This window comes from Haemorhous mexicanus, chromosome 9 (assembly GCF_027477595.1).
Source record: "Haemorhous mexicanus isolate bHaeMex1 chromosome 9, bHaeMex1.pri, whole genome shotgun sequence".
Lineage (NCBI taxonomy): Eukaryota > Metazoa > Chordata > Aves > Passeriformes > Fringillidae > Haemorhous > Haemorhous mexicanus.
The window spans coordinates 30,438,802-30,668,022 of NC_082349.1; the positions used below are offsets into that span (position 1 = coordinate 30,438,802).

General features: G+C 52.0%; 12 protein-coding genes and 1 long non-coding RNA gene across 32 annotated transcripts; 6 read left to right on the plus strand and 7 right to left on the minus strand.

Moving 5' to 3' along the window:
* Positions 1-3,561: 3,561 nt before the first annotated feature.
* On the minus strand, positions 3,562-13,164 carry LOC132331382 (uncharacterized). The gene is made up of 2 exons (XR_009487564.1): positions 12,854-13,164; positions 3,562-4,086 (listed from the first exon to the last, which is right to left on the minus strand). It is a non-coding gene; the product is annotated as an uncharacterized LOC132331382 (long non-coding RNA).
* A 7,521-nt stretch (positions 13,165-20,685) lies between these two features.
* Positions 20,686-34,724, minus strand: TADA1 (transcriptional adaptor 1). The gene is made up of 8 exons (XM_059854782.1): positions 34,577-34,724; positions 34,235-34,326; positions 33,104-33,169; positions 26,532-26,629; positions 24,211-24,420; positions 23,060-23,211; positions 22,035-22,197; positions 20,686-21,129 (listed from the first exon to the last, which is right to left on the minus strand). Exons 1-8 carry the CDS (start codon positions 34,648-34,650, stop codon positions 20,977-20,979), a joined length of 1,008 nt encoding a protein of 335 aa, XP_059710765.1. The 5' UTR covers positions 34,651-34,724; the 3' UTR covers positions 20,686-20,976.
* Positions 34,718-44,171, plus strand: PRDX6 (peroxiredoxin 6). Its single transcript, XM_059854795.1, has 5 exons — positions 34,718-34,877; positions 37,161-37,317; positions 41,874-42,020; positions 42,498-42,644; positions 43,201-44,171. The coding sequence occupies exons 1-5, from the start codon at positions 34,786-34,788 to the stop codon at positions 43,330-43,332; spliced, it is 675 nt and encodes a 224-aa protein (XP_059710778.1). The 5' UTR covers positions 34,718-34,785; the 3' UTR covers positions 43,333-44,171.
* Positions 44,172-45,511: 1,340 nt separating this feature from the next.
* On the minus strand, positions 45,512-51,581 carry FAM78B (family with sequence similarity 78 member B). Its single transcript, XM_059854792.1, has 2 exons — positions 51,288-51,581; positions 45,512-49,687 (listed from the first exon to the last, which is right to left on the minus strand). Exons 1-2 carry the CDS (start codon positions 51,548-51,550, stop codon positions 49,165-49,167), a joined length of 786 nt encoding a protein of 261 aa, XP_059710775.1. The 5' UTR covers positions 51,551-51,581; the 3' UTR covers positions 45,512-49,164.
* Positions 51,582-51,799: 218 nt separating this feature from the next.
* PLPP6 (phospholipid phosphatase 6) lies at positions 51,800-54,953 on the plus strand. The gene is made up of 2 exons (XM_059854794.1): positions 51,800-52,406; positions 54,155-54,953. Exons 1-2 carry the CDS (start codon positions 52,010-52,012, stop codon positions 54,523-54,525), a joined length of 768 nt encoding a protein of 255 aa, XP_059710777.1. The 5' UTR covers positions 51,800-52,009; the 3' UTR covers positions 54,526-54,953.
* Positions 54,954-55,104: 151 nt separating this feature from the next.
* On the plus strand, positions 55,105-61,909 carry LOC132331373 (flavin-containing monooxygenase 5-like). 3 transcript variants are annotated; one of them, XM_059854779.1, is made up of 9 exons: positions 55,105-56,826; positions 58,175-58,362; positions 58,564-58,752; positions 58,829-58,991; positions 59,231-59,373; positions 59,707-59,906; positions 60,168-60,517; positions 60,839-60,911; positions 61,114-61,909. In XM_059854779.1, exons 2-9 carry the CDS (start codon positions 58,231-58,233, stop codon positions 61,457-61,459), a joined length of 1,596 nt encoding a protein of 531 aa, XP_059710762.1. In that variant the 5' UTR covers positions 55,105-56,826; positions 58,175-58,230; the 3' UTR covers positions 61,460-61,909. The 3 variants fall into 3 exon arrangements, with proteins under 3 accessions (XP_059710762.1, XP_059710761.1, XP_059710760.1); XM_059854778.1 differs by lacking the exon at positions 55,105-56,826 and adding an exon at positions 56,859-57,766 and having other exon boundaries at positions 58,142-58,362; XM_059854777.1 differs by lacking the exon at positions 55,105-56,826 and adding an exon at positions 56,859-57,766.
* A 133-nt stretch (positions 61,910-62,042) lies between these two features.
* LOC132331372 (flavin-containing monooxygenase 5-like) lies at positions 62,043-67,092 on the plus strand. The gene is given in 9 exon segments (XM_059854776.1): positions 62,043-62,462; positions 62,464-62,688; positions 63,804-63,992; positions 64,069-64,231; positions 64,878-65,020; positions 65,243-65,442; positions 65,533-65,882; positions 66,251-66,323; positions 66,399-67,092. Coding segments are annotated over 9 exon segments (1,776 nt in total). The 5' UTR covers positions 62,043-62,387; the 3' UTR covers positions 66,757-67,092.
* Positions 67,093-67,351: 259 nt separating this feature from the next.
* On the plus strand, positions 67,352-75,174 carry PRKAB2 (protein kinase AMP-activated non-catalytic subunit beta 2). Of its 8 annotated transcripts, XM_059854786.1 has the most exons (9): positions 67,583-68,723; positions 69,174-69,253; positions 70,164-70,341; positions 70,545-70,711; positions 71,527-71,620; positions 72,196-72,316; positions 73,464-73,597; positions 73,877-73,945; positions 74,266-75,174. In XM_059854786.1, exons 3-9 carry the CDS (start codon positions 70,180-70,182, stop codon positions 74,440-74,442), a joined length of 924 nt encoding a protein of 307 aa, XP_059710769.1. In that variant the 5' UTR covers positions 67,583-68,723; positions 69,174-69,253; positions 70,164-70,179; the 3' UTR covers positions 74,443-75,174. The 8 variants fall into 8 exon arrangements, with proteins under 8 accessions (XP_059710771.1, XP_059710772.1, XP_059710769.1 ...); XM_059854788.1 differs by lacking the exons at positions 67,583-68,723; positions 69,174-69,253 and adding an exon at positions 67,352-67,426; XM_059854785.1 differs by having other exon boundaries at positions 67,583-69,253.
* Positions 75,175-75,365: 191 nt separating this feature from the next.
* On the minus strand, positions 75,366-104,092 carry LOC132331371 (myomegalin-like). 11 transcript variants are annotated; one of them, XM_059854774.1, is made up of 41 exons: positions 103,690-104,092; positions 103,197-103,273; positions 102,429-102,555; positions 102,198-102,352; positions 101,799-101,916; positions 95,789-95,908; positions 94,208-94,327; positions 93,875-93,967; positions 93,545-93,760; positions 92,875-93,033; positions 92,386-92,499; positions 92,031-92,168; positions 91,563-91,742; positions 91,140-91,334; positions 90,669-90,812; positions 89,598-89,676; positions 88,980-89,068; positions 88,681-88,797; positions 88,090-88,227; positions 87,660-87,775; positions 86,830-86,957; positions 82,923-83,011; positions 82,658-82,806; positions 82,242-82,557; positions 81,982-82,150; positions 81,746-81,862; positions 81,192-81,666; positions 80,371-80,606; positions 80,094-80,145; positions 79,606-79,823; positions 79,256-79,450; positions 78,495-78,716; positions 78,208-78,339; positions 77,984-78,103; positions 77,717-77,894; positions 77,524-77,648; positions 77,212-77,313; positions 76,493-77,070; positions 76,283-76,421; positions 76,135-76,181; positions 75,366-75,931 (listed from the first exon to the last, which is right to left on the minus strand). In XM_059854774.1, the coding sequence occupies exons 1-41, from the start codon at positions 103,828-103,830 to the stop codon at positions 75,899-75,901; spliced, it is 6,456 nt and encodes a 2,151-aa protein (XP_059710757.1). In that variant the 5' UTR covers positions 103,831-104,092; the 3' UTR covers positions 75,366-75,898. The 11 variants fall into 11 exon arrangements, with proteins under 11 accessions (XP_059710757.1, XP_059710758.1, XP_059710754.1 ...); XM_059854775.1 differs by having other exon boundaries at positions 102,429-102,552; positions 103,690-104,091; XM_059854771.1 differs by lacking the exons at positions 101,799-101,916; positions 102,198-102,352; positions 102,429-102,555; positions 103,197-103,273; positions 103,690-104,092 and adding exons at positions 99,268-100,228; positions 100,327-100,661.
* Positions 104,093-115,754: 11,662 nt separating this feature from the next.
* PHGDH (phosphoglycerate dehydrogenase) lies at positions 115,755-119,362 on the plus strand. The gene is made up of 12 exons (XM_059854780.1): positions 115,755-115,994; positions 116,243-116,394; positions 116,571-116,636; positions 116,713-116,767; positions 116,844-116,942; positions 117,032-117,164; positions 117,244-117,392; positions 117,600-117,752; positions 117,877-118,009; positions 118,219-118,346; positions 118,542-118,770; positions 119,061-119,362. The coding sequence occupies exons 1-12, from the start codon at positions 115,857-115,859 to the stop codon at positions 119,216-119,218; spliced, it is 1,593 nt and encodes a 530-aa protein (XP_059710763.1). The 5' UTR covers positions 115,755-115,856; the 3' UTR covers positions 119,219-119,362.
* A 476-nt stretch (positions 119,363-119,838) lies between these two features.
* On the minus strand, positions 119,839-123,523 carry HMGCS2 (3-hydroxy-3-methylglutaryl-CoA synthase 2). The gene is made up of 9 exons (XM_059854781.1): positions 123,091-123,523; positions 122,406-122,845; positions 122,020-122,145; positions 121,584-121,748; positions 121,345-121,513; positions 121,091-121,261; positions 120,463-120,569; positions 120,248-120,373; positions 119,839-120,167 (listed from the first exon to the last, which is right to left on the minus strand). The coding sequence occupies exons 1-9, from the start codon at positions 123,201-123,203 to the stop codon at positions 120,061-120,063; spliced, it is 1,524 nt and encodes a 507-aa protein (XP_059710764.1). The 5' UTR covers positions 123,204-123,523; the 3' UTR covers positions 119,839-120,060.
* Positions 123,524-124,212: 689 nt separating this feature from the next.
* On the minus strand, positions 124,213-126,095 carry REG4 (regenerating family member 4). The gene is made up of 6 exons (XM_059853505.1): positions 125,958-126,095; positions 125,173-125,248; positions 124,957-125,054; positions 124,738-124,875; positions 124,554-124,659; positions 124,213-124,390 (listed from the first exon to the last, which is right to left on the minus strand). Exons 1-6 carry the CDS (start codon positions 126,000-126,002, stop codon positions 124,317-124,319), a joined length of 537 nt encoding a protein of 178 aa, XP_059709488.1. The 5' UTR covers positions 126,003-126,095; the 3' UTR covers positions 124,213-124,316.
* A 2,869-nt stretch (positions 126,096-128,964) lies between these two features.
* Positions 128,965-225,972, minus strand: NOTCH2 (notch receptor 2). The gene is made up of 33 exons (XM_059854796.1): positions 225,850-225,972; positions 214,845-214,926; positions 204,834-205,093; positions 203,836-204,171; positions 195,703-195,825; positions 175,281-175,514; positions 174,328-174,483; positions 172,742-172,930; positions 171,497-171,610; positions 170,298-170,411; positions 166,833-167,066; positions 166,246-166,356; positions 164,418-164,610; positions 162,442-162,587; positions 161,820-161,939; positions 161,558-161,710; positions 157,951-158,179; positions 154,753-154,954; positions 152,125-152,278; positions 150,983-151,167; positions 150,046-150,178; positions 147,047-147,292; positions 143,774-143,886; positions 142,726-143,255; positions 141,644-141,991; positions 141,270-141,412; positions 140,142-140,352; positions 139,446-139,542; positions 138,792-138,960; positions 134,324-134,625; positions 133,839-133,986; positions 133,492-133,589; positions 128,965-132,584 (listed from the first exon to the last, which is right to left on the minus strand). Exons 1-33 carry the CDS (start codon positions 225,929-225,931, stop codon positions 131,244-131,246), a joined length of 7,296 nt encoding a protein of 2,431 aa, XP_059710779.1. The 5' UTR covers positions 225,932-225,972; the 3' UTR covers positions 128,965-131,243.
* Positions 225,973-229,221: the final 3,249 nt, after the last annotated feature.

Genomic DNA, 229,221 nt, shown 5'->3' on the forward strand with positions numbered 1-229,221 from the left:
TCTAACAGCTGTCAGGTTAACCTTCTGGCTAAATTGTTTCCTTTGCTGTCTCTCAAATACATGTTAAAGAGTTTTTTCACTTTCCATTCACAGTCATTTAGCTATTGTTCTTTCCACCTGGTCAGTTTGGCTCATAATTTCCCCTAACTTATATTAGCTCTTTTTCAATATCTAGTAGCTGTATTACTGGCTGGGGCTGCCCTCCTTTTGCTCATACTGACTGCAGTCAGACCACGGTCACTAATCCTTAAGCCCTGACCACTTCTTCAGCAACTAAAAAACTTCAGCACTTAAAACCCACCAAATATTGCACTTGCATCCAGTAAAACAGGTCCACCATAACTGTTTCAGTACTAGGAAACATCCATCCAAAGCCTTTGCAAACTCTCCCAACGTTCTCCTTGGTCTCACACAAGTCCTGATGGAGATTTTCCCTTCTCTGCACTCTGCAGGGGGAGGGTTGCTGGGACCTGGTGCCAATCTCTGTTTTAACACAGCACACAGGATAAAAAGGGCTCATTTTCTCTTTTTAATCCTTTCATTTGCAAAACACTGAATTATCTAGGTGCAGCTTTAATGAATGATTGAAAAGTTCTCATCACAACAGGGTTTCTGCAGGCCTAAACTTCTACTTTTGGGCAAGATGAGGAAGGGCCCATATCTCCAAAAATCAGGCAGTCCTTGGCCCCTTAGCCAAGGATGCCCCTGGCAGAGCAGTCCTTGAGGCTTTCAATCTTCAACCTTCACTGTCTGCACGACATTACCCAGCAGCACAGTTCTGCTCTCAGTGCCAGAAGAACTCCTGCTGCTTTGCTGTTGCTGATTCCTCCCTGGAGAAGGGAGCCCATGGCTGACAGCCTCCAGCCTGGAGAAATGCAAACCAGAGGCTGCCAGGAGTCTCGCAAATTCAAATCATTCTGGTTTCTTCTGGGTGTTTCTGCCCCTTGTTACATTTAGTGGCAGTTTTGGAGATGGGCACACGACTGAACACGCTGAGATCATGCCACAGCAGCCAATGGTCATTAATGGATGCCCCCTTTTATAGGAGGTTTAAAATTCCCATGCTTGAACACTGAATTAGTGGAAGTCTCAACACTTTAGGGTTCGTGAGTGCCCAGCTCACTAACTAACTAGACGTCTGCATTCAAGATTAAATAGATTGGCTGGTGTCCCCTGTTTGAGTTTGAATCTAACTTAATCACTGTCTTACCCATGGCCCTGTAAACTTCTATTCTTCAACAAACTAAGCTGGCCGAGTTCCGAGGTGTGTTACAGCCAATTTCATCTGTGCAGCTACAGGGCATTTCCCAGCGGTGTGCGGCTGTCCCCGGCGGTGCAGGCGGCAGGCAGAGCCCGTGAGCCCGGTCTGCAGCCGGAGCAGCCCGTGGGCGCTGCGGGCCCTGCCCGTGGCTGCGCTCCAGGGATGAGTGCGCGCTCCCTGCCCGGGCCGCGGCCGGGCGGCACCGAGAGCCCCAGATGAGTAAGCCCGGCCCGAGGTTTCTCTGTTTTACACACTGCAGCAGCCGTGCTCGGCAGCCCCGAGGCTCTGGCTGCCTGCCCGTGTCACGCTGGCAGCTCCCGGGGCGCGGGGCTGCGGGCGGTGCGGAGTGCGGCCAGGCTGAGCATCTGCCCCTCCCGGGGGGTTGGCAGCCGGGGCTACCTCTGTTCTCTTCTCCATCTGCCACTTTCACTAGTCCTCGGGTGAAAAGCAGCCCAGCCAATTCTCCCCCGGGCACACTGACACATCTGGGCTCCAGGGGCACGGCCGGGGCTCCTTGCCTGCCTGCCCCGGGGGGTGAGAGGGGACACCTCTCTGCAGGAAGGAGCTCACACCGGTGTGCCACCGGCAGAAAATGCACAATCCTCGCCCAAGCCACACCAGCGGCCTCATCCTGTTCCTGGCATCCTCCTCAACCTCCCTGGCTTATCAGGATGAGAGCCCAGAAGATACACGTGGTATTCACATGCCCTCTGAACAGAGAGAAGCTGTGAGACAAGCAGAGAAGAAGGAAAACACAATTCTTATCTCGCTGGCTGTGCCTGTGTTGTGCTAAAGCAGAATGCAATGTGGAGATTGTTTACCCAGAGGGAGGATGTTTTGTTCCCTTGGCCTGTCAGGGCCAGGTGTGTGTGGGACTGTCACGGGACAGTCAGGAGAGAATCAGAGATGAGTGCAGTGCTGGGCAGTTGTGAGCAAGAGCGAGTGCCTGGCAGATTCTGTTTAGATACAGGGTACATATGACAGTATAATAAAGCAATTATCATCCTTCTGATGATGGAGTCACATGCATCACCATTCTCTCTCCCTCGCCAGTGTCGGGGATGCCTCTGCTTCGATAGATATATACACCAAATATAAACTCCTCCAGCTGCTAGTCTTAGATGTACAGTCTCGGCACTCTGTCCTCCTCACTCCTGAGCCTTTTATCCAGGTTTCCAGCTGGCCTGGCTCACTGACTGCTAGCCCACAGAGCCACCCACAGCCCCCTCTCTGAATGCTGCCATCCTGGCACATAGGGTGCTTTGCCCCATGGTGTCCCTCCCATCAGGCTGTGGAACCCTGGTTACTGAGAATTTTAAACTTTCTGTGCTGAAAGGCACAGACCCTCAAGAGAACACTGCATTTGACCATTGAGGCCGTGGAGGAAAAACATTGAGTGATAGAAGTGGGATTATGGGTGTGTAGTTTGATTAGAAGTGTGTAGTATCACATGGTGGAAAACTTAGAGTTTAAGGTTTTAGAATATAGCAATAGATATGGGGCAAGATGGAGGTTTTAGGGCAGGTCCTTCTTCACCTTCTTGTCCACAGGTTTGGGTGGTTTTATGTAATTGGATAAAAAAGTCCTCATTGTGGAATTCAAGTGATTGGTTATTGGGTTAAAAGTAAAAATAATTTAGGTGTCATTTCTTACTTGGATGGTTTAGCCTTAAAAGAGCTTGTAGAGAAAGATAGTTGGCCATTTTATAGCTTGTTAATGGAATACTGCAGAACTGAGTGACTGTAACATAGATAAGAAAAGGTAAACATTTGAGTCTGAACATGAAATATCCTCTCGAGTGCCTTCAATCCCGACCTGGACAGAGGCAGAAAAGAAGGCAAGAACCAGCACAGGGGTGCTCCAACCTCCACATGTGCCTGTGCACATCAAACAGAGACCCTCAGCAGGGAAACAGCTGAAGAGAGCTTGGAAAGCAATCGGATGTGCTGTAACCACCAGGCACAGGGCATGGCCAGGCAGGCCATGAGCAGCCCCTTTTGTCCCCTTTCCCCTCTGTTTCCCCCCAGTTGCTCCTCCCACCCTGGTTCCTCCCGTTCCCCACACATCCCACAAGCCCTGAAGGCTCTTCCCAGCACGAAGCACTGAGCTCCACATGCTGATCACCCTCCTTGCTTGGCAGCTGAAAGGCTTTCCCAGTTCCTGAGCACAGCAGATGCACTAACCCAGCAGTGTCCTCTCGCCACCAGAGCTCACATGTGGAACAGATTCTTGGAGCATTTGATGCTTCTCATTTTCCTTCCGAGAGCCCTTCAGACTGACTCCCACACTGACATCAAACAGCTCTTAAAAGTTTTCATTGCATGACTGCAAAATCAGTGAGTTACAACTCAGGAATTTGACAACATCTCCGTCTTGATAATTTATCTCTTCCTCATCTTGTGTTTAGGGATTCTTTGCTTTTTCAGTGTCTGCAGCTACATAGAACCTAGAAAAAGGAATTCCTTCAGCTGCATCTTCAGTACAGGCATGACAGAGAACTCAGATCTGAGCAGAAGAGTTTCTTCTCCCAAGACAACTTTGCCTTGCCAATGTTCTCAGCCCCCTACAAGGCTGGGCATGGGAGGAAGGGCCCCAGATTACCTCGTTTTTCACAACATCTCCTCTCCTTTGGTGGTGTCTGTGCCAGGCAGGGGGGGAGCAGTGGTGGCCAGAGCCAGCAGCTCCCGTGGGAGCAGCTCAGGTCACCTGCAGCCACCTGTGGCACCTCAGAGGTGAGGGAAGCCTCACTGCCCTGTCTCTGCTTCAGAGAAACCCCAGGCAGAAAGAGCCCAGCCCAGCCCTTTATAGCTGGAGTAGCCTTCAGCCTGCAAAAAAAAAAAAAAAAAAAAAAAAAAGTTTGCACATGTTAAAAAAAAAAAAAAAAACCAAAACACTTCGGGGAAAAAAAAAATGAAAGAAGAGATTCAAAAGTCTGTCTTGGCCTTTCTTTCGCAATTTTGAGCAGCCTTTAGTGCCAAGAGCAGCAGCAGGTCCATGCTTTTTCCCAGGAAATGCTGTCTGTGCACGGGGGGTGCTGGGGGGCTGCAGCCTCGGGAGGAGGCCAGAGGCGTCCTGCTGCCTGGGGAAGCTGTGCCATGTGGGAATGGGATGGCTTCCAAGGGGTGACAGTGACAAACACCAAGCCATGCCTCGGCAGCTGAGCAGGTGGATCTGTTTTCTGTGGCACTGGAGCAAGGGAAGCACTGCCAGCCCTGCAGGCACAGCGGAGCAGGCTCGGCGGGCTCGAGCCGGGCTCAGCGCCCAGCCAGCCCCGCAGCAGCTCACCCAGAGCTCCTTCCTCAGCCCCAGCCTCTGCCTGCTGTCAGGGTTTCTGCTGCTCACAGTGACCCCCAGATGGGTCACAAAGTCTCTCTTCCCAGCCTGGCACCGAAGAAGGAGTCAGAGCTCTTCAGTTCTCAGTCTCAAGGTTGTTTATTGTTCCTTATCTATAAAATTCTTTCTCCTGCCCAGCCGAGGTCGCTCAGCAGGACAGACAGAGGCACTCTGCCTGCCCCAGGGCAGTGTTATGTCTTTATACTAAAACCTACATGTACAACATTTACAATTACTTCCCAATCCCCATCACCTGTGTTAGACAGTGAGCTTCTACTCTAAACCAATCCAAAAGTGCCAACATCACCCAGAAGATCGAGGCCAAGAAGAAGAAGGAGAAAGGCTGGACATGCCCAGATTCCTCCATCTTGCCCCCTGGATCTCCATTCTAAAAACCCCAAAATCTACTTTTTCACCTTGTGATAAATTCACTGTCATTCGACTTAATTTGTCATGGCTTGCAGATCTTCATCTAAGGTTGGTAATTCGCTCCACGGGTCACAATCAACAATTCCTGCTCCAGCTGGAGACCAAGGACAAATGATCCAAATCTCAGCCCAAGAGCACAAACAACGTGGGCTGGAGAGAGAAAAACAAGCAGGATGGGACTCATGGGCTGGAGCTGGAATTGGACAATGAACTCCAACATGCAAATGGACCAGAACTGATAAAAGTGTCAGACCCCGTGACCTGTCGTGCATTTTGTGGCCATTTTGGATTGTGCTGCCCAAGGTGGAACCATTGAGGCCTTTTAATAAATCCCTACTTTATTCTTTAGCTCTGTCCAGTCTCTGTTCTAGCTCAGCCCTCACAAGGCATCAGAACCATCTCTCTCACACATCAGCTGCATCCTTCACTCTGGCCAGAGGAAGATAAATCACAAAAACCTCTTGCACTGCAGCATGGGGAGCAGGCTGGTATGCCATGGGTGCAAGTAGGATCTGCCCTGCCTCAGGGTGGGCCATCAGACAGGGCTAAGAGCATCACAACCTTGGGACAAGTGTGAGTGCCACAGAAAGCCACAGGGCTTCATTTTCCAGCACTAACCAACATCTCTGCTCAGATCTGCAAGGATTGTGTAGATGGCAAGTGTGCAACTACCAATGAGTCATAACCACAAATACTTCTATCCATTAGCAACATTAGCCTGCCAGGGTGAACGTAACCACAGAAAAATCAGTGAGGGAGTAGAAAACTGACTGGGAGAATGTTTGCCTGCAAGATGGGCATGAAACCTGGCAGAGCACAGCCCAAACCCTTGGAGATGTGGTGTGCCCTCTTATGGTGGTGTTCACAGGGGTCTCAGGATGAGGGAAGAGATGAGAATCTTGACTCCATGTGTCTGATTTATTATTTCCTGATATATATTATATTAAAAGAAAACTGTATACTAAAATTATACAAAAGAAAGAGAAAGGATTTCATCAGAAGACTAGCAAGGAAAAAAAAAGGAATGATAATAAAATCTTGTGACTGACCAGAGTCCTGACACAGGTGGACCTGTGACTGGTCATTAAGCAGAAACAACTCACATGAGACCAATCACAGACCCACCTGTTACATTCCACAGCAGCAGATGATCATTGTTTACATTTCGTTCCTGAGGTCTCTCTGCTTCTCAGGAGAAAAATCCTGGCAAAGGGATTTTTCATAAAACACGTCTGTGACCCCCTCTTGCCCTGCTCCCCGCCTCTGTGGGCTGTGGAGGAGCCCCTGGCTCTCCCCAGAGTGTCAGTGCAACCACAGTGCAGGATGTCTCTGGCTGCCATCCCCCGTGACTCAAGTAGGTCACCGAGGCGGCGGTGACAGGGACAGGCAGCCGTGCTGCCAGCGGGGCTTTCTCTGCCCTGAGAGCCGCAGGCTCTGCCCATCTGTGACCTTTCCAGGCCTGGGCTGAGGGCACAGGTGGTGGGGAATCTGTCCTCCCTCAGGCTCGCTCTGCACATCCCCTTGGCACTGAAAGCCCTGTGAGTCCTGCTGGGAGCGAGCCCACTGGGCTGGGACAGAGGGGAAGGCAGCCCACTGCTCCCATCCTGCTGAGATGGTGGATTGTGGCAGGAGACCCTGCTGCCACCACATCTCCAAGGGTTTGGGCTGTGCTCTGCCAGGTTTCATGCCCATCTTGCAGGCAAACATTCTCCCAGTCAGTTTTCTACTCCCTCACTGATTTTTCTGTGGTTATGTTCATCCTGGCAGGCTAATTTTGCTAATGGATAGAAGTATTTGTGGTTATGACTCATTGGTAGTTGCACACTTGCCATCTACACAATCCTTGCAGATCTGAGCAGAGATGTTGGTTAGTGCTGGAAAATGAAGCCCTGTGGCTTTCTGTGGCCCTCACACTTGTCCCAAGGTTGTGATGCTCTTAGCCCTGTCTGATGGCCCACCCTGCCTCCCACAGGGACACTGGAATGAAGGAGAGACTTTTAAAACCACTGTCTCCCTGGGATCTTAGCATGCCAGCAGGAGTGTCTGAAGAGCTTCCTTTTGGCCCCTTTGCTTCCTAGCATTAGCTTGATAACGGTTTAGGGTTAGGTTTAGGCTTAACTGCAAAAAATCAGTTTTGCTCTGGGGTTTTTCTTCCTGGAAAAATTCTTCTGGTATTGTGTGGCTCAACAAAGCAAAACAAGAAAAAAGAAAAAAAGATAAAAGAAAAAAATCATGTCAGAGGAGTTCAGCTGATAATGTGGAGGAGTCCCATCTGCCCAGTGCAAGGAGCAGTGCAGTCATGTCTCCCCACCCTGCCATATCATCAATATTGCTATGACTTGGGCAGGAGATAGGATGGAAAAACTGAAACTGCTCAAGTCAGCTGGAAATGTTTAGGTGGAGTGTGTGTCTGCTGCCTCCCAGGAGCCCACCACAATGGGCAGCCCCAGCTGCAGAACCATCCCTGCCCAAGAGCCACACCCAAGTGCAAGAACACCCCAGCAGCCAGAGAGACCCTGGGATGGAGAAAGCAGAGGTGGAGGAAAGATTCCAGCCTGTGAAATGCAGAGAGCAGGTTCTCCTTCAGCCAGAATGAGAGCCAGGGGCTTGTGGGGCTGCCAGAGAGGCAGATGCAGGCCAGGAGCTCTGCCAGGCTCTGGCCAGCTCTGGTTGCAGGTACAGAAATGTGCACTCCTGAGCAGAGCTCCCCCTGCCTTTGCCCTGGAAGTGTTGACAGAGCCTGGGAGCCCCTTCATGTGACAGCCCTGGGCAGCACTGCTCTCCTGAGGCTGAGGGAATTGGGATTGTTCAGCCTGGAAAGAGACCTGAAACGAGCCCACAAGGAAGATGGAGAGAGACTCTTTGCAAGGATTAGGGAGGAATGGCTTCTAACTGAAAGAAAGTTGATTTGGACTAGATATTAGGAAAAAATTGTTTACTGTGAGGACAGAGAGGCACTGGCAAAGGTTGCCCAGGGGAGATATGAATGCCCCATCCTGGGCTTGGAGAACCTGCTCTAGTGGAAGGGGTCCCTGCCTATAGCAGGAGGGTTGGAACTGAATGGGTTTTAAGGTCTCAAACCAAACCATTACAGGATTCTCAGGCAGACACCCCAGGGACAGTGGGTGCCAACTGGTCCCTGCTGCCTCAGCAGTGTCCCTCAAGCTGAGCAGGGGAGTTTTGGGTTGGTGTCCTTTCTTCTCCCCATGCAGAGTCCTTTGTGGGCTTTCAATAACACAGCATGCATGTAGTCAAACAGAAATGTAAAATGTGGGGTAAAAATGTAAAATGTGGGGTAAAAATGTGCTGCTTAAGGCTGTGATTTCCCCAAAGCCAAAGCAACCCAGGGCTGGCATCCTCAAGGCTTTTGAAGTCTTTAAAGATGAAAAAGCAAAACCCCAGCTGTCAGATGCTGGCAGTCCTGTGGGGCAGAGGGTTTCTCTGTGCTGGACAGCAGCTCCTGGAGAGGAGCACTGTTTGCAGAGCAGGGACACAGCCTTGTCCCAGCGCTGTCCTCACCCTGCCCTCACTGCAGGGGCTGCCCCAGGTCACCTCCAAAGCCCGTGAGGAACCCAGCAGTGCTCTGAAGCCTCAGAAAGGAGGCAAGCAGCTGAGGGAACTGTGTGTCTGTGCCCAGCCAGAGCTGCCTGGGAGGATCAGAGAGCCCAGAGCATCTGAGCTCTCTGGTGCCACAGGCACCTGCTGTCTCAAACCACAAATTGCTTGGGCAGGTCTTATTTTTGAGCAGTTCTTGCCTCTGCAGAAATACCAGTCCCTCTGCCTCTGTGCTTGCTGGGTTTCATGAGATGTGAAGGAAGAATAACTGGCTGGTTTCTACAACCAGCAGCTCTGCAATGCAGGGAGCAGGGAGAAGTTTCCCTGGAGCCATAACAGAGTGGCAGGGGATCCACTGGAGAGAGCCCTGTGAGCTGCTGCTGCTCCATCCCTGTCACCACAAACCAGCCCCACCTGTCTCCCCTCTCCTCCTCACCAGTCCAGATCTTTGTGGTTTTCTTTTAAACTTCTTCTCAAGCTGATGCCTCCTGGGCTCAAAAAGTCTCTTGGCAATCTGCTGTCTGCCAGCTAATCCAGCAAATAATCAGCTTAAACAAATGTAAGGACTGCTAAGTGCCACGTGGTGTTGGAGCCCTGGCTGCTGAGAATTTGAGACTTTCTGAGCTGACAGGCTCTGACCCCCAAGAGAACACTGCACTGACCTGAGGCTGTGGAGAATGCTTCCAAAATGGAATGGCAGAACTGGGATTGTGGGTGTGGAGTTTGAATAGAAGTGTGTGATATCACAGATCACAGGGTGGAAAACTCAGAGTTTAAGGGTATATACAGTAACATATATATATATATATATATATATATATATATATATATATATATATAGCAAGATGGAGGTTTTAGGGCAGTGGCTGGTCCTTCTTCACCTTCTTCTCCATGGGTTTGGGTGGTTTTGTGTAATTGGATAAAAAAGTCGGCATTGAAGGTCATGGGTGGTTTGTTATTGGGTTAAAAGTAAAAATAATTCAGGTGTCATTTCTTAATTGGACAGTTTATCCTTAAAAGGCCTTTAGAGAGAGAGCCAGGGCTCCTTTTTTAGATTGTTAGAGTGAAGTGCTGTAGAACTCACGGTCTCTGAGACTGTTACATAGATAAGAACTAATAAACACCTGAGTCCCAGCAAGAAATTCCATCTCACACATTTAATCCCAGCCCTGGCTAAAAGTTAAGACTCGACAGCACAGCATCACCCGTGGTTGCAAAACCCTGGCAGGGCTGGGTGGCTTTGCTGGGCTGGTGCCTGTGCCCTCCCCTGGCTCAAAATCAGCACAAGCTGAGAAATCTTGGGACCATTTTATCAGCTCCCCTCACCATCTGGTGACCACCTGGTGAACAGAGCATGATTTGCTCTGGGGGGTCGTGTGGAAGGAATGGAGGGAATGAAGTTACTAACATGGATTTCTGGCTACTGACAGCTGGAAAGCCAAGGTGTCAGGGTGTCCTGGATTGTCAAGCAAATTGTATTCTATTTACCATCTGTATGGCAGTTGTCTTCTGTTCAGTGGGCAGTTTTCCTTATCTCTTCCACAACCAGGGGGACATCTGCTGATAACAGGCCATTGAATGTCACTGCATGGCTGATGAGAACTACAGCATCCCACTGGGAGATGGGAGCCCAGAGGGAGGAGCCAAGCATTCCTACCCAGATATAATCTGGAGATTCTGGAACACCAGCACAGCTTCTCCACTGGATTTCCTTCCCAGAGGAACAGCAGCTGCCTCTTCCACTGGATCTTCAGAGGAAGACTGCACCCTTTCCTACAGGATCCCTGCTCCAGCAGAACCACACCTGACACTCCAGGAGGGCTGCAGCCACATTTCCAACTGGACTGCTACCAACACCTTGACCCACAGGGTGTCAGGTTGAGTTCTGACTCTGTCAGTGTTGTTCTAGTGTATTGCATTGGTTATTTTATCCTTTTATTTCTTTTTCCCTTCCCTAGTAAAGAACTGTTATTTCCTGCTCCCATATTTTTTGTCTGAGAGCCCCTTATTTTGAAATTCATAGCAATTCGGAGGGGTGGGGAGGGTTTGCATTCTCCATTTCAGGGGAGGCTCCTGCCTTCCTTAGCAGGCACCTGTCTTTCCAAACCAAGACACAGGGTTAGGGTTAGGGCTGCTTGTTTGGGGAGCCAGGTCACTGACAGCAGAGCTCTGCAGTCAGTAATGGCTTAACCCCCTGTGGGAGCAGCATTTCATCTGCTCTCTGGGGTTTATACACGCCAGCAGGCAACACCAGCTCACACAGCCCAGCTGGTGCTGACTCCAGGAGAAATAATTCTGCATTTCTCAGGTTTCCTGTCCGCTCCCACAAAATTAACTCATTGGAATTAATGGATGCAACACTTCTCTGAGGCAGTGCCAAGCTAACACCTGATCTTAAAGCTCTTTTCCAAGCTGAACGATTTACAGCACACAAGTTGCCCAAGAGGAGTTAAACTGCAGGAACTGAGCTCACAGAGAGGCAGAGGTGGGAGGGCAACTGCTCTGTCATGCATCCACCACGTGAAGCTTGCTCTGGACCCTATTCATGGGTGCAGAGCCCTCAGAGGAGCTGGTAGCTGACTGCAGTTCCTCTTTTTCAGTCCTTTTCCCCCCAGGCATCCCCACTGTCCCTTCCAGCTCTCCACACACACAGCAAAGTGCTGGTGGGCTGCCATGACCAGAGAGGGGCTGTGAGAGTGGGCCAGGGGCAATTCTCCAGGCAGGTATTTGCATTTCCTCAGGCTTTGGAGGAGCATGTCCCACCAGGTGTGACTGCCCAGGGGCTGTGAGAGCACCTGGCAGGGGTAGCCTCACAGGGCCCATTCAGGTGGTGACTCTGCTGTACTCTTGTGGCTCCCTGATCCACCGAGATGAATTGAGCTCAGGTGCTCAGTGGGACTGGGTGGGTTTGATGCTTTAAGTTTCAGCTTTCATATTTTTCAGATTCTGTGCTGCCTAGATGTGAAGCTCTGAGCTTCATATTAAGTGTTAGGAAGTTCTCTTCACAGGGTAGGTAGACAGAACAATTCCTTTTCCAGCTTGAGACCAAGGACAACAGTTATGAGCTTCAGGCTCAAAAAGCATAAACAGGAAACTGAAGAGAGCAAACAAGGAGGATGGGACGTCATAACCTGAAGCTGTAATTGCACAATTAACCCCAATATGCAAATGGAACAAAACTTCTAAAAGTATGAAACCTCATGACTGGCCGTGCATTTTGTGACCATTTTGGGTCCATCTGGGGTGTAGCCCTGGCTGGGCTCTTGTGCTGCCCAAGGTGGATCCATTGAGGCCTTTAATAAATCCCTGCTTTATTCTTTAACACTGTCTAATCTCTGATCCAGGTCAGCCTTCACAAGGCATCACTTCCATCCTGGAGTCATGATGGAGCTGGAGGAAGAGCTTGCTAAGCTGGTCTCCCTCATTTATGATCAATTCTGCATAACTGGGAAGGTCCCAGATGACTGGAGTTTGTCCACAAAGAAGGAGGTGGGGAGCAAGAGGCCCATGAGCCTGGCCTTGGAGGGTTCTGGAGCAGATCACCTGGTGTGCAGTCACACAGCACACACAGGACAGCCAAGGGGGCAGAGCCAGCCAGCACAGGCTTAGGAAAGGCAGCTCCTGGTCTCCTTTTACACCCAGCTGACCCACCTGGTGGAGGCAAGGAAGGCTGTGGATGTGTCTACTTGGATTTCAGCAAGGCCTTTGACACTGTCTCCCATAGCATTCCCTGGAACAGCTGCAGGTTGGACAGGAGCTCTCCTGGCTGGGTTAAGAGCTGGCTGGATGGCCAGGCCCAGAGAGTGGTGGTGACTGGTGCCACATCCAGTTGGCATCCAGACATCAGGGGTGTCCCCAGGGATCAGTGTTTTTTTAGCCTGGAGGAGGCTCAGGGTGGCCTTATCACTCTCTCCAACCCCCTGGAAGGAGATTGTAACCGGGTGGGGTTTGGCCTCTTCTCCCAGGTTATTTTTGAGAGGATGAGAAGACACAGCCCTAAGCTGCGCCAGGGGAGGTTCAGGTTGGACATGCGCAGGAATTTCTACACAGAAAGGGTGGCTGGACCCCGGAATGGGCTGCTCTGGGAGGCGGTGGAGTCACTGCTCCTGGAGGTGTTCAAGGACTGGACAGGGCCCTCAGTGCCATGGTCTGGGTGACAAGGTGGTGTTGGGTCATGGGCTGGGCTCGCTGATCTCACAGGTCTTCCCCAAGCCAACTGAAGCTGTCAGCAAGTGACAAACACCACAGGAGGAGGCACACACAGATGTTACTTACCCAGATAGCCCCCAATCCTCTCTGTTATCCCATGGACATGTAATTGACTGTGCCCAACCCAGCAAGGGGAAAAGCAGCATCCCCACGCCCTGTGAGATGCCAGAGCCCCTCCCCAGGCAAGCTCTTAACTTGGGACTGGGAGCAAGGACACACGTCAGCCTTTGTGCCTGAAGGGTGATGGGCTTCTGCCTGGTGATCCTGTGAAGGAATTAGACTTCAGATGTTGTGCCTTAAATAGAAAACTCACTCCTGAAGTGAGCAGAAAACCATAGATAAGGATGATGTAAAGATATTGTTAAACCGCCAAGGAATTTCCCCAGCAGAGCGAGATGTGGTGGCAGCCACAGCCCTCCCCGATCTCCCTCATGCCCCACCTCAGCCTCTGCCACACTCACACAGCCACCACGGTGCCAGGGGATTTCCAGAAGACCCAAGCACAGACTGGAGCCTCCAGCAGCAGCACACCATGGGCTGGTCCCACAGCGCTGTGGGCTTTCCTTTGCACACTGGTGACGGCCCCACAGTGCCCACTCAGCGAGCTGTGCTCCGTGGAGAGGAGACATTGGCCATAGCCTGGCACCCTCAGGGGCTGGGAGGAGATGTGATGTGCCATCAGCATCCAGACAGCTGCTTCTGGGCAGTCATGGCTGGGTTTGCAGCCCAGAGCCTCCAGAGCTGTTCGGTGGTGGTGGTGGGGTGGCTGCTCCCTCCCTCTGCCTCTGTGCCCGGCTGTCCTATGGCTCCTGGAATGCACTGGGGTCCCTGGAATGGCAGCTCTGGACTTGGCAGCGAGGCCAAGTGGAGCTGCCACACCTGCCCCTGGGTTTTTTGGGTCAATGCAGCTGTGAGGCACTGCCCAGCTGTGACAAGCCCTGGGACTGCTGCTGCGAGCCAGGACACCAGTGGTGGCTCAGGGAACACAGCTGCTGCAGAGGGACAGGCTGAGCCCCACCTCCCACCTGGGCACTGCAGCAAAAGGAGCCTTTTGGAACCCCCTTCTGTGCCACAGGAGAGAGGCTGCAGCCTCCCAGATCCCAGCTCCCTGTGAACCTCTCAAAAGGCACGGGCACTGCCACAGCCTTTTCCTGCGTGGCTGCCAGCAGCACTTCTTGCTGCTCCCTCAGCCTCTGGACTTCTCCAGGCTTTAAACGAGCTGGGGCAAACTTCACCTGCTCCACTAGAGCAGCACAAGGCAGCAGTGCTGTTACCCTGAGCAAATGTGCCTCAGGCAGGGCCCACACATGGCCCACACACGCCTTCATACTCTGCTCTTCGACAGAAATCCTTCGTGCTTCTCTTCCTCCCCAGTCTCAGTTTGGAAAGCAGCTCCAGCTCCTCCCTGTCACCCATGACACCTACAGGGAGAACAGACCCATGCCCAGGGCCCTCTCATGCTGGGAATCACGGCTGTGGGACCCACCTAGAGCACTGATATCAGCCCAGCAGGGAGGGGAGCATGAGACCAAGGACATATTTCTGCAGGAACTGGAAATCCTGTTTTCATAACAAACTGTAATAGTCAAAATCATCCCAGCCAGCCTCTGGCTAAGGACCACAATTTCCCCTGTGGTTACCATTTTCAAAAAATATTAACAAATAAGCAATTAAAGCCCCAGAAAAGCAGAAGCTGTGACTAATGGTCTTTAAGTTTCCTCCAAGTTTATAACAGAATGAAAAACAATTACAGGAATAGGAATGAGACCAGACACTGAGTGAAGGGTTGCTGGGAGCATCAATATGCTCCTCCACGGTCTGGACAATCTGGTGTTTAGGCTGTCAGGCCTGTGCTTTTATTTCTCACATATTCCCTTTTAGTTGTAGCAAAATCAAGAGCCACAAAGTGCTTGGGGAAGCAGATGTGTGTGCTCACCACGATGCTGACAAAGACACTCATGGGAGCTGTGCTCTGCCTGCTCCTCTCCCAGTCTCCATCAGCACCTCAGCACATGCAGGACGTGCTTCCACCATGCTGGCTCCACGCCTGGCCTGGCACCTCTGCCCCAGAGGACCTCGAGCTCCTCTGGGGTGGAGCAAGAAGCTTCAGAAGGGACCCAGCAGAGGTAATTGCACAGCCCAAGCAGAGGCCCAGCTGTGGTTAGGCACCAGCTCTGAGGTGCAGCTCATTTGCATTGTGTGCCTTTGATGTTGCTGCCAGGTTCTGCCTGGGGCTGCCCTTTCCTGCAGGACCACAGCTGTGCCCAGCCCTCTCTGGGGAGCTGATCCCTGCCATCCAGGCACAGCCCTGCTCCCCCTGTCCCCAGTGAGCCAGCAGCAGTGTGGCACAGCCCCACTTGTCCATCACCACCTTCCCAGGAGCCAGCGAGGGTCTGGGTGGAGGCCACACGCTGGGAGGGCACTGGGGAGCTGCTCCTTCCTCTGCTCACACTGTCCTGTCGTTTCTGCAAGATAGGCAGAATGGGTTGGATTGATGCTGCAGGGTCATTGGTGGTCAGAATTACCCTTCCCCAAGTTACTGCTCAGTCCTGCTGAGCTCACTCCTGGTGTCTCTCGTCCAGACAGCCCATTCATCTTGGGATTGTCTTTTCCTCAAAACAAAAGATTAGCCAAGCCTAAAACATTCACCATGCAATTGTTTAATCATAACTGTGTAGCTAGAGCCACTGATTAATGACTAAAAAAAAGAAATTGCAAAGTTGGTTCACGTCTTGAGGGACTCAGTATTTCAAAGAGTGATTTCCAAATAGCTAGGGCTGCTCTGTATTAACAATACACTTGAGACTTTGTTTGATTTATTCCTTTATTTTTTGGCTGTGGATGTGTAAGTTAGGTTTTAATGAGATCAGCAGCGTGTGGGGGCAGCTCCTCCCTCGAGCACTGCTGTGGAGGAGGCCAGTTTACAGAGATCCAGAGCATGGACTGCCCTCTACAATGCCAAAGCTGCAAATACATCCACTACTAGCACAGCAAGTCTTGGGAGCTGGAAACAGGAGGCTGGGATGAGCTGTAATATCCCTCCTGGAGCAGGGCACAGCCAGGCTGAGCCTTCAGACAGCACTTTCAGAGTGGCATGAGCACAGTGCTTGCTGTGTCACCCACTGCTGCTGAGCAGCCACGGCTGGGCTGTGCTCAGGTGGTTTCTCAACGTGTCTGTGTGTGCCACTGGGTTCCTGTCTTTGCCTCTCTTGTTTTTTCCACTCATCCTGAAGACTCAAATGACACAAACCCCAGCAGTGTCTGAGCAGGGTGAGGGGAGCTGGAGCCCACAAAGCCATGAGGTCAGAGGAGCAGCTGCCCTGACAAGCACTGACATATTCCTCTGGCAGAGACTGGCTCAAGGGGTTCCTCTGGGAGAGCACCCTAAATCAAGCCTTGCCTGCTGTGTTTTGCTGGGAAGCTCCAGGAAATTACAAGAGAACTGTTTTGGCAGTGGTGATGGGTTTCCCAGCCTTCCCCATGTCGTTGGGGGGCAGGTCCCAGGGTCAGCAAACCTCGCTGCTCCCTGCACCCAGCTGCCTGAGCAAAGGCTGCCCTCAACATTTCCTGGCTTTGGAGACCAGGTTCCAGCCTTCCTTCCAGTCTGCTTCCTGTGTTAGCTTTTCCAACATTTCTACTGAAAAAAAAGAAGCCCCACCACACTGGGATGTGCTGCTCAGGACCCTGCTGTCCCACGGGCAAGGACAAGTGGTTTGGCTCTCTTCTGACAGGATTCAGGACTTGCTGCACCAGTGTGTACAAGCTGGTGTGGGGCAGCAGAGGAAATACTTGATTTTTTTGCTCCAAGGGCTTTTTACTCCCATTTTTTAGCACTATCAACACAAAGAGTTGTGAGATGCAGCTGCTGCTGCTCCCCAGGATGGCTCCCCAGTGACAGTTCTATAAGGGACACCAAGACAAAGCTCTGCTCTGACACCTCTGTCTTGCACCCTCCACTGCTGGTGGCTGAACTGGCAGAATAAGGAACCCCACACTATCATTGCTGCCTGCAGTGAAGGTCTAGCCCAGCTCGCACACACCCCCTCTCCCAGCTTCCAGGGGAAGCCATGGAGTCCAGCTGAGACATTCTGCAGAGCAGGAGGAATTCAGAGATGAATCTCCAACATATGAGAAAGGAGAATGCACATGAGAAGGATTGATGTTGACCCTGCAGCATCAATCCTTTAGTGAGCCAACAGAAACAGCAAGGCTGCACCTGAACCAGGCACTCCTGACACAGGAGCAGAGCCAGGCTCTTGCTCCCTCCTTTCCTGTCTTTAGGAAATGCAGAGAGTAGATAAGAATTACTCTGAAGCCATTTATTATGGAGTTATTCAATACTCTATTTATTATAGAGCTAAAGCCCACATTTGACAACTTGGACCAAACTTCTGGTGAGTATTTTGGAGAGGCTAGAGACAGAGGTGAAAATAAAGCAGGCTGAGCTGCCTTTTGCTTTCTTCATGGTGAGAAAACAAGCATTTTAGTGAGAAATTAAAATTTCAGTGGGAAATAGAAGTCTGAAATATTTATGTTGCTCCAGGGAAAAACAGAGTGGCTGCTCCCATCAACAATACACCAACAAACTATAAATATCTGAAAATCAAGCCTCCATTCCACAGAAAGACTACACTGCACAGACAAGCACCTGCTGCTCCTCTGCCAAGTCCATCTGGAGCATCTCTGTGAGATAGAGATAGAAGTACAGGGCAGATTGCTCAGCCAGGACCAAATCACCTCCTGAGATGCAGAGCTAGCCAGCTGTGCACACGGAGAGAGGAGCAGGGAAGAACACACACAGCTGCCAGGACCTGGGCAGGAACCCTGCAGACACATTCCAAAACAGGGTTTAAAAGCCTCTAAAGGACTCAAAGAGGTTACAGGGTGCTCCATGGAAAGGCCAGCAGCCCTTCCTGTGAGATGAAAGCGGCCCCAGCTCCTGCTCGTTGCTCTGACCACAGTGGCATTTCAGAAGTGGCTGTCGCTGCACAGGAGGAGATATCTGATTGTGGGAGCCATAATTAACTATAACCCAGCTCACCACTGGGAAACTGGTTTCAGAAATTCAAATGGAAACAGTGTTTTTTTAATTATAACCAACACAGCCCCAGGAAGGCAAGGCAAAGTCTGGGGAGCAAGGGGTTGGTTGACTGTTTGGGGGTGCTGATGAGTGCTACATTCACATCCTTGGCATCCTGCTTGGCACACAGCTGGAGAGGTTTGGTCAGACTTAAGCCAGGTCTGGCAGCTGAAACTGCCTGAAAAGTAATGGATTTTCTTTCTGACTCCTACACTCCCAGGGATGCAGATCACATTGATCATTTCTGGGATGAGATGAACAACTTCACCCCAACCCAGGCCATGAAGAAAGCCCAGTGAAGACCTCAAGCACTTTTTCCTCCCCTGTTCATGAGGTGGCCAGTGATTTTTCACTACAGATCTAGAAGTGGGAGCAGAAGCAATAGAAACTCCAGAAGTGGCAACTTTCAGTATGCTGCATAGCTCCTACGGGGTTAAGAGCATAAGATGCAATTCTCACTCTTGAGGACATGGTAGGTGATGTTTTATCCCTTCCCTGCTGTCTTTCCATATTCTGGCATGACTAACAAATTCCAGGCCTGCAGCAAGAGGCAGGGGGCAGAGGAAAAAGCCCTCAATGGTGAAGGCCACTAAAAGCACACCAGGTTGCCCAAGGTAACTTTGAAGTTCCACTGAAGGTTTCTGAGCTAAAATCTGCTCAAGCTTAGCTTGCCACAGAGCTGGCAGGTTCTGGGTGGATCTTGGGGCAAAAGCCAGACCCTGCCAAACTATTTTCTGTGCTGCTTTGAAGTTCAGCAGTGTTATTTATTCATTTTAGAGGGCTGACTACTGTAGTGAAGAGACACATGTCATGTCACAGCCTAGCAGTGACAGCTGTCAGTACCAGCACCTTGCTCTCAGGGCAGGGGTCCAAGGAAAACCTTCACTGTCCACATGCTCACACAGCAGAACTGGAGATGGCACTGCTCCTCTGGTCTCATCTCTGGAAATAAACAACCTGCTCTAATTTTGAGCTTGGCCCTTCTTTAGCAGGGGGTGGAAAAGCAGCCTCCAGCCAGCCACAGGGATTAGCTCAGTTGGTTAGAGCACAGTGCTCATAATGGGTCTGATCCCCATATGGGCCATTCCCTCAAGTGTTGGATTCCTGGTCTTTGTGGCTCCCTTCCAACTCAGAACGTGCTGCCTTGCAGTTCCATCACCCAAGAAGCCTGTAAAGCATTGTTTCTCACCAAAACTCACACTTCATGGCAAAGTGCTTCGAGAACATGTGCCTTTCAGTTTTCAGATCTCTGCAAGGCAGCTGACATGAGTTCCTTGTTGGAGCCTTTGTTGTGCAGCAGCTGTACCAAACACCCCCCTTTGGCAGGGTGGAATAGATGACTTGGCTCTTCAGAACAAAGCTCAGGCTAACAGCAGGGAGATTCTAGTGCCACACTTTGCAATTTGTTTCAGAACCTGCCTGTGATGCTGTCGGAGGCTGGGTGCTTTCTTCAGATCTGAGATCCTCAGAGCTGCCCCAGAGTTTCTAGCAAACAAACTTACTGCTTTCATTTTACACCAGAAGCATCACAACTACCTGGGAAATCTCCCTCCCACACCCCACAGGCTGTATTTTGGGTGGCTTGATGATCTCACCACCACATAATTACTAAGGTTAAAGACTGCTTTTAAAAACTCTCATGTAAAAGCCACTGAGGTCAACTTTTAAGCTCAGACTCACTCTGACCAGCTTAAATACAGAAAAACAAAGCAGCAGAAAGAAAAGGACCAAAAGGAATTGCCCATCTTTTCTCCCCCACTCCCCTCTGAACCACACACTGTCAGACCTACTTACAACTGCTCCCATCCTGCCAGGCCCTGCTGCAGTTCTGTATCCTTGCCTTTCCCAGTTTCTTCATAATCCTAAAGTGATCTTCTCATGAAGAGAGTCACCAATACCTGTCCAGACACTGCCTCTTGCTATGCCTGACTCCACAGCACATCCCAAAGGGGATGCAGGAAAGCCAGGAACACAGGGACAGCTGCACAGCCCCTTGTTACAATGCTGGTGCAACACAAACAGTCACAGGGGTCAGGAAAGGAAGTCATAAAAACAGTAACTGGGAAGAAACATCAGGGATCTACACCCTCCTCAGTCCTGGGGTACAGCAGAGAAGAAAACTTCACAAGAAATATGACAAGTCTCCCATCCAAATACCTTCCAAATAGGAAAACCAGAATGAAGTGGAACCACAAGCTTCACCTCTCATATTACCCCAGAAGAAGCTGTTTCAATTCCATTAATCTGGAGGCACAGTAAGTGAGTCACACTTCAGCAGGTACCTTCATGTTTGAGGTCAAACCCAGGCCATGTAGTAATTAAGACACTTTAATGGAATTCTCTTGTTATGACAGGCAAGTTCCCAGAGCTGACTCAGGAATACAGCAGAGCACCTGAAACCCACAAGATGGAATTTCTCCTTTTACACAGTGATCTGCACATCTCCCATGTGGAGAGGTGTGGCTGCCTGATTTCATAATGGAGTAATACAAGGCTGCATATTTTTACAAGGAAGTGAGAGGAGAGATTTGTTCATGCTGCAAATCCAAGGAGTCTTTAACACCAAGACAATTCCCTTTTGTCATAGTTTTGTTTTGTCACAGTTTCTAATCAGAAGTTCCCCTGGAAGAAGAGGAACATCAACTAACAGAATTGCTCATCTGCACAAGAGCCCACCCCATAACCAGTTAATGAAAAGGATCCTACCAACAGAAGCTGGACACAGCCTCTGGAGTCTGAGCTCAGGAGGGAAACTACCTGAGAGGTGAGGGCAAGGAGACAGATTCTCCATGCTCACAAAAGAAGACAAGAGCACACCTTATTTAAAACCAACTCTTTCCATTCTCACATTTATTTTTCCTAAAAACAGTCCTTGCAAATGTCTCTTGTTTCTCTTTCCCAATTCAGTGGCATTGCTGCAAGTCCTCCACGACACATGACTCTGGGGAAGCAGAGAAGTGTCCCACAACTCAGTCCCATTTCCATAGGAAAAGCTGACTCATAAATCACATCATCCTGGAGATGCTGACACAGGTTTGTAAGGAGCACCTGAATGACAAGTCCCAGGAGCAGGCTGGAGCCACTTGAGGGCTGGCAGGGCTGCCCAGCTCTAGCAGAGCAGGAGGCCCTCCTTCATGGCCAGGCGCTGCCGGTGGATCTTGTCCTGCTGCAGCTCCTCGTGGTTGGGGTGCCAGAGTTTCATGACAATCCTCTCAATGTTTAGAGCATAGACTGTGTGTGCAGGGATCACTTCTTTGTGCACCTGGAAAGGCATGGTGGGAAACAAGCTGCACACTTCCATACACATTTGCCCGTGTTACCAGGGAATAGCCTCCCTCTACCACAGGGGCCAGCTCTGCAGGGTGGGAACAAAGGGAGTCTCACAGGGAGAGCTGCTCCCTGCCAGAGCAGCCAGCACAGCACCACCACCTCTTACACCACTTGCTAAGGGAGTGCCGTGGTAAGGAAATAGTAAATTTGCTCTTGGGGTGGCAATCAATAATTGATCATCAAAACCATAGAAATAACGATTCTGACTAAACATGAGATGAATGCTTGATTACAGCTCTGTGGTCTGTATCCACAGCTGTCAGACAAAATCCCAAGGCCTGCTCACGACAACACAGATCCTCAAGGGGGAATTTCTAACAACTAATTTTAGACACTCAATGTAGGCAATGCCCCCACAACTGCCAGAGAGGGAGGGAACCACAGCCATACACTGCCAATGAAAATTCACCCAGCTGACCTTAAACACCTCCCCAGGGCTGGGCTGATCACAGCTAACCCACTGAAGTGCCCTGCATGCCAGGACCAAGTATTCCTCTAAGTACCCAGGTGGAACATGAGGAGTAAGAAGGGACATGCCAGGTTAGGTATTTTGCTGCAGCACTGTCAAAATCTGTCCAGCTCAGTTCTGGTACAATCACTGCAGCCTTGCTGCAGAGGAAGAGTTCACCTATCTTGCACAGCTGTGAGACAGGGATTTCCTCATCAACTCTCAGAACAGGCATTAAACCAGCAGTTAACTGTGGGAACAAATCAAAGCCAAAGAAGGAAAGAGACTATGGGAAGAGAAAACAAATCCCCCTCCATGCACGTAAACCTGGCAGCTGGCACCCAGGGCAGCACTGCCTGTGACATGAAGGTGTGACATGACCAGCTTACCTGCAGGGCCTCAAAGAGGTCGTACATGTTGACAGGAGGCAGGGATGCTGGCAGGGTGTCCCCAGAGCAGGCCAGGAGCAGGGCTGCCTGCTGCTCAGCATCATCAGGAGCGGGCGGGGGGGCCAGGCTCTGACCTGCCGAGGGCGTGGCGCTGCTCGGGGGGCTGGGGGCAGAGCAGGCAGAAAACATCCCAGTCACAAACCAGCACCAGCTGTGGCTGTCAGACAACAGGAGCCTTGCTGTTCTGCACCACCTGATGTGCTACATAAAATTATTTCAGCTCTAATAAAAATTTATTTTAAATTCCAGTTTAACAAGGAGTGTGGACTGATCCTCAACATGCTCCAGCACTGCTTAAACGGTCTCGGTTGTGCAACTTTTTGTTACTTGCAGCCAATAGTTTCTATCCAGCAAAAAAATTAAGGCACACACAACATTAAGCTGGAACACTGGCCGTTAGGCAGAGTTGTTTGTAGCGCTACAATCAAATCTTCAAACACCCACGACCTCCTGTCAACTGCTAGAAGCTGCCACAGACAAACAAAACTTCCTTCTCGTACACAAACGCTACCAGATGCACCGCACAAACTCTTTGACACAGACTCCAAAGAGAAGAACCTCAAAGCCCTGCTAACTGGAAAGATGTGCCACAGAACCATAAACACATTTGCATGCAGGAAATGACAGGATGGCAGTGTCCTGCGGGTCCTCACTGACATTTTAATCCTATGGCACAACAGCCGTGCCTCCACAAAGGCAGAGCACTGCTGTTTCCAAAAAGCAGTAATGAACTGCTGGACAAGCAGAGGTAAGGGAGATAGAAGTAACACTGTCCCTACAGTCCAGTGCTGGGAAATCCCCATATTCTCACTCCTTGTTTCGCTGTACAATCCTCCATACCAATGCCTTCCTAGCTGGTGAAAGCAAGACACTATCAACACACATACAAGACACAACTGAGCCACGGAGTAATTCCAAGACTTGCAAAATCCACGTACATCATCAGTGTGCTGCCAGCTCCTTACCACTCAATTAAGTTGTTATAAGCAACAACACTGTTCTTCAGATATGGCTGAGGGTTGACGTTGCTTCCAAAGGCATACTTGAAATGGCCATCCCTCAGACGATAGGCTTTCCTCCTGGATATCACAGAGGTCAGAATGTCCTTAAGGTGGTTCTGCAAGGAAAACCAATCCTGTGACATGTGCTGATACATTCACTCACAGACAGAACGGCCTCAACAAATGGCAAGATAGAAGCAGTGCTGCTATGACCACAGGGACCTAAAGATGGAAGGAAACCAATATCTGGACAAGCTACAGAAGGTTTTCATTATCCAGCCCTTGGATAAAGAGAACATGGCACTTTGTGAGTGACGTAAGCATCAGCCTGTGAACTATACTTTTATATGTGATGTCCTGCTTCAAATGTCAAAGGGGTGTCTTCAATGCTAGGAAATTCCCAACCTCTGATTAAGGTTAAGATTTCATAACTGACACTGGATGTTACACTTGAACTGAAATACACGCCCTGAAGTGACCATGAAAAGCCCCTCACTCATCTTTTTCATTTGCCTGAATAGTGCTGGAGAAGGAATTGTCTGAAAAAAACAGACAACTTCTTAATTTGGCCTCACTCCAGAGGGGAACTCATGTTGGCCTCCACATGCTGAGTGCAGAAAACCATTCACACACACATCAGTGCTCCAAGCAGTGGCTGTGTCATTCCTGGGATGTGTACAGTGAAGCACAACCAATGGCCAGAGCCAAACTAAGACTTCACCTGGATCAGGTATCACCTGATCATGTCCCTTCATGGCCAGGCCAGACACTGTGCCTGTAACAGATTGCTTTTTATAGAACTAGTCAAACTGGCATTCCCATTTTGTCCCTGCTTTTAAGTGACAAGAATAGCATTTTCCACAACAGCTACTTCAGCATGCCTGGGGTACTGTGCAAGTACATGAAAACTAATGCTTGCAGGCAGAAGTGCAAGACTTTACATCTAGGGCATGAGTTTCTCCATTCTCACATTACTCTGGGGGCAAAAGGGCAATTGGAGAACAATCAGAGCAGCAGGTTTCCACCCCATGCAGGGGGACAATGCCCCAGAGTGCACACAGAGCCTTTTGCTGCTGGTGTCATGAGACCACTGCAGCCCCCCAGCCCAGCCTCACCTCCACAGCATAAACAACAGCTGTCACTGCCTCCTCGGTGACATTGTCCAGCCCATGCTCATAGGCAGTGACAATCATCCTTCCTTCCAGCTGGCCACGTGTTGGGAGCATCATGGTGTGAGAGCACAGCTTCAAATCATCATCCTCCTGAGGATCCTTTGCCACAAACTGCTGGGCTCCTGACAGTGGGTTCTGAGGCTGGAACCGGTGCTGTCAGGACCACAACATTAAAGCATAAGATAACACTCATTCAGACCCTTTGCTTCATCATGGGGACATCCCTTCTCCAGTCAGAAAGCATGCACCTAAAAAAAAAAAATCCCCAAAAAAATCCTCCCCAATGGCTTGTGACTGAAGAAATTGGCAAGTCAGTGTTGGTATCCTTTCACTGGACTTGTCCAGTAGCACCCCAAACCACCTCAACCTTGGGTATCCACAACACACTGCAGCAAGAAATTCTACACACCACATGAAGACTCACCTGCTCTGGTCTGCTCTGTACCTCCCCACCTGCTAGATTTGTTTGATTCTCCTGGGAATCTCAAATGCAGTCAGTGACTGCCCTTTTTCTCTCCTTTCACACCACCCAGGCCAGTGACTGGACTTGCACATCTCTCAGACACCTTCTGTGTTGAAGAGTTCTCATGTATTTAGTAATTCCTTGTACAGAAGGGTATATTTTTACTTACTATCTGTACAGCTACCCTCCAGATTAAAAGCCATGATCCTAAATTTGTGCGATTGATTCTTACATTTCTCTAATGCTGTAAACTTGGCCCAATTCCAGCACTAATTTCATACTCCAGTCTCCCTGTGTACTTTCACTGCTCTAAGCAGAGCTGTGTTACAGAATAGCCACTGAGATGGAACATGACTATTTTTCAGAACTGACTCAGTAATTCAGCAAAAATACTCATCACAGAAGAGGAATTCATACTAGGAGGTGGCATTTCCCAGGCCATATGTATTCCAGCACAAATCCTTGGCTGCATTGTGTCTCAAGCTCTGAGTGCCTGTGATGGCTCCTCAGTCCCCCGACAAAGGGTGGAACAAAGCAAATGGAAATTATTGATCCTTGAGCCCAGCCATGCACTTGGCTCAGCTCTAACCCACAAGGAAACAGACTCAACACATTCCCTCTACTTTCCAGTGGCTGTAGAATGGAGATTGCTGCAAGGCTCTTATGGGGCACCAGGACAAACACACTTTAAATATGAACAATGACCATGCAGCAAAGTGGATTTCTCATATCTTAGTTTCAGGGGAGAAAGGGGGGCTGCTTTAGTCAAAGGACAGTGTGGCATTTAACTCAGAGTGAAAAACCAATCCACCCACTGGTGATGTGAAAGCAGGTTTCCCTCCCCATAATTCTAAAGATTCATGCTTTCATTACAGGAAACTCACATGCCTGGAAAAAAAGACCTTCAAAACGTAAGCAACTCTCAAGAGGAATGTGGTTTGGGAGAGCAGAAGCCAACTGGAATGGACTTGTGGTCAATCACAACTGTTATTCTGACCAGTGAGGGAAACATTATGAAATACCAAGGCACTTCCAAGTTCACACTACTCAGGAATTCCACTAGTACCAGAAAAGCCCATTAATCGGAACGGGCACTTCAGACAGTGCTTACTGTCAAGCATTCTTGAACATGTGTACAAACACACACTAGAAATCTGGTGTATCCTAGGGGTAGGGAGTAAATCAAATTCTAAGACTTCCACTACATCACAACTTGCTTCTCCAACTCTCAGCTACTTGCAACTGAACTGTAGAGTTACAGTGAAGTTTTAATACAGGCAAGGTAACACAGTCTGAATTGAGAACACTGCAAAGTAATTTCACAATTCCTAAATACAAGGAGCCTTCAGCTGGACTTGCATTCCTTTGGAACACTAGTCTCTGAAGCACACACAGAGTGCCTTATCACGGTCCCTAGAAGGGCAGTGTGCACCTTACCAAACCCTGTCTGCTGAAGAGCGTGCCTCATCCCAAATCTCTGTCACATCAGGCCCCTCCACACGGGTCTGGCAGCACAGAAACAAGCGCAGAACAGGGGTGTGACAGTGCTGGGTGGATGCACAGAGCCTCTGCTGCAAAGTGAACCGGATCTTGCACGTTTCTGTGCCACCTACCAGAAAATAGCACCTTTAAAAGGCATTCTCAGCTCTGAAGCAACTTGACCTTCTGAAAACCTTACACGCAGGATCTCGCTTCTAACACTTTGAGAGTTAGTCAGAGAATTCTATCTGGCTGCCTGAATAAACAGTAAATCACTTGTTTTAAGAATTTGGCAGGTGTAAAGAGAACCACAGACACTTACATCGAACTTTTGGCGAACTGAAGAAATCTTTTTCTTCCCTTTGGGTTTTCCAGGTTTAGTTGCAGAGCCACCTGGCCATGGCAGAGATCCAGCACCTTCTACAAATTGAAAGGAAAAAGAAACCAAAACAAACTAACCAACAAACAGGCAACAAAAAATAAACCAAAAAACACAAAACACCCACTTGGTGTTGCTGATTTAGGGCCAGGATGAAACCCTTAACATTTGGCCACCTGTTAAGCCTCAACCCAAAACCAAGAGCCATAGCAAAAAGGAGAGAACACCTTTGGTAGCCCCTCCATTCCTTTGTCAGCCCCTTGCTACTTTGACTCACTCACAACACCTATGACTTACGTAGCAATTTCTGTCCACACACCACACAAAACCCATAGTGGAAGGAGAGAGATAAGCACAGCCTGTAAGAAAATCCAAGAGGAAGGAACAAGCTGTTTGTTCCATCAGGAAGGTAAGAGCTCACCAGGAGCTCCTACCTGGAGGTGGGTTCTCCTCTCAACCCACTCCTGGATCAGGTCAGATGCTAAACCATCTGAATTGAGCAGCCTGACTCCCCAGTTCTTCTGCTTCAGCAAGACTTGTCATGGATCCTTATTAAACATCACTACATCAAGCTGATTGTTCTGTTACACTGAAGAGAAGGAGAGGGGGGAAGAACTGCAAAGGCCACTGAGCCCAGGAGCAGATGTCACTAATGTGACCACTGAGCAAACAGCTGAAAAAGAGGTTCCTGTTTAATACCAATAAGTAAATACATTTGGTGTATAATCAGCTCAAAAGTCCACTGAAGGCTGTCTGCCAGCTACCCCTACAGCAGGCCAAACCACATCCTGATAATCACACAGCTCTTGGCAAGGACAGCCTAGCAAATTTCCTGCTGACAGGCTTACAGCATCTGTGAGCAATTAATTCCTTTAGGAACATTGGCTTAGGACAGTGCTGCACTGGATGTGTGTGTGCTTGCTGGCAGGGAAGAAGCACAACTCAGACACTGGACAGCCCTCTCGTGGCTACAGAGCAGCCTGTGCTGTGTGCCTCCAGCACCCTCCTCCCCCAGCCTGGCCCTGCAAGTGAGCATCCTCTTCCTTTGGAGCACAGCGTGCCCTCAGGGAGCTTGGACAGCTCGGCTCTGAAGGCCCTTCAGCTGCCCCCAAAGCAGAGGCTGGAGCTCTGCTACCAGGCAGCTCTGACAGCACAGCAATGTCTTGGACATTCCCTGGCCACACCTCAGCCAGAATTTGCCATTTCCTCTAGACAGAGACAAGAAGTGACAGCAGCCTTTCCACTTCTCACCACCCACAGCGTGGCTAGCCCCACTGAGCACTGACCAACACCCAGCTGTGGTTCTCTCCTGCTTTCACAGTTCTCACAGCTTCACACCAATCTGTGGGTTTATCTCTGCCTGTCCCAGAGATATGTCCACAGATTAACTATGCTTAATCTGTTGTAATTAAGAATTAACTGTGGTTTATTTGCTGTAGTCAGGAACTCAAACACAATTATACCACAGCCCTGTTTGTAAGGAATGAGGCTGCCTAGAAGTCCTTGGCTATGGGGAGCTTCCCACACTCACAGATGGAGCACAAGCACCATGTCCTCTGCTATAGGAAAAAAAAAAAAACAAAAGTCTAACAGGATCAGGCTCAGCTGAAGGATTCAGGTGAAGTTTTTGAATGGTCAGCTGGCTAAGAAGGGATTAGAAACAACCTACACACACAGAGATGGGACATTCTCCCTATATTAAAAAAAGTTGACCAAGAAGTTTAGTTACATCCTATTAGAGAGATGGAAACCCATAGCCTACAAACCCTGTTGTCAAAATCCACTGGTCAGTTTAAGAAATTAAAAGATAATTAATAAAACCTCCCCAAAAACTGTAAGGCTGGTGTCACTGCTCATCAATACATCCCAGGAGAGGCCCTAATAATGGAGCATAGGAAACCACTGGAGAACCACATCAGGTGTCATACAGCTCCTTCACAGCCTCATTTGTGACCAAAGGAAGTGAAATGGATGGAGATGGAAATTGCAAACACTCTTCTCTCTGACAATGTTCTACAGATATAATAGGTTACAGTTAAGTCTGAATTTTTAAAATACCTTTTTTAAGAAAAATAATACAGTAGGTTTTAAATTAAATGGCAACTAAATGTATAGGCTTTGACAATAGATCTGAAAGATGCAACTTAATTTAATTGCAACATGCACATTTAACAAGAACTTAGCCAAACTCAGCTTAAAACAAGGAAAAGGTGAGATACAATCTCTTATTCCCCACTATAATGAGCCCATAGCACAATTTTTGGTTCCTTTTCCAGGTTTTCATATCATCAAGCCTGACTTGCACTAGATGAAGAAAGCAGAATTTCCCTCTAGCATTCTAAGAAACCAGTACTTGCCTTCCTGGCCACAAATGACAAGGCTGGGGTGGCTCAGACATGAAACTTCAGAGATGAATGCAGCTTTTATTTAATCTTGCTAGCAAAGGAATCAGACCTTAACAAGCCACAGCTGCTGCTCTGCCTTCAAAAATCAGCAAGAGATAGAAACCTTCTTCTAGAAGCTGCCACATCTCTGCATGGCACCAGCCAATCAGACAGAGCCTGGCAGGTTTGCCTGACATGCTACATGAGGAAAGGACAAAGATGCAGAGAAAGTCACCACAGAAGGAGGCAGACAGAGAGAAAACACACATTTCCCACGCCTGTTTTCCTGATCTTCAGTTTGGAGGTGGTTGTTTGTTTTAATCTTCTTGTGGGAATAAGGGTTTTGGTCAGCTATTCTACTGATATCTGGCTGATACACTGCTGACTCTCCTCTGCCAAAAACTCACACTCCCATTTTCTTACTTCTCCTCCCCTCTCAGCACTCTGGAGAGAAGCAAACACAAGCAACCTGAGCCAATCTCACCACCGAGAGCCCTCTAAGCAAAGCCTGTGGGCAAACCTGAGGAAATAAAATGCTTCTGTTATTCCACACGAGTTCTAATTCACTGAACCATCTCTTAATTGGCTTCAGACTACAATTAAATAAATTAAATCCTTACATCACTAACTCAAGTGTTTGCAATTCTCTCAGTTTTATTGCTAACATTTAGCTAAGAAGGGAAGGAACAGTTCAAACAAGATACATATTAACTCAAGAAACCTTGCTACCCTGAGCACTTGCAACTGTCCAACAAACAAGGTCAGCTTAGTAAGCAAGTCCATGCAAGGTTAAGAAAGGATTTAAACCAGAGTCCCTCTTGATGGAGTTTTTTGGGGAAGTAAAAATCCCAGTGTGCTGGTTTGGGGATGAAGAAGATTAATTTCTTTCATGGTAGCTGGCACAGGACTATGCTTTGGATGTGTGCCAAGAACCATGTTGGTGACACAGAGATGTTTTCATTCCTGCACAGCACAGAGCCAAGGGATTTTTTGCTCCTCACCCCATCCTACCAGCTAGGAGTCTGGCAGTGCACAAGGACCTGGAAGAGGACACAGCCAGGAGAGCTGACCCCAAATGGCCACCCTTCACATCAGAACAGACAACACACCTCCCTGCCTCTGCACCACCCAGCCCTACATGTCCCATGCCAGAGAGGCTGTGCAACTGGGATTTCAAGTTGTTTGGGTGACCAACAGCCTGAGCAGATGAGAGGGGGAAATGCAAAGCATCCTCAAAAAGGGTGACATTCACTAAGTGCTCCCTAAATCCCTGGTGGAACCACTCGTGCTAGAGGCAGCAAAACTGGGACCAGATGGGTTTGTTTGCATGTTCAACATATACTATAATCACTCCTGAAAAATACCTTCCCCAAGGGTTCTTATTCCAACACAGTACAGTATCAAGTATAACTTGACCACATGGTTACTTTCCCCTCCTCTCTCACAAGAAGGTGGAAAGTACATCAGTAACCCTCATGACAGCATGGCAAGTGCCTCAAAAACACTTCTTTAAAGTTACTTATTTCCATGAATCATCAAGTAAACACCTTCTACCCAAAAGACAGCAGTAGAGACAAAAGCTTGTTAGCTTTCCATTCTTACATGGAGGGAAAAAAAAAAAAAGAGAGAAAACCAAACCACAACAAAAAAACTAGCAGGTGTCAGACTGGCATCTAGGGGAAGAAAGAGAAATTTAGATGTTAAAAGCTAGTATTCCACTGATACTGCATCTTCCTGGGCTTGCATGTACAACCCTACAGCACACACAGCTGACAGGGAGATCCTGCCTGCAAGAGATGTCCCAGTCAGTGGGCCAGAAAGAGAAACCTCAGCACAGAGCAGCTCCCAGATCACTGGGAGACTGCACTGATCTGTGGACAGCACAGCTGAGCTGCTAGAAGGGACTAGCAGAAAGCACTGCTAGCTCCAGAGCACCAAACCACATCTTTGAGACAACACACCCATGATTAAACTGACTTTTTTCAGGCTGGCTTAGGCAGTCTGTGGACACAGAGCCAGCCAAAGCTTGCCTGAAAGCCCTGGAGGTGACCAGCACTGGTGGCCAGCTGGCTCACCACCACATGCAGCCACTGACCTGCTGAACCACTACAACCAGGCTTCTTCCAGGGCTCTGGAGAGAGCAGCTGCCATGGGACAAGAGAAAACGACCTCCAGGGACTTGAAATTAAAGCAGGTCAGGGAGGAAATAAGGAGCATATGGAAAACACCCGTGGAGCAGCACCCTGCTCTGTGCTGGGGCTCCCACCTTTAACACAGTCCTAAACAGCCTTGGAAAGAGACAGCTGGGAGAATGAGACAGAGTAGAAATCCATTTTGATTTAAGTGAAATGTACATCTTTAAATTAAGTCTGTAGCTTGCAAACATAGCTGTTTAGTCTGACTGCCTGTTCTCACAAAAAAAAAAAAAAAAACAAACCCAAACCTATGCTTGAAGAAACTGCTTCAGCCGAAAGACAGAGATAAGGGAGAGCCCCTTAAACTCTGAAACAAACAAAAAACTGCTGCAAAAGACACAGCAAGATGACCCAAACGTTTTTTCTGTACTTTCTAATAAAAAACCTAGCTACAAGCATATCGCAAAATCAGTTAAATAAATATTTATGAACCTGTTATGAAATTGCATGCATATAAATTAGTAAGGAAAATAAAAAGAAATCTAAAGTTCCCAGAAGCATGCATGTCATTTTAAAAAGAACAATCCCCACATGCATCCAGCACTGTAATAAACACACCAGCTTTACAACTTTCACAGAAGTTGTAGAGTTGGCTTGCTTCTGCAGATCAAGAGTTTGCTGAGGAATCCTGAGCAGACAGCTGCACACCACGACTAAGTGGCATAAAGAGACTGGATACAGACACAAGTGACATTCAGAACAGCTGAGCCCAGAGCGTGCACACGGGAATAACAAACCCCAACCTCAGCCACGTGGCAAGAGGCTCTAGGCTGACCACTGCCTCTGAGAAGCAAGCCCTCTGAGCTGTGGACTGCACCCCAACACTCACAGCAGCTCACTGCTGAGCTCAGAGAACAGGCACTGCCTCCTTCCCCTCCTCATTTAGACTCAGCTGCTCCAGGTGATCATCAGGGGAATCACTGCTCCTGTGCAGTCTCTTTATAATCCAGCTGTAATTAAATACTCAAAGTTAAAAGCAAGGAGCAGCAGATTTAGACATGAACCTTCTGATTTACACAAGTCCAGCTCCCTAAAGGGAACAAGTTTAGGACACACAAAGTGTTTTTGCAGTTCAATCAAGAGCAAACAAAGCAAGTTTGGAGGTGGGGGCAATCAACATTTAATAAGCACAGCTGGTAGAGTTAAGAACCAGCTCCAACACAAAAACCCATGGGCATCCATGAATTTTGCAGGCATTATTTCGTCTAGCTACAACAGGCACCTCAGTAACAGGTATTCTCTCCAAAAACTCATCTCTCAGGTCTCAGCCCATGTGAGCTGTAACAATTTTCTCTCCCTTCCTACACAGCAGTTCCACACCTTGAACTGCAGCTCAGTTGCCCTTGCTACCACATCTCTGGGTGGGGAGCTCTTTTGGAGACCAGACAAAACACACCTGCAACCCTGAGGACAGCCATTCTAGACACTCACAAAGGTAAAATGTAACTCTAGATGCTCACAAAGGTAAAATGTTAACTATCTGCAGATGACTGGGTCAATAGGTCATAGCTCAACCAAGGCTCCCTGTAAGCACTTTTCTATCAGATATGTACTTGAAGTTGAGTCAGGAGAAGTCAGCTCTCCACAAGGACCAGGAACAAAGTTCAGAGGAAAGGGAAAGAGGTAAGCAAAGCACATCAAAGAGAAGGCTGCATCGGCCTTGACCCTTCAGCTCCCAGCAGACACCAGCCCAGGGATCAAACCAGATTATCACAGGCAGCAATCCAGCATCAGCCTCTAACCAAGCACACACAGCTAAATCATAGAAGCACCTCTGCTGAAACGTTATTGTGCTACATTTTTACCTGTGTGGCAAAGAAACCCATGAATATTAAGGCTGAGGCCACTGGGGTACTGTGCACACACCCCCCATCACACAAGTGGCAGGTACAGTGCTACACCAAGTGCTTAATATTAGAGGCTTCTCAGGACTCACCTGGGGCAGAAACCAAGATCTGGCATCGGGTGAGAATAGCCAGGAGGAAATCATTATGAGAATGGACTGTGCAGAGAGAGAGAGAGAGCTCATTAGCAGCACATCAGTGCCCAGAGGCACCCCCTCAAAGCCATCCTAAAGCTGCTCCCTAAGCTTTCCCACTGTTCTGTTCTCCCCACCTGCTCAGACAATTTTTAATTTAAGTTTTTTTGAGAGTTTTCTCCTGCTGGGCTGAGAATCTACTACTGTGACAGCCCAGAGGATACTACACACAGCACAGAAACAATGAGGTCACTTCTCAGTATTACACACAGAGTGTATTACAGCTGCTTAACAAGTCTGGTGTATTCAGCCAGCCAGAGGAGCGGCTGTCCCCTCTTGCCATGCAGGCACCCCACTGCAGTGCTTTTGGTTTTGCTACAAAATATACCAAAATGAGAACCACAAAGATGAAGTCAGCTCAAATAGGTTCTAACAAAACAGAACTTCATTGCAGAGGTTTTCCGGAACATAGGGTAAATAAATGTGCACAAGAGAAAGTGAAAACAACTTCGGAGAGTTCCAGGATCCTCTTTGGAGTCTGAGCACCAAAAAAACTCCCTGCCCTTCCCTACAAGGATCACCAACTTGGAAGCCAGGAGCCCCCACAAGGAGCTCAGCAGCACCCACCCATGTCTGCAGACACTCAGAGAAGCAAGGATCGAGGAATCTCACCCTTCAGCACCCCACCTGCCAGTCCCAAGGGCCAGGAAGGACCTGCCTGCTGCAAATGCACCCCGGTGAACTCAGGGCTCCCCCCCTGCTCCAGCTACAGCCAAAGGGAAAGTGCAGAACGGACTGCATCTCCACAGTGACATTAAAAAATGGCCTTTTGGTTGCTCGAACAGCACGTTTTACGTTTTTATCACATTTACACAACGCCAAATTGTCCGCCAGCGCCGGGTTACACAGGGACTTCCCCATGCAGGCCGGGGCACCTCCCACCCTTTTAACCCCATTGCTGCCGGAGCCCTGGCCGCTGCTACTTCCCTCACAAGCACTTCCCCCGCTCGGGAAGCACGGCGGAGCCTGGAGGAGCTTCCCAGGCCTGGCAGGGCAAGGCAGGGAAGCGAACCTCGGGTGCTCCTTTACCATTGTCTTGCGTGAGAAGCCTGCGCGCTTCCAGGTCAAACTCCTCCTTGCTGATCTTCTGCTTGAACCAGAGCTTCAGGTTGGCCCAGTACCTCGGGAAGAGCAGGGAACCACAGAATCAATGCGGTTGGAAAAGACCTCCAAGACGATCGGGTCCAACCTCTCAACACCCCCGTGTCAAGCAGACCTCGGCTCTTTCCCCGAGCGCCTCCGCTGAGGGAGCGGAGCGGAAGCGCTGCTCCCACACACAGCGGCAGCGCCGAGGCTCTGCACGGACGCGGCAGAACGCGAGGGGCCGGGAGGGTCGCGCAGCGCCCGGCCCCGCTCCCCGAGGGCACTCACTGCTTCACGTTCTCGCCCAGCGCCTCGCTCAGGCTCTTCTTGGCCGCCTCCAGCTCGCTCACATAGGTCGCCATCGCGGCCGCGCCGCCTCAGCCCGTCACGTGCCCGCGCTCACGTGCCCGCGCAGGGGGCGGCGGCGGCGCGCAGGCGCAGAGCGGGCGGCGGCGGCTCCGGGAGCAGCGCCGGGGATTGCGCCGGGAGCTGCAGCCATGCCGGGGCTGCTGCTGGGGGATGAGGCGCCCAACTTCGAGGCGGACACCACGCAGGGTCGCATCCGCTTCCACGACTTCCTGGGAGACTCGTAAGCGCTTGGGGATGTGGCGGGAGCGGGGGCAGGGGGTGGGATGTCCGCGCCGCCGGGGATCCCGGGGAGCCAGGAGCGAGCGGGACCGCTCACCGCCTTCCTTCCTTGCGCACGCCGAGTTCCGTGTCACACGGTTCCGGGGGCTCGCTCCAAAATGTGGGTTTTTCTCTTGGAACCGGGGGGCCGGACCCGGCGGGATTCTCGGTGGGCAGAATCCGTCCCCATCGTCCCCGGAGGGCGAGCCGAGCTCCCGAAGACGGAGAAGAGGCAGCGCCCGCGGCCCGGCAGAGCCCGGCTTGCCAGAGCGGCGCTTAGCCCTGGGGACAGCTCGGTGTCCCGGCAGTGCCAAGGTGACCAAGGGCTCGCTCCCGCCGGCCCCGCTCCCGCAGAGCCCGCTGCTCCCTTCCCGACACGGGCACGGCGCCTCCGGGCCCCGCTCCCGGCCGCGCTTGGCAGGCTCGAATGAGCCCCTGCTGTCGGCACTGTGAGCTTGGGCAGAGGGGGAAGAGAAGAACCCTGGGGGCTTCAGCCCTTCTGGAACCGGCCTGGGCACACAGCTCTCTCCTCCTGCTCGCTGCTGTTTGCTCAAGGAGCGCAGGGATTGTCTGAAGAGCCTGCTGGCACCAGTGGCCAGGTGTCTGCCCCATGAATTCCTGGTGACCCGTGGCAGTCACACGGCTCTGGCAGAGCTGCAGGAGCCCTCACTTGATCCCTCCGGCTGCATTCCCAAATCTCTCAGGCAGGACTTCCCCCCTGCTGTGGTGCTGGGTGCCCAGCGAAGATCGGTGCAGTAAGATCTGTGTGGTTTGAGCTGAGAAATGGTGGAAAGAGTCTCTGGCAGGGAATTTGGAGTGCTGGGGGTGGCTTTGCTTTAGTCCCTGGGAAGTCCTGAGAGCCTTTTTGCTCCAGCTCATCCTGCTGGGCTGCATTGCTGCCTTTCTCTGTGCACTGCCTCCCATACCTGGCAGGTGCAGGACTAGTGTTTGCTGCTCTGAAGACTCAAAATCCATTGCTGCCAAGCTGTGGGCAACAGCGAGGTGGCTGTGGCATTGTAACAGGCGCCACAGTGTGTGTTAACTTCTGGCCTCCCCTGCTATTGATTAATTCTTACCTTTTAAATAAGTGCAGCTCACAGCAGCAGCTGGGTTAAGGCTTGGTCCTGTCCATTCTTTTGATTTGCACAATGCACATTTGTGTGTGTGTTTCCTCGTGGAGGTGAGGTGCAGGGGTGGTGGCCAGCTCGTGAATCAGTGACCATCTCTGCAATAACCTGGCCAGGCATCCCCTCACACGTGGGGTCTCTGGGCTGCACTGGACACCTGGCTCCCCCAAACTTCCTCACATGGCACAAAGTTCACCTCCATGTGAAGAACCAGGGGCTATCCCAGCATCTCCTGCAGGATCCTGGAGGCAGAGTGGGGAGTGAGGTGCAGGGAGTTTCTCAGAGCAGGGCTTATCTCATGGAAGTTTCTGGGGATAGGGAACAAAGAGTTGCTGGGGCAGGAATTGCTTATCAGAGAGTCGAGCTGTTCCTGCCTGCCATGCAGAATGCACAGTGTTGGGAACAATGAAAGTGTGACAAGGAAGTCTCACAGAGACTCATATGTGTGTTTAGCAGAAAGATTTTTGAATGTAGAATCTGAAGAAAGAATAGAGACGGAAGCAAGTTTTGATACAGAACAAAAGAATTGCTGAGCCAGTCTTACTGGATAACCAAGGAGGCAGAGGGTGTGTTAGTTAGGAGGGGTTTTTATGACTTAGAGCAAAGGATAAACCCACCTCAAACAAGAAGATGTTTTTACCAAGCAAAAAGATGGCACAGGCAAACAAGCCTCCCGATGTTGCAAGTAGAAAACAGGTCTCAGAATTTTCCACTTCAAGAATACAGTTTAAGCTAGAAGTTATGTACTAACTTTAAGTGATTGGAGAACAGTAACATGAATATGGTAATGATAGTAGTTATGATAGGCTATGGACAATGGTTAAGGGATAGATTGGTTCTACTGTATGAAGATGCTCAGCAAAGAAAAGTCTATAATGCACTGTAACCAAACCCCAAGGGTCTCCAGGCCTGCCTGCAGCTGGAGCTGACAGCTGTGGGCACAGCTCTGTCACCCACGACCCTGGACTGCTGTGAGGTCTTGGATGGAATAAACTGCATTTTGCAGAGCCCCTGGAGTCCTGCATCCCTCTTTTTGACTCTTACAGCACAGCTTTTGTCTGCAGCACAAACCAGAGCCACAGCTGACCTTCACAGCAGCTGCTTCCCTGCCGTTGCAGGTGGGGCATCCTGTTCTCCCACCCGCGGGACTTCACCCCCGTGTGCACCACGGAGCTGGGCCGGGCGGCCAGGCTGGCACCCGAGTTCAGCAAGCGCAACGTCAAGATGATCGCGCTCTCCATCGACAGCGTGCAGGACCACCTCTCCTGGTGCAAGGTACGGGCTCTGGGGGGGCTCGGGGGCTGCAGGAGGTGCCCAGGCAGCCTTGGAGGTACAGGTGTCACATCCCAAAGCGTGGCGGTGCGGAAGTTCAGGGCAGGAATGGGGAAAGTCTTCTGCATCTTCGGGCAGCACCCCACAAAGTCCAGGGTGCTCCTTGCACTTTGATGCTGATGCCTTGTGAGGGCTGAGCTAGAACAGAGGCTGGACAGAGCTAAAGAATAAAGCAGAGATTTATTAAAAGGATCTCCTCAATGGATCCACCTTGGGCAGCACAAGAGCCCAGCCAGGGCTGCACCCAAGAGGGACCAAAATGGTCACAAAATGGACAACAGGTCACAGGGTCTCTCACTTTTATAAGTTCTGCTCCATTTGCATATTGGAGTTCATTGTCCCATTCCAGCTCCAGCCCATGCAGTCCCATCCTGCTTGTTTTTCTCTCTCCAGCCCACGGTGTTTGTGCTCTTGGGCTGAGACTTGGATCATTTGTCCTTGGTGCCCAGCTGGAGCAGGAATTGTTTTGTCTCCCTACCCTATGCAGAGAGCTCACCATCCCCTAACACGAAGCCCAGAAGTACACACTAAAGCAGCACAGAATCTGAAAAATAGAAAAGCTCAAACCTGAGGCATCAATACAAGAGGAAAACAATATTACTGCTGTCCCAGCACTGCTGAAAGGGTTAAAACGTGTGGAGGTGGTGCCAGAACCTCAGAGGAAGGCAGCCTACCCACAGACCCTCAGGAAGTTCTGTAATAAAACAGGAAAGGAAAAGAGACATCAGAAGTGAGGAGAAAATTGCAGTTTGTCCTCGAGCAGGGAGGAGAAAACAGGACAAACGGAGAGATGTTAACTGTAAAATCACAAATAGGAGAATGTTAAATGTGAAATGAACATGAGGGAGTATTAAAAAGAGATGGGAGGGGAATAACTCGGTGAAAGAACTTGCGAGGAAATAAAGAAAATCTTCAAAGGCAGCCTGGGTGTGCTACCAGGGGGAATGTTTCCAGGGCTAGAGGTGGCAGGGGTCTAAAATGAGTATTTCAGACAGAAAAGGCCAGAGTATTAAAATCCTGGGGGGAATTACCTGCCTCATAGCTCTTTAACTGGGAGTGTTCTCACATGTTTTCCAGGGGTGAGAGGTGCTTGCAATAAGAGGCATAAAAGGTGAGAAATTTCTACACTCAGTCAGACATACTGACTGGTTTTGGAAATTAGCTAATTGCCTTATTGCTGAAATCAGCCTTTGTACCTGAGTGGTGCATGGCCAGTGCCCCAGCAAGCCTCAGAAGGGCCTGGGAAAAGCAGTGTACAAATCCCAGTAAATGAGATTTCTGTGCTGCTCAGACTGGCTGAAATCAGCAGAGAAATTAGCAAATAACATGTCATTAGCCAGAACAGAACGTTTGTGTTGTGCTTTTGTGAGGGAGACTCATCTGCTGCTTGGCCAAAGCTGAGGTGTTAGGGTGTTGCTGACTTCTGCAAAGCCTTTGAGTTTGCAAGCAGCTTTTCCATGAAGTCAGCTCTGTGAAGGGCAGGCTCTTTCTTGCAGGAAAGCAGGAATTTGTGTCAAGGGAGGGAAGTGCTGAGCTCTCTCAGGGCCTGCAGGGATGTGTGGGGCTCAGCAGACTCAGGGGATCTGAAAAAGAGATGAACAGTGAGCTGACTCTGCTGATCCTATGGAATTATTCACATGGCACAAGCTCAGGTGAGACCAGGAGAAGTTGCAGAACAGCCTTGATGCTGGCTGAGGGGAGGCAGAGCAGGAAAGCCTTCCAGAAGAACCACGGAGAGGCAGTGATTGAAGCTGTGGTGAGCTTTCTGTGAGGCTGGGAGAAGCCTTGGAGCCAGAGGTTTGGAAGTGTCAGCTCAGCACCTGTCAGAAAGAAACAGGTGAAAATCCTCCAGAGCCAAAGATCCAGTTGGTGAGGACAAATCCACAGTTCCATGCAGCCTGTGTTTCACTGGATTAAGACCAGGAGTGAGCAAAGTTTTGGGCAGAACCCTGTGTGTAGCATTCTCAAACACACCTCTGCTTCCTGTCTGGGTGAAGCTGCTTTTACCTGGAGCACAGCCTGCAAGGAAGCAAGGGGCAGGAGGGGTGGCTGAGCTCCTGCACGAAACAGCACAGAAACTTCTGCTGGCTCTGCTGCCACGTTTCAGTGGGCAGATGGATCTGCCTGGAAAGGTGGGACCAGAGGGCAGCCAAGAATCCCTGTGTCACTTTGTGCTTTCCAGCCAGGGATGTCACAGCTGTTCTCAGCCATCCCTAGGCACAGAGCAGAGCCTTGCTCCAGGACTGGGGACTCTAGCTCAGCCAGGGATTGATCCCACCTCCCCAGCCACGAGGTTGCTGCTTCTCCAAGGGCTGGGGGAATGCCTGAGCTCCCTGAGCAGGCCTGGCTGGCACATGCTGTGCCTGTCTGAGGTTTCAGTGCTCTCTCTGGCCAGGGATACCTGCACCTTGGTGACTCAGTGGTGAATCAATCCCTCCAGTCTGGTTTCAGCTTGGAGTCTGGAAAGAAAATCAGTGATTAGGGAAGGGAGTCATGGGTGTTGTATTGCAACAGAGAGTGTGGTTTGTGAGGCTGTTTTCTCCCCAGGCCAGGAAATTACGTGCATTTTGGAACGAGTTACAGTCCACAGGATTCAGATAATACTTCTCAGAAACTCTCCTCATCCTCCAGCCCTGCTCTAAAGAGAGGGGTGGGTGGCTCTCATTTGCTGATGTCCATCTGCAGCCTCCTGTGATTCTGTGGAGCATTCAGCTGCATTTCTCCTCAGCTGAACTCTGCTCTCCTTCCCTGCTCTGCTCTGCCAAGGCAGGCTTGCAGGACAGCAGAACCAATTCCCTGCTTCCTTCCAAGGCAGGCCTGGCCACAGCCCAGCTGAGATCAGTGGCTGCTTTCTGCAGGGCCCTGGTGACACAGAAAGGCCTAGGGAGAAAACAGGCCAAGAACAAAGCTGGGAAGGAAACCTTTGGCCACGTGTGCACCACCTGACCTGCTTGCAGCATCCTGAGCAGCTGGGGCAGGACTACAGCCCCTTTTGTCAGCACCAGCAGCCATGGGGGGCTGAGGAGGGCTGCAGGGCCTGCCTGCTCTTGCTGCTGTTGAGCAGTGCCAAGGGGCAGCATTTCCAGCCCTGCTCTCCCTGGGCTCCCCCACGTTCAGAGCCTGGGGAAGGCAGAGAGGTTCATACACTGAGGGTGTCAGCTGAGCTGATAATGCAGGAGGCTCACAGCAGCACTGCAGTCACTTTTGTCTCCTTGTAGCAGGAAAAGGGTGGAAGGAACTGGCTGCCCTGTTCTGGGCAGGAGCCTTGAATTCTGCTTGCTTTGATGCTGCAGCTGTCCTGAGCAGGCTCCTCCCAGCACTGCTGGGGCTCCCTGTGACCTGTGAGGGTGGCACTGCAGACTCCAGGCCTAACTTAAATGCTCTAGCTGAGTCCAGACCCAGTTAGGAGATGCTCAAAATACACATTTTTGTGCATATTTGTGAAGCAGGTCCAGTCTGGACTAGTACAGCCTCATGAACCATGGTCACAAGGCAGAGCTTCCGGGGCTGTGGAGAGGGATGGTTTTCCCTTCTGTGCCAGACATGGTTCAGAAAGGAGTGAGCAGTGTCCCAGCACCTGCACTCAGGCTTCCACTGGAGTTTTTTGAGAGCCTTTAGTTAAGTAAGCTGCGAGTGACTCACTGGATGGAACTGGTGCCTCGCACAAGACCTTTCTTTGTCAGCTGGTTTGCTCTGCCACTAGAGAAACAAGTCCTCAGGAGCACAGTCCAGTTCAGCTGTGACACCAGCACACCTGTCAGCAGTGCAGGAGAGAGCTGGAAGAGGGGCACAGTTCTCAGTTGATGCTCTCTGTGTCCCCAGCACGGGCAGCAGTTCCCTGTTGCTCCATGCCCGCTGCCTGGGTGAAGCAGCTGCTGCACGGGCTGTGTGGTGGTGCTCACAGGGGTCCCAGGAAGAGGGAGGAGATGAGGATCTGACTGCATGTTTCAGAAGGCTGGTTTATTATTTTATGTTTATATATATATTAAAACTATACTAAAAGACTAGACGAAAGGATTTCATCAGAAGGCTGGCTAAGAATAGAAAGGAAAGGAATGATGATAAAATCTTGTGACTGACCAGACAGTCCAAGCCAGCCAGACTATGACTGGCCATTAATTAGAAACAACCACATGAGACCAATCAAAGGTGCACCTGTTGCATTCCACAGCAGCAGATAATCATTGTTTACATTTTGTTCCTGAGGCCTCTCAGCTTCTCAGGAGAAAAATCCTGGCAAAGGGATTTTTCAGAAAATCTCATGGCTCCACAGGCTGTGAGCCCAGACAGCCTGACCTCCAGAACAAGGCACAGCCCAGCCTGGCACAAAGGTTTCTGGTTTGTCACCTGGTTTCTGGTAACTCCATGGAAGGCCACAAGCCCTGGCTGTGCTGTCCCAGCCCGAGGCTTTCGGGCCAGGCGAGTGGGGAGCTCCTGGCTCTGCCTGGCCTCTCTCTGTGCTGCTGCCACAGGAACATCCCATGGCTTTGTCCCTGCAGGACGTCAATGCCTACAACGGGGAGCAGCCTGCAGAGACGCTGCCCTTCCCCATCATTGCTGACAAGAACCGGGAGCTGGCTGTCCAGCTGGGCATGCTGGACCCGGACGAGCAGGACAAGGACGGCATGCCCCTGACCGCTCGTGTGGTGAGTCCTGCCTGTCCCCACAGCCCCCAGGCCTGCCCGGCAGCACAGGACCTGCCAGCCTGCCCTGTGCCTGTGGGGCAGCTCACCTGCATGGGCATGGCCACCCTCAGGAGCTGGGATGGCTCCCTTGGGCTGGAACCTTGGCTTCTGTCACGGCGACCCACCGATCCTGGTCGTGCCTGTCCCAGACTAATTTCTGTCAGTGCTGGATCTGCTGGACTTCCCCTTTCCCCTCACGTGCTTGCACTAGAAGGACACAGGTAGCAAAACAAGCTGGTGTTGGGCACAGGAGCTCCCAGAGCAAAGGCACATTCCCTGGGCATCAGTTGTTCTTAGATGCCCTCCATGGCATCTCCCCTGTCCGAACACCTGTGGTCAGGCAGCTCCTGGGAAAGGAAGGAGCATCAGGGCTGAGCAGATGCAGCAGAGCAGCCAGACAGATGTGCCCAGCCCCTGACACTGTCTCCCTGTGCTCAGGTGTTCGTTTTTGGCCCGGATAAGAAGCTGAAGCTCTCTATCCTGTACCCAGCCACCACTGGGAGAAACTTTGATGAGATCCTGAGAGTGGTGGACTCCCTGCAGCTCACAGCATACAAGAAGGTTGCTACCCCTGTGGACTGGAAGGTGAGGAGCAGGGCAAAGCTCACAGCCAGGCACTGGGAACAGGCATGGAAATGGCAGCCAGCCTCCCTTGGAGGGGCACCCACAGGGTGGGAGAAGCAGCAGCTGGAGGCAGCCTTGCCTCTGAAGGCTCCTGTTTCCTGCTGGGCCAGCTCACCCACCTCCCAGGAAAGCAGATCTTTCCCCAGGGCTTGGAGTCAAGGGGGAGCCAGCACCACCTGTCCAGGGGTGCCTGAACTATAGGAATGGATGAGCAGACTTGGGCAAGCTGTGCTCCATCCAGCATCACAGAGAGCCTCAACCTGCCTCTCCTTACTCCCTGTTCCCCTGGGAGTGCCATGGCTGTGGGATGCCACTGGCAGGGCTGGCAGGTGGCACAGCTCTCCCTTTGGACATCTCCCCTGGCTCCTGGTGTAGCTCCCTCTGTGCCCTCACTGCTGGCTCCAGGCACAGGGCACGCCTGGGGCCCAAGGGCTGAGCACTCACAGGGAGGCAGTGCCACCCGTGCCCAGCCCTGCCAGCTCCTGACTGTCCCCATTTGTCCCCACCTGCTCCCCAGCCCGGTGACAGCGTCATGGTCGTGCCCACCTTACCTGACGAGGAGGCCAAGAAGCTCTTCCCCAAAGGGGTCTTCACCAAGGAGCTGCCATCAGGCAAGAAGTACCTGCGCTACACCCCGCAGCCAGAGTGAGGGCTCTGCCTGTCTGTCTGTCTGTCCTGCTGGGGTGCCGGAGCCTTCCTGAGCCCAGCTCCTGCCCCTCTGACACCGCACGACCCACGGCCTCGTCCTGTCACACTGCTGCTGCACAGGCAGCCCTGAGCCAGCCCTCCTGTCCCTGGGTGTTCTCCTGCCTCGGACCAGCCCTGAGCCAGCCCTGAGCCAGCCCTCCTGTCCCTGGGTGTTCTCCTGCCTCAGACCAGCCCTGAGCCAGCCCTCCTGTCCCTGGGTGTTCTCCTGCCTCGGACCAGCCCTGAGCCAGCCCTCCTGTCCCTGGGTGTTCTCCTGCCTCAGACCAGCCCTGAGCCAGCCCTCCTGTCCCTGGGTGTTCTCCTGCCTCAGACCAGCCCTGAGCCAGCCCTCCTGTCCCTGGGTGTTCTCCTGCCTCAGACCAGCCCTGAGCCAGCCCTCCTGTCCCTGGGTGTTCTCCTGCCTTGGACCAGCCCTCCTGTCCCTCCATTCCCATCCCCCAGAACCAACCCCTGGGTGTTTCCCTGCTCAGACCAGCCCTGCCAGGAGCACACAAGCAGCCCAGTGGGGACTGCAGGGCTCCTGCTGTGGTGTCCCTCCCGTTTGGTGCCAGCCTCGAGGCGTGGTGAGGAGGGGTGTCCTGCTGGGACAAGGAGCTCTGGGGGCTCCAAGCTGCTGTGTGCCTTTCAGAGCAGCCATCTAACCTGTGGTCCACGAGTAGGGAGGAGCTACAGAGCTAAATCTCTCACCTCTTAACTGCTTTCTCGTCTCTTGCTGGAAGGTGATGGTTTCCAGGTTTTGTGGAAGAGGGAATCAAGCAAATAAACTGGCCTTCAGTACTACCTGCAGCGTCCCTTGTCTGTCTCTGCTGGCACCCCACATTTGCTGTGTTCCCTGCAGGCACGCAGCTGGGATTTGTGCCCAGGCTGTGGAGGGGGGTGGCAGCAGCACAGACTGCCCTTGTTCTTGCTCTGCAAGGAAGGAGTTTTGGAGAGACAGCTTGTCCCAGGGCACACGGTCTCAGACAAGGCAGCTGTGCTTTCCCTGCTGGGGAGGAAGAATGGGCCTGAGCCTGGTCTGCCCTTGGCTGCAGGGCAGGTCCTTCCCTGCTCCTGGGGCATGAGCAGGCGTGGCAGGAGCCGTGCAGACTCCTGTTCTCCCACACCTCCATCTCAGGGATTTGTCAAGAGATAACCAATGTTTTAATATAACAGTAGGAAAGAAAGCTGCTCACTGAATAGCTCATGGGGGGGCTACCAGCACCCCTCAGTGCCCAGCACAGCCAGCAATGCTCAAAAGGAGCAGCTGTTAAAGGAATCAGCTAACTTGGGCACAAATGTACCCCCCCAGCAAGTGGGACTGACAGGTTTGATGTTCCAGGTGAGCAAAGTGATCTCACTGATCTCACCCAATGCAGTGAGATCCCCCTCCTGACTAAACCTCAGGCAGCACCCACAACCCTCTTTTATTACCCCTCCCCCCCCAAAAAAAAGAGGTTTATTAATTTTTAATTGCCTTCAGGAACTATGCAGTGAATATTGTTGTATTTCCCCAAATGGCTTTTAAATGAGCCTTCATTATGAAACTCCATATTATTCCCATGTATTATTTTGACTGGAAGATGGGAACAGTTGGTCTCTGGGCTTTGTTCTCACTCTTCCACTCTGCAAGAAAGGGGAAAGGGAATCAACAATTTCAAAAGGGAAACATCTTGTTTCAGTGTAGCTTTTCAGCTTTATCAAGCTGGGCAGCTTTCCTAGTTCCCATGGCCGGGCTGCACAAATTCCTGGGTTTCTTGCTGCTCCCTCACCTTGATCTGGTTTCCTAAGGGAAAAAAAGAACATCTGCCCCTTCCAAGCTTTTTAACCAACTGCCCAATTTTCTGGAAGTGTGAGGACACAGCCCCATGGCAGCCTCTGTGCCAACAGCCTGCTCAGAGCATCCCTGGGGAAGGGCCAGCACAACCTCTCTGGGACAGCACAGAAGCCACCCACAAGTCAGGACAAAGTGGATCAAATCCTGTCACCAGACCCAAGGGCTTAAAGCCAGCAGGGACAGCCACTGGTGCCACTGCTGAGGCAGGCAGGGGCTGATTGAAATTCCATGAATTCCTGCCTGCTCCCCCGGGCTGCCATGGCCCCAGAGGTACAAACCAGCCAGAGACACTCAAGCAAACACATGGTTTGGCTCCAGTACAGCTCGAGTACTTTTCTTTTAATCCCAGAGAAGTGAAATGCAACATTTTTCGAGTTGGTAACAACATCCAGAGACAGAAGTCCAAGCCCCCTACTGGGAAAAGTAATTTGTGTTTAAGGCACTCTGCAAAACCAGCTTTCCTCTCTCTCTGATTTTCCCCACGCGGCAGCAGAATACCTGGTTTGGTCTGTTCTCCGTAGTGACATTCATCCATCCTGGCTCCTCCCGCCCTCTCCAGGAGCTGGAAACAGCAAATCCAGCGGGAGAGGCACCAGGAGGCAGGGTCAGTAAACAGGGATGGGCAGGGGAGGGAGCACAGGGGCTCCGAGCTTCTGCAGGGAGGGGGCGAGCACCGGCTGCCCTCCCTGCAGGCACGGTGTGCTTCCCCTTGTCTCCCCTGCCTCTCAAAAAGGGGATGGGAGCCTGGGGACCCACAAGCATCCCTCCCCAGAGGTGCTCCCAGCAGCACCCCAAAAGGCAGGGGGCTGGGTGTGGGGGAGACCCAGCTGCCCCCACTGTGCAGCAGAAATGAGCCCCCCCGCCCCACCCGGACTTCCAGTTGTCAATAAATACCAATAAATAACTTAAATAAATAAATAGATAAATAAATAAGTGACCCGAGGCTGGGAAGGAGGGGAAGGGGCACCCAAGGCTCAGGGCACAGGGAGCATGAGGGTGGGCATTTCCATGGCCTGCCCCTCCCTGAGATAACGGGGTGCTGGTGGGGAAGGGGGGCTCAGGGAGAGCATCCCGTGGGGTGAAGCCCAGGAGTCTGAGTGCTCATCCAGCCACAGACTCAGACTCCTACATGGGAACTCTCCCCCACACCTTCCCTCCTTCCTTTGAGCACCAACAGCCCCAGAGCTCCATCTCCACCCAGGTGTGAACATGCACCTTTGCCAACATGCAAAATGCCTGCACGTTTCCGTAAACACTGTTTGCATGTGTTTCTTTGCAAACTCTTTTTCTCCCCCCCTTCTTTTTTAATGGGGAAATGCCCACAAAGACAACCCATGCACCAAACCAAGTGCATCAAATCCAGCTGTCAGAGGAGTGGGAGTGGAAGCCTGGCAGAAGCCTGGAGAGGTGAACACAGGCACGGCCCCGGGGCTCAGCCAACACCTGCCTGCAGGCTGGGGCAGCCCTGGGGCATCAGGCACACGGCTACAGCCAGGCACGGAGCCTGACCCTGGCACCAGGATGTTGCAGACATTCATGGACAGAAATTCAGCTACTGCTGTCTCAGTGTCATGGCATCAGCCACGTGCCAAGGCTCAGACTGGCCAGCAAGTCCCAAAAGGTGGCAATGTTGAGTTCAACAGCATCCCTGCAGCAGTGTCCCTGCTCTCCCAGGCACTGGAGCCACAGTGGTGCCACAGCAGCTCCCTGGGCTGACTATAGCCTGCAGCCACTTCCCATGGGTTCTGGGGAGCTGGCTCACACAGCCTCTGGACACAGCATCCTCTCCCAGCAGGAAGCTCAGCTTGGAGCCACCTGTTTGTTGGGGAGCCCCTTCCTCTGGCGTTTTAGCTCTGATGCTGCCAGAGATGTTTCTGTCCCCCTGGGTCAAAAGTATACACCTGCCTTACTTCAAACCAAAAGGTACTTACCCCTCCTCCCCCAGTCCTTAAGGAAAATTGTTACTTCAAGTTTCTAACCCCTCTCCACGCACACTTTTTGAGAAACAAAACATCAGCGATGGCAAAAGCTGCCATCGGTCCCACACCAGGACAAAGCCACAGTCTCACAAGAGCAGGACATCTTCCCACACCACAAGCTCCCTGTGGGAGCTCTGCTGCAGAAAACACAGCAAACCAAAGCTCAAAGCCCTCTCTCCCTCCAAGCCTGCCCCCTGCAGAACCCGACCCAGGCACAGAAAGCAGCAGGTTCCCAGCCCAGCGGGAGGCCGGGCGGGAGGAGTGGGAGCACCAGCCCCAGCACAGGGAATTGTTGCACCAAGGCGTCCAAAGGAAACGCTCCCAGAGGAAAAATAAATAAAGAACTGGATCAGCAGCAAACGCTACTGCTGAGGGCAATAAATAGCACGGGAATTTCACGGGGATTTTTGGTCTAAGATGCCTCGGGAGCCCCTGTGCTGGCGAGGCCCGGGGTGCAGGGAAGTGTCACCCGGCGCTCCTCCCCAGCCTGTCCTGCCAACAGGATAGCACAGGGACCTTCCCAGCAGGAATGACCTGCATCCCCAGGGCAGCACAACCTCCCCGCAGTGTGAAGAAGGCAGGGCTGCGTGCTGGAGGAGCTGCAGGGCTCGTGCTGGGGAGGACAGAGCAGAGAGAGCAGCAAAAGCTGTAAGCACCTGCCCAGGAGTGATGGAGCAGCAGCAGCAGCACAGCCATAGTTTATGCCTCTGCTGCAGCTCCAGGGTGAGATCCTGGGAACTGCCAGCTGCATCCCCCAGCACCGTGCTGCCCCACGCACCAGCCAATGCCAGCCATCCAGGCAGCAAGGAGTGAGGAGAAAGGCAAGAAAATGCCATAAATGCCCCTGTGAAGCCTCCCAAGCACAGCAGCAGCAGCAGGAGGCAGCCCCAGGCAGCACATTCAGCTCCTCCCTCCCAGGAAAACCCAGGCCTGCCCTGAACAGCCTCCAGTCACATCCCTGCCTTGCACAGAGCCTGGGGAGGTACCACAAAGCGTGCTGGCCCCTCCACTGGTGGCCCAGCCAGTAGCCATGGGTGGCTGGGGAAGAGGCCTCCACGTGAGCCAGCATTTGCGTGGAAAACGAGCAAGCACCCAACTGCTAGCAAGGGAGCGGGGTCTGCAGTGAAGCAAAGCGAGTCCAGGGGTACCTCTGGGCTGGTTTGGGTACCCCACACACACACAGAGCACCCGGGCTGGGAGAACGGCACTGCCCCCACTTCCCAGCCGGACTGGGCTGGGAATCCCTCCTGCTCCCGAAAGAGAAGGGCCAGTGGACTCGGGAGGGGAGGCTAAGGGACGCAAAGACTTAGTGCACCTTACAACAAAAGGACATCTAACCTGCCCTTAGACCTCACCCCAAGACTGAAAAGAGCTATGGCATCTCCTACACTCACAACCACTCCAAACACACCCACACGCATGCAAAACGTGTCCCGCTGCCCCCGGCTGCGGAAAACCCCACCTGGGCGGCGGCACCGGGCTCGGACCCGCCCCCAGCACCGCCCGGTCCCACCCCACTGCCGGCCCTCCCGCCCGGTCCCAGCGGGCAGGCGAGGGGCGGATCACGGATCTGAAATGCATAGGTACGGACACGGCAGGGACACGGGCACTGCAGCAGCCCCCGCTGCCAGCAGGAACAGCCTCTGCTTCTCCCTCTGGCTGGGTGGGAAGCAGCATCTGCCACGGGCACGGTTCAACCACACTCATGCTCCTCACGCCGCCCCGCAAGGAAAGACGAGTCCTTTGTGTCAGACAGCCTCTGTGCCAGCTGCAAGTGCTCCATTCCGCTTCCCGGGAAATCCTCCAGCTCAGCAAACCCTCTTCTGCACCCTTGTGCCAGCCAGGCTCTATTTCTGACCGAGGAGGAGCCACGTTTCCAACCACAACAACGAAGGCAGGAGAACCCGAGAGGTCAGCTTTGGCTCGGCAGCCCTGTCCGTCTGCAGCGGGCCGGGGGCAGCCAGGTGCTCAGCTGCACACCCTACTTGGGAGGTATCACCACGATGGGCTGCCCTCGCTTGGGTCTCCACATGAGCACCTGGGCGTCGTTGGCGTTGGGCTTCACTAGTGCATTGGGCGGGATGGGCTCCATCCTGCTGAGGATCCGCGGCTGCTCCTGCTGAGTCCTGCCCACCAGCCGTGCCCTCTGCCCCAGCAGCTGCATGGGGTCCACCTCAATGTCCACCCGCATCCTCCACTTTATAGTCTGCAGGATGATCTTCTCCTTGGTGGTGGTGTTCATGGCCACGAGCCACGTGGTAAAGCTCTGGTCCCTCTTAATCCTGGTCAGCAGCGGCACGTTGCTGTTGCTCACGGGCACGGCCCATGTCACGCTGGGGTAGAAATTGTCGTTCATGCTCACTGAGAACCTGGAGATCTTGTTAGTGGGCCCCACCAGGGTCACAGTTTCTGTGGTGTTTCCATACCAGGGGTAGCTCACCCCATCCGAATCGCTGATGGCTTTTACTCGTCCTTCCCGCAGGTCGGGCAGCTCCCAGCTCGACCTAGTGAAGAGGAAGAGGAAGATGAGCAGGGAAATGGCAGCAACAGTGCCCGGCGAGGGACAGGGAAGCCAGCAGCACAGGGACCCTCTGCCTGCCTGCAGCAAATGCTCAGGGATAGCCCTAAAAAACAAATTCAGCTTCCTTGAGCACATCCAGCTCAAGCTTTTGCTCTGCCAACACATTGCCATTTTAATTAACCTGCAATTAAACTGCCTGGGCCAAAACCCACTGCTGAGTCTCTTTGGGGTCACTCTCTCCCTGATCAGCTCCTGTGCTGCAGAACAGCCTTCACTGTCTCCCAGCTGACCAGGGCACGGGCCCAGTCCAGCAGCAGCCCCCTCCTGCAGGAGGTCTGTGATTTTTATGCCTTAAATACCAAGGCACGTACAACAATTGAGTCCCACAATGGTGCCTGCCACTGGCACCATGAAATCCCTGCAATATGGCTGTGGGGGGGGGAGGGGGGTATTCAGCCCAAATCTTTGCTGCTGGCCATGCTGCCAACACAGTGTGGCTACAGCGAGGCCTGTGTGGCAATAACACGGGAGCAGCTTTGCAGCAGAGGGGCTGGGGCCACACTTGTGCCATCCTTCCAAGTGATCACCCCACTCACTCCAATGGCCCCAAGTGCCCCAGTGCCCCACGCACACCAGTCTGTGGTGATCCTAGGATGCAGCACAAGGACCTGCTGCTCCCCCAGCACCCACAGAGCTGCGGCACCAGCAGCAGGAGCCCACCAGCGAGCTGCAGAGCAGACCCCTCTGGACATCTCCCCTCTTGCATAACCCCTTTCCAAAGGCAGAAGACACAGATACTGAGCCAACAGCTTTGCCCCTCGGCATCCCCAAAGGGATGACAAGCCACCCACACACTCAGCCTTGGGAAAGGCTGTTTTCCAGCTGCCACTTCTGCCCAGCACCACAACCTTTCCCTCTTCTAACACAAACCAAGGGAGCAACTCCCCCAGCACTGCCCGTGCTCCCGTCCAAGCCCCAAAGAAAAACCGATGGCTGGTGTGCGACAGCGGCCACAAAGCCCTCGGAAGGGCGAGGTCCGGGCCAGCAGGACCGTGTGGGAGCAGCTGTGGGGCCCGAGGAACAGCAACTGTGGGGTTGGGGAGTGGGGCTGGGGTGCCAGAGATGCAGCTCCCAATGCCGAGATGCAGCTCCCAATGCCAGAGATGCAGCCCCCAATGCCGGGGTGCAGAACCCAATGCCGGGATGCAGAACCCAATGCCGGGATGCAGAACCCAATGCCGGGATGCAGAACCCAATGCTGGGGTGCAGCTCCCAATGCCGGGGTGCAGCTCCCAGTGCCGGGGTGCAGCTCCCACCCAATGCCGAGGGTGTAGCTCCCAATGCCGGGGTGCAGCTCCCAATGCCAGAGATGCAGCCCCCAATGCCGGGGTGCAGCTCCCAGTGCGGGGGTGCAGCTCCCACCCAATGCCGAGGGTGTAGCTCCCAATGCCGGGGTGTAGCTCCCAATGCCGGGGCGCAGCTCCCGGTGCCTGCGGGCGGAGTGGGGCAGGGCCGGTGCCCGCCCCGGGGAGCCCCCGCCGTTCCCAGCCCGGACCCCGCGCCCCCGTGCCCGCGGTGCTCACACGCCCAGGTCGCTGTAGGTGTTGTAGAACTCCATGTGGTTGCAGGCCTGGATCCAGCCCACCACCCAGGTGTGCCGCCGGGCGATGGGCGGCATGAGGACGCGGGCGGAGGCGCGGAAGTAGGGCGTGCGGTACCGCAGCACCACCGGCGAGCTCTCCTCGATGGCCGTGGCCGCCGGCTCGATGGTGGCCGACACGTCCGACACCACGATCTGCTCGCGGCGCACCCGCGCCTTGCAGGCCACGCTCTGCAGGCACCCCATGGCCGAGCCGCCGTCACCGCGGGCCCGGGGGGGCGGCCGGTCCCGCCGCCGCCCGCCCGCCGCGCATCGCCGCCCGCCGCACGGCGCCCGCACCGGCGCCGGCAGGGCGAAGGCGCCGCCGCGTCTCTTCCGGCCCTCGCCGGCTGCCGTACGCCGGTCGCGGCGGGCACGTGCGCGCCGGCGGGCGGGGCGCGCCGGGAGCGGCGCGTGCGTCACGGGCGGGAGCGGAACAGGAAACGGAAGCGGCGCCGGGGCCGCCCGGTACCGGGGGAAGCGCGGGCGCGCCGCACCCGCCGCGTCCTTGGGGACGCTCCGAGAGCGCGGCGGGGCGGGGATAACGGGGCAGGGCGCGGGGAGGGGGAGAGGGAAGCGGCCCCGGGCAGGGGGACATGCCGGGTCCCGAGCGGGCCTGGCAGCGGGTGACCGGCGCCCGCCTCCCGCAGGCCGCCCGCCGTCGCCATGCCGAGCCCCCGGAGCGGCCGCGAGCGGCGCGCCGGCAGCGGCGGCCGCCTGGAGTTCCTGTCGCTGAGCCAGCGCGGGCCCGCCGCCCCCGACAGCCCGTCCCGCCGCCGGGAGCCCGCCGCCGCCGCCGCCCCGCTGCCCGAGGAGGACTGCATGAAGCTGAACCCGTCCTTCGTGGGCATCGCCCTCAGCTCCCTGCTCGCCATCGACCTCTGGGCCTCCAAGCGCCTGGGGGTGTGCGCTGGGGAGGGCTCGGCCTGGGGCAGCGCCCGGCCCCTGATGAAGGTCATCGAGGTGTCGGGCCACGGCATCCCCTGGCTGCTCGGCACCTTCTACGGCCTCTGCCACAGTGACAGCTCGGCGGCCAGGGAGGTGCTGCTCAACCTGCTCTTCGGTGAGGCGGGGGCCCGCCCCGGGGCTGGGGAGGGCGACCCGAGGGATGGGGCAGAGCTGGGTAAGCCGAAGCCCCGAGAGCTGATTTTGAGCAGCCTGTGCGGGCTCACCTGGCATGCCCGGTGGCAGAGGAGTGACCCTGCGGCTTAAGGGCGTGGTGGCAGCGACACGAGTCACCTGGCACAGCTGCCACCACGCACTGGCAAACTCCCAGCTGCAAACTGCTCCCGCGGTTACAAAACGCTGTCGGGGCCGAAGCCGCTCAGCTCCCCACGCTTGTCACAACAGCGTATTGCAGGTGCAGTGCCGAGTGTTGAGACACCGGGCCTTTCCCTGAAAAGCTGCTCTGGCACACAGACCCTTGACTCCCTGCCTGCAGGGCCTTCATGGATTGTTCTGTTCCAGCCAGTGAGGAAACCTGGTTTAAAGCACGACTTTAATCCTGCGTGCTGTAGTATTTCACACACACACAGAACAGCCTAGGTATATTTAAGAGGATTAATTTATGCTTATTTAGAAACTGTTATAGCTCTAGGGCACCAGACCTTCTCTCTGTTGTTAGTCTTGTATTAAGTTGCAAATAATTAGGATTTCACACTTCAGTTTTGAATTGAAATTTGCTTGGTGGCAAACACAGGTTTGTGCTTCTTTCTCATCTAGCAGCACATGGTTAAATTGGAGCCCCACAGCAGAACTGGATGCCTCCAGCCTAACCTTTGCTCCAAGGAGAGCTGTCCCAGTGCATCAGTGCTCTGGGCAAGCGCCACTCACCTCTCTGGGGATCTATCCCTGCGTTGCAGCACCCATGTGGGGAAGAAGGATTCCCTCGTGTCCAGCTTGAATTCCCAGATCCCATGTAGAAAGAGAAAAAGCAATTGATCTAGTTTTACACGTGGAAAGAAAGGAAATTTGGTCTTAAATGATTAACCTAAGGAAATGAACTGAAGTGACCAAAAGATTTGGTGTCCAGAAATGTGTCTTAGGACACACAGAAGTTGGTGTCTTACACAAGAATTAGCCCTGGCTGTGGGTGCTGTGCTAAGCTGAGCTAACAGGGATGGAGAAAGCACCCTCTGCCCTACATGAGAAGCTGCTCTTGGCAAATACTGGCTGAACATTTATCACAGGTGATTTGCCTCCTCTGTGACAACAGCCTTTAGCCCTCAGGGGCAAGCCACCATAACTTACCCTTGATTCATCTCTTGGGAACCAGAGCAGGGTTAACTTTTTCCCCAGCAGCAGGGAGCAGGCAGACCCCAGGAGCCTGGCAGCCCACCAGCCCTGAGCATTTCCCACTGACCTGTGTCCGAGGGGAGTGGGTTGATCATTCACCCAGCCAGTTTGACCCCGGTCAGCAGGGCAGACAGCAATGCAGAGTCAGCACTGCCACAAAGGGAGCTCTGGGGACTTCATGCCTCTGCTGCCTTCAGATTAAGGAGCAGATCGGGCCCAGAGTCATGGCAAGATCAGATTCTGCACAGAGAGAAAATCCCTGGGGTGCAGGCCAGGCAGGGCCCTGTGGGCTGTGGCAGGCCAAGGGGCTGATGGTGCAGGAGGGGTGCGTGCAGAGGAGCAGAGGTTGAGGATGTGCCCCTTCTGCTGCAGAAGGCCAAGAGCAGCTGCGTGCTGTGCTCTCCCTGCCTGGGTCTTGCAGCCATGGGGAAAACATCACCTTCAGGCAGCTTTGACAGCCGACGGCCCTTGGCTGATGGTTCTGCTTTGAGTAACCCCCGTTGCTGTCTCTCCCAGCGTTGCTGCTGGACCTGGTGATGGTGGCGGTGGTGAAGGGGCTCGTCAAGCGGCCGCGGCCCACGCACAACAAGATGGACATGTTCGTCACCATCTCTGTGGACAAGTACTCCTTCCCCTCGGGCCACGCCACCAGGGCCGCTCTCGTCTGCCGCTTCGTGCTGCGCCACCTGGTCCTGGCCGTGCCGCTGCGCGTGCTCGTGGTGCTCTGGGCTCTCATCGTCAGCATCTCCCGGGTCATGCTGGGCAGGCACAACATGACGGACGTGCTCTTCGGGCTGCTGCTGGGCTACGCGCTCTACGGCGTGGTGGAGCACTGCTGGCTGTCCCCGGCCACCGCGCCCACCCTCTTCGCGCTCTGGAGCCGCTGACCGCCCGCCGGCCTCGGCACAAGCAGGGGCCGTGCGCCGGCGTTCTGAGCACGCACGGGAGGGGATTCTGGTGCTGCAGTGGCATCCTGAACCCCGTCAGTCCGGCCAAGCATTCCACACGAGCGGTGCTGCAGGCTCCAGGGCCTGCACTCAGATGTCTGGTGCTGTCCCGCCTTCCTGTGGGCTGTCAGGCAGGGGCTGCGCTGACTGTTCTCTGGTGACCAAAAGCAGTCTCTGCAGAGCCTGGGGAGGGCTCAGCACACCCGGCCGTCAGCTCACTGCTCATACTGTGAATCTGCATGCTCTCGCTGGGCACCTGCAATGGCCCGTGGTGTACGTGGTAGCTGTGACTCTGCAGAGGTTTCTCTGCAATCACCCCTGTATCTGTATCCTATAAATACACTGATCATGCTGCTGTTGTAAGCATACCCTGCACAGCCTGTTCTACAACACTTGCCTGAGGGAACCCACAGGGCTCTTTCCTCAGAGTGACAGAGCTTTGCCTCCCTAAGCAATCTCTTCCCTATTGCTCTCAACTGAAGTGCTATTGCTCTCAATTTAAGTGCTGCACTAAGACTAGATGTCGAGCACGTGGCCCCCAGAGTCATTGGGAAAGGACAGCGGCACTGAAGGTTTGATCATTCAGTGGGCAACAGGGTAAGCAGCTCCCAGCAGCAGCCTGCTCCTCAGGCTCTTGTCCAGAGCTTCCCAGTTCCTTTTTCCCTGCACAGGGTTTTCAGTTTCTCAGGGGGTACAACACATGCACAGCAATTCCTGATCGGTAGCATACTCCAGGCTGCAGAGAGTCCTGCAGAGCCAGCCCCTTCCCAACAGCCCAGAAATACACCCAGCCCCAGGTCTGAGCCTTGCTTACACCTCCTCCAGCAAGAGGTCATGGCTCTGCCAACCACAGCCACGGCTCCCTATGCTCCAGGCAGGCTGGCTTTCCTCCCCTGGCACCACTGGTAGCCTGTTTTTCACAGAGGGCTGCTGGTCCTTGGCAGGAGGGGACCACAAGGAGCCTCTGTAATGAGCTGGGGCCGAGATTGAGCCAGAAAATCATAGAATGCATTTCAGCAGGTACCACAGCCAGGCAGGGAGTGAGGGCTCTAGACTGAGCTCAGATAATCAGCTTCAACAGTGCTCCTGGCATGTGGGTAAAGGGATTGGGCCCAGGTGAGGCTCTTTGTGGTCATTGAAGTCTGTTAGTGCACTCAGGCCCTGGCAAGCACCAATTAAGTCATATTAAGGCCAGGCAGTGTTTATGTGTGGTGTTTTCCTGGGTGGAGTGTGCAGGAGCAGCCTAATGGCTGCTGGTACGAGCACCCTGTCACTGTCACTTGTACAGGGGCTGAAATGGAAGTGCTTGACATGACAAGGTTCCCCTGGAGCTGAGCCCTGACCCACTGACAGGGTGAGCCAGTGAAGCTTCCAGGTCTGGGTTGGTGCTGCAGTGACCAAAAAATAATCCCCTGGGTTGCACTGCATGCCTGGCAGCCAGCTGGGCCAGTCTGGCAATTGCACAGCAGCACCAGGACACTCCAGCCAGCCCTCCTGCCCCAAGGCAGAGGACCAGCCCTGTGGTGGCTGTGGGAGCACAGGCAGGTGGCACACTGGGTGGGCAGGGCTTGTTGTGCATCTGTGGCTGCCACACACGTGTGTGCCAAAAAGTTGCTCTTGGCTCACTTGCATGACACTCCATGAGATCCTGGTAGCACTCACCATCACCACTGCACAGCCCTGCTGGGTCACAGGCTGCCTGGCCACCCTCTCAGCTCTTCTTTGTTTTTCTGCAGCTCCTCCAGAGAGACCTTTGCTCTCCTGTGCTTGTCACCTCCAAGCATGGGTGCAGCCCACCGATAGGACAGAGGAGCTTTCTGCTCCACTTGTCCCACAGTATTTCTGCCCACTGTGGAAGCCCAGAGCAGGCACTGTACAGCAGGCACTGCTGCACACAATCTACATCCTGGGTGCTTGCCAGGTATGGGGGAACTGTGAATTTCCACAGACATCAACCAACCTGAACCAAAATGTCGTGGCATGCCCCTGCTGCAAAGTTTGCCTGTACTGAGTCCAGGTAGAGGGGGGTAAAGTCCAAGGCTGTGCAGCCTCCTGCAGGGAGAAGGGCAAATTCAGAGGCAACTTGCACAGAGGTTTCATAGCAACAGCAGAGCGGTGGAGAGCTCTGCCTGTACCTGTTGCCCTTGGGTTGCAAGAGCCAGAAGCCAGCTGACAGTAGAGCAGGAAGAGTAGCACTTCCAGTGTTGCCAGCTCTCCATTCCTGTGCTGATCCCTTGCTTGGTAAGATGCTTTTGATGCTTTTTGACAGGCAGGCACAGAGTGTGGGTTGGCAGCTCAGCATTTCTGCCCTGGGCAGAGATCAGCCCTTGCTGACAGCAAGGGACAGAAAGAGCTGTATTAAGCTTACTGCAAACATACTATGAGTTTTAGAAGGTTAAAACCATTTCAGCTGCAGAGCTTGGCCCTTCTGCTTGCTCACCTCTATGGCAAAGTTCTCTGCATATGGAAGAGCAAACTTCTCCTGCAGCCTCACAGGGGCTTTCTGGCTATGAGTGTGCCAGAAGCCAGCAGCAAGTTTGGATCCGCATGGTCTGTGCCTTCTGCTGTGAGGGACAGCCTTTACCTGGCTGTTCCCACCACCCTCACACCAAGGACACCCCAGCAGCGTGGTGCTCCTCTCACCGGGGTTCCACTGGCCCCAAGGACTCGGCTAGCCCAGGGGTGAGCCGTGGCTGTAGGGACACTGTGCCGACATGCCCAGCACAGGGGATGTGGGCGATCCAGCGCTGACTCCCAGCTGGAGCAGCCAGAGCGGTGTGTCACCCCGGGTACCAGAATAGCCAGACGTGGGCTGATCCCGATAATCCTAGGGTCAAAGTCCAGGACAGCGCTTGTTTACCAGGCACGCAGCCATAAGGATGGGCTGCGTGTCCGTGTCACCGCGCAGCGCCTGGGATGGCTCCTGCGGCCGCCGGCCGAGGCTGCGGCGACGCCGCTGGCGGAACAGCCGTGCAGGCGGCCGGGAGCCAGCCGGGTCCGGGCTTCCTTTCCCCGCGCCCGTGGGAGGAGTGACGGAGGGCGAGGCACCGCGCCCGGACGCTGCGCACCACAGAGCCAGGCCGCGGGCCGGCCTCACGGGCCGGGGCAGCCCGGTAGAGACCCTCGCACGGCCCCGTGCCCGCCGCCAGCCTTCCCTGGGCTGCTCGTCTCACGGACGCAGGTCGGTGAAGGGTGTCCCCCGAGCTGCCGGCACCAGCGGGCACCGGGACAGCAGAACAGCAATCTCCCCGGGGAAGGGAGAGGGCAAAGGGCAGGCAGAGGGGCTGTCAACTACCCGGGAGGGAGCTGTCGGTCCCCTCAGCAGGGCATAGCACTTCAGGGCACCTCCATCACCGGGACTTGGCATGGGCGGGGAGGTTTTGAGGCTCCCTGACACTCGGTAGGATTTCTCCTCAAGGCATCCAGAGGCAACACCCACAGTATTGCAAAACCCAGCACTGGCCAGGTCCACACCTGGCGGGGGACAGCAGTGGCTTTGCAACCCCAAACACACTTTTCAGGGGCTGCCTCTTTTGCTTGGGACCTCTTTGAACAGGGTCAAAGTCTTGCACTGTCGCACCCCTGGCAGGCTAGGCCCGCTGTCCGACCCTGTCCCCAGGCAGAGTGCCGGTGGTGGAGCGCAGCATGGCAAAGAAGGTGGCCATCATCGGCGGGGGCAGCAGCGGGCTGTGCGCCATCAAAGCCTGCCTCCAGGAGGGGCTGCAGCCCGTCTGCTTCGAGAGGACCGGCGACATCGGAGGACTCTGGAGGTTTGAGGTAAACCCTGCTGGCCACTTGTCCTGCTTGGGGTCAGCACCGCAGGGGTCCGTGGTGGCTGGTGGGGGCGCAGCCGGCCATAGTGGGATCCTCTGGGTGAGACTGAGGGCAGGGGCTCCATGAAAAGAAGATCCTCATCAGCCCCAGCCATCCTTCCCCATCATTCCCTGGCCAGCGCTGAGCTGTGCCCCGCTCCCACAGGAGCACCCCGAGGACGGCCGTGCCAGCATCTACCGCTCCGTCATCATCAACACCTCCAAGGAGATGATGTGCTTCAGCGACTTCCCCATCCCTGAAGACTTCCCCAACTACATGCACAACTCCAAGATCATGGAGTACTTCCGCATGTACGCCCAGCACTTCGACCTGCTCCGCCACATCCGCTTCAGGGTGAGGCCTGGGGCCCAGGGGGAGGTGGCAGCGGCAGCGGGGGCACAGGGTGCCTGACGCCGCTGCCCTGTGCCAGACCAGCGTGTGCCGCGTGTCCAAGCGCCCCGACTTCGCCAGCAGCGGGCAGTGGGAGGTGGTGACGGAGAGCGAGGGGAAGCAGGAGGCGGCCGTCTTCGACGCCGTGCTGGTGTGCAGTGGGCACCACACCAACGCTCATCTCCCACTCAGCTCCTTCCCAGGTACTGCCTGTGCACCGGTGTGAGGAGACACCAGAGACACTAGAAAGCTAGTCCATGCCTGTCCCTATTCTCCCTGCTGCTTCCCCCCTGGCCCCAACATTTCCCTGCCTTGCTTTGACTCCAAGAGTGCTCCTGTGCTCCCCAGGAGTGGTTTGGTGGGGTAAGGGAATGTCTCCAGTCTTTAGGATCCTCCAACCTGGCACCAGGAAGCCAAGCATCTCTCCTCCTTCTGCTCACAGGAATTGAGAAGTTCAAGGGCCGCTACCTCCACAGCCGAGACTACAAGGATGCTCAGGCTTTCACAGACAAAAGGGTTGTTGTCATCGGGATTGGGAATTCGGGGTCAGACCTGGCTGTGGAGATCAGCCAAACAGCCCAGCAGGTAAGCAGGAGTAGGGTCCTGGCAGGCAGGATTACCCCTGTGGGACACTGTCAGCTCTGCAGGGACACCAGGACCAAGGCACTTGCACAGCTCCTTCTCCATGCCAGCACTCCCTGTGTTTGGCAATGCTGCCTCCTGCCAATCCCAGCTGCCAGGCAATTGAGACTTGGCCCCACTCCCCTGCGAGATGCCAGTCACCAGCTCCCTCTGCCCTCTGCCCCAGTGCTTGGGCAGCAAAAAGCAGAGTGATCCCAGGGCAAGGGCACGTGCCCCGCAGGGCAGCCCTCCCAGGATCACCACTGCCTCAGGCAGTGATCCTTCTTCCTTGTCTAGGTCTTCCTCAGCACTCGCCGGGGTGCGTGGATCTTCAACCGCGTTGGAGATCGAGGCTACCCCATTGACACCATCTTAACCACCCGCCTGAAGACATTCCTGCAGGGGCTGTTCAGCCCATCCGTGGCATGTGACTACATGGAGAAGAAGCTGAATGCCAGGTTTGATCACTCACGTTACGGCCTGAAGCCGAAGCACAGGTATCATCAAACACTCCCCCTGCCCAGAAGGGATCGTTCTGTGTCCTGCCCAGCTTGGCCATTCCCTGCTCCCTGTGCTTGGACTGGGTTATTGTTTTGTTGTGCCCAGGCAATGCTTGAGGGAGCCACCACTGCCCCATCCAAGGACTCTTGGAGACAGCAGTGCAGGGGCAGATGACCCAGAGTAGGGAGCAGCAGCTGGAGCAGGACACGGAGCAGAGACACAGCCTTCCAGCCCTAATGGCTTCTTGCACCTTCCAGGGTCTTTCACCAGCACCCCACTGTCAACGACGACCTGCCCAACCGCATCATTTCGGGCAGGGTGCGGGTGAAGCCGAACATCCAGGAGTTCACAGAGACATCTGCCATCTTTGAGGATGGCACCAGGGAAGATGTCGATGCCGTAGTTTTTGCCACAGGATACAGCTTCTCCTTCCCGTTCCTCGAGGGCTGCGTGAAGGTGGTGGAGAACCAGATTCCCCTCTACAAATTCATGTTCCCCCCTGACCTGGAGAAGCCGACGCTGGCTTTCATTGGCCTCATCCAGCCCCTAGGAGCCATCATGCCCATCTCAGAGCTCCAGAGTCGCTGGGCCACCCGTGTCTTCAAAGGTAAGTCAGGCAAACCTGCCCTGTAGATGCAGTCCTGGAGTGAGGGCAGATGGTGCCCAGCCATGTTGAGAAGGCAGCAGCTGGTTGTGCCATCCTGGCCATGGTGATGGCACTCTGCCTTGTGGCTGTCACAGTGAGATGGCCTATTCTCTGAGAGGCACAGGCACACCCATACTCTGAGCTCCACAGGCTGCTCCTTCCCATCCCGTGGCACTTGGACATGCCTCAGGTGCAAGCCCACACACCACGGTGGTGCTGGCAGAGGCGCAGCACCCAGGCAAGGCCAGCACCACAGTGGCCACTGTGTCTCCTCCTCCCCAGGGCTGAACGAGCTGCCCCTGCAGCACAACATGGAGGCTGACATTGAGCAGAAGAAAGAAGCGATGGCGAAGCGGTAAGATCCCTGCGGGGATGCCTTAGGCACAGCTGCTCATGGGCATCCATCCTGTCCCATGGATGCGTCCTGGCACATTTCTGTGTGCCAACAGAGGGCAGAGATGTGGTTGGCCGCACTACCCACAGTCCTTCCTGGTGTGCAGGGCATCTGCCAGCTCTGCTTCCAGCACCTACCTACCTCCCTCCCTCCCTGCCCGCAGGTACGTGAAGAGCCAACGGCACACCATCCAGGTGGATTACATCCCTTACATGGATGAGCTCGCCTGCCAGCTGGGGGTCAAGCCCAACCTGCTCTCCCTGTTCCTCACAGACCCCAAGTTGGCCATGGAGGTGGCCTTCGGTCCCTGCACACCGTACCAGTACCGGCTGCGGGGCCCGGGTGCGTGGGCGGGTGCCAGGGAGGCCATCCTCAGCCAGCAGCAGCGCATCCTCAAGCCCCTGCAGACACGACACGTGGAAGAGAGCACCTCAGCCCCTGCCATGCCCCTCATCTTCAAGCTGATTGGGGCCATGGCCATCCTGGCAGCTGTTTTTGCTTACTTGTAGGTGCCCTGCAAGCTCAAGAAGGGAGGCTTTTGTCTTGGGGTGACTCCCTAAACCAGGACAGCATTGCAATGTGCTGCAGAACTGGCTGGCCACCCCTGCCCCTTTGCAGCCTCTGGTGGCAGAAAACCTTGCTCCTGCCTGGCATGGCCCAGCTGTGACCACACCAGGAACTAGGGATGCACAGAACCTCCCCAGCTGCCAAAATAATGCTTGGGCTCTTGCTCCTCACCTCCCCTTGGGGAATGCTGTCATGGACAAGGGAGGAAATCTGCTCACTGCAGGCTAAATTCCAGTCCCTCTCAGCCAGCGCTCCAGGCTTTTCTGTCCCCTGTAACCCAGCCGTGCCAATTTTGCCACACGCGCACCAGAGCTAAGCAGCAAAGGCACAGTACACTTTCCAAGTGGATAACTGCAATAAACAGCCAAGTGTCTCTCCTGTTATTGACACCATCAAGACCCTCTGTGTGCTGTGGGAATGCTCATGGGTTTGAGATCAGCCTCGCGGCACTGGCCGCCTACACCATAGGCTGACGTGCACACATGCTCCACAGCGAGACAGCCTCTCCCAAGGTGTGTCCCGCCACTGTGGGTCCTGGTGGTCACGTGGCACAGCTCAGTGCCACCCTGGTCACCTGCACACAGCTCCTCCAGAAGGTGGCTGGGTGGGCTGGGGACCCAGAATGGGTAAAGGATGGGGGTCCTGTCCATCAGATGCCTGGGCTGGTCATGCCAGTCACCCCCCCATCCCTTAGGTTTGCCTTCCACGCCACGACCTGCCGAAATCCGAAGCATAGCCACATCTCTGCCCTGCCCAGGAAGTCCTGGAGCACTGTTGGCATCATTAAATGCTTACAGAACTTAATGCACCTCTTGCAGAGGGCAGGGCAGGCCAGGAGGTGTGGCAAGGAGGAAGAGAAACCTGTAGATCATGTCTGGAAGAACATCTTGTGACACCTTGGCCACCCACAGGAAATACAGGGACAGTCACCCTCAAAACGAGCAGCAGCGGGGAGCCTCCCTTGAGGGACGTGCCTGGCTCTGCACCTCCTGGCCACAGCTTCTCCCGCACCCCTGCCACCAGCTGCCCGTGGGACATGGCTCCTCGGAAAGTAGCCGTCATCGGTGCCGGTGCCTCTGGCCTGTGCGCCCTGAAATGCTGCCTGGATGAGGGGCTGGAGCCCACCTGCTTTGAGAGGAGCAAGGACATTGGGGGGCTCTGGCGCTTCGAGGTAAGCCCCAAGCAGCCAGGCTGCTCCTTGGCAGCAGCACGGACAGGCTTGGGATCGGTCCTTGGCGGATAACCGCGCACCGCTCCCCTGCTTTGCATGCGTGCAGCAGGCAGCTTTCCGAGGAAAACCAAGGAAAGTAAAAGTGATCTGCGGTGCCAGCTGGTGTGCCAGGCACCCAGAACCCAGCTCCTGCTCACCAGCAGCAGGATGAAGCCTCCCCAAAGATTTCATTCCATGGCTTGCTCCCCCAGTGTAGATTTCCCCTTTCCCATTCCTCCCTTCCCAATCTCATCCACACCTTCCTTCGCTGTTTTGCTTTTGGTCATTCCCAGCCCTTGTCCACCTATCTTGTCTTATCTGACCCCACTGTCTGTCCCCATCCTGCCCAGCCCTTTCCTGGAATCATGGTTGCTCCTCTTTCTGCTTCTGTGCCACTCGCCCACACAGAGATACCGTGCCCTGCCTTCTCTGTGCCTTGGCTCTCCCTGCCTTGGAGCAATCCTGCAGCTCATCTCTGCTCCCACCTAATGAAGCTGCTGACTTTAATCCCATGGACCCACCAACAAAATGACCAGTGTTCCCACCATGGGAGAGCCCTGAGGGGAAACAGGTGGCATCATGTCAGAGTGGAATCTGGGGTGGATCTGTCACAGTCCACTAGTTCTACCTGTGATGGGTCAGGGACAGGGTTGGTGGAGCAGAACCAGAGCAGCAGCATCCAGCTGTCGAGGCACAGACCTGGTAAGCAGGAGCAACCACTCAGCAGGAAGCACTGGAGCTGCCTCCACAACTGGTGAGACCTGATGTGGCAGCCAGGGCAACGGCACCACAGAAGATTTGGAAATGCACTACCTCATAGGGGCAAGGAGTGGAAGTGGGGAAACTGAGGCACAAGACCACCATGACCTACTGTCACCACTGCCTGGCTCCTGCTAGTCCAGAGATACATCCCTGGTTTTTTTTTGGGGGGGGGGGGGGGGGTGTCTCAACCACAGGAGAGTTGCTGGGTGGAGGGATGGGTGCTACAACAACCTGTGGCTTAATCCTGCACCCACGGGGCAGGCAGGTGGCCCATCATTCCCTGGCCAGCGCTGAGCTGTGCCCCGCTCCCACAGGAGCACCCCGAGGATGGCCGTGCCAGCATCTACCGCTCCGTCATCATCAACACCTCCAAGGAGATGATGTGCTTCAGCGACTTCCCCATCCCTGAAGACTTTCCCAACTACATGCACAACTCCAAGATCATGGAGTACTTCCGCATGTACGCCCAGCACTTCGACCTGCTCCGCCACATCCGCTTCAGGGTGAGGCCTGGGGCCCAGGGGGAGGTGGCAGCGGCAGCGGGGGCACAGGGTGCCTGACACCGCTGCCCTGTGCCAGACCAGCGTGTGCCGCGTGTCCAAGCGCCCCGACTTCGCCAGCAGCGGGCAGTGGGAGGTGGTGACCGAGAGCGAGGGGAAGCAGGAGGCGGCCGTCTTCGACGCCGTGCTGGTGTGCAGTGGGCACCACACCAACGCTCATCTCCCACTCAGCTCCTTCCCAGGTACTGCCTGTGGGCTGCTTGCCCGCTCCCTGACATCCCTAAATGCCTCTGCAGTTTTAACACACCAGGTGGGATTGCAAGAGTGGCCAAAGCATCCTGCTGCCAGTTGTCACCGCCGCCAGCGTCTCTCCCACCTGAGACAGGCTCCCTCCCCATGCTGCTGGCCAAGCACCTGCTGGGCCCTCCAGCTCCTCACCGAGGCTGGAGGGCTCAGCACTGGTGGTGGGCCTGGGGAAAATGTCAGGGGAGCTTTCAGCTGCGGAGGCCCTCTTTGGCTGGGGAACAGGCTGGAGCACACTGTCACCAGGGTCTGGCAAGATGGCACAGACCCTGGTTGTTCCTCTACTGGCAATGCATGGCACCAGACAGGATCTGCAGCAGAATTTTGGGATGGAAGCATGGAATTTCCCAGTCCAAGCCCAGTTCAAAGCCAGGCTAGTCCCAAAGCTAGAGCAGGATGCTCAGGGCTACACTGAGAATCTTCCGTGCTGGTGATGCCACCACCTCTCTGGGAACTACCCCAGGGCTGGATAACTCTGGTTGGTCACACTGCTGTTAGCTTTTTCCCAAAACACACCACCAGTCTGAACAGGGGGCAGCCACCCTGCTGCTCTGCATCCCAGCATGGCTTCCCTCTCTCTTCCAGGGCTGGAGAAGTTTGAGGGCTGCTACCTGCACAGCCGGGACTACAAGAGCCCTCAGGCCTTTTTTGGAAAACGGGTGGTCGTGGTTGGCATTGGGAATTCAGGCATCGATATTGCAGTGGAGCTGAGCCACACAGCCAAGCAGGTGTGCTGGGAGAGCTCACAGGGACAGGACCCCAGAGGGCACTGATCGTCACCCACCGTCCCCTGCGTGCTCCCCAGCCTTGATCACCCTGTCCCCTCTCTGTGGGGGTGGCTATTGTGGTCCCAGTAGCTGTGCTGGCTTCCCTGTCCCTGGAGCACCGCAGGGGCCCAGCCCAGTCTGAGCATGCTGCCGTGCCACAACCTCTCTTCGCCTTCCTTCCAGGTTTTCCTCAGCACCAGGCGTGGGTCCTGGGTGCTGTACCGGGTGGCGGACAATGGGTACCCCTTTGATTTCAGCTACCTCAGTCGCTTCATGCAGCTCGTCCATAACCTGGTGCCTACAAGTATCCTGAATTTCTTCATGGAGTGGAAGCTGAATGCCCGCTTTGACCACACACTCTATGGCCTAAAGCCCAAGCATGGGTGAGCACCCCAGCAGCACCCCAGGTACCTACTCCAGCAATGCCCATCCCCCTTGCCAGGACCTGAACGAGGTCTGTCTGTCCCTTCCAGGATCCTTGACCAGCACCCCACTGTCAACGACGACCTGCCCAACCGCATCATTTCGGGCAGGGTGCGGGTGAAGCCGAACATCCAGGAGTTCACAGAGACATCTGCCATCTTTGAGGATGGCACCAGGGAAGATGTCGATGCTGTAGTTTTTGCCACAGGATACAGCTTCTCCTTCCCGTTCCTCGAGGGCTGCGTGAAGGTGGTGGAGAACCAGATTCCCCTCTACAAATTCATGTTCCCCCCTGACCTGGAGAAGCCGACGCTGGCTTTCATTGGCCTCATCCAGCCCTGGGGAGCCATCATGCCCATCTCAGAGCTCCAGAGTCGCTGGGCCACCCACGTCTTCAAAGGTAAGTCCGGGCAGTTTGGGGGATGCAGCTGGGCTCCCCCAGCCACGCCAAGACTGAGTTATTGCTGGTAGCATCCCCTCACATGCTGCCTCTCCACACTCACCTTTTAATCCTCCTTTTGCTTCTTCATGAGGACAAAACCCCACTTTGCATTTTTGTACTACTCTTGGGGGGTCTTCTCTTGTGGGGGTCACTAACTGGTCGGGTTGCCTGCAACCACATCCTTTTCCTTTTTCCCTTTTCCTTTCTTTTCCTTCTGTTACTTTCTTTGTCCACGTCTCCCACTTTGCTCCTGACTGGGCTGCAGAGCCATCCAGACTATGGCAGGAGCACAGCCCACCCTCCAACTCCAGCCTCCTTTTGCCCAGGGCTGCAGGGCCTGCCGCCGCCCGCCGACATGCTGGCCGAAATCACACAAACCAAGCAGAGAATGGCTGAGCGGTAAGGCCTCTGCACAGCACGGCCCTGCCACCCTTACCCCCGGTGCTCCCCGTGTCAAACCCTCCCTGCCCGCAGGTACGTGAAGAGCCAGCGGCACACCATCCAGGTGGATTACATCCCTTACATGGACGACCTCGCCCGCCAGCTGGGGGTCAAGCCCAACCTGCTCTCCCTGTTCCTCACGGACCCCAAGATAGCCATGGAGGTGGCCTTCGGTCCCTGCACGCCGTACCAGTACCGGCTGCGGGGCCCGGGTGCGTGGGCGGGTGCCAGGGCCGCCATCCTGGGGCAGCGGCAGCGCATGGTCAGCGCCCTGCAGCCGTGGGCAGCCCGCCGCCCCGCCCGCCCTAGCGCCCTGCCCCACGTCCTCACGGTGCTCTTCAGCATCGGCATGATTGTGGCTACCCTTGTCTACGTCTCGCTCTCTGCTTAGCCTAAAGGGAAGGAGACAGCGGGTGCTGTCGGCAGTCTTCTCCTTTTCCCTTGGGCTTGTGTCTGTTGTCTCTCGCAAGCTGCGCCGGAGCACGGAGGGAGCCGTTCCTTGAAGGTGCAGCCTGGCCTGTTGCGCTTCCCCGCTGTGATACCACCAAGTCTGCTCACGGGCTGCTCTGGGAACAGCTCCCTAAATCCTGGCCCGGCAGCCCCACGAGCTCTATCTGTGGGTTAAGTCACAGAGGTGGTGGAGAAACTGGGAACGTGCCCAAGCGGGGGGCCTCGGGAAAAGGGAATAAAGCTTGTCCCCGTGCCGCGGGGACCGGACAGCACAGTGCTTGGCTGCGTCAGTCTGAGCTCCGTCCTGGGGGTCCGGCCGGCCCACGCGCAGCACCCCGGACGCCGGTACCCCGCAGCGCCCATCAGCCCTGCCCGCAGCAGACATGGCCGCCGGCGGCTGAGGCGGCGCGGCCCCCGCCCCACGCGCCCCCCTGCCAGCGGCGGGCCAGCAGCAAACATGGCGGGTGCCCGGCGGCGGGGCCGCGGGTCGGGGGCGGGGCGCGGCCGCGGAGCGCGGCGGGGGCGGGTCAGAGCGCCCCGCAGCGGCCGGCGGGGAGTGGCGCCATCTTGGACGGAGGCGGAGAGCGGGGCGGCGGCGGCGGCGGCGGCAGGTGGGGTCGGCCCGGGCCCGGGCCCGGGGACGGCGGGGCGGGTGTCACGGGTGGGTATGAGGGTGGCGGCTCCCCGGACGCTGCTGCGGGAGGCGGTGGGTGAGGCGTGGCTGCGCGTCCCCGCGGTGTAGCGGTGTCTCGGACCCCGCAGCGGGCAGACGCCGTCTGGCAGCCCCTCGGGAGGGCCCGGCCCTGCCGGTGTGTCCCGCTCCTCCCCCGGGCCTCGGCAGACCCGCGGGTGCCCGTGGGCCGAGTCCGCCGTGACAGCCCCGCCGCCGCCCCCGCCGAGCAGAGCCCCAGCCCCAGCCCTGTCTGCTCGGAGGGAGATTTTCCGCCCCCGTTTTCCCAGCTCATCCCCTTAACCTTACGGCGAGCTCAGGGCTCAGCTCTGGTTCTCGTCTCTGAAAGAGGGAGAGTCCGGGCGGATCGGGCTTCCCCGGGTGGTGTCAGCCCGGCAAGATGCTGGACCCCATCCCTCCCTCCAAGCCCCTGGGAATGAATGCCTGCCAGTGCTCCCGGACAGACCCCATCCCTCCCTCCAAGCCCCTGGGAATGAATGCCTGCCAGTGCTCCCGGACAGACCCCATCCCTCCCTCCAAGCCCCTGGGAATGAATGCCTGCCAGTGCTCCCGGACAGACCCCATCCCTCCCTCCAAGCCCCTGGGAATGAATGCCTGCCAGTGCTCCCGGACAGACCCCATCCCTCCTGCAGAAGCCCCTTCGGGCTGCCTGCCAGTGCTTCCCAGCGCGGTCAGTGGCCGGTGGGGGAGGCAGCAAGCCTGGCACATCCCAGGGAGGGGAATGTGTGTAATTCACAGGTCGTTTTCCACATGAGAAGCTCGGGCTGGCTGGAGCCCTGGTGATGGGGCAGGCAGGCAGCCACCTTGCTGTGGGCTATGGCTGGCAGGGGCTTGCTGCCACACTGGGAGTGGATGTACGGAGATGCCGTGGGGGTTTGCTGGGGCTGTGGTGTGGGCAACATTTCCATCCTTGACTTGGGCGTACCTGTGTGACACCATCTCCCAGTGCTACAAGGGCTGGCCTGGATGCAGGAGGGTTTGAACTGTAAAAGTTAATTCAGGTGTCGCAGGCTGTGCACAAAGACCTGTCCTGGCACAGGCCGGGTGCCTGTGTGTGTGATGCAGGGGATGCAGATGGCACACGCCAGACAGGAACCTGGGATAAACCTCAGGGAGTGTTTGGAGAGCGTGACCTGTAAGGGACAGAAGGACTGGAGTTTTTTTAGAGAAGAGAAAGGGAAGCTTCACACCTGTTAACACCTGCACATATCTCCCAGGTCTGTCCTGCTGCAAGGGAAGTTGAGCCTTTCCCACTTTTCTCTCTGTAGATGAGAAGTAAGGGAGCCTTAGTGGAGATACTGGAGAGGAAACTCCTCAGCAGCAGTTCTGGTGGTACAGGGGCAGTTTTTGTGAGGAGCTGTCTGAGCCTCTGAAGAGGGGGAAGATGTCAGAGCAAGAGGTGTAGGTCATTTGACCTGGAATCTTCGGGTGTACTTGATCTGCACTGAGAGGGTGGGGGGGTATGGCTTAGCTGCCCACTTGAGCTGCCTTTTAGCCCTCAGGACTTAAGAAATACCGTAGTAATTGCTCCATAATGTTCTAAAGCATGGCTTTGGCTGGCAGCCTCACTTGGCACCCTTCATTTAACTTGATCTTTTAAACAAACCTCCAAATGTCACAAGTGAGCACATGAAGCAAGGCTGGCTGTCCCCTTGTTTGCTCTGCAGAGCCCGTGATAAGCTGTAAGCTGCAAAATAAGCCTAGAAGTGGGCAAAAACCCCAGTCCATCTCAGCTCCTGGAGAGAGGGTAAGGCCTGAAGAGTCCTCTGTAGCTTGCAGTGGCTTTGTTGTTTATCCTAAAAGGTGTGTGGTTGTTCATGGCTTGGTCAGTTCTTATTTGCTTTCTCTGAGCTGGGTGAGACTGGGGATAGGGGCCCATCTCCAGCTGCAGAGGGACACTGAGGTGGCCAGGGCTGCCTTTCCCTCACCGTGTCCCTCTGGACAGCCAGGCAGGTGCTGGCTAGGTGACAACAAATGGTCCTGCTCACTGTGCTGTGCTGCAGCTGACACGGTGACTTGCCTGGTGAATCATAAGTGAATGCTGCTGAGAGCTGAGCTTTTTGCAGACACCACAGCATTAGCCCTGCTCCTTGGACAAGCTCCAGCTTGGGCGATTCCATTTGGACACTTTAAATGCTCCCTGTCGCCTTTGCAGGCACCAGGCTCTGCTCTTCTGCCTGCGAGCTCTTGGAGACTTGTTGGGGACTGTAAAACAGCTGCTACTTTCACTCCCTGGCTGTTTTCTTGCTGGGTTGTCTGTAAAGCCTGACTGCAGGACTGTGAAAGAGGCTCTGTTAATGCCAGGCAGTTGATTTGACAATAAAGGTTGGCTTTATTTTTCCCATCAGCTCTACTGTGTTGGCTGCCAAGGGCTGACGTGAGACACAGGTGAAGTTGTATTGGTTTTGGAGTCTTAACAATTACCAGCTTAACTAGAGTGATGGTTTTAAGGATGTGGCTATAATTAGGTCAAGCTGTCTTGTTTGTTGAATTCCCATTCAGCTCCCAAACTTGGTAGTGGAAATGAACTTGGGGCCTTTTTTAGGGTTGCTGTCTGTCTCCACTGGCAAAGAACATTTGGGAGACAGCTCTTTTGCTTTTCTCCTTGCTGCCAGGCCCGTGGGCAAAGGCAGAGTGTTGTTCTGTCTCCCCCCCAGGGGCTGCTGAGGGGCCATGGGGAACACCACCAGTGAGCGGGTGTCGGGGGAGCGCCATGGCTCCAAGTCCCAGCGCTCGGACGGCTCCAGTGCCTCCCACCCCGCCAAGGAGCACCCACACAAGATCATGGTGGGCAGCACCGACGACCCCAGTGTCTTCAGCTCACATGACTCCAAGGTAGGGGCCGGCTGCTCCCTTCCCTGCCTGCCCTCCAGAGCCTCGGCACACTGCCTGGGTGGGGCTGTGCTTCCAGCCATGCCAGGGGTCTCTGGGGAGCTGGGGGCCTGGAGGAGCTCTGTGGTGCTCCTGTGTGTGGCTGGGAGAGGCCAGCTGTATGAATGTGTTCATTTGGTCACATCTCTCTGGTTTTCTTTGCCCAGATTCCTGGGGACAAGGAGTTTGTGTCGTGGCAGCCAGATCTGGAGGAGTCAGTGAAACCATCCCAGCAGGCTCGTCCAACTGTCATACGCTGGGCTGATGGAGGCAAGGAGGTCTTCATCTCTGGATCCTTCAACAATTGGAGCACCAAGATCCCACTCATCAAGAGGTAGCCAGTCCCTCAAGTCATTTACTCTTATGTTCATGTCTGCTCCAGAGCGGAGAACATTTTCCTTTGCTCTCTTGGCTTCTCTCTTTTCACTCAAGCTGTGGGTCTGAGGCAAATGCACAGGCAGCTCCATCCCTGTGTCGTGCTGCAGGGACAGTGGGAAGTTGTGAAACAGGGACAGGACAGGATGGGCCACTTTGCATGCCCAGCTGGATGTCACACGGCAGCCAGTGCTGGCAGCAGAGCCCTGCCCAGGTATGCAGCAGTCCTCTGGAAGCTGTCAGCTCTTCCCTAGTTGTATGGCTGCCAGTGGGTGTTAGTTGTTTGTCCCTCACATATCTTCCTGCCCTAATGGTGTTCTCACTGTTCTGCAGCACATCTCTGACTTACATGGAAGCTCATGTAGGACTCTAGCAATTAATCTGGAATGAGTTTATCTCAATTACGGATTTGACAAACAGAGTTGTCCCACTTGCTCCTGTCCTGCTGTGCCAGCACAGGGCAGGAGCTTTGCCCACATGTTCTTCTTAGCCTGTCTTGCACAGGGTGTCTGTCACGTCCACTTCCTCGGGGCACGGAGGACTGGACTGCCACTTGCAGCTGGGCTGCCAGGAGGCTGAGCTGTGGAATGCTCAAAGGAGCATTGGAATGCTCGTGCCTGTCCTGGCCATGCCTTGGGTCAGTGATGATGAGCAAGCCTGACCATGCATGAAGGTGTTGGGGCTGGGCAGTGCTGGTTCCTGGGGCCCCATGGAAGAGCAGCATTCAGAGCATCAGCAGGCTGATGCTGTTGCACATCTGTTCTCTCTGCACAGCCACAATGACTTCGTTGCTATCCTGGACCTTCCAGAAGGAGAGCACCAGTACAAATTTTTTGTGGATGGCCAGTGGGTCCACGATCCTTCTGAGGTAATGCTCCAAGCTTTATCCCTTCAGATGTTGTCTTCTTCAGGGAACTAGATGGGATGTAACTGCAGCAGAGGGGGAACAGGGAGAGCAGAGACTGTATCCTGAAACAAAAGGCACACCTTCATCCCCTGACTCATTTCAGAGGCTGGTTCCTCTGGACGTAGTCATGATTTATTGGGAAGCATTGGGAAAGGGCAAGGAAATGCCAGAAGGCCCTCAAGTCCCACTGAGAATTGGCAATGGCAAGAGGGGCCATGAGGTCAGCACTCACTTACAAGTTCTCTTCCAAACTGGATCATGGGGGAGCAGCATGGGAAGGACAACACACCTACCCATGGGCATGTAGCAGGATGGAGGGTGGAAATAGGAGGGGATGTAGGAGCCTGTGATAAAGGAAAATCCTCCCAGGTGAAACAGCAGAGATCTACAAGTGTAGGGCAGAGAGGGACACTAGCCACCTGTGCTTGGAGGTAGTGTTGCAGCAAAGACAGCTTGGGCTGGGAGGATCTAGGAAGCACTGAATGTGCCTCAGTTGGAGCTGAACACAGGAAGATTCTCACTCCAGTTCTTTCCAGCCTGTGGTTACCAGCCAGATGGGGACGATAAATAACCTCATCCACGTCAAGAAGTCTGACTTTGAGGTGTTTGATGCATTGAAGGTGGATTCCCTGGAAAGCTCAGAAACCTCAGGTCGGGGTGAGTTTTGTGGCATTAGAGCTTTGCATGTGTTATTTTCCATCTCCTCTGCTCTGAGACTCGCTGCTCTGGGTGCACAGGTGTGGGCCTTCACTGGGGTGAGCAGTGTTGGGCAGCGTGTCCTCCTCAGCCCACAGCTGAGGCCTCATCCCTCTGGGGGGGCTGTGTTGGTGTAACTTGTTCTGTGCTAGCACCATCCCAGAGCAGAGCTGCTGCAGTGCCTGGCTGAGGGAGCCATTTCGGACTGGGAAGTGCCAGGAACATCAGCCCTTTCTGTCTGGTCAACTGTAAGTCATCTGATCCAGGGTACAAGCTAGGTGATAGCAGGATCCAGTTTATTTTCAGCAGCTACTCTTGGTTTTCATGCCAAGGTAATTTGTACCAGTGCTAGCACATTGCAAACCTCCCCATCTGCTTGTGTTACAGCAGCAGGTTAGGTTACCACACAGGCACTGGTGGTGCTGGCTCAGTGTGAAATGCTGGCAGGAAGCTCAGTCATGTGTGTGTCCCTGGTACAGCCCCATCTCAGGTACAGCTCAGCTCCATGTCCTTTCCCAGCCCGTGCAAGAGAGAAGCCAGCAAGCAGCAGCAGCCCAAGGAGATGGAGCCCTTCTGGGGGCTGCTTGTTCCCAAGGGTTCAGATCAAATGTGGCTGGGAGATGTGGCCAGTCCAGCATGAGCCCCTGAGGTCCCTCCCATGTTTGGAACACCTGCTCAGTGTAGAGTTCCTGTTTGCCTTCCCTGGACCTCCTCATCAGGCAGCACCTAGAACAACCTGCTCCCTGCGACCCTGCTGCTGAGGGCACAGCTCTGGAGCAAGCCAGCTGCTTCCTGCAGGGAGAGGGATCTGGCTGAGCCAAGAGCTGTGCTTAAGGGGTCTTGTGATGGGTAACATAGGGTGCCTGTGTTGTGTCAGTGCATGTACCAGCTTACAGCCCTGCTTAGAATTGCCAGGGGCTTGCCCAGCTGCTTTTTCTGCTGTGAAAAGGCTGACTTGTTGCTATAGAATAGATCCCTGCCCATGGCTTGTGGAGGATGTTTGTGCTTGAAAGACCTTGCTGAATTCTTCACAGCTTCTTAGGAGCTGCTCTGTGCTCACCCATCCTGCTTCAGTCATTTCATGTCCCTGCCTTTGTCTTCTCTCTAGATTTATCCAGCTCCCCACCGGGACCTTATGGCCAGGAGATGTACGTGTACCGGCCCGAGGAGCGCTTCAAATCCCCACCCATCCTCCCGCCCCACCTCCTCCAGGTCATCCTCAACAAGGACACCAACATCTCGGTGTGTACCACCAGCATACTGCCCACTGAGAGAGCCACACTGGGGTCAGGAAGGGAGTCCTGTCTGCAGGGAGGCTGAGCTCCCCTTGGCTGGGTTCTAGCCCCTGGCATTTCCCATTTGCTGCACTGATTTGGCCTCTGGTGCTTAGCTGAGCTCTGTTCCTGTTCAGAACAGCCAGAGGCAGTGGCAGCTCAAGCTGCCTGAGACAGCAGCTCCGTGTGCTGGCCGGGGCTGGGGGATCAGCTCTGCTATTCCCCTGTGACACTCCTCTCCTCCTAGTGTGACCCAGCCCTGCTGCCCGAGCCCAACCACGTCATGCTCAATCACCTCTACGCGCTCTCCATCAAGGTAAGGGCAGGTCCTGCAAGGCTGCAGGTGAGGAGCTGCTCTGGCTCCCAGGAGCCTGCAGCACCTGCAGGGAGCAGAACCTGCTCAGCTGGGGGTGCACATGGGAGCTGGCTGCCGGGTGAGGGGTGGCACGCAGAGGGTGTGACCTCCTGACAATTCCCTTCAGCTGCCTCCCAGCAGCGTGGGGGAGCTAAGCATGTATCAGACCCTGCCCTGGCTCTGCCCTGCTGCCCTGTTGTGTATTGGACTGTCTGTGGGACTGGGGACAGCAGGGACAGGCTGGGGCAGCTCCCTAAGCCCCAGGGGTGCCCTGGCCCCAGGTGCTGACGCTGTCTCCCTCAGGATGGCGTGATGGTGCTCAGTGCCACGCACCGCTACAAGAAGAAGTACGTCACCACGCTGCTGTACAAGCCCATCTGAGCCAGGGCCTCGCACGCTCCCCACGCAGGACACGAAACGCCGCTTGTCTGCACACACTGGGCCACGGGACTGTGTGACACCTGGCCACTGGCTCCAGCCTCCAACCTGGCAGGGACACGGGCCCCGGCAACAAGCTCAGGGCCACTGGGGCCTGTGACGCTGTCCCATCCTACCGGTGTGGTTCAGCCCTTGGTTTCCACCCACCTGCAGCTTCCCTTGGCTTCTGTGAGTCTCTGGGACCACTTTGCTGCTCACCAGAACAGCCCTCCCTCACGCCCAACACGAAAAGGGCTTCACCCTGCCTGTCTTCTCCAGCCTGTGAGGGCCTCAAGGTGGTCCTGGCACTGCACCCAGTCCAGGCTCCAGGAACACATCCTGTTCTTCTGAAGGTTGTGCTGCTGCCCTGGTGCTGAATCTCCAAGGCCACCTTGTCTGCTAGGGACTCTGTGACACTCCAGCCTGACACCTGCCCCCTGTTCCATAGCCCTGGCTGTGGGGCTGCCCCCCAGCTTTTTTAAACCTCTGCGAGGTTCAGCGTCGAGCCAGCATGATGGACAGTACAGCTGGACACAGCCACTCTTACCTGCTGCTGTGAGAGCACCATCAAGGACTGCCAACGCCCTGTCCCCAATATCAGCTGCTTCTGTGGGACAGGGCTGACTTTGTCACAACCAGAGGGGCACTGGCACATGCCCTGGGAAGAGCAGAGCCAGGCAGGCACTCCAGGACCTTGGCTGCACCGCCTGCTGCCGCAGCAGTGTCGTGGGACAGAGGGTTCTCTATTTATTACAGTATTTATTGTTCTCGGTGCTGCTTGCCTGATGTTGGAGAGGGGGTCTAGAAGAGGAGGAAAGGGAGCACCCAGGGAAGCACAGGGCTGCCCTTGGGTTCTTAGGGAAGGGCACAAAGCCACCCCCTGGGGACAGCTGGGGCCTTTGGCACCCTGTGCTGTGGGTGGTTTGGGGAGGGGGAGCACGGCTGCAGCGATAGGCATGCCAGAAACACCACAACCCAAAGGAAACCTTTATTGGGGACTCTTCAGCCACTGAACAGAATATGGCATTTCTTACATCTTCCTCCTGCGCTGGGGCCCCGACAGGTGCGGAGTCCCCAAAGTGCATTTCCAGTACCTCTGTCTATATACAAATAGATACATCTAAAGCAGGGGCAGGGGCAGGGACTCCTCAGGGTTACAGAGGGGACCAGGTCCCGGGGCAGGGTGTGCTCAGCATGGGGGGCTGTGTCACCCCACTCTGAGCACGGGGGATGGAAGGGAGCAAGTGCTGAAGCATCGGCCAGACCAAGGCCAAGCCAGCAGCTGCTGCTGCCGTGCCAAGCAAAGGCTGGTGGAGGGCATGCAACCACCACAGCAGCCCAAACCCACTAACTGTGTAGCACTGGACATCCCAGACCCCTTTCACCCTGGCCCTCAGAGCAGCAGGGACAGGGTCCACTTGGGCCCTCTGGCACAGCTTGGCTCAACAGCCAGTGAGCTCTTCCATGCTAGCCATTGCTCCTTGCCCTGCACAGGGCTCACGCAACAGGCAGGGCCTGCTGGGCCTTCACCTGGCAAGAGATAGAAGAGCATGGCAATAAGGAAGAGCACTGCTGTGCCCTGGGGACATGGACATGCTAGCTGAGGACACACAAGGAGAATGTGTCCCTGTGTCCCACACACGCTTCCCCCAGCTAGCCCTTGGCACTCCAGGACAGCCACCACAGGGTGTGTGCCATCTGTGTCCATCCCCAGGGCATCAGGGTGAACTCACCTCCAGGTTTGTCCTGGCCTTGCGCAGCACACTGTGGGTCCTGGTCACTGCAGGAGAGAGAGACGGGCTCAGTGAGGTCCTGGTGCCACGGAGCCACATCAGGCACGTGGGGAGCAGGCCAGCTTGGCTGTGCCACCAGAGCACATACACTGGCTGACGATGAACTGCTCCATGCTGTCCTTGAGCTGGGCTGTGCTGCGCAGCCGCCTGGCCGTACTCTGCAGAGCATCCTCCCTCTCGGAGAGCCGGGCCCGCAGCGCTGCGATCTCGCCCTGGAGCACCTGCTCCTGGGACAGAGGAGGGGATGAGCAGTGAGCACCCAGCCCCAGTGCCCTGCCGGCCCCCAGCCCCAGCTCACCTTGCCCTGGTGCTGGGCAGGGCTCACGGGCAGCACGGTGCTCCAGAAGGCAGCGAGGAGAGACACGCACTCCTCCAGGATGCCGTGCAGGGTGCTGGCGCTGCCCCATGGATGCCCCTGCCCCGTGCCCGTCCATCCCAGGGCCTGCGGGAGAAGGGTGCGGGAGCAGGTGCTGCCGGGGCACCCCCATCCCGCCGCAGCCGGGGAGTGGCCGTGCTCAGCCCGGCACAGCTGGGCAGTGCCGGCAGCATTCCCTGGCCCGGAGGCTCCCTGCCTCCAGCTGCCCCTGCAGCCCTCGGGGCTGATTCTGGGCTCGGGAGCCACATAATGCTCGGTGTGCCGAGGGTCTGGCTCCCAGCTGCTGCCTGCCCCGTCCTGCCCACGCTTTACCTCCTTTCCCGGGAGCGGGCAGTTGGGCAGCCCGAGTGCTGGGCGTGTGAGACACATCAGCTCCCGGGCCAAGGCCTTTCCCTCCACGATGTGCTGCTCCAGGGCTCGGTATGTGTCCAGGCGGCCGACGACGTGAGCCCCCGTCAGTCCTTCGCTCTTCCTTAGCAGCACGTCGGCCCCGCGTGGCTCTGTGGAGCAAGCTGGGTTAGCTGAGGACCACTGCCCGCTCCCCTGGTGACCCACCCACTCCCATCCCGGGCACTTGACTCTGCTCTGAGCTCTCCAGTCGTGCTCAGCAAGGGTGCTGCCACGAGTTCAGCAGAACCCACCGTCCATCCGCCGGAGCACCGACGTGCCGGAGGGCAGTGGGGACAGGAGGGGAGCTGCTGAGTTAGTGCCAACATCCCGCACTGGAGGAGATGGGAAGCAGCCTGGAACAAGAAACATCTGAGCCCCCTGTAGATAGATGTGGCTCCGTTCCTGGGGCTGCTGAGGTTCTGCCCTCCCTCTGCCTGCCAGCAGGGCCACTGTGCAACACCTGCTGCCCCGGGAGAAGTGTCTGGGAGCACCCAAGGGTTGCAGAGGGGCCAGGCACCCCAAGGACAGGAGCTGGGCAGGGATGCCGTGCATGGGTCCCATACCTGCTCGTGTCTCAGCAGAGGGGCCAGGGAGGCTCTCGTAGACGTGCAGCTCCGCACGCAGGGTCTGCAGGAGCAGGCGCTGCTCCTCACTCTGCTGCTGCAGGAGCGTCACTGAATGCTGCAGCCTGCAGAGGTGACACGTGAGTCCAGTGCCAGCCATCCCTCCCAGTCCTGTGGGTGCCCCAAACCTTACCTGTTGTTGTCCTCCTGCAGAGAGCGCCGCTCGTCCCGGAGCTGCCGGACACTCTCTTGGCACTCGGAGAGCTCCTCCGCCAGCCTCCGCTGCTTCCCACGCCTCTGGCCCAGCTCTGCCTCAGCCTCCCGTGCCCGGGAGCAGGCAGCCACAAGTGTCTCCTGCACCCGTGCCAGCTCTGGGGACAGACAGCACGGAGGTGTCACCACCACCCCACTCAGCCAGTGCCCTCTGGGGCTCAGCCCCGGGATGATAGCGCAGCCCTGCCTTGGGAGAGGTGGTCACGTTGGAGCCGCAGGGTTCGGTTTTCCTCGTGCAGAGCCTGGTTCTCCCTGCTCAGCTGCAACCCCAGCTCTGGTGTCTGGGCATAGACATCACTGGGCAATCCTGTGGAGGGGACCAGTGCTGAGTCTCTCTCCCAGTGCCCCGCTGTGCACGGGGTGAGCAGAGGGATGTGCAGAGGCCTGGCCCCCGCAGCCCCAGCCCCGTACCGCTGCCCTTGCCGGTGGAGGCCAGGCGCCGCTCCAGCTGCTCCCGGAGCCGGTCGTTGGTGCAGATGGACTCTTCCAGGCGCTGGCGCAGGTTGCGGATCTCCACCAGGTGTTCCTCCAGCAGGTCTGCCCCTGCCACAGCCAGGGGACACAGCTCAGGGCAGGAAAGGCTGTGCCTGCCCCTCTCCATAGCAGAGCCCAGTCCCACAGCTGTTGTGGTGCCAGATCTCCTCCCTGTACCCCACAGGCAGGTGCAGTGCCCCTGTGCTCTCCACCATGGACCATACCTGTCAGCTTCTGGCCAGAGGGGTACCCGGGTGGCAGGGCCCCATAGAGCAGCTGCCCGGGCGGGGGCACGTCCCAGAGGCCACGGGGGTCGGGGGCCCCGGGGAGCTCAGCTGGGCCCTGCAGGGCTCCGTGTCGGCAGAACGATGCCGGGGCTTTGCTGCCCTCTCCAAAGGGGCCCAGTGGCACGGTGGGCTTTCCCGGTGCCATGGGCAGTGTCACACCTGCACACACAGGACAGCGGGGAGGAGGAGAAGGACAATGTGCAGGTAGGAAGAGTGGGGCAACACACTCCCTCCAACTGTTTTTTCCCCACCTTGTTGCTCTGCTCAACAGTGCAGTCCAGTGTCCCCATCACTGACCTCCATCCCAACCAAACCTATTCCCCCTGAGGAGCAGGGGCTCTCCCAGGACTTGATGATTACATGACATAAGGTGGAGGGTCTCAGCCCCACTCCTGCACAACACCTTACCAAATCAGCCTTTTCCTAGAAGACCTGGAATATGCCAGTGTCTACACCTAGGGCTAATGCTGTCTCGGGACGGGTCCCTCCAACCCACCAGGTCATCTCTACAAGAAAGCCACATGTTCCCACTGTCCCCCAGCCAGAGCAGTGGGACCCAACCTCAAAGCCATAGCCCTGAGAAGAAGGAGAAGATCAAGGGCAGGACATGCAGGTCAGAGAGGGTGGGGGATGATATGTCACAGCACAGCATGCAGGGCAGGCAGGACCAAACCCAAGCCAAGAGACGGTGTGCTCACTTTCTCCCAGTTGCCTCCGGAGCACCTGCAGTTCCTGCTGTGCCTCGGCCAGGGAGCAGACAGAATTCCCACAGCAGCCCAGGAGTGCTGGGGCTGCAGGAGGAGGGGGCCCAGCAGGGAGGAAGGGGGACAGCCCGGGGGCCCGGGCAGGCAGGGGGGCACTAACGGGTTGGGACAAGGAGTCAAAGTGAAGGCCTAGAGACAGGAGAGAGATGGAGAGAGGTTGTTGCAGTGGCTCTGGCTCAGCCTGGCAGAGACCCCTCCTCCCTGGTGCTCTGGGGACCCTGGTACACCCCGAGAAGCCAAGTCCCTGTGTCCAGAGGCACTGCAGTTGTGGTCCCTGGTGGTACCTGTGTGTTGGGCAGGCTCCTCGTGGCACTGGCTGTACTCGCTGGCTGCATCCCCGTCGGAGCAGGGCTCCAGCCCCTCAGAGGTGAAGGATGAGCTGCTGGCAGAGTGGGACGACTCCGAGGGTGGGCAGCTGCTACCTGGGGACTCAGAGCGCTCCTGCAGCTTCACCTCCAGGCTCTCAATCACCTTCTCCCTCTCCTGGAGCTCCCGGCTGACCCTGTGGAGGTGGCCCACACCAGGTCTGAGCTCCATCCCACAGCCCTTTCCTGCATGATGCCCCACGTGCCCTGTCCCACTAGTGACGCACGACTGCTCAGAGATGCAGAGTGCCCATGGGGCTCGCCATCCCCAGAGCAGAGGCAGCTCCAGGACATCCACCTGAGGCAGAGACCCCAAGGGCACCCTGGGCCCCCACCCTAAGAGCAGTGATAGACCTGAGGGTGCCCATCCCAACACATCCCACAAACCCTTCCTTGGGAACGGGTACCTCTGTGCCAGGAGTTCATGACTGGTTTTATCCTCCCCATCTCGTCGATCTCCTGAAAATGCAAGCCAGAGAAGAACCAGTCAGTGTCTCCGTGCCCCAGGATGCCTGGTCCCACACAGAGCCATAGCAGGATAGGACAGCCCAAACCAAAGCGGGTATCCCACACAGCACATGATGTGAGAGTGTCTCCTGCTCTTCACCCATCAAAGCATCCCTTCCTGACCCATCACCACACACCCATGACACCCAGCCCCACTGCCCCCCTCAAGGTGCTTACTGATGCCCAGCTTGTCGCTGAGCCTCTCAGCCAGGTGCCTGCCCTGGGCCAGCTGCTCCCTAAAGCCCTGGCCCAGGTAGTAGTCGATGTCAGTGCCCCGAAGGAGGTCCTCAAAGGAGCGCAGGGCATCCCGCAGCTGCTGGGCCAGGCTGCGGCTCAGCCCACGGCCCTCCCGCAGCACCTGCCGCAGGTGGGAGAGCTCCCGAGCCTGTGCCTGGATCAGAGAGTTGTATTTCCTAGGAGAGATGGGTAACAGGGTGTTCACAGGGCAGCCAGACTCGCTGAGAACACAGCAGGGATGAAGTGCCATGGTGTGGAGACCCGGGGGGGGGGGGGGGCATTCTCTGGTCTAGGGAGACACAAGAAGCTTCCCTCAAAAAGCTGTTAGACCCCACTGGCTCCTTCCCCTGTTCCTATGTCTGTTCCTATGTCCCTCAGCCACTCCTTCCCTATTCCCTGATTGGCCCTCACCTTTGTACTGCCCCAAGACCTGGGTCAGCCCCCAGGCCCCCGTAGAGAAACAGTGAGACCCTCTGGGTGTGGGAGCTGGGACCTGAACACCTCACTGCGCGGCTGAATAAAACATCTGTGGATCTTATGCAAAGATCCTTTTTGCTTCCTTCCCCTGGACTATGCTAGCAGCAGCTCAGACTCCTACACCACGGAGGGAGTCTGTGCATCATCCACTGCTGGGACTCTGCCCCACCACACAAACACCCCAGGAGCCTGCCTGCAGGGAAACCAAGCAACGAGGAGCCACCAGCCTCGGGCAGCTCCTGGAAATCCCTGTATCCATCTGCTCCCAGCCCCCAGGGCCGTACCCTGGCCAAGTGGCAGACTGCAGCTCCTTGGGCAAGGTGGCTCCGTGCTTGGCCGCGGGCAGCTGTGCCTCGAGCAGGGTGACGCGGTGCACCAGGCTCTGCAGGTCGCGGTGTGCCCGCAGGGCGGGTGGGCACAGCGTGCCGTGGCCGTCCGACTGCCAGCCCTCGTCCTCGTCCGTCAGGCTGTGGGCTGGGGACGCCAAGGCCTTGGGAGCCGGCAGGGGCCGCTCCGCGCCCGAGGTGTAGCCGCTAGTGACAGAGATGGAGCGGGCACGGCGCTGCAGGCTCTGGATCACCTTGTTGGCATTGAGCAGCTGGGCCTTGAGGTCCTGGATGTGCTGGTGCAGGGCCTCCACATCCTCCAGGGCCATGGTTTTCTGGGCAGTTTTGCCCAACCTGGACATCCCTGGCTGGCATGGGGACCCCAGCTCCTCACCCAGGCTGGTTTCACTGAACACATCTGGCTCCTCGCACTCTGCAGAGAGCACAGCATGCCACTTCTCTGTGCCAGGGGGGCAGAGCACAGGCATCCCTGGAGCCCTGGCTCTCCTTACCAGGGCTGGTGGTCTCGTCACGGTCAGCCTCGGTCTCACTGCGCCCACAGGTCTCATAGCCCAGGTCCTGGAAGTCCACCTGCACTTGCTTGCTGAGCTGCTGTGTCTGAGGTTCACCTGTTGGGCAGCGCCATCAGCTCAGGGCCCCCCGGGCAGGATTCACCACCGCTGCCCCATGCACAGCCCATGCACAGGGCTCAGAACACGCCCCCAGCCCACCCTGGTTTTTAACTCACGGAGCAGGACGTGGTATTTCTCCAGCTGCTCAGCTTGTGCCCGCACTGTGGCCTCCGAAGCAGCGAGCTTGTCCTGCAGCTCCTGGCACTGCCTTTGGCCCTGTGCCACCTGGGAGCGCAGCTCTGCGCCCAGGCCTGGCCAGCCCCCGCCGGGAACCGAGCCCTCCACCTGACGGAGGGAAGATGGACTGTCAGCTCCGCATTTCCACCCTCACCCCCAGCTCTATTTTCATCTCCTTCCCGGTTCCCTGTGCACTTACATAGCTCCCGTCCCCTCCACCGGGGCTGCCAGGGCAGGGTCTCTTGGGCATGTCATCCTGGGCTCGGGTCTCCAGCGCTGGGCGTTTGGTGGGCACAGCTCCCCTCTCTGCCGAGAGCCCCGGGCCATCCCCGCTGCCTCCGGCCGGGCGGTCCCCAAGGGACCCGCGGCTCTTCCGCTGCAGCCTCCGGGGCTCGGGGACCAGAGGGCTGCCCAGCCCCGGCTCCTCCTGCTCCCCGCTCTCCAGCAGCGACGTGGCTTCACCCATCCGCTCTTTCAGCTCCGCGTTTTCCAGGCACAGGCTCAGCATCGCCTTCCTGGGGGCACAAGGCACAGTAAAGGACAGGCAGAGGCCGGGATGCAGGGTGTCCCCTCCGGCCACTGCCACCCCTGGCTCCAGAGCCCCAGAGCTCTTGCCTGATGTGGGAGACAGAGGAGAAGCCGGCTTCCTCCAGCTGTGCCTTCAGCTCCCGCAGCTCCTCCTCAGCCCGCAGCTCCCGCTCGGACACGGTGGGCGCTGCGCTCCTTTCAGCGCCCCCATTCTCCTTGCGGGCCCGGGGGTTGCTCTAGAGGCACAGAGAGGGTGACAGGGACGTTTCCCAAGGGCTGGGACGCAGTTTGGCGGTGGCGCTATGCCCAGCTCCGCCACCCCAGCTCCCGGCGTGGCGCTGCCCCGACTCACCTGCTGGGATGCCAAGCCACGGGCTGCCTCCTCCTTCATGCTGTCGGTGAAGTTGGTGCTGGCATCGGTGTGTGTACCTGCAGCCTGACCTAGGGGACAGCACAGCACACAGGGCGCTCAGAGCAGCGGCACTGGCAGCGCAGCCTCTGTCCCCTCCTCCCTGCTGGAACCCACGGTCACTGCGGGCAGCCCCAGGGCCGGTGTCTGCTCTCACACACACCTGGTGATGGGATACTCGGCTGGACCGAGCTTCCCCTGCCGTCCCTGGGTGCTGCCACCCCCTCCCTGCACACTGGACCCTGCGCTGGCCCATCTCTGAGGGAGGGGACAGCCCCAGGGATGGGAGCAGAGCAATGGCTCCTGCCCCATCCACACCTTTGCTTGCTGCCCTGACAGACACAGGCGCCACCCACCCTGCAGTCACTTCACACGCCATAGCCAGCAGCAGCACAAACGTGGGCAGGGAGCCCCACCCCGGTGGGAGGATTGGGGTGCACACCCCACATCTCCTGCCCAGGCAGGGGCAGCTCGGGAGCAGCCACCCTGCCCAGAGTGCCCAAGCTGTGCTGTCAGGCAGGCCCGGGCCTCCCTGCAAGCCCTATGCTGGCTTTGCAGAGCTAAAGGGACACTTGTGTCCCTACACGTGCATGGAGAGCTTGGGCAGAGCTGGGGTCGTGCTTTTCTGCTTGCACACAGCTCTGCTCCTGTCCCCTTGGTGCCAACCCTGTGTGAGGACTCGAGCCCCTTGTCTGGGCAGCTGGGAGAAGGGTGTATCCCCAATCCCTCCTCTCCCCAGGGGGAGAGATGCTTAGACAGGGTTCAAGGCTATGCCCTAGGGCTGTGAAAAGCCAGGTTCCACAGCTGCCTGTGCACCAAAGGAGAAGTAAATGCTTTGCTAAATCCATCACCATTGACTCTGGAGCTGCCGTGCAAGGCAGAACACAGAGCAGGGGAACACAGAGAGATGCTGCCAGGAGAGAAGCATCGGGGCTGAAGGGGAAGCCAGCAGGGATGCATCTGGCTCTCAGGAAGAATAGCCAAGGACCAGCCAGGAACGCGCCTTGCAGCAGAGCAGACGTTTGCACTGTGCTCATAGATAGGGACACACTCAGGAGACCCACGCGGGCCATGAGGCTGCAAAAATGTGGGGCACCTCACTGCTGAACCTGGGTAGACACCATCCTGCACGGTGGAGCCTGTGCACAGAAGCAGCCGTGTCCCAGGGACACAGAGAGCCATCATTGCCCCGGGGAGCAAGGACAGCCATCACTGTCACACAAGGAGAAATGCTGTTCTGGGAGCCAACGGCTCAGCGGCAGCAGCAGCGCAGGGAAGCAGCAGCTCCTGCAGGCGGCACTCGGCACAGCCAGAGCTCAGCCCGGGAGCACCAGGGACAGAACCCGCCGGTGGCTGAAGCAGTGCTGGGGAGCCCGGAAGGGTGGGGGGATCAGACCGTCGGCCGCAGACTTTGCTGGGGGTTGAGGGCCACAAGGCTCTCAAGGTGGGTCACCGTGGCTGAGGGACCACAGCAGGGTGACACACAGCTGCTCCGGGAACTTGGGAGAATCAGCCCTTGTGCCAGGGTACAGCATCCCACTTCTCACCACTGCCCACAGCTCCACACGGCTCCCAGTGCTCCAGGGAGTCAAAGGGAACACCGTTCACAAGGAAAAGGACCCCAAAAGCAACTGAAACTAAGGGGCAGAACAGGGAGCTGGCTGAGGAGCAGAGATGTGTGCACACAGGGCAGCTGTGCCCTGGCTGGTGGTCACCACGTGCTTGAGTCCCCCATCACAGCACGAGCACACCAGGGTGCTCAGCTCTGTGTGTGCCACCAGCACAGGAGACAAGAGATGCAGCCACAGCTCTGCTTTTCCACAGACTCCTCAGGCTTTCAGCCCAGCCTGAAGGCACAGAGAGTTAGTTACATGCTTGCAAACTGTACACAGCCCATGAGCACAGGACACTCGGGTACAGGGGCTGCACAGGAGCCCTCCCACTGCTGGGAACAAGGTCCTCGGGGAAGTTCAGAGAGAAAGGAATGACTTCCACAAAGAGCTACGAGACAGCACAAAGCACTTAACAGTTTGACAGAGGGTGATCTCAGGCAGGGAATGCTCAGCCAGGATAAGAGGAGGCCTTAAAGAACAGGCCAGAAAAGCTGGGGCACCTGAGCCTAGGACAGCACTGCCCCTAAGGGGCACTTCACAGCACTGATGCTAACAGAGGCAGGGGCAGATCTAGAGCAAAACAGACACAGGTGGGGAAGAGAGAGACCTGAGCACCAGCCAAGACTCCTCTCAGGCCACACCAATGAGTCTGGGCTGGGTCCTGGGCTCCATGGTACCCAAGGGACCAGGGGGCCAGCTGGGCATCAGTGCCAGGATGGCAGGGGGAAAATGGAAAGGTAAGAAGAGGAACACAAAGGCTTCTACAACGTGAGAAGCAAAAGAATTAAGAGAAGATGGTGCTACAAGGAGAAGTGAGAAGGGAATGAGATGAAACAAAGAAAGGAAAAGCTAACAAAGTCCAGAGCTGCCCAGCAGCTCCCAGCTGGGTCCCTTCAAGCCACAGGGGAGCTGCTGCAGTCACAGTGCAGCTGGGTGCTGACCCAGAGAGGCAGTGCTACCCTGCTGCCTGCAAAGGGGAGCTCTGCTGCCTCCCACCCCCGTGGGGCACAGGGAGGAGAAGCCCCCGGGGCAGCACAAGGCACAGGTGGTGCCATCTGAAGCAGTTGCAGGGAGCCATGCAGCAGAGTAGTCTCAGGTCCAGGTGTGCAGCAGAGCACCACAGAGGTCTTCTGCTCTGCCTGCCCCTAGCTCAGCCTCCCCAGCAAGCACAAACAGATGCTCAGAGGTGAAAAACTTGCTCCTGCCCTTTTGAGAAGTGATTGAGTACAAGACAGCAGATCCACAGCCCACTGTGCATGGGAAGCCCTGGTCATTGGAGGGTTGTTGCTACTGTTTTTCAGCTTTCACATCAGCTCCCACATTCCCAGAGAAGGTGGAAGAGGGCCTGGAAAAAGTATGCAGTGGTGCCAAGAGGGACAGACACCTCAGAAACAGGGTCCTGTCCATGGCCCAAGGGGCACGTGGAGTGTGTAAAAGATATGTATGTACACGTATGAGTAAAGGAGCAGACCCAGCCCAGACCCTGGGAGCAGGGACAGGTCTCAGTCCCCCCAAACTACCTGTCTAAAAGAGGAGGAAACTCTCCCATGAAGGCACTCGCAAGTTAGGGTGAAACAACTTACAATTAGGAAAAAAAAGCCAGTCAGTAAAACCATTAACATTGGAATAGGATTTGGTTTAAGCATAAACTGAATTGCTGGTTCTACACTCAAGTCTTGTGTAAAAGGCCCAGGCAAGTGTCCCCAGGTCTTGATTCTCCATCTCTGGAACACACTTTTCCATATACACTGTCTCCCTTTGGGCCAGCCACCATCAACCCAAGGGGTGGGTGTCACTAGGTAAGAAAAATGGTGAGGGAATACAAAAACTCACACTCATGCACTTGGGAGATGATAGAAAACATCTGGTGTTTCCTTCAGAGATAGGGAATCTTTATTTGGCCCATGGTGGTTGGAAAAGAAAGGAGATAGAGGGGAATAACTAAAATGGAATGATTTGAATGTGCAAATACATTAGTGGCCACCAGGGTGGGTCAGACAGGAACATACACGAGACACAGGTGGATTGCACTGATCGCCGTTTCCAAAGCAGCTCAAAAATAAAACAAAAAGAAAAAAAAAAAAAAAGAAGCCCTGCACCAGTTCTATCGTACCATCAGCAAGTACCAAAGCTCAGTCAGTGAGACAGGTTAGTGAACCGTTTCCGTGGCAGGCGGGCGAGCGCCAGTGCTCAGAAGGCATGCTGGGGTAGGACTCTCACACGCTCCTGTTCCCCACCTCCTATGGCGCCCTGTGTCTCCAGCCTGCTCAAACACTGCAAGCTTCTTCCAAGAGCTTCTTCCAGCTGTCCCCGGAGCTCGTGGACCCCTTCCAGCTCCACCTGCAGGGCGTGGTCTCTCGCAGCGCTGAGCGGACGCGGCACAGGAGGGAAGAGGGTTAGACCCGCGGCGCAGCCCGCACCGGCCCCGCCCTCAGGACACCGAGGCAGGCACAGCCCCGGGGGCTCCCAGGCGGCTCAGCCACCTCCTGCCTCACCTCGAACCTCCCCAGAGCGCAGCCACCCCCAAAAAAGGCCCCAGCCCCTGGTAGGGGCCTCGGAGTCGCAGCTGTTCTGCAGTACTTTCCCAAGCACTCCACTTATGGGCTCCCTAGCTATCAGGTAGCTCAAATATCCGAGAGGCTGCAGCCCTGTGAAGGGCAGGGGGATTAAATCAGGGGACAGGCAACTGCCTGGATAAGCACCTAGAGGGATCCTTATCAACCCAACAGTTGGTTGAGAATTTGACAGCAGTCTCTGAAAGGTGGCCAAGTGTGGGTGGGAAACTGAGCTGGGAAAAGATAAGCCAAGCAAGAGAAATCTCATGGCAATGGGGAGAGTTTAGGGAGCCATTAAAGCTGCCCACTGCAGCCTCTTCAAGGGAAAAAGGCAGCCTAAAACTTGGACTCTCAAAGAGGCATTTGGCTGATCCTTTGCCTAGACTCCCTCTGCCCCCACTGAAAACTCTCAGACTTGCAGAATGATCCCTGCTTGAGGGATTTCCCCACTGGACCAGCCACGCCTGCCGTGGCAGAGCAGGGCAGCACAGAGCCAAGGCAGCCTCACTTACCTGTCTGGGTGTGTGTGAAACTTCACCAGACTGCCATAGAGCTGCCTCTCTGCCTGCAGAGCCTCATTTAACCGATTCCTCTCAGCCACCAGCCCTTCCAGCATCAGTAACAACTGCTTGGAGAGAAGAGACAAGGTGCAACTCTTAAACAGAGACAGAAACCAAAGGAAGTTATCTAGCTGTCCCTGACAAACTGGGGGCTCCCCTTCCTCTCTTGCTGGTGTCCATGTCATCCCTGGACTCCCAAAAGCCTTTGCTCTTTGGACAAGTGCTAAAGAAAGCTGATGCTCTCCTCTGTATTCCCACAACCACACAGCCAGCTTCCAAGAACAAGCACATCCTGGCCTATCTAAAGGCTGAAAACAAAACCTCAAACCTGACTGCCAGCAGAAGCACAAACACATCCAAGCTTGCCCCACTGGCACACTACCTGTTGCCTTCTGTTTCCAGCAGCCTCCTGTCCTTGGGACTCTGCTATGGCCACTTTTTCCCGAAGCACCAGCACTTCTTGAGTCAACCTTTCCATGGCTGGAAATTCTTCAGGATCCACCAGCTGCATCTGCAGATCCTGAAACCCAACAAACAGCAGGAGAGCTCAATGAGGAAGGGATCAGTAACAAAGACAGCTGGACCTTCACAAACCTCCCTGGAATGCAACTGCCAGAAGTTTCCAGTGTTTGGAAAGATCCAGGTCTTCCAAGGAAAAAATGCCAAAGCATTTTTTGAGATTAGATTCTAAACAATCTGGTCTGTGGATTAGGCACAGACCAGATTGTTTAGAAAGAATCAAGATGGGACACAAGAGGAATGCACTCTGATTAAAGGACTTGAAACACCAAATAAGAACAGTCTGGGGGTTTGGGGCCTTTGCCTTCTGGCCAAAGGAACAGAGAGCTGCAGGCAAACCAGCAGTGATAGCATCTGGTATAGCCAGCCACACTGCTCTGAGGATGTGGGGAACAAAGAGACTCCCCTGCAGCATTCCCAGGTGGAACTCCCCCAGCCTAGCACAGCAGCTCACCTTGATGAGGTCCTCTTTCATCTGGATGGTTCTGGTCAAGGACTCAATATCTGAGGCCTGCACCTGCAGCTCCTCCTCCTGTGTGGCCACGACAGACTGCAGAGCAGTGAGCTCCCGCTGCAGAGGGAAGAGAAGCCCCTCAGAGACTTCTGAAAGCCAACACCCCCCTGCAGGACACTGCCCCCCATTTCTCACTGGGGGTACCCTCACAAGAGCAGGGTCCAAAACCTCCAGTGAGGGGCAGCCCTAAGGTCTCCCAGAAGGAAAGGAGATCAGCACAGGTTCCATCACAAGCTCACCCTGCTTTCTCTTTCCTTCTTTGCCATTAGCTCCAGCTCCTCTTTGGCATTGACAAGATCCTTCTCCAGTTCTGCTGCTGACATTGTAACTGCAAAGACAGCTTGGTTACTGCAGGAACACCGTGTGCCAGTTCAGACCCCAGGATCACACGCAATCCCTCTGTGGCAAGACAGGGCCCTGGTGCTTGTGCTCCCTATCACACTGTTTCTCAGTAATTGCTTTTCTTCCTTGCTTGGTCTTTCAACAGCAGCTGAAATCAATGGCAACATCACAGGCCTGCCATCCTACCACTGGCAAAGTTCTCGTGTCCTGGTCCCAAGGCAAAACCCAAAACAGTTACACACTTGTCTCAGCTCATCCTGAAACAAAGTCAAAAACTCTCCAGGGGACAGCATCAGATCTTGAGTAGAAACACCTCACCTCAAACCTAACAGCAGCCTTTCTCCTTCCCTTACTCCCATCCTCAGATATCACCCAGAAGAGAGGCAGAGCTTTATTTCAAAATTCTCTTGTTCGAAGTTCTCGACTGTTCCACAGTTTTATGTAATCATGTTTCCCCCACAGCAGAAAGTCCCACTCATATTTGGGGACCTCAAAAGAAGCTGTCCCACACTCACCTCCCTCTGTCCTGCAGCTGCTGTCTTCCTGTGGGGATCCAGCAATGACTGTAGCTCCATAAGCTCTTTGCAGGATCTCCTGAAAACATAAAAGTCTGCAGGTTTGCATTTGCATGGGGAATACACAGCTTCCCCAGAATTCCAGGACTACAGCAAAGCTGCTGGCTGTTCTGTTGACACCTCTAAAATGTGAAAAAACAATGAAGTGGATGTAGCCCAGCAGTGGAAACAAGTGAATTGCACCCAGAAATTGTACTTGTGGGGAAGAGGGCACTGGTCTTGTTTCATTTGGCACTGGGAAGCTGCTGGCAGCAAATATCATTCACAGTAAAGATTAAACAGGTTTCACTCAATTGCAGCAAGACCATCTCTCAACTGAGACTCATCTTTATCTCAGATGTGGCCCAAAGAGACCATGCAGGAAGGAAAACACATCTCTGGGAGTCTCTAGAGCTGGGAATAGAAACCTGTTTACAGCTGCTTAAAAACATTCAACACTTCAGCTCACCAACAAACCATTAACAGCTGCTCAAGTAGGAGCCATGGCACACGCAGCCTTGGAGCTGTGTTCAGCCTCAAAGGGGGTTTTAGCAAAGCTGCTTCAAAAATACCAACTCCAATTGTGGAAGAGACAGCAAACAGCCAGCAGGCTCTGCCAAGAATTAGTGAGACCTAAATTTAGCTCTCTTGTCCCCTCCAGAATGTGACAATGTCAGGGAGGGGATTACAATACAGCAAGGCAGCCCAGCCCAAGGAAGGAGTGGGTCAATGCTACAAGGTCAAAGGGTGGATGTCTTTCATACTCTCATGTGCCCCAGGGATTCAATTACTGCTCCATCAAAACAAAGAGAGACACTGAGTGACAAAGGCTGGTGAAATCAACATCAAGAACATTCAGGCAGCATTCCTGCTCCTCAGTTTCTTCTTCTCCTATAGGAAGACTTTTCGGTAATCCCACTTTCATTTCTATCATTCTCCGTGGTGCTCTTCTCTCCTATTTCTTTCTGTGGCAATCAGTTCTTTCTGAAGCCCCAAGACCACAGGCAGAGAAACTCAGTGCATGATTCTTACTTGTATGGGTTGTTTGTCCTGCTTCAATGGCCTGGCATCAGCTGACTGGGTCCCAACAAGGTCCTTCCCCAACACATGTTGGCGCAGCAGTTGTAGCTCATGGCTCCTTTCAGCCAAAGCCTGTGCCATCTTCTCTGCAGCCACCTGATTGAGGGGGAGAATTAGGGATAGGACCATGATAGGTTAGGGTCCTGGTCCCTCTCATTCTTTGGAGACCTTCCTAAGGGAAACCATCTCAATATTCATCTGTCACTGGAGACTCCAAGTGCTCTGCAAACCAGCTTGGCAGTTACTGCTCCTGGCCACTCACGCCCACTCCAGTGCAGCCCTCCCATCTCTGCTCACCAGCCTCTCACGTACACAGGAACAAACTCTTCTGTTTCTCTCAGTCCACTCCAGGGCTCCTCTTTGCTTAACAGAAGTCAGTGCCACCCACCTCAGCCTCCCACTGTAGCACTGCACAAAACTCACTCTGCTCTGTTGCTCCTTGGCGCTCAGAGCCTGCAGCAGCTCCTGAATTTCAGCATCATGTTCCATGGTTTGACGGTTCCGGTCACTGAGAAGATCCTGCAGCATCTTCTCCTTGTGCTGGAGACGCAGGCACAGCTCCTCTGCTACCTCACTCTGCCCGGGGCCCAGCTTGCACAGCAGAGTTGCTGTAAGCTCCTGAGCAAGGGGGAGGAAAGGAGTGAGACTGGAAGATGTTCAAGGACTCTCCAGCCTGGGAGTAGCTGAGGGAGCAGTGTCAGCAGGCATAGGCATGTTCAAGTGCCAGAAGCAGCCAACCTTCAAACGCTGAGCACAGCTTCAGGTGAGGCAGGCAGCAGCCTCTGCTTTGGGACCACTCTAAAGACAAACTGGCTGAAGGCTCAGGAAGCCAAGCTAAGGCCTTACCTCCACTTCCTTGTTCCTGTCATGCAGGCAGGTCTGCAACTGTTGGATGATCCCCTCCTGCTCCTTCTGCCTGCTGCCAGATTTGGCTTCAATCTCCTCTTTGAGCCAGCGGAGGTTTTGGCAGGTTGCTGAGACCTGCTCCAGTTCCAGGGTTTTGGCTTTCAGGAGGCTCTCCAGGCTCTGAGTACCACAACAGAAGTAGCTCAAGCAGGGACACAAACTTAATCCTGAATTAAGCAAAACTGGAAATGCTCTCTCTACTGCTAGCAAAGTCACACAGATTTACCCATCTGCTCCAGGTGGCCTCTATGCCCAGCCCAGAAACAAGACTGGCCCAGGAACCTGCCCCACACACAAGGCCAGAGGAAGCCAAACCCCTGCAGACCCTGTCCCCAGAGCACTGGCAGGAAGGTGTACCTAACAGCACGCCCCCACAGCCCTGCTGGGCTGTGCAGGCGCAGCACTCACGTGGATGGTGGCCTCGTTGCTGCAGAGGACACTGCGCAGCCTCTCCAGGTCGCTGCCGCGCTCCCGCATGGACACACGCAGCTGCTGCAGCTCCTGCTCCTTCTTCTCCAGGGCACAGAACTTCTCATCTACTGCTCGCTGGGCAACAGAGGGGATCATTCACAATGAGGCTCTGCAGCCAACACCCTCTGTATGCTGGACTTCAGCTCCCCCTGCCAGGGGGACTCCTCTCAAAGGACAAGCCATGAACAGCATGCAGAAGATATGGTCACCCCTGGGGTCAGCCTGGGGCGGATGGTAACCCAAAGGCTGAGCCTGAGGGACAGCTGAAACATTGCCTACAATATGTGCTCACCTCCAGAGCAGCATCCCTGTCACTGACACGCTGCTGCAGTTTCTCCAACATGGCATTCATGGCTGCAGGGCTCTTCTCCAAGCTTTGCTGGCATCGCAGAAGCTCCCTGGATTCCTAGAGATCACACACACACACACCCCCTAGTACAACTGACAGTACAGAAACCTCCCCCACCCCAAGAGCAGCACACAGGGATAACTACCTCCACTCAATGCTTGCTCTAGCCTTCACATTAAAGGCTGGTAGTGCCAGCACCTGGGGATGGTTGACTAACCCCTGCCAGGGCTCACCAGGCATTGCTGTGGGCTGAGGTACGTGGATACCTGTGCCTTATTCCTCACCCTGGGGGCCAAGAAGCCCTCTCCTTCCTTCCTTTCTTCAAAGGACATGCATGAGAGCTACAGACAGACTTTTGCATGGCCAAACATCAAAGCAGGATCAGGGACTCCATTTAATTATGCTCAAGTCAGATCTTTCTGCTGATCTCACCTGCAGAAGCTGCTCCTTGTGAGCCAGCTGCTGAGTCAAACGCTGAACCCTCTGCTCCTGGGCCTGCAGCTCACGGCTTTTCTCCCACTCCAAAGTCTGAAGCTGCTGAGCCTTGTCCTGCAGCTCTGCCTGCAGCTGTTGTACCACAGCACGCAGCTCCTGCAAGGAAAGAGCAAATACCTTGGAATTCAGTCCTCAACACAACCATAAACAGTAGGCCAGTCTGAGGAAGGGCTGTGGGAACAGCTATCTGCAATGCTACAACTTTCACATCTCAAAACACACTGCCATGGTGTTTGAATTTATTTCATTGCCCAGGGTATCCATCCATCTAAACCCCTTGCTCCGGCCACAGGCAGAGCTTTAGTCAATCACAGCTCAGCTGTGCAGCAGGGGACATGAACATCACAAAAAGAGATGGTTCATTTGCACCAGCCAGTGATGTACAAGTGACAACATACCCACTTATCAAGGGTCTTTGCTGATTCTTAATCCTCAGCTATGACACTGAGGAGGCTGGAGAATTCTCCCTGCCACATGTGACCAGGGGTTAGGCAAGTGTGTCCAGTCTGCTGTCAGCAGAAATGATGAACAAGAGCAGAGTACTGACCACCTCAGTGCTCCTTAGTCTTGCAAACCCAGAAGCTTCCAGGCTAAGTGCCTGTCATACCTGATTGTGTTTCCAGGTTGCCTCTTTCTGCTGCTCTTCCTCATGGACCGTGGTCTCCAGGAGCTGGGTTGCTCTCTTGGCTTCAGCCAGCTGATGCTCCTTCTGGCGCTGAGCTCTCTTCAGTTTCTGCACCTCCAGCTTGGTGCAGAAAAGTGTGTTCTGAAGATCGAGTGGTGACATTTGCTGCTCCTGGGGTGACAGTGGGCTCTCTGACACCTACCAAAAAGTAGGGTTCACAGAAACTCAAGAGATTCTCTTCACGTGAGGGATTTACAAACCAAGATCCCTGCAGAATGAAACCTGATGTATCTGAGGCTTTCCAGGGCATACCTGCAGCTGTCCCAGATGGTTTCTGTGTAACATGTCCCGCAGCTTGGCCATGGTCTCATTCTGCCCTTCGATGATGTGGTAGAGCTCCTCTGTCTGAGGCCGAGCACAGGAAGCCCAGTCAGTGGCAAAACAAGCACAAACTCTCCCATCCCAAGCCTCCAGCCTGGATTATGACATCTCAGCACCACATGAAAGAGGCTTTGCAAGAAATAATTTAGTGAGATGCAGGACGCCAAGCAGTGGCTCAAGCATTCCTTCTCAGCCACTGCCCCCAGGGCTAGAGCAGAGTTCCCTGTTTTTGTGAGCACCACCCTGCCCACCCTGAACTATTACCTTACTCTCTTTGCTCTTCAGGGCCTCAGTCAGACGCTGGATTGTACGATCTTGCCTTTGTGATGTTTCTTGAATAGACTTTAATTCGAAATTCAATTCATTCAGCTTTTCCTGTAACAACTGCAAACAGAAATAGGTTGGGTTTATTTAATCCTGCTTAATGCTCTGTGTAAACATCCTTAAGACTCCCTCCACTCCTTACTCCATACAGCCCTGGCGTTGACCACACCAAGATCAACGTGGCTCCCTCTAGAGTCTGCAAACACCATCGGAGCTGGGTGGAGACCGGTGAGTAAACACAAAGGCCCCACACAGGACTTGTTGCAGTGCTTCTGCTCCCTCAGGTGCAGGGCAGAGGTTCCAGGCTTGGGTTCACAGACCATACTGCCTCCCACATACCCCAGGAGAGCCTCACTCAGGCTGCCCGCAGCCCTCCCTCCCAGTTTCTATCACTTGTTTCTCTTCACTCAAAAGGAAAGGGGCTGCTTCAGACCAAAATCCTCCCAGAAATCTGAAAGAAAAATGTCAACATGAAGAAGCTACACATTCACTGATCACAGTGGCTTATCTAGCATTAAGTTCTGGCTTCAGCACAAAAGACCCTGGCCACTGCCAGGAACCTCTCACCAGTCTCCATGGCTGATTCACAACCTGAGAAACCTTTGCCTTTGACACTCTCACCCTAAAGAGAACACTACCCACCTCACTTTCAGGACAGTTTGCTGCTTTCACCATAAAGCTCATGACACAGGACATGTTGTGCAGTTAAACAAGTGCTTATTAGCATTTTTAAACATGCTGCCAGCTGATATTCTCAAAGTTGGATGATACACCTCTTCCTAAGAGCTTACTCAGGACTCAACTTCTGGAGTTGGAGCTGGTGCTGCCACATAATTTCCTCCTGTTGTTCATCTGTTGTCACACCTGTCCTGTTATCTCTGACCTGAGACACTCCCACTAACCTGTTTAAACACTTCTAATTGGGCCCTGGGTCTCTATTTCCGTCAAGCTTTGCAGTCCAGGCAGCTGCAGCACCTTATGACTATCCCCAGATTTAAATAAATTTTCCATCCCAATTTTTCTTCCCCACATTTAACCTGTTTCTCCAGAAGATATGATTTACCTTAGAGTTCAAGAGCATAATTAAGAACATATACCATTCTCAACATGTGTTACTATTGATCTGCCTCAAGAGAACTGAGATATATTTTTATTCCCAAGTATTTAAACAGAAATGAAACCAGGACTCCCTCTCTCCTACACCAGGCTCGGCCCATGCAAATCCAAGAGACAGGGAAACAGCCCTGTGCATCTCCTTCACCAGCTCCTGGAAGGCTCATTAGGCAAGGGGAAAGTTCCTTCAAAATAATGATTTGCAAAATTAAACAAGGAAAATTTACACAGCCCAGCTGCAGAAAAAAAAAAAAAGCAAATGCTTTTAATTGAATCTGACAGACAATAGCACTGAGAATCACACACTGGGAGAGCAAGGGTGCTGGCCTCCAGCCAGGCCAGGAGGCACCCTCTGACACTAACCACATCAGACTCATAGCACTGGATGTACTCTTCATGAAGAAATACCTTGTTGGCAGCTTCAGAGTGCTGGAGTTTGCCCTGCAGCTCTGCTGCACGCACACTGGCCACGTGCTCCCCTGCTGCAGCGCTGCCTGGAGCTGCCTGCTGCTGTTCATCCTGCAAATTCTGAAAGGAGAAACACAGTGAAAAATGAGACAATGGCTCAACTCCTGCATTGGCTTCTTCTCTTCAGCTGTCAGCCATCACAGACCCTGCAGCATGGCTTTAAACACGCCCCATGTGCTTTTTATCTGGCTCTGAGACATCATTCTGCTCGTGCCTCCCTTCACCAGGGTGGCAGGCTGGCACCTGGCAGCTCTGCCTCATCTGCCACAAGTGCCCTGGTGCCCCAAGCCTCTGATGGGGCTCCCTGTCTCTCCTCACTGCTGCACCACGAGCCCAGCAGCTTGTTTAGCTCTAACCACTGCCTGTGGGCTAATGATGGATCTTCTCCCCACACGCAAGCCATATCCCTGAAACCTGCTCTCCTTCCCATGTGCCCTGCTGGCATTTTAAAAAAGCTTCAAAACCCACACTGAAATGGTTCCCAAGTTCTACTGAGCTTCTGTGTCTTTATCAAGCCTACAACCTTCAATCCTTCCCACTAGCTCCTCTCCTGCCACAACCTAGCAGTCACCCCCTGCTCTGAACCCTTCCACTTGTGATTTTCTGGGCTCTCCTTCACCACTTCCCGTTCTCCAGCACCCACACCGTGTACAATTCCTTGCAGCTCCTCAAACAGGAGCAAATTCAGTGCCACAGCTGAGCTTTTTTTTCATGACACATACCCATTTATTGGGAATGTAAACAGCCTAGAGCCGCTGGCTGAGCACAACACTAATCCCTTGTCATCCCTCCTTACAATTTTGCTGTCCCCCGCGCAGTGTGTTAACTCCTTAGGGCAGCACTCCATCCCAGCACCCTCTGCAGCCCTCACAGGGCTCCCTCAGTATTCCTGAATATTATCAGCAACACAAGATTGACTGCAGTGGTGCCTGCTCTAGGTGGGAGCCCTGGAAAGGGCTGCAGGGATGCAGCACGGAGGCTGTGGAAACACGGCAGGGCTTTTTGGAGCACACACACAAGCACCAGCTCCAGGCAGTGCAGCACAGCCAGAGCAGTCAGTTCCAATTAGCCCTGTCAGGTTTGATACTCATCCTCAGTGGCCACAGAAATGCTGTCTGTGGGGAAGCCATCAGCACAGAGGAGCTCCCTCAGATCTGTGCACTGCCTCTCACAGACAGAAGTAACACCTCCCTTTACCCTGATGTTTTGTTAGGATTTCAGTGAACACTTACAGACACAGTGATTACAAATTTTCTCTGCCAGAAGGCTTTGGATGAGACAGGGAGAGCTGCTGGAATCTGTCACATCAGCTATTTTGAACTAAGATTGATTAAAACAGAGAAGGGGAAAAAGGAAAACACATTTCCTCAATTTTCCCATTAGAAAAAAGGGCTGAAAACCTGGAAAGAGCTAAGAGCAGGGAGGGGAAAGGCAGAGCCAGCTCCAGAGTCCAAAGTTCCAAAGCCCAAGCTGCCTCCGTTGTGCCTCCCTGCAGCCATTGCCGACTTCTCCAACATCAGCATTTTACTGCTAATCTCTCCTCAGCACACACTGACCCCAAGAGAACACTTCTTTAAAAACGATAATCACGGCACTCTCTGAGCCTGCCAAGCTCAGACTGCCCAGCAGAGTGGGGAAGAGCCTGGCTGTCAGGAGGGCACCGCAGGCAGCTGCAGGAGTGCCTCACAAAGGCTCCCTTTGGTGCCACCTGCCTGGGGCTGTGGTGGGGAAGGGGAGGAATTGTTGGTTCAAGAAAACGCTCAGGAAGACGGTACCTACAAGGTCACGTGCCCTGACATCAGAATGCTCCATAAATTTAAAGAACTGCAAGAGCAGTAAGAGAACTGTGGTCCTTTATATTCTAGATATTCCTTTCACATTTATGCACAGGAATCGCCGGACAGCAGCAGCACCTGACTTACAGAAGGGGTGTTGCTTTTACAAAGCAAAAGAAAAATCATTTGTGCAAGAACTATTCAGCCTACTAGCTGCATCTGCCTTCCCATTTTTGCTCTTAAAGCCATCCGAAGGATTAAGCCCTTCCCCCTTCAGCCAGACCCCGTGCTGAAGAGCTGCTGCTGTCATGGCAAGGAACCGTCAGTAAAAAATCCCGCAGGATAAAATCCTGGCAGGGCCGGTCGGATGGCAGAGGCTGGAGAAATTCCTCAAAACACAGTTCCTAGAAGAGGACGGCCATGTGTGACACAAAGCCGACCTGTAAACATGCCACGGTGCTCAGAGAAATCCCGTTTTTACCCTGCAAACACACCCCAAGCAGTGAGAACCATCAGCAAATGAGCCACGACGCACTGGTTCACATCCTCAGCTGCCGGCTGCCTTTGTGCTCCAGATGAAAACTAGTTTTCCTACGTTCCTCCCTAGCCTCATTTCTCGAGCAGGCTTTTATGGAAAAAAGCACACAGCTCCGGGAAGCAGATGGGACAGCAAGCCGGCTAAAGAGCAAGAGCAATTCAGCACTGCCACAGTTGCCATAGTAATCAACGAGCATTTTCCTAATCCCTGAGGCTACCTACAGCATTAGGCAGCACTAAGGCTGCTAATGGGAATGCGATTAGGCTGACACGGATATTCCAGAACTGAAGCTGACTGAGGCTCTCTATTCATTACTGGACGTGGTAAAGAAGTGAGTTTGGCTTTTTGACTGCACACTAAAGGACATTTCATTAAAGCCAGCTAAACAGAGGCAACCTGGAACTAGGACTGCTATCAAGAGAGACAACAGCATCCCAAAAGCAGGAGCTTTCATCCCCTCTCAGCAACACCTGCCACTAATTGATAGATCTTTTCAAAGGATCAGAAAATAAACCAATTATCTTGAATACCAAACCTAAAGTCATCCTCTGGCACAAATCCACCTGCGAGGAAAACACCTTTTCCTCGGGGCACACACCGCAGATGCCTGGGTGGCTCTGCACGTTCGGCAGGTGGAGGCCTGACCTGCAGAGGCGGGGCTGGAGGCAGGCGTTCCCCACACTCCAACCATTACTCAGGCACAAAGAAAACACACCTGCTGGAAAACACATGCCCAGAAGCTTAACATACTCCCTTTAGTTGTGGATAAAAGCTGCACCGACTTTAAGCTTAAAGATGAAGTGAAACTGGTGTTTTCTCAGCAGGAAAATGACAAAGAGCTTAGACCCACCCAGCAAGCTGCATTGTCAGGGAGGGCTGATGGAGGGGGGAAGGTTCATTTCCCAGAACACCGGGAGGAAACAGGAGACAAGAGAATGACTGAGGAGAGAGGCAGCACACCTAAAAAGGACCGAGTTGCCTATTCTTAGCCCCTGATCAGCCACACGTGGCTGTCTGCATTATCTCAGCACAGAAGAATCCCCAGTGGGCTCAGCACTGGACCACGAGGACAATGCTCAATGGAAGGGCGGCACTGTGACCTCTACCTGTACCCGCAGCGGCACATAATCCTCATAGAGGTCATCCCACAGCTCCTGCAGCTCTGAAATTTCCAGGGGAAGGCCCAAAGGTGCTCTGGAAAACGATTTTCTGTCTGTGTTCGGGAAGGCAGAACTAGCACATGCTAAGCCAGCAGAAGCACTGCCATCTGCCAAGTCATGGCTGAGCTTGGGAGGGGGCAAGCTGGACTTCACAGGAATAGGTAGTCGGCTGCCTCGGGGGCTCTGAAGGGGTTTGTAGTCCAAAGTCTTGATCAAATTGAGAGCCAGCTCCAGCCTGTTCCCGCTCAGTGAAGAGCTCGGGGTCATGCGATCATCCGAGAAATCGTCACATTTCCCATTCCCTTTCAGCCCCTTATCTGCATCTTCATCCTTCTGCTGCGGAGGGCTGGCCTCCACGGTGGTGTCCAGAGACTCAAGAGAGGATGCAGGTGTGCCTTCCTCCATGCTGTCCCCATCCACAGCCACCCTGGAGCTGGTGGACTCGGCCACATCACACACAGACGACTCCTCGTTGCCCATGCTGGCCGACCAGCGGCTGGACAGCCCGCAGGAGATGCTCCTGGCCACCTTTCGGGGCACTTTGCAGATGGCTTCATAGTCGGCATCGGCCACCCGCAGGGCAGCACAGCCCCGGCAGCGCCGCGGGCGGCTCCCTGCCCCCTCGGAGCCGTGGCAGCTGTGCGGCTCCAGGCCATGCTCTTCCTGATCCATCCAGTACTCAAACCCAGAGTAAGTGAAGTCCTCCTGGAGGAGGGCAGCGTACCGTGCATCAGGCAGGTTGGAAAGGTCCACAGTCCCCTCCCCAGCCCTGTCCTCTGTGCTGGAGTCGTCGTTGTTCTTGCGGTACATGCTTGCGATGCAGAACTTGAGACGGTCCTTCTCCAGCAGCAGCTTCTGCAGGCGCTCGATGGAGAGGGCCTCGATACGGGCGATGACGGTGTCGAACCTGTAGATGCGGTCCAGCATGAAGGCACACTTGCTGCAGGCGAACTCGGACCTGCCGTCCCGGCACAGCTCCCTGCCCAGGACGTGGGAGAGCAGCACCTGGAGATTCAGCTTGGCCGCCGTGTGGAAGATCCATCGCCGCTGGTTGCCGCACAGCTCCCGGCCGCAGATCCGGCAGTTTTCCTTCATCCTCCCTCCCTCCCGGCACACAAACCCACTCCTGCGGGCTCTCAGGAGACCTTCCCGAGGTCAGCACATCTCCCTCAATCCCTGAGCCCGGCGGCACGTCTCACTGCACCAATCCCCTCTTAATAGGGTGGTCACACGCCGGGACTCTTGATTCAATAGAAACACCCCACCCTACACCACCTCCCTCACATCTTCACAGCCACACCTGGTCTGCCCCCCTGTCCAGGCTGCCCCCCGCCCCTCCGATGCTGCTCCCTCGCCTCACAGCTCGAGCCCCCGATGCTTCCCCATCTCTCCTCACAGCCCCCCTCCCCGGGGCTGCCCCTCACCGCGGGCTGCCCCTGCCCGTCCCGCCCCGGCCCCACCGCCCCGAGCGGAGGATGCTCCTGCCACGGCGGCGCCCGGCTTCTGGCTCAGATTTCAAGATGGCGGCCAAGCCCAGCCTCCCGCGCATGCGCACGGCCCGCAACGCCGGCCGGGATATGTAGTTGCCACGCCCGTTTACGCATGCGCAGTGGCGATTCGCGCCACGCCCGGACACACGGGCAGTGCCGGGGGTCGCGACAGCGCAGGGATCCAGTCTCAGTGGCGCACACACACACACACACACACTCGTGCTTGGCTCCAATGCAAGTGCCTGTCCCAGTGACACGTCTCTACCCCAGTGCCTATGCCACATCCCCGTTCCAATGCCAGTGCCTGTCCCAGTGCCAGGTCCCCACCCTAGTGCCTGTGCCACTTCCTCGTCCCAATGCCAGCACCTGTCCCAGTGCCGGCTCCTTGTCACAGGGCCTGTCTCAGTGCCAGGAGCCACCCCAGTGCCATGCCATGCCCCAGTGCCGCAGCAGGCAGTGTGGGTGGGCACATCCCCGCAGCACAGTGCCACCAGCACCTGCACAGCAGCCCGTGCCACCTCCTGGGCAAACGGCAAGGTCCCTGCAGGAGCGGTGTACAGGCAGCTCACGCACTGACAGCCCGCAGCTGCTGGGGACAGTGCCCTGCCACCAACATCCAGCGTGGCCAGAGCTGTGCAGCTGCCAGGAACATGCCGCTCTGATCTCTCACAGCCCCAAAATCCTGCCTGGCACCATGCCAGGCCGCCAGGGGTATTTTAAGACTTGGGATTTAAATGGCAGACGGGAGCAAGTGGCACCAACACCCTCAGAAGGACTGCACAGGCTGGTGGCCTGTTCCCTGACAGCTCACACTGTGTCCTCTGAGCCCCTCTGCTCCTCCCAGCTCCTGGCAATCACTCAACCCTGCCAGGCTGAACACAGCACAGCCCTGGCCATAGCCCCAGAAGAGGGCAGAGATGACAACAACCAGCCAAGCCCTGGATGGACGTGCTCCTCCCTGGGGTCTCCCCACCCTTGCCTGCTTACCTGCCCCTCCATGACCGGAGACCCCTCCAGGCACTGCTGCAGGTCACGCTTCTCTGCTGACAGCATTTCCACAAGCTGGTTGCTGGCAGCCAGCTGTTGGCTCAGCTCTTCAATCCTCCTGAAAGCGACAAAAGGGCATGGGATGCTCAGGGACTGGGATGGCCATGGCATGACACTGGAGACACCTGACAAAAGGTCAATCTCTGGGGCAAAGCAAAACAGCCTCAGGACTGCTCCCCCCTTCCCCACAGACCAGCTCTCCCTCATTGGGGGACCTCTGCATCCCACCAGATATGCACAGCCCCTCAGTCATGCACATCACGAGCCCCTCAGTAGTCCCCAAGAACTGGCACAGCACACAGGCTGGCAGCATAGAGGAGACATGTTTGGAACACCTACCTCTGGGCCACGGAGCCACAGCCATTGTCGCTCCTGTCCTCCTGCTTTGTCTTCGCTGCTTCCTTCAGCTTCCCTGTCAGCTCCCGGCATCTCTCCGCCTCAGCTCTGGCCAGTGCCGTGGCCTGCTCAGCCTCACTCCGCGCCAGCCTGGCCTCCTGCATGGCAGCAGGGTGAGCCCCCAGGCAGCAGCCCCTGGCTCCTCCCCGGCCCCCACCATCCATTGAGACTCACCTCCTGCAGGAGCTGGATCTTATTCTCCAGGAGCTCATAGACGTGCTCCGACTCCCGCTGCCGCTCCTCATACTGCTGCCGGAGGGCAGCCTGGCTGCGGCTCGTCTGGTTCTCTGCAGCCACCCTGCTGGGCACAGCGCGGTGTGCCACAGCCTGCTGTGGCATGGCATCTCCTGGCACAGCGTGGTGTGCCACAGCCTGCTATGGCATCTCCTGGCACAGCACAGTGTGCCACAGCAGTGTGCAGCACAGCATGGCATAGCACAGTTTTTGTGACAGCCTCCACCCCAAACCAGCTTGGCTGGGTGATCTGGACCACTCCAGGTACCCCCAGCCTGGTTCCCCCCATGTCCTGCCCTGGGGACACCGCTCCTCTGGCAGCATCAGGCCATGTTTAGGCTCTGACCCACCAGAGCACTCCTCACACACTCCCAAAACCAGGACCTCACCAGCTGCTGTGCCACCGCCCCCCTGCCATCAGTGCCCCACGGTGAGGCACCCATGCCATGGCCCCTGGGCACAGCACTGCCCTCCCCCACCAAACAGGTGCTGTCCTTTATTTTTGGCTGGCGCCAGGGCTGTAAGAGGAGCCCTGTGGGTGCCCAGCCCCATTGCAAACCCCTCCAGCCCCATTGCAGGCCCCTCTACTGCCTGCTACGGGCAGGGTGCCGGCGGACATCTCCCGTGCCTGTGCCCACAAAGCCACCACAGGCGGGGCACGGGCACCACGTCTGCCCCAGGGTGAGGGGCTTGGCCAGCCCCACTCACCATGTGTTGTCCAGGGCTTGTTGCTTCTCCTGCAGCTCCCGCTTCAGGCTCTCCACCTCCACCTTCAGCTCAATGTTCTATGGAGCAGGAAGGAGGTGGGTAGCATGCCCTCACGGTTGCCTGGACACCCCAGCCCCACTGCCCACAGGAATGAAGAAGTGGCATGGGGGACCCCCACGCCATGGCAGGGCTTTGGGTGCTCCTGTCAGTGAGTGGCACAGGTGGTATTTTAGCCTGTCGGCTCCGGGATGGGGTGTACCCACTCCATCTGTGTGCCCCCAAACTTGCACTGTCACCCACCCCGGGAACCCCACCGGGCTGGGGACGCCCTCCCCAACCCTCTCCCCGCTCCTGGCAAAGGAAACGAGGGGCAAACTCCCAACAGCAGCTCCCCCATTCCCCAGTGCCCGAAGCCTTCCCTGTCATCCCCCGACCCCATTCCCTCCCAGAAAAGAGAGGAAACCCGCTCACCCCGTCCCCTACAGGCACTCACCCGCCGGTAGACATCGTCCCGGCTGTCCTCGCCCTTCTGCTGGACGCGCTCCTCCAGAAAGTAGATGCGGAGCTTGAGGCTGAAATTCTCCTTTTTGAGGTCATTGAGGTGCTGCGAGAGCGTGCGGTACCCGTTAGCCATGGCCGGCGCTCCATGAGGCGGGCATCCCGGCACCCCTCACATGGCGCCGCCGAGACACAGCCTAGGCTCCCTGCCCGCCCGCAGCTCCCGTCGCTGGCCCCGCTGCTCTCTCTTTCCTCTTTTTTTTTCCGCCTCCCAGAGCTATTTGAGGAATCGCTGGAGGGGGGACAGCGGGTTGGTGAAACCCGAGCCCCAGAGGCCCCCACGCGCCGCAGCCGTGAGGGCGGTGAGGGGAGCGTGGCGCCTGGCCGGGCTCGGCCCCCTCTGCCACCGCCACCTGCCCCGCCGCCCCTCCTGCGCTCCACACCCCGCTGCTGTGACCGGAGGACCCGGCACGAATCCTGCAAGCACCCGGCAGTGCCGGGAGGGCGCTGGCGGTGCCATGCGGGGTCCCAGCGCCCCGCGGTCTCACCTGCTCAAAGTCCCGCAGGGTCTGTGTGTGGGCGAGGGGCCCCATCTCCAGGTCCCGGAGGAGACACCTCTGCCCCAAGGGGTCAGGCTGGGCCTGGGCACCCGGGGGGGCGCTGGACCCCCTCGGCTCGGCTGGCACAGGCTCCTCATCACCTTCACCCCACAGCCCTTCTTGGGAAGCTGGCAGGGAGCAAGGGCAAGGAGCAGTCAGACGAGCAAAGTGGCTGCTCCACGCCTCGTGTGCCTCGGAGGAGAGGAGAGACAAGGGGACACCTCGGGGCCCAGAAAGCCCCCGACCATCCCCTGGCGATGCGGAGCTTCAGGGCATGCAGGGTACCGGGGCTCTCGGGGTGCCTTACCCGCCATGCCTCTGGCTCCGGGCACCACGGCTGGCACAGTGTCACTGCTGCAGGGGTCCCTGCAGAGAGCAGCACAGGGCCGTGTCACACACAGCACCGGGGGTCCGGGCCGGGCCCCCCTGTGCCACCGCGCGCTGTGCCGCAGGGACCGGGGAGGGGGACAGGGTGCCACTGGTGTCTGCATACACGTGGGGACACACGTGTGCGTCCCCATAGCCGCTGGGCAGAGGCTCTGAGTGCAAAGACACAAGGCCCTGGGGGCTGTGCAGATGGCGTGTCCCCCGAGCAGCACTTTAGCTCCATTAGCAGCCCTGTCAGGGCCACCTGAGCCCCCAGAGCAGACCCCACAGCCCCCAGGGAGGATCTGGGGCACAAGGCATGGCTGGCCCTGGCTGCTCTCAGAGGGACCCTGTGCCTCTGTGCTGTCATGGCTTGCCAGCTCATAGTCAGGTTTATTTTCAGCTCAGATATGTGAGTTATTTCATGATTTAAGAGAAAGAAAGAGAAACCCAACCAAAAAAAAAAAAAAAAAACCTGGATTGTTGGGGTTTTTCTCCTTTTAAAGAAATCAGAATGTTTCTTTTGTAATCTCAGCCTGACAGCTTTTTGGTGGAGTCCCAGGGAGGTGGGCACTTGTCCCAGCATCAGTGTGGGCACAGTGCCCTGCCCACATGCACAAGGCTGAGCCCCAAGAGCCAAGGAGGGTCAGCATGTTCCTGTGGCACAAGCCATGGTAGGGGCCCCGGGACCATGTCCCCAGAGCCTTGCACACCACACCAGCACCTTGCAGCAAGGGACAGCACTGCCAGCCTGGCAGGGAGCAGGAGAGGCAGACACAGGGTACCACAGACCCTGCAACAACAACCCGTCGTGGAGGAAAACTGAGGCACGATGACTTTAAACACAGCAGCACTGGTCAGGCGTGGCTGTGTGCCCTGCTAGACACCATAACCAGTGTGATACCCAGAGACAAAGCACCCAGAGGTGTTGTACCTGCAGGCACAGCACCCAGAGGTGCAGTGCCCAGAGGCATCTTACCCAGAAGTGTGGAAGCCTGAGGAACCCAAATTTCAATAACCAGAAGTGTGACTCCTGAGGAGATCAAGAGTGACAATATCCAGGGAGGTGTGACCTCTGGAGGCATGACACCCTAGGAGGAGCAGTGCCCCAGGCGTGACACCCAGAGGCAAAGCATCAAACACTCAGGATGCACAAGGATGCACAACACTTAAGGAAGCATGGTGCTCAGGGGCATGATATCCCAAGGCATGATATCCCTGGAGGCAAAATATCCAAAAAGGCACATTAACCAGTGATACAATATGCAAGGCTTGACACCCAGAAGGGCAATACCCAGAGGCACAACAAGCAAGGAGGGATCACAGCCAAGTACTTGATGCACAAGGAGACACAATGCCCAGAGGATGCACAAGGAGACACAATGCCCAGAGGCAGAACAACACCCCAAATCCTGGGGATGCTGGGGGGTGATGACCAAAGAGCCAGGCAAAGGCTAAGGCTTACCATCTACAGGCTACACTGTTAACGTTGCAGAGGGAGATGTGCACAGTTGACAGAAAGAAAGGATGAGCTGGGCAAAGGAGGAGGTCCTGTGAGATAGGATTGTCCTGCCCTGGCTCTGAAAAACTGCACAGAGCGGAACAAAGTCCTGTGACTGGAACTTTGAGAGACACCATGGCCAAAAAAGTAACTTTTTCCTGATCAAGGATTTTTTAAATAATGAAACACACAACAGTGCACAGGCAAATAAGCTTAATGAAATACATGCTGCCACATAAATTACTCTGTTGCTTAACTCTCCACCTAGATCATGCCACATGTAACATAGGAGGAGGGGGATAAGATTGGGCTATACATAAGGAGGATAAGAATTTCACCTGGTTAGGAGGAAGATCCAAAAATACCTTTGATACAGTCAATGGGCTACCCTTCTCTCCCTTGTCCCAAGCCAGGGACACCTTGCTGAGTTTCTGCATATTATTGTTGTTATTACTTGGCTTAACACAAGTGTGCACCATCCTGAGAGGGAACAGAATGGGCCCAAAAATGTTGGAAAAACAACAATGAAGTAATTTGGCTTGCTGATCTTGTGTGCAAAAGGAAATCAGAGCACCCTCTCTCCTAAAAAATGGCAGATGTAGAATATACTGCTTTGAAATCAGAAAAGGAGAAACTTAAAGTGTACTTGGCCACAGCTGAAAATAGGGAAAAGCAACTGCAGAAACATTTAGAGGAAGAGAAGGAGAAAAAAAAAAAGGAAGAAAAGGTAGAGATGATGCTTGTGTGAGCTCCTGCTCCCCCTGACATCATACAGATTAGAAAACGAATCATATTCCCTGAGGAACAGGATGGAGACATATGGGATGACCCAAATGACAGAAAACTGGGGGAAGATGGTTCTTTGTCTCCTTCAAATCCCCCTGAGTATGAAAGCAGATGCATTATAGAAACAGAAGAGGCAGCCAAACCTTGGTGAATTGTGGGGAATCATAGCTGGAAAACAATCCCATTCAATCTGATCAGGTTTGGAAAGTGCTGTGGCCATAAGCCAGGCTGGACTGAAATTCAGCAGGAGGAATCCTATCAGTGCACACATAATAACAACCCACACATTCTGATGCCAGGGGGGCCTCCTCAACTGTTAATGACATTTCTAGTAGATAAGGGAACACAAATTCCAGTATTAACAGAGCAGGACATTGAAAAACTGGGCAGAATTGAAATCACTGGAGGGAACAGAGCAAGTGCTACGTGCCAAACCACCAGGGCTATTTTATGGCTCCCAGGCGATAAGCACATGTCCTCCCCTCACTTTGCAGCAAAAGATCACAATGAAAACATTTTGGGTTTCAAAGTTCTGAGCAGCCAAGCCTGGCAGCTGATGCAGAGCAACTTTTGGTCCTTCCGTTCAACCCTGACCCTAAAAGAAATCCAGATCCCACATTCACCCCTCTGGATGCTTACTCTCCCTCATTCAAAAGCTGCTAATGTACCTTATTCAAGGGCTGCTAATGTGTATAGATATACATACATACATACATACATACATACATACATATATATATATATATATATATATATATATATATATATATAAAAATCAGCTCCAGAGCCCACTCCCCATGTAATTCACCAACTGATAATTCACCAAAATTTCACCCCATGTAATTCACCAGTTTGGCTAAAAACTGAATGGAGATGGCAGTTACCTGTTGATTACTGGCACATAGACAGGGTGGGACCAGATTTGGAGAAAAGAGAGATGACAATGCCAGTGCTTGAGCCTTTAACCACTGCTGTGCCAAATATTGAGGAACTGGTAACTCAGCTTCAGGGAGTGCCCCACTCATGGATGGCAACCCTGGATGTAAAATATATGTTTTTTGTGATTCCACTCCAGGAACACAACAAGCCTTCATTCACCCTCACCTGGAAGGGAGTGTTTTTAATAGGCTGCTCCAGGGACATAAACACTCTCCCTCTATTGCTCATAAAGCCCTGGCAAAGTCTTAGCCACAAATGTGACCCACCAAACATTACAATATATCAGTAGATCAACATCATCATCATCATCATTGAATCATCCCAGAATGGCCTGGTTTGGACAGAATCTTAAAGATCATCTCCTTCCAGCCCCCCTGCCATAGGCAGGGACATCTTCCACTAGCCAGCATTGCTCAGGGCCCCATCAAGCCTGACTTTGAACATTTCTGGCAATGGGACATCCACAGCTTCTCTGGGCACCCTGGGCCAGGTCTCATCACCCTCACAGTAAAGAATTTTTTCCTACTATCCAATTCAAACCTACCCCCTGTCAGTTTGAAGCCATTTCCCTTTTCCTGCCACTACATACTCTTGTAAAAAGTCTCCCTCCATCTTTCTTATGGGCTCCCTTCAGGTACTGGAAGGCCAGAATTAGGTGCCCCTAAAGCCTTCTCTTTTCCAGGCTGAAGAAGCCATATTGTCTCATAGAGAGAATTTTCTCAAATTCCCTCATAGAGGTGCTCCATCCCTCTAATCAATTTGGTTGGAGAATACCCTTTGGTGGTTTTGCCCACAAGGAAAAATGTAAGCCTTGAGCAGTCCTACATCCCAGCATCAGGGGCCCAAGCAGGAGGTTAAGTTCCTGTGAGTCTATTGGATCAAAGAAGCCCCTTCTGTACTCCTGCAAACCCCAGAAAAAACAGAACATGGACAGAATCTACCTAACATAAAGGAGTGACAGCAAGTTCTGGGAACTTTCGAATTATTATTAAGAGAAGTGAGGCTGTCCCATCAGCTTGATCCCATATACCTATGGTACCATATACCATAAATATATACCATATATATTTATGGGAAATAGGGGCTCAGTGTATGCAGTTCCCTTTTTAATCTGTGTCAAAAGGAGCTGGAAGAGCCAGAGAGAACACTAGACATTAGCTGCCTCTCTTTCAATGACACTGGAACAAGATATTAGTATCTAGAGAAGGGCTTGCTGTCCCTGGTGGGGCAGTGACACAAGCAGAACAGATAAGGGAAGAACAAGGGAAGGACAGAGTGAGAATATTTGGGGGAATACCGACTGACTGATACCAGGCCATCCTGTGCTGGTTACAATGCTTCAGACTGGGACCCTGCCAGTGATCTTAACAACCAAAAATAACCTTATTCCTGGGAAACCAAATGTTACTGCTCAGGGCCGCCCTGAGGCGGGGCCATCCCAGGGCAGTGCCCAGACCCCCTCCCCCCCCAGCCAGAGTGGCAGCCCCATGCCAGGCCATGGCCATGCTGGGCCAGCAGGAGCCCAGGGCTCTGCCACAGCCATGGCAGGTTGGGCTGAGTGGGGGCTCCCCCCTCCCTGCCCCAACACTGGGAATTTGTTTGCTCTGAAGGGGAGGCCACTGCAGGGCTGCTGGGGCTGCAGGAGGACAAGAGCCCTTTCATGGCAGCCTGGAGCACGGAGCAGAGCTGCCAGCACAGCACAGAATGAGGGGGACTCAGCCCTGGGGCCCCCCACTCTCCGGGCAGCACTGCCCACCCATCCCCATGCACCTCCAAGCCCTGGCACAAGGAGCACCACGCGGCCCTGACTCAGAGCACTGAGCCCTGACTGACTCACAGCATCTCCCAGGCATCACACCAGGGCCACTGCAGCCACTCCTCAGCACTGCACACCGGGGTGCCATCGGGAGAGGGGACAACGAAGGGCTGGCAGCCACGGCCAGGGTACATGGGCTGTGTGGGACTGGCTACTGCCCATGGGGAAAGCATCCTGGGGTAAAGCATCCCCAAAGCACCGGGCACCAGAACCCAGCAACAACTCACCTCCTTCTGCTGCTGGATCACCTCCTGCGGGGAGACAGATGGACAGAGGGACGGACGGACGGACGGATGGATGGATGGACGGACGGACGGACGGACGGATGGATGGATGGATGGATGGATGGATGGATGGAGGGATGGAGGGATGGACTGCAGGCCCCAGCCCCGTGCTCAGCAGCAGCCACTGTGTGCCAGCGGCTCCAGGCTGGCAGAGGGGCTGTGGCAAGGGCCAGGAAAGGCCAGGGAGAATGTGGCAGCTCAGATGCCGAGCGTGGCACATCCAGCTCCCCGCTGACTCGTTGGCACAAATGTCTCAGCAGGGGCGGAGTGCCATCACGGAGGAGGAGGAGCGGGGACAGTCGTCCCCAAAGCCGGTGGCTGCTTGAGTGTGCGAGCACGGCACGGAGCGCACGGCACTGCCAGCCGCCGACCTGCACACGGAGCGCGGCAACAAGGTCGGCATTGAGCACGGCCGCCCGGGGGAGCCGGGCTGGCGCTGCCCCCTCTCCGGCCTGGGCGGCTCCCGGCGCGGCCCCGCAGGCGTGGCAGCCGGCTCAGCTCCCGGGGCCCTGGAGAGCCGCCGGCACAAACGGCCAGGCCAGCGGCTCGGAGCGGAATCGGGGATGGGCACAAGCGGGGAGGAGCAGGGAGCTGGGGAGATGGGGAGATGGGGCAAGCCAAGCTCCATGCACCGACACCAGCGCCCTGAACCCCTTCCTTCAGGGCTATGCTTGGCCCAGCGCGTCCCAGCAAACCTCCCATGCCCAGCGCACCGAGGAGAGCTTAGTGATGGTGCAGGCACCAGCCCAGGATCCTACAGCACCCTGCAGCTCCTGCGCTCTCATCTGGCACACACACATTGCTCTGACACCTACAGGTCCCCATGGCACAGGACAGCGAACACCAGTGTGCCCCCCGTGCTAGGCAAGGGACTCCTGGTCCCTTTCGGGCACACAAGCGGCTCCCGAGTTTTCTTGGGCTTGCCTGGTGCAGATCCCAGAGAGCCCCAAACCCGGGGTCCCAACCCGCGGGACCCCAGCAGCAGGAAGGGACACCCACGGCCCAAGGGAGTGGGGTTTGGGACAGGGGTTGTCCGGCCCTGCACCCCCCGAGGGAGCGCGCTGATCCTGCCCGCATCCCAGCGGCACCGATCCGATGCCGGGGGGGTCCTGGGCCTCTACCTGCAGCGGCATCACCACAGCCCAGCGTGGGCACACGCAGCCCCCGCGTGCCCGGGACGCGCGGACATGCCGACCGCATCACCCCGGACACGCACACCCGCGGATGTCACACGCGGCACGGACACGCTCCTCACCTCCGCCTCGGGGCTCGCATCCTGCCCCGCCGGGCTCCGCCGCACCGGGCCGGCCAGCACCGGGCCACGCACCGGCGGCACCGGGCCGGCCACCGGGGTCACCGGGCCGGGCCGCCGGGTCCCCGCAGGCGCTGCCAAGCCAGCCCAGCGTGCGCCGGGGAGGCGGCTCTGCGGCACCGGCCGGCTCCGCCCGCTTCTGCTTCCCCTCCTGCTCCTGCTCCTCCTCCTCCTCCTCCTCCCTGCCTCCATCCTTCATCTTTCCCTGCCTCCCAGCATCCTTCCCTCCTTCCCTCCTTCTGACCCCGCATCCTTCTTCCCTTCCTTCATCCCTCCCTCTGACCCCGCATCTTTCCTTCCCCCCTCCCTCCCTCTGCCCTCTCCCTGATCCCTCTGTCCATCCTCCCTTAATCTCTCCAGCCTCCCCCACCCAGGCACCATCCTGTCCCGGATGACACATCCAACCCCCCCCCCCCCCCCCCCCCCCCCACCGTCCCAATTCCCCACTCCACCCAGTCCCTCTGGACTGAGCCCCAGCCCTTCCTCACACTTCAGTCCCCAGGAACAATCCATGATCCCTTCCTCTCCCCTCTCAATCCTTCTTCCAACTTCACAGTCTCCCCAGTTAGCCAGGATTCCCCATGGCACCCTCAAACATCCATCCTGACACCCTAATTACCTGCCCAGTCATCCTTGGATGCCTCCATCCCAACGTGACATCCCCAATTCCCTTTGCCACCCCAGAACCCCATGACTCCCGAGTACTGTTCCAGTCCCTCAACACCCTCACTTGCTGTCTAATTGTCCATGACTTCCCAGTCCTCTACTGGGACATTCCTATAGCCCTTGATCCCCACAGATCCCCTTGAACACTCACCATCCTAACCAAACACCCCCAATCTCCCCTACCCCTTTCTTCTTCGTTGCCACTCCCCATCCCAGCTCCAATAACCCCAGTCCCCTTAGACACCCCCAACTCCATTACCTGCTGGACACCCCAGTCTCGGGTTTTCTGTGGTTGAAATGGCTCCTGAGGTATTAAAAAGTCTCTTTTTTTCCCCAGCCCTGCCCTCGAAGGAGAAGTGGAGATTCCTCAGCTCTGGTTTTCAGGGTTGTTTATTTTCTCTTATCTGTTCCATTCTTTCTCTGCCCTGCTGAGATCTGTCCAGCAGGTCGGGCTGTGGCACAGTCCCTGCCCTTGGGGTGGTGTTAACTTTTTATACTAAGAACTACGTGTGCTTTATTTACAATGATTTCCCAGTACCTCTCACCTATGTTAGACAGTCTGTCTCTACTCTAAACCAATCCAGAAGTGTCACCATCACAGCAGAAGATGGAGGACAAGAAGAAGGAGAAGGACAGGACACGCCCAGATTCCTCTATCTTGCCTCCTGAACCCCCATTCTAAAACCCCAAAATTCTACTTTTTCACCCTGTGACAAATTAACTATCATCCTACTCAAACTCTTGTGGCTTGTAACTCCTCACCCAAAGTTGGTAATTGTTTCCATGGGCTAAAATCCAAGGCACAGGTGTCTTTGACTCCGTGCCAAGGTCTCTGAGCCCCCTTGCCAGGGTCTCAAGCCATCCAGGGCAGCCAGAGGGATGTCCTGGGTTCCAACACCCCAATAGCAGCACTGCCCCTGACAGCTCCCCCAGCCCCATTCTCTCTGCAGGGACCCTCCCCCTGATTCCCTGCTGCTTGGCCCCATTCTCCTCTGTCCTGCACTCCCACAGCCCTTCAACTAGCTGTCCCCACAGCCACCCACCTGCCACCAAGCAGAGTCTGTCCTTGTGTGGAATGATGACCAAGGAGCCAGGCAATGGCTCAGGGTTGCTCTCCATACCCTCTGTGTTACCTGTGTGGATGCAGAATCACAGAGCTGGTGGCAAGAAAGAAGGAGGAAGTTCTGTGGTGATGGGGTGATTCTGCTTTGGCTCTGACAAATGGATCAAAGTCATATGACCAGAAATTTGGAGGACACGGTGGCCAAAAAAAACACCTTTTTTCTGATTAAGGGCGATTTAAATATTAACACACACCCCCTGCATATGTTAATAAGCTTAATGGCACGTGGTACCAAGTCTGTAGCTCCATACTCTCCACTTAGGTTGTGCTCTGCACAACATAGGAGTAGGGGGAGAAGTTTGGGCTGGATATAAGGAGGGTAGGAATTTTACCTGATTAGGAGGAAGACCCAAAAATACCTGGGAGACAGAAAGGGCTCTCTCCTTTCCCTCCTCTCTGGTGGGGACACCTTCGTGGTAAGTTTCTGCATACAGTTGTTATTATCACCACACAACAGTATTGTTACTGTTAAAACTCTATTGCTGCTGGTGCCTTTATCACCAGCAATTCTGTATCTGTATTTCTGCTGCTTCCATATACTGCACTATTCATGAATCTGTGATTAGGAAGGTTTTTATGGAATGTGACCGAACCTATGGTGTTGAATTAATAATCTGCACTATTTGTGAAGCTGCACTCATGGAATTTCCTAGTGAACACGACCTATAGCTCCAAATTGCTTATACTCAGAAATTCAGCTCAGCTGTCCCCAGCCCTCTGATCTGTGAAGAGCAGCTGGAGTGTTCCAGGTGCGTTTATTTTCTGCCAAATTTCTTACTCTAAACGCAACACCTGGTACAAATGGGGTCAGCAGAGGGGTGCTGTGCCCCCCTACCCCCCCCCCCACTTTATCCCCGTTGTGACTTATCAGCCACCACAGCCCCAGTCCCCGGCACCCGTCCCGCTGGCCCTGCCACCTTTTGGTCCTCTCAAGCCTTTGGGTCCCCTCCAGGCGGCTCACTTTGGGGCCAGGGAGTGGGGGGACATGCCTGCTGGCACAGCCACGCCGCCCGCACTGCCAGTGTCCCAGCCGGCCCTCGGCGAGGCCCGGGGTGCCGTGGGGCTGTGCCTGTGGCCACGATCCCCAGGAGAGGGCACCAGCCAGCCGGGAATAGCCGCAAATGCGCTGGAGCAGGCAGCGATGGCTTGGCCACGCGTGTCCTCCGCACCAACGTGCCACAGGCGGGGGAGAGGAGCCACCGATGCCCTGGGCAAGCTCGGGAGATGCCGGCACGGGGAGCAGGGCGCCGGGATGCCAGGTCCTGGTGTGTCCTCGGGGCACCTGGAGCAAGGTCCTAATGGCTAAAACAGAGACCGGCGCCCGGCTGTGCCAAGGGCTGCGGGGCCACGGGCCGTGTCCCGGCCGCAGCAGGTCCCGCAGGGCGGGTGTCACCAGCCCACGCCACGCGGGAGGCCGTGGCGAGGCTGCCCTGTCGCGGTGCCCGGGTCCGAGTTCCCTGCCGAGGGGCCGTTTCGGGATCGCTGCGGATTTCACCAGCCGCTGCCCTTGACCGCATCTCTCACCCCGCGCCGGCCGCCCTGGACTTTCCCCTCTCTGGCGTCACGGCTGTGCCCTGGCTGCAGGGCAGCACCGGCTCTGGGTTGTGCCCGGCTGTACAAAGCGCTGGGCTCTCCCACCTCGGCAGCGCTGCCTGTGGCGAGGACACTCATCCTACTCTGGCCACCTCCTGTCTGCGAGGACAGGTCCGTCACCTGGGCTCTGCTTGGTTTAACAGCCTCGGGGGCCACCCAGGTCTCACACAGGGCACTTTGGTCCAGACCTGCTGCCTGGGGCACGGAGAGCCTGGGGACAGGCCCACTCCCATTAGGACCTGGCTTGGCAGCACTGGGTGGGTTCTGCCCACCCCCATCCGTGGAAGTTGGTGGAAGGCAGGGCCAGCCCCTGGGCAGGATCTGGGCTGTGTCTGGTCCAGGTGCCCGGTGAAGGTCTGGCCGCATCCCTTGCCATCCACATGCCCGGTCTCCCGGCCCCCTCCCCTTCTTGTCTCAGGGCCAGCACTTCCCCCTGGAGGTCACTGGACGCGGCCACCTGGCTCTTGCCGCATGGAGGGCGTTTGCTGGGTGGCTCCCATGCACCCCACGGCATTGGGAGCCAGTGGCCAGGGCTGGCCCCGTGTCCCCGGCACCTTATCAGGGGCATTGCTCAACAGCAGGCTCGAAGGTGGGAGTGGGCAGGGGCTGCGGCACCGCCTCGCTTCTGAGCTGTGGGGTCTGGGGAATCCCCATTCCTGGGCGAGCTGGGGAGGCCATGTCTGGGTTCGCCATGGGCTGGGCTGCTCCCTGCCAGAGGCACCCCAGCTTTGTGGGGAGCCACCCACGCCACCGTGGCTGCCACTGCCGTCCCCCTCCTGCCTTACTGAACTGTCATATGCGGGACGGAGAAACTGAGCCAGGGTCGGGACAGGCTGGCCCCAGTTTTCGTGGCTCCCCGACCCACGGGGTCCTCGCAGGGCCCCTCCTTCCTTTTCTCTGGGGCTGCTGGGGGGTCCGGCCCAGACCTGGCCTCGCACCCCTCGCCTCCTCCCTCCCTCCCCCCGGGGGCGGGGGGAATGACGGGGGGACCGGGCGAGCTGGGGCGGGGAGGGGAAGGGAAGGAGGTGGGATTATGAAGACGGGACCCAATGAGCCCGAAAAACGTGACCGCTCGCAGCCCTTTTAGCGCGGCGGAGGGGCAGCAGCAGCTTCTCGGCGGCGTGCGGAGAGAGCCGGCACCCGCCTCCCGTCCCGTCCCGCCGCGCCCGCTCCCGCCATGGCACTGGGCAAGCTGCAGAAAGTGCTGATCAGCGAAAGCCTGGACCCCTGCTGCCGGGAGATCCTGCAGGCCGGCGGGCTCCGTGTGCAGGAGAAGCCCGGGCTGAGCAAGGAGGAGCTGCTGCGGGAGATCCGGGTGAGGCAGGGCTGCACCCACGCTTGGGTGGGTGCGTGAGTGCATGGGTGGGTGGGCACAGCTGTAGGCCGGTGGTCCCGGGTGGCAGCGGACCCCTTCGACCGGTCCCCGCCTCCCGTCTGATGCAAGAGCCCGGCCGGTTTCGCACGGCAGATCCCGGACCCCGGCAGCGGCTGTCCCCTTTCCGTCACTCACCCGGGGCCATGGCCTCGATCCTGGTCCCATTCGCCGTGTCTGTCACCCCTTAGGACTGCGATGGGCTCATCGTCCGCTCGGCCACCAAAGTCACGGCCGAGGTGCTGGAGGCGGCAGAGAGGCTGCAGGTGGTGGGCAGAGCTGGCACCGGCGTGGACAATGTGGACGTGGAGGCAGCCACCAGGAAGGGAGTCCTGGTCATGAAGTAAGAGCAAAAGTGTGGAGACATCCGTGATCCTGGGGAGGCCGGGGAGACTTCAATAGGGTGCCCTCCCCGCCCATGGCACCCCTGGCACCCCCCTGTGTGCCTCCATCCTCATGGGGCACAGATCTTTGTCAGCCCAGGGGACACGCACCAGTGACACCCCTCTCCATCCCCAGCACACCCACTGGGAACAGCCTCAGCGCCGCCGAGCTCACCTGTGGGATGATCCTGTGCCTGGCCAGGTGAGCACAAGGCAGGATGCAGACAGGGTGTGCCCTGCAGCCCCCTACCCCGCGCTGACCACAGCCTCCTTTTTAGGCAGATCCCGCAGGCAGCTGCCTCCATGAAGGAGGGCAAGTGGGACCGTAAGAAGGTAGGAGGCAGTAAAGCACCTCTGGGTGGGGGTGTCCGTGTGGGGTGCGCTCGCTCACTCTCCCTGCACTCCCCAGTATATGGGCATGGAGCTGAACGGGAAGACGCTGGCCGTGCTGGGGCTGGGACGCATCGGCAGGGAGGTGGCCACTCGCATGCAGGCTTTTGGCATGAAGGTGAGGAGACAGGGCAGGGAGGAACGATGGGAAGCATCGACCTTCCTCACCGTGACAGGCTGTAAGAGTGAGTGCCTGCTCTGCCTCAGACCATCGGCTATGATCCCATCATCACCCCCGATGTCTCAGCCACCTTTGGTGTGGAGCAGCTGCCGCTGGAGCAGATCTGGCCCCGCTGCGACTTCATCACGGTGCACACACCGCTGCTGCCCTCCACCACGGGTATGGAGCGGGCACGGTCACAGGGAGCTTTGGGGAGAGCTGGGGCAGCCCCCTTCTGCTCACAGCCCTCCTTCTGCAGGGCTCCTGAATGACAGCACCTTTGCCAAGTGCCGCCGTGGCGTGCAGGTGGTGAACTGTGCCCGCGGTGGCATCGTGGACGAGAGCGCGCTGCTGCGGGCGCTGCAGTCGGGGCAGTGTGGTGGGGCCGCCCTTGATGTCTTCACACAGGTGAGCGGGGCTGTGGGGACCCCCCAGCTTGGCTCTCTCTCAGCACCACCTTAATTTTGCCCAAGGCAGCCTAGCAAACCCTGTGGGGCTGGGACCAGGAACAGCCCTCAGCTTTTGTCCTGGCAAAGGAGGTGGGGTAAATGCCCCCTGCTCCGAGCTCCCAGGTAGGTGCTGGGAGCTGATGGCAGGATGGAACTGTGTCTGCAGGAGCCCCCAAAGGACCGTGACCTGGTGAACCACCCCAACGTCATCTCCTGCCCACACCTGGGTGCCAGCACACGGGAGGCACAGAGCCGCTGCGGCAAGGAAATCGCCATGCAGATCGTGGACATGGCCACGGGGAAGGGGCTGACGGGCGTAGTGAGTGCCCTGCAGCACCTGACCTCCATGCCTCAGTTACCCCAGCTGTAACACGTGGGGGCACTGGGAGCAGTGCTCTGTGGGGGATCCCTGTCAGGCACTCACCGCTCACTCTGTCCTGCAGGTTAATGGGCAGGCTCTCAGCAAGGCTTTTTCACCCCAGACCAAGCCCTGGATCGCCCTGGCCAGGGCCCTGGGCATGGTGCTGTGCACAGCGGGCAAGCAAATGCAGGGCAGCGTGCAGGTCTGCACCCTAGGTGAGCCTGGGTGTGGGGGCCCCAATGGGTAGGCAGGAGAACAGATAGACAGGAAGGTGGTTAACAGTGAGATTGGAGCCCTAGAGTGTGCAGGGATGGATGGGTGGATAGATTGGGTGGGTGGAAGGACCCAGCCCCAGGCTGGCCACTCCACTGCAGGCCTGACCTCTCTGCTGCTGGCTCATGCACACCTCCTCCCTGCACACCAGGAACACCCTTGAAGGAGGCTGGGAGCTACCTGACACCTGCTGTGGCCGCGGGCATGCTGGCTAGAGAGACACAGAAGGAAGTGACCCTGGTGAATGCCACACTGCTGGCCCAGGAGGCTGGGCTGAAGGTGCGTGGACACCCAGGCTCCGCAGCCCAGCCTGGTGTGCCTTCCCCAGCAAGCAGCATGAGCCTGGGGACACCCTACTGTGCTGCTAATGCAGCATTGAAGCTGGCTGTTCCCTGGGGTGCTCCCGAAGACATCCCTTCCCCACCCCAGCCACACGCAGGACCTGGGCACTGAGTGGCCGTGTCTCTCCGGCAGGTCACAACCACCCACAGCGATGTGGCCCCTGAGCCCGACAGCAGCACAGGTCTGGTGCAGGTGTCCCTGCAGGGCACCCCACACCAGGTGACAGGGACGGTGCAGGGCAGCACCCCGGTCCTGCGGCAGATCAATGGGGCCACCTTCAAGCTGCCAGCCCCGCTGTCCGGCCCTCTCCTCATCTACAGAGCCAAAGCCTCTGACAGCAGTGCTCTGGCCACACTGCCCGGTGAGTCCCTGTGCCAGCCCTGAGCTGCAGGGACAGCCTGGGGAACCCCCGCACCCGACCTAGAGCTGAGCCCCTGCTGCAGCAGATGCTGCCTGGAGAGATGGGTGGGTGGATGGATGGGGGGTTTGGGCTGGGGCTTGTGTGATGTTGAGCAAAGGACTTGGGCTGGAGGAAGAAATGGCATCATGGACCTCTGAGCAGGGGGTTGGGGTGAGCAGAGGCTCAGCTCCCTGCTGGGTGCTGGGGCAGTAGGGCAGCCTGTGGTCCCTAATTCTTGTACTCCTCTGCAGGGCTGCTGAGCAAAGCAGGGGCGCAGCTCCTGTCCTACCACAGCTCCAGCCCGGTGGCAGGGGAGCAGTGGAGCGTCGTGGGGCTCTCAGCCCCTCTGCCCAGCCTTGGTGAGCTAAAGCCACGTGTCACAGAAAGCTTCCAGCTCCACCTGCCGTAGACCCCAACTGCTGACAAGGATTCTGCCCACGCCCACAGCATCTGGGCCCTCCTCCAACGGGGGAAGCATTGCACACGGCCATGCCTGAGCCCCACACTGGGTTTGGGGTGGCCCCACGTTCAATAAAGGGTCTAGAAGGAGAGAGCATGTGGTGCCTTGTGTGGTCCTTCGTCCTCAACTCCAAACCCCCTTCCTCCTCCCCCTGCTGCTCCCTGGCCCTGCTGCTGTTTGCTGAAGGGTGCAAAGGTTCTCCTGTGGCTGCCGAGGTCCTGTCTGGCCACAGTCCCATGATGAGACACGGCCCAGAGAGCAGCACTGCAAGGGGCACGAGCCCCCACCATGAGCCACTGTGTCACCTGTGCCCTCCTGCCCACGGGTTTTACCATGAGGATGTTTCAATTTAATGACATTATGGAGAAAATGCCATCTTGCCCCCATAAACTGGCGACTGGGAGGCTGAGGCTGACTTGAGTCCCACAGGCTGTCAGGGCAAACTCTCATGTCTAACAGGGCAGCTGGCCATGGAATAAATCCCCTAAGCAGCTGTGATCCAGACTGGTGGTTGTTAATTGGGAGGGACTGGGGGTGGGAGGAGATCATTCAAGACCAGGAGCCAGAGCTGGGCTGCTGCCCCCTCCCATCCACACCTTTATTCCCCTGCACTGCCCAGGTGTTTGCAGAAGATGCTGCCATCTCCAGCAGCTCTGGAGCCTGAGCCACTGCTGGCCATTCCCCACCCATACAAAGGGAACCTTCCCCCAGGCTGGCCCTGGATGCGGGGAATGAACAGGGGGAAAGAGAGCATTCCCCGCCCCAGGGCTCACCACTCTGGTGATCCCACTCTAGATGGGCTTCCTGGCATATTCGCGGCGGTACTTGGAATCCACGCGGGTCAGGTACCAGGTTCCAGGGAAGAGATCCGCCTGGGAGCCGTGGGGAGCGTGGTCGGCTGCAGGGAGAGGGCAGTGATGCTCAGGGGGGCTGTGGGGTCCCAGCAGGGCAGGCTCACATCCCCCCAGCCCCACTCACCCAAGTGATGGGTTTCCTCCCGTCGCTTCATGATCTCGGCGAAGTCTTGCGGGGCCACGCGCTTGCGGGCGTCCAGGCGAGCGGGCAGGTCAGCCAGGCTGGAGACCAGCTTGTCCAGGGGCGAGCCTGGCAAGGTGCAGCGCGTGTGTGAGATGGCAGCACTGACAGCCCCATGCTGCCCTCCCTTCCCAGTCCCTCTCTCCCCTGGGGCCCACCTGGGGCTGCATCCTGCGAGACACGGAAGGAGAACATGCTGGCCGCCAGTCCCGAGCCGTAGGAGAAGGCACCGATCCGGGAGCCGGCCAGGTCCCGTGCTGAGCACCTGAAGCAAGAGGTGAGGGGGTTACAGGAAACTTGGGCTGAGGGGGAGATGGGGATACAGAGCTGTGGGGGCAGTGTAGGATGCTGCCTGCTTTGTGGGCAGGCAGATCCTTGGGGCCACATTTCTAAGGGAGTATGGCCCTGGAGTGCAGTGGTGCCAGGGAGCCCCAGGACAAGGCTTTTGTTCCCCTCAGAGCCTGTCTGTTCCCATGACTCCTTTCCCATGGGGTCACTCATTCTACTGGGCATGACAGCAAGGGTTTTCATCCTCCTGGAGATGACAGAGGGGCTTTATGCACTGGCCCAGCTCCAGCAAGCTGGGATGAAAAGTCTGGCAGGGAGATGGCCTGGAGCAGGATGCATCCGCACTGGGTGTTGTGTGCAATGAAAGGATCAGGTCCTGTTGAGGCAGGGAGAGATGAGGGCTGGGAGATGAGTTTGCCCCTCTATCCAGCCAGGGAGTGCCCCCCCCCACAAAATGACCTGCTCCCTCTCCCCAGGCCAGCGTTTTGGGGGACTCACTGGGACAGGAGGGAGGCCAGGCAGCCATACATGGATGGTGTGTACATGTTGCCGTTGCGGGAAGAGAGGAGCAGGGAGGGCTTGGTCTTCTGGTTGAAGATGTCCTGGCTGGCAGCCTGGAATGCCTTCTCCACTTCTTTGCTGGTGTAGGTGTCCTCCAGCTTCACACCGCTGCCCAGAGAGAGACCAGCTGGAACCCCAGAGCAGTACATGCCTGGCTGGGTTGAGGATGGGGACACAGCACAGGGACCCACCGGAAGGACTGCAGCCCCTTGTAGAGGCCGGAGGCTGTGTCGGGGTTGGGGGAGGCCAAGAAGTCGTTCAGCAGCAGCCGCCCCACCGACTTCTGCACCAGCTTGCAAAAGGGCGAGTGGAAGATGATGTACTTGAAGTCATCGAGGGTGAAGGGCCTCTGGATGCCAGCTGGGAGGCAACACAGGGCCATCAGTATCCAGGGGGCTGCACCAGGCACCTCAGGGGCACTGCCACTCACCCTGCTGCCACTGGGTCTGCGCCTTCCGCCGGTACACGGCGTAGCAGCGGTCCAGCGCTCGCAGGTAGCACTGGATGGAGAGCTGCCCGTCCACCACCGGGTACTCCGAGGACAGATTGGGCTTGTAGAAGTCGTAGGCGTGCTCCATGTGGGTTCCACGCAGGCCTGAGGGCACGGGGAGAGCCAGCTGTGAGAGAGCATCAGGAGGTCCCAGCCTGGCGGCAAACACCCAGGGGTGCTGCCTGCCACACCAGCCCTGGAATCCAGCAGCCTCCCTGAGTTGCTCCATGGTGCCCACAGGGATGGGGATATGCAGCATCCAGGAGTACCCAGCAGGGTCTGGCTGAACAGCTCTGCCCAGGGCTGGGACATGGATGCATGGCCCCCAGGGACAGCACTCATGAGCTCGCCACCCCCACGGCCTCATGGCACTGACCTCTCTCCAGCACCAGCGGGGCGTTGGGTCCCACCAGCATGGCAATGGCACCGGCACCTCCCGTGGGCCGTGCGTTCCCCGTGGCGTAGACAGCGATGTCCCCACACACCACCACGGCGTAGCGACCTGGGGGAGGACAGAGGGACTGGCAGGGCCACCAGCGGGTGGAAGCCTCCATCCCATGGCCCTTGTGTGTTCCCATCTCCATGCTGCCAGGTGTCACACCAAGATGGGCAAGAAACAGGGGTGACGGAGAGCCTGGAGGGGCAGTGGCTCCCTTTGCAGTTGGAGCATCTTTGGGTTTCAGCCACCTACTGCCTCCTTCCCCTATCCCACGGCACCCACCCAGCGCCCAGCCCCACGGCATGGTTCCTGCCTGTACTCACCATCCCAGGCACTGGACTCCACCCAGGCGGCCGCATTGAAGAGCGAGGCTGTGCCCCCGTAGCAGGCGTTGGTGGTGTCAATGCCCTCCACATCAGTGTTGCCAGAGTCATGGAAAAGTTGCATGAGGACGGTCTTGACGGCCTTGGACTTGTCGATGACAGTCTCGGTGCCCACCTCCAGACGGCCGATGGCGTCCCAGGAGAGGCGCCCACGCTCCACCAGCCGCTGCACCACGGTCAGGCACAGGGAGTTGATGTCCTCATGGGCAGCGCAGAAGCCCATCTGCTTCTGGCCCAGGCCCCGTGTGTACTTGCCGGCCTCCACGCCATCAAACCGCTCCAGCTCCTCCTGATCCACGTACTGGGCAGGGAAGTACACCTCCAGGGCCAGAATGCCCACGTCCTTGGGCCAGGCACCTGTCCCAGCAGCACTGGAGAGGCTGTGGGACAGAGCGAGTGGCAACAATCCGTGGCAGCCTCGGGCACAGAGGGTGGCCCTGCAGAGATGCCACCAGCGAGCAGCCCAGGCTGGGAGCACCCCAGATCCCTGGTAGCTCCTTGTGCCTGTAGTGCTGCAGGGAGGAGGGAGAGGCTCCCCTTCCCCAGCAAAGTTTAAGAGCTCAGCCAGCTCCCCAGCCCTGCCCTGGTTGTGTCTCCAGCCCCCCCTATCCACGTGGGTGCTCACCATGCCCTCTGCCAAGCCGCGGGATGCCGGGCGCCCCGGGGTGCCCGCTCCGGCCCGGGTGGTGCCCACCTGGCCCCGCAGCAGCGCGCAGCACGCCCGACCAAGCGCAGCATCTTCACCCCGGCCGCAGTGCGGACGAAGGGACGGCCGGCCGGACAGATGGACAGCGGGATGGGCCTTGCGTAGTGCTTTTATAAACTGCGTGGGCAGCTCGGCACAGCCCTCCCGGCCTTTATCAGCCTGCCGGACCCTGGCGCTCAAAGGTCACCGAGCGCCAGCCAACACAGCAGGGGCAGCGCAGCTTCGGAGGGGGGAGCTTGCAAGGTGTCTTCGTCTTGTGTGCCCCAAAACCTGGGGACGCGGAGCCGGAGCCGGGGCTGAGCAGCGGAACGGGCCAGTGCCCTGGGGCAGTGGCAGCTCCGGTGCCAGGCTCGCCGGCACGGCTGTGGTCACTGCGTGGCCTCCCCGGCCGCCCCCGCGGGCCCGGGCAGGGAGCAGAGGGCGGCCGGGCTCTGGGGCCGGCCCCATCCGCGCTGCCCGGGGCGCAGTCCGAGCCTGACACGTGCAGCAGCTCAGGGGGGTAAAACCCCCATGAGCTGGGTGGGGGCAGAGCCATCTTCAAAGCAGCAGAGCAAACAGCCACGTGATGCCCGCGGCAAGATAACAGTGGCACAAAAGGGACCTTTGGTCCCGGTGTTGCTGTCAACATGGCCGTGGGGCCGTGTTGCAGGCCCCGGATCCCTGTGGAGCTGTCTGCACCTGGGGGACCACCTGTCCCCATGCCTGCACACCCACCACAGCTCCCGTCCCCACCCACATCTGTGTCCCAGGTCTCCGCGTCTGCACTCTGGGGACACTCCTGTTCCCCCACCTGCTCCTCAGGGACGCCCGTGGTGTTTGGCACCCGAGGGCTGGTACGAGCAAACACGAGCGCTCAGCAGAAGAGCGACGGTCCCCGCAGCTCCTGGGGACTCATCCCCGAACAGCTCTGCCCGCCCCGGCAGCGCAGAAGCCTCTGGAAGCCGGGAAGCTCGGGGAACCGGGGCAGAGCCCGTCCCTCTCTCTCTTACGGAGCAGCCCAGGGCTTTGCACCAGCACCAAGCTCACACAGCACTTGCATGCTCCTTTTTTTATAAGATGTATTTATAGGAGTTGCGGGGAGAGACGCGGAGGTGGCACGGGAGGAAGGTCGCCGGCGCGGGGTCCGCCACGTGCCGGGGCTGTGCTCAGTGCAAGGGGTAGAACTTGCAGATGTAGTGATGCTGCCGGGAGCAGTCGGCGCTGGACCACACAGAGAAGCCTGCGGGAGAGACAGGCGGGGGGCTGGCGGGTGCCACGGCGAGGACGGGCACCAGCTGTGCCCCCCGCAGCCCCGGAGGGGATGGGACCTGCAGGAGTTCCGAGGCGGGGCAGTGCCGGCCGAGCCCCGGCGCTGGGGGTGGCTGCGGGGCCCGGGCACTCACCGCTGTGATGGGTCAGCACGGCGCAGCTCCCCCCCTGGGCACCGTTCCCAGGCAGCTCACTGGTGGCACTGTAGTCCTTCCCACTCGTCCACTGCCAGGCCTGGCTCTGTGCAGGCCGAGAGGGGTTCAGAGGCATGGCCCTGCTGTCCCCCAGCCCCCATCACCCCTGCCGCCCACGCCTCACCTCTTTGCTCTTTTGCAGTCCAATCCAGACGGGCTGCACACGCTGGTGGTAGGAGATGGTTCTCTGCAGGGTGGCTGCCTCGTGGGCATTCTCCACCCAGGCCAGATGGGCGCCTTTCTTGACGTCCTGGCAGCGACTCTGCAGGGAAAGGTGTCAGTGCCGGGGCACCTCGGGGAGACGGGGGGTTCCCTGTTCCCCTGTGTACCCCGCTGGGCTTACCTCAGCCTCGTCCCAGCTCCGGGGCTCGGGGAAGTATTTGAAGCAGCTGAGCTTGTAGTAGGACCAGCCGTCGGGGCAGTAGCTTATGTACCTGCCGTCTGTTTGGGGAGAGCGGCGGGCAGGGATGAGGACGGCCGGCATCACTGCCTGGAGAGCAGCGGGGCTCCCTCCTGGCCCAGCTACAAAAGCAGCTGCCCCCCGAGCCGTGGCACTCACCGACTGGCCGCAGGAGCCCCACGCAGCCCAGCAGCAGGAGGGCGAGTCTGGCCGCAGCCGCCATCCTCCTTGCTCCCTGTAAAGGCACGGGAGGGTCACACAGGGTCCCCTGGGGACAGAGGAGGTCCCTACTACCTGTGCCCAGAGAGTGCAAACCTGCCCCGCTGGGGGCTGAGGCTGGCCCCTTTGAGCCGCCTGGAGGAGATGACAGGCCGTGGCTCCCTGTCTGCCCCCCGGCACAAGTCACTGCCCCATCCGTGCCTGCACGCCGTGCCCCAGGCATGGCTTGGAGTCCCCTGCCCGCACTGGCAGCAGATTGTCCCGGCTCCACCAGTCCCAGACTCGGCAGGAGGCATCCGGGAGAGCCAAGGTGCTCTGTGGGGACAAGGGGAGGGCGCTGTCGCGGACACGGGACCCCAGTCAGGCAGTGGCACAGGTGGGGCTGCAGGCGCTGCATGCCCGGCAGCGTTTATTCACGCCCTGAGCTCGTAGCGCTGCCCAGGCTGGGGAGGCAAATCGGCCACATCAGCGTAGTTCCCCTTTATCTGGGCTAATCCCCGGGCACCGGGGCCGATTTGCAGATTCAGCTCGTCTTCCCCTCAAAGAAGCAGCGACAAAAGTCAATGCAGTGCTGAAAAATGCAGCATCACAGCCTGCCCCATCCAGCGAGGGCAGAGCTCGGCTCCCGCGGGAGCAGCCAGGGAGAGGGACCAGCTCCTGTTTGCCCGTGAGCCAGCTCTGAGCATCCCAGCTCTGAGCTGCCTTGTGAGGCTCCTCTTCCTCACCTGTTGTCCGGAGATGGTGAGGAATAGCGGCTTGTCGCGGGTCATGGGGACAGGCGAGGAGAGGAGCTGTCCTTTATAGCCGGGTGCTCACCAGTTTCTGTTTGCCCTACTCAGGTGATTCTCACCATAAAAATCTTACTGCTGACCCCCCTCCATCCCCCCCACTTTGCTGGAAAACTGCCCAGATCCCCAATCTGTTTGCATTTAACATATCTCCAGAAACAGACAGGAAGAACCTGTCCTAGTTGGTCAATAAATCCCCTGCAATCATCACTAATTGCTCCCGCGATACAGATGTAATCTTCCAGCCCCAGAGCAGCCTGGCACCTGGCAGGGATGCTCGCTGGGCCAGCCCGGGGGCTGGCAGGGCTGAGCCCCGGGGGTGAGCCCCGATCCCGGCCAGGGCATCCCTGCGACCGGCGGGACCCTGCCGTGGGTCCAACCCCCCGGCACTGCCCCTGTCCCCAACCAAGGGATGGCACCCGGCCGGGCCCCACGCCCTGCCCGGCTGTGCCATGCGTCACCCACACACCGCCCTTGTTTGAACTGCCGGGGGATGTTTGCGAGCAGGAGGGGACGCCGGGATGTGGGAACAGCCTGCAGCCGGGGGCTGGCGGTGCCATCAGACAGCGGGGAGGATGCCCAGCCCTCGGGCCCGGCCGTGACGCGAGCCCTCGTCACTCTGGCCGAACGGGAGGAAGGGGCAGCTCCCGCAGCAGCAGCACCCCGCTGCCCCTGCCCCAGGCGGCTCCCTGCAGCCCCAGCCCGGGCAGGCTGCTGCCCACATGCAGCCACAGGGATGAGCTCCCGGCCCCAGCAGCTGGAGCCCTTCGGCAAGGTCTGGCACAGCCTTCTCTGCCACGGTCCTTGCTCCTCGCCCTGGGGTGTCCTCTGCACCTGTGGGAGGCAGCTGGAGTTCTCCACGTTCCTGCTCTGCAGCGTCACTTCGCTGGCTCCTGATGGACCAGAGCAGCTTTGAAAGATCATCCTGCTGCCAGCTCCGGCCAACACCTGGCTCTACCTCCCCAAAACCCTTGGTGGAGGCCGGTGGGAAGGAGGGGAGCTGCCCTTGAGGGGCTGGTGCTCACCGGCATTAGCGTGACCTGCAGAGGATCCAGACTCAGGGCTGAGCCCTGCTTCCCCCCACAGGGAGAGCTTTGTGTCGGGCTCAAGCCTTGTGCAGCCCAGGGATCTGCCACGGACTCTCCTCTGCAGCAGCATTTGCTGAAACATGCAGCCGGGGAGCGCTGCTACACCCACAGGGAGCAGCTCCCTGCCGGCGTGCAGAGGCAGCTCTGCCTTCTACCCCGGGAAGAGGGGGGGATCAGGCCCCTCTCCTTCACCCACACAGCGGGATAGAGCTGCTGCTGCTTGCTAGGCATCCTCTGGGGTGAGACCTTCTCGTGTCCAAACACAGCTGCTGCCTGCTATCACTTCCAAAAGAAACAACCTGCCACACATCAGCTGCCCTGATCAATGGCAAAACCCTGCAAACACAGCAACTCCCCAGAAAACAGGACTCCACCCTTGATTTATGGAAAAACAGTGAAAAAGCTCCCCTAAAGAGCCTGAGGCTCCTGCACTACTCCTCAGATAAGGGATCCTCCCTAGATAAGGGATGTGGCAGCTCCCTGCCTGGATGGCTCAGTTTGGATGCAGCACAGCAAGTTTCCACAAGCCCCTGGCCACGCTGGGCTGGGGAGGAGGCATGAGCAGCCCCAGGAGACACAGCTTCAAGTCTCAGCCTGAGCACCAGGGAGCTCCATGCTGCCGTGCCAGGGGCTCAGCAGAGCTCACTAAACTTTGGCACAGATGTGCAAGCCGTGGGAGAACGTGGATGAATGCCTCCTGGAGGTTTGGACTCGCTGAGCTGGCTCTACCAGGAGATAAAGGAGCTGCACTGTTTGAATATTAAACCCTTAAAATGCCCCCAGCAACTTTACCCCAGCTCAGCATTGTAACTCAGCTACTGGCTCCATCTGAGTCCACAGCAAGAGCTGGAGAACAGCCAGGTGAGCACCAGTGGAGCCCAAGGCTCCAGTGGCACCTGTGTGCTCCAAACCCAGCTCAGCAGCTATTGACTCTTTGCTTTCTGATTGCTCAAATCAAACTCCTCAAGCCTGAGACCAGCACAGAGGAGCGGCGATTCCTCGTTTCAGAGGCTGGAGAATCCCACATCTTCATGCTCTTAGTCTGGAGAAATGGAGGCTCAGGGGGAACCTTAGCACTCTCCACAACGACCTGAAAGGAAGCAGTAGGCAGGTGGGGGTTGGTCTCTTCTCCCAGGTAAGAAGCAACAGGATGAGAGGAAATGGCTTCAGGTTGCACCAGGGGAGGTTTAGACAGGATACGAGTGAGAATTTTGTCAATGAAAGGACAGTCAGGCATTGGATCAGGCTGCCCAGAAAGAGGTGGAATCACCATCCCTGGAATGCTCCAAAAATATCTGCATGTGGCCTTTGGGGACATGGTTAAGGGGTGAACACAGCAGTGCCAGGTTAAAGGTTGGACTCGATGATTTAAGGGGGCTGTTAAGGATTCCATGCATCAGCTGCTGAGACAAAGCCAGGGAGGCAGCCCCAGCTCCAGGGATGAGGGTCCTCTTCCCTGCTGGAGGGACAGGAAACAGCCAAGGGCAGCAAGCAGTGAATCCACAGCCCCACTGCTTGGCCCACACTCGCTCAGCACCTTCCCAAAAGCCTTCCCTGGCTCCCACAGGCAGGAGAGAGCTCTCACCCAAAGTGCTCAGGAAAGGACCCATCCCAGTCCCTCCCCATCCTTCCCAGTAAGCCCAGCTGCTTGGCTGCTGCTTACTGTCCCCTTCCCAGCTAACCAAGAGACCCAAAATCCACCTGCTACACCCACACCAGGCTGCTTCCAGCTCCCTTGGGTGGAGCTACGTGGCGGGGTTCACATGGTGCTGAGACAGAGCCCCCCTGACTCATTTATAAGCCAGTAGCTGTGCCACAGTAGCCAGGAAAACAAAATTAAAACAGCAACACACAGACAATGGGCACATACTTTTTATTCTGGGGATAAAAATTGCTTATACATTTGGCAGCAACTATTTTCATAAAAGACTTTTATAAAAAATGTAAAAATAAGCAAATATTTTCCATTATTAATATAGGAAAATGCTGCTGTGTGAATGGTTACTCTACAACTTACGAGATAAAATACCACCTTAAGGAGATATTATCTTTACAAGTAGTTAAAAAAAAAAAAAAATAGAGAAGAAAGGCAGAGGGCCATCGTATTAACAGCCAGGCACAGAACTGGCTTCATTCCACAGAAAGCACTCATCCTGTAAAAGGTAGCCACATATATAAAAAGGCACTTGGTTATTTGGAGCTAACGAGCAAAAGCCCTTTGTTTCTTTAGCATGGATGTAGCAACACTTCATAATTTGCAGTGAAAGGTGTACCTGGACAGACCCCCTGGAGGTCTGAGTCAGCTGCAGCCAGCGTGCCAGGGAACGCTGTGTGTGCCGGGAAAAGCGGCAAACTCACGCACAGCTAAAAACTAAAAACTTCAGCCCAAAGCGACAGCCCTGGGAACCAGCTCCTCCTGAGGCCCTGCCTTCATGTACCATCGAGTGGAATTGGGAAACAAAACAAACAAAAAGCAAAGCAACTTTGACTCTTGATTAGGATGGAAGAGAACAGCAGAGACAATACTGTACACGGCGGGGCGTTGGATGGGCGGCTCGCGGGGAGCGGCCTTCAGTCCTTTGGCAGCAGCCGGCACCTCGAGCTCTTTGGAAGACGTGTCTGCAGCACTCCCTTGAAGAGGCAGGAGCAAACCATCCCCACAAGGTTCACTTCGGCTGCTGGCTGGTCTGGAGCCCTCCGGAGAAGCGCTGCTCTTGTGGACAAGGCAGAAAGGGCGGCTGTGTGCCTAAGGTCAGTGACAGCTGGCTCCCACAGCTCCAAGCGCTGGGGGCAGCCGCACCACGAGCGGCCCTGCTGTCCCTCGCTGGGAGATCTCCGCAGAGGACAGCCCCAAAGCTGGGCACCAAGCTGCAGGAGGCAATGGTTTCTGGGCTATTTGGTCTGCTGCCACAGCCCAGCTCCTGGCTGCTGGAGGCCCACGGGGCAGTCAGTGCTGCGGCCTCTGTGCGCTGCGAGGGGAGGACAGGCAGCTGTGACCCAGGGCTGCAGCAAAAGGGACACTTTTCAAAGGGCTGGACGTCGCTCCTGACGCAGAAGGGCACACACCGCAAACATGTCACCACACGTTTGGCACTTGTTGATAATACCATAAAGAGGCAGCATATGGTATCTGGAGGACAGGACACACAGCCACCCTTGGATGGAGGGGAGGGGACTTCTGTGCAAGAAGGCTGGGAGCTTGTGTTACCAGTTTTTGAAACACTCGTGCTCATCCCAAAAGGCCTGTATCAGTTGCAGTGCATCTCTTCTGGCATGGGAGCCCACGGAGGCAGTCATGGACACTCCTGGCAGGATAGGGGCACGGGGAGGGTAGTGTGTCAAAATGGTCAGGGGTGTCTCGGGGAAGAGATGGGCCCACAGGCCACCGTGGTGGGAAGACCAGGTCAGACCAGCGTTTTTGGGAGGGAAAATAACAAAACAAACAACCTAAAAAGACTATATGTATATATAATCTCATAATACCTGGGGAGCAGGCAGTGAGAACGCTAAGGGGTGTTAGTGGGTCTCTACAAGGCAAAGACTCCTGAAGAGGAAAGGGTGAAGCTGCGTGACAGGAGGCGTCACTTGACCTGCAGGTGTTTTGGGAGGTCCGGCTCGCTTGCTGAGCAAGAGTGGACGAGGGAAGGAGGGAGGCTAGGAATGTGGGTGCAGCTCTGAGCTGTGTCAAAACAAGGCAACTTGAACTCGAGGAGAACTAGTAGAAGGTGCTTCAGAGAGAGGTTACGTGGGTAACAGGAGGAGTAACAAAATAAGGATACAAAGCTGGTTTTGGCTAAATTTCTGGAGAAATGACCACAAGATGTATTAAGCTGAAGAGCTGTCTCCCCAAGGCAACGGTGGAACGTGTTCAAAAGCAGACTGGAGAATCCAGTGCAGACAGCAGTCACGTCCAGTTGGTCAGAAGTGACCCCGCTGGTCTTCTCCATCACCAGCTTCTACAGTTCTCCATTCAGCATGAAAGCATACAAGTCTACAGCGACCACAGTCCCTCCAACGAAAGAACATCCTGGGCTCATTAAGACTCTTGGATTCTAAAATGGTTCTTCATTTCCATCCTGGAAGACCTTCATGAGTTCTGGAGTCCGCTTTAGTGGGGCTGCCCCGTGGGCAGCCTTCAGGCGTACACCTGCATGTTGTTCCGCTGCTGCTCCGGCATGTGGGCGGCCGCCGGCCCGCGCTGGTTGTTGCTGGGGCTGGTCGCCACGTCAGACCAGTCAGAGGCTGAGTGGGGGGAAGAGCTTGACCACTGGTCCGGAGATTCGGGCGATGGAGTCAGGTACGGGTGCTCCCCTTGTAAGTGCCGGTTGTGGCTAGGAGTCCGTTCTGTGGCCGAGGAGTAGCAGCTGTGCTGGGAGGGAGGCGTGGGGTACTTCCCCATTGAGCTCTGGAACTGGTGGTAGGCCGGGAGGACCGTCTGAGCCACCTGGCCGTCCTGCTGAGGGATGGCAGCCATGGAGAACGAGGCGCTGGGCAGCTGGGCTAGATCTGGGATCTGGTACATGGAGCTAAGAGGGCCAGCCATGTTCTGAGCGCAGTTTGACTGGGCCTGCTGCGGCAGTGCTTGCTGGTTTATGCTGCCCTTGGGAACCAGCTGGAAAGTCATGATGGGGGGCAAAGACTCCCTGGACACCCCCAGGTGCTTCGCGTCCGCTTGAACCAAGCCGCTCTGCTGAGAAACGCTGGGGTGGGAATGCATCACCTGGGGCACCATGCCGAACATCTCGTTGTACTGGGACTCGTTCACCTCCATGCGGTTCATCCACTCGGTGGAGACGTTGCCTGGCCGCAGCCTGCCGAGCCCGCTGTTGGGAGGGGTGGTTCTGTGCTGAGACAGCAGCTGGCTGACGGACGGGAGCACCGTGCTGGAGCCACGGCCCAGGGGCTGCATCTCATGCAGGTTGGAGAAGGACATGGTGTGGGCAGCCTGCACCGACGGAGCCGTCAGCAGCGAGCTGGGCGACGAGTGCAGCACCCCTGGTGATGGCATCACAGGAGAGGAGGTTGGTTCAGATGCAAAAGCGTGGGGAGACTCCAGGGAATCCACCGGTGACAGGGTCACGGAGCTCTCTGAAAACTGCCCTTTGCCCTCACTGAGGGACTTCTTCCTTCTCCTCTTTGCATCTTTGGTAAGGCTGGCGGGCATGCCTTTGGCATTCGGTTTTCGTGACTTCTTGCTTAGTGACGCGTGTTTCAGGTTGAGGAAGGACCGGTTGGGGCCACAGATGACAGGGGAGAGGGCAGAGTTCAGCATGGCCCCGGGGTGCCCAGCGGGGCTGTGGGCCACGTTGTACTCGTTGAGGAGCTGCACGATGTCGTGGTGCATCCGGTCCTGCGCCACGTCCCGGGGCAGCCGATCCATGTGGTCCGTGATGTCTCGGTTGGCAAAATGGTCCAGCAGGATTTTTGCTGCTTCAAAGCTGCCTTCCCGAGCAGCGAGGAAGAGTGGAGTCTCCTCCTGGAAACACAGAGCAAATATTTTAGCAGCTTCAGTGTGGGGGGGACTGACTTACAGCTCATAGTCCCTTATGGTGTGGCAGACCGGCAAGTACTGTATAATGCAGTGTCACATTAACAGCCTCCAAGAGCCACCCACCCTGAGAGCTGCCCACTGAAAAAGGCAGATAACAGATAATTTCATACACAGCAGTGGAGCACAGGCTGAACCTTCCCACCATGGAGGGCACTATTGTGCCCTGGATCCTTGGAGGAACCATGAAAGCACCTGGTGCCCTTCTCCTATTGCCTCCTGTAAGGGAAAGGTACCAAAGGCTGAAACAGCCCAGTAGGGAACTAGAGCTTATTGGTAGCTCTAAAACCCACTGAGTGATACATAATCATCCAAAAAAGATGCTTTAGGCAGAGGAGATAAATCAAGGACTAAGACACAGCAAAAACTACCAGTGAAGCTACAGAACATCTGCACAGAGCCGTCTGTCAAACAGAGGAGCTTGCCCCCCCCCCCTCCACCCTGCACTAAGATCCCTGGAAATGTCACAGGATGCCACTGCTGCTGTGCCACCAGGTATTTTTCTGTCTGCTAACTGGAATCCAGCTGTTTGACACCAGCAGCACTTCACCTGCGGCTCTCACACACCACTGACTGTGTCTTGCATTCCTTCCCTGCAAGGAAAGCAGGACAGAACTGATGCCCAGCACTTGGCCAAACAAGGACAAGAACCGCTCTCCCATATCAGAAACCCTCTAAGACACTCAGCCCCTGGGGAGAGCTCCAGCCACAGTCTGGGTTTGGAAGACTTGCACTGAGCACCCAGTTGAGCAAATCTGAACTCAGCTCACTACCAACAGCAAAGAGATGCTTTGAGGTAGGAAGCACAGGCTTGCTGAGCACTGCCACACTGTACCTTGTTATCCTGCATGTCTCTGTTGGCTCCATTTTTCAGCAGTACTAGTGTTGCTTCCACATTGTTGACAGCAGCAGCCCAGTGAAGAGCAGATTTACCTGCAGGGAAACACAACTATGTCAGTAAGAAACCAAGGAGCTATTTTGCTTCTCCTCCAGGATTGTTTAACCAAGTACTGCGCAGCAGCCTGTAATTTATTACCACTGGAGGACTTTGCAGGAGAGCCCAGTGTGTGACTTAGCTACAGAATTCATGAAGAGCTCCTGCTTTGGGAGAGCAGAGCCCAACCCTCCCTGCTCACACCACGGCAAGTATTTGCCCAGCCTGGCACACGGTGTTCACATTACCGTGGTCATCCACGGCGTTGACATCAGCCTGGCAGTTGATGAGCTCGGCCACCATCCCTTCCACAGCCAGACGTGCAGCCAGAATCAACGGGGTCGTCCCATCGTTCATCCGAGCATCCAAGTCTGTCACTCTGTTACGGATCAGGATCTGCACAACAGGGGAAGAGGGGCTTTTTCCAATACTGCTACAGACCAAAACTGAGGATTTGGCAGAATCTCAAGAGAAATTTTACAGTGACAAAGCAGCCTGAGCACTGAAATGCAAGGACCCAGAAAATAGGTGACAGGGGCAAACAGACCAAATAAAAACATGCCAGATTATTTATGCACTCTGAGTTTTTCAAGCTGTGAATACCCAAGGAAACTGGATGTAAAACAGCTCTGCCTCACCACCACACTGTGGAAGGCACGAGAGCAGGGCCGTGAGTGAACAGAGCACAGCTTGGACAGGCTCCTATAAACACAGAGCTCTCCAGTGGCCTTACCTGGAAGACCCCCTGGGCGTCAGCAGCCACGGCGGCGTGCAGAGGGGTCCGTCCCATGTTGTCCCGGGCATTGGCATCGGCGCCGGCATCCAGGAGCCGCTTGGCAGCGTCGGCGCGGGAGTAGCGGGCTGCCAGGTGCAGAGCCATCTCCCCGGTGCGGTCTGTCTGCGCCTGCAGGTTGGCCCCCTGGTAGATCAGATCTGTGATGATGTTTGCTGAGGAGTCCTCCCCGTCCTCGTCATCCTCGCTGATGTCGGAGCCGCCCGCACGCAGAGACGCCAGCATCAGCGGGGTGCAGCCGTCTGCAGAGGGGGAGATGGGGATACAGGAATCTGGCAGAGGCGTGGAAATCTTCCTCCAAGCCTTCTCCCCTGAGCTACAGACAGTCCCTCCAGTTGCTTGAACACAGACCACTTCTTAAAGCCCCCCAGTTAGCGAGCTGTCTTCCTTCCAAGCATGAGTAACCTACTGCAAACCCAACAGAACTTAAGATATTCCTCTAAAGACTAAGATCATCACAGAACAAAAAAACTTTGCTGCTGAAGTGCAAAACTTCCACAAAAAGTAAAGGCTAGCTGAGACAAGCAAGGGCTATAAAAATCAAAGTAATTTGATCACTCAGTGTAACTGTTTGCATGGATGTTCTAATCACAATCCTGGGGAAAAGAAACACTTGAAGGAAAAATTATTCAACAACTAGCCACTGATTATTGGTGACATAGGTGACATTCACTTCAGATATTAACCTATTCAAATCTACAGCAAGGTTATCATGAGAAGGATCCTGAGGTTGGGACAGTTGAGCACTCAAAGCTGACAAATGCCCCAGGATGAATACTCTCATACAGTCTGAGCACTTTGGGAGGGACTGGTCTTACTTGCCTCAAGCCTCCAGTGATGGGATATCCACAAAGGCTGAAGTCACACTCATCCAGCAAGGATCCCTGCATTGTCAGTGGAAGGAGAAAGGCTTCTACAAACCTCTAATTTAACTTAGCTCCCCCTCTGATGAATCTCCCTCTCTGCCAGTCAGAAGAGGACAGTGCAGGAAGACCACCTCATGCTGCTGATTTTTCTCCCTTGTTAATACCCTCCTTGATGCAGGATAATTAAGATTTAAAACATCTCCATATACTTTCAGCAACCCATGAAAGTGCCGAGTGTTTAAGTTCCAGCAGCCTCTGAACATTATGTGACATTCCCTAAGGCCCCAGAACTGCAGCTGTAGACACTGATGCTTCCCTGCTGATTTTACTGCTTTCCTGCACATCCTTCAGAGGCACCTGGAAAGCAAGAGGGACTGAGATGGCAGCAGAGGGGAACCTCACTCTGCTGACTGCTCCACTGGAGCCCACCAGCAGAAATACAAGACAATTTTTTCAGCAAGCACCTGATTTATCCCATGGGCAAGCAGGGGACAAACAACAGCTTCTCTGCCTGCTCTCAATCACAGAGCACAAAGCCACACTGGGCACATGAACAAGGTGATATCTCCTACTGGAAGTAACACACACAGAGCTCTAATGCCCTGCTCCCATTCCCAGCTTCTGACCACTGAGCCTTTCTGGCTCTCTGCTTTAGGACAGTCCCAAAACGTTCTAGAAATCTGCCGTTCCAGCGGGGGCACTGGAGGAGCAGGCTCTGCCCCGGCTCCAGCAGCCTGCATGCTCCTCCTAGTGGCTCCCCACCACAGGACACACAGCCTCCCTTCCTTTCCCAGGATTTGGACAGACAGCAGCAAAGTGCTGAGGGATGGGCATGGGTTCAGCTCCAAGACCCAGTCCTGTCTGTAGACCCTCTCTGCTGCTCTCCAAAGCTGAACCTCCCTTTGTGCTGCTCCCTCCCGCTGCTGGCTCTGCTCCCTTGTCCCAGATGAACTCTGCTCAGTATTCCAGTCAAGCTGTGGTCTCCTCCGTACTGCCACAACACAAAGAGCAGAGACACAGAGCACAGAAAAGAGCTTTCCTTTCCCCCAGCACCACAGCTCTGGGAAAAACCACTCACAGGCTAGATCTGGCTTGCTCAATCACTGCAGTTATCCTGGGTGTTCATGCCTAGCTTCTCCACAGGGACAGCACAGCATTAAATCCCTGGAATAAATTACCTGCCACCCTCCACAGAGTTTCTCAGGTACATGCAGCTCTTTTCAGAGCCTTGCAAGTTGGCCACCCATGGTTGGTTTTATGAGGCTAGCAAAAGCACATCCAGCTAGACAGTCACAATTAAGTGCTTGATGGACTACTAGAGAAAAAAAAAGCTGTGGACACAGTGTCTTTTTTCCTCCTTCCAGCTTGTTCTCTCAAAGAGCTGGAAAAGAACCCAAAAGCATCCAGCTGGAGGCAGACATCCAGCATGGAAAATTCCAGTCTAAACCACTGAAGTTTCAGTAACTGAAAGGAAGAGGGGCACATAATAGAGACAGTTCATCAATTTTAATTATAGGTGGTGTTACCAGTTACGCCTGTAATTGCATTACCCTGGTTACACACTCACAATAACTGCTCTGGGGGACACAGCAAAACAACAGCATGGGGAGACAAAGGTGGTGGCAGCATTTTATAAAAACTCTTCTGTTTGCTGTCTTTCAGTAGGACAGCCCCTGAGTGCATGTAAAATGCAGAGTGAGGTAGTAAAGTCAGGAGTTCACCAGACAGGTACTCCTGAAGGTCAGGCACAAGGTACTGAAAGCTGGAATATAAGGGACCCACAGGAAAATCTCTAGGCAATGCTTCTGGAGGACACTGGAGATCTTGGATCCCCCTAGATGTGAGAGACTGCAGAAGGTGGTGGATTAAGAGAGAGCACAAACCCTTGCTCCACTGAGGTGTTTCTCCCCTCTCAAGAAGAGATCTCTGCTGTTCAGCCTGCACCTGCAGCCAGGATCTAACTCACCCAGCCTCCCAGACACCTGCACTCAGGTCAGTCAGCCTGAACACCCTTTGTAATTCATTAGGGGCACCAAAACATTACTGGGGTGTGAAATCCACTTCTCAGACTTCTTGGGACAGAGGGCAACTACCTCTCAGAAGGGCCCATTTTTTCCAACTGCCTGGAAAAGTGAGGGTGGCCAGGGCAGAGAAACAGCCACATTAACTGTGAGGAATGTTACCCCTCCTTACTAACCCGTTATTCCAACATCTCTCAGACTTTTAAAATTATTTCTGCCTCTGACAGCTGCTTGCTTCTGATGCAGAATAACTTAGAGCAGCTTGCTGCAAGCTTCACAATTGCTCTAAATAACTTAGAGCAGCTTGCTGCAAGCTTCACAATTGTATCTGGATGGCAGGAAAACAACTCACAGGTCAGAATTATTTCATTGCTGTTGTTGGACACAGCTTTGGGTGAACGTGAAAATAAACTGGAGTCTTAAGAACATTATTGCCTGCACTTGGAAAGCTTCTACCCTGCCACACAACTAGAAGTTTCAATAGGGGAAATAAAGAAAAGCTTAAATTTGGCAGAAAGTGATGGTTTATGTTCTCACACTCGTTACACAAAAATCCCTCCTTCCCTTTGCATTTAGGAGAGCTAACGGGTCAATGAGCAGAAAAGACAATAGAAAGGAACTGAGAGAATGGGTCCAGTCATCCTTAAATTGCATGGAAATATTCCCACAAAACACAGCAGAAAAAGGCATTGCAGCAATATCATCAGCAGCACGTCTCTGCATATGAACAAGAGCCATGTTTGCAGCTCTTCCAACCAGAATAAAGTCCTTGGTCAAGTGTCTCCTCTCAGAGCCCAGAGATCAGTTCTCACCAGGTGACCCACCCAGCCCCTTACCAGCTTATACAGCTTTAGCACTACATTCATAAAAGCAGGAGAGGGTTCCCAGGGCATCTAGCCATTTGGGACTGAGAGACAGCAAACCTGCCTGCATGTTAAAGAAACCTTCCAAGTCCACAGTTCTGTCATGAATTCAATGACTTGATCGTCATAAGCTGAATATATAAACCAGGGAATCAAAAAAATAATGAACAATCTTGCTGCATTGATGCTCTGTTCAGGACAGACACCTCACACACTACTAATGAGGGCAGACTGTCTGCCAAAAAGTCATCTTATTCAGGAAAAGGCCATCCTTGCTTCCTCAACTGATAACAGACACCTCAGGTATAAAATCTGCTAAGCTGGTCCTTAGAAAAGCCTGGCATGGATATCTGCAGTGAACCAACTGGAGAAACTGGGGGCTATTTCCAGCACAATTATGCATTCAGAATTTCTGACAATATCACTTAGGCACACACTGTTATAAATGAGATTTCACAGGTGCTTGCTATTCCATGTGCCACGGACCACGGTTTAACCTTCCCAGCTTTTCTTCCCAGCAGTGCACACTGTGCTTTCCTTGGGCACCATGCAATCCCTGCTGGTCCTCCTGCATACTCCATTTAATTTGTACCACCAGCAGCCCCAGCCACGGGACACAGGGCAGCTGGCAGGACACACAGACACTCCGAGTACTGACCTGGCCCCCTGACGTTGACATCCAGAACATCCACCTCCTGATCAGCCTGAGGGGGGGTGAGAGCCAGGGAGGTGCTGCCGCAGACATCGGCTGCCTCCAGGTGCTGCTGTGTCCACTGGCGCTGGTCGATCTGCTCGTCCCCTTCTGGCAGCAAGGCCTGGTCCTCAGCCTGAGCACAGCACACAAGCAGCTGCTTCAACACACCCAGCAAGTGCCCAAAGACACTCCAGGTTCTCGGGGTGCTCTCAGTTTTGGTGGGGTTTCTCAGGGTTTGGGTGAGGATTTTTTCTTGTTGCGGTTTGGTTTTTTGTTTGCTTCCTTGGTGTTTTGGGGGGGGGTTGTTTTCTTTTAAGCTAATGGTGGTCTGCATTAACTTCTGCTTGGCATTCTCAGCTTTCTTATTCTCACCGTACATTGTCAGGTCTGAACTGCAAGACATGCCATTAACCTTCCTGTCCCTCTTGCTGCTGTGGGGAGGGGACACTGAAACAGAAGGTACTGATTTTCTCCACCAGCCTGTGGTGGCAGTGTTAACCTGAGGATTTGCTCCTCAGATACAATTAATAATGTATTACCAATCCCGAGGCCAAGGGAGGTTTTGAGCAAGGGAACCCCAGCAGTTTCAGATGGTATTTAATTGTTGGAGCTCCTTACCTTGGCTCTCTTTGGCTGAGGTCCACCATCACCTGCCCAGTGCTCCGTCGTCCCAGGGTCGGCCAGGTTACCCTCTGGTATCTGGACTGACAGATTTCTGACAAACAAGGAGAAGATATCACTTTGCAGCCTGAGCAGGTCTACTGCTGCTACTTACACTGCCCTGCAGGGACTAACAAAGGGGTGCTTGTAAGCTTGGTAGCTTGCAAACAGAGGAACCAAGAAATCACAAATTTCAGGCAGCCAATAGTAGCATTAAATGCACTTAGAACTGCAAAGTTGTTTGATTCAGTGGAAAGCCAAAACTGCCTAAAACATTTGAAACTTCCCATTGCTTATGAGTCACATTTTTTTATGCATTGGGCTAGAGATATTAGAAGTTTGTCGTCATCTATCAACCTAAAAATGTCTCACCTGTTCCAGGAGAAAATTAGGCAAATGGTGCTCAGTGTCAGAAAATCAAACAAAACCAGGAGATCAGATTCCTTGCTGGCATTTTATACATTACAGTTAATTAAAATTCTTCCTTCCAAACCAGATGTTTTTAAATTTAGAGGAATAGCTTAAGACATTCTAGTTTAAAAGGAAGCCTTCTCTAAGGAGTTCAGTGCCTTTGATGAAACATATTTCAGCCACATCCTCAAAATCCTCAAGCCAGTAATAAACAGAGTGTCAGTGGCCTAAATGCAAACTCACTTGAGCCCGACAGCGTCCTCCCCGACGGGCTCCCTGCGTTTGTGGTTGCTGGGATCCCTGCGCAGGATGAAGCCCTCGGGGAGCCACAGGGAGCCGTGCTTGCGCTTGCGCTTGGCCATCATCACCCCCAGCAGGAGGATCAGCAGGATGATCAAAGCTGCCACAGCAAGCAGGTAAAGCAGCTGGGTCTTTGGTGGTAACAAGGGCTCACCTGAAAGTTCCAGTTAAAACACAGTGGGATTAACAAAGTGGAGACAACCATCTTCAACCTACAGACTCTCTTTTCTCAGCACAGTCCTTCCCACAGGGAGCATATTGTCTTTACAGAGTTTAGGCTCCACTGAGACTGCTGTAAGTACATATCACTTCATTCTGACTTCCCTTGGTCTGGTTTCTCAAAGTACTTTCCAGAGTACATGGCTGCTGAACTAAAGATCTTGCTCCTTCCTCCAGCCATGCTCACTTGGCATAGAGAGAGCTGACCAACACAAATCACAGAATAACAAGGTTGGAAGAGACCTCTAAGATCACTGAGTCCAACCTATGCCCTAACACCTCAGCTAGACTCTAGCACCAAGTGCCATGTCCAGTCTTTTATTAAACACATCCAGAGATGGTGATTCCACCACCTCCCTGGGAAGAAGATACAAGCAGGACCCAACTAGGAAAAGCAATAATGCCAGCCCAGAAGAAGGTTTGCAGCTGAGCCTCAGACTGAGGGAGAGGGAGCAGAAATCAAAGAGATTACATATTGCCAGAGGAGAAAACATCTGGCAGACTGGACTGAGGAATGCCTCGCAGCCTTTCTCTCTAAATGGCACCTTCTCCATTGAATTCATGGCTTAAAGTACATGAATGGTTTTAGTGTGGAGATCACCACTGCAGTGCTGCAGAACAAGAGATTACTGATCCTACAAGTATTAAATGTCCTGCCTTACTAACCAGACGTCCCCTCCGTGCACTTTGCACAAACATACTCCTACAACTGGGGACAAACAGTCACCTCCCAGAAACCATACTGAGCAGTGAGACACAAGAGGAGGATGATCAATAATCTGAGTATTTTGCAAGCCCATTTTTGATGACTGCCTCCCCTCAATAAGCAATTTTTGCTCTCCCATTACTCACTTTGGACAGACACAAAAGGATAGGGCAGCATGCCCTTGATGGCCTGAGCAGCTAAGAGAGCTGCAGCAGCTTCTGTGTTGTGAAAGCATTGCTCTGAGTCCTCTGCACACTGGCGGTTGTCGATCTCCAGGAACACCTTGGTGCTGCAGAGACACAGTAAGAGGGCACAGCAGTCAGTGACAGAAACTTATGCCAAAGCAGTAGGTCAAACCGCAGCAGCTTTGCGTTAATCTTCCTACCCCAACCCCAAACTGGGCAGTTGCAGTAAGCGTTGCATTTTCCCATTTATAAAACAGCCTACAGCCCTAGAAAATCCAGAAACACTACGAGCAAGAGTTACCAGCACAACCAGGGAGACAGACGGATCCACTCACCCAATGACCTCTTGCTCCAGCTCTCTGTGCTTGCGAACCACCACGAGCGACCGACGGCTCCGCGCCGCCGGTTTCTCCCCGTAGTACGGGAACACCATGGGGTTCCCCTGGGAGTCCAGCTTAATCCTCAGGTTGGTGTGCAGCAGCGTCCCCAGGGTGCGCAGGAAGCTGCGGACGTCCTCCAGCAGCTCGTCAGGGGGCATCAGGACCACGATGATGAGGGTGCCCTCCGCCAGCTTCTCGGCCTTGTCGCCGGCGCAGTCCAGCCCGTCCCAGCCGCACTCCTCGCTGTTGCAGCCCTGGTCGCAGCGCCCGTCCGCGTAGTGATCCGCACAGTACTTGTCATACCTGCAGCAGGGACAGGCTCACGGGCAGCACAGGGCACTGACGTGCCCTGCACGCCACATCTGCACTCTGGGGGCCCGGGTCTTGCGCTCTTCAGCGTGGTTTGAGGGAAAGCAATGCTCATAAGCGGGGTGGCAGGAGAAGAAATACAACCCCAGGATAAGCTTGCAGCCTGAGAGGGTGAAAACAGGAAGCATGGCACAGCCCAAGAACCCATTATTTCGTTCTGGTAACAGTGTAAGAGGACTGCTTACCCTGTTTACTAAGATACTAACGCCTCCTGCCTCACTGAGGGAGAATCATCACTGCAAAGCTGTAGCATTTGTCAAAAATAACTGAAGAGAAAGAAGTGCCACTACAAACAAGACAGAAAACGTTAAGAGGCAGCAAGCACAGCTGGGATTAAAATACAGGTATTGCTGGAATGGAAAAAAGTTCAGGATAGCAGGCAGCACAGTTAAAGTCTAGTACAAGGCAAAATGCCTCCTATTGACATTTCCAAGGAAAGCAGGACACATCCACCAAGCAGGTTAACACATCACCATCGTTCAGGTTATCGACTCAGTGCACAGCGCACAAACTCCAAAACCAGATGAGAAGTACACAAAGCAGCAGAAACTGCTGGATGCCAAGCTTTCAGCAAGGACAGCAAGAGGAACAATGGGAGAGGAGAAGGGAGCAACAGGCAGGAGCTATGTTAGTCACAAAGAGAAAATGTTCTCAGCATCGAGCCTTACTTGCACGTCCTGCTATTTTGCTGACACTCAAAGTTGTCAAACAGGCACTCAGGCGTGTTGCAGAACTCGTCACACTGCCCATTGAAAAGCATCCAGCAGGGCAGGGAGGAGGAGCAGTTGGCCCAAGGATCCTCCACAGTCAGGGAGCAGTCGCCTCCATCCCACTGGCACGCATGGGTGTTACAGTCCTCATCACAATAGCCATCCCTGGCTTTTTCTGCACACTGGGAATCCAGGCATCTTCGGGGCTCCGGGCTCAATGTTACAGGCTGCTCACAGTGGCTGCCCTGGGTATGAGCAGGGCACTGGCAGTAATAGTAAGGAGGCTGAGAATGAGGGTGGCAGCTGCCCCCATTCTGGCAGGGGGCACTGGCACAGCCTGGGTGTGTCTGGCATTCCTCTCCCACAGACAGCTTGGGGCAATAGCACCGAGGACCAGAAGACGTTTGGATGCACTGCTCCCCCTTCTTGCATTTCACTTGTCCACAGGTACTGTGGCTGTTGAACTCACATTTGGCTCCAGAATAACCCTGCGGGGTGGAAAAGGCACAGCAATCAGTGTCACAAACCTACTCTTCAGCACTCTGAGGGCTTGAGGCAAGGTGTCATGTGGAAATCCTTTCTCCCCTGTAACTCCTCTAGCCTCACTGCAGGAGTCATGACTTTCTGGACCTAACCTCAGGGATAAAGAAGGAAATCACAAGGCTCTGTTACATTTTGAAAACAGCCTAAAAGAGCCACAAACAAGGGGAAGCTTGCAGCAAGCATAGAAAACACGGGACTGAAAAAAAGAGGTTAATTTAATTAAGCTAATGTAATTTAATGGTAGATTTAAGACAAAAAAGCCAGCTGTGATACTTGACGACCGCACACGTTTGGGGTAGCAACAGGCAGCATCACTCTCCTGGGGCAGCTGGAAGCCCTGGGTTTCCCTGCTGAGCAGGTAAACGAAGGGATGTGGGTAAGTGACCTGCAGTGAAGCAGTGAGAGCCCAGGCAGAGGGCTCTGGAGCCGGGGCAGGCAGGGCAGTGGAAGCAGGGCTGCTTACCGGGGGGCACTGGCAGATGAAGCCGTCGGGCATGTTGCTGGCCACGGCGCAGGTGCCGCCGTTCTGGCACGGCCTGCGCGGACACACGTCGATGACAGTCTCACAGTGACGGCCTGGCACGGGCACAGAGAGAGAGAGAGCACAGAAACGTGTGGGTGACTTTGGGGTCGGCTGTCTGTCTCTGCTCTTAGACACGCTCAGGATGGTTCTTGCACGCTGGGCTTCAAAGGATGAGACTGGACGCTAGGTTTTTTCGGTCTTCAGTTTGTTTATTATCTCTTATCTAAAAAGTCTTTTTCCCTGCCTGAAGGATCTGACCAGCACGGCAGCCAAAGGCACTCTGCCCACCCCTAAGGCGGCCGCATCTTTTATAACAAAAACTACGTATATCATATTTACATTTTTGTCCCCAATACTTATCATCTTCGTCACTAAGTACACCTTCATCCCAGACTAATCCACAAGTGCCAACACCACCTTAGAAGATGGAAGACAGGAAGAAGAAGGAAAAGCCTGGTGGCACACCCTGATTCCTCCATCTTGTCTCTACCACCCCCCTGTACCGAAACCCCAAAATTTGTAATTCACCCTATAATAATATCTTCCCTTCACTATTTACACCTGAGTGGTTCTCGCATGTTCCATTTCCTCATACATCAGTGGCACATCTCTAGATGGATCAAAATCAAGCCACCAAGTGCTTTTGGCAACATTCCAGGACTCCCGAGCCCCCCAAGGGTTCTCTCGGTAGCTCTGGACATCAGGAGTGATGTGCTGAGCTCCCACAGGTGACCGCCCCAAAAACCACCACCACGCCAAACACACTGCCAATAACCCGCGAGCTGAGCACTTTGAGGAGGGAGCATCCCTTTGGGTGAGGTGTGGGCTCCACATGGCTGCCTAAGCAGCAAAGAGGGAGGCACAGCCCCAGAACCCACAAGGTGCATTTGGAGACAGCTGGCAGTGCCTGCCTCCTCAAGAACACACACAGCACAGCACAGAGACGGAGTGTGCTGCTGTCATCGCCAAGTCAGCCGGGCACAGAGGCTGGAAGTGATGTACCACACCAGTTTGGGGGTTCCTAACACTTCTTTACTTTTTGGGAAATGCTCAATGAGTCCATTGGCAGCTCACACTGTAACCCTCAGGACCAGATGTACCACGGGTGAACAGGAGAACCAAGCAGAGCCTCCCCAGACTGATCAGCCAGACAGAGATCTTACTGCACTGACCAGCTCTGCAGCAGCTCCCAGAGTCAGGCTGACAACAAACTTCTAAAAGTTGGGGATGATCTCAGCATGACTGGGACCCCCTAGGAAAACATTAACAGAAGTCTCCAGACATGTGCAGCCGAGACTCTGCAGACAGGAGCAGACAGGGCAGGATAGCCCACAGAGTTCTGGCATCCCACCAGTCACAGACCACAGCAAAGCCACCCCGTCCCCTCCCAGGCAGAAGGGTCAGTGGGGAATGTGCAGAAGACAGACAGCTAGAGGAGGAAGCATGCTCCCCCTTTGTGCCTAACATTTCCAGACAGACTTCATGTCTGAGACACAGCAGCTCTCCCTGCTCCTCCTGGGGCACAGCAGGCCTGCACTCCCCACAGCACAAGATCCAGCAACCCTTCCACGAGGGTCAGAAGCCACATGAAGCATAATTTATAAAAGCAACCTTAACAGACAGGCTTAAAATAAACCCATCTGGCGGCCTGCACCAGTGTCCCACCAGCTCCACTTCCCTCATACATCACTCTTGCAGGAACTTCTTTTGGCAGGAGGGTAAGTAATGCATTCAAAAGCTACTACATGAATTTGTTGAACATATATCTGTGGTTTCTTTGCAGCTGAAATTCACAAATTCAGTGGAAAATCACAGCATCTTTACATTTTAAGAAAAAGTAAGAGTAAAAACTGCTGGAAAAGCATGCGGGAAAGGTGACTGCTAAGCAGGGAAACTGAAAGGTTTTAATGGAGGAAAACTGAATGCATAAGAAGTTAAACTGACACGGAAAATGGAAAGCTGAAAGTTAAGACACATCTGGAGACTATTAGACCAAACTTAAGCCCAGTGGGAGGCAGAAATCAGAATAGCAGCAATACTAACAAAGAGGAGGTCTAGAGAGAGTGAGACATAAGTCTGCACAGTGTGAAATTCTTGCAAAGTTGTGATTCAAAGTTGGATGGTGGAAGGAGGATCACCAAGCTAGGAACGTACAGCCTGTCTATGCATAGAATACTCCATCCTGACCACATCACCAGTGCAAGGAGGAAAGGCAGCTAGGAGTAGAAAAGGAGGCCAACAGCTAATCATGATACCATGACACTGATTTATAGGGAAAATGCACATGGCTGTTTTGCAAAAGGAGAAATCACAGATAAGCTGACACATGAACTGTTACACTTTCAATATTAGAAATGTGAAATTATGAAGACGAAAAAAGTACTACAAGGAAAGAGAAATCCTGGAAGCCAAGTGTCTCAGGAGATTCCATCTGAGACAGCTCTGGAAGCCAAATATCTTAGAAGTTTTAAAAGAAAGACCAGTTTAAAAACTGAAACATGCTGTAGGGAAACAATCAGACACTGTGAAGAGAGGTGGGTAGATAACAGCACTGCCAGGAAGGGACAGAACCACCATTTCTCAAGATACTGCCATTGTTGTGGTGTGATGCCATGGCTTGCCTCAGTTATCCCGGTCCTTCCCAGGTGCCAACCACCTCTCCTTTCCCCACCCTGACTCCTGCTGGGCACTGTCTATCAACCCAAGAATTCCAGAGGAGCACTGAGTGATTGGCAGAGTTCAAAAGATGCTCTCCATCCCTGGGGGCCACTGGCCCACCCAGGTGTCCCTTTCACCTGAGCCCTGCCTGCCCTGCACCTCGTGGGTGGTCCTTGGCTCCCCCACTCCCGTGGGTTAAGAGGACAAGCACACCATGCACTTCAGGAGCTCTGCTGGAGCTGTTGCTGCATTCAGAGGCCTGTGGGCTGGAACAGAGCTCTGGATCCAAACCCTCCATCAGAACCAGCTCCTTTCCTTCACCTCGCCTTAAAGCTTCTCCCCCAAGGTAAACCTGAGCTCCTGCATGCCTGGACTCGTCTCCAGCGCCCAGCTGCAGCATCTCCCATAGCCAGAGGTGTCTCTGAGGTGAAATCACCTCAGCTGCAGCCTTTGGTCAAGCAGCAAGGCCCAGACAAGCCCAGGCACGTCCCATCTGGCTGTGCTGCTGATTGTTCCAACAGGCACGGCACGGGAAGCACGGCTGTGAGCACTCACCAGTGAAAGCACTTCGGCAGATGCACCTGTAGTCATTCCTGAGCTGCACGCAGTCCAGGCTCCCGCGCGGGCTGCAGGGGTTGGAGAGGCACTCGTTGATGTCGCCCTCGCAGCGCTCCCCCGCGAAGCCCTGGGGACACAGGCAGCTGAAGCCCCCGATCTGGTCAAGGCACTGCCCCCCGTTGAAGCAGCGCGGAGCCCCCGAGTCCGAGAGGCAGTCATCCACGTTCTCCTCACAGAGCCGGCCTGCCAGGAAAGAGGGACAGCTTGGGGACACGGGGACACGGCCGCCATCCCTGTGATGCCTGAGGTCTGCCTTGAGATTCTGCACTGCATTAGTTTCTAACTCTGAACTTCATATAAAGTGTTGGCAGCTTCTCCTCACAGCTCAGTCACTCAGAACAATCCTTTTCCAGCCCCAGAACCCAGGGCACCACTGCAGCTTCAGGCCCAAAAAGTGCAAACAACAAAAAGGTCCAAAAGGCCCAAAAAGTGCAAACAACAGGGAATTGAGGAGAGCAGACTGGGAGGATGGGACTGCATCACCTGGAGCTGGAATTGGACAATGAACCCCAGGATGGAAATGGACCAAAACTCACAAAAGTGTGAGAACTCGTGACCCAGGGTCCATCTTGGGTGTGGCCATGGCAGGGCTCTTGTGCTGCCCAAGGTGGATCCTGTGCAGGCCTTTAATAAATCCCTACTTTATTCCTTTAATAATTCCCTACTTTATTCCTTTATTAATTCCCTACTTTATTCCTTTAATAATTCCCTACTTTATTCCTTTATTAATTCCCTACTTTATTCCTTTATTAATTCCCTACTTTATTCCTTTAATAATTCCCTACTTTATTCCTTTCACTCTGCCCAGCCTCTGTTCTAGCAGGCTCTCAAGGCATCACCTACACTGCTCATCAAGTTTTAAGGCCATGCCACACACGGTCCCTGAAATAAGCAGGTAAAGATCCCAGTTTAACACATTCCACACCCTCTGCAGCCAGCCAGCTCCAGAGCAGGCTTAGGCTACATGTGGTTTACATCCAGGCTGTCCTCAGTGCTAAGCTGTCTTGGTATTTGGCAGCTTTCATACTCGACTTAATTTAAGGGCATAATTAAAAACACAAAACCAAACCAAGCCCAATAAAGATGCACTTGATTTAGCCCTGAGACTGAGCACAGCCTGGGAGCCCCGTGCTGGCCTTGACAGCCACAAGCTGCCACCAGGCTGCCCTGGAACTGGGCAAAGAGCATTTGTAGCAACAGCATTAAAACAAGCAACAGCACACCAACAAAAAAGGCAGCTGTGATAAAACACTGATTCCTCCAGTCTGGGGACTTGCAGCAAAGCCCCACCAGCAGCCAGGGAGGGCAATTTCTTCTCCTCCCTGTGGGATTTAATTCAAGGGACAAGGTCTGGTGCTGGCTCTGCTTTCACTGCACAAGGGCAGGGAGGGGAAGCTGAGCAAGTTTATTTGCTGTCGTTCCACCCAGAGCAAGTAAAATCCTTCACCTAAATATGGAGGATGCTTATACTGGCATCAGTAAAGTACTAATTACAAACTGGGCCAGGGACAAAAGCTAAGTTTTACTGCCCTAAATAACTGTATCAGGTCTCCTCCAATTTGTTTCATTTACCAAAAAAAACCCAACCAACCCCCCCCCCCCACCACCAAAAAACTCCAAAAACAACAACAAAAAACACCAAAACAACCCAAAAATAACCCAAAACCAACAAAAAAGTCACATCCAGAAAGTAATTATTCTCAACAAAGAAAGACAGAAGGATTAAAAGCAGTATACTCAGAACCTCTCAAAGGATGGTGGGGGATTTAGTGGAATACAGAAATTCTGACAATGCAGGTACTGGTACCTAAATACACTCTTGGATGCAGAGACCTAAAAAGCAGGTTTGTTTCTGCTTTTGTTTTATTGCCCCCTTTTTTTTTTTAATTGAAGAATAATATGAAGAACAATACATGAAGAATTGGTAGTGCAATGATTGACAATGAAACACTTATCCAGAGTGGGGAGAGCCACACTAAAGTGAATGAACCGGTGATATGTGTGGGCAAGAGGCAAATATCTTATTTTATAATTGTACTTAAATTTGCTTTATGAAACAAGAATTTAGTTCCATCTGACATCTGAAGATTCTGCCAACACTGAGATGACACACTTCAGAAAGAAGTTCAGAGCAACGTAAAATTTTTAACTGACTTAAGAAATAAGCTTAAAAAAGAACATAAAGTGAGAAAGCATTTACTGATGGGTTAAAATGTAAATTCTGAATATTTTCAAAGGTAGAAGCCAGGTTCATAGCTCAGAAATAAAAGGGAAGGGTTTCTTAAAAGGGTTTTAAGAAACCTGACAATAAACAGCCTGTGGAATCATGCTTACTGAAAACTACTGATATAAACTGTGGACTACTTTTTTTTTCTTCCCTTTTTTTTTTTTTTCCTTTTTCAACTTTTTTCCCCCGAAGGAGCTTTTAACAAAAGAGCTCAAACATGCTGAAATAGTTTAGGGTAGCCCGGAGTCACTCAGCTTCTTTTCCACAGAAGACTCCAGGACAGAGGACAATGAAGGGCAAAAATGTAAGCAAGTATAGGACATTGGAAGTTATGCAAGAACTAAGAAAGTTTCCTGCTTATTTCATAGCACCTTAGCCCAAAAGAAACCTTGGATTTCCTGTATCAAAACAGATAGGTTTGGGAGAGACCTTAACAGAAACCTCATGCATCCACATTGCCAGAGATGGCTCTACATTCCCCAGGGACACTGCCACGACCTATTCCTTTAAAAGAGAAAAACTTAAAAGGGAGGGGAAAAAACCAGCATTTATTTTTAAAGAGAAAATATGTATCCCAAGGGATCCAGTGTACTTTGGGAACATTCTTCAAAGAACAGAATGCATTCCCTTTAAACTGTGTCTCGTGAAACCAGCAGCCAGAGAGGAAGATTCCCCCTTGTAACATCCACTTAATGGCTGAGCCTCCTACCCCGGGTTCCTGGTGGGCAGGAGCACTTGAAGTGATTGACCAGGTCGATGCAGGTGCCTCCGTTCTGGCAGGGCTGGAACTGGCACTCATCCACCTCGTACTCGCAGTTGACCCCCTGGTATCCAGCCACACACTGCCAGCACAGAAACAAGTGTCAGTGGCCTTCCAGCAGGCAGCTGAGAAAGGCCAGCACCCTCAGAGGGGCACATCAGGACTGCCTTCGTAGCTGAACAGCTGCAAGGGATTTCAAGGGGTGCCCAGCCAGCAGCTTAAGCACACAACTCGACCATGTGACACGTAACAGGGCACTGAAAATTTGAATTCAAGTGATTAGATTGCTGCAAAACACAGCAGATCAAATCCTGCTACCCTCCAGCACCAAAACTGGCTCAGTAGTTTTGGCTTCAGGTTTACATAAAACCCATCCTTTCCCTCTGGACATGGGCTTCCAAGGTGCTCTACCACTCCAAGAAGCTTAGGGAGGTTGATATACAATAATCCCGTGGCCTACACTGCTCTCTGCATCAGTGTTAGGAAACAGAAAGCAATGGAAAGCATTTCCCACCCTGGGAGGCAAGGGATACTTTTACTTTGCCCATCCAACAGGGAGAATATAATATCCCTTTAATACATTTTACAAATATTTTAATACAAACCACACCTCAGGCAAAAAGCCTTTCCAGATAAGAACCCCCTTCTCCAATGACACAAAGAGTCCAAAATGCTCATCAACCACAGCTCCTTCCAACCACACCTCTTAATTCACTCTTAAAAACCTCTCAGGAGCACTGCTTTGGCTACAGCCAAACTAAAAACTCCTTCCAGGTGCAGGCTGCTTTTAGCTCCCCCTGTTTGAAGGTACTGCACCATTTGCAGGTGTTTCTGATTTGTTCTGGTGCCTCTGTTCCCCTGTTCCCCTGTGCAGTGCCCCGGGTACCTCGCACTGGTATCCGCCCAGGTGGTCCCGGCAGGTGGCTCCGTTCTGGCAGGGGCTGGAGTCACACTCATCCAGCTGCACCTCGCAGTAGCTGCCCGTGTAGCCCACCTGGCACTGGCAGTGGTGGCTGTTCCCCACGTTGAGGCAGTGACCAGAGTGCTGGCACAGCTGGTCCACGGGGACTCCTGAAGCAGAGTTAAATCAAGTGAGCAAACACATAAAACATGCTTGCTGCCAGCACTGGTGGCTCAGACAGGAAGGGATATGGGTAGGCCCAACAAATTGAAAAGTTGCAACTTTAAAATTGAAGAGTTATTCCTTAAATTACAGTGATCAGAACCAAAAGTGGCTTACAAACGAAGTCACTGCTCTGTCCTCTTTGGATCTCTGGATTCAACGCTGGCACGAACTATTTGTGCTGCTGTGTTACTTCAGCACTGGCTGGTGAATACATATCTGAACTACTGCTGCTGCTCTACAAAGGTTCAGTGTTTGTACAGAGAAGATCCCCAAAAAGTATGGGAGCTTGACACTGTTCTCCTTTGAATCTTGTCTGGATTTCCTGGACAAAAGTGGCATGACAGTGTCCATCTGCCTGGGCTACAAGCCACGTTGCCAGACAAAATTCACTTAAAAACCAAATCTTTTACATATACATCATCTGAAGTAGAAAATTATTACTTTGAGAGGCCATGGTATAACCTATGAGGCTAAATAGTGCACTCAGTAATCAGCACTCTCTGCATAAATACTTATATTGAGTTCCAAGATGCCTTTCCTGTAGAAGGACATGGCCTTAACCCCTGGCCTGCCTGGGGTTTAGCAGAAACCTGGGGTTCAGCCTGCCTGGGGTTTAGCATGAAGTGCTGTTGCATTTTCCAAAGAGGCAGTCCATGTAAAACAGCACTACTGAAACTGAGAGCCCATGAAGTATTTAATTCTTCCTTTCTGATCTTTTTGTGACGGGGAGAACCAAGGAAGCAATGGTGTGTTTGTTGAGTCCCAAACACACCATTGCAGAGAGTATTTTCACTTGAGAAGTGACCAGCTAGAGGCAAAGCTCTCTGGGCTGTGCACGGCCGCAGGGGGGAAGGAGGTGCTGAAGCCCAGAGGGTGCTGAAGCCCAGAGGGTGCTGATGTACCTCTCTGTGAAGCTGCCACCTGGCACGAGACGTTGGGCACGTCACAGTAGGCGCCGGTCCAGCTGGGCGGGCACAGGCAGCGGGTCTGGGCCAGAGTCTGCACACACGTGCCCTTGTTCTTGCAGGGAGACTTGCTGCACAGATCCACCAGAGACTGCAGGGCAAACAACCCACGTGAGACATGGCACAGGCAGGGGGAACAGCACTCAGAGAATGGGTTCGAGAGGCAAGGAAAGGGAGCTCTGCAATCCGGGTTCCCTGTGGCACTGCAAAGAGCAGGACAGTCCCTCCCAAGCTAAGCCAGGTACTCTGCTGACAGTCTCATAGGCCTGGGAAAGTGCAAGTGAGCAGAGGAACAAACCCCAGGTGGCAGCATTATTCCAAAATCCTCACCCCTCACCACAAAGCTGGACCTTTCTTGGCTTGAGAAAACTGGGTTTTAGCTCAGCTAGCTTTCTAGCTCCATGGTAGCAGGAGGCTTCTGGCTACTCTCCCTAACTCTCCCCATCTTCACTGCTTTCTGAGGATGACAGATGTGTTCCACATTTTGATCCATACTTTTCCTTTCTATCATTAGCTCACCATACCTCCCTTTTGGCCCCACTCTCTACACTGTGGTCTCTCTGACTTTTTGGGTCTTCCAAGATTCAACTGAAACCCCACAGCAGTTTTATGAACTGAAGATGGGCCAAAGCATATTGCTTTTCTTGATTTCTCATATAGAAACAAAGAGTCTAAAACCCAGTAAATCATCACATGAAACTGAAGACCCAAAATAACTGTCTGACGTAATATAAACCAGCCACTAACCATAATTTCCTTTTTAAGCATTTCATCTTCAAACTAATACAGCTATTTGATTGATTTCAAGCTGACTTGAGGAAGGATGAGGTTTTTAAAGTGAGTAGCATGGAATTTTGGCTATAAAATGCAATTTCAATTGCAGAAAGTTCTGCTTTTCAGATGCAAAACTGTCTCCTCACAAAGATTAAAGTAAAAAAAAAAATCTGTTCTTTCACAGGCAACCAAAGGAAACTTGGAATTAAGTTTTATCACATGTAGTTGAGCGTGAAGAAGAAAAAACACCAAGCCTCTTGCTTCTGCATTTGTAATGAGTAGCTGACTGTTTTACATGCAAATTCTAAAACTTATGAATCATTGTCTGATTTTGTCCTGCTTATTTAGCTTTGCTAATTAGGTCAAGCCAGTTTACCACTAAGACAAGAAGTACAGTGTAGCTGTAATCTATAAATCTCCACAATACAGCTTTGAGTAGTACTTATCTAAATTTAGAAAGTTCTGGTTCCTTGTATAAAATGGGCAACACATTACAATCAGGCTCCTCTGAGCATAAAGCAGACCTTCTGAGAATCCACAGCACTTAATTTGGGGGAAGGAACATTAATCCTTTTCTCCAGTAAAAACAAAGCAAACATAACAGAAGAGGAACTACTGAACTTCACAGTACTTCAGGATCTCTCAATGCTAATTCTCCCAATGAGGTTTAAGTGGTGTGCCCAGAATGCCTAATGAGGGGAGCAGAGGGGTTGCTTTTTTCTATCACTTCATTACTTTGCATTCACTTCCTCCATTAGCAATACCTAGGAGCAGACCTGACAGTTTAATGTCTAGCAACATAATTCTGAAAAAGCACCTCCCTCCCCCACTGCCACTAAAATGCTTCTTTCCAGCACTCCCTGCTTTACAAAGACATGCTGGCACGAAAGAGAGCTGCAAAATTCTTACAAAATTGTAGTGTTTTCCAGCAATTTAAGAAATTCACTTTTTCTTGGGTTTTTTTTGTTTGTTTGTTTTTTAAATGGCAGCACTCAAGACTGTTGGTAAAAGAAGCCAATACAGAGTTTACCATTCCAAAAGCAGAAATAGTCTCAAATCATTCTTGCTGTTGTGATAAGAACAGAATCAAAAAGAATTCAGATTTGAAAAACATCGTTCTGTTTCCACTGTGCCATGCCAAGTTAGAGTTTTTAATAGGCACTAGTCAGTCATTTACAGCCTACAGGGTTTGCAGCTCCTGTGGAGAACTGGAAACTGCCTGAACTTAGGTGTGCAAGTAAGGCTGGAGGTTTTTATTGAGGTTGTGAATAGGACAGGCATGTCATTTACTGCCCCAAAACATTTTCTGGCTTTTCATGAAAAAAAAATTGCAATCAACCCTAATTCAAATTTACCTCCCTGTAAAAAATGAACCGGTTAAATCTAAATGCTGCTAATCAGACTGATATTCTGATTTTGATTTGTGCTTGTTTGCTGGTTTAGTTGTTTTGTTTTTTTTTTAAATACAGGACAATTTTATGCTTTGAATGAAATGGAGCCATTTTCCAGGGTAACAGCTGGTTTTCATTTAAGAAAACTAATCTGGAACGTTCCAGTGACACCTGTTCTCATAAATAACCACTCTTCTCCCCCTTGCACATAGACAGGGGATGGAACTAGATGATCTTTAAGGTTTCCCATTCTATGATTTCCAGTTTTGAACAGGGGCACCTAGCAGGCCAAGCAGGACTGAAGGACCAAGAGCTCAGCCACGTTTGGCACCTCTCACCCCTCCCGTGTCACCTCTGCTGCTGGACAGCTCAACACACAGTGCCACCAGAAGTCACCCACCTTGCAGTTCTTGCCAGTGTAGCCCAAGGGACAGATACACCTGTATGTGCCCGGGCTGTCCACACAGGTGCCCCTGTTGAGGCAGGGGTGGGAGTCACACTCGTTGATTTCTGTCAGGCAGAAGGGGCCCGTGAAGCCCAGGGGGCACCGGCAGGTGAAGGAATTGACTCCATCCACACAAGTGCCTCCATTGAAACAGGAGCTGCAAGGCAGGAGCAAGGAAGGTAAGCTGAGACAAAATGCAATTAGCTCACGGGCAAAAGGGAACGAAAACGGGACTGAAATAAGGGAGAAAAGCAGATAACAGGATCTTGTGATCACTGCTAACTTCTGGCTGAAGAATCATCAAGGAGAAAACAGCAATCCCAGGGAATTCCAGCTCCCTTTTACCTCAGCAGTCCAAGAAGGTAAAGCAGGGTTTTAATGAGTCGTTAGTGATGGATGCAACTAATTTAATGAAATCTTCCCAGCTTCAATGTGACCACAAACACTACCTCGGGTGGCTTGCTCAAACTGATACATTTTATTACAAATTGCAACTGTATTACAAATTATGAGAAACAAAACAATTTGCCATTTAAAAAAAAAAAACCTTCAAAGGAACCAGGGGTATGGTTTCTGAAGGAAAAAGTTCATACAACATGCAAAACACAAGCATGTTCTTCACTGAAATTATGTGAAAGTATTGGTATTGCTAAATCCCTTCCTTCTCTTCTCATGAGAATCTTAAGTCCTGATTTGTAAAACTATTCATACATGCCCTGGCAGAATTCACATCAAAGGAATTATCCCCCTCCCCCCCAGTCTTCTGATCATATGAAATTCTGCCAGATTAGGTGTCCTGGGGAGAAGGGACTGGGAAAGTTTGGGGAATTGACTCATGCAAAATTGACTCAGTTTTCCTTGCAAAGGAACTCCTGCTCCTCTGAGAATAATGCTGGATCAGACTTGAGATAATCAGTTTGATAAAGTACACGAACCAAATTCGTGCCTGCTACCCTGTCAAAGGGTACTTCCAGCAGAGGAGCCCCTGACTCACCTCCCTGAACTCCCAGTGCAGGGAAGCAGGGCTTGAAATATCAAAATTCCGACTGCAATGAGGCAGAGATGCCAGCACTACCCTGCTCATTAAACCGCCCATCCCAGAAGCTGCTCTCTCTTGGGGGCTGAATTCTGTTTTAGAGGGAGAGCAAACTGCCATTTCCACTCACAGCAAAGCAGGGGAGGCAGAGGAACTGCCCATCACCTGGTGTGTTTCACTGAAACCAGGCACCAAAAGGAGAGGGCACTCTCTCCCAGGCAGCTTCTCACACAGCACAAGGAAGAATCATTTGACCCAAATTCAAATCAGCCAACCACCACAGTGCTCTTAAGCACAGCTCAGTAATTTTGGTTGAGAAGGTGTGACTGGTTTAGCTTGGCAGAGCACTGAAAATTGCTACATCCTAAATTCGTACCTGCAAGACTGGTTCCTGTCCTGACTGATAACAAAAACAAAAACAGGATGAACCTCAAGGAAGAGCCAGGAGTTCTGCTACAACTCCCAGCATACTCCACTCACTTCAACAACTGTTGTGCAAATTAAACACACCCTCATCGGTGACACAATCCTGTTCTTAAGAAAAAGATATTAAAATACCTCCTCCTCAAATGCAATTTTATCAAAGGCAGGAAAGATCCTTTCTATTTGTGCAGAAAATACTTGAGAAAACCCAGAGTTTTGCATAATTTGTCTCTAGTAACTAGACTAGAACAGAGTACTTCTAATTATTTTTGAACTATTGCAAGTTTTAAAGAAATTGTTAGAATTTTTTCCCATTTGAGAATCTGCAGTTACTTACATCAATCCTAAAAAAACTTAAAATAAATATGCAGGGAGATGATGGAATCACATGTTTAACTCTCAAAGAGCTCTTAAAGCTACCACATGAACCATTTAGATGAGGACCAGCTGTTGAGCATTTTAACTCAGTTCCATACCTCCCCCTTTAGAAGGACCTCAGCTTTATCTCAGCACTGCTAAATCACATCCTTTTTTTTTTTTTTTTTTTTTTTTTTTTTTTTTTGTGAGCATTGAAAGATCTCCAATGATTAAATCTATCCAACACAGAACTTAGTGGATTTAGTGTTTTTGTTGGTTTCTTCTTCATATTATTTGTTGTCAACAACTCAGGACTAATTTATTTTTGCTGCTTTTCGAAGTTGGCCATTGCTTCCATTTTTGCAGCTTTTGTATTTCTCAACAGAGTAACCATTCATGACCAATTATTTCCCCTCCCCTATGTCACAGTGGTCTTATAAAAATATGAATTTTTTTATATTTCAATAAGCTAGCATCCCCAACTGTTTTAACTTTTGTTAAACACTATCACATTTATGCTGTAATGGAACTGTTGGAAGAACATTAGGAGAAGCTGAGGACCAGGCAATGTGCTTCAGCTAAGCCAGCTTTCCTTGCAAGAAGCACAAGCAGGGCTGTGACAAATGGCAGGAAAGGAGAATTGCCCTGGTTAGAAGCTGCTCCTGAGCAGGACTGGTGTTGGAACCCAGGACATCCCTCTGGCTGCCCTGGATGGCTTGAGACCCTGGCAGGGGGCTCAGAGACCTTGGCACGGAGTCAAAGACACCTGTGCCTTTGATTTTAGCCCATGGAAACAATTACCAACTTTGTGTGAGGAGTTACAAGCCACAAGGGTTTGAGTAGGATGATAGTGAATTTGTCACAGGGTGAAAAAGTAGAATTTTGGGGATTTAGAATGGGGGTTCAAGAAGCAAGATGGAGGAATCTGGGCATGTCCTGTCCTTCTTCTCCTTCTTCTTGTCCTCCATCTTCTGCTGGGATGGTGACACTGCTGGATTGGTTTAGAGCAGAGACAGACTGTCTAACATAGGTGAGAGGTACTGGGAAATCATTGTAAATAAAGCACACGTAGTTCTTAGTATGAAAAGTTAACACCACCCCAAGGGCAGGGACTGTGCCACAGCCTGACCTGCTGGACAGATCTCAGCAGGGCAGAGAAAGAATGGAACAGATAACAGAGAATAAACAACCTTGAGAAGCAGAGCTGAGGAATCCTGACTCCTCCTTCGATCTCGGGGCTGGGAAAAGGAGACTTTCCAACACCTCGGGGTCATCTCAAGCACAGAGACCCCGAGAGACTGGCTGGGGGCAGGAGCAGCAGGGTGCAGGTGCCTCACCTGTCCGTGCACTCGTCGATGTTGCTCTCGCAGTTGGTGCCCTCGAAGCCCGGCGGGCACCTGCAGGTGTAGCTGTTGACATAGTGGGTGCAGGTGCCCCCGTTCCTGCAGGGCTCACTCAGACACTCGTTGGTGTCTGTCTGACACTTGTCCCCATGAAATCCAGGGAGGCAGATGCATGAGAAGGAGTTTATCCCATCCACGCACGAGGCTCCGTTCTGGCAGGGATCTAGGGCAGAAGCACCACGGGAGTGTTAGAATGAGTGACAGTGTCAGAGCCCAGGACATCCCTCTGGCTGCCCTGGATGATTCCAGACCCTGGCAGGGGCTCAGAGACCTTGGCATGCAGTCAAAGACACCTGTGCCTTTGATTTTAGCCCATGGAAACAATTACCAACTTTGTGTGAAGAGTTACAAGCCACAAGGGTTTGAGTAGGGTGACAGTGAATTTGTCACAGGGTGAAAAAGTAGAATTTTGGGGATTTAGAATGGGGGTTCAGGAGGCAAGATGGAGGGATTTGGCTGTGCCTTGTCCTTCTTCTCCTTGTCCTCCATCTTCTGCTGTGATGGTGACACTGCTGGATTGGTTTAGAGCAGAGACAGACTGCCTAACATAGGTGAGAGGTACTGGGAAATCATTGTAAATAAAGCACACGTAGTTCTTAGTATAAAAAGTTAACACCACCCCAAGGGCAGGGACTGTGCCACAACCCGACCTGCTGGACAGATCTCAGCAGGGCAGAGAAAGAATGGAACAGATAACAGAGAATAAACAACCCTGAAAACCAGAGCTGAGAAACCTCGACTTCTTCACTGGTCGCAGGGCTGGGAGAAAAGCTCTTTAATTCCTTGGGAGCCATTTCACCAGCACCAAAACCCGAGAACGGTGGGGGGCCAGGCCTAGAGCAGCTGTTTCTAGGGAAAAAAAAGGGGCTACACAGCCCAGAGTGGGACAGAGTGCTGACAGGTTTTTCTCAGCCACTTTATGGAACAGGTAACTGCAAAGCATTATCAACTAGAAATTTACAAGGAGGTGTGGATCAAGGCCAGCCTTCAGGGCCTAAAGGTTTCTCTGCTGGAATTTGTTCAAACAAAACCCAAAGCCTCTTGGTTTAAAATTCAAATGCTGCTTTTGTGACAGATGCCTGCTGATACAATAAAAACAGAGCAGCAACTGTTTCTTCTTCCTTACCAAGGTTTATTCATCAGAGAACTCAGCACAGTCTCTCTTAACGCAGAAGAGGACTTGTGTGCTTAATTCTCAGCATGAAAGCAGTGCAGTCAATTCAAACCTGTATGGGTATATCAGCACATACATGAGCACTTATGCACTACTGAGCACTGGACATTTTTCCCAGCATCACAGACTGGCTGGGGAGAGGCTGCCAGGAAAGCTCCCAAACTCCTACGCTACCAAGGATTCTCCTCAATCATTGCATTTCTTGGTATTTTCCTTAACCCTGCCATGCTCTTGCTACTTGCACACCACTGTTTTTTGGTCTAAGCCACCTCCTACTACTGTATTCCTTCTGCTTCCACAAGTACCAATATGCCTGAAAGATTTCTGCTGTTCAGTAAGTTTTTCCTGCTTTTCTCCTTCCACTTCTGGATTTAAGACCCACATTCCTGAAGCCAGATTCCTTTTCTACTCTGCATTCCACAGAGCAAAAGCCTAATATATGAAGGCAGAGAGGGAAACTGGGAGGGGGGAGGAAAAAGGGAGAAAGCAAGGGGGTTGAAAAATAGGTTACTGAGCTTTTTTTTTGGATTTAGGACTATCTTTAAATACTACTAAAATATGAACTGGAAAACGCAAGTAGACTCTCCCTAAAATTTGCATTTCATCATAAGTATCAAACTAATTCTGTTTACTGGGAAATGAAGAAATGTGAAAGGTAATTAAAGCTCATTTATTGACTGGGAAATATGCTCATATGTTAAGAATTTGTATTATGAGACACACCTGCATCCATTTAAAGGTCATTTGACTACTGCAGAGAAAAAGCACAGTCAAAGCAAGACCCCTGGCAGCTATAAAATGCTGTGTCTGTGGCAGTCAGCCATGGATGAGTGAAGCCAAAAGCTGTGCATTAATTCTCTGTGCCACACATTTACCGACAGAAGAAGGAGACTTGGGTATCAACTTTTCAATAAGTTCCTGTTGTTGGAGGGTTTGTTTGCTTCATAGATTAAAGACATTTGGCTCAAGGCATGGAAGGATTTTGTTATGCTAAATGAAATCAGCTGTGGCAGCAATGTGAAATGCTCAGTGTGAAAGCCCCATGGGTGTGCTGCCTAAGACAACACGGGGTGAATCCTACAGCTCTCAGAACACTCAGGAGGAGGGAGAGAGATGTCCCAGCTGTTCCAGAGGGAAAGATAAATGCTTAGGGAACGTTTTTATCTTCAGGCACCCACGCAAAAACTAACAGGACAAGCAATGATTTTGTTGGCTTCAGTAAGCAAAGCGCTGGGTCACTGCACCGTGACACTTTTTGTACTGTACCTGTCTGCTCAGAAAGAAGGAATTAAAAGCTCAGCCTGAACCAGACACCTCAGAAGTTCTTTGAGTGCTGCTCTGGGGGCTGCCACGGTAACTTTTGCTAATAGACTTGTTTGGATCCTTCTCTACAGCAGTCATGAATTTACTTTTTTTTTCAATGCAAAACACATTTTGCTAAGTTCACGCCTAAAGTCTTCAGAACTTCATTTTGGTTTTAAGCTGATAGTAAAACCCAGGGGATTGGGTTGTTTTGTTTTGGGGTGGTTGTTTTGGGTTTTTCTGTTCATTTGGTTGGGTTTTTTTAAAGACCTGGCCAATCTAAGGATTACAGCATTGTGAACTCCTCCAAGGTTTGATAAAGCACTTTTCAAATAGTACCAGATGAACTTTTAAACACGTGACATTTCTCAGGAGACTCTGATTTTATCTGATGACGATATAAAATATGCCCAGTAAGAAAAAGAAGCTACTATGTGTCTGGTTTCCCTTATAAACAGCAGTGTCAAGAAATTAATACTTGTTTTCTTGCAATTTGAGCCATTCCAGTATTCATCAGTGTATGGCCTCCCCTCCTGCAACTGATACCTATTCCAGAGCAGAGGGCCTTCCTGCTGCTTAATTTGTTTTCAGATATGGATTAACTGTGACTGCAACAGGACCCACTCTTCCCAGAGTATTAGTGTCAGACAGACATTGCAGCAGGAAGAGCTGCTATAGCCCAGATTCCCACCACACCTCAGTCAAACTGAACGCTGAAATACAGGTAAGCCCTGCAGTGGCACTTCAACTTGATGGATTAAAATTTCAGGCAAATATAATTTTGCATTTAACAGTGCTTCTTATTAAAGTATGTAAACTCCAAGGGCCTTCTCAAGTCAAGGACCTGGGAACAACAGCTGCCATCAGCTGGGACACCGTGGTCCATTTCTAGCAGCCGACCACGGTGGATTTTGACTGCCTCAAACATTCCAAAGCTGAAGTTTGGGGTTTTTTTTTCCTTTTGGCAAGAGATCATTAAAGACCCTTCCAAATCTGTCAAACAGCAGTCAGCAAATTGATTTTTGGGGAATACTGGGGAGCAGAGAACAAGGTGCTGATACCCACTTGCCAGGCAGTCGTCGATATTGCTGTCGCAGTCGCCGCCGGTGAAGCCGGGCCGGCACTCGCACAGGTAACTGCCCTGGATGTTGTGGCACAGGGCATGGTTCTTGCAGGGCTTGGAGAGACACTCATCAATATCCACCGTGCATCTTTCCCCTGAAAGGTGCAGAGTGCAAGGGTGAGACCCCTCCCACAGCAATGCCAGGAGGCTCAGAGCCGGCGCTGCTCAGCGCTGAGAGCGCTCCACGTTCCCCAGGCACCTCACCTTCCCAGCCAGGAGCACACTGGCAGGTGTAGCCTTCAGAGTCAGGAGATTCTTGGCAGATTCCCGAGTTCTCACAAGGATTAGGGGAACAAGGAGAAACCACTACCTGGCAGTTCACACCTGGAGAAGAGAATGGGAAAAAGCTGAAGAATGTGCTGCTAAGAGCTTGGTGCTCCTTGGAAGAATGAACAAAGAGGTTGTAACTCACATGATTATCCCACACTGCAGTGGACAGCACTGCCACATTTTGAAAAACCTCAGCAGAAGGAAAAGGAGAGCAGAGCACTCCTCATGGGCTCGGTGTAGAAGCAGCCAGCATCACTTTGAGTTTAATGCCCCTCCAAATTGCAGGGCATTTATGTAAATTTCATAATTTACAAAGAAAATGAAGGTAAGCTTCCAACAGGACACTTTTCAAGGATTCCAAGCAAGGCTTAGACAAGCCCTTGCCAAGTATTCTCTTACTGTATCATGTCTACAGGAACTGACTAATTTAACTTCATAGAGCCACGGCATTTCACATCTTGATTACTATTTCCACAAAGTTTAATGAAAAGAAATTACTCTAAAGGTGCAATGAAGTAAAAAGGGAAAAGATGACAAATTTTCTGTGGATTTTCACCTTTGAATCCCTTCCTGCAGGTACATCTGTATCCATTCAACAGATCCTCACATGTTCCTCCATTCTGGCATGGGTTTGATTTACATTCATTCCCTTCTGTTGAACAGTAATCTCCTATCCAGCCGGGGTCACAGACACACTTGTACCTTCAAAGGCAAATCAGCATTAATTTAGGACATTTTGAAGTAACTCCTCCACCAGTTTCTCCTGCAGATTAGTTTTGGAGAGAAAACCAGAAGAACTCTCTTGAGAAGAGCCCTAAGTTACTTTAGATTGCTTGCCCCAGCTGTAGAGTTTGGAAAATAGTGAAAATAAACCCTCCCTTAAAACCACACTTCCCTCATTACAGCGTTCACAAAGTGTTCAGTCAACCAGCAATACGTTTCTGCTTTGATAAGACCATCTCAACACGTTCAAACAAAGACAGAAACAAACAAACAAAAAAAATTGGAAAAAAAGAAGTGGAGGGGAACAATAGGTTCCAAAGATAACTAGACTGATTTAATACCAAATAGTGGTTTCAAATGAAAACAGCTGGCTGGGAGCAGGAGCAATCTTCTCCACCACGTTTCAAAAGCTGCAGGAGAGCACACCCCACCCACATGATGTAGGAGCAAGGACTTGGTGGCTCAGCCTGGACTCAGGCCACACAGCACACACTGGCCTCTGTCCCTGCCCTGCAAACACAGCTTCTCCCACCTGGCACAGCACGGGGTCTACAAATGCCAAGTGACAGATGACAGACAAGGTGAACAAAAATCTGTTCTCCAAGCTTTCAAAGAGGCTGAATTAGCAATAAAAGCAGCTTTCCTGCCAGCTCCAGGGAAAGTGCTGCATCCTGCCCTACAGAGCTACCTGCAGCAGCAAGGCACTTCCTTGCCCAAGTGCTGACAATACTTCCCAGGATACAGCACGTATTTGGGAGAATATTCCATGTATAGCTGAGAACTTTCACAAACAAAACAACCCCAGACTTATCATTACCAAAAAGAACTCTGATTTAGGGCTCCCAAAATCAGCATTTGGTCTTCCTGCATTGGAAGATTCAGAAGCAACTACTGCCAGCAAAAGAGAATTTTCCAAAAATATGAGTAAAGCTGACAAAATCTCAGCAGTGGGCAAAGTGTCCTGGGTGAAATATCCATCCCTAGAGCAAAAGTTGTCAGCCTGTTCCTTGATACAGTGTTTGGTTAGGAAGAACAGCACTAGTCAATAAAGACAGTTCCCATGCTCAATTCTTTAGGTTTTGATGGAATAGATTGCTGCTGCTCCCCAAAGGTTTAATTTGGAACCATTTCTTTATTTTAATGGCATTCATTCAGCTCACTAGTGTCACCATGATATTTTATGGAAAATCCCTTCACCAGGATTTTTCTTCTGAGAAGCTGAGAAGCCTCAGAAAAGAAATGTAAACAATAATTATCAGATTGCTTGGAATGTGGCCTGGAGATCGTTTACCAACAGGTGCATCTTTGAATGGTTCCATGTGAATTGTTTTTAATTAATGACCAATCCCAGTCCAGCTGTGTTGGGACTATGGTCAGTCATGGGTTTTTATTATTCATTCTTGTCCGGCCTTCTGATGTCTCCTTTCTCTTTCTTTAGTATAGAACTTCTTTTAATATAATATCATAAAATAATAAACCAGCCTTCTGAGAACTTGGAGTCAAATTCTCATCTCTCACCTCGTCCTGGGACCCACAACACACTAGAATCACCAAACCCTCCCTCTAGATGGTGGCAGTACATCCTGCACCACTCGCCCGTGCAAAACCAGCAAACAACACACGGCAGGACAGAAAAACCTATGTTGAAACAGCAGCTGGTGAACGAAGCTCTGCACCTTACTGTGATAACGTCACGGGCATCAGAGAAATTGGGCTCCTGCTCTGAGAAATCAGAGAAAAGTCGGGAGCGGGAAGCGTGGGCAGAGCAAGACAAGGAGGCAGCAGGCAGGCAGGCTGAGGAGTGCTCACCCCGTGGCGGTGGGTGTGCAGTTGCCGTGCACACAGGGGCTGCTGAGGCAGCCGTCAGCCTGGGGCTGGCAGTGCGGGCGGTGCAAGCCCTCGGGGCACACGCAGCGGAAGCCGTTCACCTCGTTGATGCACGTGCCGCCGTTGTGGCAGGGGCTGGACGCGCACTCGTCGATGTCCACGTTGCATCGGGGGCCTGGGGGGGGAAAACAACACTTCCTGAGCTGCACCTTCTTAAAACGCTGCTCACTTTGCACCTCTGCAAGAGCACACGCTGGGACACAGCTCAGGGAGTCAAGGTGGCAGCATGGAGCTCACATGCCTCCGTGCTCCAACTCAAGCCAAGAGAAGCGTTTCTGAGAGATGCAGCACTTTGCTGAGCCTGGAAAACAGCACTTACACTCAGCAACTATTTACAAACCATTCCAGAATCTCCACTAAAACCGCAAGTTAATATTGATTAGGAAAGCAAAAACCACTCAGCTGTATCATGCTTGCAACAAACCTCTTGAGCCGCACTTGTCGTAGCCCTGCTCCTCTGCTTTGAAGTACCTACCCTTTGAACAACCAATAGTGCCCAAATGTCTGCAGTAAATACAGTTCTTGTGGTTTATTGCGCAAAAGGGGCTCTAAAAACACCGTTTCCTGTTTTGCCTGCCTCTGATTACAACTGCAAGATCCTTGAAGCAGTGACCAAAAGGACTTGTGAGGCTGGAAACCTAAACAGAGTGAATGATGCAGTAAGCTGAAAGCATTTTTAACAGAAGGAAATGACAAAGTTCCAAGACCCCATGCAAGCCAGCTCCTTCAAGACTGGAATATGCCAATTCATCACATTACTGAATTGTTTTAACAGTGTAACAGTAAGAGATCCAGCAGAATAATAAATATGGAATGCCAGCAACTTAGGAGAGCGGAAGGCACGAGTGATCAGCATCATCCCTCAGCTTATTCTGGGAACTACAGAGCTCCACCATGCCAGAGCCATAGGAAGGAAGGGAGAAGCATCAGGAGTTCAGGAAGACCCCAAGAGAAAAGCACAAGGCACATGAAACATTTTAGTGCTCTAACGCGTTTCAGATCTATTCTAACTAGAATCATTCAGTAACAAACAGTAACAAACGTGATGAGAAAGCTGTAATAAACAGTGCCAACTGCCTCACAATGATTATTTTGTATTACCCTACATGGCTCAAAACACAAATGCCCTTACAAACAGTGGAGAGATGTGCTTTAGTCATCAGAAATAGCCCTGATGTTGGCTCAGAGCTCTAAACATGGGTCCAGAGGTGTCTTTTTTCAGCACTACTTTGACTTTACCAGAGAAATTTTAAAAAGAAAACAGAACAGACCATGCTATGACAGAGAAGTACTGAGAAAAAACAGGTTATTAATCTGAAGACTTCAGAGTGGGAAACAACTCATGAGAACACCAAGTTAATGCTCTGATTGCACAGAAATAGAAAAACTGTTCACGGTCAAAGCTCTAGGCAGAGTCTAACCAAACACCTCTCCATATTGTCCACAATCTCTCTGTCCCTGGAAAGAGGCTGTAAATAATAAACCAAAGTCACGTGGGTTTATTTGTTATAAACCCAAGAACCATGAATTGGACTTAATTACCTAACAAGAATGGCATTTCCCAGCAGAGATTAGGCCATTCTCCTGGTGGGAGAACTGGCTGTAATGTAAGATGCTAAGATCCAGAGATTAGAAGGATTTACTGAGACACCAACTGAAACCCTTGCAGTGAGTATGCAAAGAACACTTCCCTGGCTACTCGGATAACCATCTTCCAAACAATTGAGAGCCCCTGGGTGGCTGACTTTACCTGTAAATCCAGGTTCACAGGTACAGTTGTAGCGATTGATGCCATCGACACAGGTCCCACGGACGCACGGGTTACTGGCACAGTCATCAAAGTTATTCTCACAGTTTATTCCTGGATTAAAAAAAACCCAAAAAGAGTTAGAGGAATAAGGAGGGTAAACAAAACTGTTTTCCCAAAATAGCCTAATTGAGAATCCCACCTGCTTCAAAGTCACGTTGGGGGCAACCTAAGCAGGTGATGATGAAGTACTGCAACACCAAGGGATGTCACCTGAGCCCCGGGGTACTGACTGAATAGGACCCTGAACTTGTGCTAAATATTTATACAGAGGAATAAATATTTTGAACACTACGCCTAATTCTTCTGCAGGCCTGATTTTTTCTGGAGTAAAGAGGAGGTAAATTCTCCCAAGATCAGCTGCAGCACCAGTGAGGGTGAGGCAATCCACACAAACACACCAAAGTTCAGCATGGCAAAGCAATGTGAAAATGATACTCTCAACTTAGCACACACCAGAGCACGGGAAAGAAATAATTACATGCTTGAATTCTGCTTGAATGCCAGCCTTCCACTGGTGTTTTCCATACCTGAGGTGCCCAGCAGGCAGTTGCACTGGTAGCCATTGACCAGGTCGATGCAGCGCCCTTGGTTGAGGCAAGGATTGCTGTGGCACTCGTCAATCTGCTCGCTGCATATGGCACCCATGTAGCCAGGGTTGCAGATGCAGGTGTATGAATCTATGCCATCCTGGCATTCCCCGTGGTGGCAGGGATCAGGGTCACAGTTGTTGATGTTCTCCTCACACAGAAGGCCAGTAAAACCTGAGGAAAAGCCATGAGTAAGGAAGGAGTTCGCTGGTAGGATGCCGCAGTGAATACAACGCAGGTACAGAAAGAATTGCATCAAGAATCAGCAAAGTGGCAGAGAGCACAAAGGGTAACTGGGCACCTCAACTGCATTTCCAGCCCTGGAACACAACACTCTCCACTGTTCACAGCATTACAGAACAGCAGCATGCATGCAGAACCCATGAACAAGGGGGTCATCTTCAGGTTTTTTGGAACAGTAGCCATGAGAGGAGACATGTAAATCTCCAACAGAAATATTGACTTGCATCAGTATAAACTGTCTGAAGGCACACTCCTGCCATTATTTCCTCTGCACAGTAACAGGGGGACGGAGTGGGGCTGACCTTGTTAAATACTGCAAAGATGCTGCTGAAACCTTCCCAAGGGAACTCCCTTGGCTCAGGTCAAAGCTTCTGCAGCCCTGCTTATTACAAGGTTTTTTGCCTCCTTCACTGGGAAACTAACTGAAATCAAGCACCAACTGCAAATTTATTGAAGGCTGCATGCAACCTCTTGGTCAGGAGCAATGAAACAAGCAGCAATTTGGCCTGTTTCATTCTGCTTCAGCTGGGAAACATCCTGAGCAGCAGAGAGGGACAGAACCTATCCACAAAAAGGGCTAGAGGGTTCAGGAAGCTAAGAGCAGCACACCAGCCCCTCAAGAGCCCTGCTCTCCCTGATGGAGCAGAGCTATATAAGACTGGGACAATTTCAAATAAATGGCTTTCAGAGCTGAGGTTTTGGAGCAACAGCTCACGCTGCCTTCCAGCAGCTGACGATCAGGAAGGCAGAACTTGAAATTTCAAAGACACCACGTGGAGACTGATACAAACCAAGCTGCAGGGAATTTCAACAGCTGAAGAGTGGTTCTCACCTGAGTATTACAAGTGGATAAGAAGCTCCCCATTTTTCATACAGGTTTGTGGTTATTTCTGTGGTCAAACATACCAGGTGACGGCTAACATTCCCAAGTTCTGCGAACGTATGCTTGGATGAATGGGTGTGGAAGTGGGTGGGGAGAGGGAAGTGAGGCTAGTTAGAGAGATGGATATAAAAAGATGTTAGGGAAGGAGGAAAAACAAACTGATAAGGGGACAAATGGTGGCAGAGGGGGGAAAAAAAAAAAGAGGGTAGAGACAAATAAAAGAGGAAAGACCTGAAACAACCCAGGAAAAGAAAAGCCATGATCTACCACTGGGAAGGAGAAGTGGAATAATGCCAGAAGGGAAAGAAAAGACAAAAAGCAAGCAGTAAATAGAGCTATCTGTACAGCATTTGGGCAAACATTTTGCAGTTTTCAATCACGTCGGCAGCCGGCGATTACCGCTCAGGAACAACACATCACTGACACCACGAGAGGAGCAGAGCAAGAACACACTCAAACTCAGCATCCAGTAACTGACCTGCCCCCAGGAAGAATTCCACATTTCAGTCTTACAGAAGGCTGTCAATATCAAATATAATACTTAGCACACGTTCATTCAAAAGTCATTCCCTCGCCTGCTGCTGTAGCTCAACTGAGATCAGGAGTAGCTACTCAGGTCAGGAGTATTTCTGGACCTCTTAACTGAACAGACCTCACCAAAACATGATTTCTCTCTCTGCAGACAAGAGTCGGACTAGGAAAAAACCATTTTAATATAGAATATGAGAATCCTTCAGACAGGATGGAAAACAACCCTTTTACAGCATCCCTCTTCCATTTTCAGTCAAATATTTAACCAAGGATTTTACTAAGAACTGCTGCTTCAGTAACATGCATTTGGTTGCTTTCAGCCTGAAGATGCTCTTTTACATCATTTGCCTTCATGAAAGCAACTGCCTTCCCTCCTCAGGTGGGATACCTGGAATTTCTGTATGGATTTATGCAGTTTTAGTGCCAAATTCAGAACTTGATTTTCAAGGTACAGCTCTCCACACTGTCTTCCCCTACCCATCCCAGGCCTGATAAGCTCTGCAGTCTCAGTGAATGAAAGCAACCAGAACACACACCAGCCTGAGAAAGACTAAAACAGTTTCCAAGTTTGGAGAAGATTTGTGCTTTTCCTTCTTTTTGCAAGAAGGATGTCACATGAAGTAGTCAAAAGGAAAATTCTGACCACAGTAATTATTCCTCTCCTGGTCAGAGCTACTGCATTCTCCTTCTTCCAACAAATTCAATGCCTCTTCAGGAACTTTGGGAATGGTGGAGAACACCACGGTGTGAGAAAAAACAGGCTATTTTTAGGCTAATCTCTGCTACATTCTGTGCAGTGAAGTCAAATTTGCCTTAAAAATTTGATTATTGAAATGATTCAAAATGAGAAAATTTGCACATAAATCTAACCAACCTCACTGCACATTACTGGGACTAATACAGCTCCAGGAATTGTTCAGCTTCTTCCCTAATGGAAGAGCTAAAGCCAAGGCATTTCATAGCTGAATCTGTATCATGAGCAGTGCATCAGGGACCATGAACTGAAAGCAACCAAGTGTAGCTCCTTACTGAGAATTAGAATATAACAGCTCTGAACCCTCTTATTTGACCAGATGTAAAAATGAAGGTAAAACACGTCTACATCACCCCTGGAGGTCTGAAGATAAGAAAATCCTATCATTAACCTGACGCTTCTGAATATGTAACTCCCCAGGCATTAAAAAACCAGCTGAGTTCTGGCCACAGCTCTGCCAAAATCTCTGTGGGGTACCAGACAAATCATTTCAAATCATTTCCACTCAAATTCTGAGTGGAACTTCTTCCACAACTGTTTCTGCATTTTAGTCTTAGCCTTCTGACATGAAATGCAACAGAAATCAGAATGTACAGTAGCACTGCTCTGCCCATCTCTTGTTTTTCAAGGACACATGATATAATCTGACTTGGCAGAGAGGGAGGCAAATCACAGCTAAGAGCCTTCACAGTGATGCTTTCCCATATGTGGATTCCATAGCTAGTACAGAAGAAGCTGTCCTCTTCTGGGAAGCAAAAGATGGTGCTGAAAGAGGGAGGCCAGAACTCCCATCAGCTGTGAACTTTACTGCCACAAGTGAAAGGCTTCCTCTACTTAAATGCTATTCCCTGCACAAAGGGGCGGACAAAGCTCTGCAACAAACAAGCAGCATTTCAGAAAAAGAAAGAAACAACAGTGACATCCTTGAGACCAGCCTTTCATGCACTTAGGTTCCATGTTCTCTCCCCCCAGGGGCTCTGAGCAGCAGACTGACCTGTGGCACACTGGCACTCATAGCCATTGGGGTGGTCAATGCACTTGGCTCCGTTGAGACACGGCGTGCTGGAACAGTCGTCTATGTCAATCTGGCACACGGCCCCACTGAACCCTGAAAGGCACAGGAACACATGGAAACCAGGAGCCACTGGAAGGAGTTCACCTAGGCAGCTGCACTGCCAGGAGTTACCTCTCAAATCCTCAAGCACAGCCAATCTACCTTCAGTGGCACCATGGAGCACACACACCACGCCCAGCCCACCCTCCAAAGGTTCTGTCCTCTAGGTCAGCCTGAAAACTGAGATGGACAAGGCATAGAGAAATAAAGCAGATGGAAATCAAGTGGTGTCCACCACTGGACAGTATGCCTGCTTGTACAGCTGAGAGCCCACGAATAAAAATCTTTAAGGCAATCAAAGCAAGCGGCTAAAAATAAAATAACAGTGCACACATCACTAGAGCCTTCAGACCAGAATTACTACAGCAGTATGGAACGTGCTACAAAATAGCACTGAAACTTTTAAAACAGCTCTTGAAATAGTTAAAGTATTGATAGGTGTTATCAGGTGATGCAGATCCTTGGGCAGTTTGAGGATAAAAACCCACGAGGAATTCTTCTTGGAGGAAGGAACCAAAGCAAGAGCCTGAACACCATTAGTCAGTAAGAAGGGCTGCAGAGCAGGCTTTTGCCATGTAAATTCTGAACTCAAAATTTTTTGTAACCCATGAAGAAAAGAAGAGATATTCACTCTACAGCTAACATTGATCCTTCAGCTCAGCTCTTTTTCTTTTCCAGCGGAGCCCAATTCATCTCTCTCCTCATGCAAGCACCATAAACCATACTGATGCAAAAGCAGCTTCTGCCTAAAAACCTCAGAAAAAAGACAAAGATGTGCAGAGGGTCTGATCTTTAAAATATGCTGAGAATCTCACTACAGCTTCCTCAACAACAGAAGCTCTTGTTGACAGCTGCCCTTTTAGATGAGATGTCCAACTGTGCTTGTCAATGCTCACCCAGTTACAGCACAATATTATTGCAGCCAACATGAAACTATTCTGACTTAATAGTGATTGCAACTCGCTCACACAGGTACTGCCCTAAGAACAACAGAAACCCACAAGAAACATTTCACCCACAACCTCTCTGCAGCTCTTGGGAGGGCCAAGCAGGAAAAGCTTCCAGAGATCAGAACTCACCAGGAGGGCAGACACAGAGGAAGCGGTTGACTTTATCAAGACACACTCCATTGTTCACACAGGGATTACTCAGGCATTCATCAATATCTTCTTCACAGTGAACTCCTTTAAAACCTGTTAAAAAATTAAAATAAATAACAAGAGGTGACTGAAGGCTGTAGAAAGTGCTCTTGAGAGTGTAACTTTCTTTTACACCAGCGCTGGAAGTCTGAGCAGAGTATCATTGCAAATTTGCATCCAGGACAGAAACTATGAGGTAAGAATATACACCAGAGGCTAAAAAGGGATGTTGACTGGGTAGGTTTCACTGTTGCTGAAGATGTTCACCTAACCAGCAACAGCAGAAGTCAATGCTGAATTCACATCTAATGTTTCTTCCACTTGAGAAGGGGTCATGTTAATTACTTGGTAAAAGGTATATAAACAAACACAACAGATAGTTTTAGCTCAAGGGCTTGTAGCTAATGGCACAGTACAAGAAAAACATTAAGAAGGGGGAAATACTTGGGACTAGCCTTTCCTGTTCCACCTTTCAAAACATATTATATATCAATAAATACCATATTAATAAAAACTCCTTGTAATTGTCATGGTATTATCTGATCTCCTGCAGGAGTCACAATTCCTTATTGATATTTATGATTTTAATACTTTATAAGTCTGTGCAACTGGCAACTTGCATCCTTTTCTTTTTCAGCCCTTTCTATCAGAGTGCAAAATAGAAGACTAACACTGGTCATTGGTTACATTGGCCATGCAAATTTTACAGGCACAGTTTCAATCAAGTAGATTTTTTTACAAGGACTTCCTCGGTTCAATGGGAGCTCGCATTATTTGGGGTATTTTAAGCACAGAAAAACCCCAAACACCATTATGTGAAATTGCCACATGCATACCTCAAAACAGAGTCACTCTTTAAAAGGTTGCACCTGCTTTGCTTTCCCAAAGAGATGACTCTGCACATGCACTTTACCAGGTACAGTAACAAATACTTTCACACATCCTCAGCTCAGCAGGCTGACTTCCTTGCTGATGCAGAGGCTGGTTTCTTTCTCAGCCCTGTAATTGCTTTCTCCCTCCCACACACAAATGCCAGCTCCTCCTGGCTGGTGCCACCACAGCAGGCTCTCTCTCTCCATTCAGCCTCAGCCCTTTGCAGGTTTGTGTTCCACCTGAGCAGAGCTGGCAGCCCTCCCTGAGCTCTGCCTCCTGGTCTCTTCCATCTTTGTCAGAACCTCCCCTCACCTGGCATACAGAGACAGGTGAATCCTCCAATTTTATCCAGGCAGGTGGCATCGTTCTGGCACGGGTTTGAGTGGCACTCATTGATGTCCATCTCACAGCGAGGCCCTGTGTAGCCCTTCAGGCACTCGCAGTGGAAGGAGCCCTCGGTGTTGACGCATTTCCCGGCGTGCTCACACGGATTGCTGTTTGCTGCAAGAGAAGCAAAGACACAAGTGTGTGTGTGTCAAAATTATTGCTCTCTCTCCTACTGCTCTTCCACAACTTCCTGAAGGGAGGCTGTAGACAGGTGGGGGTTGGTCTCTTTCACCAGGCAGCACTGGCAGAGCCAGAGGACACAGTCTCCAGCTACGGCAGGGAAGGGATAGGTGGATATTGGGAAAAAATTCTTCACTGAAAGAATAATAAAGTATTGGAATGCTCTTCCCAGGGAGGTGATAGAATCACCATCTCTGGATGTGTTTAATAAAAGACTGGACATGGCACTGGATGCTACAGCCTGGTTGAGGTGTTAGGGCATGGGTTGGACTTGATGATCTTAGAGGTCTCTTCCAGCCTCATTATTCTGTGATTCTGTGAAAACCTCTCCCCAGAGCAGGAAAGCCACAGCATTCTTTATTAGTTGTGGTCTTTTCATGGGCATTCCTTCCTGGCAAATAATTTGGGGAAAGATTGTTCATCCTTCTGGGGAAAGGCCACTGAAGAAAACAGTGGCAGTTTCTTGCCTGTTAGGGGCAAAAAGAAGGATTGCTGTCACCATCAGGGACCAGAGGTGTAACTCTGCTCCGCATTACTAATGACAGTTCTTAAGAGAAAAGTATCAGCTAGCAGGGATTAGAGAACTAATAATGTTTTCAAGGCTTTCTTTCCAGATCACATTTTACATTTACTTCATTCCTGAGGCCGACAAGATGCCGCCACAGCCACAAAACAGCCAAACTTGTCCTTGTGTTTTCAAAAAGGAACAGCACTCTTGTCCAAGGCAGGCTGAGGAACGAAATTCAAAGAAGTGCTTCTTTCCAAGCCTTCCATGTGCTGGTTAGGCATTACCTTCACGCATCACTCTCTAGAAGCATGAACGAGCACTCACAAAACTGTGAGTAAGTCTGTAAGAGTCCAGTTAATCCCCAAAACAACACAACAGCATGCTATCAGAGAACTACAGCTTTAAAAGCCCACGTGGTCACCAGTCTTGGAAGGCACTCAAAAGACCCAGCCATATTCTGGCTGTCAAACAGCCTTGATATATTTCTACCCAGGCTGTAGCTGCAACAGCTCCCACACGAACTGCAGTGCTCTCGTTGCACCCTGCAGCTCTAAGGGACAGCTTAATTAGCACATCTGTGTGCAGGCACTCCCCAGACAGTGCTAAAGCCCTCTTGCACAAGGAAGAATGGGTAAGCATCCCCCTGCTTTTCATATTCCATGGACAACTACTCCAGCTCGACCCTTTGCCCCAGGTCTCACACAAGGTTTAAAATGCACCTAAAGACACTGAAATGGAAAGGGACAAAAGGAGTCCCAAGTATGTGGAGAAGCTATGACAAAATGTGTGTTCTTGCACTCACAGAGAGCAAACAGGAACTCACCCATTGCACATTCATCCACATCCTCAGTGCAGTCTGCTCCCTTATGGCCCTGGGGACAGGTGCAGATGTAGTTTCCATTCACAGGGTTGGTGTCACAGAGAGCACCTTTCTGGCACGGGTTGCTAACACAGGCATCATCCAAGTGGCACAGAAGACCTAAAGAAGCATCCAAGAGTTTATTAAAATAGAGGGATGAAGCAGTCAGACTGTATTTTACACAAATTCTGTGTCCTGCTATTTCAGATAGAGACTCCCACAGTGAGAAACTTGGGCCTGTAACAGGCTTGGGCCCATGAACTACCATAAAGAATTCATCACACACTTACAGAACATCATATTTAAATACAAATTCTGTTACTTTAGAGGTGTGTCCAGCACTTCTGAAGCAGGAAAATGACTGACAATTATCAAAATCTCATTCTTGGATCAGTTAACTAACTCTTCTTTCAAACCAGCATGATTTTTTTTTTTCTGACATCTGAAAAGGTGCACATGAAGCTCACTTTAATTTAGATATGCAGATCACTTTTATTTCCATGTAGTTAGGAGATACACTTTCACCTAACTTAAACCAGAAATGTTGCCACTACACCAGTGAGGATGCCCAGATCCTAACAAAATCACATAAAAAATATCTAAATTTGCTTTCTGGATTCATATAATTATTATAAAGGGCATAGAACAAGTCACACTCATGTGCATCTTCTCAAGCAAATACAGATTCTGCTAAGGGCTAGAAAAAGATCTTTCCTTGCAACCTAAACTGTACTAAGTTAGTCTTCTAGCCTGGCACAAATACTTCTTTGTCCCGGGCTAGAGGGGTTTAACAGCCCCTTGCTCACGGACGGTGCTTTTCCTCCTGGTGGCGAAACACTCCACTCTAAACAAGTGCATAAACCGCAGGGAGCACCTTCCGTGGAAGTGCCAGACTTGTGCAAGCCGTGTGCCCTCACCTGCCTTCCCCTCGGGACAGATGCAGGAGAAGGAGGCCACCCTGTCGATGCAGGTGGAGCCGTTGGCACAGGAGGCAGTGAAGCAGTCGTCGATGTTCTTGCTGCAGTCGTCCCCGCTCCAGCCGTTGACGCAGACGCAGGCGTAGCCCCCGTTGTGGTTGGTACAGGTGCCCCCGTTCTGGCAGGCATTGGGCTGGAGCTGGCACTCATCCACGTCCTCGGTGCAAAACTGGCCTGGGGGGTTGGGGAAGATGAAACAGGAAAGCCTTATGAGTATGATTGCCTGGCAAAAGATTTTGAGAATATGGAAACTATAAGTGAGATTGAAATGAAAGCAGCTCTGAGATCCCTTGGTTACAGAACAACTGGAAAACAATGGTGTGGCTGGCTGAAGGTAATTCCCTTTTGATGAAACAATACCCTCTGCTTGCAGGCAGCTCCAAGGGTCAGAGCAGACCCTGCTGGCTTGGCAGAAGGGGCCTAAAGAGGAGTTTTTAGGGTTTAAAATGTAGCACAGTGTGGTAATGTAATGATTCTTACAGGCTGTATGTAAATGCTATAGGATTTGTATGCTGTACTAGATTGGTTAGTGAGAATCAGAATGTTCAGCACATAAGAAGATTTCTGGTATTGTAACGGGAACTTCTCTCTCTTTTACTCTTCCTCACTCTCTCATCCTCTTTACCACGCTCTTCTCTCTCCCTCTTTGGGGCCTGCTCTGAGCTGTGGCTGGCAGCTCCCAGCAGGACCCTGCCCCCAGGCCCTCTGCACTAACCCACAAGTTCCAAGAGCTGCCTTCAGAGATCTCTGCTCTCTGTCCCCACCGCCCCAGCCCTGTCACTCCCACCCTGGGGCACAGAAAGGAGCAGCTTTAAAGGCACCCCAGGTGCTTGGACTCAAGGGGGTTCTCGCACAGACAACGTGACCAAAGGGAACGCTCCAGTGCCCCAGCTGCTGCTCCTCAACTCCAGCCTGCTCCAGTGCCAGAACTTCCACAGCACTGTCATCAAACCAGGAAAAGACAACCAGCATCCCTAAACAACTCCAAAGCAGGAGCTGGGCTGCCAATGACTTTAAAAGAATGACTTTAGAATAATTACTTAAAAAGGTGCAGCGCAAGGGCCAGCAGGCAGCCTGCAGCACACTGGAGATACATCTGCAAGGAGGTGAGAAGCAAAAAGAAGGAAGGGCTGCCTGCAGGGCAGCCAGAAGGACTAAGAGAAAAGATGGCATGACAAGAAAATCTTGGCCAAAGGAGTATCAACAGGTCAGCAGCAAGGTCACACTTGTCAGGAGAACTTAATTCTTTCCTGTATAATTATTCAATGATGATTACTCAGTGAGAAAGAACAGAATTAAACTTAAAACTCTTAAAACTCTTCCATCTGAAATATTAATTTGCCTTGCCCCAGGTATTGTACAGACAACCACAAATACTTGGGGCTTTCTTGGTTGTTGAGAAATTTTTTTCTTTTTTTTTTTCAGTAACAAAATAAGTAATCGAAAAATGTTCTTACGACCGGAGAAATTAGAGAGAAGAAAACAGATGTACACTCTCAGGGAGATTTAAGGAAAAGGACCAAAGGACCAGTTAGAATGAAATAATTTTCAGAGGATGCTGAACTTTAGAGTCACATCTATGGAAAGCTCTGCAATTCACATTTAGTGAAGTATTTTTTTGCTGAAATCCATCTTGCTTTGACATCAAAATCTGGAGAACCTACCACTTGCAATAATATTTTGCTTCAGCAGTTATTCATCTTCCCCATTAAAGTTGCACAGTTTACTTTTAAGCCAAAATTGTTTAGCTGAAGTTTCAAGTAATTTTGGGTTTCCTGAACAGATAAAACCTCCTGAGCACCAGCTCATTTCTTCCCAGGCTGGCATATGGGTACACATGTGCAACCACAGAGTTCTGGTCACAGTCCACAATCTTCTTCTTGATAAACTATTCCTCTCCTTTCAGGTACATTAAAAGCTCTCTAAGCACTGAAAGCTTGATTTATTTTTTTTTTTTTAACACTTCTTGGTAACTTGCTTTTGCCACCCCTCCTAAAACACTGATAGGATGCACATAGCATCAGAAGATGGCCCTTTATCAGAGAGAGAGATTTGTTTTGTCTGATGTGACCTGACAAAACGTGACACCATCTCCTCTCTCACTGGCTTCCAGCAGCTTTCTGTTATTTGGGTCAAGGCTCTTCGGTAAATGTGCTTCCACCACAAGATTTCTCTTCCCCAGCTACTCTATCTGCTGCACATTTACATTTGCATGGAATTCCCCTTGTATTCCAAGAATAAGAAATTCAAGAGCAGGCCACAGGTCTTCTCTGCCAATGCACCTGGGCTCCAGTTTATTCAGGCTTGCCAAATTAAAAATACTTATCAGATGTTGATAAGTCACATTGGTTATTAATGGCACAGAAATAATGATGCAAGAGCACAGACACACCCTCCTCCAATACACCAAACTGAAACATTTATCCTGAGCAGGAATCTAAAAACATCCAAACTTAACCATCTCCATCTACTATCCTCATGATTCCTTTTGTTTTCAAAGTACTTAAATAAATCCTAGCCTTTGATCCTGTGAGACTTGGATTTTTTTTTTTTCCCCACTTACGGGCAAAGAAATGAAATTATTATTAAAAGAGTAAGTTGAATAAGTTGCACAACTGTGTTCTATGCATATGTTCCATTTTTTGGTAGGACTACTTCACAACAATAATTTTATCACTTGGAAAACCATAACAAAATTGTGACAGCAATGATAATTACAGTAGAGTTTTCAGAATTAATCTTCAATTTCTGGTTTGCTTAGTGAAAGGGTTGGGGAGAACTCGATCCCTTGCTATTGTTATCTGTAAACCACCTCTGTGCATTATGAACTAACAAACCATGCATTTGTCACACTAGAAGTGGTTTGTTCAGGAGCTTGCAGTGCTGCCTTATCAGTGGCCACCCTGGCAAGAGTCAGAGAGCTGGGGCTAGCTCTGAGCAGCCACACGCATCTCACAGCTCAACACAACCCACTCCCTTCAGGAAAAAATAATCAAGAACTTGTTTGCTTACTATAAAAGTGATTTTCCTTCTGTTCTCGGAGGGGGCCCAGCCCAGATCAAAGGATCCCTCTCTGAGGAACCTCGCAGTGCTCACATCCTTTTGGCTCAGCCAGCCCGAGCTGCTGCCACCAAAGCACAGAGAGGTTTCCAGCCCCAGCACTCCACAGTGTGGTGCCTCAAAAAAGTCACTTGCCTTCTGACTGGCTGAACACAACTCCACAAACAAGATGCAACACCACTCCACATACAAAAATGCAACACCACTCCACCTACAAAAATGCAACACAACTCCACCTACAAAAATGCAACACAACTCCACCTACAAAAATGCAACACCACTCCACCTACAAAAATGCAACACCACTCCACCTACAAAAATGCAACACAACTCCACCTACAAAAATGCAACACAACTCCACCTACAAAAATGCAACACCACTCCACCTACAAAAATGCAACACCACTCCACACACAAAAATGCAACACAACTCCACACACAAAAATGCAACACCACTCCACACATAAAAATGCAACACCACTCCACACACAAAAATGCAACACCACTCCACTTACAAAAATGCAACACAACTCCACCTACAAAAATGCAACACCACTCCACCTACAAAAATGCAACACCACTCCACCTACAAAAATGCAACACCACTCCACCTACAAAAATGCAACACCACTCCACCTACAAAAATGCAACACCACTCCACCTACAAAAATGCAACACCACTCCACCTACAAAAATGCAACACCACTCCACCTACAAAAATGCAACACCACTCCACCTACAAAAATGCAGCACCACTCCACCTACAAAAATGCAACACCACTCCACCTACAAAAATGCAACACCACTCCACTTACAAAAATGCAACACCACTCCACCTACAAAAATGCAACACAACTCCACACACAAAAATGCAACACAACTCCACACACAAAAATGCAACACAACTCCACACACAAAAATGCAACACAACTCCACACACAAAAATGCAACACCACTCCACCTACAAAAATGCAACACAACTCCACATACAAAAATGCAACACCACTCCACACACAAAAATGCAACACAACTCCACATACAAAATGCAACACAACTCCACCCACAAAAATGCAACGCCACTCCACACACAAAAATGCAACGCCACTCCACCTACAAAAATGCAACACAACTCCACCTACAAAAATGCAGCACCACTCCACCTACAAAAATGCAACACCACTCCACCTACAAAAATGCAACACCACTCCACCTACAAAAATGCAACACCACTCCACATACAAAAATGCAACACAACTCCACATACAAAAATGCAACACCACTCCACATACAAAAATGCAACACCACTCCACATACAAGATGCAGCATTCTCTGGGCTTTTGGCGAGGGTGATTGAGCATGGGAGTACATGCTTTTAATTTGTATCTTTTTTGCTGTTGGGGGATGTTTTTATTGTTGTTTGTGATTTTTTTTAAGCAAAGACAGGCTAACTAATTGCCCATACAAACTCTCAGGGCTTGGTTCTGACTTCCTTTTTAGTGTCACTGGTAATACCAACACTTAGGCCTTTTTTCAGTATTTTTTTTACAAGTACTCACTCTCCACTTCTAGAAAGCACCAAGTGACATCACTGATGTCCTTGCAATAACCCTATGTTCTTGGCTATTCCATTTTTCTGCAGCCCTAAACTAAAACAAACTTTTAAAGGGTCAATCAATGCCTCCACAAGAGAAGAATACAGAGCTTAAACTTCTTCAAGCACTTGAACTTATTTGGAAGACACATACCACATTTGAGCTCCTTGAATCTGGTCCTCACTCGGCTTCTCCAATTTCTAATGCCCCTTTTGCAATACAATTGTATTTGTGTTTAATGATGAATATGAATCAGAGCTGCACCTTAATGCAATTTGTTTTAAAAACAAAGGAAATCCAATTCAATCTATGAAGAGGCATAAATGAAAAATTAACTATTGCATTTTACTATTGAGTACTTCAATGAAAAGACCTTGTTCCTAATTGAGGGCTTCTCTCTGGGAGGTTTGTTAGATTTAAAACCAAATGAGATGAGTTCTCATTTCTGAAACAATTTACTTATGGGATGCTGCTTTGACTTAACTGTTACAAAAAAAAATCTATTCATTTGTAGCCATGTAGTTGGCAAGCTTGTTTTCTGCTTGTTATCAGTTTTAGGAAGAATCAAATCTTTCATTCACAGAACAGAAATTCAACTTCCAAGGGCAAAGTCCATTATGGATTGTACAAGCTGCACAGTGTAACACACATGTCCATAACCCAAGTCACCCCTGAAAGCTACAACTACTCAATGTTAATTCATCTAGCTGCACATTTGTGTAGGTATTTATTTCCTTGTGCTCTCACTAGTTTCAATTACATTTCTAAAAGACATGCAGTAAACACAGGCTGAACTAGTGAAGTGTGAATATACCTACAATCTTTTGATGGAAACGTGGAAACATACACACAAAAGACAAGAAGAAAGGAGACACAACTTACTCCAAGAAGGTAATGAAAACCTAGCCTGACCTTGATATTTGCAGAGCCTGGGAAATGAGTAAAATGCCGACTCAGGTTCTCAGTGACCTTGTACAAAGTAAACAGCTAGTCCATGTGGTATTTCAGAATTGAAAACTAGAAGTAGAAAAAGGGAACAGCATTCAACTTTAGCACTTTTTGCCCACTATGAAACTAAGTTACTTCCTGCATATTTCCCCTCCCTCAGAAAAGCCAGAGGGAGTAAGTCAGACATGTTTGCTGCTTTGATTGCTCCCACTTTCAGAGCCTCAGGAACTGCAAGGAACTCCAGGAGCTTCTCTTTTGGCAGACTCAGGTTCAAGGCCTCCCTCAAATAGTTGTACCAGATCTCATTGATGAGAAACAGCCAGCCCTTCTCCTTCTTAATGCTGGAAAGAAAACAGAGCCTGATTTATAAAGGTAAAGCAGCACACAAAATTGGAACAATGCTACACACCAAAAGGGAGGAGCATTACTTTGAACAAAGCAGTCAGTGAAACAGCCACCCTGGAAAGCAGCACCAGACATCTCCAAAAAGCTGGAGACAGGACATCTCCTACCAAACCTTAGAGGGCTTGCATTAACCTCAATTCCAGCTGCATTGATCCTGCAGGACCCTCAGACAGTTCAAGCAGAGGACTTGATCTTTGGCAGAACAGACTTTCTAAAAAGGAGAACATTTTCTTGGCCTCTTAACAGCAGGAAAGTCTGCTGGTGCACAGCTGGAATATCAGAGGCTAAAGCTCCTGACAGCAGATCTAATACAGCTTAATCACTAAAAACATTTTGCAGGGCAAAGGGTGCAAATACTTTCCTGTGCCTTGAAAAAAGAAAAAAATAAGCTCCTTGCAAACTGAGCTGGGAGGAGATGGCAATATCCCATTTCTCTCAAAATCACAACCAGCCCAGCACTGGGCTCAGACTGAACTGGAAATCAGAATATCTTACAAGTTTAGTGATACTGGAAAGGAACTTGGTGAGAACCACAAACTGGTCCTTGGGGTCTTAAGAGACCCACTGGAAACAGAGCATCAGGTTTCAAGAAGCTTTGATGCCATCACCCACTCACTCAGTAGCTCAAGAAGTTGGTCACTTATCTCAGATACAGCACACAGGAAAGAGGTCACTAGCTCTCCTGAAAGGGCTGCCTGGGAGCTATAAACCAGATCTAGACAAAATCTCTTTGAAAGAGTAGTTTAATTCACAAAATATTCCAAAGGTTGCTGTATGGGTTTTGAATACAACCAGTGGAGCTCAAAAAAGCATGGCTCAACAGAACTGTTTGCATTTTTAATCCAAGTTTCAAAGGACTCCTAAGTGAGAAGGTGAACAGCATCTTATCAGGACTCAAGAAGGGACTAAGAGATAAGGATCAGTATTTGTACATGTGCCCAAATCTAATCGTGGCAGAAGGTCACCAGTGCCACACTCCAGAGGACCCTGCAGTTCCTTCTCCTCTCCAACCACAGGTGTGCATGTTCAGGATGCCAGCTGGCAGGCCACTGCTGGCTGGAAAAGGACACTCCTCTGTCCAGTTCTGTCTTGTAATGCAAGAAGAATGCTTGCACTGACAGTGTAACCCAACATGAGCTCAAAGCTCAGTTTCCTCATGCTCCTGTGTGAGCCTCCTCAGCAAACAGAAAGGGAAAAATTGCATGGAAACACTGAAAAATGGAATCGATGAAAAATGCTCCAGGAAAATGGAATAATCTATGAGAAGTGCTCCAGGAAAATGGAATAATCTATGAGAAGAGCTCCAGGAAAATGGTATCTATAAGAAATGCTCCAGGAAAATGGTATCTTTGAAAAATGCTCCAGGAAAATGGAATCTATGAGAAATGCTCCAGGAAAATGGTATCTATGAGAAATGCTCCAGGAAAAATGGAATCTATGAGAAATGCTCCAGGAAAATGGAATCATCTATGAGAAATGCTCCAGGAAAATGGAATCTATGAGAAATGCTCCAGGAAAATGGAATCTATGAGAAATGCTCCAGGAAAAATGGTATTGATGAGAAATGCTCCAGGAAAATGGTATCTATGAAAAATGCTCCAGGAAATGGAATCTATGAGAAATGCTCCAGGAAAATGGAATCTATGAGAAATGCTCCAGGAAAATGGAATCTATGAGAAATGCTCCAGGAAAATGGAATCTATGAGAAATGCTCCAGGAAAAATGGAATCTATGAGAAATGCTCCAGGAAAAATGGAATCTATGAGAAATGCTCCAGGAAAAATGGAATCTATGAAAAATGCTCCAGGAAATTGGAATCTATGAAAAATGCTCCAGGAAAATGGAATCTATGAGAAATGCTCCAGGAAAATGGAATCATCTATGAAAAATGCTCCAGGAAAATGGAATCTATGAGAAATGCTCCAGGAAAATGGTATCTATGAAAAATGCTCCAGGAAAATGGAATCTATGAGAAATGCTCCAGGAAAAGGGAATCTATGAGAAATGCTCCAGGAAAATGGAATCTATGAGAAATGCTCCAGGAAATTGGAATCTATAAGAAATGCTCCAGGAAATTGGAATCTATAAGAAATGCTCCAGGAAAATGGAATCTATGAGAAATGCTCCAGGAAAATGGAATCTATGAGAAATGCTCCAGGAAAATGGAATCTATGAGAAATGCTCCAGGAAAATGGAATCTATGAGAAATGCTCCAGGAAATTGGAATCTATGAAAAATGCTCCAGGAAAATGGAATCTATGAGAAATGCTCCAGGAAAATGGAATCTATGAGAAATGCTCCAGGAAAATGGAATCTATGAAAAATGCTCCAGGAAATTGGAATCTATGAAAAATGCTCCAGGAAATTGGAATCTATAAGAAATGCTCCAGGAAAATGGAATCTATGAAAAATGCTCCAGGAAAATGGAATCTATGAGAAATGCTCCAGGAAAAATGGAATCTATGAGAAATGCTCCAGGAAAAATGGAATCTATGAGAAATGCTCCAGGAAAATGGAATCTATGAAAAATGCTCCAGGAAATGGAATCTATGAGAAATGCTCCAGGAAAATGGAATCTATGAAAAATGCTCCAGGAAAAATGGAATCTATGAGAAATGCTCCAGGAAATTGGAATCGATGAGAAATGCTCCAGGAAAATGGAATCTGTCAAAAATGCTCCAGGAAAATGGAATCTATGAGAAATGCTCCAGGAAAATGGAATCATCTATGAGAAATGCTCCAGGAAAATGGAATCTATGAGAAATGCTCCAGGAAAAATGGTATCTGTGAGAAATGCTCCAGGAAAAATGGTATCTATGAGAAATGCTCCAGGAAAATGGAATCTGTGAAAAATGCTCCAGGAAAATGGAATCTGTGAGAAATGCTCCAGGAAAATGGAATCTATGAGAAATGCTCCAGGAAATTGGAATCTATGAGAAATGCTCCAGGAAATTGGAATCTATGAGAAATGCTCCAGGAAAAATGGTATTGATGAGAAATGCTCCAGGAAAATGGAATCTATGAAAAATGCTCCAGGAAAAATGGAATCTATGAGAAATGCTCCAGGAAAATGGAATCATCTATGAGAAATGCTCCAGGAAAAATGGAATCTATGAGAAATGCTCCAGGAAAATGGAATCAATGAAAAATGCTCCAGGAAAATGGAATCATCTATGAGAAATGCTCCAGGAAAAATGGTATCTATGAAAAATGCTCCAGGAAAATGGTATCAATGAAAAATGCTCCAGGAAAAATGGAATCTATGAGAAATGCTCCAGGAAAATGGAATCTATGAGAAATGCTCCAGGAAAATGGAATCTATGAGAAATGCTCCAGGAAAAGGGAATCTATGAGAAATGCTCCAGGAAAATGGAATCTATGAGAAATGCTCCAGGAAAAGGGAATCTATGAGAAATGCTCCAGGAAAATGGAATCTATGAGAAATGCTCCAGGAAACTGGAATCTAGGAGAAATGCTCCAGGAAAATGGAATCTAGGAGAAATGCTCCAGGAAAATGGTATCTTTGAAAAATGCTCCAGGAAAATGGAATCATCTATGAGAAATGCTCCAGGAAAATGGTATGTATGAGAAATGCTCCAGGAAAATGGAATCTATGAGAAATGCTCCAGGAAAAATGGTATTGATGAGAAATGCTCCAGGAAAATGGAATCTATGAAAAATGCTCCAGGAAAAGGGAATCTATGAGAAATGCTCCAGGAAAATGGAATCTATGAGAAATGCTCCAGGAAAATGGAATCTATGAGAAATGCTCCAGTAAAATGGTATCCATGAGAAATGCTCCAGGGCCCATGTTTTTGAACAGTGTATTTGTAAAAGCATTCAGTTCAATCTTTAACCCACAGAACTATCCATGCTCCTTGAAACAGTTCAGCAACATTTAATGCACACAGGCACTGGAGTGTCTAATGAATGACCTAGGTGGTGATGAAACAGTAGGCAGTGGTGGCTTTAACAAAACAACATTTCTCTTTTCCAAGAGGAAGCCAAGGATTTCAGACAGGTTCAACCAAGTGAGGCTGCTGGGCAGTGCAACAGCAAGCAAGGCTGGAGGCACAAAAGCCAAGCAAAATACAAAGACAAACAGCCTTGCTGCAGAAGGTTTGGGCTGGGCACTCCTGGAGGAAACAGCAGCTTCCCTGGAAGAGCTCAGCAGGGACCTCTGCTCAATCACAGCTTTAATCATCAAAACAAACACCACTGAGCAGACATCTGACTGCAAGGAACAATAACTAATGCAAACACTGGTTGTGCAATGGGGATGGCACAGCCTCTGTCAGGAATACATTCTGCAGTACTGGAGCCACCACCTCTGAACAAAAGAGAGACAGAGTTCAAAGCCTGACAGACCACTGGAGAGAACTTCCTAGGAGACCTATAAAGGAATTGCTACCCACAAAGAGAGCTAATAAAGAGTGTAATACATCAGTTACTGCAGGGAAGATGCAAAGCCTACAAAAGAAAATATTTTACATCATTTGCTTTATTGACACTGGGTATCTCAAAGCAGAGAACTGCAAACTTCTCTGAAGGAGAGCGTCCAGGCCAAAATGTCCTGAGCAATAAACAGGCAATACTGAAAGGGATCTCAAGTGTGATGCCCAGATCACATCCCAATTCTAGACCCTTCAACAAAGCCAGCCCTAAGCTCCCTGCAGACAATCCAACAAATGAGACTGATACTCTCCTCTCCAAGGATGGCTTTAGGGGCACAGAGAACTCCATGGACTGCACTGCTTCCACCTGCCAGAGTTGCAACTTGTTTAGTGAAGGTCCTCCCTGCTTAAGTTTTACAGTAGCTCCCCCAGAAAAAAAAGACTGAAGCCAACTCTTTTCCCTTTTCAGGAGTTTTCTGAAGAACAAGCATCTCAGGTCTCAAAAATGTGCTCCTTCCCCAGGATCTCACAGCATCTTTCTTCCAGAGCAGCAAAGCAGCAGCAGCCCTTCCCAAACCTCAGGTGCTGGGGTTTTGGTTTTGCTTTCATGTGATCTCAAATAGATGTCAAATACCATCAAAGAAATAATACAATTTAATAGCTTAATGCAGAATTTGAACACTTGAAGACAAATCTATAATTGTAATGAGCAGAGCAAGCATCTGTGTTTATTTTAGGCTAATATGGTAGAGAAAAGAGTTTAATTTCATAACCACACTGGGAAGCATGCAGTGGAACTAATGGGCTTTTACAAGGGATTTCACAAGCCCCAAACACAAAACTCTGGGCTTTAAGAGACTTATGCACGGCCTGATCCATTAAATACTGCCCTAAATCACTCCCCACAGACTGCTGGGTAGGGAGAGCAGTCCTGACCAAGCTCTTCAGAGGCAGCAGAACAAATGGTCAGAACACAAATCATTAAAAATTCATTAAAACTGATGCACTAACGACAGGCTGGTTAATATGGTGGTGGCAGGTGAAGTGACTGGGGACAGCAGCAGGACAGAGAAGTCACCCACAGGAAATACACATCACCAAGCTCCTGTCTGCTCTGTCCTTCTCTTTACCTCCTCTGGAAAACCCAGTGAATCAGGGAAATACCAAACAAGTGAAAAGATCTGCAAGGCAAAAAAAAATTGACAGCAGGAGCCAAAACTTACAATGAAAGCTTCATATTCTCAAGCTATCTCAGCAAGCCATCTTCAGTAATTGCCCAAAGACAAATCACCTCATTTTAAGTACAAGGGAAGGGACAGGAACTGCCAGAAACGAGTCAGCTGGAGATGTAACAACTGTTACCCATTAGCCTGGTCTCCCAGCAGACACCCACCAGCCCAGCCTCACCAGAGGGGTCTGGCCCATCTTGTTTTAGTGCCAAGCACATAAAAGAGGCACAGAAAACCCAAGGACATCTCCATGCTCTGGTATTTTGTTTCTTAAAACTTTCTTTGCCAAATACCACTTTCCTCAGCTTCTGTGTCACCAAAGTATACAGTGACAAGTCATGGTAGTTTAGTGTTCCAAAAAATGCTGTCTTCTTGGAGTACTTAGAGGGCCAAAATGTAGAGGGACTGACTCTGCAATAGGTGACATGGATGATCAATACTGAACATGCCAGTCTCCTAAATCATTAAATGTACATCCTTGCTCTTTTACAGAGAGTGTTGATGGTTATGTGCCAGAGAGCCCTGTCAGGGCTGTTCTCTTGTCCCTCCTGGTGATCCTAGATGATGTCCCAAGAGCTTTGTGTGAGCTCAGGCAGGCTGGGTCACGCTCCCGTGAGAAGTGCAGCCATCTTCCCCAGCAGGGCAGCAGTGATCAGCTTCCTGGTGCTTTTACAGACTTTATGAAAAAGCAGAGTGGCCTCTTTGGTCCTATGGGGTCGGCTGTCTGTCTCTGCCCCCACACACACTCAGGATGGTTCTTGCACGCTGGGCTTCAAAAGATGAGTCTGGACTCTAGGTTTTTTCGGTCTTCAGAATTGTTTATTATCTCTTATCTATAAAGTCCCTTCCCTGCCTGAAGGATCTGACCAGCACAGAGCCAAAGGCACTCTGCCCACCCCCAAGGCGGCCGCATCTTTTATAACAAAAACTACATATATCATATTTACCTTTTGTCCCCAATACCTATCATCTTCGTCACTAACTACACTCTCATCCCAGACCAATCCCCAAATGCCAACACCACTCCAGAAGATGGAAGACAGGAAGAAGAAAGAAGAGCCTGGTGGCACACCCTGATTCCTCCATCTTGTCTCTGCAACCCCCCTGTACCAAAACCCCAAAATTTGTAATTCACCCTATAATAATATCTTCCCTTCACCATTCACACCCGAGTGATTCTCGCATGTTCCATCTCCTCATACATGGGTGGCACATCCCTAGATGGATCAAAATCAAGCCACCAAGTGCTTTTGGCAACATTCCAGGGCTCCCGAGCCCCCCAAGGGTTCTCTCGGTAGCTCTGGACATCAGGAGTGATGTGCTGAGCTCCCACATGGTCCTGCCTGGGATCTGTCTGTGCCAAGCTTGATGAGGTGGCTGGTGTCACTGCAGGGGCATCTCCAGGAGGCAGCTCTGACAGAGGCCAGGGGGGTAAGGCACCAAAGGTGGGAGGGAAGAGGCGGCAGCACTGGGTGCTGCCACTCTGTCCTCAGATCAGCTCAGCTGCTAACACCCCAGGTGTTTTATTACTGCTGCCTCCCACCCAAGGCTTGGAAATGAAAAGCAGCCCCAAGCAAACAGGAGGCTGTGGTAGGTGCTCCAGAATCCACACGGGATAAGGACCAAGGGTGTAACTTCCAGTGCCTCTGGAATCCGTGCCCCCGCACGACACCGAGCTCAAGGGCCACAGGAGAAACAAACAACACACAGCATAAAGTCTGTTTGTGTCCAGCACTTTTCAAATCATTTGTACACTCAGGCTCGGAGCTGCCAGCTCTGGAGGCTGCCACGTGCTCCCTGCTCCCTTTGTATCTGCCAGTTCAAACACGAGGGAAGAAAACGATCCATGATCCCCCCTGGCCTCTGTCAGAGCTGCCTCCTGGAGATGCCCCTGCAGTGACACCAGCCACCTCATCAAGCTTGGCACAGACAGGTCCCAGGCAGGACCAAAGAGGCCACTCTGCTTTTTCATAAAGCCTGGAAGAGCACCAGGAAGCTGATCACTGCTGCCCTGCTGGGGAAGATGGCTGCACTTCTCACGGGAGCGTGACCCAGCCTGCCTGAGCTCACACAAAGCTCTTGGGACATCATCTAGGATCACCAGGAGGGACAAGAGAACAGCCCTGACAGGGCTCTCTGGCACATAACCATCAACACTCTCTGTAAAAGAGCAAGGATGTACATTTAATGATTTAGGAGAGTGGCATGTTCAATATTGATCATCCATGTCACCTATTGTCAGAGTCAGTCCCTCTACATTTTGGCCCTCTAAGTACTCCAAGAAGACAGCATTTTTTGGAACACTAAACTACCATGACTTGTCACTGTGTACTTTGGTGACACAGAAGCTGAGGAAAGTGGTATTTGGCAAAGAAAGTCTTAAGAAACAAAATACCAGAGCATATGATCTTAAATTAAAATGTTACATATTACCATTCTGATGTTTAGCCCCCTTCTTAGAAAAGAAAAGTCACGTCTGGCCAGAATTTAAGACTGGGACTTTCAAAGAAAACCAAGGCAGGGAGCAAATATTACAGTAATGAAACAGGAATCGAACCCTTAACACCCCACTCTGAAAATTCCTAAAGCTCTGCAGAAAAAGTAACCCTTGTGCTAGTGTTTAGGAGCATACGACCAAGCTAACAGCAATTTTAATTAAAAAGCACAGCCCTGCTGCCTGAAGAGCTTTTCTGCTCAAGACAAACATTTGCTGCTGAAGCTAGCTCCCAGTGCTGGGGATCTTTGGTGGAGTCAGCTGGGAGCACACTGTGCTTCCCTCAGAGACAAAGGTCGCCTGGATTTTAAAACATACAGCTCACTGGAGCCCTCTTTTCAGGGGAAACAAAGCCTAAATAAATACAACTGCCATGGGAGTCTCGCCTTCCCAGCCACAGGGCAGGAATAATGAAAAGGAGGGAGCAGGCCAAGCCTGCATCTGAAGCACTATAATGCAAAGGAGATCTTCCAAATCCCACTTCAGAGTGGGCACAGGGTCCCCCAAACCCAGAGACTCATCCCACACCTTCTGCTGGAGCAAACTGTGCATAAGATTTAACTCCATGGAGGGCACAAATCTTTATCTGTGCTGTGCACTGCTGCTGAAACATGATTTGGGCCAAAAAGAGACTCATGGTGAGCCTCTCAAACACTGCAGACTTTCCAGGGGAGCAGGAGTCTTTCTTAGACAAGAAGAACATAAACATTTACAGCATTTAGTCCTGGTAATCACTCAGGCACCCAAGACATCTTTCTAGACCCAAAGCTGCACAGGTCAGGCAAACAGAATCAACAGGTGCATTTTAAACCAAGCTTTGTTTCTTTAGATGAATTGTAGCTAGAGTGACTGAGTAGCCTCTAAATTCTCTGCTGGTTTCCCCCCCATGTGTGCAGAGGGACACCTGAACCTTCCATGTGACTTTCAGCCCTGGACTGCCACCACCTCCCTCTGCACCCACTCACTGTGAGACTGCTCTGTGAATTTGAATTCCTGGTCCCAGAAAAAAAGAAAGAAAGAAAGAAAAAAGGCAAGAAAGGAAAAAAACCAAAAAAAGGCAGATGGATTTTTTACTAGATTAATGAGTTAAAGTGGCACAATCCAAAACATCCCAGCCAGCTCAAGGGAAATGGAAGAGTGTCTGAGAGCAGGGAGAGAAGGTAATGGCATTCCTCCTCAGACCACAATGAGGCTGAAGAACAGCAGCATAAACCAGCCCTCAGTGGCCCTTGATCCTGATGCTAGCCAGGATTGTTGGCTAACTGACTCAAACCACACTTACACCAAATTCTCTGGCTTGTCATGCACAGGGAACAGACTTCACACTTCCACAAAAGCACCCAGGACTGTCTCCAAGGAAAGGAGGAGCTTCACCTGCCCCACTGGGCTCTGAAAGGACCCAGCACACCCAGGTTCTAACCAAGGCCCCATCCTGGGACAAGATGAAGCCATCTTCAAACAAACCAGCAATCAGTTAACACTCAGCAACAGGAAAGATCTGGGGCAGTTTCACCCAAGCACACCCCAAACTGCCCTGCCAGTTACAAACTTAGGAGACTGAGAATCACTGTAAACATATGAAATCCGAGAACTCTGAAGGCGACAAAAACACTGGTGACAGCAGGAATTTCACATGATTGTTTTTGAAAGGCAAGATTTTATCTTTCCGGAAAAAACAGCAAAATGAGAGTGAGAAGGCAGGCACTTCAACAGAAAAGGAGCAGTGAGCTCTGTTTGAGGAGCAGGAAATAAGACTGAAGGCAAACAGCATCACAAAAGGTAGGAGCAAGCAGCAAAAAAAAAAAAAAAAAGGAGTTTTTTTTTTAAAAAATGCATAGTTATGAAGCCCAGCCTACCACCTGTCAGGGAATTACAAGAGGCAGATGGTTACCAAAAGGAACTGGGACAGATTCTGTTTCAGGAAAGGTTGCTCCAATATCACTTTACATAAAACTTGTCTTGGTCAGATGCAGTACAACTTCTTGATTCTTCTAGCAAGGAAGGGAAGCACAAAGCACAATAACAAACACTAGAGAGCATCACCCACAGCACAAAGATTAAAGACTAAAACTGCTGAGAAACTCAATCTTCCCCAAAAATAGTTGACAAGTACTTGAAAGCAGAGATTGTTACGAAGACAGCACATCTACACTGTCAGGTATTCTTAGAAAATTTAACATCCTCTCATTTTTGGCTGATGTTTCCTTACAGATATGGGTATTTGGGCTATTTTTTTTAAGCAGCACACAATATCCTCCAACCTCATGATCTCATTGGAAGAGATCTCATTTTGTTTTCCTGAGGTGTTCATTCTCACTGTTTAGCCCTGTTGAGCTATAACACTTATCAGGAGTCCAAAATGCTGCCTGCTCACTGTTTAGCCCTGTTGAGCTGTAACACTTACCAGGACTCCAGAAGTGCTGCCTGCTCAGCTATCTCCTCTTTACTTACCTTAGAGATGATTTAAAATGTTATCAACCCCCTGTGTGTAAAGAATGGACCTGCAGTTATGCATTTCCTTACTGCTGAATAAGTGATGGTTTATTGTTTACTCCTGTCAGCACCAATGGCAGTTTCATCTTGAAAAAACCTCATCTTTCCCTGCAAACTTCTGCAGAAGTCCTCTATCCATCCTCCCTGATTTGTGCCCTGCCTCAGTGTCACCTCTCATGTCTCCAAGCTGGATGTGTAATGTTTTCCTCACCTCCTTGGTCTCTAATTGAAGATGCAGGGAAGGGACTGGAGTACATTCAGAAAAAAAAAAAAGCTTCTTTCACAAAAAATGCTACTGAGATGACAGAGAGGAGTCACAGAAACTTGCAATGTGCATTTCAGACAGGACAGTCCCACACCTTCATTGTTCAAACAGCCAAGCTGCTGCTTCCTAAATTGTGAGATCATTTTTATTTCCACACTGAGCTAATCCTAGAAAGACGAGGGCCTCGAGAAGGCATCACCTAAAACCACTGCTGCACTGACAACCTCAGCTGCACCATAAACAAGGAAATTCTCAGAAAGCCCATTCCATTACACTGGGCTGGAGAGCCACAGGAACCTCGTGCTGGGGGAGCTCCTCTCTCTTCCCAGGGATTCCCTGGAAGGAAAGGTTTTCTGAACACACGAGGCTTTCTGAAAGTGCCATCCACACAGGAGAAAGGTGGCACAAGAGGGCCACAACACTGCCTCACAACTTTTCCCACTGCTACTCAGAGCCCATGAGAGGGTCAGAGAGGGAACCACCACAACTGCATCGCAAAGAATTGATTGGGGAGACAATCTACCAAAAAACCAAAGGGAATCTCAGAATATTGCTTGTGACAGAGAGACCAAGTGTCTTCCAGGGGAGCTGCAGAAGTCATCCCTAGCTGACAGCAGACATCCACCTAAATCCTGTAAGCCAAGGTATATTTATGATGCCAGAATAATCCCTTGGAGACTGTATGCTCATGGTCATTACACCCTCTGTGCTTGGGAGTAAGACAGATTAATTTGCTACTGACAGGCGCCAGAAGTCACAACAAGGGTTATAATTTCTGTGGGATGGAGCAAGACTATAGGGGTCACTAAGGGTTTGTTGTCTCCACACCCAAGCTCTCATGTTTTCTTTTACAGGTTCCACTTTCTGCAGGCTTTCAGGTCATGCAGAAGGAGTACAGAAGCAAGGACACTTGCTCATTGAGGGGAGGACCCATTTTCTCCTATTTGCACATGGTTTCAAAGAGCTATGCAAGCTGTGGTGCACTTCACTCTTATGTGGTTTTCATTTCATTTAAGAATATATAATTCTTTTAGGTTAATGAGAGTTCTTAACTGGCAGCCTTCTTTGCATTTAATGACAAACTTTTTAGAAGCAGAATTAATGTTCTCTGAGGTAAAAAGTGTTTTAAAAACTGGTTTTAGGTCTTTTTTTATTTTTCTCCTATGATTTTCAAAAAAGGGCAAAACCATACTCAGCTGAAAAAGTGCGTCAGCTAAGACTAGTATGACTCAAAAAGCTCAGCCCATAACCGGAGGTGTTTGTTTATTTTTGAGGTATGGAGACATTTTGCAACTAAATATGACACTGAGTTTCCTGTAAGCTGCTTCCTTATATTGTGCATAACACTTTCTTGAAACTCATGATTTTTTCCCCTTCAGACTGAGTTAAACCAGACTCATTTATGAAGCAAAAGGAGCTTTGCTAGTCAGAGAACTCCAGATAAAAATAAGTCAAGCAGGAAAATAACAGTAGCAAAACCATAAACTTCTCATCTATACACTGCTCTTCCCTCCATTTTCCCCTACCTTTCAGAGTTGCCCTGTTTCCCAGCAGCATCACTAAAACCAACATGACCATTATCCCAGCTTAGAAATACCCCGACATGTATCAGCTAATGCCCACAGCTGTAACAGCAAAGCCAAATTTTGTGCTTTTGGAAAACATTTCTCCATTTACAAAGTGCAGATCCACATGAGAAGTGCAACTCGTGGGGAAATTCTCCCTTCTTGTGTGGCTCTGATCCTGACAGCTTTTAAGGGGTGCACTGCCCATCTGCCCTGACTGTGGGCATGGGGCCAGGGCCACATCCCTGTTGGTGCCCCAGTGGGGTGATTAATTGTTGTGGTGTTGTTATGAGGGTCCCCAGGATGAGGTGAGAGATGAGAATTTGACTCCAAGCTGTCAGAGGGCTGACATTATATTATATATTATTTTATTTTATATTTTATATTATTATATAGAATATATATTATATAGTATATATATTCTATAGTATATAAATGATATAGTATATAAATTATATAGTATATATATTATATAGTATATATTATATAGTATATATATTATATACTATATTGTATATTATGTTATCTAATATAATTCTATTATATATTATCTATCATCTATCATATACTATATATTATATGAAAATGGTATACTAAAACTATACTAAAGAAAGAAGAAGGAGACATCAGGAGGCTAGAAAAGAATGTGTATATCTATTATATAGTATATCTATTATATAGTATATCTATTATATAGTATATCTATTATATACTATATTGTATATTATGTTATCTAATATAATTCTGTTATATATTATCTATCATCTCTCATATACTATATATTATATGAAAATGGTATGCTAAAACTATACTAAAGAAAGAAGAAGGAGACATCAGGAGGCTAGAAAAGAATGTGTATATATATTATATAGTATATCTATTATATAGTATATCTATTATATACTATATTGTATATTATCTAATATAATTCTATTATATATTATCTATCATCTATCATATACTATATATTATATGAAAATGGTATATTAAAACTATACTAAAGAAAGAAGAAGGAGACATCAGGAGGCTAGAAAAGAATGTGTATATATATTATATAGTATATATATTATATAGTATATCTATTATATACTATATCTATTATATACTATATCTATTATATACTATATTGTATATTATGTTATCTAATATAATTCTGTTATATATTATCTATCATATACTATAATTATATGAAAATGGTATGCTAAAACTATACTAAAGAAAGAAGAAGGAGACATCAGGAGGCTAGAAAAGAATGTGTATATATATTATATAGTATATCTATTATATAGTATATCTATTATATACTATATCTATTATATACTATATCTATTATATACTATATCTATTATATACTATATCTATTATATACTATATTGTATATTATGTTATCTAATATAATTCTATTATATATTATCTATCATATACTATATATTATATGAAAATGGTATACTAAAACTATACTAAAGAAAGAAAAAGGAGACATCAGGAGGCTAGAAAAGAATGTCTATATATATTATATAGTATATCTATTATATACTATATCTATTATATAGTATATTGTATATTACGTTATCTAATATAATTCTATTATATATTATCTATCATCTATCATATACTATATATTATATGAAAATGGTATGCTAAAACTATACTAAAGAAAGAAGAAGGAGACATCAGGAGGCTAGAAAAGAATGAGAACAAAAACCCGTGACAGACTCAGAGAGCCCAACACAGCTGGCTGGGATTGGCCATGAATTAAAAACAATCCACATGGAACCAATCCAAGATGCCCCTGCTGGTGAGCAACCTCCAGAGCGCATTCCGAGCAACCAGATAATTATTGTTTACGTTTCTTTTCTGAGGCTTCTGAGGAGCAGAGCCCTGTGAGGGGCCTTTCCTCGGCGGCCCCGGCCGTACCTGTCCACTGGGGCGGGCAGCGGCAGTTGTAGGTGTTCACCCCGTCCACGCACACGCCCCCGTTCAGGCACCTGTGGTTCGGGCAGTCGTCCACGTTGTGCCCGCAGACGTTTCCCTCGAAACCTGGACAAAGCAGAAACAACAGCAGGCTGAGAAGGGCTTCCAACCTCTCTGGAGGAGAATTCCCCCCTCACGCAGCTTCCCCTCCTTGTCTTTTTCTTAAACGTTTGCCCTGCTCACCTAATCCTGATGAAGCCCTGAAGAAAAGACATTTTGTGCTGTTCTTGTGAGCCAGCAAAGGCTTCCTGAAGATAAGGAAAGCCCCATATCTCTCCTTAGGAAGACACCAAGGCTATCCCCATGACAACGTGATGGTAGAGAGAAAGTTAAATGATACGGACTCTGCCTGGCTCACAGAGTGACGTGGCTCCTTGCTCACCTATTGACAACTTTGTTTCTTTCTTATGACCAATGGGCAGTGAATGTGTCTGTTAAGTAAATGTAAAAAATCTTGAAAAACTCTAAAGGCAACATGCTGCTGTAAAAAATCTCCCTTATGCACCCCTCTGATGGAGTCCTGGTGGCCGAGCTGTCGCGCTCTACAGCGACACGTGCCCACCTAGCACGACTCTGCTGAACACCTTTGCTGACAGCATGTGGGTCAGGTGACACAGTTAAACACTTCCACCGTGGGGAGATGGCCAACCATGCTTTCACAACCCAAAGGACACGAGGAGTTTCTCTTTCAGTGACTGAGGAGCACGGTCATTCAAAGCAAGCCAAGTGAAGACCAAGACATTTCGATTACCATGAGATAAACTCGTCACTCATGGCAAAAAAAAGAAGGGCTGGCATGCATTTCATGGATACCTCAGCACAGCCTGCCTTGGATACGTCAAAGAAAAGTCTTTCCTTTGAAAAGGAGTTTCCAAAGTCCTCATCTGGCTCTCTTCAGTGCTAGACAAGTCAGTCAATCGACAAATCAGCCACCACCCAAGTGATGCTTACATACTAAGCCCTGCCTGAAAAGCAGAAGACATCAGATACCCTTCCCCATTGAAAACCCAGGCTCCTAATGAACACACTGACAAAACATTCTTGCTAGAGTTCCCTCTCCTTTTCAAAGAAGGAGAAGTGGGGACATTAGGGAAGGGAGCTGTCAGTGATGCGTCTTCCCCTTGATTTCCCCTGCTGATTTATTTCATGCTTCATTAAATAAACCTGCCATTTCTGCTGGATGAGAGAGCTATTTATCAAAGCACAAGTGGAATGCATGCTAATGTGGATGAAGTAAATTATTCCAGAACACACATGTTAATTTAAAACACCAGCCCTGCCTCTTCACTGCTTTGGAACGCAGTATTAACATGACACAGTTCTCTCATCCAAAATCATGCTTTAACCCCTCTCCTTTTGATGCCCTGTTCCAGATGCTTCCATAGCATCTGTGTCAAGTCACACAGACCCTCTCAGTAACATCTGGTCCAACACAGATCGTGCTGTGTGGCACATGAGACAGAGACTATAAAGCTCTGAGCCAGCTTCTCCAGACTACTGCTGCTCTCAGGAGACCTGAGGTGATTCATGTGCATTCCCATCTCTTGAACTTCTCCAGCTCTACAGGAGAGCTGGGAAGTTCCAAGCTGCATCAAGTGCATTAGCATCAGCAAGGAACAACAGACTCAACATCACAAAACAAACAAACAAACAAACCAAAACAAACCCCAAAACTACAAGACCTTCAATACTACTCCATCCCTTCAAAGCCCTTCCAACCTCCACCCAAGGTCCTGAAATTTTGGGACAGTAGGGAAGTTTAAAACAAAGAGGAAATATAACATGCTTTCCTGGAGTCCCAGTCATCACAGCAGCACATTCCTGGCAAAAGCTGCTGAGGAACAACCACCAGGGAAGACAAGCAGCTGGAGATCTCCATGTTTGAAGTGTATAAAGCTACCAAACTTGAGCAAAGGCTCAGCTGTAAAACACAGGGGTATCCTATCAGCTTGTGTTTCAGCTTGGGAGGAATCATCCCACTGACCACATATTGCACTCATGCCAGCACGTGACCAGCAGGGAAATGCACCCACAACCACAAAGACAAAAGGTTTGAGTTCTTATCTTTTTGGTTTGTACAATATGAAGACCAGCCCTACTTTCTAGTAAAAAAATTTCTGACAGCAGGCATCTAAACTCCCTCACTGTACTTGACACAAATTTAAAGAGGCTCAATTCTTTCCAGAATAAAGCATCCAAGTCATCCCACTACTAAAATCTCACCAAGCCATTCTATATTTTCACATTTTAACCAGTTATACTACCAAGGAGCTGCTCTGAGGTATGTGAGCTTTTCTCTAGCTGGGTCCCAGGATCTAATTCTGCAGTTATATAACCTGACTCTCTTCCAGAAAGCCACTGAGCTCACTGGTTTAATGTATTTGGACACCTGACACTGCTTCCTGCTCCCCCCTGTGCTGGGACTCACATGTTGTCCTGTGTTTTCTCCCTGCACGAGAGCACTCTGCAATCCACATCCTGACTTTTGCTCCATATCTCAAAGCACATCAAGCTAAGGAACGAGAACCTCAAGGGGAAAAGTGTTCCCACTGCTAACAGCATGTTGCTCTTCCCCTAGAACACTGGCTGACACAAGCAGATAACTTTATTCCTATGTCATCTGAAATCTCCACCCCGTTATTGAGCAGCTGATCCAATTCCCTCCAAATCTTAGTCCTTTAGCCTTATTTCAACCTATCAGCTACACCTCAGACTTTCTAGGCTGGCTTCAAGCCCAATTAGTACTGAGGACAGGAAATTCTGCTGGAAAAATGTCACGTTATTTCCAGACTTGGGGCCTGCTGACAGAAATCAGGGATGTAGAGAGCTACAACCAAGCTGGGCTACTCAAGGCAGCACCTGGGCTGCTCACCTGGAGCAGAGGGGCACCCACCTGAGCTGGGAGCCCAGGGCTGCAGCCAGGGAGGAGCTCAGAGCCCAGGGGAAGGTGCTCATGGCCAAACCCAGCTGCCAGCACGGGGAGCTCTGTGTGTGTGTGTGTGTGTGAGTCCCCAGGGGTGACACTCAGCCAGGAACCAGGGAGAGGTTACTTCCTCTTCCCAGGAAGTGCTGCAGCTCTCACAAACAGCTGAGCTTACTTCCTCTTCCCAGGAAGTGCTGCAGCTCTCACAAACACTCGCTGCAGCCTGACAGATCGCTTCCTGAACAAGCCCTTGGAATTCCCTAGGGTCCTTATCTTAGTTAATGGGTAATTATTTTGATGGATAACAATGAATAATCACTTTCCCAGCTAAGAACTTCCTCTATTGACTTGTTTAACATTCCATTAAGGGTTAGTTGCCAAATGAAGCCCTTTTTTGTCAAATATTTATAACTACTAGCTCATTCTTATATTCAAAGGAGTTGGTAATGCTTCAGGTTACGTCTCCTACAAGGAATTTTTTTTCACTACTACACTGTTATGATTGACCTAACGTGCTCACTTGCCTACAATCCTGTTCCCACCTAAACCAACAAAGCCCAGAGGAAAAATGATTAAGCCAAACGGATAAAAAAATGAGGTTACCTTCCAGATAGATGCAATACCCTTAGTGTATATATGTAACTTCACTTGATGCTTGCCACCAAATGCTGACTTAACACACATGACTTCATGGAATACCTAATGCAGGATTTGTTTGTGTACATGCACAAGTGACACGGGAACCTGGGAATCTGAAATAGCAGCTGGACTACACTGTACATAAACAGCACTCGTGGGACAGTGGGAAAAGCTGCTGTGACACACAGCTCAGGGTTCTAGGTTCTTCCTACCTTTCCAAGCTCTCACTCTCACCTATCTGTACTTACAACTAGATTAAACTCACTGAAAAGCTAAGAAGGAAACATCTACAGGAAGGCCAGGGCAGCAGTAGCCTAATTATGCCTAAAATGCTGCTTGGGCACAGTGTGCCCAAAGTGTGCTTCAAAGTGTGACTTTCACAGGTCACAAGATGCAGAATCCCATCAAAAACCAAACTCCAGCAGTTTGAGATGTAACCTCCTCCTGCCTCTGTGGCCAGAGCACTCAGCAATGGCAGCATCTTAAGGCAGTCCAGAAGGGCCAGAGCAATTCCATTTATAGTCACAGTATCGTCGGCATTGCTCCAGTTCAGAGAGGGAGTCTGAAGTGGAATTTCTCCTCCATAATCTTGGCACTGTCTTCCAGAGGAGCAGCCCTTGCTCACATCCTCCCCAGGCGTGACAGGCCACCATTTCTGTTCTCTTTCTGTTGACCTTTCCTTTCCAGACAGAACCTTTTCCAACACTTCAGAAATTCTGATCTGCATGCTCTGCACTAAGGGGGGAGAGAAATGGCTGGGTGCCCTGCCTTTATCAGAGAGTTTCATGTAAGCATTTGGGCCTCTCCAACAGCTCCCTTTTTTGCTGTTTTTCAAATAAAAAAATAAAAATCAAGCTAGCAAAAACAGCATGGCCAACTTAAACAAATACAGGAAACAGAAAAGTAAAGGCTCTCAGAGCCACATTAACTCACCCCCACTGTACACACTGTGTAACAAGTCAAAGAAGACAGCTAATAATCCAAAACGTGTGAGGAGTGTAGGTGTGTAACTGTTACTATAGTAATCTCATTTCCATTTCCTGACCATATTTCAGCCAGCCCACACACTTGTCTAAGGGAAAATCTGCTCCTACTCAGTCTCGTGCCCTGAAAGAGAATCTCTAAAGCAAAGTGTCTCATCAGCTTGACAGGATCAAGCCCTTCCAGCTTCATCTTTCACTCTTCTTCCTCCCACCACACTGCTCCTACATGAGGCCTTAAAATCCTTGAACTGGCTAAACAGACCCGACTTTAAAGGAAATTCTGAGTTTCTGGGCAAGACTGTTAATCCAGAGATACTTGGTTCATAATTTCATTTTAAAAAGATGCAAAGCAGAAAAGCAATAAATTCCTCCAGGGCAATGGTTAGTTAAGGCACTGCATTTTCAAAGACTCTTTCAAAGCACTCTCCCTCCAAGCACAGTTAGAATAACCGCTTTCAAAAATAATGATCCATCCTTCTACTTTTAGACTGACTTTGCTAAATTCTTCAAAGTCACATGCTTGCTCAGACAACCCAGAAAGTGCTTGTGCAGACACTAAGGTTGGCAATGTACATTTAAAGTCATTTGTGCCAACACCTCAAGACAAGGGTCTCCAAAAAGAGAACAGTTTTCACAAGTGCTAAATCCCTTTCCACACAGACCTGTGACTCCAGAGGATCCTCATGAGAACACAGCCACCCTATATTCATCCCAAACAGTATAGGGCAGCTGCATCTTTCACATCAATAACAGGGACATGCTTAAGGCAAGAGAGTTTACTTTTCTAGATTACCACACACCAAGTCTGTGTGTGCCAAACTGCAATACACTCAAGTAGGAAGTCTAGGCAAAAGCATTTCCAAACACTCAGTTTCCCATGGAGTTCAATTACTCAGTAAAAAAAATATCAGACTAAAAATACCCTGAATATGCAAAGACAACTAGCAGGGCCCTGTGGCCAAGGCTGACAAGTGGATGGAGAGGAGGACAGGATGAGACTGGCAGCCCAACCGGGTGACACACGGTCACTTGTAGAGGTGACACAGACCAGTGCAGCCCCTGATCCTGAGCTAGCATGGGCATGAACTCAGGGCAGCTAACAGCATCAGAAAACAAGCAATGAAAATTTATCTGGAGACAAAAAGGGTGTGGTGAGTTGGAACTGGTATCTTGTTAGATTTGGAGGAACGGGAGAAGGAAAAAAAGAAGAGAATAGAACTTAGTGTGTTTTAGGGCTACAGATGGAGAAGGAAAAACACTGAACTGAGACCTTCACTAACACAAAACTGTGTATTTGTAGATGCTTATGCACATAGAATTTCACATTCCTAATCTCATTCAACCTACCTCATAGCCTGTACCTATTTGATTCTCCGACTATCTGTGTTCCAAAGAAATTTGTAATTTCTGACTGTCAGTGTCCTGAAACCCCAGCACTCAGAAATCAATTAATATTGTGGGAGCACCACGGAGCTCCCTGCCTCGCTGAGGTTTGTCCCTCCTGGCTGACCCAGCACAGAAACCCCGAGGCGAGCTCCTCCTCTCTAGAGGAGCACACACGAGGAGCTCTCTCTGGAGGAGCACACCTGAGGAGCTCTCTCTGGAGGAGCACACCCGAGGAGCTCTCTCTGGAGGAGCACACCCGAGGAGCTCTCTCTGGAGGAGCACACACGAGGAGCTCTCTCTGGAGGAGCACACCCGAGGAGCTCTCTGGAGGAGCACACCCGAGGAGCTCTCTGGAGGAGCACACCCGAGGAGCTCTCTGGAGGAGCACACCCGAGGAGCTCTCTGGAGGAGCACACCCGAGGAGCTCTCTCTGGAGGAGCACACCCGAGGAGCTCTCTCTGGAGGAGCACACCCGAGGAGCTCTCTCTGGAGGAGCACACCCGAGGAGCTCTCTCTGGAGGAGCACACCCGAGAGGAGCTCTCTGGAGGAGCACACCCGAGGAGCTCTCTCTGGAGGAGCACACCCGAGGAGCTCTCTGGAGGAGCACACCCGAGGAGCTCTCTCTGGAGGAGCACACCCGAGGAGCTCTCTCTGGAGGAGCACACCCGAGGAGCTCTCTGGAGGAGCACACACGAGGAGCTCTCTCTGGAGGAGCACACCCGAGGAGCTCTCTCTGGAGGAGCACACCCGAGGAGCTCTCTCTGGAGGAGCACACCCGAGGAGCTCTCTCTGGAGGAGCACACCCGAGAGGAGCTCTCTGGAGGAGCACACCCGAGGAGCTCTCTCTGGAGGAGCACACCCGAGGAGCTCTCTCTGGAGGAGCACACCCGAGGAGCTCTCTCTGGAGGAGCACACCCGAGGAGCTCTCTCCGGAGGAGCACACCCGAGGAGCTCTCTGGAGGAGCACACCCGAGGAGCTCTCTGGAGGAGCACACCCGAGGAGCTCTCTGGAGGAGCACACACGAGGAGCTCTCTCTGGAGGAGCACACCCGAGGAGCTCTCTCTGGAGGAGCACACCCAAGAGGAGCTCTCTGGAGGAGCACACCCGAGGAGCTCTCTCTGGAGGAGCACACCCGAGGAGCTCTCTCTGGAGGAGCACACCCGAGGAGCTCTCTCTGGAGGAGCACACCCGAGGAGCTCTCTCTGGAGGAGCACACCCGAGGAGCTCTCTCTGGAGGAGCACACCCGAGGAGCTCTCTGGAGGAGCACACCCAAGGAGCTCTCTCTGGAGGAGCACACCCGAGGAGCTCTCTCTGGAGGAGCACACCCGAGGAGCTCTCTGCAGGAGCACACCCAAGAGGAGCTCTCTCTGGAGGAGCACACCCCAGGAGCTCTCTGGAGGAGCACACCCGAGGAGCTCTCTCTGGAGGAGCACACCCGAGGAGCTCTCTCTGGAGGAGCACACCCGAGGAGCTCTCTCTGGAGGAGCACACCCGAGGAGCTCTCTGGAGGAGCACACCCAAGGAGCTCTCTCTGGAGGAGCACACCCGAGGAGCTCTCTCTGGAGGAGCACACCCGAGGAGCTCTCTCTGGAGGAGCACACCCGAGGAGCTCTCTCTGGAGGAGCACACCCGAGGAGCTCTCCGGAGGAGCACACCCGAGGAGCTCTCTGGAGGAGCACACCCAAGGAGCTCTCTGGAGGAGCACACCCGAGGAGCTCTCTCTGGAGGAGCAGACCCGAGGAGCTCTCTGGAGGAGCACACCCGAGGAGCTCTCTCTGGAGGAGCGCACCCGAGGAGCTCTCTCTGGAGGAGCACACCCGAGGAGCTCTCTCTGGAGGAGCACACCCGAGGAGCTCTCTCTGGAGGAGCGCACCCGAGGAGCTCTCTGGAGGAGCACACCCGAGGAGCTCTCTGCAGGAGCACACCCGAGGAGCTCTCTGGAGGAGCACACCCGAGGAGCTCTCTGGAGGAGCACACCCGAGGAGCTCTCTCTGGAGGAGCACACCCGAGGAGCTCTCTGGAGGAGCACACCCGAGGAGCTCTCTGGAGGAGCACACCCGAGGAGCTCTCTCTGGAGGAGCACACCGGAGGAGCTCTCTCTGGAGGAGCACACCCGAGGAGCTCTCTCTGGAGGAGCCTCACCTGGCAGGCAGTTGCACTCGAAGGTGAAGTCGCTGGTTTGGTGGCAGGTGCCCCCGTTCAGGCAGGGTGATGGTGAGCAGGGCACGTAGAGGCTCTCGCAGCGGGGGCCGGTGTAGCCCGGCCGGCACTGGCAGCGGTGAGAGCCGGGCAGGTTGACACAGGTGCCACCGTGCTGGCACAGCCCTGGCGTGGCACACTCGTTCACATCTGTCTCACACCTCTGGCCGGTGTAGCCCGCCAGGCAGGTGCAGGAGAACTTATTTCCAGACACAGTGCACGTGCTTCCGTTGGCACACGGCTGGGAGGTGCAGGCATCAATCCACTGGCATTCCTTTCCTTTAGGAAATCAAGGCAGATAACAAAAGGTTATTTCTGTAGAAAACGGTATCTCTTTTACACTGCCTCAAAATTATTACTGAATTAAAGATTTACATTACTACAGGAAAACTGATGTCAGTATTTTACCGTATTGTATCTGAAATGGAAATAAATTTTACAGTATGAAGCCATTTACTGGGTTGCAGCAAGATATGGAATGTTGGGATTTATACAAATGACCTGAAGTCATAATACACACACTGACAGTCACTCCTCTTCTACCTCTCCTTCAAGAGTGAGAGGAATAAATTTCCATGCTTCCCCTCAGGCATCAAAAAACTGTTTTCCCATAGACAGATTTTGCTGGCCAAATTTGCCCTTTTTCTAAACTAGACTCTGAATTCAAAGTGTAACAGCCACTCCAGAGTAGTTTCTGCATCCAGTTTTCCCATGTGGACAACCCCACAAGATCCAAATATTTTTCTGCTTACGTGTAAAGGGTAGGGAGTCTGATTCCCTATTCCCCTTTGCTTTTTTTGGTCATGAAGTCATTTAGACTTCCTCTCATTTCCTGTGCCGGAGCTAGAAAACTTGAGAGCACATTACAACTGCCCCAGAACATTCCAGGGTGAAGCTGTTCCCAAAGGAGGGGGTCTGGAGGCACAGATGCAGAAGCCCACCTGTGAAGCCTGGAAGACAGACGCACTCGTACGTGTCCTGGCCGTGGGGGTGACAAGTGCCCCCGTTCAGGCAGGGCTGGGACACGTAGCAGAGGTGAGATTCTGAGTACTGACACTCCTCCCCCGTGAATCCTGGAGCACACTTGCAGGTCGGCTTTCCTATCAGGGATGCAGCTTCACAGGTACCCCCGTTCTTACAGGTATTGCTCTCACAGGGGTTTCTGTACTGACAGTAGTCTCCAAGGAAGCCTTCTCGACACCTGCAAGAGAGGAGAAATGAAGTGCAGCAATCCCACCCGAAGCCCTGCTGCTCTGGGAAGATTCCAGGAATGAAGTCTCACGACCACCAAAAGCCTTGAAGTTTGCCATAATTGATGGTGGCACTAACAAACCTAAAGGCTGACGTCACACGTGTGACAGGGACTTCCTGTGGGACTGTCCCAAATGAGACCAAACTTAAGTGCAAATGGTGAAATCGCTCATTGCAAAATAAATGCCACATTCAATCAGGGCTGTATCAAATGCAGAACCTCGTTTCTGCACTTCCCTTCAAAGCTTCAGTAAATGCCTAAGGGCTAAAGAGCTGCTGAGTAACAATTCCTTGCACCTACTCCCATTCTAACAAGCACCCTTTTCTAGAAGAAAATCAAGGGTTTAATAAGGCATGAACAGCAGGTATTATCCATCTTCCCAGAATATTTATAAACATTGTACAAACGCAGTGTCTGGGGACCTGGAGCTCTGCAGCAGCTCCTTCTGCACAAGGCTCCCGTGAGACAGGAATACACTGTTATCCTCAGGCTGATAAGTGCATCTGGGACTGGGACTGGCTGCAGCCTGCACTCAAATAGCAACACAAGCACTGCAGTCAGGTCTCCCACGCCCCTGGCGAGCACCCTAACGACAAGGTCATTGTTCCTCTGTCTCCCACAGAAAAACGAGTACACACACACTATCTACAGCCAGGGCAGTACTTTATACAAAGATCTCCAACTGCAGAATAATTGCAGTTACTTCTCTCTAACCTAAACTTATGTCAATACAGTCTGACTACGCTTGTCAGCTGTAATCCATCTTCTAACTGGCCTTTGTACTACAGATTTACCATTTAACTTGAGGAGACAGAGGATCCAGGCAAGCAAGCCTGCAAAGCCCACCTCTGTGGCCCCCCCAGGTTCATTGGCTTCTCTCAGGTAGCAGAAAGCTGCAAGGCTACACACTGGATAAAAATAACCCCTAACAGGCAGGACTGTCCCCTTGCAGCTCTCTCTGTAGTGCACAGCTGCCTGCTGGAACTGGTGAGTAACCCAAGAGACAGCCCAAGAGAACATGTATTTCACTGTAAAAAAAAAACCCCAGAAATGAACATTAGATATGCTTTGCTCCAGATCAGGAAAGGGGTAATTATTAAATCAGTGAGTTACTCATATCTGAAGAGAGGAGATTCCAACTGCTAGAAACACACAAAGTCTCCAGTCCTCAAGCAGGAATATAACAGTAAAGAGACTGCTTTTTCCTTATGCACTTAAAAGTGTATGGTAGATTGCAGGAAGAAAAAAGCAAAACCACATCAACAACAACCACCCCCACCACCAAAAAAAAAAACAAACAAACCAACCAAAAAACATCACAACAAAACCCCACAACTAACCAGACAGGCTATAAGAATTAGTTGAAAAATCAAAGAATGGACATGAAGTTGTTTAATCCTACAGGAATCTGCCTTTGTTCCTATGCTATTCAACACATCTACTGATTATTAACAATGGAGAACATCAAAGCTGGTCAAATATGTAGGTAGGAGAGAAGACAAGTGCTTGACAGAGAGTAGAAACATGCTTAACAAGGCAGTCAGCACCCAAAATGCACTTCAGCACTACAAAGTCAGACTACTAGAAAGAAAAGACATAGGGCATCCCCCCAAAACCAGAAAACTGAGCTGGGAACAACATACTTGCTCCAGGGATTCCTAAGAGCCAGATAAATGTGATTTCCTAGAGTGACAGTTTGGCCAGGGATACTTTACATGTGCAAATGGCAAATATCAAGAAGGAATGAATGAGATTATGCTACACCTGATAAATGCTTGGCACAGCCACTACATCAGTTCTGGTGTTTGCTCTTTAAGAGGGAAGAGCTCAAATGAATTCAAAGAAGCCAACAGTAATGATTAATAGAAAACTCTGGCCACAATGAAAAGCTCAGGTGGCTCAGTCCATTTAGCAAAGGGAAAAGGGAACAAGACAGCTCATCAAAACTCCCATATCCACTATGAAACACAGATTGAACAACAACTCCCAGTCTACAAGATCTGGGATAACAGAACTGAGCATTTAAAACTTTAAGCTAGATGAACTGAAATTAGAAGTAGCATAGCATCTTTATTTTCAGACACAGACTTGTACACAGTCTCTGAGCAGCAGAGAGAAACAACTGGAAGAACGCATTCAAGGTTGCAGTGGAATTTCTCCATCACTCATGCTTGTTTAAAAGAGCCCCAGGATTGGCTGTTTCAGGGAGAGAATGCACGCTAGTTCAAACAAAGCTATTCAGAGAGGTTATTATCCAAGTTATGCAAGGGGCCATTACTAGATGACCACAACTGTTTTTTCTCATGTTAAAATTTATTCACTAGCTTTAGCCATCTGTCTAAAGCAGGAAAGTCATACGTGCACAACTGTAATTTACCACTGCCCACACCCAAATTAGGCTCCTTTCACCATACCTTAGCACTTTCAACTTCATGCCCAAGAGTAGACATGAAAGGAGAGATTTTGCAGGGCACGGCAGGATTAATGAAGTCACAGAAAGCAAGGCCTGAGACAGCAGCAATGCAGAATATCCTCTGCCTCCTGTGCCAGGCTCAGTGCAGCAGCCCAAGGCTGTGGCTCAGCGTGAGCCACAGCCACATCACACGAGAGGCAGTCCTGGGCTATTCTGGGCCTGACCACATGGGCTATAGGCTTCCCTTAACATCCAAAATCTCTCCTTGCTCGGGCTGGCAAGCAGTCCAAACGCCAGCGGGCTACAGCACGGCTCTGCAGGATCCCCCTGAGCTCTGGCAGCCGGCAGAGACGGCTGTGCCAGGAGCTGGAGCTCAGCTGCCACTGCTCCAGAGCCTGCTCACAGAGCTCTGCCCCTGCTCAGAGACTAGCTGGGCAGCCACAGCTGAGCCATGTCTCTGGACATCGCCGTGCAGCCCGTGGCTGTGTCAGGACAAGCTGAACTTCAGTCCCAGAGTCTCACAAGTCTTGGTTACAGAGACTTCTCCCAGTTTCATCACTGAACCAAGCTCCCTGGACAGCACAGCACACTCACTTGCAGCTCTCTTTACCACGAAGGAAAGAGCAACAAACCAGAGCAGCACAGAGCCCCACGCAGGCTCTCATCAGAGCCCCTCCAGCTCCACCAGCAACTACAAAATAAACCAAAACACACCTAGAATTTAAGTGCCAAAGTGCTTTTTCATTGAACAGCTGTAAAGCAAACCAGAAAGTCTAGAGGAACATCTCATGGTCTGTCCACAAGGAAATAAACCCCCAAAATGTGTCTTCTCTCCAACCCCTAACCCTCAGGGACACTGGAAGGTGCATGTGGCTGTTGCCCCCAGACAAGAGGGAGAAGGGAGCCTAAACACAGATTGAGAGCATTGCTGGTATGAATTTAAAGGAAAGCTGAGATGTGTGCTCTGAGACAACCATCACCCACAAACAAACAGCCCAGCATTTTGTACACAAATGTTCTGGTACAAAGTTGAAGAGCACTCCAAGACCAGGCTTGCTCTGCTATCTTCTGAGGCTAATCAGAAAAACACGGGGGAGTGCTCCCAGCAGGGAACAGCAAAACCTCTTTTAACTTCAGCTCTTTTTATCTGGAAGGAGGAACATGCCTGCCCATGGAAGGATGGCAGGTCAGCTAGCCATGGCCCTTATACCCACCCATTTTGTTCTCCTCCTGCAGAAGTGCCTGGTCACAGAGGGATGCAACTTTGCCCTCCAGCAATTCAGTGCAATCCGTTTTGAATGTTAAAGAACAAAAAACCTACAGTCCAGATTTTCAGCCATGTCAAAAACATTTCTAGGCACAAATACTAATAATTTAGTTCTAAATGTTGGTGTAGACGAAACTGAGAATATTTGCTCCTGATTCATGCTGGGCCCCACATCATTTCTCTAAGAACTGAGGCAAACACTGAAAACATGAAGTCTAAATCCAGACTTTTTTACAGGATATGATTAAACTCAACAGCAGCTCCAGCTTCCCAGCAGCCCTGCTCTGCTCTCATCCCAACCTACTCTTTCAAGTTCTCTTTAGAGAGGAAAAAAACCCCACTTGTCTACAGAGCAGCTTAAAATTGTAGCAGCTTGTGTCAGCTCCAAATGACATGATCAGAACAGGAAACCAAATCTTTTCCAAATAAAAGCCACTGTTTCTCCTCAGTTTTCCATTTAACACTCAGAAAAAGAAACAGGAAGATGAAGTTTGTTCTGGCACTTTCTGGAAGCACACGAGGTCTCTCAGCCTACTTCAACAGGAATTTAATCTTTTAAGAACAAATTTCACATACAACTTAATTCAAATCATGATTTCTGAAAGCTAGAGAGGTTGAAATGGGAAAATGTCCTGTGGGCTGCATCAGCTATGCAGCTGCTTCTAATTAAAGCTTCTCCTTTACTCTCTCTGGGCTACTTTCCAGCACAAATACTTTAGAGCTCAGCCTTTTTTTTTTTTCCCCCTCCTCCTTTTCAGCTCCAGCCTGCATTTGCCTTAGCTCAGGCTCTCATGGAGCTAAACAAGAGACGTAGAAACAAAACGAAGGTATTCATCCAAATTTGAAGTATCCACAAAAATCCAGAGAGCTGCATTCACTCTAACAACTCAATGCTGCAAATCAAAGCAGAAGACTCACAAAAGCTGTGCTTTTGGTTCCTCTGCCACAGAACTACACCAAAGTTACCTTCCAAAACTTAATTTTCTCCTGCTTTCAATAGACTTCTGGAAAATATGTCTGGTCTGTTGGAAAAACTTCCTCATCTGCTGTGCTATGTCTGCCTGGGCACATTCATGAGACAGCCTCTTCAAATGCACCTTATAGACAATTTTAACCAGACTTCCAGATGTTTGATTTTCATGGGAGTTTTCTACTCAGGCCCATGATATCATCTGGAGATGCACAGAAGAAAGCAGATGGTTTTAATTTGAAAGGCAAAGGGAAGCATTTCCTCATAGTCCTGCCTCTCCCCCCTCCAAGCCAACTCTCCTCCACTTGGATTGGAAGATGCTTCATCGAAGACGCTCAAAAATTCCCTCTGATGACTGAGGAGAGCAGGGTCCCAGCTATTCTCTTCCAGATTTTAACCAGACTTCCCTCTGGCTCCCGGGCTCTGACTCCCACACCTACACCTCCTCTCAGGAGGGAGAACAGGATTCTCTGGTTAGCTTTACAAACGCTCCTTCCCACGTCTCAAGGCGCCCATTTATGCGTCATCCTCTGAGATGGGACAGCCTCCCTGCCCTGCCTTTAAAGCAGCACTCAGCTATTGTTCCCAGCCCTCAAAGGGCCTCTGCAGAGAGCCACTCCACAGTGCAGCAACAGCAGCCACACTCTGAACACACAGGGTTTAATTCAGCTTTTTTGGCCCATCCGAGCTCTGAAGAGCTTTTGGGGCGCACAGGTAACTCACAATGAAAAATTGTGACTGAAAATCACTACTCTGTTCCCAGAATCTAAGCTAGCAGTGCTGTACTCTTCCCTTTTTCCTCTGCCCTGGTCTCAAGGGTCTCCTTTAACTTCTGAAAGGAGACAGAAGGAAACAGAAAAGGGCAGCCCATTCTCAGAAAGGGACAACTTCTCAACTTCTGCATTTAGCCTCTTCTGGAAAACTCTCAGACCTCATCCTGCTAAAAGGTCTCCTATGGGTATTCCCCATTCACTAGCCTAGGAGTGATTAGTCTCGAGAGAGATCCCAAGCAGATATCAGCTGCAGTCTCAGAAGCAGTTCTGCAGTCTTGGATCTTGCCTTCAGCCCCAGAAGTCCTTTTAAACCCAAGTTAAAATTCATTTATGAAGGTCCATCTTGAAGGAAAGGTAGGTCAAAAACCTTGCCAGGGAGGTGAAGTTACTGGCAGCTAGAATTAAGATAGAAGCCCCTTACTGCCATGCCATTGCTGCTTTGAGTTTAGCATTTTTTGGAGGCCCTCCTGTTGCCAGTCTGCACCTAAACTGCATCATGCGATGGAAAAGGTGCACAAACTTCAGCACACGGTGGGAGAAACGCTGCTCACTGAAGAGACAGGGGCACACCAAGCTGTACAAACCCTGGCAGCTTGGGGCAGGAAAGGAGTGCTGCAGGAGACTGTCCTTTGGGCACTCCAGTGTCCCCATCTGGCTGAGCACAGCTCTGAGGTTTTTTACACCATCAGGAGTAACAGAAGAGCTCAGCGTTAAAGCAGCACTTGGTTTCACAGAGGTACAGCTATCCCTTCTGGATACACAAATTGCAACAGTCCTAAGGTCAAAAATTCAGTCCTCAAAGGCTGCCAGGCACAAGAAGTAGCAAGGCCCAGTTTCCTCCCTAAACCTTGCAGCACCCCTATGTCATCTCCCTTCCCACTTCTGCTTCTCTCCCTGGCACAGCCTTGCTTCTGCTCCCTGCCACCGGGGTGGGAAGCTGGGAGAGGCCACAGCTGTGGAACATGGGGAAATCACTCAAGAGACTCTCTGCTCTTGGGCCCTGCAGAGGCACTGCCCCATCCTGCATCCACCTGCAGGGAGCAGATCCTCGTGCTCAGGAAACAGCAGGCAGCCATGCCAAAATCTCTGCTCTGCCTGTCCTTGAAGCAGCTCCCTGTGCCCACACCTTCCTCCCCAGCCTGCTGCAACTGCAGAAACGCTGCAAGCTCACAGCTCTGCCCCGTGGACTCTTCCCACTACTGCTTCCCAGTCATCCCACTACTGCTTCCCAGTCATCCAGCAGCAGGGAGACAAGAAATTGCTTTGCTGTGATGGTCACAATCAGCATTAAACAACAAGGAACTGTTACCCTGCTTCTCCTTGACATGACAGGACACACGAAGGTCCCTTCGTGTTTGACACTGCAGTGTGTTAAAGGCTGCCTAGAGATGCTCTGAGGGGAAAAAAAACCTCACCCATTACGACAACAGAACACCCATCACAGAGCAAAGCAAAGCCAAACTCCAGACTGAACCTGCTTTTTGTCAAAGCAGGACCAAGAAAGCTTGGAAGGACAGGTCCCCCCAGAGCTGCTGCAGATACAGACATTCTGTGGAATAAGGCCTGCATCCTCACCATGAGAGCCACTGAATGAATGTAGAAAAGGGCTCTCACACACAAAAAAAATTCTGTCTCTGGAAGATGCAAACGCAGGAATGTGTAATTTTCCAAATATAAAATCAAGGTCAGAGGAGGTCAGTAACTTTGTCAGCAGTGCCACAGAAGGACAGCCATGGGCCAGCAGCGTCACCAGGGGAACAGAGCCACTTAAAGGGCACTCACAGCAGCAATCTGATAAAGCTCAACCCCAGCTTCCTTACAGGGGTCACACTCTCTGTTCCCAGAACAGATGCCAGACACACCACCAGGAAGGTTTCTCAGCAGAAAACCAGCTTTCTGCTTTAATGGAGTAGATGTTACAGGAGGTTCAAAGGAAGCTGCTTCAGCAGTATGCTGCCATCCACTGCTGGGCCAAATACCCAGACTAGGTGTTTTGTTATCAGGGCTTGCTCATACCTTATCACACCTGGTTATTGCTGATGCAGGTTCTCCCTCAGCAGCTCACCTAGGAGACAGCAAGACTGACGGGCTGGCCCAACCACACACTACAACAAACAACTCAGCCAAGAGGAGATACAGAAAGAGGAAGAGAGCCAGTTATAATAACTTATTGCCCAGCAAAGGAAGTACTGCAGATAACTTTAAGAAAGTGGAAGGGGTGGAGATGCTGCTAATCATTGAGAGATCCTGCAGCCTCAGAAGCCAAGCCACTGGCTTTAGTAATAAACTCAATTTCCTGAGCAAAACATTTCTACTCTGACAACCATCAAAAATTCAGAATGTCATTTAGGTTACTAAACCGGAGAGAAAGTTCCCCTATTCAGAGTTCCTCATAGTGCAGGAAAGAAAAAAAAAAGTTAAAACCAAAACAGGATGCTAAGAATCAGCTTGCTAAAGGTAGAGACTCCACAGCTGAGGTGGGTTTTGCTACTTTTTTCCTTCCTTTCTGCAAAAAAGTGTTCTTGAGCCAGAACTAAAAGGCACTTACTAATCTCTGTATACAGCTCTTTGTTAGCCTTTCCAGTTAATACAGCACCTGCAAAGGAGCTGAGCTGTTTCTTGAAGGAGGGGTAGGTTTAAAACCAGCAAGAACACTTTGCACAACAAGGAGGAAGGCAACATTATTATTGTAAATGCTGTGCTAAAAAAAAAAAAATGTAACACTGGTCAAAGCTGCCATTGTAAGGAGGGAAATGCGTCAAGATCTGGACTGCACTACAAATAGTGCAGAGTTAATCGGATGAACCAAGAGAGATGTAAAAAATAATTGTCAGGACACGGTTAAGAGGAACAGGCAAGTTGGAGAAAATGTCCTGAGGAAGGTAAAAGCAGCACCAACATCAATACCAGTCCTGTTTATTACCTTTATTGTGACCTACATACTTTGGCTCCAGGCTAACACGCTTAAGTGCACACCAGAAAGACCTACAGAAGACACCTATTTCTTGTTTGAGTCTCAAAACAGAAGTGAAAAGCAGGAAAAGCCCCTGCTCTCTTTTCAGAAGGGCAGCTTCTTTAAGCTGACATCAATATAAAAGCCTGGAAAGGAAAAAAAAAATAGGAACCAGCAAGAGTTAGAAATTTTAGAAGAAACTTACAGGGAATAACAAGCTACATATTTGCTTTTCTGTGGCCTTTCTGCACATCAGGTATTGATTTGAACCTGAGGAGAGCCTCCAATTAGATTATGATTTCCCCTTTGTGTGCCACAGGTGCAATTTCAGTACATCAAGCTCCATGTACCACATTAATAGAGAACTAAAGGTTGTGGTTAGGGAAGATGGAAGTGTAAAGAAGTGTGAGGAGCACAGCTCTGTGTTAGCCAAGCCGAATCAACAGGAGAAAATTCACCTTCTATTATTCACCTCTAATATTTAAAGAATGCTGGCACTAAGATAATGTCTTAGCATGCTAGAAAATGACACAACTTGAACTGATGAAGTAAACAACCTCCAGAAAATAATCTGGTTACTGCTGACGTAGTAAATTAACCCAACCAAACAAAGAGGATTCATTTTTTGGCAAAATAGCACTTTATTTAAAAAAAAAAAAAAAAAAATCTAAGTACTGCAGTTTGAAAGGTGACCTGCATTTAAATAGCTGTGATGTTCTCCAGATAACACACACCCTGCCAAAGCTCCCATGCAGCAACAAAGTGAAGATAGGTGTCAGCATTTACTGAAATCAATTTACAAGATGCAAACAAATGTGGATGTTTGGCTGGGGGGGATTGTTGGTAGGTTTCAGCAACTCACATGTATTACCTCCTCTCAAGCAGCAGAAGGGAGCTGGCACCCTTCAGAGTGCAGAATAGTTCTGAAAAACCTCAAAAATATTTAAATTGAGGCTGGAGCTCTATAAAGTAAGGTGAGCTATTAAGATGGAGAGCAAGTTTCAACTTAGCCTGTGGGTCTGGAAACAAGGCACAGAGTTTACCTCTCTGATGGGTTTGGCCCCAGTTCCCAACCTAGGGCAAAGAAATCCAACTGACAAGATCCAAACCCAACAGTGAACAAGAATCCCAGATTCCTTACCTTACAGAAAGCTAGCACACAAGAACTAATGCGTTATAAAGAAACTCCAACTGTGCTAAAAAACTGTTATGCTGAAAGAAACCTGCAAGAAAATCTCCAAAAAAACCCACACTTCCTTTCTGGTTAAGGTCCTGAAGGAAAGAAAATGGGTAATGAAATTGATTAGAAATGAAACCAACTTACTTGCAATATCCTGTACCATTTTGATATGGAATGCACTTTCCCTCATTAACACATGGCTTGGAGTCATCCATACACTGCAGAGCTGAAAGAAAAGAAAAGAAAACAACCATCAAACCCACAGCTACAATACATGTCAGGTCAAAGCTTCATTAGCGTGTTCAGGGGAATGAACATTTTATAGGACTGGAACAAAAACAAAGACACTATCACATAGCTGAATTTCATCTCTGGCAGCATCAAAAGAGCCAGACTGAAGGAAGAATCAAATACAGATTTGTTCATCAGGCAACCAGATCTTCCCAGAATTTCTTGAAGGTGGGTTTTCAAAGCAAAGTGTGCAGTAATTCCAGCAAGCTCCAAAGACATTCGTGTTGGCACCTGCCTACTTTGGGTTGAGTGTCCTCAGTTACTACCTTCTGGTCAAAATCCTGGACTGAAATTCTCTGAAATACAAAGCAGCTACTCCTAACCTTTCTTCCAGAATGTTTAATCCCAAATCCTGTCCTTCTTTTTTACTGTCTCTAGGGGTACCTGGCACTGAAACAGGGGCATCTGTCCCTCATGAGCTGACCTGCTGATTGTCACCAGCACCCCAGAATTTGCTGGAACAGGTACTGTTGTGACCCTCTGCCTTCAGGAAGGATCATGTTTGCAAATAAGTGGAAAAACCAGAGCAGCTGACAACTTTCAGCAAAGAATTTGGTATTTCTGAGGAGATCCTCTGTAACTCACACCTGCCATTTTCACTACTGTGTTTTTAAAAAGGCATTAAATACAACACAGCCCAGGGCCAGCCAGTTTTTATCCAAGCCTACAGGAAGCTCTAGGGAGGTCTGTCCTGATGGAACCTCCAGCTCTGGCAAGTGCTTTTCCCTTCACAGGGACCTGAAGCAGCACTCCAAAGTGACCAAAAGGATGGAAACTCTGCAGGAGCAGAGGGCACTTCAGAACCACAAAACCTGAGCCATTCCACCCAGACCAGAGCCTGCCATTTGAATAGCACCAAACAACCAGACAAAGCTCTCAGAACCAGATCAGCTGGGTCCTGTCCTCAGCTCATCCACAGACCAAGAAGTCACAAGCTCTTCCCAGCCTCCAGTTCTGTCTCCTGGTCCCAAACTCACACACTTCCATGCCTTTACAGACCCCCTTTTCCACAACCTTATTGCATTTGGGAAAGCATTTAACCAACCTTAATTAAAGGTAACTAAAGTCATCAATAATATCCAACCACCTAAAGTGCCCACTTGTCAGCCAGCTGTTGGAGGGTTGACTTCCTTCCCCCCCACCCTTTTTTTAAAATAAAGACAGTTTTCCTTTCCTCAACTGGTACTAAATTTCCAACACAAACTCAGCAAGGGGCATCAGGGAGAGCTGGTGAAACCTCCACTGAGGTTGATGTGCTGGTGACTAAGGAATGGGACTGGGAAGAGTTAACACAGAGTCCCACTAAGCTCTCCCTGCAACCCGAGCAAATTCAGTCCAGCAACTGGAGAGCTTGGAACAGCCTCTGGTTCTGCAGTCCAGGGCTTGAAGAGTTATTTCTCAATAACCCTGGGCACATACACAGGTCACACTCACCACGGGGCACTACAGGGACGTTTCACTTGCAATCCCTACAGAGAACACAGCTGAGTGCAACCCCAGGAAAACCATCCGTGTTTCCCACACCACGAGCACGCTTGCTGCTGTTAAATGAACAAAATTCCACCGTGAGCCCCCTTGAGACAAGCCCCAGGTCAGGGTTACCCAGCGACAGAAACATTAGCAGGACTGTGCAGGGCACTGCCCCACAGCAGGCAGGAACAGCCTCGCACCTGTCTGACCATTTCTGTCCCCTTTAACCACCACCTCCACATGGCTTTGACTCCAAACTTCATCTGCTGCTGTCTGCCACTGCAGCAGCTTGTTTGCACAGCAGAGATTAGCTCTAGTTAGCAGGGTCACACCGTGTCCAAGAGAAACTGCTCTGTGGCCAAGGGATTCCAGGGACTCCCACCACCCAGGGCTCTCCAGGGAGCTGGAGGAGGGTCAAAGCCAGCCAGGAGGGGAACCAGCCTTGGTGTTCTCATCTCAGCACCCTGAATTTCCATTCCTCTCACACCAATCGAGCCAGTGAAGCAAACACTCAGAGGATTATTTCTTTTGTGCTCGTGCTCTCAAACACAATTTTGTAATCTGGTCGAGTACCCGCGTCCCCAGTGAGAACTGAGCAGCCAGTTGATTTTGTAACCCACATGGTAAAAGCTTAACCAGCACTTGGCCAAAAACACCTTCCAGCACAGCCACACAGGGGGGAACAAGAGCCTGACAGGGTCACAGGAAGGATCCCAACCAAGGATTCCAACTTGGTTTGCTAGGGCAAACACAGACACAGCAGAGAGGCTTTAGCAAAGTAATGATTAATTTTCCTGGGGTTTTTGACAAATTATTCCCACCTTGAACTGCTGTTTAGCAGGTCATTAAACTACTACCAGCCCTTAGAGTTCTTTCACAGAGACAATGGGATATATTTTCTCTATAGCAATTCAGAAGTGAAAGAAGCTAAGAAAACAAATACAAAAATACTTTGTACTTTTTCAGCTTTAGACTGAATAGACATCCTTTGAAATGCAACTACAGCTGAAGTGAATGTAAATGTAGCCATATTCTATATTAAAATAAGTATTAAAGAGTCGTCATGTGACTTCTCTTGGAAAAAAAAAATCACAAGGGAAATAGAAGACTACAGTTCTCACAGTAAAATTAGCATTTCTGTGCACAAAGCACTGTCTTCCTGTATTTCACTATATCTTTCATGAAAATTTCACAACACATGCAAAACCAAGGCATTTCAACACAAATCACTTCAAAAGCTACTTCTCTGCTACTCTACCATGTTGAGATCAAGAGTCAAAAGTGCCAGAAACTACCTTCTACCTCAGCCAGCACAAAAAGTTTGTTCTGCTGCATGCACTGCGTGAAGTGGAAATACTCTGGTGTGTACAGCATGAGAGAAGGCAGCCTTGCCTTGAGAAGATAAAGCCACTTTTCTAGAAGCCATATATAGACAGCACCAGCACTTTGTCAAGGCTCTGACAGCTGCTTTTGACAGTTTTCTTCTGTGTTTAACACAAACAGAAACGGTGAATTGTGGGTGGTTTTCTGGCTTGCCATAGCCTGCCAGAAGGTAGGTTAGCCTTGTGACTTTTAGGCATGTTACAGGGATATTGGGAAGGTTTTCAAAAAGGTTTTCAAAAGACTGGTTTGTCCTGGAGAGGGCAGGCCCTGCCAGAAAGGAGCACCCAACTTCTAGCAGTCACTGCAGCCAAGGCTGAGGGATTCTCAGGAAAGGGCTCCTGATGCAGGCAAGATGAACACGTCCAGTGACACCACCCAGCCTGGAGTCCATCCCAATCCTTGCCTGCACTGAGATGCAAACTCTAACCTGGCATTTCACATCCTTCCAAGACTACTTTCCAAAGCCAGAGGGAACAGCAGATAACCACTGCTGTAAAACGAGCACAAGATACACTCTAGGGAACGCTGCAATTTTCCACATCCAAATCTGAAGCTCACAACTGGGGCACAATTATGACTAGATTTAATTTTTCTTTCTGGCTGAAGAGACAGTTAAAATCTAGGGGGAAAAGAAAAGTTTTGTTTCTGCCTCAGTGTTCCTTACGACGCCAAGATGATCCGGATGTTGTGATTTGGTTTCCACACGTCATCTGCCTACTATAAATTCAAATATTTTCTGGGCTATAAATTTAAAAGAAATAGTGTAGGATTAAGATCAGAAGCTGTGTCAGAGTTCAGCTTTTGAGAGAACTTTGCTATAGGGAACTCAAGCCATAACCAGAGCAAGTCTGAAAGGGCTTTGTTCAAACTACCCAAAGGAAAGTAATGCCAATAAACTCCTTGCCCACAAGTTCAGAGAAAGTCAAGCAGAAATAGATATGAAAAATACCACAACAATTAATGCTGTGAGAAAGAGACATTATAAAGCTGATTTCCTGTAGCTTTGTGGTTGACTATCCTGGATTTCAGAAGGTGCAGGCTCTGGCCAGAAGTTTTATTTTTAGTAAGGGGAGAGCGATGTCCTGGCAGGGAACCCAGCAGAGCTGCCGGTACAGCTTTCTCCCAGGAGGACACTACATGTGCCTCTCTCCTCTTTCTGCCCATAAGTGTTTCATTAAGCTCATAGAAAATCAGAATCAGAACCCAGACCTCTGTCCTACGTGGTTAAAGCTCGCCCATAGGTTCAAAAGCTTTCTCGTGGGAGTGGGTGGAAAACAACCTACTCCAACGTAGGAGAAAAGTCAAGCTAAAATGTGCCTAAGACCAGACAGAAAGCAAAGGACAAAACAGGTTTCTATAACCTTTATGCAGCCAGGGAATTTTGTGTCTCGATTGAGACTCCTGAGAATCAGCCTGTCAGTTCAACTGTGCTACCCATTATGTGGGAAGGGAGGGGAGGAAAAAGGACTTGGAGCCCTCAAACAGCAGCAACACAAGACGAGGCATGGAAAATCCCATGCTCAGGGCTGCCTGACAGAGGTGGATCAGCTCTGAAGAGGACGACCATCAGCGTGGCCAGAAACACCAGTTACACAACAAATCAAGGGGGTCTCAAATTCCAAGGGAGAGAAAGACAGCTGCTGACTCCCTTCAGGAAAAACAGAGCATGAAGAAAGCAGTTAATGCTGAAACATGAGGTACATCCTGCAGGAAGGTCCTCCATGTGCACAAAGGGACAAAAAGCTCCCACAGCAGCACAACACACAACTGCTGGAAGAGCTGGCAAGGAGCAAGCAGTACTGTCCATATGGGGAGAATTCCCAAAGATAACCAAATCTTGGAGAAAAACCACAAAGGACTAATTATGCTGCTCACTAACCTCAAGAGATTACAGCTCCAGTGAGATTATACAGCAGGGAAGAAATCACTAGTAAATACCAGCTAGCTGAAAATGGGAAAATAGCTTTTTCTTTTTTTTTTTTTTTTTTCCCCTGAAGAACTGATCATCCTATGGCAGGCACACGGAGGGGGAAGGAAGCAAAGTGGTAAAAAGCTTCACTGTGAAAAAGCAGTAAAGCTTTATACCCAGCTCAGATTTAGACACCATTAACATTTGGGGAATTTAAACAAGCTGACCAGTTAGCACTTCACACACTGAGGGTAGTAGTTAAAGACAAAGCTTGTCCACAGGGCATGGAAACAGTCTGTAAAGTGATTTGCTTTAATCAGATTAAGACATCTCCACTGTTTTTACACACAAAAGACGGAAAACAATTGGATAACCCAAGACTCATCAACTGAGAAGCAAAGCAGAGCTCAGAGAAGTATGAAGGCACTCAACCAACACCTTCTGAGAGAGAAAACCTTAATATCTAAACTGGTTTCCTTCACTAGCACTCTAGACAAGTGCAAAAAAATTTGAAAAGAAAATATTTAAGTGGATTTCAGAAGAACAAGCCTGTAAGCATGAAGAAATTAATCAGTTTTGGTTTGTTTTTTGTTGTTTTGGTTTTTTTTTAATTTGAGGATGCTAACAGCCAATCTGACTACACAAAGCTCTTGGACATGCAGAACCTCATGCCCTGCCATCATCTGGTTCAAATTGCTATTCCAAACACCTAGGACCAGCACAAACTACTAATTAACCCTCCTAAGAACAGAGCTGGGAACCATCCTGTAGATTCACAGGTAAAGTCTTTGATGGTTGGGGTCTTATGCCCAGGAAGCTGCAGGAGCACTGATATGTATATCAGATGCAGCTGCAGTTCATGTGACAGTGCTGCTGCTGAAAAACTATAGATAAAAACTCACACTGTAATAGATATGGAATTCAGGATGAACTTGTAACACAGTTTGAAAGACTGTCAGTCACCATGCCCTCCATCTCCACACACAGCTGCTGTTCTCTGCCTTCCCCCATTTGCAGTTCTCCAAACAAAGCCAAAATGCCTAAAATCCAGAACTGCAACATAAAGCACTTACTTAGGAGGGGGAAAAAAAAAAGTTTTCAACAAGAAAATGTAGGGAAGGCAATTAAAGAGCTGAAGAGGTATTGGTGTTTCCATGGCAATCTGGCAGGCAGGAGCCATGCTCGCCTCTTCTCCCAAGTGTTCCGTCTTTCTGCAGCACTAAATCTTTATTAAAGTGAGCACTGAGGATGTGTGCCTGTGCAGAAATGTTAAATCTTTATTAAAGTGAATGCTGAGGATGTGTGCCTGTGCAGAAATGTTAAATCTTTACCAAAGTGAGCACTGAGGATGTGTGCCCCTGCAGAAATGTTAAATCTTTACCAAAGTGAGCACTGAGGATGTGTGCCTGTGCAGAAATGTTAAATCTTTACCAAAGTGAGCACTGAGGATGTGTGCCTGTGCAGAAATGTTAAATCTTTATCAGTGAGCACTGAGGATGTGTGCCTGTGCAGAAATGTTAAATCTTTACCCAAGTGAGCACTGAGGATGTGTGCCTGTGCAGAAATGTTAAATCTTTACCCAAGTGAGCACTGAGGATGTGTGCCTGTGCAGAAATGTTAAATCTTTACCCAAGTGAGCACTGAGGATGTGTGCCTGTGCAGAAATGTTAAATCTTTACCAAAGTGAGCACTGAGGATGTGTGCCTGTGCAGAAATGTTAAATCTTTACCAAAGTGAGCACTGAGGATGTGTGCCTGTGCAGAAATGTTAAATCTTTATCAGTGAGCACTGAGGATGTGTGCCTGTGCAGAAATGTTAAATCTTTATCAGTGAGCACTGAGGATGTGTGCCCCTGCAGAAATGTTAAATCTTTATCAGTGAGCACTGAGGATGTGTGCCTGTGCAGAAATGTTAAATCTTTACCCAAGTGAGCACTGAGGATGTGTGCCTGTGCAGAAATGTTAAATCTTTACCAAAGTGAGCACTGAGGATGTGTGCCCCTGCAGAAATGTTAAATCTTTACCAAAGTGAGCACTGAGGATGTGTGCCTGTGCAGAAATGTTAAATCTTTACCCAAGTGAGCACTGAGGATGTGTGCCCCTGCAGAAATGTTAAATCTTTACCAAAGTGAGCACTGAGGGTGTGTGCCCCTGCAGAAATGTTAAATCTTTACCAAAGTGAGCACTGAGGATGTGTGTCTGTGCAGAAATGTTAAATCTTTACCCAAGTGAGCACTGAGGATGTGTGTCTGTGCAGAAATGTTAAATCTTTACCAAAGTGAGCACTGAGGATGTGTGCCTGTGCAGAAATGTTAAATCTTTACCAAAGTGAGCACTGAGGATGTGTGCCTGTGCAGAAATGTTAAATCTTTACCAAAGTGAGCACTGAGGATGTGTGCCCCTGCAGAAATGTTAAATCTTTACCAAAGTGAGCACTGAGGATGTGTGCCTGTGCAGAAATGTTAAATCTTTACCAAAGTGAGCACTGAGGATGTGTGCCTGTGCAGAAATGTTAAATCTTTATCCAAGTGAGCACTGAGGATGTGTGCCTGTGCAGAAATGTTAAATCTTTACCAAAGTGAGCACTGAGGATGTGTGTCTGTGCAGAAATGTTAAATCTTTATCCAAGTGAGCACTGAGGATGTGTGCCCCTGCAGAAATGTTAAATCTTTATCAAAGTGAGCACTGAGGATGTGTGCCCCTGCAGAAATGTTAAATCTTTATCAAAGTGAGCACTGAGGATGTGTGCCCCTGCAGAAATGTTAAATCTTTATCAAAGTGAGCACTGAGGATGTGTGCCTGTGCAGAAATGTTAAATCTTTACCCAAGTGAGCACTGAGGATGTGTGCCCCTGCAGAAATGTTTTCCTGCCACGGATGGCAGAGGGAGAGCAGGGCTTGCTGCATGGAACAAACAGCAGGCGCCCGTGCCATTCTGAGATACAAAGCTCTTTTTTCATCCCCATGGCAGTCTAAAAAAAGGACATGTGCCCTAGGAACAGACTATTTTCTAAACAGAACGGACGATTATTTCTGCAGATCTCAGATGACCCTGCCTAGAAGGATATAAGCACTACTTCTCCTAGACAAGCCCTCGACTTCTGCTGGAGAGATGATTTCAAAATTAATTCAGAGAAACCGAGGGCATAAAAAACCCCACAAAATTACTCTTTAGCACGCTCTTAGGAAAGCTCTTTTCCCACTACATGGATGATGTTTCCCTAAGGTGTCCCAAAGGAGGGGTGACAATAATCACTGTATCCATGCTCCACTGAAGACTCATGAGCCAAGAGCACAAACTCAAGAGAAACGCTGTTACACCTGGAGCTATGTTCAGTTACTGTACTACCTGTACAGTTACAATAACTGCTTGGTTTTGATGCTAAGTAAGACATTCCCAGAAGAAACAGGCTGCCAGAGTCCTGCTACTGCTTTTCCACCTCCTCCTTGTCCTGGGCTCAAAGGCCAGCCGCCCAAACTCTCCATGACACAGACACCAGTTCTGGAAATGGGAGAACCCAAACAGGAGCTACTGAAGGGGATCACCCACTTATTGCAACAGCAGCAAATAATTAAAAAAAAAAAAAAATCAGGGAGGGAAGTAGCTGTGGAAGCTGACAAAAACCCAACCACTGAAAGAGATTCAAATGCCAAATGCCACCAGAGGCGTGAGTCCTCCTTTCCCAAGGATTCAAGTCCTGAGAACAGGAGCAGGAGGATCTTCACGTATTTATAATCTGACTAAGTGATGCCCTGCAGGAAGTGATGTGAGTTAGTCAGATTTTCATAACGCTCCTTTTTGAATGTCTAAATCAGCATCTTTGATAAGAACAAATTTGATAGATGGCAACACCTTCAAAAAAGTCAGGTCGAACTTGCTCTCCCATAAGCAAATCCCTATCAAGCAGACCAGCACTGTCAGCGTTATGTGAAGTCCTCCAAATTTCACTTGGTGAATACTAAAGACCTCAAACTGCAGTCCACGCCAGCACAGCAGCGATTACAAGTGGATTGTAACCTGTTAGAAGCACGGGCTGGCAGGCAGCAGCAGCAGCCTGGTGGGACAGAGCAGCAGGGTTAACGACAGTGGGTAATTCGGGTGGGCTTGACAGCCAGGCCAGAAGAGAAGGGAATGGTTCCCAGCAATTATCGGGTAAGTATCCTCACCAAAAGCGCAGGTGTTGCTGCCCCACCCCAGCTTACTGCACCTCCAACTGCAGCCCTTTGCAAAACTAAACTGGAAAAGCGAGTTGCTGCACCATGGGGCTTGCATGATGAGACAAGGCTGAGCAGTCCAAACCATAGCGCTCCGTGCATCCAGGAGCCTCCTCTTTATTGACCAAGAGGGCTGACATCAGGTACCTGCCCTCTCTTGCACAAGAGCGTCAAGCCACTTGAATATGCACCCGAAAATACCCTTTCGATGACTTCACCGCTCCCTTTCCCATTAATTCAAGCCACCGCTCCCACTCCCAGGGAGTGATACTGAGCAGATGCAGGTCAGTATCTCACAACACCAGCAGTCACTTTGAGCCTGGATTCCTCACCTCTGCCGACCAGCCTTTGTTCAGCACCAGGAAGAGATTGCACCCACAAAGGCAAAAAATTTCGGCAGCATGGGAGGACCTCGGCCACCTCAGGCGAGAGTAGCCAGGCAAGTGACAACAGGTGATGCCAAAGCTCCTTCTCTCAGCCCCTCGGGCAAAGGGCCAGCAATCAGCTGCTAAATTGTGCCTGTGAAAGTACAGTTTCACTAAGTGGACGTGACATTCAGTCTTTGCAAAATTAGTATTTTGCCATCTTAGTGGACTGTGTAAGCCATTTCCAGAAATGACGGTGCTACTATGCACCACAAGCCCATGCTACCACAAAAGCATATGTGTAAGACATCTACCCCTGAAAGACCCTTTAATTCTCCTTTTGAACAAACCCAGCCAAAACACATTTGTGAAACAGCTTTTTTTTTCTTAACTCCAAGCACCTTCTTGCAACATATTAGCAAAACTAAATCGGCTTTCAGAGGGGATTACTGGAAAAAATCCCAACAACATTTCTCCCAGGAGACAAATACTGACCATTTCTAATTTGACCATCTCAAAGTCAAAATAGATCGACTGACTGACCCAACTATTCTGCATCCAAACCAGCAAGAAGTGGTTAAAACGCCGCATTCAACAATTTCCACTCCAAAACCATACTGAACAACAAAAGTACTGAAAACACCAGCGTCTTGCTTGCTCATCCCTAAACGACTTCCACTAATACTTTCTCCCATCGCTGCACTCTTCGCAAGTCATCTGAAGAGCAGTCTAACCTCTCAAGAGCAAAAAGAAGGAATGAGCAGGCAGGCAGTCAATCAATCAATCAATGACTGCTGGTCCTCGATAGCTTTAACGCGGTGAACGACTGCACAGGCTTTACTCCGGGAGCAAGAGCTCTGGGAATGCCGTGAGATTTCCACCAGATCCCCTCGGTTATGGCTACGAACAAGCTTCACACATAGGGCGAGCGCCAGCGTGCAAGGGGGAACAGTGACAAAAAGCGGCAGTTCCCTCGGATGTGCACACATGGCTTTATCGCGCCCGGGCTGAGCAGCAGCAGCAGCAGCAGGAGGAGGAGGAGGAGACGCAGAGATTCCCTCCGTGTGTGCAGGAATGTCCCCTGCACACAAAGGTTCGCGGCGCAGCTATGCGAAGCGACGGGCGCCGGCAAGCCTCGTCTCCCGGCTCGCTGCCCGTTCCTCCCCGGGCCGAGCGCATCCCTGGCCGGGCAGCCCGGGGCGGCTCCCGCGGGGCTCCGGGAGCGCCGTTCCCACGGGGCTCAGCCCGCCCCCGCCCGCCCGCCTCGGGGGCCGCTCGCACAAAGCGCCGGCGGCCCCGGGCCCCCCGCGCGATGTCACCCGGCCGCGGGTGCCCTTCCCCGGCGGGAGAGCGGGGGAGGCGAGCGGCGGAGAGCGGCGGAGAGCGGCGGAGAGCGGCGGAGAGCGGCGGAGAGCGGCGGAGAGCGGCGGAGAGCGGCGGCCGGTCCCCCCCGCGCCGCCCCTCGCTCGGCGCCCCGCCGCAGCCTCTCCCCCCACCCCCGCGCCCCCCGGCACTCACCGGCGGCGGGCTCGGCGCGGCGGAGCACGGCCAGCACCAGGGCCAGGAGCGCGGCGAGCGCGGGCCCCGCTCCGCGGGCCATGGCCACGGCCGCTCCCGCCGCCACGGGCTCGGCGGAGGGATCTGGGCGCCCGCCCCGCGCGGAGGGACACGGCCGCGCGCGCCGCCCCCGCTTCCTCCGCGCGCCCCGCCCCGCCCGGGCTGCCGGCAGGGGGCGCCCGCGGCGCGGGACGGAGGGGCGGGGACGGGGCGGGAGCGGGGATGGAGCGGGGATGGAGCGGGAATGGAACGGGGATGGACTCGGGATGGAGCGGGGATGGACTCGGGATGGACCCGGGATGGAACGGGGATGGAGCGGGGATGGACCGGGATGGACCCGGGATGGAGCGGGGATGGAGCGGGAATGGAGCGGGGATGGACTCGGGATGGAACGGGGATGGAACGGGGATGGAGCCGGGATGGAACGGGGATGGACCGGGGATGGAACGGGGATGGATCCGGGATGGAACGGGGATGGATCCGGGATGGAACGGGGATGGAACGGGGATGGATCCGGGATGGAACGGGGATGGACTCGGGATGGACCGGGGATGGACCCGGGAATGGACCCGGGAATGGACCGGGGATGGACCCGGGAATGGAACGGGGATGGACCCGGGATGGAATGGGGATGGACCCGGGATGGACCGGGGATGGACCGGGGATGGACCTGGGATGGAACGGGGATGGACCGGGAATGGACTCGGGATGGAGCGGGGATGGACCGGGAATGGACCGGGGATGGGGAAATGGGGGAGCGGGGCCGGACCTGGGGATGGACGCGGGGATGGGGACAGTGGAGGCGAGCCGGGACCGGGGACGGACCCGGGGATGGACCCGGGGGTGGGGGCGATGAGGGCGATGGGGACTGAGGGGCTGCACCGTGGGGATCATGGAAGATGGGAGGCAGTGGGGATGGGAGCGGATGGCAGCAAGGGTGAGGGAGGGGAGAGTGAGGGCAGCAGGACGTGTCGTGCCCCGGCCGGGTGGTGGCGGCGGTGGCAGGAGCCCTCCAAGAGGGGACAAGGGCTCTCCAGCTGACCACTGTGCTGCCCTCTGCTCAGATGTGGGGTGCAGGCAGCAGATCGGGAGTGTGCCCAGCGGGATGGGAAACCCAAAACCAGCCTCGGCACCGAGGCTCACCCCCGTGAGCAGGGAAGCTTCTGGACAGACGGACAAGCTCACTGCCCCATGGCTCACCCCCACAGCTGCTCCTGCTGCAAAGCCCGGGAGGAGACCTGTGTTCCCACGGAAGAGGTCTCAGGAGGACAGCAGCTGGATTCAGCCTCAAGATCCCTCCCAGTCCTCGGCTATCATTTAAAGCGTTAAAAATCCTTCTGCCCTGGCTCAGGCTCCGAGGACTGAGAGCCCTTTGTGTGCAGTGCTGACACGGCAGCCTGGCCCGTGAAGGCAGGATTGTACGGGGCTGGGGGAGAGAGGGGCAATGAATAAACCTCACTGTTTTCCCCCTGTAATTCTCCAGATCCCAGAGTCCCTCCCAAGCGTGGGGCTGGACACTCAGTGCCCTAACCCCATCATGATTTTTCCAGGTATTCCAGGGTAATAGTCCCCCTCCATCCTGCACAGCTGCCAGAGCCTCCCGTTCTGCTCCAGCAGCTGCTCGTGGGCAGGCGATTGTGCCTCACAGCCATGATGGCCATTCCATGGGATTGCTCCTGGCCCAGCGCCCTCCCTGCAGCTCCTCACCTGCTGAGGTGGAGGCCAGACCCCCAGTATGCAAACCCAGGAGGAATTCTGGTGTTTCACCAAGAGCTGCCATCGGAGCTGAGCATTACTTGTCACCCCTGACCTTGCAGTGGCTCATCCTCCACTTTGTTTCCCTTGGCCTGAGCACAAGCCTCTGAGCCCAGCACAGGGACATGATCCACAGCCTCCCTGGCACAGCTCTTGGGAGCAAGCAGCTCCAGCTGGCAGCTGTGGCTCAGTGGGAGAATCCAGCCAGCCAGCAAGAAGGAAGGCGTTGCTTCCCTGCTGCAGCTCTGGGGAACCTGCTGATTGCTCTTCTCTCAGCTCTGACCCTGCCCTCTTGGTGCACAGGGACTCAGCTGCTCCTGGGAGAGAGCATCCCACAGTTGCTCTCTTGGGGAGTTAAAAGGGGTGAGAGCAGACACCAGTGGGTCTTCTACATGAGAGAGGCTGGGAGTGACTGAATCTGTATGGACAGAGTGGATTTTGCTGCTAGGAAGGTGAGGGCCGAGCTCCTCCGAGCTGCCCTGGCAAGCTGAGCTGCCTGTGCCCGCAGTGAAGGCACAGAGCAGAGCAGAAAGGGGACAGGGACAGGTACCCCACTGTGTCCCCATGCCAAAGCTCCTCAGTTAGCTCCCCATTATCTTCATGATGCCGTTGTTAAGCAATAAATCCTTTAGGAGGAGTTAGAAATGTGTTTCAGCATTGCAGCCCTACCACACACCACCTCAGCCCCAGTGCCCCACCCAGAGAAGACCAACAGCCAACACTGGAACTGGAGAGCTCTGGCAAGGTTTCCTGCAGCTTCTGTCTGGTTTCTGACCATGTCTTGCCCCTGTTTGCCCACAGAATGTCTCAGCCAGGTGTGGGAACCAAGCCCCAGCTGCTGGTCGGGCAGGGTGCCTGGCACAGGGCTGGGTGCACTCGGGCACTGGAAGTGATGCCAGCTGAGGGATTAGGAGAGCTGAACAGGCGGAGTGTGTTAAACAGCCCCAGCAATTAGGGAAATCCTGGCACTTTGTCTGACAAAGACTGGGAGATCAGGCCCTCTCTGTGACTCCACTCACGGTCTCACTCTGCCGTGATTTTGGTTCCACAGAAGATCCATGCCCTTTTCTCAGAGAGAAAACTCCCAGGGGCAGCAGCTCCCCAGATCCCAAATGCCTCACCTCTCTCCAGCCAGGGAATTCTGCCAGGCAGATGTGCTGGGGGCTCTGCAGTGCTCGCCCCTGCTCCTCTCACAGAAGGCAAAATGCATTTGGACATTCTGAGATGCTTTTTGTGTGTCTGTACCTGGTCAGTGAGGAACACAGCACTTCTCTGTCCCTCACCTTGGAGGAACTGCTGATTTCAACAGCTTTGTATTTGCTTGCTCAGAATAAATTGTGGTTTTTTGCAGTATTTTCAGTGGCATTGATGGTGGTTCAGGCATTCAGACCTCAGCTCAGCCCACACCTCAATGCCTGCCTCGCATCCCTGGTTTTACATTGTCCCAGACGAACACTGCCTTTATCCCAGATAACCTGCCCTGATCTGGGGGTCCTTAGGACAAATATGCTTGAGTCAAATGTTCCAGCTTTCTCTTTTGTAATCAGGAAAGCTGGAACCCCATTAAAATGCGAGCTG

Excerpts from the sequence above, each read along its gene's own strand:
- TADA1 (XM_059854782.1), bottom strand. The coding sequence starts at position 34,650 with ATGGCGACCTATGTGAGCGAGCTGGAGGCGGCCAAGAAGAGCCTGAGC. Across the intron at positions 33,170-34,234 it reads GCTTCTCACGCAAGACAATG|TCCATTCTCATAATGATTTC; the intron begins GTAAAGGAGCAC and ends CTCTCTGCACAG. Across the intron at positions 22,198-23,059 it reads TATAACAACTTAATTGAGTG|CCCCCCGAGCAGCGCCACGC; the intron begins GTAAGGAGCTGG and ends CTCTGCCCCCAG.
- PRDX6 (XM_059854795.1), top strand. The coding sequence starts at position 34,786 with ATGCCGGGGCTGCTGCTGGGGGATGAGGCGCCCAACTTCGAGGCGGAC. Across the intron at positions 42,021-42,497 it reads TGCCCCTGACCGCTCGTGTG|GTGTTCGTTTTTGGCCCGGA; the intron begins GTGAGTCCTGCC and ends CCCTGTGCTCAG. Across the intron at positions 42,645-43,200 it reads CTACCCCTGTGGACTGGAAG|CCCGGTGACAGCGTCATGGT; the intron begins GTGAGGAGCAGG and ends CCTGCTCCCCAG.
- FAM78B (XM_059854792.1), bottom strand. The coding sequence starts at position 51,550 with ATGGGGTGCCTGCAGAGCGTGGCCTGCAAGGCGCGGGTGCGCCGCGAG. Across the intron at positions 49,688-51,287 it reads ACCTACAGCGACCTGGGCGT|GTCGAGCTGGGAGCTGCCCG; the intron begins GTGAGCACCGCG and ends CCTCTTCACTAG.
- PLPP6 (XM_059854794.1), top strand. The coding sequence starts at position 52,010 with ATGCCGAGCCCCCGGAGCGGCCGCGAGCGGCGCGCCGGCAGCGGCGGC. Across the intron at positions 52,407-54,154 it reads GCTGCTCAACCTGCTCTTCG|CGTTGCTGCTGGACCTGGTG; the intron begins GTGAGGCGGGGG and ends TGTCTCTCCCAG.
- LOC132331373 (XM_059854779.1), top strand. The coding sequence starts at position 58,231 with ATGGCAAAGAAGGTGGCCATCATCGGCGGGGGCAGCAGCGGGCTGTGC. Across the intron at positions 58,992-59,230 it reads CCCACTCAGCTCCTTCCCAG|GAATTGAGAAGTTCAAGGGC; the intron begins GTACTGCCTGTG and ends TTCTGCTCACAG. Across the intron at positions 60,912-61,113 it reads AAAGAAGCGATGGCGAAGCG|GTACGTGAAGAGCCAACGGC; the intron begins GTAAGATCCCTG and ends CCCTGCCCGCAG.
- PRKAB2 (XM_059854788.1), top strand. The coding sequence starts at position 70,180 with ATGGGGAACACCACCAGTGAGCGGGTGTCGGGGGAGCGCCATGGCTCC. Across the intron at positions 70,342-70,544 it reads TCAGCTCACATGACTCCAAG|ATTCCTGGGGACAAGGAGTT; the intron begins GTAGGGGCCGGC and ends TTCTTTGCCCAG. Across the intron at positions 70,712-71,526 it reads AAGATCCCACTCATCAAGAG|CCACAATGACTTCGTTGCTA; the intron begins GTAGCCAGTCCC and ends CTCTCTGCACAG.
- LOC132331371 (XM_059854764.1), bottom strand. The coding sequence starts at position 100,416 with ATGAAGGAAAACTGCCGGATCTGCGGCCGGGAGCTGTGCGGCAACCAG. Across the intron at positions 93,761-93,874 it reads ACCATCTGGGACAGCTGCAG|GTGTCAGAGAGCCCACTGTC; the intron begins GTATGCCCTGGA and ends ACTTTTTGGTAG. Across the intron at positions 76,422-76,492 it reads CTGCCCAGCACCAGGGCAAG|GAGCAGGTGCTCCAGGGCGA; the intron begins GTGAGCTGGGGC and ends CCTCTGTCCCAG.
- PHGDH (XM_059854780.1), top strand. The coding sequence starts at position 115,857 with ATGGCACTGGGCAAGCTGCAGAAAGTGCTGATCAGCGAAAGCCTGGAC. Across the intron at positions 115,995-116,242 it reads AGCTGCTGCGGGAGATCCGG|GACTGCGATGGGCTCATCGT; the intron begins GTGAGGCAGGGC and ends GTCACCCCTTAG. Across the intron at positions 116,943-117,031 it reads TGCAGGCTTTTGGCATGAAG|ACCATCGGCTATGATCCCAT; the intron begins GTGAGGAGACAG and ends GCTCTGCCTCAG.
- HMGCS2 (XM_059854781.1), bottom strand. The coding sequence starts at position 123,203 with ATGCTGCGCTTGGTCGGGCGTGCTGCGCGCTGCTGCGGGGCCAGGTGG. Across the intron at positions 122,846-123,090 it reads GCGGCTTGGCAGAGGGCATG|CCTCTCCAGTGCTGCTGGGA; the intron begins GTGAGCACCCAC and ends TCTGTCCCACAG. Across the intron at positions 121,749-122,019 it reads CCCGCTGGTGCTGGAGAGAG|GCCTGCGTGGAACCCACATG; the intron begins GTCAGTGCCATG and ends CCGTGCCCTCAG.
- REG4 (XM_059853505.1), bottom strand. The coding sequence starts at position 126,002 with ATGACCCGCGACAAGCCGCTATTCCTCACCATCTCCGGACAACAG. Across the intron at positions 125,249-125,957 it reads TCACCATCTCCGGACAACAG|GGAGCAAGGAGGATGGCGGC; the intron begins GTGAGGAAGAGG and ends GTGCCTTTACAG. Across the intron at positions 124,660-124,737 it reads GACTGCAAAAGAGCAAAGAG|AGCCAGGCCTGGCAGTGGAC; the intron begins GTGAGGCGTGGG and ends CGGCCTGCACAG.
- NOTCH2 (XM_059854796.1), bottom strand. The coding sequence starts at position 225,931 with ATGGCCCGCGGAGCGGGGCCCGCGCTCGCCGCGCTCCTGGCCCTGGTG. Across the intron at positions 140,353-141,269 it reads TCCTTTTGTGTCTGTCCAAA|GTGAGCCCTTGTTACCACCA; the intron begins GTGAGTAATGGG and ends TGGAACTTTCAG. Across the intron at positions 134,626-138,791 it reads TGTCAACGTCAGGGGGCCAG|ACGGCTGCACCCCGCTGATG; the intron begins GTCAGTACTCGG and ends CCCCCTCTGCAG.